The 215,232-nt window shown below is 34.1% G+C and overlaps 41 protein-coding genes, 1 long non-coding RNA gene, 1 other non-coding gene and 1 pseudogene across 65 annotated transcripts; 28 read left to right on the forward strand and 16 right to left on the reverse strand.

Moving 5' to 3' along the window:
- Positions 1-17,504: 17,504 nt before the first annotated feature.
- Positions 17,505-20,007, forward strand: LOC9322183 (protein PIN-LIKES 5). Of its 2 annotated transcripts, none has more exons than XM_021033604.1 (10): positions 17,505-17,651; positions 17,725-17,968; positions 18,044-18,123; positions 18,222-18,346; positions 18,475-18,596; positions 18,686-18,949; positions 19,031-19,131; positions 19,208-19,260; positions 19,348-19,533; positions 19,618-20,007. In XM_021033604.1, the coding sequence occupies exons 2-10, from the start codon at positions 17,834-17,836 to the stop codon at positions 19,740-19,742; spliced, it is 1,191 nt and encodes a 396-aa protein (XP_020889263.1). In that variant the 5' UTR covers positions 17,505-17,651; positions 17,725-17,833; the 3' UTR covers positions 19,743-20,007. The 2 variants fall into 2 exon arrangements, with proteins under 2 accessions (XP_020889263.1, XP_020889264.1); XM_021033605.1 differs by having other exon boundaries at positions 17,744-17,968.
- LOC9320130 (exosome complex exonuclease RRP44 homolog A) lies at positions 20,004-26,797 on the reverse strand. The gene is made up of 24 exons (XM_021033595.1): positions 26,599-26,797; positions 26,381-26,512; positions 26,138-26,295; positions 25,878-25,933; positions 25,608-25,730; positions 25,368-25,498; positions 25,024-25,264; positions 24,783-24,939; positions 24,264-24,504; positions 23,957-24,113; positions 23,770-23,838; positions 23,365-23,490; positions 23,238-23,290; positions 23,043-23,149; positions 22,702-22,756; positions 22,507-22,606; positions 22,224-22,335; positions 21,706-21,826; positions 21,439-21,498; positions 21,242-21,347; positions 21,070-21,165; positions 20,757-20,838; positions 20,601-20,666; positions 20,004-20,367 (listed from the first exon to the last, which is right to left on the reverse strand). Exons 1-24 carry the CDS (start codon positions 26,650-26,652, stop codon positions 20,169-20,171), a joined length of 2,802 nt encoding a protein of 933 aa, XP_020889254.1. The 5' UTR covers positions 26,653-26,797; the 3' UTR covers positions 20,004-20,168.
- Positions 26,798-27,271: 474 nt separating this feature from the next.
- LOC9322184 (serine/threonine-protein kinase/endoribonuclease IRE1a) lies at positions 27,272-31,124 on the forward strand. 2 transcript variants are annotated; one of them, XM_002884017.2, is made up of 8 exons: positions 27,272-27,402; positions 27,487-27,691; positions 27,868-28,105; positions 28,185-29,440; positions 29,638-29,810; positions 30,059-30,305; positions 30,382-30,685; positions 30,767-31,053. In XM_002884017.2, exons 2-8 carry the CDS (start codon positions 27,537-27,539, stop codon positions 30,911-30,913), a joined length of 2,520 nt encoding a protein of 839 aa, XP_002884063.1. In that variant the 5' UTR covers positions 27,272-27,402; positions 27,487-27,536; the 3' UTR covers positions 30,914-31,053. The 2 variants fall into 2 exon arrangements, with proteins under 2 accessions (XP_002884063.1, XP_020889256.1); XM_021033597.1 differs by having other exon boundaries at positions 27,285-27,402; positions 27,514-27,691; positions 30,767-31,124.
- Positions 31,125-40,655: 9,531 nt separating this feature from the next.
- On the forward strand, positions 40,656-42,778 carry LOC110230024 (pentatricopeptide repeat-containing protein At2g17525, mitochondrial). Its single transcript, XM_021031621.1, has one exon. It carries the CDS (start codon positions 40,774-40,776, stop codon positions 42,631-42,633), a length of 1,860 nt encoding a protein of 619 aa, XP_020887280.1. The 5' UTR covers positions 40,656-40,773; the 3' UTR covers positions 42,634-42,778.
- A 133-nt stretch (positions 42,779-42,911) lies between these two features.
- Positions 42,912-45,342, forward strand: LOC9320132 (SRSF protein kinase 2). Its single transcript, XM_021031623.1, has 4 exons — positions 42,912-43,245; positions 43,839-44,630; positions 44,732-44,779; positions 44,853-45,342. The coding sequence occupies exons 1-4, from the start codon at positions 43,063-43,065 to the stop codon at positions 45,150-45,152; spliced, it is 1,323 nt and encodes a 440-aa protein (XP_020887282.1). The 5' UTR covers positions 42,912-43,062; the 3' UTR covers positions 45,153-45,342.
- Positions 45,343-46,927: 1,585 nt separating this feature from the next.
- On the forward strand, positions 46,928-50,062 carry LOC9320133 (auxin response factor 22). Its single transcript, XM_021032165.1, has 12 exons — positions 46,928-46,970; positions 47,047-47,168; positions 47,314-47,409; positions 47,523-47,576; positions 47,681-47,824; positions 47,913-47,997; positions 48,069-48,159; positions 48,235-48,399; positions 48,504-48,617; positions 48,707-48,779; positions 48,873-49,011; positions 49,077-50,062. The coding sequence occupies exons 1-12, from the start codon at positions 46,928-46,930 to the stop codon at positions 49,817-49,819; spliced, it is 1,869 nt and encodes a 622-aa protein (XP_020887824.1). The 3' UTR covers positions 49,820-50,062.
- A 2,961-nt stretch (positions 50,063-53,023) lies between these two features.
- On the reverse strand, positions 53,024-54,880 carry LOC9320134. 2 transcript variants are annotated; one of them, XM_021031624.1, is made up of 2 exons: positions 54,691-54,880; positions 53,024-54,301 (listed from the first exon to the last, which is right to left on the reverse strand). In XM_021031624.1, the coding sequence occupies exon 2, from the start codon at positions 54,274-54,276 to the stop codon at positions 53,305-53,307; it is 972 nt and encodes a 323-aa protein (XP_020887283.1). In that variant the 5' UTR covers positions 54,277-54,301; positions 54,691-54,880; the 3' UTR covers positions 53,024-53,304. The 2 variants fall into 2 exon arrangements, with proteins under 2 accessions (XP_020887283.1, XP_020887284.1); XM_021031625.1 differs by having other exon boundaries at positions 53,024-54,342.
- A 2,595-nt stretch (positions 54,881-57,475) lies between these two features.
- LOC9322186 lies at positions 57,476-60,912 on the reverse strand. Of its 2 annotated transcripts, none has more exons than XM_002886074.2 (5): positions 60,336-60,912; positions 60,156-60,232; positions 58,716-60,068; positions 58,461-58,629; positions 57,476-58,378 (listed from the first exon to the last, which is right to left on the reverse strand). In XM_002886074.2, the coding sequence occupies exons 1-5, from the start codon at positions 60,418-60,420 to the stop codon at positions 57,717-57,719; spliced, it is 2,346 nt and encodes a 781-aa protein (XP_002886120.1). In that variant the 5' UTR covers positions 60,421-60,912; the 3' UTR covers positions 57,476-57,716. The 2 variants fall into 2 exon arrangements, with proteins under 2 accessions (XP_002886120.1, XP_020887279.1); XM_021031620.1 differs by having other exon boundaries at positions 58,716-60,071.
- An 8,484-nt stretch (positions 60,913-69,396) lies between these two features.
- On the reverse strand, positions 69,397-70,859 carry LOC9322187 (high mobility group B protein 4). 2 transcript variants are annotated; one of them, XM_021031628.1, is made up of 8 exons: positions 70,706-70,859; positions 70,558-70,614; positions 70,386-70,475; positions 70,241-70,298; positions 70,117-70,161; positions 69,944-70,024; positions 69,779-69,856; positions 69,397-69,684 (listed from the first exon to the last, which is right to left on the reverse strand). In XM_021031628.1, the coding sequence occupies exons 2-8, from the start codon at positions 70,602-70,604 to the stop codon at positions 69,664-69,666; spliced, it is 420 nt and encodes a 139-aa protein (XP_020887287.1). In that variant the 5' UTR covers positions 70,605-70,614; positions 70,706-70,859; the 3' UTR covers positions 69,397-69,663. The 2 variants fall into 2 exon arrangements, with proteins under 2 accessions (XP_020887287.1, XP_020887286.1); XM_021031627.1 differs by having other exon boundaries at positions 70,558-70,617; positions 70,706-70,781.
- A 5,388-nt stretch (positions 70,860-76,247) lies between these two features.
- LOC9322188 (dehydrodolichyl diphosphate synthase 6) lies at positions 76,248-78,327 on the forward strand. The gene is made up of 2 exons (XM_021031626.1): positions 76,248-76,545; positions 77,222-78,327. The coding sequence occupies exon 2, from the start codon at positions 77,260-77,262 to the stop codon at positions 78,148-78,150; it is 891 nt and encodes a 296-aa protein (XP_020887285.1). The 5' UTR covers positions 76,248-76,545; positions 77,222-77,259; the 3' UTR covers positions 78,151-78,327.
- Positions 78,328-78,541: 214 nt separating this feature from the next.
- LOC9320135 lies at positions 78,542-82,564 on the forward strand. The gene is made up of 14 exons (XM_002884023.2): positions 78,542-78,766; positions 78,866-78,953; positions 79,041-79,145; positions 79,231-79,328; positions 79,415-79,498; positions 79,612-79,808; positions 79,917-79,989; positions 80,072-80,117; positions 80,217-80,326; positions 80,430-80,537; positions 80,623-80,679; positions 80,761-80,822; positions 80,906-81,218; positions 81,411-82,564. Exons 1-14 carry the CDS (start codon positions 78,695-78,697, stop codon positions 82,281-82,283), a joined length of 2,286 nt encoding a protein of 761 aa, XP_002884069.1. The 5' UTR covers positions 78,542-78,694; the 3' UTR covers positions 82,284-82,564.
- On the forward strand, positions 82,285-83,968 carry LOC9320136 (F-box protein ETP2). Its single transcript, XM_002884024.2, has 2 exons — positions 82,285-82,299; positions 82,887-83,968. Exons 1-2 carry the CDS (start codon positions 82,285-82,287, stop codon positions 83,895-83,897), a joined length of 1,026 nt encoding a protein of 341 aa, XP_002884070.2. The 3' UTR covers positions 83,898-83,968.
- A 752-nt stretch (positions 83,969-84,720) lies between these two features.
- LOC9320137 lies at positions 84,721-87,136 on the reverse strand (annotated as a pseudogene).
- Positions 87,137-90,729: 3,593 nt separating this feature from the next.
- Positions 90,730-93,246, forward strand: LOC9322189 (cyclin-B2-1). Its single transcript, XM_002884025.2, has 10 exons — positions 90,730-90,898; positions 91,001-91,139; positions 91,224-91,286; positions 91,364-91,532; positions 91,620-91,748; positions 91,835-91,924; positions 92,013-92,234; positions 92,322-92,420; positions 92,507-92,685; positions 92,886-93,246. Exons 1-10 carry the CDS (start codon positions 90,859-90,861, stop codon positions 93,034-93,036), a joined length of 1,281 nt encoding a protein of 426 aa, XP_002884071.1. The 5' UTR covers positions 90,730-90,858; the 3' UTR covers positions 93,037-93,246.
- An 817-nt stretch (positions 93,247-94,063) lies between these two features.
- LOC110229627 lies at positions 94,064-94,722 on the reverse strand. The gene is made up of 2 exons (XR_002332999.1): positions 94,478-94,722; positions 94,064-94,189 (listed from the first exon to the last, which is right to left on the reverse strand). It is a non-coding gene; the product is annotated as an uncharacterized LOC110229627 (long non-coding RNA).
- Positions 94,723-96,449: 1,727 nt separating this feature from the next.
- On the forward strand, positions 96,450-98,135 carry LOC9320138 (phosphoserine aminotransferase 2, chloroplastic). The gene has a single exon (XM_002884026.2). It carries the CDS (start codon positions 96,724-96,726, stop codon positions 97,984-97,986), a length of 1,263 nt encoding a protein of 420 aa, XP_002884072.1. The 5' UTR covers positions 96,450-96,723; the 3' UTR covers positions 97,987-98,135.
- LOC9320139 (serine acetyltransferase 2) lies at positions 98,108-100,596 on the reverse strand. Its single transcript, XM_021032368.1, has 10 exons — positions 100,210-100,596; positions 99,705-99,902; positions 99,562-99,621; positions 99,369-99,464; positions 99,257-99,281; positions 99,024-99,118; positions 98,761-98,927; positions 98,598-98,671; positions 98,452-98,511; positions 98,108-98,348 (listed from the first exon to the last, which is right to left on the reverse strand). The coding sequence occupies exons 1-10, from the start codon at positions 100,348-100,350 to the stop codon at positions 98,293-98,295; spliced, it is 972 nt and encodes a 323-aa protein (XP_020888027.1). The 5' UTR covers positions 100,351-100,596; the 3' UTR covers positions 98,108-98,292.
- An 827-nt stretch (positions 100,597-101,423) lies between these two features.
- Positions 101,424-104,080, forward strand: LOC110230445 (glutathione S-transferase T3-like). Of its 10 annotated transcripts, none has more exons than XM_021033388.1 (4): positions 101,424-101,676; positions 102,070-102,136; positions 102,720-103,482; positions 103,884-104,080. In XM_021033388.1, exons 2-4 carry the CDS (start codon positions 102,103-102,105, stop codon positions 103,894-103,896), a joined length of 810 nt encoding a protein of 269 aa, XP_020889047.1. In that variant the 5' UTR covers positions 101,424-101,676; positions 102,070-102,102; the 3' UTR covers positions 103,897-104,080. The 10 variants fall into 10 exon arrangements, 5 of the variants coding, with proteins under 5 accessions (XP_020889047.1, XP_020889044.1, XP_020889045.1 ...); XM_021033385.1 differs by having other exon boundaries at positions 102,078-102,136; XM_021033386.1 differs by having other exon boundaries at positions 101,424-101,660.
- A 666-nt stretch (positions 104,081-104,746) lies between these two features.
- On the forward strand, positions 104,747-107,040 carry LOC9322190 (probable acyl-activating enzyme 2). Its single transcript, XM_002884027.2, has 2 exons — positions 104,747-105,289; positions 105,359-107,040. The coding sequence occupies exons 1-2, from the start codon at positions 104,963-104,965 to the stop codon at positions 106,820-106,822; spliced, it is 1,791 nt and encodes a 596-aa protein (XP_002884073.1). The 5' UTR covers positions 104,747-104,962; the 3' UTR covers positions 106,823-107,040.
- Positions 107,026-107,614, forward strand: LOC9320140 (RPM1-interacting protein 4). Its single transcript, XM_002884028.2, has one exon. The coding sequence runs from the start codon at positions 107,264-107,266 to the stop codon at positions 107,471-107,473; it is 210 nt and encodes a 69-aa protein (XP_002884074.1). The 5' UTR covers positions 107,026-107,263; the 3' UTR covers positions 107,474-107,614.
- Positions 107,615-108,078: 464 nt separating this feature from the next.
- On the forward strand, positions 108,079-109,905 carry LOC9320141 (pentatricopeptide repeat-containing protein At2g17670). Its single transcript, XM_021033650.1, has one exon. The coding sequence runs from the start codon at positions 108,160-108,162 to the stop codon at positions 109,546-109,548; it is 1,389 nt and encodes a 462-aa protein (XP_020889309.1). The 5' UTR covers positions 108,079-108,159; the 3' UTR covers positions 109,549-109,905.
- A 1,465-nt stretch (positions 109,906-111,370) lies between these two features.
- LOC9320142 (U-box domain-containing protein 40) lies at positions 111,371-113,313 on the reverse strand. Its single transcript, XM_021032166.1, has 2 exons — positions 113,187-113,313; positions 111,371-112,545 (listed from the first exon to the last, which is right to left on the reverse strand). Exons 1-2 carry the CDS (start codon positions 113,311-113,313, stop codon positions 111,515-111,517), a joined length of 1,158 nt encoding a protein of 385 aa, XP_020887825.1. The 3' UTR covers positions 111,371-111,514.
- Positions 113,314-118,451: 5,138 nt separating this feature from the next.
- LOC9322191 lies at positions 118,452-121,046 on the forward strand. The gene has a single exon (XM_002884030.2). It carries the CDS (start codon positions 118,521-118,523, stop codon positions 119,400-119,402), a length of 882 nt encoding a protein of 293 aa, XP_002884076.1. The 5' UTR covers positions 118,452-118,520; the 3' UTR covers positions 119,403-121,046.
- A 533-nt stretch (positions 121,047-121,579) lies between these two features.
- Positions 121,580-124,059, forward strand: LOC110230033 (F-box protein At2g17690). 4 transcript variants are annotated; one of them, XM_021031682.1, is made up of 4 exons: positions 121,580-122,152; positions 122,308-122,388; positions 122,583-123,541; positions 123,644-124,059. In XM_021031682.1, exons 3-4 carry the CDS (start codon positions 122,641-122,643, stop codon positions 123,970-123,972), a joined length of 1,230 nt encoding a protein of 409 aa, XP_020887341.1. In that variant the 5' UTR covers positions 121,580-122,152; positions 122,308-122,388; positions 122,583-122,640; the 3' UTR covers positions 123,973-124,059. The 4 variants fall into 4 exon arrangements, with proteins under 4 accessions (XP_020887341.1, XP_020887342.1, XP_020887339.1 ...); XM_021031683.1 differs by having other exon boundaries at positions 122,583-123,487; XM_021031680.1 differs by having other exon boundaries at positions 121,582-122,152; positions 122,583-124,059.
- LOC9320143 (UPF0548 protein At2g17695) lies at positions 123,884-125,124 on the reverse strand. The gene is made up of 4 exons (XM_021031684.1): positions 125,023-125,124; positions 124,854-124,940; positions 124,583-124,759; positions 123,884-124,505 (listed from the first exon to the last, which is right to left on the reverse strand). The coding sequence occupies exons 2-4, from the start codon at positions 124,910-124,912 to the stop codon at positions 124,124-124,126; spliced, it is 618 nt and encodes a 205-aa protein (XP_020887343.1). The 5' UTR covers positions 124,913-124,940; positions 125,023-125,124; the 3' UTR covers positions 123,884-124,123.
- A 90-nt stretch (positions 125,125-125,214) lies between these two features.
- Positions 125,215-129,183, reverse strand: LOC9322192 (serine/threonine-protein kinase STY8). Its single transcript, XM_002886080.2, has 16 exons — positions 128,819-129,183; positions 128,417-128,531; positions 128,257-128,336; positions 128,054-128,164; positions 127,887-127,941; positions 127,644-127,754; positions 127,473-127,523; positions 127,172-127,344; positions 126,977-127,084; positions 126,695-126,768; positions 126,438-126,613; positions 126,184-126,279; positions 125,982-126,062; positions 125,837-125,890; positions 125,624-125,758; positions 125,215-125,537 (listed from the first exon to the last, which is right to left on the reverse strand). Exons 1-16 carry the CDS (start codon positions 129,019-129,021, stop codon positions 125,463-125,465), a joined length of 1,698 nt encoding a protein of 565 aa, XP_002886126.2. The 5' UTR covers positions 129,022-129,183; the 3' UTR covers positions 125,215-125,462.
- A 3,775-nt stretch (positions 129,184-132,958) lies between these two features.
- LOC9322193 (peptide methionine sulfoxide reductase MsrB) lies at positions 132,959-133,941 on the forward strand. The gene has a single exon (XM_021032201.1). The coding sequence runs from the start codon at positions 133,096-133,098 to the stop codon at positions 133,477-133,479; it is 384 nt and encodes a 127-aa protein (XP_020887860.1). The 5' UTR covers positions 132,959-133,095; the 3' UTR covers positions 133,480-133,941.
- Positions 133,942-134,258: 317 nt separating this feature from the next.
- LOC9320144 lies at positions 134,259-135,395 on the forward strand. The gene is made up of 3 exons (XM_021032200.1): positions 134,259-134,700; positions 134,826-134,905; positions 135,051-135,395. Exons 1-3 carry the CDS (start codon positions 134,476-134,478, stop codon positions 135,199-135,201), a joined length of 456 nt encoding a protein of 151 aa, XP_020887859.1. The 5' UTR covers positions 134,259-134,475; the 3' UTR covers positions 135,202-135,395.
- Positions 135,396-137,334: 1,939 nt separating this feature from the next.
- On the forward strand, positions 137,335-139,577 carry LOC9320145 (prolyl 4-hydroxylase 5). Its single transcript, XM_021033345.1, has 8 exons — positions 137,335-137,691; positions 137,777-137,870; positions 138,214-138,311; positions 138,403-138,500; positions 138,657-138,786; positions 138,872-139,059; positions 139,172-139,283; positions 139,366-139,577. Exons 1-7 carry the CDS (start codon positions 137,498-137,500, stop codon positions 139,243-139,245), a joined length of 876 nt encoding a protein of 291 aa, XP_020889004.1. The 5' UTR covers positions 137,335-137,497; the 3' UTR covers positions 139,246-139,283; positions 139,366-139,577.
- Positions 139,578-143,167: 3,590 nt separating this feature from the next.
- LOC9320146 (putative defensin-like protein 256) lies at positions 143,168-143,846 on the forward strand. Its single transcript, XM_002884034.2, has 2 exons — positions 143,168-143,304; positions 143,556-143,846. Exons 1-2 carry the CDS (start codon positions 143,247-143,249, stop codon positions 143,738-143,740), a joined length of 243 nt encoding a protein of 80 aa, XP_002884080.1. The 5' UTR covers positions 143,168-143,246; the 3' UTR covers positions 143,741-143,846.
- Positions 143,847-148,395: 4,549 nt separating this feature from the next.
- On the forward strand, positions 148,396-150,268 carry LOC9320147 (NEP1-interacting protein 2). Its single transcript, XM_002884035.2, has 5 exons — positions 148,396-148,886; positions 149,066-149,244; positions 149,359-149,442; positions 149,539-149,706; positions 149,798-150,268. The coding sequence occupies exons 1-5, from the start codon at positions 148,721-148,723 to the stop codon at positions 149,918-149,920; spliced, it is 720 nt and encodes a 239-aa protein (XP_002884081.1). The 5' UTR covers positions 148,396-148,720; the 3' UTR covers positions 149,921-150,268.
- Positions 150,269-153,109: 2,841 nt separating this feature from the next.
- On the reverse strand, positions 153,110-154,183 carry LOC110229745. The gene has a single exon (XM_021030545.1). It carries the CDS (start codon positions 153,992-153,994, stop codon positions 153,242-153,244), a length of 753 nt encoding a protein of 250 aa, XP_020886204.1. The 5' UTR covers positions 153,995-154,183; the 3' UTR covers positions 153,110-153,241.
- A 635-nt stretch (positions 154,184-154,818) lies between these two features.
- LOC9320148 lies at positions 154,819-157,046 on the reverse strand. The gene is made up of 7 exons (XM_002886081.2): positions 156,698-157,046; positions 156,517-156,603; positions 156,026-156,259; positions 155,750-155,908; positions 155,613-155,666; positions 155,364-155,507; positions 154,819-155,268 (listed from the first exon to the last, which is right to left on the reverse strand). The coding sequence occupies exons 1-7, from the start codon at positions 156,833-156,835 to the stop codon at positions 154,891-154,893; spliced, it is 1,194 nt and encodes a 397-aa protein (XP_002886127.1). The 5' UTR covers positions 156,836-157,046; the 3' UTR covers positions 154,819-154,890.
- A 2,983-nt stretch (positions 157,047-160,029) lies between these two features.
- LOC110229744 (aspartyl protease family protein 1-like) lies at positions 160,030-167,019 on the forward strand. 3 transcript variants are annotated; one of them, XM_021030543.1, is made up of 5 exons: positions 160,030-160,576; positions 160,727-160,862; positions 161,236-161,471; positions 161,614-161,829; positions 166,860-167,019. In XM_021030543.1, exons 1-5 carry the CDS (start codon positions 160,272-160,274, stop codon positions 166,939-166,941), a joined length of 975 nt encoding a protein of 324 aa, XP_020886202.1. In that variant the 5' UTR covers positions 160,030-160,271; the 3' UTR covers positions 166,942-167,019. The 3 variants fall into 3 exon arrangements, with proteins under 3 accessions (XP_020886202.1, XP_020886201.1, XP_020886203.1); XM_021030544.1 differs by lacking the exon at positions 166,860-167,019 and adding an exon at positions 162,030-162,507 and having other exon boundaries at positions 160,031-160,576; positions 161,614-161,792; XM_021030542.1 differs by lacking the exon at positions 166,860-167,019 and having other exon boundaries at positions 161,614-161,989.
- Positions 164,617-167,212, reverse strand: LOC110229743 (26S proteasome non-ATPase regulatory subunit 6 homolog). Its single transcript, XM_021030541.1, has 8 exons — positions 167,031-167,212; positions 166,335-166,400; positions 166,145-166,235; positions 165,917-166,062; positions 165,599-165,818; positions 165,335-165,443; positions 165,064-165,232; positions 164,617-164,950 (listed from the first exon to the last, which is right to left on the reverse strand). Exons 1-8 carry the CDS (start codon positions 167,033-167,035, stop codon positions 164,776-164,778), a joined length of 981 nt encoding a protein of 326 aa, XP_020886200.1. The 5' UTR covers positions 167,036-167,212; the 3' UTR covers positions 164,617-164,775.
- Positions 167,213-172,794: 5,582 nt separating this feature from the next.
- LOC9322194 (aspartyl protease family protein 1) lies at positions 172,795-175,946 on the forward strand. The gene is made up of 10 exons (XM_021030546.1): positions 172,795-173,317; positions 173,468-173,603; positions 173,977-174,212; positions 174,355-174,579; positions 174,692-174,827; positions 174,902-174,978; positions 175,058-175,157; positions 175,241-175,298; positions 175,397-175,468; positions 175,571-175,946. The coding sequence occupies exons 1-10, from the start codon at positions 173,013-173,015 to the stop codon at positions 175,765-175,767; spliced, it is 1,542 nt and encodes a 513-aa protein (XP_020886205.1). The 5' UTR covers positions 172,795-173,012; the 3' UTR covers positions 175,768-175,946.
- A 5,594-nt stretch (positions 175,947-181,540) lies between these two features.
- On the forward strand, positions 181,541-184,456 carry LOC9320149 (bZIP transcription factor 27). Of its 3 annotated transcripts, XM_021033887.1 has the most exons (5): positions 181,541-182,693; positions 182,788-182,865; positions 183,036-183,753; positions 184,081-184,124; positions 184,300-184,456. In XM_021033887.1, exons 1-3 carry the CDS (start codon positions 182,139-182,141, stop codon positions 183,105-183,107), a joined length of 705 nt encoding a protein of 234 aa, XP_020889546.1. In that variant the 5' UTR covers positions 181,541-182,138; the 3' UTR covers positions 183,108-183,753; positions 184,081-184,124; positions 184,300-184,456. The 3 variants fall into 3 exon arrangements, with proteins under 3 accessions (XP_020889546.1, XP_020889545.1, XP_020889544.1); XM_021033886.1 differs by having other exon boundaries at positions 181,543-182,865; positions 183,036-183,518; XM_021033885.1 differs by lacking the exon at positions 184,081-184,124 and having other exon boundaries at positions 181,543-182,865.
- A 1,158-nt stretch (positions 184,457-185,614) lies between these two features.
- On the reverse strand, positions 185,615-188,557 carry LOC9320150 (protein MID1-COMPLEMENTING ACTIVITY 2). Of its 2 annotated transcripts, none has more exons than XM_021032691.1 (9): positions 188,075-188,557; positions 187,747-187,832; positions 187,240-187,658; positions 186,769-187,163; positions 186,545-186,654; positions 186,347-186,418; positions 186,155-186,261; positions 185,983-186,079; positions 185,615-185,896 (listed from the first exon to the last, which is right to left on the reverse strand). In XM_021032691.1, exons 3-9 carry the CDS (start codon positions 187,648-187,650, stop codon positions 185,844-185,846), a joined length of 1,245 nt encoding a protein of 414 aa, XP_020888350.1. In that variant the 5' UTR covers positions 187,651-187,658; positions 187,747-187,832; positions 188,075-188,557; the 3' UTR covers positions 185,615-185,843. The 2 variants fall into 2 exon arrangements, with proteins under 2 accessions (XP_020888350.1, XP_020888349.1); XM_021032690.1 differs by having other exon boundaries at positions 185,615-185,902; positions 188,075-188,545.
- A 373-nt stretch (positions 188,558-188,930) lies between these two features.
- On the forward strand, positions 188,931-190,837 carry LOC9322195 (protein FAM133). The gene is made up of 3 exons (XM_021032692.1): positions 188,931-189,282; positions 189,676-189,967; positions 190,055-190,837. The coding sequence occupies exons 1-3, from the start codon at positions 189,214-189,216 to the stop codon at positions 190,672-190,674; spliced, it is 981 nt and encodes a 326-aa protein (XP_020888351.1). The 5' UTR covers positions 188,931-189,213; the 3' UTR covers positions 190,675-190,837.
- A 2,688-nt stretch (positions 190,838-193,525) lies between these two features.
- Positions 193,526-199,377, forward strand: LOC9320151 (vacuolar protein sorting-associated protein 35A). The gene is made up of 21 exons (XM_021030193.1): positions 193,526-193,737; positions 193,902-193,998; positions 194,096-194,219; positions 194,394-194,579; positions 194,767-194,854; positions 195,051-195,107; positions 195,202-195,291; positions 195,382-195,504; positions 195,650-195,784; positions 196,149-196,265; positions 196,689-196,928; positions 197,013-197,078; positions 197,221-197,310; positions 197,561-197,650; positions 197,873-197,962; positions 198,211-198,279; positions 198,354-198,434; positions 198,538-198,645; positions 198,735-198,838; positions 198,911-199,024; positions 199,102-199,377. The coding sequence occupies exons 1-21, from the start codon at positions 193,645-193,647 to the stop codon at positions 199,301-199,303; spliced, it is 2,364 nt and encodes a 787-aa protein (XP_020885852.1). The 5' UTR covers positions 193,526-193,644; the 3' UTR covers positions 199,304-199,377.
- Positions 199,378-199,428: 51 nt separating this feature from the next.
- On the reverse strand, positions 199,429-200,343 carry LOC110229626. Its single transcript, XM_021030195.1, has one exon. The coding sequence runs from the start codon at positions 200,335-200,337 to the stop codon at positions 199,468-199,470; it is 870 nt and encodes a 289-aa protein (XP_020885854.1). The 5' UTR covers positions 200,338-200,343; the 3' UTR covers positions 199,429-199,467.
- A 571-nt stretch (positions 200,344-200,914) lies between these two features.
- On the forward strand, positions 200,915-203,293 carry LOC9320152 (rac-like GTP-binding protein ARAC1). Its single transcript, XM_021030196.1, has 7 exons — positions 200,915-201,451; positions 201,597-201,684; positions 201,762-201,871; positions 201,969-202,032; positions 202,664-202,728; positions 202,820-202,885; positions 202,990-203,293. The coding sequence occupies exons 1-7, from the start codon at positions 201,353-201,355 to the stop codon at positions 203,089-203,091; spliced, it is 594 nt and encodes a 197-aa protein (XP_020885855.1). The 5' UTR covers positions 200,915-201,352; the 3' UTR covers positions 203,092-203,293.
- Positions 203,294-203,690: 397 nt separating this feature from the next.
- Positions 203,691-203,764, forward strand: TRNAI-AAU. The gene has a single exon. It is a non-coding gene; the product is annotated as a tRNA-Ile (tRNA).
- A 118-nt stretch (positions 203,765-203,882) lies between these two features.
- On the reverse strand, positions 203,883-209,472 carry LOC9320153 (histidine kinase 1). The gene is made up of 13 exons (XM_002886083.2): positions 208,715-209,472; positions 208,304-208,546; positions 207,440-208,213; positions 207,106-207,353; positions 206,845-207,004; positions 206,531-206,657; positions 206,347-206,436; positions 206,070-206,264; positions 205,905-205,974; positions 205,764-205,806; positions 205,544-205,681; positions 204,426-205,463; positions 203,883-204,348 (listed from the first exon to the last, which is right to left on the reverse strand). Exons 1-13 carry the CDS (start codon positions 208,955-208,957, stop codon positions 204,112-204,114), a joined length of 3,606 nt encoding a protein of 1,201 aa, XP_002886129.2. The 5' UTR covers positions 208,958-209,472; the 3' UTR covers positions 203,883-204,111.
- Positions 209,473-215,232: the final 5,760 nt, after the last annotated feature.

Consider the following 215,232-nt stretch of genomic DNA (forward strand, 5'->3'; position numbering starts at 1 on the left):
TTCCGGTTTGGACAGTATAGGCGGAGTGGTTAAGTATGCCTTAAGCTGCCCAAAAGCTTCTTCACACTTCTCATTCCAAAGGAATCCTTTGTTCCCTTTTAGAATTTGGTAGAAAGGCAACGACTTATCTGTTGACCTCGAGATAAAACGATTCAAAGCCGCAATCCGCCCAGTCAACCGTTGTACTTCTTTGAAGTTTCTTGGAGATGGCATGTTTAGAAAGGCGTTAATTTGATTTGGATTGGCTTCAATCCCTCTTTCTGTCACGATATAGCCAAGAAATTCTCCGGATGGGACTCCAAATGTGCACTTCGCCGGGTTCAGCTTCATTTGATATTTATTGAAAATATCAAAACATTCCTCCAAATGTTTAACATGATCTTCTTTCTTCAACGATTTAACCAATATATCATCTATGTAGACTTCCATAGTCTTCCCGAGGTGATTGTGAAACATTTTGTTCACCAATCGTTGGTAAGTTGCTCCTGCATTTTTCAAACCAAAAGGCATTACCTTGTAACAGTAGATACCTCTATCTGTGATAAATGACGTCTTTTCTTGATCTTCGGGGTTCATCATTATCTGATTATAACCCGAGAAGGCGTCTATGAACGTTAACAGCTCATTTCCAGCGGTGGACTCCACAAGTCGATCTATATGCGGGAGCGGGAAACTATCTTTGGGACATGCTTTATTCAAGTCTGTAAAATCGATGCAAACCCTATCTTTCCCATTCTTTTTCTTGACAACGACAGTGTTTGCTACCCATTCCGGATATTGCACTTCTCGTATGGACCCTATTTTCAAAAGTTTATCTACTTCATCATTTACTATTTTTGCCCGCTCCACTCCAAGCTTTCTTCTTTTTTGTTTCACCGGTTTGAAGTTTGGATCCACGTTTAGTTCATGACAAATTACACTCGGATTTATGCCAGGCATGTCCGCTGCTGACCATGCAAATGATGCTTTGTTTTTCCTTAAGAGTTCGATCAAAGCTTCTTTTATGTGGCCAGTTAAAGTTGCTCCAATTCGAATTTTCCGATCTGGTTTGTCTTCTTCCAATACCACTTCGACTACCACATCCTCTTTTTCCTGCCCACTGGGAAATCTCTGCCTTAGTCCTTCGGGCTTTGTTAATTGCTATTGGATCTTCAAACGGTGGCTAGCTAAGTAACACGTCCGTGAAGCTTCTTGATCTCCCCGAATTGTTTCCACCCCATTTGATGTTGGAAATTTGATACATTGATGATATGTAGAGGGGACTGCTTTCATTCGATAAATCCAGGGAGTCCCGAGGATAATGTTGTAAGCTGCGGGCTTATCGAAGACAACGAAGTCCACGATCTTTGATACCTTCTTGGCAAAGACCGGTAGCTTGATTGTTCCGAGAGACATGGCTGACTCGCTTGTGAACGCAACTAACGGAGATGGGGGTCCTACTATGTCTCCACGGCTGATTCCCATTTTTTCTAGAGTACTTAAAAAGATCAAGTCGACCGAACTGCCTGTATCTATAAGGATCCTTGATACTTCGAAGTTAGCGACATCAAGAGTAATGACTAGAGCATCATCATGCGGTCTTTCGAGATGTCGCGTTTCTTCTTCGTTAAATGATATTGAGGCACCTTGAAAATCAATTTCTTCGCTCAAGCTTGCTTTGAGTAAGACATTTCGTCTATGCTTTTTGATGGAACTTATTGAATCTCCGCAAAATTTGGAACCTCCTAGAATCACATTGATCTTACCCTTCGATCTTCTTGGTTCTTCCTCGTTGGATAACCTTGGTCTTTTGGAATCTTGATCTTTGGAGTTTTCCTTTGCTTCGTGGTATTCCTTCACAAAATCTTTTATATCGAATTTAGAAAGATCGCCGCTAGCCCAAAGCTCTGCAAGGTGCTTTTTAAGAATGCTGCAATCCTTGGTTAAATGTCCGGTTACTTTATGAATGTCGCAATATAGACTTTCATCACGGACCCAAGTGTTTGATCTTCCTTTCCCTTGGAATTGCTTCCCGACGGTATTGTTGAAGGGTTGCGACCCAAACTTCTTTGGTCCCTTGCTCTCCCTAGGCTCGAACTTCCTGGTAGGGACGGTGATTGCCGACTTTTCTTGTTTATTCCATTTGGAAAAACTTTCTTTTTCGTCCTCTACCTCCATCCAGTTGTTCGCGCGGAAGAGTGCATCCTGAATTGTGTCTGGTTTATGAAGTATTAAGTCTTCTTTAAACCTTGAATCATGTCGCAATCCTTTTCGTAAGGCAGATAAAGCTGATTGCTGTGAGATTCTTGGGAGTTTTGACAACACTCCTTTGAATTTGGTGATGAAAACTCGAAGTGACTCATTAGATCCTTGCGTTAAGTTCCAAAGATCGGCATCCGAAACGCTTTTATCCATAAGGATGGAGTATTGCTTTAAGAATACGGCTGATAGTTCGTCAAAATTGCTGATCGAACCCGGCTCTAATTGGGTGAACCACATTAGAGCTTGGCCACATAGATTCTCCGAAAACAGCTTGCAATAGCCTGCGTCCTCATCAGCTTCATCCAATTCGACTCTTCCTGCAGCGATCAGAAAAGCTGCGAGATAGCTTTTTGGATCCTCCAATCCGCTGTAAGGGTCCAATTTGAGTTTCCGGGAATCTTTGATCCTTAAACTCGCAATTCACGAGATGAAAGGTGTTCGCCTAGCTTCTTCAATGACTCGATTGATATCTGGCTCTGAACTTGTAGCTTGATGAAATTTTGATTTCATTTCTTTTAATTCCTGGCTAACCTTCCTCATGGTCTCGAACTGGTCGAGGTTCTCCTGCTCATACTGAGCTGCAAGTTGTTCTTCATCCCCGAGCTGCGTCTCTTCCTCCAACGTCTGAGCTACATTATTAGTAGCACCGGGGGTTGTTTGTTCGCTGGTTTCATTTCGTGCAGCGGAACTTGGCGAGTTGAATATCCCTCTTCGGATTCCCACCGGGTTTCCTGCACTTAAAGAGCGAACACGAGTTTGTATAATATTGACATTTTGACTAAGAGATACCTGGGATGTTTGCAACGTATCGACGGCCTTTTCCACATCCGAGAACTTTTGTGATATGTCCGACATGGTTTGCTGCATAGCTTTGAGGGTTTCAGCCAATGATGTCTCAGCGGCGTCTCCTCCGGACATTGTTGCTTATCTCGGAAGTGTGATAAAGAAAAAATCTGACCACTCAAGAACCTAATATCCCCACAGGCGGCGCCAAAATGTGGATGTCGGATTCACACACTCAAGTATTTTATTAAGTGGGAAAGATTATTCTTGAGGGACAAAAATGAATGTATAAAAACTTGTGAATTGCTACGAAAATTGCTATAATATTTCTCTCTTGAGAGGAAGATCCCTTTACATGGCCATTGGCCTTTATATTTATACATAGAGAATTGACATTAAAATGAATAATTAAGTACAATTATTCCCTCTTAAATGTGTCCGTTTTGATTCTTTGATTTTAATGCTCAACGTTTGAATTTGAGTTGACTCTGATCTTCGTGGGCCTCACCTTTTCGGCCCAAGTATCCTTGAACCATCTTACCCACGCCTTCTTCATCGAACTCATGTCGCAATGCAATCACTTCGGATTCTCGAAGTGGTGACAACCACTTCGACCGTTCCTTCGGCTGATGGGCTTCATTCTTTACGGGCCACTATCTTGACTACGTGGCAATCTTTGGTTGGTCTCGTACTTCTGGTGCGGGATCCGACACCAACAGGCTTTCAACTGCAATTGTTGGCCCACCACTTCTAGTTCCTGAGCTTCGGCCTTCACCACTTGGCAAACGCAGCCTCTTGCTGGATGGAGACTGTGATGATGCCAGAGCCGGAGCCGAGGGATGGGTGATCGGAGCACCTATACCGTCACGGTTCTCTCCTCGCTGGCTTCCTCCCCGTCACCATATTCTTGCTCTGCTTCCATCAACTCTTCCCCGAGAAGGTTATCAGTCTCAAGCAAACCATCCAAAATCATCTCATTTTCGAGTTCCTTCATCAGTCTAAAGCCCTCCTCCGTGATTTCTTTTTCAATCTCCAGTTTGTCATCCGCTAGATTCTCCCAATCAGAAGTGATAGCTTCATACCCATGAGTTTTGAAATCTATGTGTTCGGCAAAGCCATCCTCGGGATACTCATCTATTGCCCAGTCGGAGAGGCCATTATCTTTGGCGGCTTCCTCAGCGGCTTCCTCGACACCCGCCGCCATCGTATTCTGCATCAAGAGAACAACTTCTTTGACTCCTGTGCTGGCCAGCGCTGATTGAGTTTTAGGAGGTGGTGGGTGGTCTGCAGCTTCCTCCTCTCCACCTGCACCAGACCCTGAACCAAATTCAAAGTTGGCGGGGACTGTGTTGTAGTCAGCTGGGCTATCTTCCTCAACATCCTCAATCTGGTCAGCTACCTCTGTGACTAACTTTCCCTTGCCTTTATCCTTCTCTGATCTAGAGGCAGGATCTGAGGGAAATTGTGTGGAGTGGTGTCGGGGAGGTCTGCGGGAATTTCTTCTGTACTCCAGACTATGTTCCTCACGAGAAGGAGACCGAATTCGAAGAGGGGATTCACAACACGGTTTTCTTTGGAATTCTCTAAAATGACCTTGTAGTGGAGAAGTGAGTATGTTTGTAGATAACTTCTCTTTCATTTAGATTCCAAGAACCTAGCTCTTAAACCCTCAAACTCTTGTTCTTCGCCCATGCATGTAATTAGTCCGGCTTAGACCTTGGCAAAAAATGAATATTTATTACCATGCACATAGGATTGAGAAATTTCCACCCTTGATCATACCTGACATACATACACACATTTAACATATGAGAAGTATCACATAACTACTAGATAAGTTAGAGTTTTTGGTCTCACGCTACATCCATCGAAAGCATTCTATAGTCAGTCGGCAACGCTTCATAAGATTTCTCATTAATACTATAAGATTTCTCATTAATACTTTTTAATCGGGATCGGTACAAAGTTTTTCAAGGAGAGCTTAGCAATCGCATCAGCTTCTCCATTAAAGTCTCTAGAGATGAAAAAAAAAACTAATTTTTTGAAAAGTAGAAGATAAGATCATGATATCATGGAGAATCTCATGAAGTTCTTTATGAGGAATCTCTGAATTGATGGCTTCGAGTAATTGTGTTTCGCACAATCCATGTTAAGTAACTTCGACAAAATCGACATCACATGTTCCTCATGCGGGCATGATTCGCCAGTTGATCTGAATTTTGATTTTCTTTCGATAAGTATGAGCAATGGATACTATGTCGAATTTCTTGAAGAGCATTTCTTATGTGAAGGGCCGGTCCGGTAAAATTTGGGGCCGAATACGTAAAAAAATTTTGGGGCTTTTTTAAAAAGTAGAAACTGCTAAAAAAATTTTTTTTACTAGTTAATTATGGGGCATTTATAATTTTTATTTAACATTTTTTCTTAATTTTTGGAGATTATTTGCTAATTATAGAATTTTTTGTTAATTATGAGGTATTTTTGCTAATTATGGGGCATTTTTGTTAATTTTGAGGCCTACTTTACTAATTTTGAGGTCTATTTTATTATTTATGGGGTCTCACAAAAAAAAAAAATTCTACACAAAATGGATCTCGGAAATTTGAGGTCCAATACAATTGATTCACCAAAATGTGTGAAGGGCCGGACCTACTTATGTGTTAATAATTGATATTAAGAAACCCCATTTAATCTCTCCGTTCATGTCGTAACTAGATCAGCACAAACTAGAAAATAGCAGAATAGATATTTGGCCAAACTGTAAATTCTCGCGACCCAAAATATTACTCTATGACTTTTTTTTTTTTTTTTTTCCTTCAAACTCCATTTTTATTAAGTTGTCGGAAAGAGACTCTCCCCTAGGAAGAGCCAATCAGGAACCGACTTGTTTACATGGGAAAAGAGACAGTCTCGAGCTCTAGCTTTTTTGGCTAAACAGTCGGCTCGAGTATTAAAATATCGAGGAATAAATCTAATGCTAAAAGAAGGCAAAGAGCCTCTAAGAGACCGAAAAGAAGGTAATTCAGCTGTGCAAAGGTTGGCCTCTCGTCTTGGTGGTCGAGAAGAGATAACAAGTCGGAACAATCGGTGGCGAAAGCTCCAGAAGTATCACCCATCGAGATCATGCACTCCATTGCCCACAACAAGGAGTCGATTTCCGCATGAAGCGGTGAAAGACTTCTTCTCGTACTCTTGAGACCTAGAAGAAAACATGTATTTTGGTTGGTTAAAACCCATCCATGCCCACTCAGATTATCATCCAAATGCCAAGAAGCATCAATCTGACACTCAGGGGTTTGAATGGGGGAAGGTAGACAGGAGTCGGTAGAGAGATGGACTCGACGACATCCTCTTCCTTCCGGGTTTCTTGTTTTCATGCACTTGCCTCTTTCACTGCCAAGGCTAAAGTATCCAATGGCGGTTCCTTAAAATTTTCGAACACAAACCGGTTACGACTTTTTCATATATACCAAAGTATCCATTGAAAAATTACAAATATCTCCTCTTCTATTCCGAATTCTCGGCCCCGCCAAAAGAGAAAATCAAAATTATAAAAAAGGGAGCTCTTAGGGATGATGTGGCCTGAAGTGGGAATAGGCGACAGTGCCCAAATCTGTCTCGAGGGTGGGCAGTCAAACATAATGTGATTTATCGTCTCTTCTTCTCCCCCGCAACGAGGGCATCCTTTATCCGTTCCAATGTGTCTGTAGACCAGTCTTTGGCATGTGGCAACACATCCATATAGACATTACCACGCGAAATGCATAAGCTGCCGCGTAGTTTTAAGCTTCCATACTTGTGCCTGAAGTACCGAGACACCCCCTGATAAGGGGGGTCACAAGTAGGACGAGGCAGAGCTCGCGCGGCCCAATAGCCAGACTTAACTATATAAGTACCAGATGTAGTATGGGACCAGCTAAAACCATCACTCAGATAGGTGCGACTTAGTCGAATCCCTAGTATAAGTGGAATATCAGCTGGGTCTATCAAGGCCTGAAGGCGATCCAATTTCCACATTTTTGTGATTGGATCAATTAGGTCGTTAACGTATAGATGTGGGTCTCTACTGTTAAGAATATTCTTGGCTGGCCTTGCAGGAATAGTGGGTATCCACGGATCTTCCCAAACACGGGTAAGCATGCCTGACCTGATGGTCCTACGAAGTCCCGAGACAAGTAAAGGTTTTGCAGCCATAATACTCCTCCACCAAAGGAGGAACGGTTAGAGGCACCTATATGGAAGGGGTCGCTAAAGCGTAATTATCTACCCCTCAAAACTCTACTTAGTAGGGAGTTTGGATATCTGAGGAGGCGCCATAATTGTTTTGCTAATAACGCAAGATTAAATTCTTTAAGCGTCCTAAAACTAAGGCCGCCCTCACTATATGGGGTTCACAGCTTATCCCAAGTTATCCAGTAAATACCCATGTTCTAAAAATTCCCGCCTAGACCCGATTACTCCCCGCTTAATCGCTAGGCCCACCCTATCCGCCTCGATTAATGACTAATCCCTTAAAGAAATCAGTCACCCGATTACTCTCCGCCTAATCCGATTACTTCCCGCCTAATCCGATTACTTTCCGCTTAATCCGATTATTCCCCGCCTAATCTTACATACTCCGATTATTTTTAGATTGCTAGTATAAAAAAACTTTTTATTTTTTGTTATTCAATCATTTGAATTGGGAGTTTGTAATGTTTTACAATAACTTATGTTCAAATTTTAATAAAAATCATAAATTTGAAATAAAAATCATAAAAATTTGTCTCAAAAAATACATTTTTATGTGTTTACTGCAATTTTGAAAATAATATTAGATTAATATGTTTTAAAAATATTAAAATGACCCTAAAACTAATCCCCGATTAATCCCCGATTTTAATCCGATTTTCCGATTAATCGCTAGGCCCATGCCGAACGCCCGACTAGCGCCTAGCGATTTTTAAAACAAGGGTAAATACCATTACTACGTTCATTGGTTTTCCACCCAAAATTTGCAATAGCACTACTTAAAATATTACTCTATGACTACGTGCAGCATAAAGGCAGCAGAGAGTTAGAAACTGAGAAAGACTAGTGGTGTTCTCCTTTAAATCTTTTTTTATTTTTTGCTTTATGCATGCTTTATTAGTTTATTTGAAATCACTTTCTAATTTGATTTCACATTCTGTCTACTGTCTACAACATCAAACTTTAGCATATTTTTTTTGGCTTTCTTTTTCTTATTTATTAAACAAAATCTAAAGCCTCTTTCTGACAAAATGATTGTATTGTTAATATATATTCAAAGCAGTTAAACAGATATAATCATTTTCCAACAAGAAAAATTAATGTATTGATAGTCGTCCACTTTTATTGTCTATTCCTGTGGATTTGTGGATGTCTTATATTGAAAGTTTTAGTAATGAAAAAGGCAATGTTGCTTTTGTCTTTTTTCACCTAACCAAATAAAAGAAAACAAAGCATTGCATGTTGATAATTACGTCAACCTCGTTTAGTAATAGGACATTTCTTATTTCCTATACCTGTCTACTGATATGTATATGAGTATGAGTGTATGACAATTAGAGAAATATATATAATTTTAATAAAGTGGTAAAATCTGATTATTGTTTAGAAAAAAAGAGGGGACATTAATAAAGAATAAAATAAATGACCAAATAGAAACTGGATCTTTTATTTTGTTTACACAAATTTGATGTTTATTCTTTTCGAATTGGATCTCTATTAGAAACCCTTTTTTCTTAAACAATAATTCCTAAACTTATTTTATCATTCGTTATCGATCTTGTTTGAACTTTGAGTACTAAAATGCACTCATATTGTCCCTTTGGAGTCATCCAATAAAGAATAAATCTTATGGAACTCCTTTTAACAAAAAAAAAAATATTAATCTTAGACCAGGATTAAAGGCAGGTTCTTAAAATTTTCTTAAGCTGGATCTTAGTAATAAATAATTAAAATTAAATCCCAACTAAGCCATTATTGCTAAGAAAGTTTCTTATGTAATCAACAAAAAAAAAGTTAAATATTTTACAAAGGTTCTTAGGTAAGAGGGTTTCTTAGTAATCCCAACTAAGAACCATATTTTACAAATATATTACTTAAATATTCCTAAGATTTATTTCTAAAATACTATGGATAATCATGCTCTAATAAACGTGACGCTGACTGATTTGACTATTATGAGTTTTAGATTTTTTGTTATTTACAAAATTTGCTAAATTAGCTGCTGTTGTAGAAACCTATACATATTGCAATCTTGCATTATTGGTCAATTATATACACGCGGACGCGGTGCTACCGATTACCCATGCTACTTTAGGCCCATATGGACAAAGACCAGATAGACTAACAGCAAAGAACAAGGCGTCAATCACATTCAGTTAATAATAACCCATACTGGGCCTCCAATGGGCCTCCAATATAGGTAACACAATTTTTGAAAGAATTTTGCTAACATTTATTGATTTTCGATTTGTTTGTTTTCCTTTTCCAAAGGAAAAGCAACTTCCATTTATGATTAGGAAATTTGGATGTATGCCCTGTTCTAAAAATTTCCGCCTAATCCGATTACTCCCCGCTTAATCGCTAGGCCCACCCTATCCGCCTCGATTAATGACTAATCCCCTAAAGAAATCAGTTACCTGATTACTCTCCGCTTAATCCGATTACTTCCCGCCTAATCCGATTACTCCCCGCCTAATTTTACATATCCCGATTATTTTTAGATTGCAAGTAGAAAAAACTTTTATTTTTGTTATTCAATCATTTAAATTGGGAGTTTGTGATGTTTTACAATATAACTTATGTTCAAAGTTTAATAAAGATCATAAATTTGTAATAAAACTCATAAAAATTTATCTCAAAATATAGTTTTATGTGTTTACTGCGATAAAAATATTAAAATAACCCTAAAACTAATCTCCGATTAATTCCCGATTTTAATCCGATTTTCCGATTAATCGCTAGGCCCATACCGAGTGCCCGACTAGCGCCTACCAATTTTTCAAACAAAAGATGTATGTATGAAACTAACCTAAAATATATATATATATATATATATATATATATATATACAATGATATTGGATGTCTAAAATATAATAAAACAATTATGTCCTCACAGCCATCATCACTACTCGCTATCGCCCAAAACCACCATCATCAGAACATCCACCGCCAAAATCACCACCACCGGAACCAATGCCACCGCTAGAACCTCCACAGTTGGAATCACCGCCGGAACCACCATCGCCTGAACCACCACTTATAATAATAAGCTATATATCCTTAATATTTTAGTAGAAAAATATTACTTTTGCAAAGAACTTCTAATAATTTTAGAATACATTTTTTACGCAGTTTATTTTTTTTGTTTTTTTTTCTTCAACACGGTTTCATTATTTTATTATCTTAAACTAAGAAATTCTTAACCGAATCCCATAAGTTGTCTTGATTCGAAACCAATCTTGATGATAATCAGTTTTGGTTTAACCTCTTAAAAAAATCAAATTAGAAGAAATAAGGTTCAACTTTTTTTTTATTTTTTTTTATTTTTTTATTATTATTATTATTTTTTTTTTTGCGGTTATATAAGGTTCAACTTTTTCTAGAAGAACCGAGTAAACTGCCACAAGAATCAAGACCACCACATATTTTGTTTTCACCTTAAACGATACAATGATAGTTTTTTATTTCACTACTATATAAATTATTGAAGAATTAAAAATATAGCAAAATAAGAATCAAAACAGGAAGAAACGGATTGTCTTACACTAAAAAAAATAGTTTAGAACTATATTAGTTGAGTTTTGAAGGATCCCAATTTGAGGAAGATACTATATTGTGGAGGTGAATTTCATAATATCATGGCACAACCGATATATATGTGTAAAGTATGAAATTTCATAATCTTTTTACAAATACATTATTCTAAATGAGATATGTTGTAGTTCTAATGTTATAAGAAAATCTACTAGTAAAAGCTACTTAAATTTTGTAACTTGTGACACATTGGTAATAAGAATATTAAATTAAATTTGTAAATATGTTTTGAGTAATAAAGATTTGGATTTAGGTGAAAAAAGAGAAAGAAATCGCAAACTGATGAGCTACATTCTAAATAATTTCAAAGATTAGCACCAAAAGAGACTTGTAGATATAAAAGTTGCAATAGTTGGGACCTAAAACTTGAGAAGCCACTAGAGTAACTTATTTATTAACGTTGTTGTGGCCCTTGAAAAACATTGATATTGGGAGGGGAGCCCTAAAGCTCTTGCTTTCCCTGTCTAATGCAAGGAGGGACCATCCACAAGGAGCATAATCAATTTCATTAGATAAAAATATGGGAAAGTTACTAGATTAACCCAAATTATGAGTTTAATTACTAGAATGTCTCAAAAAATTTAGGGGTTAAATGAGTTATTTTCATGACCATAATACCCTTTCTCTCTTTGTTAGGAATTAAAAAAAAGTCAAAAATACCCTTAAATATATTTAAAAAACGTGGTGAAAATTTTTTTGGAAAAAAAAATATTTGAAAAATCTGCTGGGTTAGTTGTGACAGGTTTATTTACCATGACAGACTTATTTTTTTATGACAGATTTTTTGCGACAGATTATTTTCTCCTACAGACTTACTTAAAATAGGTTACGACAAATATTTAATTTGTAGCAGATTTTTTTCTCACGACAGATTTATTTTATGATGACACCACAGACTTTCGTAATTTTGACAGATTTATTAAAATGTGTGGCAGATTTATTGTTTTAGTGGCGTCAGACTTATATTTTTCGAGAAAAATATGTCATAATGTAGAAGATCTGTTATTAAAAATATAATTACTAGTTTGACTTATTAGTGATAACAGATTTATTTTATGTTATGACAATTTGTTTTTTCTTAACAAAAATCTGGAGTGTGATAGCAGATTTGTTATATAAAAATATAAATTGCTAGAATGACATATACTTACAACCGAAATATTTTATGTTATGACAGATTTTTTTTATATTATGACAGATTTCAGATAGACAATAAAAAAATATGTCGTATGATGACAGTTTTATTGATGAAAATAAAATTTTAATCTGCATAATAAGGTAATGACAGATATATTCTTATCGCGACAGACTTATTTATAATAGATGGTTCATGTGTGGCTGTCTCCTTGTTAGTATATGATAAAAATAATTTTTTCTTCGTTTTATATATTTTTTCTTTTAATTTTTTTTGTATTTTTTTGTTTTATTTTTTTTGTTTTTTTTAAATTTTTTTTGTTATGTTATTTTTTTTCATTTTAATTTTTTGTCGTTTTGTAATTTTTTTTTCTAATTTTTTTTATTTAATTTAGTTATTATATGTTAATTATTTTATTTTAATTGAATTGAAAATAAAATGGGTAGTTGTTTTCTTTTTGTTTTTTATTTTTCTTATTTTTTCAATATATATATATATTTATGGGAGACTCACAAAAATGCCCCTTTTTCAATACCCCTTTTCAAAAAGGGAGACTCACAAAAATGCCCCTTTTTCAATACCCCTTTTCAAAAATGCCCTCGTTTGGATGTCTATTTTTAAAAATACCCCTTTTATGTACAAAATGACTAAATTACCCTTCTTTTAATAAAAGATATCATAAATATATAAGAAAATATAACAAAATTAGGTCCACAAAATACAAAATATTTTTTGGCGGGAAAAGTGATCCCCCAATTTTTCCCGCCAAAACACTTGTAAAAATTTGTAAAACCTTTAAAATACCTTGTAAAATTTTCCCGTAAAATTTTTCCCGCCAAAAAATTTTTTTTGCGGGAAAAGTGATTCCGCAATTTTTTTGGCGTTAAATTTTTGGCGGGAAAATTTTTCCCGCCAAAAATTTACAAGGTATTTTAAAGGTTTTTTACAAGGTATTTATAAGGTTTTACAATGTATTTTAAAAGGTTTTACAACGTATTTACAAGGTATTTATAAGATATTATAAGATTTTACAAGCTATTTTATAAGGTTTTTACAAGTGATAAGGTTTTACAAGATTTTTATAATGGTTTTATCACTTGTAAAAGCCGTATAAAAAACCTTATAAAACTTTATAAGTACCTTGTAAAACCTTTTAAAATACATTGTAAAACCTTACAAAACACTTGTAAATACTTCGTAAAACCTTTAAAATACCTTGTAAATTTTTCCCGCCAAAAATTTTCCCGCCAAAAATTTTCCCGCCAAAAAAATTTCGCCAAAAAAATTGCGGAATTACTTTTCCCGCAATAAAAATTTTTTGGCGGGAAAAATTTTTACGGGAAAATTTTACAAGGTATTTTAAAGGTTTTTTACAAGTGTTTTGGCGGGAAAAATTGAAGGATCACTTTTCCCGCCAAAAAATATTTTGTATTTTGTGGACCTAATTTTGTTTCAAATAAGGGTAAAATAGTCATTAAAAATTAAAAGAGGGCAAACTTAAAAATGGACTCTCAAAGGGGGCATTTTTGAAAAAGGGTATTGAAAAAGGGACATTTTTAACAATTTCTCTATATTTTTTCATTTGTATTTTTTTTTTTTCAATTTTCGTTTTTTTAGTTTTATAATTTTTTTGTATTTTTTAATTTTCTATTTAATTTAATTATTTTATTTTAATAGAACTGAAAATAAAATGGGTATTTGGTCTTTTAACATAAAATTTGTGTTATTCTAGTAGACCACAATATTTGAGTGTTAATCTAGTTATTTTTCTCTAAATTTGAGTCAAACTATGTAATTTTCGGTAAAAATATTAAGCAACTTATATCTTTCAAATACACAAAAAACCCCCAATAGTTGGAAGAGACAGTGGGTTCCCCAAGGCCGTATAGTATAACTCGTCCAGAATCGTAACGTTTTTCGAAAAGATAAAAAAACCTGAAAAATCTGTCCCACACTACAAAATATGACGAAGGTCCACATCTTTTGCCTTTGCCTTGGATTCATACACTTGAGTTTTTTCATGTAAATTATTATATAATCATATATGTATTTAACTTCTATATATTGCACCGAAAAAGCAAGAGAGAATGATATATGGTTCACATGAACTATGTAGGACTAGGAGGTGAATAATTTAGACACATGTGTTCTTAATTTCAGGATCACATGAATTGATATTAAATCAAAGTTCGGTGCTCAGGGATATTACAAAAAAAAAAAAAAAAAAAACAATTTCTATCGGATATCATAATCCGCTTTGATATTTTTTTTGGATATATGGAGTTTTCGATAGTCCAAAAAAGTTTCAGGTTTAGGCAGACTTAAACTTAAGCTTTGTGTGTGGACGACATTTTTGTTTTAACTTGACTGTTGATTTTTTTTTTATTTTTTGGGACGGTCTGTTGATTTGGTCATTTAAGCTACCTTTATATTTATCTTATTGTTATTATGGATCTTATAATCATTTGATATTAGCTGATTCCAAACGATATGATCTCAGCACTAATGATTCGTCAATTTAATTAATTTGTTGTGTTGTTCAATTTACGTGACGTAGTCCACTTTTATATATCCTCTAAGACTCCAGCTCTATACAAAGACACACATACGCATATGCATGTGTCATGTGTTTGTGTGTGTATGTTGCGTATCTTAATATATTAGCTAAAATATAACCTTTTTTTAGTTTCATAATATTTTTGGGAAATTTTTTACAAAATTTATAATATAATTTAAAAAAATACGTCGAATGATTGAAGAAAATAACGATGTTTCCGAACGTAACATAATGATCTACTCGTAATCAATTAATAGAAAAACATTTTATCAAAAAAGTAAATAAAAAAAGATAGTAAAAATAAAATAGTAAAACTTGCCAACTATAGAATTGAACAAAAGTAAAACAAATAAAAAAATAAAAAAAAAAGCAACTGTCACCATGTTAGGGTAAAGACAGCTTATATATCTTTCTCCATTGGTCTTTTTTACTTTGTTTGGTGGATATAAAACGCTAAAAACACGGAAAACAGAATTATTGTTTGACCCTTTTTGGATTTTATCTGACTTTACACATCAATTTTTTTTTTTTAATCTCACCTCTATCTCTGCGTAATTTGTCTTTTTTTTTTTTTTTTTTGTCAAAGGTAATTTGTCTTTTCCTAATGCATCGGATAGAGATAGATTCTTCTGAGTTCTTGCCTGGTTCAGGTACTTTCTATTCATTTCTTAAAACGTGTTTTTTTTGGATGAACCATTAACCAAAGTTTGATTATCAAACGATCCATACGTATAAGTTTGATAATTATTGCTTTTGACCAATAAAACGATAAACTGATCATAACATGCTTGATAGAATCGATTTCGAATCATATTATTGCAAAAATCCATATTTTATATTTGCGATGTTTGAATCTACGTGCCTAAGATTCAATACTAATCATTACGTTCAAGCATCTCGATATGGTTTAGATATAAAGATCATGGTGATGATCTTTTATGGCTTCGTAATGAGTTGTAGGCAAATCATCTTACCAAATAATTTAGATCCATTAAATACGCTTCTATGCATACGCATATGTCATGTTTGTAAGTTCAAATTCGGGAATAATCTTACGAATTTTATTAATTTAAAATTTTGTTTGTTTTATGCATGCATGAGTCATGTGTATTATATAATATGGAGAAAATGCAAAGGAGATGTAAAAAATATATAGAGAAAATGCGAAGGAAACTTCCAAATAACAAAACCAAAATAGACTATATATCAACTGTATAAAAGCTTCCGATCTAGTTAAAATTTTCAATATGCATGATCTTTAGTTCTAACCCTCAACGTCGATACCATTTGTTTTTCTCCTTATAGAACATTTTTTTTTTTTATCATTTTGGGGTTGGTTACAATCTATAAATGGTACACAAAGTTAAATATACAATTTTCCGAGAAAAAAATCTATTTTAATTTCTACGATTTATAAAAGAGTTGTTAATTTTGAAGAATTAGAGGTTTTGGAACTAGAGAAGATCAAGATTTGAAGTTTTTGCTTGTATAGTAATTAAGCTTGATTTCTATTAATCTAGAGTTACGCCATGTAGGTTATACGAGTTCGATTTGACTTTGGATTTTTGTTTATTGTTAATGGTGTTTTGAGGTGAGATGTTCGATTTGGTTTTAAATTCTAACAAGGCTTAACCAATAGTAGTATAATCTCAATATTTGAATACTTTTTCGTCTAACTCTATCTAAAACAACATTGTTTTAATTCCCAAAATTAAATGATTGTTATTGTCGAAAATTAAATTAAGGGTTTTTATTCAAACTGAGGAGTTTTTCAGTAACTTTTATATTTCAAAGGTTGATTCTATATTGTTTTGGTTTTTATTAGAGGTTCTTTTTTTTTTTTTTTCCATATTTCCTATGTGTGTATAGGACATTATTTTTTTTTTTATAAATTAATGTCTTTTGGTTTGCTTCTTAAAATTAACTTGATTTATAGTATTAAAACATAGGTGACCAAAATAATTGTGGCATACGTGTTGCATTTGAAGTGGATCTAATCATCTCCATCCCATAACTTGAATCATTGATATTTGGGGTCTACCATTGATATATAATATTCTATCAAATTTTTCTTAAGAACTTGTAAATTACTTTTCAGCCATAATTTGACGTAGTCAACAGGTACAGCATTTTATAACGTATCCAGAATCCCAGATAGTACCTGTCCTGATAAACTTTTTTTTCAGGATCTCATGATATTTTCTTAAAATACAATAGTTTAGTGATTTTAATATCATAAAAATTAGCCAAAAAAACAATATCATAAATATCATAATAATTTTTTCTTCTTATAATAAACTAATAATATCAATATACAACACTTTTTCCAGTAATTATTTTAAATAAAAATTAGAAAGAAAAAAAATCAATATATTTCCTCCATGTTACTCTTCTATATCCCCTTTACAAAATTATATGTATGAACTAGTTTTAGTTTTTTTTTTTCCTTTTTTAAGTAGAGCCCATTAACTAACATTAGGTGTCCGTATATTTGCATTATAATTTATAAACAGTTAAACACGTGTAGAAACCTGGCACTGAAGTCTGATGAATGTATCCATTTATTCACAACCACCACCATACCCTAGCTTATAAACTTCTTTAAGATAATGTCTAAATTAACATTTCTCAAAAGAAATATTCACATCATTTTAAGTCAAATCAGCAATTCCAACAACAAATTAGACTCGTTCTAACGTTTTTCATTTAGCCAAAAAAAAGATATACATCATTTATACATATAATTCGTCCTTATCAAAAATTAATAATAAAAAAAGTACTTATACATCATTACTTACGTAATTGTTTGTATTTGTAGTTTCCGATAAAAATTTTTTTTTTATAGTTTCCGATACTTTCTATGTAACGGGTTTCTAAAATATGAATAAATTAAAATAGATGTAGAATAAAAAGAACTAGTAATAATAGAGGATTGAATTGGTTTCTATAGGGTCAAAACAACATTTACATAAATATGGAAAGAAATGTATTATTTAGTTTCAACGTGAACACGCAGCTTATGCTACTCCTCCAATGATACGGGTCTCGAAATACTCAAAACTGTGGCATGTCTCAATTCCATAAATTATAGTTTAATCATTCTGCTTCTGTAAGTTTATATATAAATATGTATATACTCAACGTAAATCTTTGCTTACCTCGTATATTTTCTCTCTTCTCAGGCTTATTAATTCTCTGCAGATAAACTGCAGAAGAAGAAGCAGCCAAAGCAGAAGAAGATCCGAGCTTGAGCCATAATAATCCCTTACTATATAGAATCACAAAGAAAAAATGGGATTCTGGTCGTTGTTGGAGGTGGCTTCTATGCCGGTTATTCAAGTTCTTGTCATGAGTCTTGTGGGAGCTTTCTTGGCCTCTGATCGTTGCAAGCTCTTCCCTGTTGAAGCCCGTAATTCCATGAACAAGGTAAATCAATTCATCAATCATTCTTGAATCTTTGAACAATCAAGATTTGTTTTAATGAACTCAAATTTTGTTTAGGTGGTGTTTGTACTATTTGCACCGGCTCTCATGTTTGCCAATCTAGCTCAGACGGTGACACTTGAAGACATTATCTCATGGTAAGAATTTTCCTATCATTTTTTTACCCTTGTTTAGATCATGGTAACTTAGTAAAAACGGTGAAAAATATATATTTTTTTTTAATGTGAAATTAAAGGTGGTTTATGCCGGTGAACATGGGACTTACATTTCTAATCGGAGGACTTCTTGGGTGGATGGTTGTTAAGATTTTGAAACCACCTCCTTATCTTGAAGGTCTTATTGTTGCAACTTGTTCTGCAGGTAATGCCACCAATTATTTGGACCCTCCCTGTCCGGCTGTCCCTGTGAACGTCATCATCATAGTACATGTATTATGTTACATATATCTTTGTTTTGTTCTCATGGAGAAACTCAATTTTGCTTAATAGGAAATATGGGGAACCTACCAATCATACTTGTCCCAGCAATCTGCGACGAGGACAAGAGTCCGTTTGGTAACCGAAGTGTATGTAGAACCGTCGGGCTCTCTTACGCGTCTTTCTCCATGGCGGTATGTAATGTTAACGTTATAAAGGTATCTTCGTATGAGATGAGGAAAAAAGAGAAGCAAAATTGAATTTTATACTGGTAATTGTGCAGCTAGGGGGTTTCTACATATGGACATACACATTTCGGTTGATAAAAGGGTCCGCAATGAGAATTCAAGCCATAGAAGAATCTGAGAGAACAGCAATTAAATCATCCAATAGCGACTTAGAGGCTGATCATAAGACCCATCTCCTCGGTGCACCCGAAGATAAGGAAAACAAAGTGGTAAAGGAAGAGACAGGGTTTTGGAGGAAAGTAGTAGACTTCCTCCATGAGATATTGGAGGAACTTCTCGCACCACCTACACTTGGTGCAGTAAGTTCATTTTACCGACTAGCAATGAGGAATATACTAAGAGTGAATGAATAGTTAATGTGACATGATTGATGCTTTCAGATTATCGGTTTCATCTTCGGTGCAGTTAGATGGCTCAGAAATCTTATCATAGGTGATGATGCTCCTTTACGAATAGTACAAAGCACTGCAAAACTTCTTGGGTAGTTACCACAATCTTGTCATGAATTACCTCCTGACCATTTGCATCTTAAGTCACTAACTTAACTGATTATGCAGAGATGGGACCATTCCTTGTATGACTATTATACTAGGGGGCAACCTCATTCAAGGTAAATCCCTCAATACACAACTCAGATTTCACTATCAATCAAAATAATAAAAAAACTTGCCAACTTACTGTGGTTCAAATCGACCAGGATTACGTTCTTCGGCAGTCAAACCAGTGGTTGTACTTGGAATAGTCTGTGTTCGGTACATAATTATGCCAATTATCGGTATAGGCATTGTACTAACAGCTGCAAATCTCGGATTTCTTCCAGCGGATCCTTTGTTTCAGTATGTTTTGATGCTTCAGTTCACCCTCCCACCTGCCATGAATATCGGTTAGTCATAAATCATCAACTGAGTTCATACAAGAAAAATTAAAAGAACAATATTAACGAGGAAAGACAAATTGAAACCTACAGGTACCATGACACAGCTGTACAATGTTGCGCAAGACGAGTGCTCAGTGCTCATGCTTTGGACCTACTTGGTCGCGATACTGGCCCTCACTGTATGGTCCACCATCTTCCTTCACTTGTTAGTTTAAAGAACCTGCAACTCTATGAGAACAAGAAGATTCTTTCTCTCTACTACTACAGAGACCATGAGGAAAACAGATGCCAAATATCTGTGAAGGGATCTTACCATTCTTTTTGTCTATCACATAAAATTTGATTGTAACTTGATAGATTTTTCTGGTTGCATGTGTACCTTTCTGCAAATCTTCATTTTTCTCCATATCCCCATTTGTAAAACGCAAATATTGTATCAAGTATTACATCAAGTTAATGAAAAAGCATATTGGATCAAAAGTGATGCACCTCCCAAAACTCGCATCCATCTATAGATAATGAAATGATGATACAATGTCTTTGACTTCGACAATGAACGCAAAGAGGAAAACAAACATAAAACCACCTGAACTCTTGACATCGGTGCACAAGTGAAAGTGAAACTACAAGGTTGAAGAGTTTTACAAGAGAGAGAGTTGGAGTTTCGGTCGATTAGGCTGAGGCTCTACTACCTCCATGTGAATCTTCACTGTTTGCAAGACGCTGTAAGATAAACTTCCATCCATCTTAACAATCTTCTGCTTCTCCTCATCTACATACCAATCACCAGCTCCTTTCTCTCCCTTTCCAGTTAAGTAAACAGGGCCTTCGATTCCATACCTGCATAACGTTTCCAGTGTAAGAAAAAACAGAAGGTGCTAAAAGAAAAAAAAAAAAAATTAGCCAATCCTTTGGTTGGGTACTCTTTCTACTAAAATTTCTAATTGCAAAACGGTTTTTGTGTCTTGAGTTAAATCTTTATACAATCGGCTAAAAACAATCGGCTACACTTGCTACAAATGCTATGAACTTTATATTATGATAGTGAAATAAGCAAAGAATAGAGAACGTACTTCGGGACAAATACTATAAAACCATTGGATCTTATCTTCACAACTCTCGCCTCTGCATCTGTGGGTCTGCAACATAAAACACAAAGTTTCTCTTAGTCTTTACCAGTCCTTACCTTTAGAATCAAGTAAGATTCTGGAAAAATAGATGATCAATACCGGTTTCTGAAGTAGATGAGAGTGTGAAGCTCTACTGAAGCTCGACTTGCCATCTGGGCATTCCTATGCCGATAGTTCAAATCTGAAACAAGTCAATTAGTTAGAATACTTAAACTCCAGTGCATTAGTAAAAGTATGAACAGTTGAATTCTCCTTATCTCTCAGCTATATATGACAAAACAAGACCTTAAGTTCCAAAACACATCAGGAAGGGACAAAAGACTCGTATGTTTACAAAAAATTTCAGAACACTCAAAATGCTCAAAAATAATAAACCCTTGTTATAAACCACAGGGGGTAAGCGAACTCTTACTATCAGCAACACTAGTAAGTTGAGGTCTATCTTGGAACACTGTTGGAAGCTTGTATATTCCAAGTGAAGCGGCAAGTAACCTGTGCACAAAGACATCTAGAACCAGGGAAAGAAGCAAGGTTATAGCATCTAGCAGGCGAAAAAACGAGAAGACAGAGCAATTAGCAGTTACCGGCATATCTCCGGATAGGGGATGTAAAATGAGTATACAGGGGTGCAGCAAGCCCATAATGATGATATTCTGGAGGAGTGAGATCCCCACTACAGAAGTACACAGCCTGAGTAGTCATACATTTAAAATGTTAAATATGGCGATATCCTGTGAATATCACCAGCAATTTAACTACTCAGTCATCACGGAAGCATTACCTGTGTCATGCACCTAGTTGCCAATATCCTGATCAGCTTGTTGAAATATGGATCCTCACCCTGATGAATTAGCATTTTGTTAAGATTGGGCGAAGAAAACGAAAGCAATTTGAAACAAGGAAGTAAGTTACTTAGATAGTATAGCATTCAACTTCCACTTAAAAGTGCCAATTGCATTTAATTATGAGTAGAATGAAACCAAGGATGTACTCAAAATGGCAAACAGTGGCTGCGATAAAGACAGTGCAGACAAAAAGAAATACTCACCACAGCTCGGTCCAGTGAATCAGCCAAAGCTTTAGATGAAGAGACATCTAAGGTCAATCCAATAGCAGCAGCAGTACGCAGCAGTGGTTCAAGCATTTCTCTTGTTGGAGTAGGATGACGCCTGCATGAAGAACGAAATCAGAGATATGATGAACTACTATTGATAATAAAAGTGAACAGAAAATCAAATAATTGCCTGTAAGAACTAAAACCGTACTCAACAGCTACTTGGATCCCATAATATTCATTCTGCTAAATATGCACAAAATTATCTAATCTAACCACTTATGGCCAAATTTCACGAAGAAGACAATGGTAAACAATTCATGTAACCAGTATAGCAGTATAGGCATCTTTAGCAACAATTGAAAGCTAATTTGTCACATCTCGGAAAAAATTGAAATCAGTTTTACGCAGAGAAACCATTCAACACATACAGAATGATTGCTATCTTTGAGAAACACACCACCAATGTAAGAGAAAGCCATTAAACCTTCAAGAACTATCGCAAACTTTACCTTAATAGTGAACAAGAAGGGAATAGTTTAAGGATTTGTCCAGCCACTGAAACATTTGCAGCAAGCATGAATTCCTCAACCATTTGATTTGCTTCACGAATCTGATACATGCCTGTGCAAAACACAAGAGTCACGGTGATGAATGACAAACAAATGAATAAGTTGAATACATCTTTCAAAGAGATAGAGGCGATTGTACTTCATGAGTGTTTGGGTGACAGAGACTAAAGAATATATCGTTCATGTTCATCAAGAAGAAGCAAATTTTGCTCAGAAAACATACCAATGTCGAGAGGATCATGCGTCTCGGTGTCAATCTGAAATTTGACTTCAGCAGAAGCAAGAGTTAAGGCTCCCCTATCGATACGCCTTTGCCTCATTATCTACAGGTTTCAAGAGCAAAAAACAGGTCAGAATATTGTGTTCTTTCTATGATTCCAGGAACATATGACAACATCTGAGAGGAGGTGTCTTAAACCTTTGCCAAAGTATTCATGTTCCTCAGATCTGTAGTCAGGGAGTCTGTCAATCGGCTGCCAGAAAATAGTTACACTTGTCAATCTTGGGCATAATGTAAAGATGGAATCTGAAACAACTCTAAAATTCAGAATAATATAAAATTAAATTCATGAATACATTAATAGATAGGTTAATTTTGTGAATAAGAAGTGCAATAATTTTCTAACAATTATTGTCACCATTTTTCCCACTGTCAAATGACTAGAGAGCATGAAATGTAAGAATTTTACAGTAGTAGCAAAGGTAAGCTGCTAAACAAACAAGCCACTGACCCTCTAACTCTATGGTAAAAAAATGTACCTGTCATCCATCCGAGCCTGAGCTTCAACATAAGACAATGCTGCAGAAGACTTGATTATACTCTTTGTGAATCTCGTTGAGATAATCTCAGCGTCAGGGCTCATTTCCTAAATATATGAATTAAGCTTAAGCTAACCATTTACCAATTTGCTAAAATATGCCTCGTAGTGACAATTGAAAATGGATAAATCATACCCAAATAACCGAGAATGCAAGCCTTTCCACATCAGCTCTAAGCGAGCAAATATCTGCAAGTAAAACCATGTTTAGTGCATTGGAATTCCAACAGAAAAGGAATGTATTCTGTACGAAGAGATATTACCTTCAGTTAAAGGCTTGGGAAGCATGTCAATACGACGCTCAACAAGGTAGACAGATGTGCCTCTTTTTGATGCCTCATCATCCAAAGGAGTACCAGGGTGAACAAAATTTGTTACATCAGCAATGTCTAAAATCATGGTCAAGGATATGCATCATAAATTCACTCCCTGGATATGAAGAGAGAATACAACGGAACTAGCTAAAATTTCTGAAAGAGACTAAATACTAGAAGACATAACACCGATCACCTAAAATGCACTTTTGGCACAAGATAATTATGATAAAATCATACTATGAAGCAAAACGGTAACACACCACAAAGTGATTTGTAACTCATTGACTCTTGAAATGTCCTAAATTGAAAGCTCAGTCATATTTAAATGAGACTCTGTGGACTCTAGGATACGGACTCCAAGTTCAAAGTTCCCGTTTGGAAGCGATGTACAGTGTAGTGCATCATCAATATCCTTGCAACCTGTTAGCAACACAAACAAGTTAATCTGCTTGTACACAACTATCGGCAGATTCTGGAAGAAATTAAAATTGGCTAAAATCATATACTATCAAATGAGTAGAGAGCTTTAGGTACATACCCGGAGGGTCCACACTAAAGACAAGCAAATGTCGTAAGTCTTGCCTAATAGGATTGGATACGTCTTCAGGAGATACAGACCAGGGTAAGGGTGGCAAGCATGCCAGAACTTGAGAAGAGAATGGCGAGTAGTCAACATCATTCTCTATCAATACAACCTGCAGCATCCACAAATAAGAGTATTGATGTTATTTCCAATTATCTATGTCAGTTACTTCCCTGGAAAAAGAAACCAATATACTTGTCCAACTCTCGCCCTCCCACCTCCTACTAGAACAGAGCCCAGTAATTTAATATAATGCCCTTACCTCTGTTTCAGTTTCCCTGTCACCTATTTTGCCGATTGGTCGTACATAATGACCAGAAGGATATCGAGATTGACGGTCCCAAGAATCAACTGCCACTACTATCCTCATATCCAAAAGGTTCTGCAGCTGTCGAGTATTAATGCGAATCTTGGGAATTCTGCGATCTTTAGAGACAAATAAAGCATGCGCCGTTCCACCACTACCAGCCGGTAGTGACATTGGTTCAAGAGATCCACAATAGCTGCATGATACCAAGCAAATTAGGAACCGTCATCCAGAAACCATGGCTTGAAACAGACTCTCAGAGTAAGAAAAAAGCAAAGCATAATTGCACAGACAAAAGACACTGAAGTCAAGAGAAGTAAAGATAATTGTCAATTCATATATGTAGTCACCAGAGACAGGCATCTCTACGGAGAATATATGAACATGTCTGTTAAAATAATCTCATAGGATGCATCAATGTCTCATTAAGAAAATACCAGCAAGAAGATAGGGTTAATCAAGTAATGAACTCACGAGTGCCAATTTCTACGGATAACACCGACTACACGACCCGATGGACGAGCAGGGGTAGCATTTTTATCCCCAGAAGTTTCCTGGGATAAATTTGAGGTTCTAGGAGCATCATCAGCACTGTTGGGAGCCAAATGAACAGTATCGTCCTCTTCATCATCTGCATTTGAAAGAAAGATAAGTTTAACACAAGTTCATGCAAGCAGATAACTAGTTTGAAATACATGAAGATATTAAAAGAAACCTTCTTCAGCTATAGATAATGCCTTTTCCTCTTGCCATTGATCGCGAGGCAAGAGTTCGACCGCAACAATATCACCATCGAAAGCCCTGTTCATGTTGCTGCGCCCATAGATAATTATTTCTTCGCCAATGCTCTCACTTCCAACATACGCTTCGAAAGGATTGAAACGATTGACACGGAGTTTTCCTTGATGATATATTCCACGGTGTAAGCCAGCAGTAATCTCAGACATGGGCTTATGCTGCAAGCAGGAAAAAGAACAAAATTGGAGATAAGAGTTGTTTGATAGCAGTATCAAGTTACCCAAATCTGAGATTATAAAACAAATATGTTATCTTCATTACCTCTTGGTATATAAGTTTCCTCTTCGAAGGTCTAGAATCATCTGCATCTTCCATAGTTACGTCTTCATTGGTTGGTTGGGCAAGCAGATCCAGCAATTCAGGTTGTCCAATTGATTTAACATAAGCCTCAACTGATAACATTCATTGATAAACTTCAACATCATGTTTGGCAAAACCGAGCTTCAATATCTGGAATGCTGGAAAGTAAGCTTCTGTGAAAACTAAAGATGATTTACATACTTGTCTCTGCAGATATTCCCTCTTCAGTGGCCTTCCTTTTATTTTCCCTGTCATTAGTTACAAGTAACACCTGAGATGTATCCCCTAGATGCTTCTGGTACCATAGCGTAGCGACGCGAATAGCTGAATTCCAAAGAAATAATACATAATGACAATATAAAGAAATTTTATAAACAGGTGCATACCAAGAGAAGTATGTAAATTGATACATCATCAAGGAAGTAACGATATGTTAGCAAAGGAAGAAGGAGATTAAATAGTAAATAAAACCTCTATCGTTGTGGTCATTGGCACTCTCTTTCTCCATGGCCTGCACATAAGTATCCCTGTGGAGAGTTAAGCAAAGACGAGAAAACAACGATAAGAACACGGAGAAAAGCGTTTATATAGCTTATTAAGTTCCAGTAATGAGAGAAATTAATCAATATAACCAAACAGCATTTCCCAAATCATTGAATTCTTTATCTATATCCTTTTGTCCACCTAAAATCTGGTTAATCTAAAAGCTAGAAGTTCCAACAAGGTCTTACTTGTGGACATGATTGGAAAAAACATAGAACTGTCTGGTTGGATTGCTGCAGAGAGCTCTAATTCTGTTGTAAACAGATCTATTCCTGTTCTTAACCTCATCCAGCACCACAGACAGAACAACAACACTGTCTATAGCTTGATTTTCCAACAAATCAATCTACAAAAAACAGAAACAATTACATAAATAATATCCACAAGCTCAAAAATGTTTAGCTTATATAATCAAAACAAAGGAAAATTACTTGGTGAAGAACGACGTTGGTATCAACAACAAGAATCTTAGGGGAAGACAAACGAGCAGCTGAAGAATCACAAGACTTGCAAGAAAAAGCTCCACAGTATATGTCATCTCTTAGATAAACCTCTCTTACTTGCTGTCGCAGACAAAGAGTACAACAAAGTTATAATAACGATCAAAAACTCGAATGGAAAAAGAAGTATAGAGAGATTGAAGAGAGACCTTTTGGATTCTTCCTCCTCTGGTTTTCTTATTGAAAACTTTGCTCTGCAACATCTTCAATTTCTTGCTGGAAAAATTTCGAGTTCGCCGGTGAAGAAGTTTTCAGTCGTCAGAACGGAGACGGGAAGCTTTTTTAAAGTCTTAAAACCTAAGCCAAAGTGACTCCTAAATTTTCAATTTCAAGCTCCTTATTCGTTCCTTGTAAACGAAACGACGACGGTTTAAACCGGTTTGGTTACCTTTTTTCTCTGACCGGCTCAATCTGATCAAACCGAAGTAAACACAGCAACACAGCAAGCAATTTTAAAAGACCTTCTGCGGTTGCGGCAGCGGCGGCGGCAGCGGTAGCGGCGTCTAAACGAACACAAAACCTGCAGCAGAGGCAGCGGTTGCCGCAGCGTCGGCGGCGACAAAACGAACAACAACCTGCGGTAGTGTTTGCCGGCGCCGCTGCCGCTGCCGCCTGCGGCGATGAAACGAACAGACTACTTATTGGCTCGGCTCGGCCGAATTAGTTTAGTTGGGCAGTACGGTGGGGCCCACGAAGATCCTAAAACCGCAGCCTCAGACAAAACAGTGTTTGGTTCGTTCGAGGGTTTCTGTATTTTTTTTTTTTTTTTTAATTTACCTTCTGTAATATTTTTCTTTAAAAAAATAAAAATTGTTAGAAGAAGATTCAAAAGGAAAACGCGTTAGGCACACTAGGGTGGGGGCAAGGGAGGAGAAACTCGCCGGGAGATCCCTAAACCGCAGCCTCAGACAAAACCTTCGCATCTTATCTCCATTGGTTGACTTCACCATCAGGTAAAATTCGAAAACCCCTTCTCTTATCTTTTATCTCCCGATTGTTAAATTCGATGATCCAATCGTCCTCCTCTGTTTTCACAGCTGATCATCATCTCTATCTCTGTTCAGATTCTCCATAATTGATCCGGACCATGCCGCCGAGATGTCCTTTTCTCCGCCATCTATTCTTCTTACTACTGCTACTCTCACCATGGATCATGTCTCCTTGCGGCGGCGCTGCCGACGATGTGACGTATCCGATCGTGCCATCTAGTCCCGGCCGCAGAACGATTTTGCAGATTCGTCAGTGAGTTTCTTCCATCTTCTACATGTAAAAAGACTTAGTATTCAATTTTGGTCACAGTTTTTTAGGGTATCATTAGCATTGAAACGTGATGAACTAGTGATTATGTTTTGGTGGTCATAATTGGTTTGATTTCTCTATGTGGTTATTGGTTGTGATGTTATCTGTCTTGTAATCAGTGAGCCCAATACGAACTTTGATGTTGATCCGTCTGGGAAAGTGTTTTTAAAGCAGCAATCACCAGCGCAAACAATATGGTCCTTTTCAACAGGATCACCTATGCATTCGTTATATCAGGCTCCTCTAAGTGCTAATAACAACACAGAAAATGCTACTGAGATAAGTCGTCCTCACATAATAGTAGAATATCTGAACAACTCAAAGGCGGCTACAACTGTTGATGGCTATCATAATTGGGTATGAAAAACACAAAAGACTTTGTAGTCGTTTAATTATGTTAATACATATGTCACACATTTTCTCGTCGAATTTGCAGACAGTTCAGGACTTTTTTAGGCAGAGGCCACTTGTGACGGATGATGGTGTGACTCTTGGGTCAGAAACAACTACTGCCTATTTGGTTGATGGTAGATCAGGGAGGCTGATTCATGTTTACAAATCAACCGGAGATACTAAAATTACTAATGCTATGGTGAAGCCCGCTAGCACTGAAGATTTTGTGAATGAACCTCTTCTTATCAGGCGAACAGATTCCAAACTAGAGCATTTTAGTAAAACCACTGGAAAGCTTGTGTGGAATTTGACGGTTTCTCACTTCAGAGCTTCTTTACTATGTGATCCAGTTTTCAATTCTGGCTATGAGCTCGGTCCTAAACTTCAAACTGGAATTTATATGCCATTGGTATGTGGGTCACAAATTGACGTTCGTGGCCCAGAAATTGTTATTAGGGTGCTCCATGATCAGCCAATGAAAGTGAAAATGCTACCTTCCCCTTCGCAAAATCACTTAGAGAGCGAAAACAGCATCATGCATTTTGAAAAAGCCAGAGAATCAAGGAAGTTACAAGAGCAACATGGGCACAAATATAGATATGTGTTTGGACAATGGTCACCAGTAAAGTTATTGGTCCCTTTAGTGCTTCTGGGTGTTGTTGTCTCTGTTTTCATTAAAAAGTTTTCGTCGAGTGGCAGTGATGTTAGTTCGAAATCTGGACCTTCCAAAAAGAAGAAGAACCGTAAATCAGGGAAGGATGCAAATAGGCAGTCAGTTCCTCGTGGCCAGGATCAATTCGAGCTCATTGAAGGAGGTCAAATGTTACTAGGCTTCAATAACTTTCCAAGTGGTGCAACTGATGGGCGAAAGATCGGTAAGTTGTTTTTGTCAAGTAAAGAAATTGCAAAGGGAAGTAACGGAACTGTGGTGTTCGAGGGTATTTACGAAGGTCGGCCTGTAGCAGTAAAACGCATTGTTCGATCTCATCATGAGGTTGCTTTCAAGGAGATTCAAAACCTCATTGCATCAGACCAACACCCAAACATCATTCGGTGGTATGGTGTGGAGTATGATCAAGATTTTGTATACCTTTCTCTAGAGCGTTGCACGTGCAGTTTAGATGATCTAATCAAATCCTATTTAGAGTTTTCTATGACAAAAATATTGGGAAACAACGATTCTACTGAAGGAGTGACTGCTTATAAGATCCAACTTGATTCTTTGGAGGGAGTTAACAAAGGAAACAACTTTTGGAAAGTGGGGGGCCACCCATCACCTCTCATGCTTAAACTAATGAGGTTAATTTGGACTTTGTACTTTTTTATATATGTCATAATATTCTTGGATTAAGAGATGTTTCAGTTGAACATCAAAGGTAGCTATGGTTCTGATAAGTCTGGCTATGTGATACAATAAACTGTAGATTAGTTTAAACCTTGTTTACTGATTTACTGTTTAAACTTATATTCTTCATATTGTTTGTCTTCTGATGCAGTGATATAGTTTGTGGGATCGTCCACTTACACGAATTGGGAATAGTTCATCGGGACTTGAAGCCACAAAATGTGTTAATTAGTAAAGATATGACTTTGAGTGCAAAACTTTCCGATATGGGCATTAGCAAGCGTATGTCCAGAGATATGTCATCATTGGGCCACCTTGCCACAGGTACGTTGTTTTATATTAACTTTGTTTGATCCCCAAAATATTGGATTTGTAACACTTTCAGAAATAAGTCTGATTGATCTTGCAAAACAAAATTAACACTAGAGAAAAACTACATAATGGCATAAGTTGGTCAGGAGAGCGCATGTTAGTGGCTGAACGCGGTGTATGACCGTTTGTTGAATATGTGATTATGCTTATGAAAAGAGTTTCAAACCATATTTTTGAAATATCTCCTTTAACATTTATAGGTTCTGGTAGTTCGGGATGGCAAGCACCAGAGCAGCTTCTACATGGTCGTCAAACTCGTGCAGTGGACATGTTTAGTTTAGGTTGTCTCATCTTTTACACGATAACCGGTTGTAAGCATCCATTTGGAGATGATCTTGAACGAGATGTCAATATTGTGAAGAACAAAGTCGACCTATTTCTAGTAGAACACGTTCCAGAAGCTTCAGACCTCATATCCCGTTTGTTGAACCCAAACCCTGATTTACGGTAATGTTACTCTCCTCTCTGATGATTAAAATTCACTCCACAAAGCCTAATCTCTTATACTCTTTGCTATTTGCAGTCCTAGCGCAACCGAAGTGCTACTCCATCCTATGTTTTGGAACTCAGAGATGAGACTATCTTTCCTTCGGGATGCTAGTGACCGAGTTGAGCTTGAAAATAGAGAAGCTGATTCTGAAATCTTGAAAGCAATGGAGAGTACAGCTCCAGTGGCTATAGGAGGGAAATGGGATGAAAAGCTAGAACCTGTTTTCATCACAAACATTGGGCGCTACAGGCGTTACAAATACGATAGCATTCGTGACTTGTTACGAGTCATCAGAAACAAACTGAATCATTATCGAGAACTTCCTCCAGAAATTCAGGTTCATCTTATAATTGAATCCCTCCAACACCGTTACGCACACGAGCTTAAACTGATTATTTTGAAACTTTTGATGTCGTAGGAACTTGTCGGAACAGTTCCAGAAGGATTTGACGAGTACTTTGCTGTACGGTTTCCAAAACTGTTGATTGAAGTCTATAGAGTCATCTCTCTGCACTGCAGGGAAGAAGAAGTATTCAAAAAGTACTTCAAATGCAACATCATCTAAAAGACCGTTTCGCATCCAGCACTTTATATGTTAGTTATTGTATGTTTGTCATTGTTATATTACATAAATTAACTGCTATCTAAATGTTTAACGTATAACTTAAGACTGCAACATATAGTACTTATATAGTTATATATGTATATATCTCTTCATGTAAAAACTATGTTTCAAGTGACGTATTCTGCAACGAAATAAGATATGTATTTAGAAATGTGTATCTTTTTCTTAGAATCTAGTTTGAGAGTATTTTTTTTTTTTTTTTTTCATCTGGATATTTTATTTATTGTAAAAACATACAACATTGGAAATAAACTTCCCAAGAACAAAGCCAACGGAAAACATAATTTCCTTGGAAACAAAGCTTTTAAACGAGTTAAACAAACTCGAGTGAAATAGGGCAACGCAAAAACTAATTGAACGAAGAGATCGAACAGAAATTCAACAGAAAATATAAGTAAGGGTAAAATTAAATCTCTCACTTAATCCCTATCCCAGGAACATTTACACTTAACACGCGACCCGGTAGAGCCATGAGTGCAATCTAATAAACCCTAAACTTCTGAAAGATCTTCACTCAACAAGATCCCAAATCATGAAACCCCTTCTGGAAACCAAAGGCCAATAAATCTCCCAACCAGGAAATTAACACAACGAAGATCTTTGCCTTTTAAACAAACCCAAACCAAGGAACGAAAATTTTAAAGATACACATATCTCTTGAAATTATTACCTTCGATTTAAACCATAAACCAGAAACCAAAGCCGATCGAACTCGCCTGATGAGATGGCGACGAGAACATCGGAGATAAAGCCAGCCAACTTCGCTGAATAAGCCGAACGATGCCGGAGAAACGCCGAACAAGCTCGCTTTAAAAGCCGAGCAGGCCAGAAACTTAGCCGAACAAAACTCACTGTGAAAGCTGGGTTCGCCGGAGACAAAAGCCATCTGATCTCGCTGATGAAGCCAAGATCAACGGAGACAATTAGAAAGATATATCAAAAGCTTCGTCGGAAAAGCAAGCCAAAATTCTTTCTCTGAAAGATTTGTGATGGAGAAGAGAAAGACTTTCTGATTTGCAGGGAAGACAAAAGCAAATGAAAAGAAACTCACATACTAGATCCAATCGGAGACCATCTCTCTGAAAGATATTTGAGAGAGAAGAGAGAGGTTCCCCGAGTTTGAGAGTATTTACAAAATGGTTAAAGATATTAGATATTAAGAACTTGAGTTTGGTAAAAAAAAATTAAAACAATGCATTGAATATTACTAAAGGAAATTATAGTTGGAGTCTTCTTATTACGATTTTAGTTATAGTTGGCCATTATTCTTCCAATCTAAATTACGGTAACGAATCATCTAACGCCATAAGAAAATGTATTGAACAAGAATGATTAAAAACATTTTGTTGTTAAATTGAACGTAAAAAATGTTTGCGGAAAACATCCATATATCGTTTCTGGTGCATGTCAAATTTGTTTGCTCTCTAGAGAGGTTAAATGTCAATTTGGTATCCATTTTGATCCCGTAGACATTGAAAATCGCCATCAAGTCATGTTTGGCGTATAGGTGTATAACATTTCTCCTATATGCTATAGACTCTACATTTTTTGTATAACATGTTAATGCTAGGCTATTTTACCTATCTCATGGCTTAGTTTCTGAGTCAAACGACACGAACCATTCATAGCATTAAGAACCTGAACTGAAACAACCCAAAACATCGAAGGAGGGGCATTCAGATCAATATCAAAACCAGTGGACCAAATTGTAAATATTTTTAATTTCATTCTGTACTTGTTAAATGTAACCTACTCTTTTTGACTCACAGGAAAGGGAACTCTAGCGGCTGCGCTTTAAAAATAAATGAGCTCAAAGAGAATCTGAATTGAAACAATTTTTTATATAGAGGGTTTTCAAGTCATCAATAGAGGGTTATTCAGATCAATTTTGAAAACCAAGGGGACAAATTGAAATTATTTCATGGAATTTTCAAATGGATGAGCTAGGACAAGATCCACAAGCTCCTTGTCGTCTATTTCAAGATGTATTCTTTGAAATTGAGACCCCAACACTATCTGGAATTTTGCATTTTCGCCCCGAAAACTTGAACAAAGTAGTAGAAAAGGAAATGGGAAAATAACCTTTTTTGATCTCTACAATTTTCAAAATGTCTTTTCCGACCTCTATAATTTGTAACTATAAAAATTGTCTAAATTGGATTATTAATCGAGTAATCGACTGACCATTGACCAACGTTAAAAACTTAAAACCAAGTAACTGAGAGGGCATGGTGGATATCGTATTTGACAAAACCATGACGCCTCTATAATAATGACCCCCTTATAGCGGCGTCATTATGGGAACCAAACGATTAACCAAAGTAAACTAACATCGACTAAGTCAAAAATAGAGTGGTGATATCATATGGAATTGTGTTTCATATTTTGTAGAGTTGGTAGATTAACTTATTCAAATAAGATAAAGCCTTTTATTTTTAGCTAAATATGTTTTTGAATTATATTACTTGTTTTTTTATTATAAGTAAGTTGAGTTACGATTTTCTTTAAAAAAACAAAAATTAGTTTTTGATTAGAAAAATGTCTTAACTTTATTTGAATATGAGAGAAAAATTGTTGTTATTAATTTTATTCATAAACATATCATTAAAATTCTATGTTACAAAAATATTTTTGTAACATTAACTATGTTTAAGTTAGTTTTTTAATTTATTATTTAATTTAATAAATATTATTGTTGATATTAACATAATTAGTTTAATTAATATATACTGCAATTTTTTAAGCACAAGAGTTATGATAACTCATATTTCTACAACTAATTTACTACATCAATCTGCAGTTTATACCACATAATTTTTACTAAAAATCACATCAAATTATAACATCGAATGCAATTCAACCTTAATAACATAAAAAAAAATTTGTTGATGTGTTTATTTACACTAATATGATTTATTCAATAGTTGGTACAAGAAAATATAATGTTCGTAAGTGAACAAAAACTGGATATCGAATGGTACCTTAGCTCCAAAAGAATTTTGAGATTCCTAATACATGTAACAGAAGTTGAACACTTGAAGAAGATTAGAAGAAACTCACTTCAAAGCCAATGGATATTAATACACTGCTACAAAGAAAGAAATATAGAATTTTTTTGACCTGATAGATGATTAGCCTTGTGAAATTTATGTACACATAGGCAAACAACATCTCAGCATTTATGTTCCTCAAATTACAACGATGCCAAAGTTGATCGCGGAAATTATGTCTGTATTGAGATTTGTACAATATCGTTTAGTGTTTATTAGGGAGAGTAATAATAGTAAATGTAAGAAGTTTAGAATTTCTTCTAAAGTGAGGATCGAGTGGACATGAACTCGTATTCACGGTATTCTTCCAAAAAATAATCGTTGTTGTAAATATAACTCAATATGCAGTTTATACAACATAATTTTTACTACAAATCATATCAAATTATAACATCACATGCAATTCAACCAAAATAACATTAGAATTTTCCGTTGATGTGATTATTACCGCTAATATGATTTATTCAATAGTTGGTACAAGAACATATAATGTTCGTAAGAGAGAAAAAAATGGACATAGAATGGTACCTTAGCTCCAAAAGAATTTTGAGATTCCTAATACATGTAACAAAAGTTGAACAATGGAAGATTTCAAAGCCAATTGTTAATAATAAACTCCTATAAAGAAAGAGATTAAGAAATTTATTTTACCTGATAGAAGATTAACCTTGTGAAATTTATGTACATATACGCCAACAACATATCAACAATTGTATTCCTCAAATTACAAAGAAGCCAAAGTTGACTACAACAATTATGTCTGCATTGAGATTGCTACAATTATATATGAATCATGGCCTCTTATTTTAGAGGCTTCAAGGGAAAACTCAAAAATAACTTGAGAAACAAAAAGAACTGCGGAAGCAAAAATGGCTGCAGAAGAGAAACGTGCTGAGAAAGAGAAAAGGGTTGCAGAAGAGAAACATGTTGAGGAAGAGGAAAGGGCTGCAGAAGAGAAACATGCTGAGGAAAGCAGAAGAGCAGAGGAACCCATCCTTGTTCTGACAGAACAACAACTCGCATATAACAGGGATTTGATGAAGAATAAGATTGACCGCTGTAAAGCTGCATGGGTGGAAAAGAAGGTCGAAAGAAAAGCAGCGAACGAGGCTAGGGACATTCAGAGAGAAGCTGCTCAATATTGGCAACTTAGAAACACGTTTAAAAATGTTCAGAATTTCGAGGATTTGGACGAGCAGTGTGACAAGCAGTTTCAAGGAAGAGTTTGATTTCTCTTTTACTTTGACGAGGAGGAAGCGTAATTCTCAATTCTATATGATTTCTTTCTATTTAGTACAAGGATGTTGGGATATTAGAGCTACACCCAACTTATGTGACATATACACAAACTATTTATGATAAACACGATTTATTACTGTTTTGTTTCTTAAACTCACAAAGAATAAGATCATCTAAACCAGTGAATTGGGATCGTTAATGCTTGTTAAACTTTGATCGAAATATAAAATTTCGCTTTAGAGATACTGAAAACCAAAAACCGGGATTGACACCTAAACCTTACCTGGAGTGAACTCTGGTCTTTGGACTTGACTTTGCAATTGAATTTGAACCCTAAAAAGTGGCGACTCTGCTCTCTGCAAAGATGGTTCTACTTGTGGATTGATTTCGAGTCTTTGCCATGGCGGGTATCATTAGGCGCAAAGGAAACGCTTTATGCGGCAATTGCTCGAACACTTAATGTGCGGGTTTCTTCGGTAACTGGACGCTTGCAAAGAGAGTCATGGAGAAGTGTTCTAGCATTCGTCAAGTTATTCATGAAGATATAAATTCAGGTACTTTTGTGTTTTCGTGATACTTCTAAGCTGGTTTGGACGTAATTACATGTTCTAATTTAAAGGTTGTTCCTTTTGATTGATTTCAATAGTTGATACATCTAAGTAAGAGAGCTATGAGCAAGTGATGCTGGAATTAGAAATTTCATGATCCATGGATCCTCTACGAATGTGTTGAGACTCCTTAGACGCCAAGGTTCGTGTACGTACCATCGTCCAAATAGAGAGCCATCGTTTCGACAAAAACATGGTGGCCATTGTGTCTTTTGTCGGGACAATAGTCAATATCACTACGAGCAAATCTTCCGGCAACTCACTAATCCTATCTTCACAAACTACTGTCTCTTCAATTTTGGCTTCTGGCATCTTCACGTACGATGCAAAACCCTAAGACTAAGACCATCTCCAATCCCCACATTTATATTTTCTTTTATTTTAGAGGAAATTTTGTCTCAATGTATGCCTCTAAAATAGAGTTATTTCTAAAATAGAGGAAAGAGACATTGGATTACTCTATATAGAGGTGTACATTGTTTCTCTCCTCTATTTTAGAGTAAACTCTATTTTAGAGGCATACATTGAGGCAAAATCTTCTTTAAAATAGAGTAAAAGATAAATATGGGCATTGGAGATGCTCTAAACCAGCAAAATAAAATAAAAGCAAAACATGAATAAATATTTTAACTTTGACCGTCTGAGAGAGGAACTAGAGATTTTTAAGCCAGACAATTTATTCACAACTAATATGGGCTTGAATCTGCTCTTCTAAAAAAACAAAATGTTTTGTGTTTTGGTCTTTTTTGCATCTTTTGGTTTTTGGGATATACTTTGTTATCTATATTGTAGTATTTTTGAAGTACATTTTGTATCGGGTGGGCTAAAAGTTAATCCGAGATTTTGGTACCCGACCCGATACAAAATTTACTTTAAAATCTTACACCAGATATTCTATATTTTTCTTTGGATCGGGTCAAAACATATCTGAAATTATGAACCGGATATTCCATATTTAAAGATATAGATATTTAGAAAATTTGGTTAAGATTTAAAATTACGATTATCCTATCATCGTTGTTTGAACTTCATTTTAACTATTTTGAATCATCATATAATACATAAAGTTAAAAAAAAAATTCTATTATTTTTTCTACATATATTGTGATTCAAAATTTTTTAAACGGATATATATTATGAAAAAGGTGTGTATTCAACGTCCCGTATTGGTTAAAATATTTAGCAATGACTCACAATCTTATTATAAATAAGATCAAAATGAATTCAAAATAACACATGACGGTTATATTGCAAGACCTGCTGCTTCAATACGGGTTGAATCAAAAAATTGAAAACATCATGAACTTGCTGCTTTAATACGGGTTAAATCTATATTTTATTATTTTTTAGTACTACTAATACTAGGTTATGAACCCCCGCGGTGTCGCGGGGGGACTCATTTTCAACAAATATGTTTGATTGTGTTTATGTATTAAATTATTATGATAATATATTCAAATATATGAATTATTATATAAAATTAATTATGTTTTAAAGTTATATCATAAATATTTTCCAAAGATGTTAAAACAATTTATGAATAAAAATATATAAAAAAGAATTATGATTAAAAACACATTTGAAATATTTATATTTTTTATGAATGTAAATTATTTATAAGTGACAAAATACATAACGAAGAGCTATAATATAGAGATGAAAAATTCTAGCATGTCAAAACTCAAAAATTCGGATGGAGTCAGTACTCAGAATGACTTGTAGATGACTAAGAACTTCGCCAGAGAATTGGTGTTTCTTTATTGCCCACTGTTCTTTAAATATAAAGTTAATATTTATTCTATTATATATATTAGAGAAAATATAAAATTTGATGACGTAAATTACATCTATAACAAAAAAATAAATACTTACAAGATCTCATAAATTTGTATTTATATTGATAAATTAACTGACTAAAAAACTTCTTGAATAACATTTGACGAATTGGAAGCATTGTTTTTTTTTCTAATAATGTAAAAGATTTATGGATTACCAAACCATTTGAAACAGTTCATTTGACGCTTACCAAATTTAAAACACCCAATCACAAGCTTCATATGAGCATGCCTTCTCATATTCGGACTTTGTAATAGTGTTAACGCAACATCAATATTTCTTTGTATATAACTCATATATATTGCCTTAAAATAGAAAACATCATTGTTAGAAAAAAATAGAAAAAATAGAAAAAAATTATAACCCATATATATCCTTAAAATAGAAAAAAATTCACTATATAATCCGTCCAATTGTTGGTACTTCATTAGAATGTTATATGTAAAGTTGATTAAAACTTCTCCATTTTTATAATCATTCCGAAAAAACTTAAGTTAGATCAAGAATGTGAAGAATTTCTTTAATATTAAAATGATGTATGTTTAGAAATAGTTTAGAGAATAAAGAATTTGGAGCCATTTTACAGATTATTTTTTTTAGATTCATCATAAAATAAATAATCTATGTTAAAGATAAAAAAATTTGGGAACTACTTAGGAAGAAGGAAAAATATATAGAGTTCAAAAGTAATGAAAATTTAAATAGACAACTATTCATACAAAAAGTTCTGATGAAAAAATACAATGAAATATAGTGAAGAGACGTATTTAAATGAATATATGCAACTATAAAGACACAACCGTAAACTAAAAAAATACGACTATAATTAAACAAATAGAACTATCCCAAAAAATAACTATAAATATTTTAACAGAAATTTGTGATAAAAAAACACAGACGAAAAAATTAACAGTTGCGATAATTGCGATAAAAAGGCACAAAAAAAAATAACCGTCAATAAAAAATATAACCGTCAATATTTTAACAAATAATTGCGATAAAAAGACACAGCCGAGAAAAATAACCGTCAATATTTTAACGGAAAGTTGGGATAAAAAAGATACAACCGAAAAAATAACCGTCAACGAAAAAAGTAACTATCAATATTTTAACGAAAAATTGCGATAAAAGACCAAAACATAAAAGGTAACCATTAATTTTTTAACGGAAAGTTGCGATAAAAAGACATAACCGGAAAAATAACCGTCAACGAAAAAAGTAACCTTCAATATTTTCACGAAGAGTTGCGATATAAAGACACAATCGAGAAAAAATAACCGCCAATATTTTATCGAAAAGTTGCGATAAAAAAAAACACCACCAAAAAATAACCATCAACAAAAAAAAATAACCATCAATATTTTAACGAAGTGTTGCGATAAAAAACACAACCGCAAAAATACGGTCAATATTTTAACGGAAAGTGAAGATAAAAAGACACAACCGAAAGTATTCGTCAACGAAAAAAGTAACCGTCAATATTTTAACAAAGAGTTTCGATAAAAAGATACAACTAAGAAAAAATAATCGTCAATATTTTAACAAAGGGTTGCAATAAAAAGACACAACCGAGAAAAAATAAACGTTAATATTTTAACGAAGAGTTGCGATAAAAGATACAACCGAGAAAAAATAGTTGTCAATATTTTAACAGAATGTTGCGATAAAAAGACATGGCCGAGAAAAAAATAACCGTGGATATTTTTACCGAAAGTTGCGATAAAATACACAAACAAAAAAAGTAACCATCAATATTTTAACGGAAAGTTACGATAAAAAGACACAACCTAAAAAATGTCCGTCAACGAAAAAAACAACCGTCAATATTTTAGCGAAGAGTTGCAATAAAAAAACACAACTGAGAAAAAATAACCGTTAATATTTTAACGGAAAGTTACGATAAAAAGACACAACTGAGAAAAAATAACCATCAATATTTTAACGGAAAATTGCGATAAAAGACAGAAACGAAAAAAGTAACCGCCAATAATTATCGGAAAGTTGCGATAAAAAGGATATAACTGAAAAATAACCGTTAACAAAAAAAGTAACTGTCAATCTTTTTAACGAAGAGTTGCGATAAAAAACACAACCGAAAAAATAACCGCTAATATTTTAAAGAAAAGTTATGATAAAAATACGCAACTGTTGAAATGTGCAAATGACATTTATTGAGATTGCTATTATATTTGGTTTCCAATGATATCACGTAAATGTTAAATGAATGATATAATTAAGGAGGTTATACTACTAAATATATCCATATGTAAACTATGAAATAAAGCCAATTTTATATGTAGTTTATTGGTTTACGTAAGAAGAAATTCAACTAAACAACATGACCGTACAAAAATAACTGTAAAAAAAAAAACCATAAATATTTAAACGAAATGTTGCAATAAAAAGACGCAACCGTTCAGATGTGCAAATGGTATTTATTGGAAACGACATAACCGTAAAAAATAACCGATTAAACCGAAAATTGCGATAAAAAGACGCAACCAAAATAACCGTAAAAAAATAACCGATTTAAATGAAAGGTTGCGATAGAAAGACGCAACCGTTCAGATGTGCAAATGGTATTTATTAGATTGCTATTATATATAGATTAGACATATCGAATGATTCTGGTTAAAATAAAATTGAATAAAACAAAAATTATTCTGTAGTATACCATTACTTAATAACAATTGTAAGTTATAAAATATAAATGTCTTATAAAATGATACAAATTGCAAAATTTAATATATAATATATAACTATTAAATTTAAAAAAATATTAATTTTAAGAACAAATCGTCGAGTCGTATACCGCGGGTTAAAATCTAGTTGAAATGTTAAGTTGTTTTCCTCATGTTATATATGTGTTCTACATTTTCTTTATGTTAATTAAGTCCCAAAGTCCAAGTTTTGTAATCTAATTAGAGAGTTAAGCTCCAATTGTTTGTTTGCGTTTGCATAGAATATTACGATATGGAAACGCAAATGGTTGTTTCAACTTCTTTTTGCTTACTTGTTGTTAGTTGATACTGAATTGTTTCAAGTTGTGACAATTTTTGTGTATCTGATGCTGAAAATCTCCATGCTTTTGGCATCTTCTCGATATGTGCCATTGACAAGAAGATTATGGCTTCCTCAACTACGTTCCTCTTCTTTGCTTTCTGTACCCAGCGATGATCATATCGTCCGTCTCATTCTAGACCAGAAATCAGCTTCTGGAGCTTTGGAAACTTTTCGATGGGCTTCAACTTTTCCTGGGTTTATCCATTCTCGTTCCACTTACCGTGCTCTGTTTTATAAACTTTGTGTTTTCCGTCGTTTTGATACTGTCTACCAACTGCTCGACGAAATGCCTGAGTCAACCGGTTTGCCTCCGGATGATGCTATCTTTGTAACTATCATTAGAGGGTTTGGGCGTGCTCGATTGACCAAACGTGTGATTAGTGTTGTTGATCTGGTTTCGAAATTTGGGATCAAACCATCTTTGAAAGTTTTCAATTCGATCTTGGATGTTTTGGTTAAGGAAGACATTGACATAGCTAGAGAGTTTTTCAGAAGGAAGATGATGGCTAGTGGGATTCAGGGTGATGAGTACACATATGGGATTTTGATGAAAGGGCTTTGTTTAACGAATAGGATTGGTGATGGGTTTAAGCTCCTTCAGATCATGAAGACATGCGGTGTGGCTCCAAACACTGTGGTTTATAACACCTTGCTTCATGCTCTTTGTAAGAATGGGAAAGTTGGGAGAGCTAGGAGTTTAATGAGTGAAATGAAGGAACCAAATGATGTAACTTTCAACATCTTGATATCTGCTTACTGCAACGAGCAGAAGTTGATTCAGTCGATGGTGTTGCTGGAGAAATGTTTTAGTTTGGGTCTTGTTCCGGATGTTGTGACGGTAACTAAGGTGATGGAAGTGCTCTGCAATGAAGGCCGTGTGTCGGAGGCACTCGAGGTTTTAGAGAGAGTGGAAAGCAAAGGAGGTAAAGTCGATGTTGTAGCTTGTAACACCTTGGTTAAAGGGTATTGTGCGGTAGGGAAAATGAGAGTTGCTCAACGGTTCTTCCAAGAGATGGAGAGAAAAGGTTACTTGCCCAATGTGGAAACATATAATTTGTTGATTGCTGGATTTTGCGATGTTGGAATGTTGGATTCAGCTCTGGACACTTTCAATGATATGAAAACAGATGCGATTAGATGGAACTTTGCTACATTTAACACGTTGATCAGAGGGCTTTCAGTAAGAGGGAGGACAGACGATGGTATAAAGATATTAGAACTGATGCAGGACAGCGAAACCGTTCATGGGGCCAGAATCGATCCGTACAACAGTGTTATTTATGGCTTTTATAAGGAAAACCGGTGGGAGGACGCTCTGGAGTTCCTGTTAAAGATGGAGAAACTTTTTCCAAGGGCAGTTGACAGGAGCTTCAAGTTGATTAGTTTATGCGAGAAAGGCGGTATGGATGATGTAAAGACGGCCTATGATCAGATGACTGGAGAAGGAGGAGTTCCTAGTGTTATAGTTTCCCATTGCTTGATTCATAGATACAGCCAAGAAGGATACATGGAAGAAACACTTGAGCTTATTAACGACATGGTCACCAGAGGCTATTTGCCTCGATCATCAACATTCAATGCTGTGATTATCGGGTTCTGTAAGGAAGATAAAGTCATGAATGGTATCAAGTTTGTGGAAGACATGGCTGAGAGAGGTTGCGTTCCTGATAGAGAGAGCTACAATCCGTTGCTCGAAGAGTTGTGCGTGAAGGGTGATATTCAGAAGGCTTGGTTGCTTTTGTCACTAATGGTGGAGAAGAGTATTGTCCCTGATTCTTCTATGTGGAGTTCACTGATGTTTTGTCTCAGCCAGAAAACCGCAATCCACTTGAACACCTCATTGCAGGACATAATCGAAAGTTAAAGCCAGAGGCAGTAACAACTTTTATATGATTGTTGAGCTCGAACTTGAGGCCTTGATAATGCATCTGCAACAAATACAAATATGGCTCCAATTTCAGAGAGATCAAGATGGATCTTTTGAAAGTCTGTTAAAAGCAAGGAGCTTCGGGAGAAAAGGAGGCAGATTTTAAACAAGACCATGAGAGAAGGGGCAAAATGGAGAATTGGACAACGTCAAAATGGGAAAATGTTTGAAGCACCCATCAATAAAAAAAGGACAAGAGGAGCAAAAAGTGGAGAGAGTCTTACGTTTCGTGCTATTCCTCTCTCTTTTCTCTCTCATTGTTCGAGAAAATTAAAGAAAAGGGAGCTCTTTCATTCAAAGATCCAAACTTTGACAATTCAAAATCCACACAGAACACGGATCAAGCTTTGAAATTCAGACAGAGATATGTCGTGTTCATCCTCATCTGGATCAGATGAAGACGATGAGGGTTTCGATGCTTACCGTAAAGGTGGATATCACGCCGTTAGAATCGGAGACCAGTTTGCCGGTGGCCGTTACATTGCTCAGAGAAAGCTTGGTTGGGGCCAATTCTCCACCGTTTGGCTTGCCTATGATACTCGCACCTCTGTACACATCTCTCTCCTTATATCTCGTGTTGCTCTTGCTTTACAAGCTCTTAAATGCAGAATTTAATTTGGTATATTTGTTCAAAGCATGTACCCATTAGTCTCTTTTATTCCGGCTCTGATCTGTTTTGGTACAAGATCTTGGCTTCTTGTGAATTAATCTTTTAGATTGGCAAAGTTCTGAATTTTGTGGTTCTGATTTGGCACTGCACTCTGTAGTTGACCAACCATTGCTGTTTGTTTAAAGAGCTGAGTAAGGGAAATGAATGTCTATTAAATGGTGCTGTTCCTTAAATGCCGTCTGGGTGTCTCATTAACTATAGGCTTAATTTAATGTTTTCTTCTCTTTTGAGCTCTATCTTTGGAGTCCTTTTACCTTGTCTGAAGCAGGGAAACACTTCTACGCTCTTAGATTCTTTCATTGTGAGAAAAGTAATTCTGATGTTTTGCTCTTAGAATGTAAGAAGTCCATGACTTTAGATTTAGGAATTCCTCTGAAGTATTTCGAAGTTTGAATTGAAATTAAATTCACATGTATCCTCCTTTTTGGCTTTATTCCCATTAGTTATGATAAACTATGTGTTTATGTTGTAGAATTATGTTGCTTTGAAGATTCAGAAGAGCGCTTTACAATTTGCTCAAGCTGCACTTCACGAAATCGAACTTCTTCAAGCTGCTGCTGATGGGGATCCTGGAAATACCAAATGTGTTGTTCGTCTTATTGATGACTTCAAGCACGCAGGTCCCAATGGGCAGCATTTATGCATGGTGCTTGAGTTTCTTGGCGATAGCTTGCTGCGTTTGATCAAATACAACCGTTATAAAGGGATGGAGTTGAGTAAAGTGCGGGAGATATGCAAATGTATACTGACTGGTCTAGATTATTTGCACCGTGAACTTGGTATGATTCACTCCGACTTAAAACCCGAAAACATTCTTCTTTGTTCCACCATTGACCCTGCCAAGGATCCCATCAGATCCGGACTAACACCAATACTAGAAAAGCCTGAGGGTAACCAAAACGGTACATCAACAATGAATCTGATTGAGAAGAAGTTGAAGAGGAGAGCGAAAAAGGCGGCTGCTAAAATATCAGGAAGAAGAGTTTCGATAGTAGGTTTAAGTGAAACACCGACAAAGAACAAGAGAAATTTGGATGGGATTGATATGAGATGCAAAGTTGTCGACTTTGGGAACGGGTGTTGGGCTGATAAGAAATTTGCAGAAGAAATACAAACAAGACAGTACAGAGCTCCTGAAGTAATACTTCAGTCAGGTTACTCTTACTCTGTTGATATGTGGTCTTTCGCGTGTACTGCTTTCGAGCTTGCTACAGGTGATATGCTTTTCGCTCCAAAAGAGGGTAATGGTTACGGAGAAGACGAGGTAAAGATGGTTTTTCAGAAATCCCAAATCAATTTTAACGAAAGAGTTCTTTTTTCTTTATTAGCTGTTTGACACATTCTTCTTCTCTGGTTTGGCTTCAGGACCACCTTGCTCTTATGATGGAACTCTTAGGAAAAATGCCTCGAAAGGTACCCAGAAACACTTGGTATATGTCTCTCTATTGCTTGGTTATACTATCTTTGATACTTCTGATTTAATTAGATTGCCATTGGAGGTGCGAGATCAAAGGATTACTTTGACAGACACGGCGACTTGAAGAGGATCCGGAGATTAAAATACTGGCCACTCGACCGTTTACTGATTGATAAATACAAGCTTCCAGAAGCAGAATCACGGGAATTTGCGGAATTTCTCTGCCCGATTATGGATTTTGCACCTGAGAAACGACCAACTGCTCAACAATGTCTGCAACATCCATGGTTGAATCTCAGGACACAGAACAATGAAGATCAAATAGAAGGTCAGATGAGTAACATGCAGATCAAAGGTTCATGTTCTTGATTTTTTTGCTTACAAATGATATAGAACTGCTCTCTCTCTCTTTTTTGGGTTCATTCTTTGGTTCGTTCCAATTTGAATATTTTTTGAAAGAAAATTTGTTTGTTCTTTTTTTTTTTGGTCTTTGGAGATATGATCAATGACTAACAATCATTTTCATATAAACATATAATATAGCACATTGCGAATGTATGATTTGAGTTCAGTGTTCTCTTCTGATTCCGCAATCCGGTTGTCTCTATATATAATGTGCAGTCTAGTGGAAGAGAGTGATATCAAACTAAGTTTTAATTCCGATAATTCTTATTACTTTGTCTTTTTTTTTTTCTTACAATAAATTACAAGAAGTTTCCCCATTTATAGTGTAAGAATACATACATGTAAAATGGAAAAATGACACATCAAAAACATTAAATTTCAGTAGAGATGAATAAGAAGTTGAGGCCAAGGCTTGATTACTCAGTTGTGATCGTTACTCTTCATATGGTTAAGCGAGAGAGATGGAAGTATTACCAAATCAAGAACACAGAATGGGAGTTCATTACCAAATCAAGAACACAGAATGGGAGTTCCTAAATGTGGTCGAAGCCAAATCTGTCTTTCAACAACACCAGCCTCCCTAGGAAAATAATAATATCAAACTCTTGATAATTTGTCTATTCTTAAGAACATAAACCAATACAAATGGTTGTTTTATTTTTCTAATGTTTGCGTAATATTATAATATAAGAAATTATATAAAGCAATTAAAAAAAAAATATGACCCCCTAAAAATAATTTATGGGTCCGCCAACTGAATCTACCAATAAATATTTTTAATAAAATATGTGTTATATGTTCCAAAATTGTCTCTCACCTCAATTGCAGGAGTTCCACACGGAAGATTCATTCTATGTTGTTTTGCCTAACATAGCATACAAAGAGTAAAATCATGAAATGAAGAGCAAGATGAAGGAAATCTGAAGAGTTCTCATCTTTTTATTTAAGGATAAAATAAAAGCCATCAATATAAAACATAGAGCAAAATGTTTTGATGACGTTCGGGTTGAGAGGCAGCGAGAAGCTCTTCTACACTCTTGATGGAACTCATCATACTATACGTCATATTCCCCTTGTAAGGCCAAATAATCCACCCGTGATTTCAAAGATATTTCCATTAGCCATGGGATGTCATGGGATACATGCAAATTCACATCATAGTCAAATGAAAAGGGGAGCATGGTCTTGAAGATTTCTCCAAAGAGCGACAATATATGAGAAAACTTAAAGGAAAGGGAAAAAGAAAAAACTAAAATGAGATGTACCATAGAGCCTATATGAAAGGTCTGATCACGACGCTAGAGAATTCCTATATATGCAATCAGAATCAAGCAAGAACTCATATTTAAAATTTATATGGCTATCTGTAAACAAATTATTAAAAAAATGTTTTGTTTGTAAGTATTAAATTTTTTTCATATTGTTTAACTTATATATAAATAATGCATATGTTGATTTTGGTAACTTAATCAAATGAACATATAAGATATTTAGTTCTTTATATATAGTCAAAATATTAATGACATTTCACTATATTGACTTTATTAAATTTTGGTAACCTTATTAAAATTAGTATTCAAATTATCTAAGGAAATATTTTAATGTATTTTGATATGTTTTGCCTATAAATGTGCTATTCTGCGTTCTCATGGTCGCAAGAGAAGTTGAGGAAAAGGAGAAAGTGGTCTTATAACTGTTGAGATAACATATATGGTATACCAATCTTTGGATAAGAGCTGATGGAAAGTGGTAACGTTGTAAATGCACAACCTGAATTATCAGGTATAAGTAAGAAATTTTGACTTTTTTTATATTTATTGAAACTTTTTTTGCTTATAATGTTTTGGTTTTTTTTCAGCAATTGATGTATCCAAGAGATATATGTACGAGCAGTTATGGAAATTGTGTGCTGGACCTTTGTGTGATATTCCAAAAATTGGAGAAAAAGTTTATTACTTTCCTCAAGGCCACATAGAGCTTGTGAGTTCTCTCTCTCTTCTCTCTCTCTTCTCTCTCTCTCTCTTCTCTCTCTCTCTCTCTCTCTCTCTCTCTCTCTCTCTCTCTCTCTCTCTCCTATGTTTTGTTTTTTTCTTTCATTTATAAAATATTTTGATGGCTTTTTCAGATTGAGGCATATACAAGAGAAGAGTTGAATAAAATACAACCAATTTTTGATCTTCCTTCTAAGCTTCAATGTCGTGTTATTGCTATTCAGCTTAAGGTATATCCCTATGATGTTTTAGGGAATACATATGAAATACATTATCTTATTTTGTATATATGAATCTATTATAAAAAGAACTAATTAGTTAATTGTTTGATGTTTGATTTTAGGTGGAAAAAAATAGTGATGAGACTTATGCTGAAATTACTTTGATGCCAGATACGGTGCGTGGAAAAATTAAGAATTTTTTTTTTTTTTTTTTTCCAATGAATTGTAATTTTTCTTCAATTATATCTCATTGATTTTCTGAAATGTTTTTAATGTTTAGCAAGTTGTAATCCCTACTCAGAATGATAATCATTATAGGCCATTGGTTAATTCCTTTACAAAGGTTTTAACGGCCTCAGATACAAGCGTCCATGGTGGATTCTCTGTTCCCAGAAAACTTGCCATTGAATGTCTCCCTCCGCTGGTATTTATGTTTAGTATTTTTTATTATTATTCAATGAATTCGAATTTTAACCTGTTATTAGACATTTACATATCAAATTTTGCTTTAGGATATGTCTCAGCCTCTACCGGCACAAGAACTTCTTACTATAGATCTCCATGGGAATCAATGGAGATTCAAACACAGCTACAGAGGTAATAAATCCCTTTATTCTTATAAACATATGAATATTATGATAAGTAACTAATATTCTTCTTCCATGCAGGTACACCGCGAAGACATTTGTTAACATCAGGTTGGAATGCATTCACAACATCAAAAAAATTGGTTGCAGGAGATGTTATTGTATTCCTTAGGTATAATATTGTTTATTTTTACATATCTTTTGGTTCTTGTGTTTTGGACTTTAAACTATTTACTTGTGGTTCCAGGGGAGAGACTGGAGAGTTACGAGTTGGTATCAGACGAGCGGGACATCAACAAAAGAACATACATTCATCACTAATATCAATAGATAGTATGAGACATGGAGTAATTGCTTCCGCAGTGCATGCTTTTAATAACCAATGTATGTTCATTGTGGTTTACAAGCCAAGGTAATTCAAAGAACCATGAACTCACATTTATGATGCTATTGAATTATCAAAAGATTAGTTTCATCAACATGTAGGTTTATATTTTGTGTATTGATATGTATCAGGTCAAGTCAATTTATTGTCAGTTACAACAAATTCGTAGACGCTGTGAACAATAAGTTCAATGTCGGTTCAAGATTTACAATGCGGTTTGAGGGTGAAGATTTCTCTGAAAGAAGGTAACATTATATCAACATTTTTTTCTTTTTAAATATATCTCTAATGTCTAATGTTATCTATTATAACACATTTTGTTTTATTAATTAAGATATTCTGGGACAATTATTGGAGTTAATAATTTCTCCTCTCATTGGATGGAATCAGAATGGCGAAGCTTAGAAGTAAAATTTCTCTTCACACTTTATAACATTATTTTAAGGGTACATTTTTAAGTGCAATAAATAACATATCATTAATTAACTCTAATTTTGCAGGTGAAGTGGGATGAATTTGCATCATTTCCAAGACCTGATAAAGTTTCACCATGGGATATCGAACATTTAACGCCTTCGTTAAATGTTCTCCGGCCATCTTTGCTCAAAAACAAGCGTTCCCGAGAAGTTAATGAAATCGGTATAAAAAAGAGACTCTTATAATATTATATTTAAGGAATTAATCTTCAATTAAATGAACTAAAGATTCCTGCGATTACCTCTTCATTATACATATTATAGGTTCAACATCATCACATCTCTTGCATCCTATATTGACACAAGGTCAAGAAATTGGAGAACCAAGCATGACCTCCCCGATGAATGTTTTTCTTAGTTATTGCGATGAAATTGAAGATGATGAGACTCCTTCTAGGATGCTAATGAGCTATCATGTCCCAACAATGCCCAAGCTAAATTACAATAACGATCAAATGGTTACACCAATAGAAGAAAATATAACAACCAATGCAAACGCTAGTTTTAGACTGTTTGGAGTCTCTCTTGCCACTTCTTCAGTGATTAAAGATCCCATTGAACCGATGGAATCATATCCAAAATCTGAGATTTCTAAACTCTGTCAAGAGAAAAAGCTTGGTCTAGGCCAAACTATAACATCTCCAAGAGAGATCCAAAGCAAGCAGTTCAGTTCTACTAGGAGTTGTACCAAAGTAAGTATAAGATCAATATATTCTTACTCTTTAGATATGGATCTTTTTCTCATTGTACCCAACTCACGTAATCTTGATATGAAACAGGTTCAAATGCAAGGTGTACCAGTAGGAAGAGCTCTCGATTTAAATGTTCTTAATGGATATGATCACCTAATAATAGAATTGGAGAAACTCTTTGATCTCAACGGCCAGTTGCAAACCCGCAACCAATGGAAAATAGCTTTCAAAGACAATGAAGGAAATGAGAAGCTTGTTGGAGACAATCCATGGCCGTAAGTTTCCTTTCTCTTTCTATTCATCGAAGATTAGTTAAAATCTTGAGAGATTATATTTCATTTTGGATGTTGTGTGCATGTAGTGAATTTTGCAGCATGGTGAAGAAGATATTCATATATCCAAAATAGAAGGTCAAAAACTTAAAGTCCGGGAATAGTCTCTCAAATTGAATCAATAATCAAAACAAATATAATTAAAAAGGGGTATAAAAAGTAACCGATGTCTTGTTCTCTTTTTTTTTTTCGTTTAGTTGTTGTTGCATGCGTTTGTATTTTGTATTTTTATTTCCATCGTCCATAAAGAAAATAAAATCCCCTTATTTTCGTCACTTATCACTGCTACATTGTAAAGATTTGAGTGTAGTGTTTATTTTACAGAATTTTGAAAAGAAAATTGTGTAACGCAAAGTATATATAGTCATTTGATAAATTAGAGATTTTACTCTACCTATTATAGTATTTGCAAAACCAGGATTTTGGAGACAAACCAAAATACCGTAAAATAGTTCTATAAATTTATCACTAGATTTATTATTATTATTATTATTATTATTATTATTATTATTATTACTAGGACTTAGACCCCCCGCGATATCGCGGGGGAAATGATTTCAAAAATATTTAAATAAAAAAATATTAAACAAAAAATTATAATGTATTTAGATAACTTAAAAAAAAAATCATTTTAATAATAAATCAAGATATATTTTGCGAAAAATTATAATAAAGATTAAAGAGACGTAACCTTCAGAAACTGTTATTAGATTTATATTATTATTAAAAAATATTATGGTGAAAAGATGTGATCATAAACAAATATATTAATCAAAAAGTTTAATTAATCATTATAATGAGTAGACGTACTTTTTCAAGTTTTTAAACACTTCTCAACATAATTATATAAATACATTCAACAAAACATTATGATAAAAATACACAATGCTTTAAATTGTGTTGTAAAAGAGAGATAATCCTCGGAAAAAAATAACTAATAACCAAAATAATAGTTATTTAGGAAAAACTAAATAATAATATAGATAACAAAGTATATATATATATATATATATATATATATATATATGAATGCTAGATAGCGAAAAAATGCCAACAACCGTAAAATGAAAAGGTTTATTTGATTAACCGTTGCAATCTTTGAACATATGCAACTTTCTAAACACAAACCATAAATTATATTATATAGTTAAAAATTGAACAGATGCAACTTAAAAAAAAAAACATAACCATAAATTATATTTTATAGTTATTAAAAATAAACTGTTGTAACTTTAGAACAAATCAAAACGAGAAAAATGTCGTTAAAATCCCCAATTTATTCAAAACGTTTATTTAAATCCTCAATTCATGACGAAACGAAATAAATATCAAACTTATGTTGACTTTCCAAATAAATATCAAATTTATGTTGATTTTCCAAATAAATATCAAACATCCGTTGACTTGGCCATATTAGGTACGCCGTCAAGTGGGTTAATAGATCTCGTTAACGGAGTTAATTTTCTGTTAACATACATGTTAATTGATAACGACATCGTTTCATATAACAACAAAACAAAACAACGTCGTTTTGTCGTAACGATTGAATTAGATCTGTAAAGTCAATCTTAGATCTCTAAATCGAGCAAAATTCCTAACCCTAAATTTTCATATGATTTGAAACTCATGATTTTATTGAGCAGTTACGACAAAACAACGTCGTTTATGTTTATAAGGAATACTGTCATTTTCAATTAGTGGGCCTGTTAACAGATAATTAATTCTGTTAACATGGTCTGTTAACCCACTTAACGTCATGTCTAATATGGCCAAGTCAATGAAAGTTTGGTGTTTATTTGGAAAGTCAACATAAGTTTAATATTTATTTGGAAAGTCAACATAAGTTTGATATTTATTTCGTTTCGTCGTGAGTTGAAGATTTAAATTAACGTTTTGAATAAGTTGGGGATTTTAATGACATTTTTCCCAAATCAAAACTATAAAATTTATAATTTATAGTTAAAAATTGAACAGATGCAACTTTTCACAATTGTAAAATGAAAAAGTTTATTTGACGAACCGTTTCAACCACGGAACAAATGCAACTTTCTAAATAAAAAAACCATAAAATTTATAATTTATAGTTAAAAATTAAATAGATGCAACTTTAAGAAAACACAACCATAAATTATATTTTATAATTATTAAAAAAAACTTAACGAAAAGGTTGCGACGATAAGACACAATAGTTCAAATATTTTATATTTAAAAACTAAACAGATGCAACTTTAAGAAAACACAAGTTCACAACCACAAATTATATTTTATATCTATTTAAAAAAAATAACGAAAGATTGCGACAAAAAGACATATATGTTCAGATTTTTTATAGTTAAAAATTGAACAGATTCAAATTTTTAAAAAAGCAATAATATTTTATAGTTTAAATAAAAAACTTAACGAAAGGTTGCGACGAAAATATACAACCGTTCAAATTTGCAAAAGGTATTTATTGAGATTGCTATTATATATTTAAACGAAAGGTTGCAATAAAAAGACACAACCGTTCAGATGTGCAAATGGTATTTATTGGAAACGACATAACCGTAAAAAAATAACCGATTAAAGCGAAAATTGCGACAAAAAGACGCAACCAAAATAACCGTAAAAAAAATAACCGATTTAAACGAAAGGTTGCGATAAAAAGACACAACCGTTCAGATGTACAAATGGTATTTATTAGATTGCTATTATTATTATTATTATTATTATTATTATTATTATTATTATTATTATTATTATTATTATTATTATTATTATTATTATTATTATTATTATTATTATTATTATTATTATTATTATTATTATTATTATTATTATTATTATTATTATTATTATTATTATTATTATTATTATTATTATTATTATTATTATTATTATTATTATTATTATTATTATTATTATTATTATTATTATTATTATTATTATTATTATTATTATCATAAAAATGTATTATAGAAAAAATTGTAAATTTAAATGTTAATTATTTACTAATGCGACCTTTCTTACAAGAGTTCGATTTCAGTTACTCGAGTTTCCTTACGTTTTATGGTTTAATCGGATACGAGTCAAGAACATAAAAAGACATTTGTATATGAAATAAAATATAATCAAGTAAATTTGGAAAATGAAAAGTATAAAAAGCACTTGATGTCAGTCATCACTTTAACAATTCGATTCTCATCAACAAATCCCAATAACACTAGACCTTGTTCAACAACACTTACAATGATTCAACAACCAACATACATATATATAAAATCTATGTATCTAGATATTATTCCCAAAATATACAAGTAACATAAATTCAAACACATTACCCAAAAAAGCAAAACAAGATAAAAATAAACAACATTAAGATTCTACTGAAAATGGCAATGCTGTTGATTCTGCACCTTCTTACCTCTTTTAGGTAAAGATATAAGAACAACACTATGAACGTACAACTTTGTTCTGCTTCACACATTCCGGTGACTTTAGGTCCTGACACTTCCATGATGGTCCTTCTATGACCTGACCCACACCAACATTAGAACCTTCCGGCTGAACCAGCGGCTTACTTACGCTTACATTGTTTTCCGCTAATGTGATACCGTTTTCTTGATCTTTAGAGGCACACATGCTCAAAGGTAACTTCTTTAACTTCACTCTTCCTCTTCTTTTCCCCAATGAGCTACTTTCTTCCCCTGTTTTCTCCTTCAGTGCGTTATCGCATAAGAGCAGCTTCCCGTTTACTCTGGTTCTGTCTACTTCCTCGTCATTCGAGCTGTCTGAATCTACAACACCAGCAACATCATTCCCATCGTACATAGTACTGGTTACGGTCTTTTGCTTCTTGTTTCTGTGACCAGAACAATCCGTCAAGACTCTAGGAGAATTGTTTATAGCTCGACTCAACCTACGCGCTAAATCCTCATCCGCAACTCCTCCTTTCGAATACAAAAGCTGAACCGGGACATGTTTCTTCTGCTTGTTCTTCCTTAGAGACCTCTCTTTACAAGCAACCGCCTCAACGGGAAAAGAAGCAAACAATTCCAACGCACTTTTCGCTGCCGCCACTGCTTTTGAAGCAATGATGGCCTTCTCATTAGCAGTAGCTCTCGCCGCCTTTGCAACCTTAACCGCTAAAGCAGCGGTTGCCTTTGACGCCTGAGCTAGCTCTTCCGGAGACCGAGTCTGGTCATTAAGTTGAGAAGTCAATAGATGGCCTAGATGAGTCTGCACATCTGTTGAGGCAGAGGAACCATTTGAAGTTGTAATAGAAGAAGAAGAAGCGAAAGGAGGGCTCGGCGATTCATTGCCGATTTTCGAGTTCTGTTTCTTGAATCCGGCGAGTAAACGCTTCCGTGGAGGTAGAAGCGAATCGGATTCAAGCTGATTCACATCGCTCGCATTTGTCGCCATTTGATGCCAAATCTCTTCCGATCAGCTAAAACCCAAAATCGATGAACAATATCTCTAATTAAAATCCTAAATCAAGATCAGAATTCAAAACATTGATGAAACTATCAGCTCGATCAAAATCTTGTAATGATGAATCAATTCGAATTGGTATAATTCACATTATAAAAATCTGTAACAATCAATACTTAAATCAAATCGCAAAAACAATGACCAAATCCTCAAAAAATTAACAGATCAAAATATTTAATCCTTAACCAAATCATCAACACTTGATCAAAACAAATTCTGATAAAAATCCAGAAAAAAAATTCACATCAAAAAGCAGAATTTGTCAATTATAAGGTTCTTGATCAAAGATAATTGCTCAACATTTCAGAGTATAAGAATCAAGCTAGAGAGTTCCAAATGAAGTACCTGAAATTACAAGATGAATTCACGAGGCTGCTTTGAAGTTACCTTATGATCTCTGTTCATGGAACAAACAGAGATGAGAGATACAAACACACACAGAGGTTAAAGAGATGAGAGATGGAGAAATTAGGGTTTTGAGAAATGGGGAAAAGATAGATAGAGAGGAGATTTGTTTTGTTTTGTTGCAATCTCTCTGATCCATTTTTTCGGTTTTATATGTAAACCCTACGAAATCAATTTTAATTATCTCTTAATTTGTTCTTTTGACGTCTACGTTTCTTTTACATTTACCTACCTCTTCCATGAAAAAGTGAACCAGACAATTTTTTTTTTTTTTCCACTTTATTACCATTCCGTCAAACTGTAATAACGGCCGTCACTAACGAGCTACTTAATAGCAGTATTACAGACGTAGACTTTCTATTTGTTGAAATTGTTAAAAAATTAATTCGCCGTTACTTATTTTACTGTTTAATGAAAGTAGATGATAAAAAAAAAAAAAAAAAAAACAAATTTATACATGAAGTGGAGGTCTATTGGTTTAGTGACATTAATAAAAAGAAGCCTAGATTTGTGGCCTACTAGCGACCATGTCCAGTGATCATCGGGTTTCCCTTGTGAGAGCCAAGCTTATTGTCTTTTGTCAGTTGGTGATTCAATTTGAAACCATGCCCCTATATTTACCAAGACCTCTAAGCTCCAGTCATCACTTCCTAAACAACGATGGAACCATGATTCATGGCAACAACGATAAAACCATGATTTGTTTCTCGTTCTATCTCTTCTCTTCTTCTTTTTTTTTTTTATTAATTTTTTTCGTAAGATTAGGTTGTTGTGGAATTTTTCTTTTTTGGAATTTCCTGTTATTGGAAAGTTGCCGAATCGAAAAACTTTTCCTTTCTATTCGAATAATGTAGAAGTACATCCGACCATAAACGTTATGGTTGATGTTTATACATTGTGAATCCTCGTTACGCTATTCATTCCGTGAACTAGACTAACTAAAATTTCTCATGTTGATGTTTAGGATGTGTTCGGTCTTACTTTTGGTCTGTTTAGTAAATGACAAACCAGAATCTTACCAATTGAATATTGGTCCAGAAATTAAGTATTTAGCTTAAAACATGTTAGATTCTTATGGGACATAAAAAAAAAAAGCATAAATCTGGATAACATGTTTAGCACTTTCCTTTTTCTAAGAAACATTATTTGCATGGATTTGCATTATTACCATTTTCAGAATTTATGTATAAAAGTAATGTTAAACTCATTTGCATCAATTATAACTTAAGCAAACATTAAATAAGCGACACAAATGAACTTCGTTTTTTTGTAGAGTTGTGTATTCATACCTCGTTATATTTTGGTGATTCTTGTTGAAAGTGGTTATCACTTAGATGTGTTAGTTATGGACTTAATATTGCTGAATAAAATTAATATGAATAGAGGAATGTAGAAATTGAATGGAATAAGATTAAGAAAAAAGTAAATAAGATAAATAAATAGTGTAAACATCTGTATTTCACTACTTTAATTTTTTTTTTTTTGTCATCTGATATGATTATTAAAAACAAGGAAAAATACATGTTTGGAATACAAGAGCCGGCGGAAAAACTAAACATATCTGGAGTCAAAGCCCAAAAAAGGTGGAATGTTTAAATACTTTAAATAGGTGGAATGTTCAAATTACCAAAAAAAAAAAAAAATAGGTGGAATGTTCATAAAAAAAAATTCTACTAATTTTTTTTATTCCATTCGGAGGATATTGTTTCCTCTCATATTGATGGTAACCAGTCAAAATTAGGTGAGGCCAGTCAAAATTAATCATTCCACGCAATTTTGTTCCTTCGAAGCATTTCCGATTAGACCCTCTATCTCTTATGATTTCTGTTATCTTCAATTCAATCTTGATATACGAATTGACAGGACTGTTCTGAGCCAAGCTAAATGAAACATTCATAATATTGTACCTTAATATTATGAATGAAATGTTGAATTGCCGACAAAAAAAAAATAAATAAATAAATAAATAAATGAAACACTGGACTAGGACCCCAATAATTTTTAGGCCCATCATTTAAAATTTTGATATACAAATAGACTTCGGAGTGTGTTTTTTTTTTTCCTTTCAAACTATAGCCCCCAATTTATGAAAGTTTTAAACTTGCTTTCATTTTACAAATTTGCTTTCATTTTGTATAATTCCCTATAGGTTTGAGATGTCGTTGAGTGACACTTCATGTTCAAACATATTACATAGGGCCAAAACCTTGTTTACCCTTTAAAGTATTGCTTGAGCATCATAACCCATAGGCATATTGAATGTTTGTAAAGAAAAGTATTGTAGTGCTGAAATCTAGACCTTGTTATATTTGTTTAATTTGAGTACCATCGTCTCTTATGGTTTGTAACCGGTTACATTTTATGGACGATGGAAATAAAAATACACAATACAAACACATGCAACAACAAATAAGCGAAAAAAAAAGAGAGCAAGACATCGGTTAAAAGCATATTGATTGTTGGTACAAAATCCACAGAAGACAATTTGAGTACCATCGTCTCTTATGGTTTTATTTATATAGCTAAGTAAAGTCTGCAAACAATCATGTATGCGTACATATATATGTGTTGGAAGAAAAACTATTCTTAAAACATAATGATAATGGCCAAAATAGTTGATGATAAGAAAATAATCACAATGGTGGTCTGTCTGATTCATCAATGCAAAGACAAACAATTCAAACCCACCCCTAAACAGTGACAACTACACAAATGTTTAAATTTGTTATCAGAGTAAAATCTCCATTAAAATTTAGAAACTCTTTTTAGTATTAGTAAAATAGTAATTATGTAGCAATCAGAAGAATCTAGCTTCCTTGTACTGTAAGAAAACATTTACAGTTACCATGAAAACTCCCTTCTTCAAGAAAACAACCCATAAAAAGCCCTATTTACAGAAACACACCAAAAGCCATTCATATTCACCAAACCAAAACCAATCAGATCTGTTTCAACATTTTAAGTTCTTAGCATATTTGTCTTCTTAGATCCTTAACAAGCTCCTCAACAAGATCTGCCATGATCATACCTTCAACTTCTTTCCCCAACACATTAACTTCTTCACTAATCAAACCACTCCATGGAAACCTATCCATGTCCCAACCAATGATCCCATCCAATGAACAGAAAGGTTTCTCTGGCTGAGAATATAAATACTCTGACATGATCCTCCATGTTGATTCCAACAGATATTTACCTCGTATAGTCGTTGATTCAGACACCGATGAACTCAAAAGTTTGTTCTTGAAACCTGACTTTGTCAATGGTCCAAGCACCACTGTAAGTACTTCATTCAGAAGATCAAACAGTATGTTGTGGTTTTCTTCACTTATAGTATTATTCTCTCCGGTATCTTCGTCTTCTTGATTCTGATTGCTTCTTTTCTTGAGATTCTCTTTTGCTTCTTCAAGAACAGACCTTTTTATAGGCTTTGCTAATGGATCCCATCTAGACAATGATATATCTGATGTCCCTTCATACAAACCAGAAACCACAAGAAGATCTCTCACAAATACTTTGTCTGGATTTCCTAAATCAACTATGGTCTCAATCTCTTGAGTTGGTTCTTCTTCCACAGGCGTTCTCACTTGTACATCGGACTCAAGCTCATTTATCTGTCTTCTTAGTTCTGAATCAGCAAAAACAGAGAATGAGAAAAAATTCAAGAATGTGTGAAACATTTCAAGAAAAAATGAGAAATGTTTTCTTACCACTTAGATTAGAACTGATGTCTCTGAAGACTTGAGGCATACCATTCTCATCCGATACAGTCACATCGGGTGTCGAAACCTGGCTGAGATAATCGACATTCCTCCAGAACTCTTCTGGTGTACTGCTGCAGACTGATGCAGGGCTTGGAGGCACTTCTGTTGAATTCTCCTAAGAAAGACAGAATTTTTCTTAACTTAGATTATAAGGATCAAGAAATCGGTCATATATAGAAGAGAGAGTTAAGAAGTTCTTACATTTCGATCGTAAAAGTTGTTAAACTTCGATCCCGTCACGAAATCTTTGATTGATTCATCCTCGAAACTGTTTGACTCGATCATTGAACGTATCTTCTTACCAAAGATTCTTCCTCTAAGAGTTGATCTAAAGCTGGAAACTTTCTTCCTAAGATTGAATCTTTCTTTCCTCCGGATAGGATCCACAACAACTGGTTCTGTTTCTTCTCGCTCTGTTATCGTAGCCTCGTGCTTTCTCATGATCTGCGCGCCAGTCAAAACATGCCGGTCCTCTAACAGAAGCTTACCAAATGATGTTCCTGAGACAGGAGCAGATAATGATCTTTTGAGATTTCTTGGTGATAAAGAATCTTTCTTAGAAACATCTCCATTTATTCTCGAGTCTTCTTGATTAATTTCCTCAGCTTGTTTCGCTGCATCCGACACAGTAGGTCGCAAACGGCTACTACATTTGACCACAGAATCATCTGAAGGAGTCATCTCTTTTCTCAAAACATTCTTCAATCTGTCTGCCAAAAGTTTTCTAGTATCTCTACTTATAAACTCAGTAGGAGAGTCTGGTGCATTGCACTGAACCTCACTCACTGCATATGATCTCATCGATTCAGACCTCGGAGAAGGTCTTTCGCTGAAAGGAGTCTCGATACCGCTTCCTCTCACTGATGAACTTCTCTTGAGAGCTGCTTTTCCTTGAAGCTCACCTTTTAATCTCTCTTTAACTTCCTCAAGAAACTCTTCTATGCTACTTCCTCTGCTTCCTTCCATGGTCGTCCCTGAAGAAGTAGTCAACGAATCTTCGTAATCATACGCTCTCTGAAGACCAGGTCTCAGAACCACAATCCTAGTTGGAGCAGTCCTATCAGATTTCAAGATAAAATCCCTACCAAAGCTCCTAGTTCTCGTGAAAAGCCTCTCTTTCTCATCCCGAGCCACCACGCGGCCCGAATCAACGATTCTTGAACAATCTTGAAACCTTTTATCAGCTTGCCAGGCTTCAAACTCTCTTCTAAATCTTTGTAGCTCCTCTTCTTGAGGATGTTCTCTACGGATTGGTGTCTCCATTACATCCAATGCGGTCACCGATGAAGATAACCTTCCTTTTCTACTTTTTCTTCTTCCTCCTTTCTCATCATCAAATCGATTCACTTTACTCTGACGAGGATAGATCCAAGCCGATGACTTAGCAGACTCCAAAGGAAGTGCATCCATTCCCATCAACTTAGCTACAAGACTCGGAGTGTTCTGTTTATCGTTGGACCGTTTCGAAAGCTCCTCGATGATCTTCTTCTTCATTGACTCCTCAATTGGGTAACAACTTCTCTCGTACCATTCCTCTTCCTCAAATCCATTACTCTGCTTTTGTTAAAAGTCATTTATCAGTTTTTTTTTTTTTTTTTCAGTTTCAGATATAAAAACAAAAGTTTGTTCGTTATTAGTTACCGGTTTATCTTTCTCGTTATGGTATGTATGAAAGTTATCGACTTGAAGCTCGAAACTATTTCTTGGAGCTTCCAGATCTGAAGACAACAAAAATAATTGATTGATTAATGTTCAAAACCCAGAAAAAAGATTTGATTTTTCTTCAGTAAATATATTATTCAATTCAGTGAAATTGTTCACCTTCGTCGCGGCTTTTGTGATGAGAGAAAACTTTCCGGGAGAAACTGTTGTTGTGGAAATCGAAGAGATGCAATAATCCTCCCATTTCTCCGGCGACTGGAGATCTCCGGTGAAGTAAAATTAAAGAGAGAGAGAAAACTGAATACTTCAAACAGAGATCTGATGAATCATCAGAGAATCCGACAAGAGAGAGTGAAGTTCGGAAAGTTTATTAAGACAGACAAAACAGAACAGAACAGAACAGAGTAAGAGAGACAGATTCTGAAACAGAACAAGAACAGGTTTTACGCAAAGAATCGATCGAGATAGGAAATACTATCATAAATGAATTGTCTTCTCGTGAATCAATGAAGCATCGAAAATGGAGATTGAGAAAGGATGAGAGAAGAAGAAGAAGAAGTATTGTGGAGAGAAGAACAGAGGAAAGTCGTTTTCAGACAGAGAGAGAAGACTAATGGTGATTAGTAGTAGGAAACTGACGAAACAGCGAGACGAAACACATCTCATCCAGAGTACGGAACTCCGGTCGCTTTCTCACTTTTGAAGAGAGAGAGAGAGAGAGAGAGAGAGAGAGAGAGAGAGAGAGAGAGAGAGAGTGATAAAACGGAATTTTGGAGAAGAGAGAAGAAACGTGGAGATTCAAAGATAAACAGAGTATTCTTCTCCGGTTACGTACGTGGTTCCTGTGAGCCGCTCCAAATTTTTAGTAATTGTTTTTGATTATTATGTTCCAAAACTAATAATTGTTGTTTTTAATTATTGGTTGAGTTTTTCCTGTTAACCGTTATCATTAATCTCATTATTTTGAAAAAAAGAAACAACTTATCATTATTGTCTTTTTTTTTTTGACAATCTATCATTATTGTCAATAAGTAACAAAGAAAATGATCATCAAGAATTATTGAGATTAATTTTTTGTTTTTTTTTGTTTGTTGTATAAAGAGTATTTGAGTATAAATTAGTTTGGCAGGACCTTTTCTCATGTATATATCATGAATAAAAGTGTACATGGAAGGTTGTTTAAAAAAGTATCTAATTTGAGTAAACTTAGAAAATCGAAAATTCGTCAGAGAGGTTGAAAGATTCCTTTATTTATACCTATTTTTTTGTTGAGGGGAAAAGAACAAAAATTAGTAATAAAGTGAGAAATATGAAATAAACAAATGAGAGAATAATGAATGAGAATTCTCATTCTCTTTTGTAAGTTGGAACGTGAACAGAAGGGTAGTTGGATTGTGAAATCAGTCTCTTCGGTACTAACTTTCAATTAATAATTTAACAAATTTAAGGCAATAAAGATTAAGGAAAAGGTTGACCATACAAAAAAAAGATTATGGAAAATGATACCTATAGGTTATAGATAACTTGAACAACGGGAAACCATGTAAACGAAACAGCTCATGGTTGGAGACATCGGACCGTCATTTTTCTTATGATCATGAAAATAATAGTACTTCTTTTATTTGATTATTATTCATAATAACTCAGTTTTTGCAGAAGAAAAAAAAGCCTTCAATTTAAAATTAAACTGATTTAAATGCGTTAGAAGAAAATGTGGATGTGAAAATTTGTGAAAACGGTCGAGAAAAATGATAAAATTACGGTTGTGAGAGTTATTGAACGATTTACATGATCCGTAATTCCGTATAGCGGTTGAAAACATATGTATTTCATAAAATTTCTAATAATTTGAATGATGGTTAGTTATAAAATTATCGAATTAAATACAATATTTATTTTATAAAATAGAAACCAAAATATATATTATGAAGAGTCAAAATTATATATCTAACTAAATAATAGTATAAATAATTAAAATTTTATTCTAAATAAGCTTGAAACATTTGTTTATGTATGATATAGCTTCTATTATTACATGTATCAAGTATACAAAATTTTGACATCATAATAATTTATAAAAATAAAAAATTTCTGTTTCGGAAAGTATATTTTGATATCTTTTTGTTAATCTTTAAAAAAAATTGTAAACGACATATTTTTGCATTTGTCTACCACGGCTTATTAACACACAAATGCTTGAAAGACTGAGTCTAAAATCAAAAGCCATTTAAAATGTTATCAAACGCTAAAACGGTATGGAGCGGTTTTTATTACTCTCGTGTCACACATGTACAATATAGCGTTTAGAAATGGTTGCGGGTTTGCAAACGGTTGGAAAGAACCAATCATCCCTAGAATATATTCATCAACTTAACTTATTCATTTTAATAACTAACAAAATTGCATCCTCATGGCTGCGAGAGAATTGAACATAGAGAAAAGGACATGTTGTGGTTCTTAGTTACACGTCATACATATGTAACGGTGATTTGTTTTTTCCCAACAAATGGATACACAAAAAAGTTCTAACATGTTTTGTAACACAGGAATCCTAAAACTTTAGGTCCGAAATCTATACACATTAGGGACCATAACATTTAACTTTCTTCTCCAAAATAGTAATTCGAATCCCAAATTATATTTTTGTTAAAAAATTGTTTGATTAGTTGCGAGACCATCCTAAACTTATCCAAGTTTAATTTAATCAATCAAATCATGTTCTTAAAAATGGATAATTTTTTAATTGTTAATGTAGAACTAGCATTTTAACAACACTAAAAATTTATACTAACTTTTATCGCTTAGAATATCATTTAGTAAAGAAATTACCAAATAGTTAATAGGAATTAAAACTAAACACCCTATAATCTATAGACGTTGCTCATACATGCAAAACACTAATCCCCCATTACTACATTTAGTTATGTATATTCCAATTCTATATATGCATGGATCGTTCGGCAAAGCAGTTGCAAAAATTTCTAACTATTAAAAAGTTATTGTAATAATCTAGTGGCTCTTACGATTAATTAATAAACCATCTACGTACCCAGTCAATAACCCTCAAATTAGTGTCTTTATGATACATGTTATAAGATAAAAAGAATGTTAATATCACCCAACTACCTATATTTTTATATTAGTACATAAATTTATATTTATCGTCCCATTATTTTTTTATCTGTTTTTTTTTTTGTCTATAATTTATGCATGTATATTACTCTGCCGATCATTAACATATCAAAAAATTACGCCGATCATTAATAAGAAATTAAAAGACAAATACAATTTGTTTCTTTGTTTTTTAAAAGAAAACATAAAGAGCACCAAGTCAATTTCCACACAAAAAATCTAATTCACAATGTAAACACCTAACACAACATTATTATAGCTAATGAAAGCTAATACTAAATAATTAATTCACATACTACAAAGAAATGAAAAGGTGGGAATCGATAAGAATACAATACAATTATACAACTCATGGTGATGGTGATAGCATTGTGGGGGCTTTTAGTTGTAAAGTTATGACTCAAAACACGCTTTGCGATTTTTATATCTATTTATTTTTATGTATTAATGATGGATCGTCATGTGCTTCGTATCCTCCTTCGACTCTCCTCCATTATTACATCTTTTATTTGATCTCATCTTTTTTCATTTTTTTTTTAAATTTCCCACAACCTTCATTTATCAGTCCTACATCTGTATATAGTTACGAATCCTAACTGTATATTAAGTTTTGAGAAAAAAAAAAATCAACGTAGACATTATGAAACCCTAGAGCCATTAAAACTATGCCACGAGGCACGAGGCCCACGACTCCCATATATTGCATATCTAGAAAACTTCATTTGTTTTTACGTGCCTAACTACTATTGTGAAACTCATACGTTGAATGAATGAATTTATCAGATGTCAGAATTAATATGGTTAGTCCCTATACACCTAGATTTTCGGGATTAATTTTGTCTGCTGTGTTGGCAAAAAAAAAAAAAAAAAATCTCCTGTGCTAGAAAATTTATAGCGCATTGTTTGTTTTCTGATCTTTTGGAACTCATTTCTTGTTAACACAAAAAACAAGGTTGTGTTAAACTCATATTATACCACTAGATTGTTACCCGCGGTGTACCGCGGGTTAATTATTTGATTTTTTTTGTTTTTTTATAAACTGATGAATTTGTTATATATAATATTTTTTTTTGTACATTGCGAGTCACATGCGTTGTAACTAAAAATGAAAATTTTAAGTTATATTTGTTTTGTTTAGTGTTTAAAATTGTATAATTGTATTTTGATTTGTTAATCCCAGGATTTCACCCGTGATATATTATCCCGTATTAATATCAATCCAAATCCGACCCGTCCCACCATATAATCATGTCCCATAAAATTAAACATCATTTTGTTATTTCTTTTAATAACACTTTTATTTAAAAGACATATAATTCAAGTCAATTTAAAAGTTTGCTTTCAAATAGTTTCTATAATATATATATATATATATATATATATATATATATATATATATATTTTTTTTCAAATTAGTGTGTGTTTTTAGACCAACCCGGAAAAATATTTTAAAAATGTATATTAAAATACTAAATAATTGTATTTCGATTTGTTAATTTTAAGATTTCACCGTGGTATATTGTCCCGTTTTAGATAATTGTAGAAATTAAGAAAATATCTGAATGACTCAATTCTGGGTCAGAGTAAAAAAAAATACGACCTGATTAAACGCGCAAATTTGTTTTTCAAAAATGTTAATATAGATTGTACACATACTTTTTTCTTCATCAATTGAGTAATATATGTCCGTTTAAAAAAAATTTGAATCATAGCATATGCAGAAAAAAATCGATTTTTTTTATAAAGTATATATATTTTATAATAGTTCAAAATAATATAAATATAAGATCATATAAAAGTGAAATGAGAATCATATATTTATGTTTTAATTAGGTAGAGAGGTTTTAGGAAATTAGTTCAAATTTGTTATATTAGCATTAAATAATCAAATTTGATTTCTATATCTATAAAAATTGTAGAGAATATGCCATAAATAAAGAGTTTAGGTATAGTAATTAGTTGAGAAAATATATATTTTTTAGATTTTATTGATTAATTTTCGTTTTTTAATTTTGTCAAAAATAAGGAAAGATCCGATTGAAGATTTCCGGGTCAAAATTAAACAAAATTTGACCCGATTAGGAACCCCAAAAAGTGTTGCAAAAATGTATAGTAGATAGTAAGATTAAAATTAGTAAATCAGACAATTTTTTTAACGTCTCGCTAATGACGCATTTTAATGTTATGACTTATGAACATGTTTTCTGAGTTATAGCTAGGTAGCAACTTCGCGAAGAGATTTTAAAACATTCTCATATAATCAGATATTTTTACTTGAATATCCTTATTCTTTTCGAGTTAGTAAGGGGATATCAATAGAAATTTGAATGCACATGTTTGGTCTTGTCATTCTAATGTATCGATTTTTTTTTTGTTTCTTGAACAATTCATGCAGATAATGCAGTTTAATTCGAAAACATGTAGAATCGGGTGGTACGATTAGAAATGCACAAACTCTGTTATATAATACTCCATATTATTTACAACATTAAAAAGGGCACTAAACCCAAACTTGCACATCTAAAATATCATCTATATGGGGCCGACCATAATCATTTTTGTCTTTGATCACATCAGTTTCTAAAAGTCGCATCAGACTCACATGCAATCGAATTCTTCCTCTCCTCAGCGGCTTCTTTAATCATATCACAAAAGATGGAATAGTACTTTACTTTATATCATTTGTTCCTTTATAGGTTGGTCCCAAATAGACTTATCTAATAGGCCTATAGATATGGCAAGTGAGTGGTACCAATATATGAGAAAATCCGATAACCATTATATCGGCCTTTTTAAAATATAGCCCAATATTCATGACAATGATCCAAATTCCAAAACATGTTCAACCACATTCTTGGGCCGAAGTCAACCATGAATCTGGTAACAAGCTGTTAGCTGTTAGCTGGAGCGGTTAGCTGGAGCTGTTAGCTGTTAGGAAATAATGCAAAGCTGTTAGATGTTAGGGAATAGTGCAAAGCTGTACAAAAGAATAAAACACGAAAGCTGTACAAAAAAATAACGCAGAACAAATTTTAAAAATTTACTCTGATTGGAAACATCCTAGCAATACACATAATAAATAATATTAAGAATTTAGAAAGAAAAAAAATTACATAGAAATGTACTTTAGTATATAATTACATATGAAAATTAAGATTATATAGAATGGACAATATTTTATTGTTAGAATAATAATATGAATTTACTAGTCCTATAATAAATAAAATTTTTCTTCATTTTGAGCAATATAACATTCCAAAATAATTGTTCGAGAAAAAAACTATTATTTCTAATGATATTTTTTCATAGGCTGTATTATTTATTTTTTCAGAAATCTTTATCCGAACATTCGAGACTTTTTTTTTTGCATTATACATAGTTACAATTATATTTTATAAAGTTTAATTATGCGGTTAATAATACGGTTAACCGTGCGGCTAATCGTACGGTTAAATAACGGTTTTGATACGTTTCCGGTATATTAACGGTTACGGTCAGTATATTTTTTTAACCGTAACTAATCTAGTTTTACGGTGAATGGTTATGGTTTTTAACCGTTTTATACAGTTACGGTTGAAAAACGGTCCAGTTATGATCCAAAATACGGTTACGGTTAGCTTTTGGTCCAGTTACGATCCAAAATACGATTACGGTTACGGACCGTTTCTCAACCGTAACCGTATAAAACGGTTAAAAACCGTAACCGTTAACCGTAAAAAATAATTAGTTACAGTTAAAAAATATATTAACTGTAACCGTTAATTAACGGTAAACATATAAAAACCGTTATTTAACCATATGGTTAACCGCATAGTTAAAACTTTAAAAATATAATTGTAACTCCATATAATGCAAAAACAATTATCGAATGTTCAGATTAAGATTTTCAAAAAAGTAAATGATACCGCATATGAAAAATCTACGTTATAAAAAATGGTCTTTTTCTTAAACAAATATGTTATACTGTTATTTTGCTCGAAATGAAGAAAATTTGGTTTGTAACATACTTTTTGATTTTATGAAAAGTATTATAATAAGTTAGGTAACTCGTAAGATTTCGCCTCCGATATTAACCGTATTGTAGTCATTAAATAACTATAACCGTAATTATCCTTAACCGTATTTAACCGTAACCGTTATAACTGTATTTAAACGTAACCGTTATAACCGTATTTAATCGTAACCGTATTTAACCATAACCGTATTTAACCGTAACCGTTTTAATTTGTTTTTGTTTTTGTCCAAAAAAAACTGTTTATGTTATAGTGTACCGCTTTTCATAAAGTTTTTTATGATTGTTAACTGTCAAAGCTGTACAGCTTTATTTTTGTTCACCAATCAAAGCCAATATCTTACGGTTTATCCCTTTACCCGAAAGCTAACAACGAGAAACAGAACGACAGTCTTTCATCAAGAATGCTCAAGAGCATTATTAGGTCTAAGGACAAATAACCATAACAAACACATCCAAACGACACCAAAACAAATTTGTTTATGAATCAGATGTAACATACAACCAGATGTAAATATTACATTGAAGTCTACATATTCATTACTAATTTCCTTTTTTCTCAGGTTATCAATGAAATATTGGTCTAGCGTAAAATAAACTGAATCCAAAACAAAAATCAAAACAAACCAAACCGAAATTTTCATCAAACAAAAGAAAACCAAACTGGATACCATAACCAAATCAAGTTACAAAAAGTTTTATTTGGTTTTACTTTGTATAAAAAAAAAAAAAAAAACTAAAAACCAAACCAAATCTTAAACCATTTTGCATCTCTAGTGTTCGTTCAATAAGGAGGCTCCAAAGTCCAAACCATTATATTGGAATTTTCCTAAAAAATTTAAGCACAACAGCAAACAGACAGATAAATGGTATATGACCCAGTCCAGCAAGAAGACTCTATTCTAATTCTGAGTTCAATAGGGGTGGACAAATAACCATAACAAACACATCCAAACGACACCCAAACAAATTTGTTTATGAATCAATGGATTTTACTAGTTTATATATAACATACAACCAGATGTAAATATTACATTGCAGTCTACATATTCATTACTAATTTCCTTTTTTCTCAGGTTATCAATGAAATATTGGTCTAGCGTAAAATAAACTGAATCCAAAACAAAAATCAAAACAAACCAAACCGAAATTTTCATCAAACAAAAGAAAACCAAACTGGATACCATAACCAAATCAAGTTACAAAAAGTTTTATTTGGTTTTACTTTGTATAAAAAAAAAAAAAAAAACTAAAAACCAAACCAAATCTTAAACCATTTTGCATCTCTAGTGTTCGTTCAATAAGGAGGCTCCAAAGTCCAAACCATTATATTGGAATTTTCCTAAAAAATTTAAGCACAACAGCAAACAGACAGATAAATGGTATATGACCCAGTCCAGCAAGAAGACTCTATTCTAATTCTGAGTTCAATAGGGGTGGACAAATAACCATAACAAACACATCCAAACGACACCCAAACAAATTTGTTTATGAATCAATGGATTTTACTAGTTTATATATAACATACAACCAGATGTAAATATTACATTGCAGTCTACATATTCATTACTAATTTCCTTTTTTCTCAGGTTATCAATGAAATATTGGTCTAGCGTAAAATAAACTGAATCCAAAACAAAAATCAAAACAAACCAAACCGAAATTTTCATCAAACAAAAGAAAACCAAACTGCATACCATAACCAAATCAAGTTACAAAAAGTTTTATTTGGTTTTAACTTTTTATAAAAAAAAATACTAAAAAACCAAACCAAACCTTAAACCATTTTGCATCTCTAGTGTTCGTTCAATAAGGAGGCTCCAAAGTCCAAACCATTATATTGGAATTTTCCTAAAATATTTAAGCACAACAGCAAACAGACAGATAAATGGTATATGACCCAGTCCAGCAAGAAGATTCTATTCTAATTCGAAGTTAGAGATCAAATATTCCTTAGAAAACGCCAGACAAGTAGAACTTTTCTCAGTCACAAGAGTCAAATAGCACAAGATGCCAAAATCAGAGACAAGATTAACTCAAAAGTAAAAACAGAAGCCAAACAATTAGCATAGGAGGTAGAAGAAATAAAGCTGATACTAAAACCATACCACTTATCCAAAGTTGAACAACATATAAATTCTAGTGAAAACAATGAAATGGGGAAAATATAGCAGTCAAGTGATATTATCCCTACAAACTGACCTAAAACCACATTGAAGTAGCAAATGAGGTTCAAATATCACAAACACAAAGCATAACCAGTTTAAAAGTTTTTGGTCATCTCTAAGCAAGTTTACATTCTCAAATCTGAGTCAAGTCAATCGCAAGACCTAGTAGAAAGCCTCAATCGTCGTCTTCCTCCTCCTGCAAAGCAAAAATCCAAAAGAAACACAAATGTCAAACATCAAAATACATGTACAACGTTCCAAAAACAATAGAGTTAAGTCTCAGTAAAAACCTCTTCGCTTCCTGCTTCGTCCACTTCAGACTTGGATTTGTCAGAGTCATCCTCTTCACCTCTATTGGTTCCACTAGCCTACACAATATTCACACAATAAGACTATTTAGCAACAGCACAAGAAGACCAAAAGAACAATCTCTCTACAAAGTGAAGAGTTTATACCAGTTTCATGTTGTACTGTTGCATAGTCTTAAGATATTCAGTCTTTCTGCTCTCGGCCTTGGCGACGTAAGGCGCTTTATCCTGTAATTACAGATTCAAACAACCACAAAGTTCTGAATACAGATCCACAAAACCACAAATCAAGCATTTCAATGGCTACTAATACTACTTACTTCCTCAGTCATAGACTTCCATCTAGCTCCAGCAGCCTTACCAACCTAATTACACAAACCAATACTAGGTTTCAGATTATAGATCTGAGAAAAATTTCCAGAAATTTCGGAGAAATATACTCACAGTAGCGACGGATTTGTTATTCGGATTCGCTAGGTTAAACTCTTTTCGGAAATCCTCACTAAGATCAACAGAAACCAATTCAAAATTTATAAAAATCGAAAAGCAATTCGAAATTTCAAAATCGAAGGAAGATTCGTGAAATTACAGGAAGACGAAGAAAGCACTTGGAGGTCTCTTAGGTTGATTTGGATCCTTCTTCGTCTTCTTCCCAGGCTTTCTACCTCTGGTTTTGAGTCTAAATAATCGAAAAACGAAGAAATCAGATTTTGAAGATGCGAAAACAAATCTGGATCTCAGAGTCGGCGAAGAAACAAAACCTCTGATCAGTGCTCGTAGCTTCAGCTTTGGATTCGCCGCCTTTCATGTCGAAGTTTCTGCTGCGATTGAAAAAGAAGGAAGAAGAATCGTTAGAGAATCGTTTTGACTCGGACTGAGTTTGGGAGAAACGGTAGGAGCGAGTTTTACCTTTAGGGTTTTTTTTGTTTGTTTGACGAAGAGCGTATGAGTGAGTAGGGTTTTTTTTTTTTTGGGGAGATTTTGATGCGATATTATAATAATAAAATAATAATTGATTTTTTAAAATTAAAAGGAGATTGAAATTTTGCACTGTTGGCGGGATTTTTTTTGTGAAGGAGCCAAAATAATTTGCCACGTGAGAGAGGAAGAGCAACGGACGGAATATTGGATTGTGCATTTGTGCTCTTCGAATCTTGACCGTTCATATGACACGTGTACATGAGCTTGCAGATCTCGCCCTTCATTACATTCATAAAATTCTCCTCTTTCAGCAATAATCTGATTAAGAACTTTGTGTGCCAAAAAAAAAAAAAAAATCTGATTAAGAACTTTATGAGTGTGAAATATCTTTTTTGGAAAAAAAGAAGAATTATATAATTGCGACTTTTATTTCAAAGAATTGGAGGTATTTTTACATATTCAATCCTTCAAAAAAGATATTTTAATTGACCAAAATTTGACTATAACAGATTTTTTCACATCGGTTGTGAAAAATGATTCTTCTGATGATTTTGAATCGGAATTAAAAAATTATAAATGCCTGAAATTGCAATGGAATGGAGGTGGAGAATCATACGATAAGATTAACGTGAGTAACAAGGATTTAGATGGTTACAACAACAATTAACACATGGGTAATGCTTGAATAAATTTTAACTAACCAATCTTATTAAGATAGTTATACGGATCATCATGACCTAATCATTGAGGTATTGCTTAGGTCTTCTTCAGAAGTGATTCAGAATATGCGTACGACTAGTCCCTAGAGCAGACTATTCTTCTTCATCTTCTCCGCTCTCGAAGATCCTTCGTTCATAAGAAAGTATGAAAGGTTCAGTAGAAATAGTAACAAATCCTTTTTTTCTCTTCTGAGGTCAAGGTGGGTTGGGATTTTACTAGTTCAAGAGTTCTTGACCAAAATTTGGCATATTTCCTCTGCTCCTCCTCTTACCAAAGGCGACAGATGGAGTACGCCGATGGCTTCACATGTTTATGGTTTGGTCAGATCTCTACCGTCATCAACCCTACTACCGGAACGTCTACTGTCTACATCTTTGCCAAAGTTCCCTTTTTATTTTCGGCTTGACTTTTATGAGCAAAGTTTCGCATATCTAAATATGCTTTGATAGGAAAAAACTGAGTTACTTGTATGTTTGCATCGCACAAACGTTCTTTTATCTATGAATATATAAAAACATTGATTGAAAAAAAAAGTTTGATAAAAAAAAAAGTTATGCGAATCATCGTTAAAAAGGATAAAAGTAATTTCCAGTCACACCACTATAAACATCAATAAATTAGAAATTTTTTGCGATTGTTGAAGAAATTTTTTTTAGAATCTAAATCAACAAGTGCAGAAAATCTTGCATGTGGAGTAATTGGGTTGCATATGCGGTGATAATGACATTGTTGGTGATTAAAATCTTGATTCTTTTTGTGGCGCAAATATGATTTATAAGATTTTTTCTTAGATTCTAGTCCACATTTTATAAATCTATTTGAAATTTTTTTTTTGTTTATATATCGAAGATTTCTTCCATTCACCTTATTTTCTTTTAAGTTAGAAATTAACTCTTACATATGGTTTTAGAAGTTTATCCATTTCAAAAATTGCAAAACAACCAAAATTCGTTTTAATTCTTAAAGTCTGACAATTTTTATTGAAGAATATTCGCATAAGCGATGGATATCCATCTCATGGTAAGCCATCCGAACATCATCCTGGGAGGAAGATACTTTTCTCACAGCAGCAAGGCGCATATCGAAAATACCTTCATAGACGTCTTTAGCTAATTCTTTTGGCGAGACACTTAAACAATCAAGAATTGTCCTAGACTGATTCTGAGGTTATTCGTTTCAAGGACTTAATTTTTGGAATCGTGGCGACACTTTTATGTTTGCTTAGATATTGCAAAGCACTATCCTCTGTCACGTGGAGAGTGGAGAGAATCCTCCTCTTTCTTTTTTTTTATTCTTCTTGTTTTTTGTTTTGTTTTCAGCTTGACTTTTATGAACAAAGTTTCCACATCTCTGAATATGCAATATTTAGGGATGAAAAGTTCCACCCATTAGGTTTTGAACACCTTTTTACGTAGACACTATTATAGGAAAAAACTGAGTTGTTTTTATGTTTGCGTCTCACAAAGGTTCTTTTACTTATAAATATATAAAAACATTCATTGAAAAAAACATTTGATAAAAAAGTTGTTATACAAGTCATCGTTAATAAAATATTTTATCTAAAAGTAATTTTGAGTCATACCACTTTAAACATTAATAAATTAAGAACTTTTTGCGATTATTGAAAGAAAAAAATTAGAATCTAAATCAACAAGTGCTGAAAATCTTGTATGTGGAGTAATCTACATATACATTTTTACAGGGTTTTTTTGCATAAATTCTTTTGGATCCGGGTTTTATCCGGGATTAACTATATCCGGATCTTGGATAAGGATTTTAAGGAATGTTGTCTTAATTTCAAACTGAGATATATCCTCTAATTACTTCCAAAACAATTCCATAATTACTCTAACAAATGATCGGCTGCGGATACTTAGTATTAATTACTTTGATTTAAAAATTTAAAGATAATATATTGCGAATATTTAGATTTGAAACTTTGGCAAAAATCTCTCCAAAAAATCTGCACGGTTTATTTCTAAAATATCTACTCCGAGATTTCTTCTATCAACTACTTACTCCCAACATTCCTTTTCTAAGATTTCTTCTCTCCATATCTGTAAAAAATCGATTTTACGAAACAAAGTTATTACTCTTCAAATTGTAAATGCTAGCATATTCCTAAATCATAACGATTCCAAAGATTTTATCCCTAATTAGTTGCAGTATATGCTAGGTATGTGTGACCTAATTAATGAGTCTATAAATACTCTAAACCTTAGACGTCTCATAACATCATCATAAACACAAAATTGACAATTTGAAAATTCCATCTTACACACCTTCATTCTCTTAAAATTCCCGCAACCTTTGCATTTCTCCGAGATGCTCGAGGATCCAGAAGAGTTTTTGTTTTTTTCAATTTACTCAAACTGTGCTACTAACAGTTTTTTTGTTGCAAATTTGAATTATTTGACTATCTATTCCATTACACTTTCATATAACCAGAATATTATGTTCTTTTTTGAAGCAAACATGAGAAGGTATGTTTACTAAATTATTCATATAACAAATACTAAGTTATTTTTAAGCAAACATATTCGCCAAGCAAATGAGACAAAGAAAAACAGAGTAGAGTTTATATCTAACTTACAGTCAATAACCGTTTTTTGTTTTCTACTTTACTCAAACTGTACTATTCTCAGGTTTTTGCAGTTATACTTTTTCAATTTATCTAATAAATTTTACTTTCATTTAAGCATGAATTATTTTATCTACACACCATTAGTATAAACTGATGGAGTAAAAGTTTATTTAGTAACTTACCTGCTGCATGTAATATAATTTGTTGAGACAAAGTTGTAGCTCCATTATGACCTTACTTGACTTTAGTTTTACCTGCAAAACTAATGTTTTAGATTCAAATAAAACAGTAGGTTTAAACATTGATATGTATAAATAACCAGACGTTTACTCTTTACATGCTTTATTTGTTTGATTATGTTAGTTATTTATGGAATTAGCTAGCTGATATAAACTAAACACATAGTGACGATTTTGAGTTATTTGACACTTTGACAAGTATAATTTGATATGAAACCATATTTGTTTCTTTTGTTACTACTAATAATTCATATCAATTTGATGACGTCTTACTGCAACTTCTAGAGTTGTTTCATATAATTTAATCTCACCTGCAAAGGAATACATTCTTCATTTACTCCCACGATGTAACCTAATTGATGCAATACATATCTATTTCCATTTCTCACTGTTTTCACTATCAATTTTCGGACTATAATGTTTTTTATTCGATTATTACAGTAGCAGGAACTATGAAAATCTCTTACCTTTGAATCGAGACAAAAAATTTCAATGGGATCTGATTTGTTGTTCTCGGGTTTCCATGGGTTGATTGGATCTTCGGTTTACCATAGATTTTCTTCGATTGAATATTTGCTTATCATTTTGGCATCGACTCTTCGAATCAAAACCACATCCCGTCGTTGGATTATACATCGGAGCTCTTCGAAGTTAGGTTCCGATCTTGACTTATCGAACATGGTCTTTTTCATTACGGATCCGTAATCGACAAAGAAATTTGAAGATTGTTGATGAGAATCGTAAGAGATCCTTTTTTACATCAATCGTAAGAGAAGAAGAAGATGAAATGGGATTTTTGTTTTGAGAAGGAAAGTTAATTGGTTTCTTTTTCTCAGGTCTTTTTTTTTTTTTACTCACAAGTGTAACATATTATATTGAACATTCCAAAGATGAGGTCCAACTGAGAGCCCACCAAAAAGGATAATACATCCGAAAATAAACATTAATAAAAACATAAACTTTTACGATTTCGACGATTTATTATGTAGAGTAATTTGTGTAAATTTTCTTTTGTCTTTTCCTTTCTTTTTTTTTAGTAATTGACACATATGTAATGAAACAAATTGTAAAAATCTATAAAATAAATCATATAACCAAAACTTCATTACAAAAACTAATATATTTACAATTCTAGATATTTTTGTCCAAATAAAACTAAACATACAGTTTTATATATTGCTTAATTCAATATTCAAATAGTAATGAAATATCTATTTTCAATTACAAAAAATTATAAACTTCAATTTCTGTATTATTATAAATCTATAAATAAAACACAATTCAAATTTACAAACGCCATCAAACGTTAATTATTTCAAATATACTTTTTCATAACTATATATTTAAAAATAAATCTTAGAACATCCTTATCGTAAACGATATAGTATTTACTATAAGTATCCTTAAAAACATACATTATTTTCATATATATATAAATATATTAATTCAATTATTTTACTTTACGATTTTTATAAAATAACTTAACCCGCGGTGTACCGCGGGTCAATTTCTAGTTGGGTTGTATATGCGGTGACAATGACATTGTTGGTGATTAAATCTTGATGTTTTTTGTGGTGCAACAATATGATTTATAAACTCTCTCTTAGATTCTACATGTTTAATAAATTTTTTATTTTTATTTTTTTTGTTTATATATCGGAGATTTCTCCCATTCACTTTATTTTCTTTTGAATTAGGAATTAACTCTTACATATGTTTTTAAAAGTTTATCCATTTCAAAAATTGCAAAGCAATTTTGCTTCTTAAATCTTGGAGTGTACTCATTCATTCATTTTTTTTTTTAATTTCTATTGGCTTATCATATCACCAAAGGTAACACTTTAAAGTATTTTGAAACTAAATATGAATCCGGTTAAAAATTAAAACTAGAAACGTACAAATCAGTTAATATGTAAGTCAGATCCCAAACAAAATCCAAACCAAAGCCCATTGCGAATGCAATGCACCATGCTTTCTAATAAAACCCAAATAGGTAAACCAGAACCGGGTTTTATCGGGTCAATTAGATTTAACCGGTACCGGTTATTTATATTATTCCCCTGTAAAATATTCCCCTCCCCTCTCTTCTCTTCTCTCTGCCTTTCTCTTTCAAAGTCAGAGCTCTTGAACGGATAATCTCGCTCGCGCCGACAACTTTTTGTTGAGAAGATATTTCATCTGTTTCCGATCCAAATAGTGGCGAGCTTTGATTTCGAAATCTCCCTTTTTGCTTCTTCAATTCGATTTCCTTTGCAAGCTAAGAGCTTGATCTCGCTATCTCTCAGGTAAGAGGATCGAGCTATACAAACAGTTAACACCATGTTTTACTAATTTTGTTGGATATACTTGCTTTGGATTTTCAAGTGTTCTCGCGTTTCTGGGTATTGTTAAGATTGGAGTTTTTGTTTCTTATTCTCTGAATCTGTTGATTGATTCGTTTGATCCATTAATCTTTGTTTCGAAATTCAAAAGCATGCGAATTTTCAGATTGTTTTTTTTTTTCTTGTGTGGATTTTGTTTCCGTAATCGGGTTCGAGGCTAAAACCCTGACTTGGTTAGGTTCCAAGTGAGAGTTTTTTAGTTTTCTATTTGAGGGATATTTTAACTAACTCCATGAGTTCATGCCACTGTTTGCAACCAACACTCTGTTTGTTGGTGACATCAGCTTCTTAGTAAATATAGAATTTGTTATAGAACTTTGGACGGATATGTTGAACATTAGTATGAATAAAGGGGAAGCATTTATTATGTCTTGTGAAATGAGTTGTTCAAAGAGCATCTTGGTTTGGCATCATTGTTGCTGATTTGATAGATATGGATCGTAGAAGATGATACATATGTACTTGTGTAGAACGAATTTGTTCATTATGAAATGATGGAATAGGTTGTCGTGTGTGCTGTTGATATTTCTTGTTTTCACCTTATACTGACAAGACCTTTGAATGTTTTGCATTCCCTTAGAGACAGCTGAGAGCTGAGGATACTGGAAGGAATCTCCTATGGCTGAACTTCCAGGTCAAATAAGACGTATGAGCGGTGGAATTAGTCAATTGATAGAGCAGATATATGGGTTTTCGAGAAGATGTTTGTTTCGGGTCATATCTATGGGTCCTATACCTAGTCATCTCGCCTTTATCATGGATGGAAATAGGAGATATGCAAAAAAGCACAGTCTAGAAGATGGGTCTGGTCATCAAGCAGGGTTTTCTGCGCTTATGTCGATGCTGCAGTACTGCTATGAGCTGGGTATCAAGTATGTAACGATATACGCATTTAGCATAGATAATTTTAGAAGAAAACCTGAGGAGGTTCAGTCTCTAATGGATTTAATGCTGGAAAAGATAAAGTCTTTGCTTGAGAAAGAGAGTATTGTGCATCAGTATGGGATTCGGGTCTATTTTATCGGTAATTTGGCGCTGCTAAATGACCAAGTGAGAGCTGCTGCAGAAAAAGTCATGAAGGCCACAGCTAAGAATAGTCGGGTAGTGCTTCTCATCTGCATTGCCTATAACTCGACAGATGAGATCGTACAAGCTGTCAAGAAATCTTGTATTAACACGTCAGACAATATTGAAGCATCTGGTAATTATAAACACGAGGATAGAGATAGTGATATAGAAGGAACAGATATGGAGAACCAGGAGAAGAGGATACAGTTGGTGGATATTGAGGAGAATATGCGGATGAGCGTGGCTCCGGATCCTGATATACTCGTCAGGAGTTCAGGAGAGACAAGGCTGAGCAATTTTCTTTTATGGCAAACAGGTAATACCCAGCTCTTCTCTCCGGCTGCTCTGTGGCCTGAGATTGGTCTGAAGCATCTGCTCTGGGCTGTATTGAACTTCCAAAGAAATCATTCATACTTGGAGAAGAGGAAGAAACAATTGTGATTGTCCTGAAGTGAAGGATATACAAAAGCTCTCTTTTCTTTTTGGCTTTGTAATGTGATGTGATGCTCTTGTGGATACTATCGAAAGTAAACGATTACATAGAACAAGCAATGTATTTTACACACGAACTCATTTGAGTTTTTCTTTATGAACCCTTAACCAAAAGTCCTCCCTAAAGACATCTTACTTCCTGTTCTGTTCTTGTAAGATCCAGACTCTTTAAGATTTGTGTTTCACGAGTGTTTTCTCAAACCAAAATTAGATCTAAACCAATAAATTTAGATCTAAACCAATAAATTTAGATCGTTAATGGTTCAGATTGATTGCATATTGATATACAATGGAATTTCGGTTTAGCAATATTAAAACCCGAAAAACCGGGATTGGTACCTAAACCGTACCGGGCATGAACTCTGGTTCGGTAGGTTAGAGTACACACACTTGTGACTAAACTTGCAATTGAAAACCTAAAAAGTCGCGACTCTGCTCTCTGCAAAAATGGTTCTACTTTTGGCTTAAAGAGCCATGTTTTCGAGTCTTTGCCATGGCGGGTTTCATTAGGCGCAACGGAAACGTATTCTTTCGTTCTCAAACCCTATCCGCTTTCTACTCCAAGGTGGGTTATTTCTTCTCTTCGGATTCTCTCGTTTTGTTTGTTAATCTCTCTGCGGCAATTAGTCGAACCCTTCATCTGCGGGTTTATTCTGGCCTCTAGTTGCAGAGAAGTAACTGCACGCTTGCTGAGGGAGTCATGGAGAAGTGTTCTAGCATTCGTTCAGTTATTGATGAAGATATAAATTCAGGTGCTTTTGTGTTTTTGTGATACTGGTTCAGACTTAATTACATGTTCTAAGTTAAAGGTTGTTCCTTTTTTGTTTCGATTTTAACAGTTGATACATCGAAGTGGAAGAAGGTACGAGCAAGTGATGCTGGAATTAGAAATTCAATGATCCCTGAATCCTCTATGAATGTCTTGAGACTCCTTAGACGTCAAGGTTTGTGTTTTGTATGTTTTAGGTGAACTGTTAGCATTGATGTAGAAGATTAAGAAGACGCTGAACTGTTTGATCATTGTCGTAGGTTTCGATGCATACCTTGTTGGTGGATGTGTAAGGGATTTGATACTGCATAGAGTGCCAAAAGACTATGATGTGATCACTACAGCTAATCTTAAGCAGGTTTAGTGGATTGATTGTCTGATTATGTTACCTTGTTCAAGACCTTATGTTTTGATTATTGCTTCACGCATTTCGTTTGTTTATAGATCCGACGGCTGTTTCATCGTGCTCAGGTTATTGGGAAACGGTTTCCTATTTGTCATGTGTGGATGGGAGGTTCGATAATTGAGGTCAGTTTTTTGGCCTTTACATTGGTTTTTTTTCCGAATTTTAGAGTTGTGTTATTTGTCTTCTGTTTTAGGCTTCTGTATGGTTTGGGTATTTCCTGACACTCCTCTTATAGGTGTCCAGTTTTGATACCGTGGCACACAGTGACAGTGAGCATGAAGATGATTTGGAGAAGTCTAAAGAGAAATCTGGTGTTTCACTGGATACCGAGGCAAACAAAAATAACAGCCTCTTCACAATGTATTCTGGTTGGGATGTAAAAGACTGTAATCGTTGGAGGAATAGCTTGCAGCGGGATTTCACAATTAACAGGTGGAGTTTCTGAAACATTTGCTTGTACCGAAAGGGACTATTTTTTGTTTTGGCTGCATCATACACAATTACACACCCACTTACTTGTGGTATTAAATCTTGGTGCAGTTTGTTCTATAATCCCTTTGAGTTAAAAATTTATGACTATGCCAATGGAATGGAAGACTTGACGGATCTTAAGGTGACTAACTTAGCTTACTTTTTCTGGACATATCTATAGTATCTCTTATGTTATTAACCATTGTTCGCTAATAAAAATGCAGCTTCGTACACTTGTCCCTGCACATTTGTCATTCAAGGAAGATTGTGGTATACCTTATTTATTCTCCTCACGGCCTTGTATCTAGACAAGGTACTTTATGTAGTTTAAAGTCCTAACCATTGTGTCATGGTTTTCTTTAAATACAGCTAGAATTCTTAGGGGGTTAAGAATTGCAGCACGATTGGGTCTATCATTGTCAAAGGATATTGAGACTGCAATACCTGAATTTGTATCTTCCGTTGCAAATTTGGACCAGGTACTTTGACTGCTTGAACATGGATGCTTGAATCACTTCCTTTATGTTAAATAATATTTGTCCATGGTCTCAGCTATTAAAATCATGCTATGTCTTTGCTCAGTTTAGATTAATCATGGAAATGAATTATATGCTTGCGTATGGAGCTGCTGCGCCTTCCATCCTTCTTCTCATGAAGTTCAAACTACTTCACGTGTTACTTCCTTTTCAGGTATACCCATTTGCTTACTCGTCAATCTTCAACTCTCTCTCTCTTTCTTTTTAACACTCTTAACTTGGATGAATTTGAATTTCAGGCAGCTTACCTGGATCAAGCTAGTGAAACATCTCTATCAAGTTCCTTGATGCTAGTGGTACGTGATATCTTCTTGCAAGGACATTTTCTGGTGAACCCATTTTGACATTTCTGAGTTTGGTTTATATGGTTTCTTCAGAGATTATTCTCCAATATGGATAAATTGGTTTCCTGCGATCAACCTGCTGACCCCAAACTATGGTGCGTTATTTTCTTTATATCAATAGGAATATGAATCTTCTCTTCAATAAGCTCTGGTTAATGTCCTGATTTGTTTTACTCAGGATTGCAGTGTTGGCCTTTCACATTGCACTAGTGCGTAACCCCCAGGAGGCTATTGTGGTGCGTGCTTTCGCCGCTTTGCTCTACCATAGAAACTGGAGCAAAGCTGTCAAATTTGCTAGAGAACATGAAACTTCAGTAGTCGGATACGCTCCTGAGGTATCTAAATTTTCGAGAAAGAGATCTGATGAAGATCTTGCAGAAGCAGTTTCAGAATTCACATGTCTTTTAAAAGATACTCAATACGTTCTGACTGATATAGAGGCTCTCCGCGAAGCCCTATACCTATACCCGGATTTCAAATTCTCTGGTCTGGTAAGTACAAACAAAGTGCATTTTACTATTCAGTTTGAGTATAAAGATTTATTGTGTTAAGACATATATTCGCAGTTCAAGTTTCCTATTCTATGTTTGGTCTTGTGCTCAGATTCAAACTAGCCCAGATATTTGCTTAACGTTTTCTTAATCTAGCAGTTAACATTATAATTGATTTATCTGGCTTTTTAGGTGTTTATACCGAAGAGAAAGGGGAGAGATGTAGCAGAAGGGTTGGCGAGATTAAGTGATGTTGAATCATACGAAAGCAAAAAGGAGGGATTCTCTATTGATTATCTCTTACTTGGGAAGGGAAATCCATGCGAAGTAAGATTTGTTCTTGGCAAAATCATTCTGGACACCATCACAGAAGGTATCGTCATTGAACCTCTAAACTCTGTCAAGAAGAAGCAGAGCACCAGTAATCAAATTGTTTCAGCGGCTTGCTTGGAGAAGAAGGATGAGTTGTTCGTTACTAAATCGTCAAAGGAGGAGAACAACAATCACACTCCAGTCTATGACTCAAATGCATCATCTGTTCTGAAGATTTTGAAGAGGACGAGAAAAGAGAGTGAACAGAAGATCGACCAAGAGACCGAGGTATGTCCAAGAACCCTCTCTGGTCCAGCAAAGAATCAAGATCAGTCTGTAGTTCAAAAGCTGAAAAGACGGCGTAGCAAAGAAGCACAAGTCTCAGAGCCGCCTAAGCAAAAGACTTCAAAGAGGTCGAGATCAGATGACCAAGAGGCGGTTGAAAGTATCTCTGTTCCAGCAAAGAATCAGCATCAGAGTAACAAGCATGATACAAATGCACCGATCTGCGAGCTGCCTAAGCAAAAGACTTCAAAGAACCGTTCGAAGGAGACACAAAAAGTGAAACACAACGACTTGCCTATGAAGGAGATTCAAGAAGCAAAACACGGCTTGGTGTCTGATAAATCTATGAGTGATCTTCTAAAAGTTCTTGAGAAATCAAGTCAGCAAGTGTCTAGCAAAGAGAAGAGCGACTCCTTATCATCACAGAAGACGAAGAGACCGAGAAATCTCTCAAGCCTCTTTAGGTGAAATGGTTACCCTACTGGTTGGTGTTTGGGGGCCTAAAGCCAAGATGGAGACCTTCTTAATGAATCAGAAGATCTCCCTTCAGTCACGGTCTCACTTCACAATTTTTAGGTACGACATGTAGTGGTAGTAACTTGAACCAATTTATTTCATTTTGTTTTTTATTTGGTCACTAGTAGAGAGAAATTTTGGCCCTGAGTAAATTATATATTTATTTGTGTCTTTGTTTCATTTAGATTCACATAGTTTTCTTCGTTTCTATAGAGATGACATTAGTTTGTTTCTTTATCGGAAGCCAGAACCATTATTCCAAAAGTCCTTCACATATAACAAATATCGTATGAAATGATTCGTAACACAGTATCCATGTACCCATTCCTGTTGATTTTCTTGCTTATCCCATTATATCTTAAAAACAGCTTTGATCGACATCTTATGATGATATAAATGTAGAGAACGATCGTTATTGAACAAGATTTTATTCTCTAGGAGTAAAAAATAAAAGTAGACACCAAATAAGAAAAAGGAAAAAAGTGAAAGATCGTGACTCGTGGGTGGCTAAGGGAATACAAAAAAAGGAATTTCACCATATTTATTGAAAAGCAGTTTATGCATCTCATGTTGACAAAACACTTCAATATTGCTCCGTTGAGCATCAATCTCAATACAACTATTCCATCTGTAGAGTTAAAAAGTGAGCTTAGCTTACCCGATCCTCGGTCTAAGTATTCAGTTCAATTCGATATAAACGAAGTCATTCACTGTGACGGAGTCTTGTTATGCTACTCCCAGGATGACAAATCTATAACCTGGGTTTGGAACCCATTAACTGGTGAAAAAAGGTGGATCGATACCAGCAATCCTCGCCACGGATGCCGCTTCTTCCATATCGGATACAGCCGCCAAGGAGACAGCAGCAATAATAATAAGAGCTACAAAGTCTTGAGCTGTTATCGTAAAATCAACGTTTTCGAAATGTATGATTTTAACTCTGGTACATGGAGGAGTCTTGGTGATATATCTCCAGGTTGGTGCTTGCTATACTCTGAAGTGTCTGTGTCTTTGAAGGGAAATACTTACATGTTAGCTATAGATAAAACAAAAACGCCCTTAAATGTCGTATCCGTGCTCAAGATTGATTATTCAACAGAGAAATCTGTAGCTGTGCCTCTTCCCTATCAGTGTAGGACATTTGAAACTTCATGTATTTCCGTTGTTAGAGAAGCGAAGCTTTCCGTGTTATTACAGCGAGATAAAAGATCCAAGACTGAGATATGGGTGTCAACTAAGATTGATGAGACCACCGCCAAAGCGGTGGTGGTGTCATGGAGCAAGGTCTTTGCATTGGATTTGAGCCCTGATCTTGAAATTCCTCATGAGGGAAGTTTCTTGCTACATGAGGAGAAGAAAGTCTTGGTGTATTGTGACACATTGATTGATGTTGAAGATGAAGGCGATACCAAAAACATTATATACTTTGTGGGTGAGGATAATATAGTCACAACAGTGGATTTTGGAGTTGATAAAGTGCAAGTATGTTGGCACGCTATTCTTAATTATGTTCCAAGTTTGAACAAAATCAAGCGAGCTCAAGGCAAAAGGAAAAGGGGTGACTAAAAGCTCTACATAATTTATCTAATAATGTTTTAAAGAAGAGCATTGTGTTTCAAAATTTCAAGCTTATTTTAATTCAGTGACAAAAGTGATTCATAAAACATGTACAGAGCTATCTACTTGTCTCTTCTCTGAGTTGTACTACTAGAAATAAATCATCACCCACTCGCCCTCAAAATCTAACACTAAGCCAAGCATGATGTTGCAAATATACTAATTACCGTGCATTTGCAACATCATGTAATCTATATAGCTTAACCTCTGTATGTCTGCTGCCACATTTGCCCCTTATAAACAATATTATCTATTTCCTCTGTTTCTGTTGTGTGGAAAGTGTAAGGCAGTTTAAGTATGTAAAAATTAAGATGCAGATCAAATTACTGTGAAATCAGATAATAAGAAGAGAGTTTGTTAACTGTACCATAAATATATAATTTAAAGCTGAGATAAATTTTATTAAAAAAATAGATATGTAGACAATTTTAGTGAAGTTCATGTAGGTTATTTGAATATTTTGATTGTTCAGGTTGAAATAAGCATTTTAACTTTGTTTGTATATGAAAGGCACGATCGAAAAAGTTCAGGTTGAAATAGGCCATTTTCCCGCTTTACGTGTATTTAACTCTGAACCAGACCAAAATGGCAAAATGTTTCAAAAAGTTTGCATTTATTTGTAAAAACATTTATTTTTCTTTTGAATATAATTTAACATTAAATTCAAAAAAACAAGAGACAAGTCACATTCCTATACTTAGCCAAAAAATCAACTTTATTAATAACTTAGCTTACATTGTTGCCATACATAAACTCAAACACATAGGTAAAATATGTCGAATCTATTATAAAAAGAACTGTCCTTCACGGTCCAAAAAAATTATCTAAAGCTTATTCCTCTCCGGTATTGTCTAAACTTTCGATGTCGGATGTCCAAACACAAAGCCATGAACAAAAATCCTTCTCAAACAACTTGTAGTATATGGAACCCGGGCAACGGTGGTCACACTTAGAGGTGTCCGAGGGGCCGGCCCGCATCCATCTGGGCCGGCCCGCGATGGCCATTTAAGTTTGTGAAACCGCGACGGGCCGGCCCGCTAGGACCGCGGACAAAAATGATATGTCCAGGCCCGCCCCACTAAGCCCAACAGGTTAGCGGGCCGGCCCGCGGGCTTAGTTTTAATATTTTTAAAATAATTAAAAAATAAAATTAATAATTAAAATTTGAAATTAACAATTTTTAAATGAAAAAAAACTTTTAATATTAATTTTTTTGTAAATCTTATAATTCTATACATTAAATTTCGTTATATGTTCATATATTTTACATATATATTTTCAGAATTATGTAAAAGTATTTATTTATTTATATTAATTAATTATTTTTATTAAATATTTGTCGTCCGCGGGCCGGTCCGCAAATCCGCGGACAAAACCCGCAATCCGCCTGAACTTGTCCGCGAGGCCGAGTGTGACTACTGTTGCCAAGAATTTTCATGGATACAGAGTCGAAATAGAACGTGTAACCTGACTTGATATAAATGGAAGATCCGAATATACACTCAAGGTGGATAGTGATACAACATTTGTTGCATGAGTAGAACCATTCTCTTGAATTCAATTCTGTCTCGCATACTTCACACTAATATGCTTTCTCTGCATCTTCTCCATAGCATAGCGAGAGAAGATGTGCATCATATTTGTAATATAACTCATATGGAATTGTAGCATGAGCAAATAGTACCAAGTGTCGTTAGCTCAACTAGTAAAAATCCTAGGCGAAGCTTAGAGGTCGCCGGCTCGAGTGACGGTTGGGACGAAACTAATATTACATGCTGTGGTTTCGGACCTGGGGGGGATTACGGGCTTTGGCTCAGAACCTCCAGGTATATTCAAAAAAAAAAAAAAAAGAAAAAAAAAAGAGCAAATAGTACATTGCATATAATACTCATCCCGAACACTATCTTTGCAACCATCACAAGAAATGTTACCTTTTCTAGAATAGGATGTGGAGATGAATAAAGGATGTTCATGACTTTTGTGGGTGAAACAATCAGGAACTAAAATGCATCGAAAATCTATCTGAATCGTTATCTCATCGTCGCAATCAGTTTTTGAGCATTTGTACCTAAACCAGTGGACTCACGGGCGCAAGTTGAACAACTTGTGGAACTGTAATCGAGTATAGGAGAAGGGTCTAGAGCAAGAGGATGCTTAATTATGCAATGCATGAGCCACTTTTCGAGGAAGACCAGCACATACCTCAGGAAGAGAGAAGTCACATTGCATACAGTTGTAGAAATTATAAGAGTCGATACGAAGGATGCATGTTTGACATTGTTTCTTTACGTCTTGAACACTATCATACTTCTCAAGCTTTAGATGATGTTCATGACAAAAATATTTTATCATATTATCACCCACAATCTTGAATGGCGCAATATCTTCCGTTTCATCGGGTTCTTCTGGTTCCCATTCGAGTTCTCTTCCGTCCCAAACATGCCTATGTGTTGCGCATTTGGAGTGGGCAACATAAGAGCAACCTTCATGATCGCAAGAATATTGGCCATATTTAATGTCGACCGTCTCGTAGCAAACTCGACAAAATAGAGTTGTGGGTGGAAGGAAAGGAGTGTGAGAGAGGCGATGTGGGTGACGCGTGATTTTTATTACACGCGGTAAGTCGATACAACTCTCATGAACCACATAGTTGCATTGGAAACAAGCATAACTTGGTTCCAACAAACTAACCAGCCCACAAGCTTCACATGGAATTAGGAGTGGCCAAGGAAATAAAAAGAGGGAATGATGGTGGCTTTTCGGATTTGTAATAGTAAGAGTTGGAAAATTTTGGGAGCAAGAGAGATCCAAACAAAAGTTACAGATAGAACAACGATAGAATTGTGATCCATCTCTCAAATCATCTCCACACCAGTTACATTTTTGAATATGTAACCATATTCGGTTTGGTTAGATATGATCTCTATTTCAGTGATTTGAGTGGTGAGGGTGAGAGGATGTTGAAGGTGATAAGGGTGTGTGAACTTCCTCGGATACACGTGACAAATATCGTGGAACTCAACATCACAAGTGGTGCAGGAGTAATGGAAAGTAGAACATGGTGAGGGTTCTTCTTTGTCGCACGCGAAGCAACCCAATGGAGGGATTCTTCCGGCTCTACGGGAGAGGGTGTGAGGGCGAGTTGGATGAGACAAACGACATATTGGCTCTTCTTCATTAGCAGCCATTTTTTTACAGTTTTGGTTATGATCCATTATGTTTGTCTAATACATATATCCTCCAACCTCTCCCATCATGTGGAGATGACTTGACTAATGTGAACACAAGTTAAATTATTATGACTAAATAATGTAGATCCAATACACAAATTATACTACTCCCTCCGTTCTTTAATAATTGATGTTTTAAGCTTCTAATTTTGTTTTTAAATAGATGATGTTTTCAGTTTTCAATACAAAATTAATTACATTTTTATTGGTTTTGACGATTTATATTCTGTAGATTTTTTTTTTTATTGGTTGATTAGATAATAAATGATGTTTTAGTTTAGAAATAAACAAAAATTAAATGATTTCTTAATCGATGTGCATTCTCCTAAAACATCACTTATAAAAGAACGGAGGGAATATTAGAAATGACACAAGATTAAATTTATATAAAACGTAATTAAAAAATTGACCCATGATCTGTCTCTCCCGTCCAGACTGTCCATATCTCAAACAATAGTGATAACATATGTGACAACGATTAGCAAGAATTTCTTTTGGCTAACAAATTAAATAATACCAAGTGTTTATTTAATTAAAAGAAGGATACGTAAGAGTTACAGGGTGTTTTGATCTTACTTTCAGACATTAATAGAGAAAGAAAATGAAAAGTCTTTGTTTATTGAAAGCATGGATTTGTGAGCAATTGATAACTTGTCACGGAAACCAAGGCCAGGGTGGTTTGGTCCCTTTCACTTTGCGACCATTGACTTTTAGTAGAGTGGGTTGGGCTAACAAAATTTATGTTTGTTTTGTAATAGTTGATCAGATTTCATAACTTCATTCAACAATGAATTCATATTTGTTTCATCATCGCTGATTTGGTGACAATTCGTTGAACCAACAACAACAAAATAAATATTATTTTTGATCTCGTAGTTAGTAACACTGAAACAAACAATCAAAGGGATTATTACGGATTTTGCCCTTTTTTATAATGGCATTTATGGATTTTGTCATTTTTTGAATAATTTATGGATTTTGTCCTTTTTTAACACTTAAAAATATACGTATTTATGATTTTTTTTTGCAAAAATACGTATATTATACCAAATACTAAACCCTAAGAACAACTGGAACCGACTAAACCCAAACATAACGAATGAAACGCATGTTAAATCATATTTTTGGAGCCTAAAAAAGGGCAAAATCTATAAATTATTCAAAAAAGGGCAAAATCCATAAATGCCATTATAAAAAATGGCAAAATCCGTAATTAATTCAACAATCAAATGTGTTTCCCGTTGTTGTTGCTCACTGTTGTCATCCATCACTAACTTCAGCAACAAGGATACAACCAGTGTTCATCTTTAAACGATAAGGTTTACGATTCTTGTAACTCATTTTTTCAAATTCTTGACTATCATAATTTAGTGTTTGATCATCAGTTTTTATTATTTTCGTTTTGCAGGAAAATTATTGTCAATATATGTAGTATAAAAAATCTAGCTTCTGGATTGACGGTTTGGATCGGTTTATCCACATTATATATCACCACATCCACATTATACAAATCTGAACAATAATATCCAAAAGACACATATCATTGGGAAGAAAAACTTTGTAGACTTAGTAGTCGAACTGAGATTGACCCATATAACCAGCCTAACCGATGAACTAAATTCAAATGACCAATTCAGCTAGGTTAGTCCATTTCTTTTGAACAAAACAAACAATGATATGGTCCCCTCTTACGCGCAGAGCCGGCCCTAGCCACAAGCTAGGGAGGCATGTGCTTGTGGCCCCAGATGTAGTTATTAATATATCGGCCCTCCTTTTTCTAAAATTCTCTTATAGCTCAACTGGTTAAATGCTGGCCAGAAAGAAGTGTAAGGTTGAGGGTTCGATTCTCACATTTGCAGTAATGCTTTAACAATTTTTTTGGGAAGAAATTAGGCCTCTTTTTTTTTCTAAGCTTGTGGCCTTCAAAATGTTAGAGCCGGCTCTGCTTACGCGTTTGGTTTAAGAGAATAATACATTTTTTTTTTACTTTTAACTACTTTATTGAAAATCTAGATAAGGAGGCTCCCCCATGTTCACGGCTTCATTCCTTGGCATTGCCCGTTCTGCCTAGATTTTTGTAAACATTGACTATTCTTTATGCTTATGCTTATGATGGTAGATGACTAACTTTTTTTGGTGCTTAATTTCTTTTATGTTTTTTTCGGTTCGAACAATTTTTAGCACATTGTAATCGGTTGTCTAAGATCTCACGACTAGCGCAATCTGACTCAATTACTCAAAATATGTTCTCCTAACTTGGATCATATATTTTCTCTATAAATATATCATCTTTGTTTCTAGTAAAAGCGAATAGATAGACACACACAAAAAATAAACAAGAACATGACGAACCTCATCACACTTCTTCACACAAAAAGGTATTTCAGCCTTATGTAAGAAGTTCCACCTCTTTTCCGTTCACCCGTTGCCAAAATTGTCGATTAATTAATATCCGGTTTTGTTCATGGTACATGACTCTCAAAAACATTGGATCCCTGCCGGAATGGTTACTTTCCATTCTAAGCTCACACATACGCATATTGAGCAAAAAAAAAAACTTACCATGGCCCAAAACTCAACTTTTTTCTTAGTTCTTTGGCTAGTCACATGACATTATCTTGCCGTGAGCGTCAAAAAGTTGTTTTTATACTTGTGAAAGGAAAAGTTTTGAATTTTTTTTGTAAACCTTCACAAAGTTTCCAAAATTTTAACAAGTCTTCCCATTATAAAAAAAACAAGGAAAATCATTGTTGATATCATACGTTGTTTTCAAAATATATTTTCAAGCATAATCGGAATTGTTAATTTAAATACGATTTCAATAACAGTTTATTTAGCAAGTTTTCAAAAATTTCGTAAGGTTTTAAAAAATTTCACAATCTGTAAATCACACACAAGCTTTCGAAAACTTCCATAACTTTTTTTGGAAACTATGATATGTTTAAACATTATTCATCATTCTTCATTGCCGATAACCTATTTATATATATTTATACTCTAAATCGTGAAATATAAGTTCTAATCCAAAATTCCAAATAACACTCTGACAGGCCAGCAAAATTCCAAATACTTTAGTAAATATTCACCTACAAAACTAATTTCAAATGGAAAACAATAACTCTCACGGGCCAGCATAATTCTCAGTACAGAATCTTGTCTGTCTCCTAACGAATTTTCCTCATAAGAGAGACTGAGAAAGCATGATTAGCTCTGTAAATGTGATAAATTAATAAGCTAAGATTATAAATTACTAATCATACTTAATTTAAAGATTAAAACATAGAGTTTTAATCAAAAAGTTTGTTAGAGGCGCGCCTAATGGAGCGTACAATTTTGTCTTAAAAAAAAGTTTAAACCACCAAAAAAAAAAGAATAATAAAATTTTGAAATAAAAGACGAAGCCACATGCCTTGAACCAAAGTTACCGTTGTCTTAATATAAACCAAACTTAGAAGTAAATCGTTTCTCTCATGATCCAACGGTTATATTCTGATCCTAGCCGTTCTTTTTTTTTTTTTAATTTAATAAAGATTTAACTCTTTTTAAAAAAATTTGTTTGTATCTTCCTCGTTTGCTTATTTCATCTCCTACTTCAGATTCGTCTGTATCAGACTTTCGTTTAATGCTCTTCTTCTACTCTCTTTGTGGGTTTCTCTTGTAATAATCAAAAACGAAGAAAAATGGTTTATTCATGTGAACCCACTACAACGATTCTTCAAGGTAGTCGAATTTTTCAAGAGTAATAAATGAGAATTTGAGGTCTTATATACCAATGGAGAGATTCTGACAATGGTGTTGTGTTCTTTTTTGGTTTTGTTTTAGATGAAACAAGAAGTAGAAAATTCGGACAAGAGATGAAGAAAGAGAAGAGAAGAGTGTTGGGTGTGATTAATCAGAATCTTGTTGGTGCAAAAGTTTATCCTTGTGTTGTCAACAAGAGAGGAAGCTTATTGTTATCTAAGTAATATTCAACAAAATCTCCAAACTTTCAAGCTAGTGTCTTTGAATTTGATTGTGCTTATGGGTTTTGGATGATTTGTATCAGTAAGCAAGAAGAAGAAGGATGTCAAGAGAAGAAGTTTGATTCTTTGCGTCCTTCAATTACAAGGTACATAAAGCTTGAATCTTTTAATTTCGTTTTTGATTTGAAAGAAAGAAAGATTTGAGATTTTTTTGTATATGCAGATCTGGAGTTGAAGAGGAGACTAAGAAGAAGCTGAAGCCATCTGTTCCAAGTAGTGCAAATGATTTCGGTGACTGTATATTTGTTGATGAAGAGGAAGCTACATTGGACCATCCGATGCCAATGTCGCTTGAGAGGCCGTTCACAAGCATCATTGAAGCTGACCCAATGGTAAACAAGAACACTAAGAATGCGTAATTTTTGTTGATGAATTCGATTCATAAATCAATGATTTAAAGGTAAATTTTAATTGGATAGGAGGAAGTTGAGATGGAGGATGTAACAGTGGAAGAACCGATCTTTGATATCGATGTCTCAGATGCGAAGAACTCACTTGCAGCTGTTGAATATGTCCAAGATCTTTACGCATTTTACAGAACAATGGAGGTATATTATGCTTTAGTATTATCTGTTTTTGAAGTAATAAGTGACTTGAGAGCTTCTTTAAAACAGTTCTTGATTTGAATTTGCAGAGCTTTAGTTGTGTTCCAGTAGATTATATGATGCAACAAATAGACTTAAACGAGAAGATGAGAGCAATACTAATTGACTGGTTAATCGAGGTATATTATCCACAACATTCCACGGTCATCACTACATTGTTGTATTGTGTAGTTTGATAGAGGCTAAAGGTGCTTAAGTAAATTTCAGGTGCATGATAAGTTTGATCTGATGAACGAGACACTGTTTCTGACAGTCAATCTGATAGATAGATTCTTGGCCAAGCAATCTGTTATGAGAAAGAAGCTTCAGCTTGTAGGGTTAGTGGCTTTGCTCTTAGCTTGCAAGTACGAAGAGGTTTCGGTTCCTGTTGTCGAAGATTTAGTACTCATTTCAGACAAAGCTTATACGAGGAACGATGTTCTAGAGATGGTAAAGGCTGGCTTTTTTACAAAGAGAAAGAAATCTTGTCTCATTTATGTTAAGACATTCTCTAATTGATTCCTTTTCTCTCTACAGGAGAAAACAATGTTGAGTACTTTGCAATTCAATATCTCGTTGCCGACACAATACCCTTTCTTGAAAAGATTTCTCAAGGCAGCTCAAGCAGACAAGAAGGTATGTCATAACACAATGGTCTCATGAACCTTTTAACTAGAATTTTGAATTTAGAAAGGAACTAACTGTGAACTGAAACAAAACAGTGTGAGGTCTTGGCATCGTTCTTGATCGAGCTTGCGCTTGTGGAGTATGAGATGCTTCGGTTTCCACCATCATTACTAGCTGCCACATCTGTGTACACTGCTCAATGTACACTTCATGGTTTCAGGCAATGGAACAGTACATGTGAATTCTATTGTCATTACTCTGAAGATCAGCTCATGTAAGTCTCTCTCTCTCTCTCAAGTAGACAAATACTGATCCACTTTTAAGTAAATACTGATCCTTATTTATCCATAAACACAAAAGAGTATTGAAAAAACACCATTATTTTAACCAACACTGGTCTCTTTAGTCCATAACAAAAACTTTTACTGAGAAAATACTGATCTTTTCAACGAAATGTCATTGCGGGTTTCGCAGGGAATGTTTGCGGAAACTGGTGAGTCTTCATCAGAGGGCGGCGACAGGGAACTTGACAGGAGTATATAGGAAGTACAACACATCCAAATTTGGGTACATAGCAAAATGTGAAGCTGCACACTTTCTAATGTCTGAGTCTCATCATCCTTAAGCCAAAAGAACAACAAGTAATTTGTACAGCTTCCTGACATAGTTCCTCATTCACTCTGTAGCACAAATTAGAAGAAAAAAAAAGGCCAATTAAATTTGTCTTATGATTAATTCTGATTTGTTGTACCAACTTTTATTGTAACTCTCTGTTCACTTCACTTCTCAGTATTAAACTCTATAATGAATGATAAATGAGTGAATCATTCTTTTACTGCAGACTACACTACAGCTTTTTTTGTTCATTTTAGTTTATTGTACAAACTAAAATTTTGTAAATATTTTTACATGAAATTTTATTCAACTTATGATGTTTTATTGGTTTGTGTATCTCTATATTATTATTTGAACTTTAACCTAAAATGTGTAAGTAATTTTGTCGGTTTGTGCAATTTAAAAATACACATGGATTGATCTGTTTTGATTTTGAAATGTATTTTGTATCCTAATTTGAGCTACCTACAAAAACAGCGTCGTTTTCGTTTTTTTTAATAACTTTGACCTCTTTAAGATCGGGAAAAATGTCGTTTAATAGCCGAACTTTCAAAAAATGGCCGTTTAATATGTGAACTTCTGATATGGCCAATTTAAACATGAACTTAAAGTTGACCGGCCGTTTAAACCAAATGAATTTGTTGACCAGGCCAAAACGCCACACCGTTATCTCTCGTTAACAGATCCGATAACGGCCGTTTACACTCGTTAACCATTCCGTTATTATTCAAAACAATGTCGTTTTAGACATAATCAAAATCCCTAAATCCCCAAAATTGATTTTGAAATCCCTAATGTTGAGAAAGCCCCAAAATAAGAACTCTAATCCCAAAAATCCCAAATCTTCAAATTGTCTTCCCAAATGGTGTTAGTTAGGAAGAATGGCGTCATAGCGATGATTAGATCTCCTATACGAGGCGAAGCAAGACCTGAATAGTGTTTTAGGTCTCAATCCTTCACCTAATTGAAATTTTTGTTCGAATCGAATAAGTTTTGATTTATGTAAAAAAATAAAAATAGTTAAGCCCACTGAACACAGTTGTTAACACCACAGAGTTTATGAGGAGAGAAAGCATCATACATCATCATCAATTCATCATCATCACAAACAAGTTTCTTCATCGCTCATTAGTAGATTAGTACTTAACTTATTCCTTCTTCCTCTTTTATTATAGAGAAATTGCACCCTATAACCTAAAAAAACAACAAAATTAAATATCTAACCTCTAACCCCCATATTCACTCTCTTTCTCTTCCTATCTCTCTCTACCTTCTTTCTAAAAAACTAATTTTTCTTTATGAGAAATTGCACCCTATAACTTAAAAAAACAACAAAATTAAATATCTAACCTCTAACCCCCCCTATTCACTCTCTTTCTCTTCCTATCTCTCTCTACCTTCTTTCTAAAAAACTAATTTTTCTTTTTTTTTGGGTTATTCACCTAAATCACCCTTTATTATAAGAAGAGAAAATAAAAACATCATCTTTTTTTTTTTGAATAACAGAGCGATTGCTCTTATCTGAGTTGATTGGCCATGGCTTCTTCAATCGTCTTCGCTGCAACTCCGGCTACTGGGTTTCTCTCCGTTCCTCCTTTGAAGTCTCGGAGATTTTATGTTAATTCTTCACTCGACTCATTTCTTGAGCTCACTTTCGAGAATTCGATGAAGATTGAGATTGAAAGCTCAAAGAATTGAAATTGGGAACGATGAAGATTGAGATTGAAAGCTAAAAGAATTGAAATTTAGGGATTTGAGGTTTATGATTTGGGGATAAAATCGATTTCGATTTCTGGGTTCGGTTTAAGGATAAAATGACGTCGTTTTCGGTACTAACGGAGACTCGTTAACGAGTGTAAACGGCCGTTATCGGATCTGTTAACGACAGATAACGGTGTGGCGTTTTGGCCTGGTCAACAAATACATTTGGTTTAAACGGCCGGTCAACTTTAAGTTCATGTTTAAATTGACCATATCAGAAATTCACGTATTAAACGACCATTTTTTAAAAGTTCGGCTATTAAACAACATTTTTCCCCTTTAAGATCTCGAGTTTTTGTCACTAATGCCACTTTCTCAAGAATTTTAATCGTTTATGCCACTCCTATTTTTTATTATATTTTTTATTTTTCTTTTAATATAAAATCTGTAGTAAATGTCAAAAAACTCTTACCCTAATTCAGTATTTACGTACTCTGTCATTGCCAACCTAACAACATAATTATTTTCTCTTCTTCTTCTCTTCCACTTTCACGCTTCTCTCCTCCTTCTCCTTCATCTCTTTCTCCTTCATCTCCTTCTTCTTCTTCTTCTTCTTCTTCTAGATTTTTCGAAATCTTTCACTTTTCTCCTCCTTCATCTCTTTCTTCTTCTTCTTCTTCTTCTTCTTCTTCTAGATTTTTCGAAATCTATCTCTTCTTCCTCTTCTAACCATCAACAAAACTCTAAATCTCTTTTTCTCCATGGATCTTTCTTTCCTCTCTTCGATCTTCTCATTCTAGATCCATAGATCTTCGTTTTTCTCACAGATCTGAGATTAACAATAATCCCGATCTAGATTTCTCCAAATCGGCTTAGAATCGGTGGTGGAGGAGAATCGGTGGTGGAAGAGAATCGGCGGCGGTGGACAATGAACAAAGCAAGAAGAGACGATGATGGCGCTAGGGTTTATAATTATGTATCAGTTGTACCAGTTGTCTAGTTGTCCCTATTTATGTATCAGTTGTACCAGTTGTCTAGTTGTCCCTATTCATATGTTAGTTGTACTAGTTGTTTCAATTGTACTATTATATTTCAGTTGTACCATTTGTACCAATTGTTCATATTTATATATAGTTGTACCAGTTGTACAATTATATTTCAGTTGTACCATTTGCACCAGTTATCATACAATCTCTTATTTGTACCAGTTGTATTATTATTTCTTAGTTGTACCAAGTTGTACTATTCCGTACCAATTCGCCCTAATTTCATTAAGGGTAATTTGAGGATATCACATTTATGGTGACACTCAGATTATAAGGTGGCACGCCACATTGATTTTTCCCACATAGTGGCATAGGTGACTCGGACTCTAAGACCATCTGCATTGGGGGATCACCCCCCCTGATCTAAGCATTATTTAAATCCAAAAAAATGGGTCAATGGGCTTAAGATCAGGAACTGGGCTCTTGACCTGGATCTGTTCTTGTGGGTGTTGCGGGGTGACGTGGCATTTGGGCATTGGTTGGAATATTCAACATATTTGGAATAAATTTGGATAATAAACTATGTATTAATTAGATAAAATGTTTTTGTGCTTTTATTAAGTAATATGTTTATTTGTTTATTGTTATTTATATTTTTAATGTTTTTTCATAAATATTTAGTATTGTATTTTCACTTTTATTTTCAGTTTTTCATAAATTTGGCATTTGCAATTTATATGTTATTTTTAAATGTTTTAATAATTGTAAAATCTTAATTTAATTTAGATTATTATATTATTAAGTCTTAAGATCTTACACATGTTCTCCCACTAATCAACTTCTAAACAAAAGATCTAAACACATGATCTTACATTATTTTAACATTATATTCTCTATAAGAACACCCTCACATGATCCCCCATTGATGATGCCCTAAGATCTCTCTCCCACCAACTCTCTTCACACTTCACTATACTTCAGAGTTTTGAGATTCCTCAAGATCAACGATAATGGCGGCATCGACGAACTCATTCCTCATCGGAAACCAAACACAAATCCCTTCCCTGAAACCCAAATCAATTTCCCAATCCTTCATCCACTTCACCAAACCTAACACCATCAACCTCACCACCAGAACCACATCCATTTCAATTCGATGCGCTTCAACCACCGTCGGATCCGAGCAACGAGTCTTCAATTTCGCCGCCGGTCCAGCCGCATTACCGGAAAACGTCCTCCTTAAAGCTCAATCAGATCTCTATAACTGGCGTGGATCTGGTATGAGTGTCATGGAGATGAGTCACCGTGGTAAAGAGTTTCTCTCAATCATTCAAAAAGCTGAATCTGATCTCCGTCAGCTTCTCGAGATTCCATCGGAATATTCCGTTTTGTTCTTACAAGGCGGTGCCACTACTCAATTCGCTGCTTTACCTCTAAATCTCTGCAAATCTGATGATTCCGTTGATTACATTGTTACTGGATCTTGGGGAGATAAAGCTTTTAAGGAAGCGAAGAAATATTGTAACCCTAAAGTTATTTGGTCTGGTAAATCTGAGAAATATACTAAAGTTCCATCTTTTGATGGATTGGAGCAGACTTCGCACGCCAAGTATTTGCATATATGCGCCAATGAGACTATTCATGGAGTTGAATTTAAAGATTATCCTGTTGTTAAAAACCCTGATGGTATTCTTATTGCTGATATGTCTTCCAATTTCTGTTCGAAGCCGGTGGATGTATCGAAATTCGGTGTGATTTACGCGGGTGCGCAGAAGAATGTTGGTCCTTCTGGTGTCACCATTGTGATAATTCGAAAGGATTTGATTGGGAATGCTCGTGATATAACTCCGGTGATGCTTGATTACAAGATTCATGATGAGAACAGCTCGTTGTATAACACGCCACCGTGTTTCGGGATTTACATGTGTGGTCTTGTGTTTGATGATTTGTTGGAGCAAGGTGGGTTGAAGGAAGTGGAGAAGAAGAATCAGAGGAAAGCTATGTTGTTGTACAATGCAATTGATGAGAGTAGAGGTTTTTTCAGGTGTCCTGTTGAGAAATCTGTGAGGTCTTTGATGAATGTTCCTTTTACGTTGGAGAAATCGGAATTGGAAGCTGAGTTTATTAAAGAAGCTGCTAAGGAGAAGATGGTGCAGCTTAAGGGACATAGATCAGTGGGAGGTATGAGAGCTTCTATTTACAATGCAATGCCGTTGGCCGGTGTCGAGAAGCTAGTTGCTTTCATGAAAGATTTTCAGGCAAGGCATGCTTGATTCTTTTTGCTTTCTGGTCATCTTGTTGTGTATTAAGTAAGCTTTGATGCTTATGATTTTGAGTTTTTGTTTCATCTTCTGTACTTGAATTCCGAATGTCTGCGGAATTTTTCGGTAATAATAATTTGAGATGCTAGATTCATTTTCAAGCAAGAATCATTTACACTTTTATGTTTGTCTGAGATTGGAGTTGAGACGGGAGAAGATGAACTGAAAACTTCCAGTGATCAAAATCTTTTGTTGAACAACTTATTGAGGAAATGCTGACATTGGCTTATGATGATAAGCAAATTGCATACAAGGATCTCATGATTTGCAGTTAGTGTGTCCTTTCTCTGTATCTCCTGCTGAAAGTGATGGTCCTGTGTTCAAGACACGTAAAATAGGTAATTCAGGTTCAGATCTCTAAATAAACTGTAGTTCCAAACTCTGCATAGCAGTGTTCATTCTAAGTGTGTAAATTACCGTTAGATTGTGCCCCTCTGTAACCATCAGCTACATGTCGAAAGAACTCTTTAGTAGCATCTGCATATCCGTTGAAGAACAGCCAATACTAAATCCAAGCGAGACAGACAACAGAGCCAGAAGAACACAAGAATCTGAAAACTCACCGTATTTCATTGCTAGAGACGGGTCTTGCTCTTCCATGACCCTGATCAGTTTCGCAGGATTTCCAGCCACCACACTTCAAAAATACAAAGAGGGTGTCCATTGTTACTAAACAAAATAGTGTCAAGTCATGAAGTTTTGTCAGATGCATTTCTCTTTTTATACCTATGCGAAGGAACGTCCTTTAACACAAGTGAACCTGCAGCTACCATTGCCCCAGCACCTACACTTATGTTGCCAAGTATAGTCACACAAGCTCCAAGCAATGCACCTTCACCTATTTTTGGGTGACGATCGCCAGTTTCCTTTCCGGTTCCTCCTAAAGTCACACCCTGTGATAGTGAAAACTCAAGTAGCCTTGAAAAACTGAAAAAATCATGATCTTGGTAATGAATTTTCAGGCAATGATTTGGATAAGAGATGCTTACATGTAAGATCGAGACACCGTTGCCTATCACAGCGGTCTCACCGATGACCACTCCGGTTCCATGATCCAACAATATTCCCTCCCCAATTCTTGCCGCTATGCAGAAAGAGAATTCAAGCAATATGTATAACGAGCAATCAATTTACCGGTAAACCTGATCAACTAATACACCAGAGAAGGGAAATTGAGAATGTTCAAAAAGATGAGAGCAGAGATATGAAGCTCAAACTCTACCTGGATGTATGTCGATTCCAAAAACCTGAGAGAACCACAGCATAGATCAGACATTGAGCTGAAAATGCAACTCTAAATTCAGTAAGCAAAAGACAATGATCTCCAAAACCACCTCGCTTATTCGACTTTGCAATGCAAGAGCTAATAGTTTCCGCCCTTCATTCCACAGTTTATGTGCAACCCTATATGCTTGCAACGCGTGATACCCCTGTAGAACAAAACGTATGCCAGAGGGAAAACCTCTTAAGCTTCACTCATTCTGTGTGAGAGATGTTCTGTCTCCAAAAATTCAACTAAAGATTTACCTTCAGATGTAAAATAGCAGAACTATACGAGAGACAAGCAGGATCCCGGTCTTTAAACGCCTGCAATCATTATGGCACATAAGAAAACAGCCTCAAAACAAACAAGATCATGTCTACCCACAGGTATTAGATGAGTGTTATACCTGAATATCATGGCGAATCGAACTCTGAATACCTTTGTCATGCATCATAACACCATAAAATATGTCCAAAAGTTGAGTTGCCAGCAAGGTTGGGTTTTGGAGACGGTTGGCTAGAACAAACCCTAAAGCTTGCTCTAAACAATCATGTGCCAAGATACCAGCATACAAGAAGCTACTCAAAATAGGCTCTCTCTCTGCCTGTAACCACAACAAGATTCACCATTGTAAGATTCAACAAATTTACAAACTATATAAAGCCTAGAACACTAAACACTGTACTCAATCAAACAACCTTCAAAGTGTATCCATGTGTGATAATGATCAATGGAGCGATTGAACTTTCAACGAGAGATACAAGAATGACTTACTCTTAACCCTAATGGATACATTTACTACTTTATAACAACTGTGGATTAACATGGAGACACAAAACCATAACTTTTTTTATCTGAATAAGAGTGAGAATCGATGAAGCAGATAAAGTGTTAGAATTTGAGGAAGAAACCTCAAGCTTAGCTTCTTCTCTTATAGCATCCCAAATAGGATCAGAACGAGAATCAAGCAAATTCGAGTCAAACTCTGACTTATGCGTTCCCTTAGCGTAAACTTCGAAACCCCTCTCGAAAGGAAGCTCATCGCCGTTCATATCTCCAAGAAGACGATGAAGAAGAATCACAAACTCTTTTGATTGGATAAAAGAGAGACGGAGAAAGCAAAAAGGAGGCTACTTTAATGGATATTATGCAAAACTTTGAAAACCCTTTTTATCTTTTTTTTTTTATTAACTAAGTGGATTCTCTTGATGGTCGTTGTTGATGTTTGGTTTCTCGTTGATCTTGTGTTGTGTTGTGTCCCAGTGTCCACCGCTTTGAATGGTTCTACAAATTCATATCATTTGTATATATTTTTTGTTGGCTTTGGCCTTATCTGGTCGCGACCGTAATTGAGTCCAAGTTCGTTATTGTGATTAGGGTCTCTTAATCAGATAATTGTTTTTTAATCAAGAGGGATCAAATAATATTTTTTAAAACATTATTATAGTTGAATCTTAATCGTATTCCTCGGGGCTCGAGAGGGGGAATATGAATATTGTACAAGGTAGAGAGACCCACCACAAATGATGCCAACTTGTCGTATGTTTTGTTTATAGATTATATAAATGTCCGAATTGTACTGAACCTCCTTTTTTTTTTTTTGGTGAGTGAATTGTACTAAAACTCTATATTCATGTTAACCATTAATAACCAACAAATTTCTTCTATTTACTTTCATTAGTTTTTTTCATTATACAGCCTGAGATTCTGTTTTTGCGTTAATTATCAGAGAAACTATAGACGATTTTTTTTTGGAAGTTCGGAAAACATGCCTCAGAAAATGTTTGCTTGTGGCAATGACGAGGAGAATTCAAATTCTTTAGAGCTGAAGCAATCTCGTAAATGTCCGAGTTTCGCGGTGTTTTCTCTCCAGACTTCGTTGGTTGTTTTGCTTTATTTTCTTAGACCATTTCCAACCATGGTTTTTTAGTAGAATCTTAAGCTTAAGATGACTAAAATTAAGCTTAAGATGACTAAAATTCAATCATTAATCATTTAAAAGATTAAGAAATAACTCTTATTTAAGAGGTTTTTGTTAGTGTAAGAGACGCATATGTGTCGAAATTGTATTTGTAAAATAAAAAGAAGAAAACAAAAATCAATCTCTCTCTCTCTCTCTCTCTCTCTCTCTCTCTCTCTCTCTCTCTCTCTCTCTCTCTCTCTCTCTCTCTCTCTCTCTCCGATTATTGTTATATCCGGTGAATCCATCGGCCGTTATCTCATCATCTCAACTGACACCGGCTCTCCCGGCGCATTTGGATCATTAAATCGGCGATTTAGGATTTAATATCTGATATTTTCACCCAATCTCCGAGTCTTTTCATCAACTCTGACAAAATCCGTCAGCAATCTATTTTTCATGGTAGGAATCTCATTATGTAAGTACTAATTGATGTTATTTGATTTCTCTTTGAGTGTTTTGAAATTAGGGTTCATAGATTTGGGAAATTTCGGGTTTTTCGTAGTTAGTGAAATTAGGGTTATTTGAAGCAATTATTAGTATGTTTCTGTGTTCTTAGGCATGATTGTAATTACGGTAAACGTAATTTGCCAAGAGTACTACCGATTTCAGGCAGAGATAGTTCGTTTCCATCAGTTTTGTAATTGTTTTGATTCATACATGGTGTGAGCTTAAATTTATTCATAAATTTGAATAGTTTTTGTTTTTAAACGCATGATTTTTTGGTTTGTTTGAGAAGTTCGTTTGTAAATGATAAGGTTTTGCTAATTACCACATGAAATTGATCAAAACTTTTGTGTTTTATTATGAGGGTAAAAGGAGGAACTTGGACTGATGAATTGAGATGGAAACTGCAATTCATCAACCACTGAAGAAAGGTAATGCATCATCCTCCCCTGTATTGAGTTTGTAGATATAGATTAGGTTAGATTTGAGTCATGTATTGATTGCTTTGTGTTGGTTTGTGATAAATACTTGTTTAGTGTCTTCTACTGATGGGTAAGTAAACGTCTCTTCTTCTTTTAACTATTTTCCATTTCCATTTACTCATCTGAATATTCATGATATAGATTAGGTAAGACTTGAGTTTTATTGATCGGTAGTGTCTGTTTTGTGATAAATGCATTTTAGTATCTTTAATTGTTTCTTTTGTGTCTGTTTAGATGTTGATTAGGACGGTCTACATCTATTGATTTCTTTGTGTATATGGTCTATGTGTTCACTTCTTGTTTGCTTTTGATTAGGTAAAGTTTTAAAATTTACCATTGAATGCTAACTCTACAAACCACAAATATAACCTAACACAAACCACAACTTTTAGTATCTATACCCGCAGCTTAAGCCACACTAATTCTCTTCATTATTCTCTTTCATTCCCCTTTTAAAACTCCCAGAAACTTTTTCTTCAGGCTAAATGAATCCATATACTAATTATGTTGGCTTCATGGACTTTTTAACCAGTCAACAAGAAACCACATGCCTTCATCCCAATACTTAATGAGTCAGAATCACCAAGTATTGTAGTTGGTGAATCTGAAGTCTCTGTCTTCAGCATCCAGTGGTCTGAAGCTCCAAGTCAAGGTGAAAACAACAATGCTAACCGCATACCAAGAAAGAGAAACAAGTTGTCAAGGAAAAAAGATGTGGTGCTAATCTCTGCGTGGTTAAACACAAGCAAAGATGCCATAGTAGGTAATGAGCAAAGAGGAGACGTTTTCCGGAAGCGCATTGCAGCCTATTTTGCAGGTAGTCCCCAAGTTTCTTGTCTGAAAAAGAGGCTGCCAAGTCACTTTAAACAAAGATGGGGAAAGATTAACGAGAATGTATGCAAGTTTTTGGGATCCCATCAAGCTGCAACAACTCAGATGGCGAGTGGACAAAATGATAATGATCTGATGAAGCTAGTCCACCAAATTTGTGAAAGTGATTACAAGAAGAAGTTCACCATGGATTCTGCTTGGAGAGAGTTAAGACATGATCAGAATTGGTGTGCATCACAGTCTATTAAAGAGACTGTGATGAGTAAAAGAAAAAAGGCCGAGGATGGTGCTGCACATTCTTCAGGCTCTAATCCAATAAGCCATGGAGGGGCTGAAGCTTCCCAAACTCGTCCACCTGGTGTGAAGGCTGCCAAGGGTAAAGGCAAAAGAAATGCCAACAATTCACCAAATGTGGAAGGAGAAAGGAATGCATTGGAAAGGATCCAAAGTTTGTGGGAAATAAAGTAAGAAGATTTTGCTTTGAAAGATTAGTTTACCAACAAGAAATTGCTTGATAGTCTTCTAGCAAAATCTGAGCCTCTTAGTTAATTAGAACTGAAGAACAAGCTAATTAGAGACATGTTGTCAAGCTAATTAGTTTGGAATAAGTAATCTACTTTTGTATCAAGCTAATTTGTTTTTAAGTTTCTGTTACTCCTTGTATTTTCAGTTGCAATATTAGTTGCTTTGTATTTCTGTTTAGGCTATTCTACTTAATCCAAGATGACTTTATGTTTCTAGCAATCTAGTTCATGTTATGTATAAATGAACAATTTGTTTGATGTGTTTAGTGTGTTTGATCAGAATAGTTTAGTTTAAGTCATATTTTTGTGGCATATATTGATGTTTTTGTGTCTTTGTGTAGGTTAATCAAATAGATGAAGGACATGTTCACGTGAAAAGAATCGGACAAAGACAAAGAGTACATGGAGACAGACCACATATTTTTTTTTGTCAATGTTTGTATTTGTGTTTGTGTCTTTGTTTTTTATTTTCTACTTAATCCCAAAATTCATCTTTGCTACTTAATCCAAAAATTCAAATCTTTTCTAATTTTTTTTTTCTTTAAAGAGTTCACCGGTGAATACACACAAAATAGTAAACTATTACGCAACCTCTTAAATAAAAAAAATTCAAAATTAATATTAAAATAAATCATAAGAGCTAATACTAAGAAAAACTAGTTGAGGATGGTTTTATCGTATTTTTTTCTTTTTCAAACTTGAAAAAAATATAAATACTTAACATTAATATATAAAAAAATTAGAAAAATTTCTTAATATACAGTAGTACTACACTTTTTTTTTTTTTGACGTCTAGATTTATTATTTATTGCAAATTATGAGAACTGTTACATAGACGATTCTACAACGGACAATTCCTTCCGACCCTTATTAGATCCACGACAGACGACACTTCCTTCTCCATGCTCTTGACGGACATCTTCAATGATCCACGACCTGACGACACTTCTCTCTGTGTAGAATCCTGGCGAACGGCTATAATTGTACTTTTCGCTGGAGATCTCCTGCACACTTGCCTCTTTTAATCTGCTAATTTTATTAATAAATCGCAATATCAGGGACTCGAACCCCAGATTTCTTGGTGTAGAAGCATTAATTAACCTTTGGTGAACCAATAAGACAAAGGAGCTTCCACTACAGTACTACACTTTTTGTTGTAAAAAATACAGCTATCAGTTTAATATTTCAAAATTACCACCAAATTTTTGAAACAAATGGTAATTGGTAATGTTTTTCTATCAGTTAATTATACACCGATACACGGTTAATAAACGTTAATCACGAGGCACGACTTTCATTAGAATTAGAGCACGTGAGTTCCCCAGAACAGAATCATATCAAACTCGTCTTAATTAGGAGATAAAGTTTCAATTTTTTGAGAAGTCAGAAGTCGAACAATATCCAAATCAAAGTGTTAACCATGAGATTCTTGTTATCCAAAAGAGCATTCAAAATCTTCACTCCACGTTTCCAGAGACTGTGGTTCACTTATTCTCCCTTCTCCTCAACCCCGAATCCCGGCGATTCCGAGCCGGAATCATGGAGAACTATGGAGGGTCTTCTCCGATCCCCTGCAAATTTCTCTCCTTTATCTCCAATCACGTTCTTGGAACGATCCGCAAAAGTTTACAGAGACAGAACCTCTCTTGTGTTTGGTTCCGTTAAACATACTTGGTTCCAAACTTATCAACGTTGTCTCCGTCTTGCTTCTGCTCTTACCCACCTCGGAATTTCTCGTGGCGATGTGGTTAGTCTCTTAAATTGTTCAATTTCTTGATCCGATTTAGGTTTAGTGATAAATGAGGATCCTTTTTAGGTTGCAGCTTTGGCACCTAATGTTCCAGCAATGCATGAGCTTCATTTCGCTGTTCCTATGGCTGGTTTGATTCTTTGTCCGCTTAATACTCGACTTGATCCTTCCACATTGTCGGTTTTGTTAGCACATTCGGAGGCCAAAATCCTCTTTGTTGATCACCAGTTACTTGAGATTGCTCATGGAGCTCTTGATCTTCTTGCCAAATCAGATAGAACAAGAAAAAGTCTGAAGCTTGTGTTGATCTCTCAGTCTAATGATGATGGTTATGATAGCTCATCTAGCTTTGCTTCAAAGTACTCGTTTGATTACGAATATGAAACTCTGCTTAAATCCGGAAATACTGAATTCGAGATAATCAAACCGAGATGCGAATGGGATCCTATTAGTATAAACTACACTTCAGGAACGACTTCAAGACCTAAAGGTGTAGTTTATAGCCATAGAGGAGCTTATCTTAATTCTCTTGCTACAGTTTTTCTTCACCAGATGTCTGTTTATCCAGTTTATTTATGGACTGTGCCGATGTTTCACTGTAACGGATGGTGCCTTATTTGGGGAGTAGCAGCTCAAGGCGGTACTAATATATGTCTCAGGAAAGTCTCTCCTAAGCTGATCTTTAAGAACATTGCTATGCATAAAGTGACTCACATGGGAGGAGCCCCAACCGTGCTGAATATGATTGTGAACTCTCCTGTGACCGAACATAAACCGCTTCCTCACAGGGTTGAGATCATGACAGGTGGGTCACCGCCTCTGCCACAGATTCTGGCTAAGATGGAAGAATTAGGTTTCAATGTATCTCATCTTTACGGTTTAACAGAGACATACGGTCCAGGGACACATTGCGTGTGGAAACCTGAATGGGATTCTCTTTCATTGGAGGAGAGAACTAAATTGAAATCTAGACAAGGAGTGCAGCATTTGGGTCTAGAAGGGCTCGATGTGAAAGATCCGGTGACAATGGAGACTGTCCCTGATGATGGTGTAACCATGGGTGAAGTTATGTTTAGAGGAAACACCGTGATGAGTGGATACTTCAAGGACTTAGAGGCAACACGAAAAGCTTTCGAAGGAGATTGGTTCCATAGTGGTGATCTCGCTGTTAAGCATCCGGACGGGTACATAGAAATAAAAGATCGGTTAAAAGATGTGATAATCTCAGGAGGAGAAAACATAAGCTCGGTGGAGGTCGAAAGAGTTTTGTGTAGCCATCAAGCGGTTCTTGAAGCCGCTGTTGTGGCACGTCCGGATAATCATTGGGGACAGACTCCTTGCGGGTTCGTGAAGCTGAAAGACGGGTTTGATACCATCAAACCCGAGGAGATTATCGGGTTCTGTAGAGATCATTTGCCGCATTACATGGCTCCAAAGACTATTGTTTTCGCGGACATACCTAAAACTTCGACAGGGAAAGTACAAAAGTATCTTCTGAGGAAGAAAGCTGATGAAATGGGTAGCTTGTGATCGCCATGTAAGAAACAAAAAAGCTTGGTCTCTGGTTCATGTGTGTATAAGGAAACAAAGATCAGAGAATCACAAAACCACCGCGTGAAAAAGAAGAAACAGATCAGCCATGGATATGATTTGGCTATAATTAGATTTGTTACGCGGAAAGGCCAACGATTTTGTACCTCAGAAAGATTTTAAGACATTAAAAAAAGAAAGAAGAAGCCAATAGAATATTCCGCCGTGTCTGAAACGAGTCCATTTCGTAGGAAGATTTCAAAACACAATCTTACTTATCTGTTTTTTTTTTCTCTCTCTTCTTGTTCAATCTCTCCATTATAAATAAGTCTGCATCGTGTGATAGAATCTTTAAACAAAACCATCGACTTATCAAGAAGAAGAAGAAGAAGAAGAAGAAAAGTTTTTCTTTTGAGAAGATTGTTACTTTCTTGATCGAAAATGGCATCGAATGAAGCTGGAAGGGCATTGCCGAAATTCGGGGAATGGGATGTGAATGATCCGGCGACAGCGGATGGATTCACGGTGATATTTAGCAAAGCCGGTGAAGATAAAAAGACTGGACGGAGTTCGACGAAGACAAATTCTCAGAGGAAACAAGACGGTGATAAACCAGCGGTCAAGAAATGGCTCTGTTTCACTTTTACTTGATCTTTTTTTATTGTGGGTAAATTTTAATCCTAAGAGAATTTAGCTTTGAGCCTTATGAGCCATTTGATAACTTTTGTGTTAGAACATTTCATTTCGTTTTTAGTCATCTAATAAAACAAATTCTGAGGTTTTGTTTCCTAATGATAAATCTCTGCATTTGGTAATTTTGGAATCAACAAAATTGTAGTTGTTGATTAAAGAATGGCAAAATCTTTGATATTGTGGTGAACACTGAACACAAGCTTTTGAACATCTTATCTTGTTCAAATTCAGACAAAATGTGTACCTTTCTTTAATCTCTCTTGATTTGGTCTGCAAATTACAACTATAAAACAATGTTCTTGTATTGTTTTAATGAGGAAACACAGAAGATCTTAAGAGAACATACATTAGCCACCAAAGATTGTTGTTTTTAGGGCTTTTCCCACAAACTTGTACAGAAAGCAAAGAAAACTGTGTTGAGGCCTTGAGGGAGAGAGGCTATCGCACACACTGAATTTGGGCCGATATTAAAAAGCCCAATAAGCCCAATGTGTTTCTACGATTTCTCTCATTCGCTAACGTAAGCAACAAGACGAGTGTGACTACCATGCGCCGTCCTCTGTCCATTTTCAACACAGAGAAGCAAAAACCTCTGCAAGAACCCTAAAGCTAAAACCTTTTCCAATCAATCAAAAGAGAAAAAAATGGGGAAAGTTCCGTCGTCGTTTCGTGCTATGCCGGCGAACTTATTGGTCAAAAAACCAACACCATCTCCTCCAGCGCCGCCGCGTGATTTTCGCAACAGAGCAGCCGTGAGAGATTCAACTAAACTTCCAGAGAATACTCAAGCCCCTCGCGAGCCCTCCTTGAGGAATCCTTTCAAGTCACCAAATCTCTCAGACGCCAAAAGCCTCTTCAATTCAATCGCCGCCACTTCAAGAATCCCACTCGATCTCAAATTCCACAACTCTGTTCTTCAATCCTACGCTTCAATCGCCGCCGTCGACGATACGGTGAAGTTGTTTCAGCATATTTTGAAATCTCAACCTAATTTCAGGCCGGGACGTTCTACGTTCCTTATCTTGCTTTCACATGCTTGTAGAGCTCCTGATTCATCGATTTCGAATGTTCATAGAGTTCTTAACCTTATGGTGAATAATGGTTTAGAGCCTGATCAAGTAACAACCGATATCGCGGTTCGGTCTCTTTGCGAAACCGGTCGGGTTGATGAAGCTAAGGATTTGATGAAGGAGCTGACGGAGAAACATTCCCCTCCGGATACATATACTTATAACTTTCTACTGAAGCATTTGTGCAAATGCAAAGATCTACATGTTGTTTATGAGTTTGTTGATGAGATGAGGGACGATTTCGATGTGAAGCCGGACCTTGTTAGCTTCACTATCTTGATTGATAATGTGTGTAACTCTAAGAACTTGAGGGAGGCAATGTATCTAGTTAGTAAATTAGGTAATGCTGGGTTCAAGCCGGATTGTTTCCTCTATAACACCATTATGAAAGGTTTTTGCACACTGAGTAAAGGGAGCGAGGCGATTGGTGTTTATAAGAAAATGAAGGAAGAAGGTGTTGAGCCAGATCAGATTACTTACAATACTTTGATATATGGATTGTCGAAATCTGGTAGAGTTGAGGAAGCTAGGATGTACTTGAAAACTATGGTTGATGCGGGGTATGAGCCGGATACTGCCACTTACACGTCGCTGATGAATGGAATGTGTAGAAAAGGCGAGTCTTTAGGTGCGTTGAGTTTGTTAGAAGAAATGGAAGCAAGAGGGTGTGCTCCAAATGATTGCACCTATAATACTTTGCTTCATGGATTGTGCAAGGCAAGGTTGATGGATAAAGGGATGGAGTTATATGAATTGATGAAATCAAGCGGTGTAAAGCTTGAGACCAATGGTTATGCCACTCTTGTGAGGTCTCTGGTTAAAAGTGGCAAGGTCGCAGAGGCTTATGAAGTCTTTGATTATGCAGTTGATAGCAAGAGTTTGACAGATGCTTCTGCGTACTCTACACTTGAAACTACCTTGAAATGGTTGAAAAAAGCTAAAGAACAAGGCTTGGTTGCCTAAGTGGTATCCTCTAACTAAGCTTTTCCAACTTTCTTCTTTGTACGAGTCCATATTTCATTTTTTGAAGTTGTATTTGCTCCAAATGCAACGAATTTGATACGAAATATGCTGTTCAATTCCTAAGGAACCAGCAGTGATTTATAATAATAGGTTGTTTATCGACGTTGGCAATATTCTTGTCAGATGAGATCTCTAAAGGGTTCGTTAAACACTAGAACTATCGATTGAGTGATATTTGTTGCTGTGTTTCTATAAAACAGTTATTTTCGGTTACTCTGTTCGTATCAGCTTCTTGCCTTTAGAGTCATGTACTCTTTTCTTATGAACTACTTTGAATACCATAATTGGTTATTGATCTTGCCTTGGGTTGTTGCTTGAGAGATCATGCAAATAATATTTGCTTTGACATGGCCATGTTCGGAACGTTGTCGCTGCGACTACGTTCGGCGACTGAAAATTAAACGTCAACAACGGCAAAAAGAAACAGAGAAGACATAGTAAAAGTGTCGCCGCGACTACTTTTACAGAGGATGCCGGTGTCGTCGGTGTCGCTAGAAAAAGCGGCGACAGTTATTATAGTCGCTGCGACTATATTCACGAGAATGATGATGTTACTCTCCACAGATTTGACGGGGAAGTAGTTATAATTTTTGGTCGCCGATCGCTGATGCAGCGATTACAAAAAGAACACGGCCATATACACTATCTGTTTGGAGTAAATGAGGCAGAGTATCTGAATAAAGATTGTTTCTCTTGTTTGGCTGCAGGAAGAGAGTGTTATCTTCATTGAACAATCTTTTCTTATATGTTCTGTTTTAACACTAAGCAGCCAAGTGCAGAGTATTTGTGAATTATCAGTAGAATTGCAAACCAAATCATTGAGGGGGGCAAGAAAACAGAGGACAACGTTAATGGAATCATGAAGAAGATTTACAAGTGGTCAACATTCTTGTATTAGTCTATTTCATTGTTTATGACCAAATTACAATCATTTGATGAATAAACTCTTTTATTTATTTAGATTTCTCTTCTGTCATGTTTCATTATCTATTGTATATTGCTGCAACATTTGTTTCTTTGTCTCCCCTCATTAAACAATAGAACGCTACGGAGAAATATACATATTAGGAAGAAATGTACGTACCGCGAGGTCCACGAATGCAAGATTCTCCTACCATTATTGTATAACCTATAGATTCTTCAATCTACCAGAGCCTCCAGCTTTATCTTTGAGTAGTATAAGTTTCTCTGAGCTGTCATGTTCTTGTATATCTCTTACATATCTTTGTATGCCAGAGATGATATGGGAAGCAAGAATAGACAATAATGGAGACACGATAATATGAATAATCTAAGAGCTTGACGTTGCCGTGGCCCGTGTTCGTGAACTAAAAGATTAATGTTAAAACATCTTTGCCACGGATTCAACTTCCTAAATGCTAAAAGACACTTTTTTTTTTTTTTTTTTTTTTTTGACATCTTTGGATCGACAAGGTCCGATCCATAGCCAATTCCTACTACGCGGAGTAACGCGATTTAATGGACTCGAACTCCGGTGGGGAAGGCAGAGTCAAGTGGACTTAACCACTTATCTAAAGGCACATCCCCGCTAAAAGACACTTAATTATGTAATAAAACAAATTATTGTCTAAGAAAAATATTTTGGACCAATAACAAAGAAATTCTGCAGAATGCAAACGGTTATAAGAAATTTAAAAAGATAAATTTTTAGATAATAATGAGAACATCACTTAATTTAAAATAAGGGTTGGCTGATTTTATAGCCATAAATTAGTTGCATTCTCAGCTTTTTCCCCCAACCTTTTTGCCCCTGAAAATTCCACCATAAACTTAGATAATTCTCACAATTGCAACATGTACTTTCGGATTCATCCTTAAAACTACGCCTCCAATTGAACCGGCCAATAAACCGGTACCACATAATCCGGTTTGATTTAATTCAAATTTAACCAAATTTAAACCCGATTTTGACCCGAATCTTCTTCTTCTTCACCCGATTTTGACCCGATTTATTTTTTCTTCTTCCTAACTTCACCATACCCAAAAGCATCTGAACAGCTCCGAGCTTCACAAGCTTCCCTCTATTACTCTGTACAAGAGAAAGGTGATACAAAGCTAAAGCTGAGTCATGCCGAGTCAACTCAGTACCAACTCGGATCAAATGAAGCGACGACTCTAAACCTCCGAGAACACCAATCGCCATCTTGTTCTCATCTTCAAGAGCTAAACTGAAGATAACTCCGGCGGAATGTTCCTGAGCTTCAACAGAACCGCATTTCAAAACGTCGATCAACGGTGGAACGATTCCTGACCGTACGATCTTAACTTTATTAGATTTTTCCAAAGACAAGTTGACAAGAACCACCGTGACATTGACCTGAACCGTCGCGTATCTCGAAACAATCAGTGACTTAAGTGCAGAGATTAGTCTCGTTGTACATAAACTGATTTTTGAACCTTCGTCGATTCTTGTAACGCGTCGAATCGAAATCAAAGCTTCTTCAATCTCTGAGATTCGATTACTCTTAAGCTTTGTTAGTAAAGCTTCTTCTTCTGGAGTTAGGTTTGGTTCTAAAGATTCGATTTCTCCAGATGAAGGTGAAGAGAAGCAACTAGGTTTAGTTGTTAACTGTAGTGTACAGCTTGAAGAAGCTATTGACTCGTCGGAGCTTGAATTGAAGTAGTTAGGTCTCCGGTCAAGCTCCGTCGCAGCGTGGTTAAGTCTCACTGATGGTTTATCTTTGATTGCTTTGATAAGCTCTTTCTCTGAAACAGAGACTCTTCTTTGTGGTGTTTTCTCAATTAATGTGAGTATAAGCTTCTCCTCGGCGGCGGAATCGAGTGGCTTCGGCGGTGGAAAACACCGTCGTTCACACCAACTGAGAATTGCAGATTTCAAGGCGAGATTTGGTATGACGGTGGAGAAATCTGGTGGTGGATTTGGTGTGAAGCCTAGGGTTTTAGAAGCTAAAAATTCTGGTCAAAATTGGGTGGAGAGGAAGAAGATTCGGGTCAAAATCAGGTTTAAATTTGGTTAAATTTGAATTAAATCAAACCGGGTTATGTGGTACCGGTTTATTGGCCGGTTTAATTGGAGGCGTAGTTTTAAGGATGAATCCGAAAATACATTTTGCAATTGTGAGAATTATCAAAGTTTATAGTGGAATTTTCAGAGACAAAAAGGTTGGGGGAAAAGCTGAGAATGCAACTAGTTTATGGCTATAAAATTAGCCAACCCTTAAAATAACAATAAAAGTATTTTCTAAAACATTACTTAAAAAAAGGGATTTTTGCCAAATGTACCACAATTTTCAAATTTCTTAGTAATTCTACCACAATGGAAATCCTTTTAGCACTTGTACCACTTGATTGTGGTATTGGGGTAGACAATAGATAATTTTGCCCTTCTGATGTATCAGGTGTGTGTCAGAAAAAAGAGCTACATTTAAAAGTTGGGGACAATAATTATTTGGAGACTATGATTAGTTTTATTAAAGATAGTTAAATGTTGGGAGACAATCATTATTTAATTAAATGGTGACAATGATTATTAGATATTAAAATATAATGCAAAGTATTAATTAGTAGGTCAAGGCAAGTAATTAATTAATAAAAACGTTTAAGGAGATGATATGGGTTAAACTCGGGAACAACTGGATCGAGAACAACTGGATCTCTTGATTGTCTATCGCCAGATGATATAGTTTTACCAGCCAGAGATCTGGATTTACTCGGGGACAACATCTCTTAATTATCCATCGCTAGATGATGTGGTTTTACCAGCCAGATATCTGGATTAACTCGGGGACAACTTGATCTTTATTTTATTTTGCCAGAGAGCCGAAGACGAAGATCTGGATTTACTCGGGAACAACTTTGTTTTACCAGGCAGAGGGACGAAAACGGTTACCAATGCGCCAGGAGAGAAAAAAAGACAGTAAAAATTTCGGAAAGTCACATCAACCGCAGTTCCCTATCTCACCAGTTGGAAGGTAAAATGGTCATTTTACAAACACAATGTGGTATGAATGATAATTGGAATTCAAATGTGGTAGAAGTGATAACTTTTGGACAAAATGTGGTACTAATGCTAATTTTCTCTTACTTAAATTATAAAACAATTTATAGTCATCATATAAATTATGTAATACCTAAAATAATATTTATAATCGCTTCTTCTTTTTTGGCTCCACCAACAAAACAATAGCAGCTAAACTATCATATGTAAAACCAAATTTGTTCTATTAAAAATCGTTTAGTTTGTTAAAGCCAATTTACTTTTGGAACTACTATATGGAACACACCTGACATGCACCACAGGAAATGATAACCTTAGAAAAGAATGTTTTTGGAGATCAATGCTATATGCAATGTACATAACATGATTGAAAATTCTTTGGAAGCATGCAATAATTGGTGACTGCCAATGAGATCTAGAAATAAAACAAGATGCTTTTGCAAAAATGCTACTTTTTCAATGCCATTTTTTAAAAATACCCTTTTTAAAAAAACCTTATAAAAAATGCTCTTAAAAATATAAGATTTACCCAAATATGTATGTAATATTATTAAAACATACACAAACTACATTTCTATGTATCTAAAATCTTATATATACTTTATAAATACCTTATAAATGCATTTTAAATACCTTTAAAAACCTTTAAAATATCTTGTAAAACCTTAAAAATCCTTTAAAATAACTTATAAAACCTTTAAAAACACCTTATAAAACCTTATAAATACTTGGATTGAGTCTTCAAGTAGTAGTTACAATCCATAAGTACCTTATAAACCTAATAAAACTTTATAAAAACTTCAGATTTAAAAAGAGGCATTTTTGAAAATGGACATCTAAAAGGGGCATTTTTGAAAAGGGTCACACAAAAAAATGTATTTTTAACAATTTCCCATAAAACAAATAATAAAAGTCAAGTTTTACACGTGTACGTAATGCCGGGGACGTGGACAATTGGTGAAGCCCGTTTTTACAAGTCAACGAAAAGGAGACATGCCATAAAAAAGCAGATTTTACAATTGGTTGAGAGAATATTAGTATTGGTTAAGACTTAAGAACGATGACTTTGTGAAAAGTGATAACCATCAGTTTCTCTTCCATTATAGTTATATTTATAAAAAAGGTGTAAAAAGAAATATGCAAAGTAGAACTAGAAATAATAAACTAGATTTTAACTCGCGGTACACCGCGGAATGATTTAATTTTAAAGTTAGTATAAAAATATTTTGTAAATTGTATCTCCTTATAACATATTTATTTATATTATAGTTTACAATTGTTATTAAGTAACGGTATACCACGAGTCTACGAGATAATTATTAATAAACTGAGGATTTAACCTGTATTAAAGCGGTATATAAATATTGATTCAAATTCGTCCGCCATATAAATCATTTCCGAAATATAACCCGTTCCGTAATTTCTTAACCCGTCCTGTGATTTGTATTAAAAAAAATAAGGATTAAATCCGTATTGAAGCGGCGGATTAATGATATTTTAATTTTTTTATTATTGTTGATTCAAAAACCCGTCCCGCCAAACCCATCCCGCCAAAAAACTCATTTATTTTATTAATGTTCTTATTTATGATATGATTCTGAATCATTGTCTAAATATTTTAATCGATGTAGAACGTTGAACACACATTTTCGTCAATTGGATAATATATGTCCGTTTTTAAAATTTCGAATCACAGTATATGCAGAAAAAAAATTGATTTTTTTTTTACTTTATGTATTATATGATAATTCAAAACAGTTAAAAACAAATCAAACAAAGATGATAGGAGAATCATAATTATAAATCTTAATCAAATCTTCTAAAAATCTAAATTATTAATTATGGAATATCCGGTGTATGAGTTGGGTTAAATATAACCCGACCCAACAAATTTTTTATGAAGAAATTTTTAAAATGGGTCGGATATCCGATATACCGAAAGCTTTTTTACCCACCCGTCACAAAAAGTGCTGCGATTATACTAGTATAGATAGTTTTTTTTTTTTTTGTGTACGTAATTTAAACAAAAAAATGAAACTATATAAAATAAATGTCATCGGAAAAATATATGATTGATATTATTTTTGTTAGATTTTTTAATTTTATCAATCTATATTGTTATATAAATTTAAACTTAACTCTTAAGTCAAACATCAAACACACCACCCACCCATCCATCATCAATGTTCGTTCTTAACCCTAATATTTTTAACACTTAGGGCATCAGCAGTGGTGTATTTGTAGTGATAAATGTTAATAAATTTATATTAATATAATAAAAAAGAGAGAGAAGAGAGAGAGATAGAGAGATAGAGAGAGATAGGGAGTGTGAAGAAGAGAGAAGAAGAGCTTACCAACCAAATGCTCCCACGTAGCTCACATTCGGGTGTTATCCCACACTCGAACTGTGTAACTTTTCCAACTTTTGCAATATTTTTTGTTTTAAAATTACTCACACTCGGGTAAAGAGTGTACCACTGCTTGTGGTCTTAGGGATGTTTTGACATCTATAAAGTAAATGCGTATCTGCGTATGTCGACCAAAATCTTGTGACAAGTGACCTTAAATACATTGCAGTAGCACAATGTATCATATTTTCTGATAATTTTTTATGTAGATGTGTATTTCTACTTTATAACATTTTGTGAATTGTGAATCGCTCTATTTATTTTATCTTTTTTCAAGAAGGTTTAACGACTTTATTAAAAGTTAGAGGTACGGGACAAAGCTGAAAAAAAAAATAGTAGATGAATAGATGAGCAACAATATCACTAAGACATATCTTAATTGATGTGTCTTAATTTTTTCACTTAATATGTGTCTTAATTGTACAAACTGCATAATCTATGTGTCTTAATTTTTTCACTTAATTAGTTACAAAGTAACTAAGAAGAAAATTTTGAATATTATTTTGTTTTAAAACCTTTGATTTTCTAATGTCGCTTTAATTAGGATGATTTTGGTTAGATTAGTTAATGTTATTGTAAGAGATACTCAAAGGGGTTGGATATAAAATTTTGGATTTTATTATTCTCTTTACAAAAAGGCTTGGAGACAAAATAATTCTGAGTTTGGTCCACACCAAAATTTTTAACAATGGCACAAAAAACAGACTTGAATATACTAAAATCATTAATAGTACATCATGTGTAGCTTCAAATATATGTACAGGATGTACACACGTAAGATACTCTTATACAAATAAATTTTTATGATAGAAAAACTCCTATTATTCAAATACACATTAATTCTCGAGCCCTCGTTTGAGTCTTGACGAAATTATCAAGTATTTAATCTAATTCTATAACCACAAATAAAATCTTAGCCTCCTTATACTTGGATCTATACAATCTATGAGAGAGGATATCTAATATCATCTCTGGTACTGCCATCTCTGCTCCTGCCGGTAATCTTCCATCTATACAGTTGAGAAATTGAAAAGGAGTAAGGTCGCATGGTCAGCGGAATGGATGCTGAGATTGAAAGGGTGATCAACAAAGTGCATGCGAATACAGATTCAAAGAAACTGTCTCATGCAACTGTCTATCTTATACGAAATGCAAAAAAAAAAAAAAAAAAAAATCAGTCATGACTTATGAAAATATAGGCTATGGAGTCAAAAAAGAGTCGGCAATATAGTGAAAGCTATGGAAAGAGATGCGGCTATTTGATGATATATGAGTTTTTGCTAAGGCCAATGAGAAGACCTTGATACTAGAGAGACTTTGATTTTAAATGTGTTTGATGAGAATATGTTTGTTTCCTTATTATGTTTGCATCGGGAGAATCAAAGCTTAAGAACACTATAAATAATGTTTAGTATGTTGAAAAAATAAAGAATTATCAAAATATTACCGGAGGGGATAACATATTAACATGGATAGAGAATCATATACATTATGAAAATTAAACCTTAAAAAAAAGGTTTAAACGTTCAGCTATGGTCTAGTTCAAATCTTAGAAACTTGCAAAGCATGTCATTAATATCTCCGGAGCATCTCTATTACAAAAGATATCACCTAAAAGCTTTTATGTTGGACTTCGAGATTGCCTCTAAAGATAGAGGATCAAACGATCAGTGCAACGAATATGGAACTTAAAGATATACTTTGGATATATGTGAGGTTGGGTTTTCCCTTTAATTTATTTATTTTTCTTGAAGCACATCCCCTTTGTAGCTACGAAATTATACTATTACAAACTACTACAATTTTAAAGGAAAAAAAATGGTTTTGATTCCATAAACTTTTACATTGAAAATTTTGATTCCGTAACTTTTCTACATTTGACAATCATTCTGCATTAGTATTCATAATGTAAATTTTATTTTACTAATAACAACATTATTTAATGATTTCTAAATTTTCAACTTTCAATTGTTAGTGACTGGAACTTCTGCCAGACCCAATACATAAAAAATCAAATGTCAAATAAACTACACGTTGCAGTAGTAGTAACCAATAAAATGCCGATACACATCAACGAAAGATTCGACTCTTTTCCACGTGTCATAACCCACGATGTTGAGGCTAATCAGACAATAAAGGTATGATAGGTCGGGGCATATTATGGTTGAGAAAGATCTGCATTTCTTTACCTACCCAGACAATTTATAGACCGTTGATATTATTTTTATATTTTATTTGGAGTAATCGACTATGCATTAATTATGTGGCGAAACCGGAAGCATAACAGTCGATGACTCATCAACTATGTGGCCAAACTATTACGCATAATTTGACAATCGAATTTATAAAATATCATGACAACTCATAATCACACATTTTGCCCATAACAATCGGACAAAATTAAAATAATTTATATTTTATTATTGTTGAAGTTTTGTTGGTTGATGTTACAAACTTTTATGATACTATAAATAGAGCTCGTTGAATAATTATCAGTATAGAGAAACAACAAAGCTCAAACCAATATGGCGATGAAGATGATCAAGAACCATGTAAGATCTATTAGCTTACCATCAAGATCTCATCCTAGCACCGCAGCGATTGAGGAGTCGCTGGAAAAATTTATTATCACTATGAACACGTCGACAATGACGTCGTCTAAGTCCGTTTACTCCGGTTTATCGGGGCTGGAGGATCTGTACGACTGTACCGAAGATCTTCTTAAGATGGGTTCGACGCAAAGAGTGTTGTCGTTTAATGATGAGAAGAAGAAGAAGAAGAAGAAGATGATGAAGGGAGAGTTTATGGAGGAAATGCTTGATGGTTCGTTGAGGCTAATGGATATATGCAACGTCTCGAGGGATCTCATGGTTGAGACTCATGAGCATGTTCTTGGTCTTCAGTCTTGTGTTAGGAGAAGGAAAGATTTCGATGTCTCGGGCTATGTCGGATTTAGGAAGAATATGAGGAAAGAAGTGAAGAAGCTTCTTGGATCGTTAAAGAACATTAATGTAGGGTTAGTAATGAAAGATCATGGTTATGATCAAGACGGTGATATTCATTTATTGGCCGTGATTCATGCAATGAGACGTGTCGTTTCAATGACAGTTTCGGTCTTGAAGTCGTTCTTGGAGTTCTTGTCGGGACGACAAAACGGGAATGACATAAGGAGCAAATTGGCTTTGGTCCTCATGAACAAGAAGTTTCATGATCACGATAAGATGGTCAAAAATGAGTTGGAGAATGTAGATTCAGCGATTTGTGGAGATTCTATCTCTTATGATGATCTTCATGTGAAGCTTGAGGAAGTTGAGGTATGGATTCGAAGGTTCGAGAAGAGTCTAGAAGAATTATTTCGAGGGATGATTAGAACACGAGCCTTGCTTCTCAACATAATCTCTCAATAGGTGTATATGTAATATTGTCATCTTCGTGGGCATTCAGTTTTAGAGGATTTGCCGAAGGGTACATTATACAAACATAAGATTTTGTAAACACTAGTTAATTTCATTTTATAAAAATATATATTCATTTATTAAAAAAAACACACACAATTTTGCGTGTACACGTTTTTGTATCACTTGGTAATTGATGTCACATTTGAATCTCTGATTTCATGCTCTACCAATTCTTTCCACAACTCCATAAATAACCCGCTATATTTTCACGAGTATCGACAATAAACTCATTATCTAATCTTTGTCTTTTGTTTGTCCATTTGGAAGCAATGAGAGGTATGTTCATAAAATTACTTGACCCGGGTCTAGTGATTAAGTTTTGTATTAATGGTGGGCTCTGCTTAGCATAGAATTTAGGTTTAAAATCTCGAGTAGTCGTATGAAAAAATCTCTTATATATTATTCTAAGTTTTTTCCATCTTTCCAATGTGAAATAATTTTTATGGACAACCAATTTGACTTAAAAGAAATCTGCTAAGCCCACAAAATTAAAAGGGCCAACCCGTTTAGGCACTTTTTGATTTATAGTGTCAATAAATAGGTTACAACCTAAATTCTTACATTGAACCCGTTGTAACGCCCCCGAACCGCTCTATGGCCGGACAAGCCACGGGCGACCCGAAGACGTCACATAGACAGCTCACACAGACGTTCCAGCAGAGGTTCCAAACGAATTCAGACCCTTAGCCAGACCATCCGCGCGAACCGTCCCTCCCGACTGCGGTTTAGGCTTTTCAACCCTTACCGTGATCGCGAGTTGTGTTAGTCCGGACAAGACTAATATCGGGTGAAACACCCACTTTATAAGAAAATTACTCCTTTTATATCATATAACTTTTGTACAATAAGTATCCAACTTCGATTCTCATCTCCTGATATTAATCCTTACACTTTGGCGCTTCGCCTTTTACCACTTCTTGCTCCTTCACCAACTTTGGTTTATTCCTTTTCCAACACTCTTGATCACCACTCCTTAAAGATTCTTCTTCTCCAACAACTCACTCACTCCTCCACTTGCCCTCACTCGAGTTACAAGCTCACGTTACTGAGCTCGGCCAAAGTCCTTCAACACTTTAAAATCTTGGTTGCGGTCCCCCACGTTTTCGATAATTCCATCTCATAAAACTTTTTACTCCATCCGATACTCAAACTTATCTTCATCCACTTCCTCATCCCTTTAGTACCTCTCCTTCCAAAGGCTTCACCTTAATGTTTCTTAAACTGGTCACACTTTGCAACAACTTTCCCCTCAAGTCCTGGACCTTCATGATTTGATTTCGTGCTCGCCCAACAACATCTCAACGACGAATTTCTCTTAAATCTTGGATTCTCCTTTGAACCGTAACCATTTCCTCAGCTCCCCATTACATCTCGCTCGATTACCCACATTTCCGCTACGATCTACTTTCGTGCCTATTCTTATTTCTTGCAACAAATTATCCTCGTCGTTGCTTCAGCTCATCACACCTTCTTTATCAACTTCTATTCTTCAACTCTTGGATCATTGGAAGAGTAACGAGAAGAAGTTTATAAACGGAGTAAGGTGGAGTTGTGATGGGATTATGGATTTGAGATAGTGAAGTCCGAGAGAAGAGTGAAGAGAATCATACCAAGGCAAGTAAAGGAGATGGACGGATTTGTCGAGAAAAATATGGGACTAAAGGAGGAAGAAGAATCTTAATCGGAGGCAGATTATTCTTAAAGGAAATGGATGAGAGTCGGGAAAGCAAGCTAAGGGTTTAAGAGATGAAAGAAGCTTTCGGGCTCTTAGCCTATTTTAACATCACTCCATCTTTTTACCAAAGTAATGTAGTTAAGACTGGGCAATCAGTTAAATATGTCAAGAATTTTGTTCAGATTGTTCGATTTTTGGGTAAAAGAATTTTGAATTGCAACGAATTATAGTTTAATTGACAATCTGTTTGTTCGGTTTGGGTAAAAAAATTCCGAATTGAAAACCTAAGTTTGTTTTAGACCCCTAAATTGGCTCATTTTATCAATTTTAGTACATTTGCAAAGTTCGGTTTAGTTCAAAAGTTCGGTTTAGACCAAAAGTTAGAAGAATGAAAAACAAAATCTGAAAGTTGTGGATTTTTTTTAAAATATTTTTTTGCTAAACCAAAAGAATTTTTTTAAAAGGCCATCAAAATCATTAGATATCCTTCAAAATCTCCCCAAATACGAGATCTAAAAAGTCTTCCAAATTTGAAATCTCCAATACACCACATTTTTTAAGGATTCAATAAATTTGTTTGCGAAACGACATGAAAATCATCGTACGAAAACATTCAAGATATATGATGAATTATTTGGTTAATGCCACGTCAGTTATAAAGATAAGATTTCATAAAGATAAGATTTCACAATACACGTCAGCCCTAACAAAAACATAGTAAAGTTTGACGTGTACCTATAAATAAGAAGGTTTAAAGCAGAAGGAGCAAACAAAAAAAATCCCTAGAGACTCACGCCGCTTCGAAGAGTTCCAACATTTCAAGAGATCTCTAAGATTCGGCAACCCAAACACCATTAGAACCTAATCAACACAAAATATTTTTTCTTATCAATCTGTAAAACTGTCTCGATCGATCTGAAACAATTAAGATTTACCCAAACACCGTCAAACCCCAATTCTTTTCTTTCAACGTCATAAACTGCGGTGCCGACATATCCTCCGACCAAAATCTACCAATATAAATGTAAATTTAGCATAAAAGAAATTTCTCTTTGTTAGTTAATTAATTTTTAAATCATAATTAACATTTCACCAAAAAAAACTTTTGTTTTCAATTGATATTCAACTAGATCTCACCTTTCAATTTATTAATTTTCATTGTTTTTTTTTTTTGGTCAGCAAATTCATTGAGCTTTTTCTCAACTCTTTAAGGTTTGAAAGGAAGTAAAGTTGAACTCTCGTGCTCAAAGATCTGCACAGGTAATTTTCTTGACTTGAGCTAGTGGATCCGACTTTTTTTTGGACGAAAGGTTCCGACCATTTATTCATTTTCATTTATATTTTTTTTGTCAACAGCTTTTAAATTTTTCATTTTCATTTTTTATAAGGAAATGAGTGAATTTTGTTTCCCTATAGACTAAAAATGCACTATTCATATTTTTATTCTTTAAAAGGCAAAGCACAACTATTTGGAGCGTTAAAACAACCATAGTAGCAAAACAGGGGAGAGAAATGAGTGATTGGTCTAAGTTACCGGAGGAGCTTCTTGGCGTAATCGCTGCTCGATTGTTCTCCATGGTCGAATTCAAACGCTTCCGTAGCATCTGCAAATCGTGGCGCGCCTCTGTTTCCGGCACTAACAAGAACCTTTTCCTGAGCTGCCCTCTCATCAAGTTCAAGCCCCTCCAATGCATGGTCTCTTCAATCCAAGCAAACGAACAAAGTTTGGGCCTCCGCTATGGCCCGTTCCTCTCGCGGGCCGCATTCTTTCGCGTCACTCTCTCCTCCTCTCGGGACCAAGGGTGGTTGATCAAATCAGACAAGGATCTCAACTCCGGGAAATTCCATCTCCTCAACTCTCTCTCGCGCCTCGCACTACGACATTCGTGCAAGCGCATTGATCTTTCGTGCAAGCGCATTGATCTGTCAGAATTCATATTCTCCGAGATTCAAGAAGCTTATGCGGTTCTAGAGGGCAAACTGAGAAAAACAGCTCGCGGATTCCAAAGAGTGTTTCTTGTCAGAGTCCCAGGAGGAGATCATCGTGTTCTAGTGATCGGCATCGACGGGGTGATCAGGTACTGGAAAGACGAAAGTTGGATGAGAGTCGAAGGACAAGTAGATCAATTCTCTGACATTGAACTTGAAAGAGGTCTTACTTACGCCTTGGATACAAAAGGGAGTGTTTGGTGGATTAGTTCCTCTTACGACATCTCCAGGTTCGGACCTTCAATATATAAAAACATCACTAACAGATCTTCCGGGGAAAAAAGGTTTGTAAGATGTCGTGGAGTGCTTTACATTGTAGATCGTCTCATTGACGAGAATCTCCTAAAGAGAAAAGCTGATTCCTTGAATGGTAATGCCATTGTTCATATCTGGAATAATTTTCCCAATCCTCATATCGTGGATGGTAATGCCAATGCTGGTTTCGTGGACGCTAATGCTAATTTATGGGATAATAATGGCAATGCTGGTTTCATGGATGCTGATCCCGTTCGTTACCGTTTCGCAGTGTTACACGACGATGTTGGGAATGTAAGTTGTGAAGTGTTTGAACGTGACCGTCCCAAAACGATAGGTTTCAAGGTTTACAAGATGGATGATGAATTGGTGAAATGGGTAGAAGTTAAGTCCTTGGGAGATAATGCGGTTATGATGGCTACCGATACTTGTTTCTCGGTTTTGGCTCATGAGTTCTATGGATGCCTGCCAAATTCTATTTACTTCACCGACAAGGAAAAAGACGAGATTAAGGTGTTCAAGCTAGATGATGGTAGTATCACAACAATGTCAAAATCTGAGAAGAGTTGTTTCCAAATGTTTGTTCCTAGCTTTCTCTAAATCTTGTTTAGGTCAAAGCTAATTTTTATGTATTAAGAGTACCAACCATCTGAATAAAAACCTTACCTTTCATCTTCATTTTTGGTATAGACAAAGTGTATTGAACAGAAGATGCAACTTGTTTAACGAAATATCTTCATTTTTGATATCATCACGAAGCCTTGAGATGTTTTAGCACTGCTTCAGAAGAATGGCGAGCAAAGTGCTTCTGCCTTAGCTTCACATAAGGATATCCGAGGAACGACAAGAAATGAGCTGGCTTTGAGAAAGATGTTATCTCATACCATACTTCACCATTTCCATCAAGCTCTATCGAAAACCGTTCTTCTCCAGCGAGTAAATGACCCTGAAGAGTACCGCTTCCGTAACCGAAATGCGCAGGGCCTTTTCTTGATTTCCGGCTTTCGTCAACATAAACCACTTGTAGAGGAAGTATCACCCATGGAAGAACTTCTTTCACACAAATGCAAAACTTCTTACCGGTTTCAACAGGAGTTGCAGGATCAACAAATGCCCAATCCATACCAAAATGCCTGCAAATTTTTCAGATAGAAATAAATAAGAACAGAACCGATTGGTGTTCTTGAGATGAATAAAGAGCTACACATACTTCCAATTCTGTAGAGCTTTTTTGCCCTTCTCGAAACTCTCTCTACCTGAACCGACTAAAACCCTAGCATGATTGATCAAGAATCCATCTTTTTCAACTTCTGAATCTTCCTTAAGTTTAGCTATAGACCTAGACGAAACTCCTCTGTACTTGTTGTCATAATTGAAGGCTCCTGTTCTGTGGATTATAAAAAGCATAAACTCAGAGAGAGCTTTCCAGTACTCAAAAGATTTCGTTTTTCTTTCTAAGTAACGATTTTGATTCTTCTTACTTGTTGATTACTTGTTGCTGTTGCTCAGAAGATGGACGACCCCAACTCAAGAACACCATCTCTTCCACAGCAATTGAAGCAGACCCACTAAAATAAAATTAAAAATCGAAACTTTGAGCTATTTCTACATTCGAATTTGGGAGATGATCAGAGGTGTAGAGAGAAAAACCTGCAAAAGCTTCACAAACCAGAGGCGTTTAATCCCAATTCATTCGGTTAGTGGAGCTCCAGAGATTTATTATCCTAATCATCATGTCGTTTCTTTGCATAGCCAACGGCACGGTGTTTGTTACTAAATGTCTAAAACGACACACAGTCCCAAAGTGAAAATGATCCGAAAACAAATGAGAAACACAACACATTAAATAACTATACACAGTGAAAATGATTTAAGCCTAACGAATATGCAACTCTGTTAAACTTCCCTTCTTATGAAAGAAAAAAAGAAGAAGCAAAAAGTATTAGGAGTTACTAATTTCTATTGTGGAAAGGAATCAAAGAGGAGAAAACACTCTCTAAGGTCAAAAAGAAAGAAAAAAAGAGAAACTGTACAAGGCAAGGCAAAAAAATAATGCCTTGAATCGTTAAAAGTGATGATCAGAAGAAGAACTAGTAACGTGGCTTTCTGAAGGGAGCAAATAAAGACATGCACTGCTTGTCCTTGCTAGGGTCCGCATCTCCAACCTGCTTTGTTTTCACCACATCCTGCTCTGAGAATCTCTCCTTGTAAGGTGTTTTTTGTACTCGGGAGATCACACTACGACGTTTACCTCTTTCATTATCTGTTGTAGCATTTCTATGATTTCCTCAAACAGTGGTCTCTGTGCCGGGTCTTGATGCCAGCATCTCTCTAGAAGTCCTTTCACTTTTGGGTGGGTTTTCTTTGGAATTTTCGGTCGAAGCCCCTGAAAACCAAATTCAATTTAGCCTCTGGTTCTCTAGCAAGACAAAAACCTGAATGAGACAGTAAGAAGCAGCATTACCTTTTGGACAACGCCAACAGCTGCTTGTAGTGGAGTCAAGAAAGCATATGGGATCTGTTTCCATTTACAAATGCATGATACATCAGTATCTCTCTAATTAGCATGAAAGATTCAGTCAGAGAATTGTAAGCAGATAGATTCTTACGTCACCAGTCAGAAGTTCCCATAGCACTATCGCATAACTGAACACATCTGCCTTGTGATTGTAAGGTTTGTGCTCAATGACCTGGGTTTTCGCAAGTTTATTGTCAAAGTAAGAGACCCAGATCAAACAGAGGACTCCAAAAGCTTATTATTACACAAAGCCAGATCAATCAATATATTTGAGGTATAAAACTCATACATACCTCTGGAGCCATCCACCGGTAAGTCCCTGTTTCAGCTGTCATGACTCCTGATTCAATCTGCACTCTGGCAACTCCGAAATCAGCAACCTTGACAAGCTGCTCAAAATTATCCCAAGGTTAGAACCCTAGAGTCTGGTGATTCTAGTAGAAATAAAAGAGGTTCATAGAGGTAAAGGATAAAGAAATGTTTGCAGAATTTAATTTCAATGGTTTATTAAGGATTACACTATGCATAGCCAGAGAACAAGTCTTACTCCATGTTCATCCATAAGAAGATTTGCAGTCTTAAGGTCCCTGTGAATAATGTTGTTTTGATGCAAATAGCTCATTCCTTTTGCCACATCAAGTGCAACTTTAAGCAAAGTTTGAAGTTTGAAAGCGCATTTCTGTTTGTGAAGAAAATCATATATGCTCCCTCGAGCCATAAACTCTGACACAAACATAAAACCAGTCAACTCATATTACATGTTTTTGTGATAACAACTCAAATTTACATCTACTAAGAACTTACCAGTCACTATACAGAGGGTTGGAGATCTTGTGCATGCACCCAAAAATTGAACGACATTTTTGTGTCGAACTTTCCTACAGACAGTGAAAGCATCAGTAACAAATGACAATGAAGAATGCATGTTGGTTACTTAATACATCAAAAGAGGTTTAACGTAGGACAAGGACTGAAAAAGTTCAAGCCTGCTCCTGAATATAATTGTCAGTCAGGCATGTTTCTGTATATAAAACTATGAACTACTGTGGGAATATCCACATGACGCTGAGAATTAATTACACCGACCTCATTATAAAAACTTCTTGAGAAAATTCTCTAAGCATCTCATTGTTTACACGCTCAGGCTTGAGAAATTTGATAGCTACTTCCTGACTGCAATAAGTGCCTCTATGCCTGCATAGCCATCAAAAACAAATTACTCTAACTTCTCAATAAGAACTTACAGTTTTCAAAACAAGCTTACATAACAATAATACTCACAGATCCCCATATGAACCAGATGCCACTTTCTTTTCAATTTTGAGCTGTGTCACGTCAATTTCCCACTCATCAGTTCCATCCGTGGGTATTTCAATGCAGGCGGGTATAAGCTCATTGCTTGATTTGTCATGCTCAAAGAAAGAAATAGATTTCTGTTTTGCACCAGGTTGATCCTGTAGAACAGCCAACGGAAAATATAGAGACAGGACAACTGTCAAATTTTTGAAGTAAAAAAAGCAACAAGACCTATATCATTTTCTCGTGAATCATTGCATCCTCCAAATTCATAGTCAGAAAATACCTTAAGCTTCAATATCTCTTTGCTCAATGCATCCTTTAGACCATCTGTTTCCTGTAATTCCAAAGTGCATAAGTTTCTCAGTTAGTGATAGCAGACAGAAAGGTATTCAAGATCTCGTTAAGTCATTCAAAATCTAGTTAAGCCATTCTCGAAAAGCGAAAACCACCATACCTCCTGAGACCAACCATCAACTACAAAGACATCTAGAGAGAAACCATCTACAGTGGAAAAAGCATGAGCCTCTTGTATATTCAGTCCAAGCTCACCAAGCAGGGAAGTTAGCTGAAACAGAAAACAGTTTTCTCACTCAACTAATCACAGATATGGAAGAAATAACCATCCATCCTCTACATGACAGTGTGTAATGACGCAATGTTTATGCAGCAAACAGTGATGTTAGAGTAAGAATCACACCTGGCTAAGGAGTTTCGGTTTATCGATGGTTGAAAATGTGATCTCGTGCATTGGTCTGCAGGAAACAACAAAGCATAACATCAGTGCACATAGAATTATACTTAAGACATGAGAGAAAATATGAATCAATACAAAAACACAATGAACAACAAAACAAGAAGTCTCACCGAGTAGACAATGTTGCATTCACAACACTATCAACATCTTCAACAATTTTACTTCCCTGAGTAATAGCCTCAAAATTTGGAGAAGAACCAAAAGTTGGAGGAGCAAGAACCCTTTTGACAGAAAGAAAGGGCATGATTAAAAAGAAATTACAACAACGCTGAAAAGTGTTCAAGATCGATCTCAATTTAATAAAACTCCATACCCCTGTCCGCTTGGTTGGTGAGAGCTTTGAGCATCTTCCTCCACCGCAGGGTCAGAGTCAGCAGAGCTTCTAGGAGAAACCTGTAAGAAGAAACCAATTAACACAACAAAACAAAAAAGTTTCTTATAAAGCTTTCAATATTGGCTCAAGGTTTGATTACCTGTACACTACGAACTTCAAAGACAGGCCTAGTTGCAGGATCTTCCGCCAATTTTAGTAATCTCTGATGAGTAAGAACATCTTCCGCTCTCTCAACTTTAACATCAAGAGCATATCTGAAACAACATGCAAGAACAATGCCAAATGCAAAACTTAGAAATCAACCAAGAAACTTGATTCAATTTTGGATCAAGACACGTGTTGAGAAACGCAAAAGATTCAGTTTTTTTTTTGTCTCATAGAGAGAAAGAGATCAGTCACTGTCGATGAACATATACACAGAACTGAATAATCTAAAGTAACGAAATTTCAAGATACTACGACGCTCGAAAGCAAAACCCTTATCCTCAAAATCCAATTTGATCAAATCCAAAGATAGTAAGAAAAACCCTAATCAATGTACCGAGCAGGAAGACGATTGAAATGGAGCCAAAGTTGATCCTCGAAATCAGGAAGAGTAGCTTCTTCGTAATTAGATTCTTGAAGTCGTTGTAAAACCTCACTGTAGACATCAAGTTTCATCCGGTAATGTCTAGGGTTTTCTTGAGCCGGCGAAGCAACGACGGCTCTACTACCGCAACTCTCCGACTCGTCTTTGATCGTCATCGGAAAACAAAATCCACGGCGGTGGATCGGAAAAAAAAAGAAGTGAAACCTCTCAAAATCCGGAAAAAAAAAAAGACGAATGATCTCCAAGATTCCAAATTATGAGAGAGAGATCTTGAGGGATTCTTATAGACGCGAGAAAAAAAAAAAAAAGGATTAAAGAGAAGTTTGAGAGAGATTTTTTGGGCTTAGAGTGAGGAGAGGAACGTTACTGTGTGTGGTGTTACACGTAGGGAATAGCCACGTCATCATTTTGTATGTTTTATTTTAGATTACATAACCATAAACAATTGATATTTGTAGATTTATCATTTACTCTAATGATGTGATTTTATGATAATTAAATTCATATATGGAAAGGTTCAATTAAGGGAGAAAGATAGACTAATTAAATTTGTTAGATTTTTATTAAGAAGTGGTTGAGATTAAATTTAATTTATTTTACTATTTAAATTTTACGGTTCAATATGTCAACTACAAATACTTTTTGTCGAATAGTATCAATCATCCCAGCTACTTGGAGCTCAAAAATTTTGATAGTCGTTGTTGAATTAATATTAAAAGAAAAAAAGTTGTGGAATTATCATTCGTTAGGTTAGGTCAAATTAACATATTCTTTTGGAAGCGATGAATATTTTATTGGTGTAACATAATCTTGACTTAAACCAATGGTGTTAATGGGAGTCTAAATTATTAGGGAAATTGCTGTGTCTGTGTGACATTTTCTATTTAAGCAATTAAGAATCAAGCAATAACAATTATTAAAACATAACTAGTGGAAGACAAAGATGAGGAACTTTGAAAAGATAATTCCCATTATACTAGTCGAGGAAATATGGAAGAAAAGAGGTTTTGATTAGTAAGTAGCATCGTATCAATGCAGTATATATAGAGTTTAATGTTTTAATAATCACTAATCATATAAGTAGTATCAAGTTAACAAGGGTGTTTTCAATTATTTTTTGTATCGCTATTTTCTACCACTTTAAAACTATTTTGAGGGTGTATTGCTCGTAGACAATAATGTACTCCATAGGAGGATGGTCGACCAAATGACATTCTTATGGAAGGAAATATCTTCCTTTTCTATTTGGCTCATGCAAACCTGCATGTGAAGAACGAGAGAAGATCCTTGCAAACAAAGAGTTCGAGTTAATTACCACAAAACACTACATTACAATATATATGCGAATTTGAATTTAGATAGTAGTACACAACTACAAAACTAACATAAACACGTTATCTATCCCGGTCAATATTGATATGGTTTTCATCTACAAATAGATATACAATTTTTATATTCGTAGTGGTGTTACTTTAATTAGAAATAAATAAATAAAACATTTGCGTACCAGTTTAGTTAGAAGATTCTATAAATGATAATTTTACTATTTTATGTTAACTATACTCCTTTCATTCTTTTATAAGTGATGTTTTAAGTTTCTATTATTTTTTTTTAAATAGATGATGTTTTCAATTTTCAATGTAAAATTAATTACTTTTTTATTGGTTTTGGCGATATATATTCTGTAGATTGTTTTTTTTATTGGTTGATTAGATAATAAATGATATTTTTGTTTAAAAATAAACAAAAATCAAATGATTTCTTAATCTATGTGCATTTTTCTAAAACATCACTTATAAAAGAACAGACAGAGTACTGTTTTTGAATTCAATACGTCGTTAATTACCCCACTTGTAGAAATTTAGTGGTCCTTGAGCATATTAATATCGACAATGACTGCTTGTTGTAATTTTATAATACTAATAACACAGTTAACGAATTAGATTGTCGATGGTACCCGACATCATTAATGACAAATTCAAAACAGTGACTGGATCACAAATTATTGGATAAGAATTGTTTGCCTTACTACTAATTGTGATTAAATAAGTAATCAAGATAGGAAGAAGAAGAAGAAAAATGAGATTTGAGGACATCCTCAGAAGAATATGCTTACATTGACATACATAAACAAATAATCCACATGTGTGATATATAAATATGTATTATATATGAGCTTACCTTAGATTAACTATAAGTTGAAAGAAACAAACTCAAAAACGTACGTCCATAAGGAGACATAACAAGCAAGACGTCCGAGAGAGAAAGATAGAGCACATTTTTAATTTTATTTTGGCTTAGTTCTTTGGATGCTCAATTACAAAACCCTAACATACTTTTGCCAAGACCAAAAAAATTATATAGCTCACCTTGAATCACGATTGTGTCTCCTCCTGTCTGCACTTCCATAAGGAGAGTTAAGACCGATCTCTCCTTGACCTTTCTCTACGAGGTGGAGGTGAATACTTACAGGTGACCGTCTTGGTGACCTAAGGTGTCCATAATCATCACGCCTATAGTTTCATAATTGTAACCTCAGCTTCAAAAGTTCCGGCTTTTACCATTATCCCAGCGCTTTTCATGTCAACTCAAGATAGTGCCCTGGGGTAGGAGTTCTTGGACGCTTTCTCCGCGACCGTAGAAAACAGAGTATTCAAAGTACATAAACCAACATGCAATGGAGACCATTCAAGTTCACCAAAGAAAATAAAAGGAGTACGATCAAGCAATAAAATTGATACTTGACCAGGTGCACAGTTATCCAAATGAAAAAGGGAAATGAATGAATGCAACTGGTGAGCATACAAAAAAAAAAAAAAAAAGCTAGCAATACCATAAAACCCTTCACTAAAAGTTGTTGGTAATGTCCGCTAACTAGATTTTCACTCTCGGTGTACCGCGGAGCTATAAATTTTTTAAAAAATCAGAACGATTTGGTTTCTAAAATTTGTGCAAATGGTATATATAGATAGTATAATATAAATCATATCGATTTTATATTCTATAAAAGTTTGCAAATGGTATCATTTTAAGACATTTATATTTTATATATAGTTTACAATTATCATTAAGTAACAGTATGCCACATGACAATTTTTGTTTTCTACAATCATAACTACAATCATAATTTTTGAAAATACTGACAATAATTAACAATTCGAGAATCTAAAAAATCTTTCCAAAAAACAATTTCAATGTGATTAAGACAGAATTAATTAATCAATTAATGTATTAACATTTAAAGCAATGACATTCATCCGTAAATACTTCTCAACTTCAGGATTTATTTGCTAAATGTACTCCAAAAATGTATATATAGATTAGTTGAGAGTTGAAGTTGTATAGATGTTGGGGTTGGGCAATATATGATAAGAGTTGTTCATGATCATTTGGAAAAGCTGTTTAAGCTTGGGCCACTGATCAAGCTGTGTTAAGGATGATCATCTTTTGATTGCTGAATGAAGCAATATAATTTCAGACCTATGTTATTAGGTTGCATTTGCATTTACTTTTTCCTCATTGGACTTTCCTTTGATTTTACACTTTTGTTGTTGCTGGAACTATGTGGTATGGTTCTGCAAGATCTAAACATCAGTTATATGTAAAAATCTCTCAAGACCTCCTATTTCAACACATCAAACAAGGCTCATCATTTGTATAAGGTGAATGAACTAGCTAAATATGAGTAGCACTAAATTAGCATTCCATTTCTATAATCCAAAACTAAGGCCTAATCAAATGCAACGTAAATGATTCACAGATCATTTCTATAGAGAGCTATCAGATTCACACACAAACAAAAAACTTTTCTTTATCCAAAAGAACAAAAAAAAAAATTATGTTCTTCTTTGTGTTTATGCATGTTTTGATTAAATGCTTTTTCCAATATTTTTAAAATATTGAAAATAGTTTTTGAAAATTGTAAGGCAACAAATTTTTTTTCCTGTTTACTGTCAACGTAATTCAGAAAATGTTTGATCTATCACCATTACGGTTACAAATTAAAATCTTAGCAACAAAACACATTATTTGTAAATACGCTTATTAAATTACATAAAGCCCACTATCAAATAGGCCCATTAGCCCAATATAACAACGGCAGAGATCAGAGTCAGTTACGACGGCGCTGACCAAAGAAAAAACGCGTCTCTGGAGAAAATTCGTCCCAGAGAAGAAGAAAAAGCCGAGAGAGGAGGTGAGAAGAAATCAGAATTGAGAAGCAACAAACAATGGCTTTAACGATCTACACTTGCAAAGAATGCGGATCAGATCTGAATCTAAACCCTAACGATTTATTTCCTCCCGATTTCTACTTCGAAGCCGGTAACAAAGGAACGCTCTCATTCGCCGCCGTCGACGCCGAGAAATTCCGATTTGAAAAAGAAGACAAGATCATGCCTTTCTTCGAAACCCTAAATTACTGGGGAATCCAACGGAAACGAACCAAGATCAAGTGTAATAGTTGCAACCACCTCATCGGCTACATCTACGACGATGGTCCTCCGCTCACTGGTGGTATTGGTCAATACGGATTCGGTCCGAGTCAAGTCATTCCTCGTGCTCCTCGATATCGATTCAAAACCAAGGCGGTTCAAGTCTCGTCCCAGACTTAGCTGAAGCAAAAGGGTTGTTTAAGGCTTTACATAGATATGTATAAACTTGTCAAAAGGGTTAATAGGATTGTAGATGTTTGTTGCTTAAAAATCAGGTCATAAAGGCAGTTAGACCTTTGTGTTGCCATCGTTCTTGGCGCTCGCTTCACCAAAAGCGCCAAGACCGATGGCAACAAGGAGGTTTAACCGCCTTCTGAGCTGATTTTTGTTACTTGCTTTTGAAGAAACATCTACTATCCTATTCTCTGTTTTATCTCTTGTCTATTGTAGAATCCGGTATAGTGAATCGGATCGAGTAGCTAGTTTAGTTAAGATGTGTGGTTGGCTTGGATTTTGATCATATATGTAATGTTTGTGTTTGTTGTGAATTTGAATCACATGGTTTGGGGATGATTGTTCGTCGTTCGATGATTTGGTGATGCATCTTTTCGTATTTTGTTCAATAAGCATCGGTTTGTTTTATTTGATGATTCGTTTAACTTGTGGGAGTAATTCATTATTCAGTCGTTGAAGTTTTGTACGAGGAACGTTTGTTAAAAACAAGTTCCATAGGCTTAAAGAGAAAGTGAAGAACAGAGCAAAAACCAATAGTGTTAGTTTAATGGAGGACGTCATATGAAAATGACATTTTGGTGATATTGATTGTGACCTCCATTTATGATTCAACGGCTGTGAGTGAATGATGTAATATTAGTTGTTTCAAGACCATATATTTTGTATTATCCACAGACTACCTAATTGCTTAAATTATTGTTGATGTTGATAAAGATTAGAAGTTACATCAACTACTTGTCTTTCCTTGTATAGTTTGTCTTAACGTACAAGATAATTTGAAGGGTAGACGTAGACGTTGGATACTTCTTTGGTAGGCTCTTAAGAATCTTAGGTGTATCTCTTTAGTTTGAAGGTTAGATTCAGAATCTCTGTAGATTCATTTTGGTGTGATCGTTGTGTTGTATATAAAGTTCCAAGTGATTTAGCTGGTGAAGTTGTGGTATGAATATGAAGAAACAGATTATGGATGAGTCTGAGAAGTCATTGATGCCGCCTCCTCCTCCACCGCTTCCTCCATCTCCGGGATATGGATTTAGAAAGATCCATGGAGACAGCATAACCAATAAACAGATCAAGAAGTTCTGGAGACAAAAGCAGATTATTGAAGAGGATCATCTATATTCTGCTATTAAGGCTGCAGCTCGTGTCAGAGCTCGTAATCTCTCTGTATGTCCTTTTGCTTTTAACAATTCCTGTGTGGTTGTTTAGATCGTTGAAGAGGAAAATCGATATTTCTTGATCTCGTGCTTTCAACTCAATCGAGATCAAGATGGTTCTGATGTCTATTGCAGGATGAGGATTACAAACGCTTTGAAGAAAGCTTGGACATGGAGGACCTGAAAACTGAAGATCATCAGGGATTGAAAGACTGGTCTGTTTTTAATTCTCATCAATATAATCTTTCATCTTTACATATATCTTGAACCATTCAATGAGCCTAAAACAAGAACCACCTGGTTTTTGTCTCGGCTGTTTCGCGATTTAACTTTGAATTTCGATGTGTATCTTGGATTCAGGTGGACAAAGAGCAAATACGCATACTTGAACCAGCCCGCTCTTGGATATGCAGATTCACTGAAGAGAAAGAGGTTTTCAACATATACACCAAACTGTTTCTCGTTCAAGCCTTGCAATCCACTCTACGCAACTTCGCTCAATGTCTTTTGAACCATGAGCAGCAAACTCTGCAAGATCAATTGTCTTGCATATATGTATATATACGTTCGTGTGTGTGTCTCTGTACATTCATGTGTTAATGCTTCTATGTTAATGGATCTGGACTTTGGTGTGGTTTTTGATTTGTAACTGTTGAATAAAATGTTTCTATGGGACATTAATTTCTTCTTGTTCCATATTGTGTACTTTGGTGTTTTTTCAATTCTACGCCATAAGAAAGATTTTATACATGCTCTATTTATCTCAATTTGGATAACTGACTTGTTGCTAAATTTAATCACAAACGTAAAACATTTTCCAATCTTTAGATTTGAGTGACTAACAACCAGCGTTTGGTATATACTATCCTTTAAACAAATGTATAGTTAACATGAGTTTCTTTTTTCTTCATTTAAACCTTTGTCAAGTGGTGGTTTTGCATTGAACTTCTTGCTTTAGGTCTGAAGTTTGCTTTAAATCTGCATAATTTGCTACATAGCTATTTCGAATTCAGCTTATGAAAATGTAAATAGAAGTCTTATAATTCAAGATTTTTTTCTACCATTGATTTTTGGGAAATTGTTAAAAATACCCCTTTTGGTGTACCTCTTTTCAAAAATGCCCCTTTTAGATGTCCATTTTCAAAAATGCTCCTTTTTAAATCTGAAATTTTTATAAAGTTTTATTAGGTTTATAAGTCAAGTGATGTCTTTTGATATCAATGTCAAGTGATGTCTTTTGATGTCGTTTTCAAGCTTTCATTGGCAGATCATTTGACATTGAAGACCTTGGCAGTCTCCTGCATAAAATGCTCAAAGTGCCCAAAATGAGTTTGTGAATGAATGTGAGAATGAGTTTAACAAATACATCACTTCATCATTGGATCATATACAAGGTTTATTTCAAAGTTTCACATATGCATGCAGCAATGGTAAGTGTAACCATGAGAAGAATCTACATCTTAGAGCAACCATGAGAATATAAGACTCAATGATGACATTAGATTTGTAAGGACTTATTTGTAAAATTTAATTTGTTTGAAGTTCTATTAATCTATCGAATATGTAACCTATATACGTTGTAACTGTTAAGTTTCTCAAATATTGTAAAACTAAAATATAATAATGGTGTAGTATGTGGAATTTTTAATTCAAAAAAATTGTATAGCTTGAGATATTTATCGAATTTAAGACTGTGTTGTGCAGTATGTGCACAAAATTTGTTGATTTTGGTACTTGTGACATTATAGATCCAACGATAAAATGATTTAAATTTTAGTGAATATATAGTCATTTTTATCGAAATAATTGGTTAAATTATAAAAAAAATTGTATAAAGCGAAAATGAAGTGATTGTAGCAACCACAACCATCATATATATATATATTTTTTTTTTTGCTCCAAGATTGTTAAATTGTTTTATACACGAATTGTAAGCATATGACTTAATATAAAAAAAGATATATTAAGTTAAATTAGTTTTCCAATTTAATTGGTATCAATTGTAAAATAAGTTATGTTATATTCTTATTTATTATGTAATTATTAACTGACCTTTTTTATTTAACAATAATCATTGGTTGACCATCTCAATTTGAATATAAACAAATAAACTTAAAGAAGTGATCAAATCATGTATTGGTTATGTCTAACATGTTCTTACCACGTCTTAATTCATAGATAAACATATACATATACATTGATTTATTTGATTTTTGTTTTGTTTGTGTACGTTAGAAACAACAACTGTGAAAATGGATAACGCGGAATAGATAAACAGTTTGAACCCAAAAAAAAAACCCCAAAATAAGTTAATATGAAACAAATGCACTAGATGAAAAGCTTATTTAAGTCTCAAAATTAACAAATAGTTTTTTTTTATATACCAAAAAGTATATCTTTAAATCTTGAATGACCAAGATTATCTTTTATAAATTAAAACAAATCTAAAAATCATTAGTTGACCGATCCAGTTACAATAATTAGGATAATATTATTAATCGTCAAAACAAACGGGGTGAATCAGAAATATCAAAAAGTATCGGGTACAGAAACAGAAAAAGAAGAATATAAAAGACCGAGTCCAAATTTCCAAAAAGTCAAAGCCACCTTCCTAACTTGTCTGCATAGACGAAGAAGACAAAGAAGAAGAGAATCAATCACACAAGAAAAATTATAATCCTTCTTAATTCTTATTATATATAAATAAACTTCAATCTAAGCTTCGTCGTAATTTCTCTTCCGTTCAATGTTGTTCTTTTAGATCTCGAACAAAACAAAATCTCCAGAAAAAAAAAAAATCAATTTCCATGGCGTCTAAATCGAAGCAACATCTTCGTTATCAGCCACGGAAATCTGTGTCACGATCAACACAAGCTTTCACAGTGCTTATTCTTCTACTTGTAGTGATTCTGATTCTTCTGGGTCTCGGGATTTTGTCGCTACCTAATGCTAATAGAAACTCTTCGAAGACGAATGATTTGACCAACATTGTACGAAAAAGGTTAGGGACAATTTTCGATCTGGGTTTTTGTTTTTGATTTGAAAGTTTTGATTTTTATGATTTGGGTTTTTTGGAAAATGTTTAGTGAGACGAGTTATGGAGATGAAGATGGGAATGGTGAACGTTGGGTTGAAGTGATTTCTTGGGAGCCTCGAGCTGTTGTTTATCACAATTTCTTGGTAAGTTTGTGTTTTTCTCTATGATGATTTTGATTTGAATTAGGACTTAGATTAGTATTTCTTGTTAGACAAGATAAGAGATTTGAGCTTGTTTTTGAAATTGATCGATGAAGTTGACTTTGTTCTTGTGTAGAATTTAGAGTTTTGATCTTATTGAATCTTTCATTGAAGAATGTTTCATTGACTTTGTTCTGCACTAGTGTATAGAAATGTTGAACCCTTGAATGACATGTATCCCTCATTTGCCCATGAGAAGGATTGGAAATGTGATTTTGGAGATTTTGTGTTTGAAATGAGTTTCGAATGTTTGAGATGTGATTTCTTTTCATTTTTGTTTGTTTAGAGCAATGAAGAATGTGAGCACCTGATCAATCTTGCTAAACCGAGCATGGTTAAGTCAACTGTGGTTGATGAGAAAACCGGTGGGAGCAAGGATAGCAGGTTTATAGCGACTCTTTCCTTTTGTCCTTCTAGTTTAATTTGGAAAGGTTTGTTTTTCTTATCTGATAGATGCTGTATCAATCCTGTGTAGAGTAAGAACTAGCTCAGGAACTTTCCTTAGAAGAGGACATGACGAAGTTGTCGAAGTGATTGAGAAAAGGATTTCAGATTTCACCTTCATTCCTGTTGGTAAGTGCGCTTTGCTTTAGTTTATCCAATACTTTGAGGCACAAAAGGAAGTGTTGACACATCTTGAGATCATCAGTTGAAGTTACTCTTGATATCTTTAGTTTTGTTCCTTTGGAAAGCCCTTAGTGAGTTTGTGGTTGACGCTTTTGTTTGTAGAAAATGGAGAAGGTCTTCAAGTTCTTCACTACCAAGTTGGGCAGAAGTACGAGCCTCACTATGACTATTTCTTAGATGAGTTCAACACCAAGAACGGAGGACAACGAATAGCTACTGTGCTTATGTACCTGTAAGTAGCTCACAAAACTCATTATCCTTTTTTCTCAGTGAATTTCTGTGTTTCATCTTGTTTTTTTTTTCATACGATACCTTAGCTCGGATGTCGATGATGGTGGCGAGACTGTGTTCCCTGCAGCAAGAGGAAACATTAGTGCAGTCCCGTGGTGGAACGAGCTCTCAAAATGTGGTAAAGAAGGACTATCTGTTCTACCAAAGAAGCGAGATGCTTTACTTTTCTGGAACATGAGGCCTGATGCCTCTCTAGACCCTTCGAGTTTGCACGGTAATAAAGACTAAAGAGATTCAACACCCAAAACTCTCTTAATGCTTTCCCTTGAAGCTAATAAAAAATATCTGTCTCTCTAAACTTCAATATCCTCTGCTTTGATTTTCAGGTGGATGTCCAGTGGTGAAAGGAAACAAATGGTCATCCACGAAATGGTTCCATGTCCACGAGTTCAAGGTTTAAGAACCAAACACAGAAAAAAAAAACTAAAATTTGAGGAGGTAATCTCTTAAATCTCAAGCTATCCATCAATGACATGTTCAAGATTGCCTCAAGTCTTTAATCTTTATCGTCAACATATAGGTTTTCACGGAAGCTTCAAATTTGTGTGGATACAGATAAACAGATGTACTATGTGTTTCCCTTTTGAAGTGAGAGATCCTTAGGAAATTGGAGGCTGTTTTTCCTTAGGGATATTTGAACTTTTTCCTTTAAACTATTTGTACTTTACGACATGTTCGGATCTGAGTTTTTGTAACTTTAACAACTCAATACAACCATGCATTTTCCGTTTACTTGCAGCCTACTTGGGAACAGATTCAAACGTTGTGGCCTCGTGCGAACGTTTGGTTTAAGTAAGCAATTCCAAAACTTGCATTTCTTGTCTGGCTGCCTCACCATCACCGGTTTCAAAATAATTACTAACTCATTAATTTTTTTTAAGTTATGAAGCAATACAAAATTAATTTTGAAATGACTAGTGTAATGTATTCGTAAGTCACAATTTTAGTTGTTAGTAAAATAAGAACCACTAGAATCTAACCCGCGGTACACCGCGGGGCTATATATTTTTAAAGAAATGTAATTTTTTTTTATAAAGATTAACTAAAGATATATCATATTAATTTATATTTTTTAAATGTAGATATCTATCTGTGTATTATTTAGTGTATGATTATTATTGTTTAGGTTTCAAATTTTAATGTATAGATGCGAAAACATACAGTTTATTAAGTAACGATGTATGGTGGATTTAAAAATTTGAATATTTTACCCCACACTATATTGCTTGTTTTGTTTCATGGTATACCGTGAGACTATATGCTAATTTAAAATTATAATGTTAAAGATTTGATGAGTATATATAGCTGTATATTTTAAAGATTTGATGAGTATATATAGTTAGAAATCCATATCTATATATTATATTGTTTACGATAAACATGTTTTCAGATTTTTCAGATTATATAGATAATAGTTTTAATTGAGTAGTAAGAATTTTGGTTTACTATATCTTGATTAAATTAATAAATATATAGATAATTAAGTCTAAAATTTATAAAATAAAATAAAATTTAGAGAATCAAGTCTAAAATCCACGACTCTTACTGCTACAATTCTGACAAAAATAAGCTACAAATATATGTACAAAAACCCGTAATTGTTACAAAGTTGTTAATGGGAGAAAATCAAAACCATTGAGATTCTCTTGAAACTAATAAGTAATAAAACAAACAAAATTCAATATTATCTCATTTCTCGTAAGAGAAAAGTTCACTCAACGATGTTGGTTACACAACGGATCTTTACCTGAAAATATTCATTGTAAAACAAAATTTTAATTAAAAAAATTTGGAAAATAATGTTAAAAACAAATTGTTGATGTAAAATGGCGCTTTGAATACTATGTTATTGTTGAAGAAGCGTGTCGTCACGTCTTCTTGACTCAGACGGAGTTGTAACAGTTGCCGCAGTAGACGACGGTGTAGTCAACGTTGAAGACGACAATTTGCAGACGACAATTTGCAGAAAGTCATTGTTTTATTTTCCATCTGAAGGATTTGTCCCTTCTACAAAAATGAAAAAAATATTATGAGAAAAGAAAAAACATTGCAGATTATAAGAAAGATTAAGATATACTCACGTTAATGCAGTTATGTGATTACAAAAAAAAACAAAATCTCAAACATAAAAATTAAATTTGAATTAAGAACAAAGATTACCTTATGAATATACCTTGAAGGATGTATGTGCTATTTTTGCTAGATGCGAGTATAGTTTGGAATGAGATTAGAAAAATATTTGCTTGATGAATCTAGTAGTGGAGTAAAGATTGGTATTTATTGAGAAGGTAGAAGTCTAGGTTTATGGTTTAGGTGATATGAGAATATCAAAGATACGAATAAAAAAAATGGTTATCACAATGAATGATTGTAATAATTAAGGGAAGATTAGGAAATTAGGAGATAACAAACTTTATCTCTAAAAGATTGATGATGATTTGGTTTAGGTAACGTTAGTTTATCATTAATTTGGAGAATATGCCATTAATTTGTTTCTCATTTCAGTTAACCGAGAATCGATATATTGACCCGATTCGCTAATGATTGTTTTAATTAGTAGAGAAATTAGTGTTTGCCATTAGTATAAATCGTATATGGAGTTAAGACATTGTTTCTATTACTGAAAATAATTGAATGCTGTTTTATATGTTTGAGATATTTGTCGAGATATTAGAAAATATTTTGGCGAGATTTTTGGTAACAATTTGAGAAACGAAATAAAATTAAAAATCTTTATTCAAATTAAACAAATCTAAACAATTAATGTCAATGGCATTCATCCGTAAATACATTCCAACTCCAGGATTTATTTGCTAAAAGTCATCCAAAAATGTATATATAGACTAGATTTGAACCCGCGATACACCGCGGGGCTATAATTTTTTTTAAAAAATCTAAATATAATTAGTTTTGTTTATTAATAGAGAGTATATAATATAATATCTTATTTTATAAATGTACCATCCATATATCTATATTAATAATTTTGAGTATATTAATTGTGTTTTAGGTTTAAATGGTATATCTATATATACAATTAAACGACATTTGGCTTTCTTCTTCTTCTTGCCTCAGTTTAGGAGAAAGATTTTTCATGCGGTACACCGCAGAACTATTTTTTTAAAAAACAATTCTCCTTAAACTTCTAAATCTAGATTTTACCCCGTGGTACACCGCGGATCAATTTTTTTATAACTAAAAAACTATTTTGCAAAATTTTAAATTGTATTTGTTTTGTTAATATTGTTTATTTTGTTTAGTGTTTCTGATTTTATAATTAAATTTTGATTTTTAATTCTAGGATTTCATCCATAATATATTGTTTAATATTAATATTGATCTAAATCCGTTGCACCATATAACCCCGTCCCGTAAAATTAAACATCATTTGTTATTTTTTTTGAATAATATTTTTATCCACTACGGGTTGCAGGTTCATGCGGATAAGCCCGTAGAGAGTTGCGGGTTTGCGGATCGACCCGCCAAAAGAGAAACTATCTTTTGAAACCCTTTGTTTTGTTTAGAGGTTTTAAGAAAATATCCCTAAAAATAATTTTTATTATATGAAAAAAAAAAAGTAGAAGAAATTGTAGTATCAACATTCCCGATTTTTACATCACTCGTTACAATTAATTTTTTTTTTGCAGATAAAAATCAGAAGTTAACTAAGTCGAGATTTTTAAAAAGATTGTGTAGAAATTTTTGGTAAATTGTTGAGAACATATTTGATTTCAGAATCTTTACTTAAATAGATAAGGAAAGATTTTGTAGAGACTTTTGCTAAATATATGAGAAATGAATTTCAATTAAAAATCTTTACTTAAATAAAATAAATCTAAATAATTAATGCTAGTGGCATGTCAATGTAAATACTTCTCAACTTTATGATTTATTTGCTAATTATGATCCAAAAATGTATATATAGATTGGGGATATCCACTCCGTTTCAAAGATGTGAATTATACATCTACTTATATTTAGATAAATAGATCCATAAACCGTATAATTACTAATAATAACTTTACAAATTTTATTTATCAAACTAAATTACTTACTAACTAAATTTTAAAAGTTATGAACAATACAAATTAATTTTGAAATGCCAAATGTAATGTATTCTTAGTCACCATTTTAAAGTTGTTAATAAAATCTAGTATCAATTAAAATTTCACCACTTTTCCATGTTTTTTGATAGTGACTATTTTTGGTTAGTCAAATCTAGTACTAATAACACCTATACAAACAAATTTTTCAAGATTTTTTGGTCAACTCTCACCTAAATTGGACTATAAAGAACCATATAGAGTACCCTCAATTTCGCCATTGAAAGATTTATCAAAATAACAAAAAAAAAAACTTCACCACCGAAAGCAAAAAAAAAAAAAAAACAATATTTTGAAAATGAAGAGCATATTTTTTAAGCTTTTGTTATTGGTTTCTCTTCTAGTCATTACCTTCCGTAAGTATACCTTATAAAACAAACCAACTGAAATTTACATATCTCTTTACTCTTTACCAATAGTTAAAACTAAACTTTGTTAATAAAAAAATATTTCACAAAATAACCGAGTTTGCAGAAAAGGGAATTAAATTAAAGTGCTTTGTTGGAAATCAATTTAAAGTTCGTCATTTGAACTTTTTTTAAAATATAAATTTTTTTTTGGGTGATTTTATTTTCATTTTGTTATACTTTGTTGGTTGTGTTTAAAGGACAAAACTATGCAGTCGCGGATTATTGTGATAGAGACGATGACTGCAAGCCAGTATGCATGAGACCGTACGCTTGCAACTTGACCCGTCACGTTTGTATGTGTCGTCCAAATGATGTCAGTTCTTCTAAACAACGTTGTATTCCAGAACATAAAGGTTGTGGAAGAGGACCTCCACCGCATTGATTGAAATTATAATTGAAAAACATGCATGTATATGTTCTGATAAATAGTTATTTGAATAAAATGACTAAAAAGTTATTTGAATAAAATATAATTTATTTTTAAGAAATTTGATGATTTAATGTGTGGATGATCATAGCTTAGGTATATGAATCATGTCTTGATTTATTGAATGTATAAATCAATACGAATTAAGATCACTTAAATTGAAACATACAAGAAGAGTAATTTGACAAAATATTTTTTGTTTTCAGCCGAGTCTTAAAAATCATGCATACTTTTGAGAATTGAAATATTTTCAATATAACTCCAATATCGTAATGAACTCTGAAATTGAAAAGAAGACCTTATTGTGCCCGCGCCACAAACAAACATATCCATGTTAAACACAATTAATCATATAAGTTGATAATATTAATTAAGCTAACTATTAAGTCTCAAGTTTGCATTTTCAGATTTTTTTTCATACTCAACACAACTTTGTTTACGAAAATGCATAATATTGTTGTCGATATATAGTTATATTGCGAATTGTTAATTAGATTGAGAGTTTTATTTACGAATTGTCACATAGGGAGATAAATCTTCCAAACAATGTATTTTGTTTGGGAAAAAAATGGTTACGTCGAAAGTTTTTCTTTGTATGTTTGATGTTTCCTAATATAATAAGAGTGTAGGCTAATTTTATACAGAGCTCAAAAAGGGTACAAACACATGTATCTTCTTTCGTCTACACACGTACAACACGACGCCATACACAGAAAAGAAAACCATTCTTATCATAAATACGTTATCCTGAGTTTTTAATAACTTTCCTTCGCTATTACCTATTTATGTAACTCTGATGTGTGTATGGGACTGGCCTAGTGGCATGGACCCAAATGTCTTTAGGATTAATGAAAATATATATCTTCGGGCCGATATTTGTTGAAATGTCGTATACATTTATGTATATACACCAGTGTTAGAGTATTTATTATAAGGAAGCCACTACGTTACATGTATTATTTAAATAATACTTAAGATATTTATTTTTATTTTTCTATTAAGAGAAATAAGTGTTTGAATACTTTATTTTACTTTGGAGATGGACACATCCTCCTTCTTACATCGAATTCATTAGTATTAGATATGTATTAAAAAAATGTCATGTGCATAGAAGATGTGTTACAGAAGGCTCTCAGATTGAGATTTGTAACTAGGCCAAGTTGTTCATGAAGATAGGAAGTGTAATTTTGCGGCAGTCTTGATAGCTAGGAGTTTCACTAGAGAGAAACGGTTCCAATCATATGTAGTAATTGGCTACCTTTTTGGCTTCAGAAGGTGTTCGAAGATGATATATGCATTACTATTGTGTAATGAGTTCTGTAGTTTGATTGTAATTGTTCTCTTTTTGTATGTGACCTTTTGATTAATATATAGAATTATTCAGACGAAAAAAAAAAAAAAAAAAGATGCGTTACAAAAGCTACTCGGTCCATTCATTCAGTTTAGAGATCGTCGTTGTTAAGTTCATTGGCTTTTATCAATTGAAGTGAATTAATACGTATTTTGTATTTTAAAATTATCTCATTCTTTTTATTTTTAATAATCGGATAAATCCCTTACCGAATCGTCTCAAACTAATCCCCAAAATTTATATAAATTCGGATTTTCTTATCATTTAAGACGTTTACGGATAGTCAAACTGTACAAAATGATATATCTCATTATTAACACTACTTATCATTAAAATAGTTTATCTAATCGATTTTGAGCCAAATTTATTCCAAGGACCGTAGGCCGTAGCATATCTTATTGAACCACTCTTTGGATTAATTTAGTTAAACTGTTATAACTTTTTGTTTTGCTTTGAATGTCCACAAATAACATTTAGATCCATGAAATTTAGATATTTATATATTGAAGTTACCAGTAGAAAAACTTTTGTTTTGTTTCCTAATTAGGTTGTCTTACATAATATGTTGGGTTTAAGAGAAACAAACAAGGTAAAATTGTTGTACGCGATTAGTGTATATATATTGATATTCGTAGTTCTTTTGAATACAATCGGAGCCATTATGATTTATCAACAATGAACTATTCCACGAGGAATGAATTGTAGAAAAGCCAACAACCATTTAGACAAAATAATAATTGCTTGGCATAGTGTTCACGTTTTTTTTTGTTAACTGAATCTGGAGACAAAGCTCACAAGTCACAATTCACAACTACTCATTATTATTTTTGTTTAAAGTAAACAAAGTTTGTAGTTCCCGTTATGTGATGAGAAATCATAGTTGCATTAAGTGTAAAAATAAATTGAACGAAATTTAGATCAATTTAAGGATATGCTTGTTAAATCGATATACATATATATATATATATAGTGATTTTTTTTTTGGTGTTGTCAACTTATATTAAAGTAGGGTGAGTTAAATATCTATGCCTAGAGGAATGAAAAATAAAGAATCTAACCATGAAGATTTGTTATTTAGTTCTCTTTCAACTGACTTCCATTAATACCAAAAATACCCTTTGTTACATATGCGCGTTAACAAGAAAACTATCAAAATAAAAATGTTTAGATACAACAGTAGAAAATAAGTTTTAGCGGTAACAAGCTTAGATAGTTAATTATTTGATTAGCACGCTATATAATATTTTATGTCGATATAACTTATAACAAGATGTTTTTTTTAAACATTAGCAAGGTAAACGCACTATTCGTCTTATGTCGAAAACATGTTTCTCGTGTCAAATTATTTATTATATAATTAATATCAACTAACTCATACATTTACATGTTTATTTACTTTGATAATTTAATTATTGCCGTTAACTTATACATTAATAAATTAGTTATCACTCTAACATATCTTTTAAAGTGATAAATTGTATGCTACATCATAGATAACTATATACATAACAAATTATTTATAATTTTATCATGTTAACAACGAATTTTGTTTTAATTTTACTCGGTAACTAATAGATTAGCAATTATTTTTTTCGTAACATGTTAAAATATTTATTTGTTCATTAGTTATCTCGGTAACTAATATATTAACAATTGTTATATATTAGTTAGGATGGCAAGAACAGAGGGATTAGTTCTATTTGTCTTCAAAATCTAAATCACCATTGTTGTAATAACCAGTTTCGTCGGAATTGAATAATCACTTTGTCAAAATTTGGGAACCAACACCCGCCTTGGTCTTCCTTTTTGCTGAATCGAAGACTGACGCTTTGATGATTTGTTTTGCATAGCTATCGACACGTCTGTGTCGGATCTAGAACCATCAAAACCATTGGTATCTTTTAATTTCACACCCAGCAAAAACTATAAGCAAAAGAGAGAGGATGATGATGGAGAAAGTTAAATAATTTGTTTTAGTGAGATGAAGAGAAGTTTCATAACAAGACCAGCAGTTCTGCAAAAGCCAAAGCAAAAAAATGGTGGTGGTGAGAAGTAAAAGAACGGTTGAACGAACTAGGATGGAGCACGACATCACTACGACAATCTTTTCATGAAAGGATGTACCATCTAGATCGTGCGACGGGAGAGCATAGATGATGAGATCATAGTGGATGAGTAGATATCGACGTATCGTCACCACCGCATATCAATTTTTTCGATCTAAGTTTTTCCAATTTCTTCAATTGTTTGATTAATATATTTCAAGGGTATAATCGTCATAAAAACCGAAACAGTAAAATGAAACAGTGTTGAAGTGAGAGAACTAAATTTTGATTCTTCTGAGCATAGATAGTGATAATACCCATTAAAGTATTGTGGTGGTTAAATAGGTATATCTAATAACCATTCTTGAACAAGTGGAATGAGACAAGTGAACTCAACCAAATTTTTACTATTTTTTTAATTGATGTGTACCATCCTAATCTTACAATTATCTAAAAATGTTAGGTGGATTATTTCACATCATATTTATTCACACACGTTTATGAGAAAATCGTTTAAAACATACTGAATTCAAGGTTTTTTTTTAAATATGGCAAACTTTTACTTTGACGTAAAGTGCACTAAATTGATTTTAAAAACCACAAACTTTATAGAAAATACTCTCTTTAATTGATTGAGCTCTGTTAGATTAAATATTTAAAGTATATATTAATTTATAACGATTCAATTTAGTGGTGAAAATGGACCGTCTAAATCTAAGTTGCATGGAAACTTTACCTGAAATCTATTTCCTGTTTAGAAATACAAGGAAACCCGATAGAAAAACTGTGAAAATATTATTTCCGTATTTCGACACATTTGGTTTTCTGTATCCGTTTTTGTTTCTATGCAACATAGGTCTAGACGATTTCATTTGTGACCACTTTATCGTTCAAATAAACTCATTGTAGACATCCACAAAATTAGTGTATGTAAACCAATTTTTTCATTTGTCAACTCAGCAAAAGTTAAATGCGACGGCACCGTCTTGTGATGAAGTTAGAATATTCCAAATCAAAGTTGGTAAATGGTGTTAAACATTAAAACAAATGTACACGAATTAGCTAAATACAAAATCAGGATCTTATTCTTAACCCTTTTTACTTTTCAAAGCAAATGGATTTACCTAAGAAATAACGTCCTAAAATTTGGCTTACCTAAAGAAAAAGTTTACTAAATTAATTTTCGAAAAAGCTTTTACCAAATGAAAATACGAAAGTTCTTTGCTTTGCCCCGTGAGCTCATCTCTCTTCTATCTCTGACTCGTGCTTTTTCTGAAAACGAAAAGTTTGAAACTTTGGTTTCTCTTCGTCACTGATTGAGACACATAAAAGCCCTAAAAGATAATCCTTCTTCACCTACAACAAATTCTAGCCATGAAAGCAAACTCACCCAAAGCTTTAAATGCAAAGTAGCGAAACATCCCATCTCCTCTCTCTTAAGCACTAAGCAAAAACCCCATCTTTCTCTCCTTCTATATAATCCCTCTCTTCAAGAACTCTGCTTTCATCAGAAATCGTTTCTGGGTTCTTAAGAAAAACATGGCCTCATCATCATCTTATAGATTCCAATCTGGGTTTTGTCCTCTTTCGTCAAGTCCTTCTCTTGGGAATTTCGTCGAACGAATTAAAGACGCTTGTCATTTCCTCGTTTCTGCTGTTCTTGGTACCATTATCTCGGCGATCTTGACCTTCTTCTTCGCACTAGGTTCGTTTATTGTAACTGTTCTTGGGATTGTCTGGAGTTTGATACTCGATTTTGGATCTGATTTTGTCTCTGCTGCAAATTCTGAGATTGTTATTTTTGATTAGATTGAATTGATTCATGGTTATTAGAAAATTTGTAGCTTGGAGCTAAGAAAGTTGTTTCCTTTATTCTTTGTTCAGTGGGCACATTGCTTGGGGCACTTACAGGAGCTTTGATAGGTCAAGAAACTGAGAGTGGTTTCATTAGAGGAGCAGCAATTGGAGCCATTTCTGGAGCTGTTTTTTCTATTGAGGTCTTTGAATCATCGCTTGATCTCTGGAAATCCGATGAGTCGGGTTTCGGATGTTTTCTCTACTTGGTGAGCAGCATTACTTGCTCTGTTTTTAAGTAGCTATGAAGTTTGGCATGAAAATTTTGGGATTTGATTGGATTGAACTTCAAAGTGATCTTGCTTGTAACTTTTTTTGTGTAGATTGATGTCATTGTTAGTCTTCTAAGCGGGAGACTTGTACGAGAACGCATTGGTCCTGCAATGCTAAGTGCGGTGCAAAGTCAAGTATGTTTGCTTTCAGAGTTTTTCACCATTTCCTTATTTTTTTTAGGATCTCCATAGTTATTAATCCCTTCTTCTTGTCTTGTTTCTCCTGATCAGATGGGAGCTGTAGATGCAGCCTTTGATGATCACACAAGCCTCTTTGATACAGGAGGCTCAAAAGGATTAACAGGAGAACTTGTTGAGAAAATCCCAAAGATGACAATCACTGGCAACAATAACACCGATGCTTCTGAAAACAGAGACCCCTGTTCTGTTTGTCTTCAGGTTGTTTTAACATCATTTTACTTCGTTTTAGCTCATTATGTAGAATCGCACATCTAATTAGCTCATTACTTCTTGATATGTGATTTTGCAGGATTTCCAGCTTGGTGAAACAGTTCGAAGCTTGCCTCATTGTCATCACATGTTTCACTTACCTTGCATAGACAATTGGCTCCTCAGACACGGTTCTTGCCCGATGTGCAGACGTGACCTTTAATCTCTCTCTCCATTGTCCGTCTCTCATAATGTAGGCAAACGGCGCAGTTCAGATGTTTTGACAGCTCTTACCTCAAGAATCTGATCTACTCTTCTTCCTCCTCGACTTTCATGTAAATTACAGTTCTTTTGGCTGTTTACGATTACTATACCTCTCTTTCTCTTTCAGAGTCTTTGTATGACTCCTAGTTCTCTAATGTTATTATCTTAGTCAGAGCCCATGTACAAAGAAACACAAAAAAAAAATAAAAAAAAATAGAGTTTTTGTTTACTTAATTCTTTATTGTGGCTAATGTTGTGTGACTTGTGTTCCATTGAGCCAGAAACTAGTTGGTCGGCTTTTTCTTAAGCACTTGAAACAAATGACACTACTCACGGGACTAAATCCATTGAACGATAATACTAGATTCTTGTCTGGTGTAACCAAACTAAGTACTTGCGTATTTAAAACACTCTTTGATGTAATTTGCTCTACCTAACAATATTTAACATCAATTGTTTTTTTGTGTGTGTGAAAAGTCGTTGTCTAGCACCAAACTGCAATATTCAATCGTAACTAATATGACTCTAACTAAAAATTTATGACCTTTAATTCTTCCGGTAGTTCTAGTACCCTAAACCCTCTCCTAACTCAGAGCCTTTTAGAACTCCTAGTACTCATAACTTTTATCACATGGTATTGTTTTTTTTGTCGCTATTTACTTTCAGTTGTATTGCTATGAAAACTAATACAAAAGTTGGAAAAATCAGCTCAAAGATGTTCCAAGAAAATAAATTTAGCTTTGCTGCTTTGCTAAGAAATAAACCTAAGTGTTTTGTTCTCTGTTTACATGTTGTGAGTTGTGAAATTGAACCACCTTGCAACATGGTTGTTGCCTGATGTGTAGACGTGACCCTTAATATCTCTCTCCATCGTCCCGTGTCTCATAATGCAGTCAAACCGCGCAGTTCAGATATTTCTAAGCTTATCTCAAGAGTCGGGTCTACTCTTCTTCCTCTTCTTCAAGTCTCATGTAAACTACAGTTCTTTTTAGGACTCCTAGTAATGTTATATTTTTCAGCGTATGTACAAAGAAACACAAAAATACTAGATTTTTGTTTATTTAAATTCTTTTTTTTCTGGCTAATGTTGCGTGACTTGTGTTCCAACTTGCCTTTAAATTGGTCTGAAAACCAAGTACAAAGATGGGAAATTTAGCTCAAAAGTGTTCCAAGAGTGAGTAGTGAACGACCAACAAAGTTGCTTTGCTAAGCATCAACTTGAGTATTTTGTGCTCTGTTTACATGTTTTGTAGCAAGCTAGCTTGATCACATCCAATATGTATATTGTTAAAGCATGGGGTAGATTAAACCGAGTATGACGAAACTAATAAGAACATATATCGATACATTTTAAAAGTTTAGAACTCTATTGATTTGGTGAATAAAATTAATGGATGTGGTAATCTACTTGTACCACGAAAATTACTTGAAAATATATGTCTAAGGATTTAGCAATACAACTAATGCTAATGACTTGTAATTCTGCTTTATTCAACCATAGATCACCGATAAAAAAATTGGATTATGAAATGTAAAAAAAAAACACAAACAGAAAGTGCATATACCAAAAAGCATTATAACAATTTATTTGCCATTATGTATTTTTAAATATATATATATGTTTCATAACATATATTTATTAAAGGGTGATTTTGAAAATACCCTGTTTTTGAGTTATACTTTGAAATATACCCATTTTCTATTTTTTTAAATTAAAACTATAATTATATATAAGATGACAATTTTGTTCAAATTTAAATTTAAAGCTATATTTTTAATAAATAAAAAAATCGAAATTTAGAGAAAAATATATACTAAATTCGAAATAATATTAATCATGGTTATATATATTTTTAACACAAAAATCTCCAACGTACGAAACACATTTTTTAACTAAACATATTACCATAGTTTGTTTCAATTAAACGATTCTCTTTAACATATTTTGCAAAGTAAACTATTTTATGTTTTTTCAATAATAATGAATAATTAAAATCTGCACCATATGACTTAACAAAAAAATCATGACTTAACATTGATAGAATGCTATTATTCATTATTGTTCTTAACAAATATTTAGGATGATGAATCATTGGAACTATTAGTTATATAACATTCAAAGTTACAAAACATCATCCATGGGGAAAGACGAACATGATTTGGTCAATGGACAACTTTTTAAAAATTAGATATTTAATTATTACCAATTAATTGATTTGATATTAAAAATATAGATCCTTTTGCTTAATTATTATTAAGTTTCAATAAGATTTTTTTAGTAATTTATAAATTTTAAAATTGTTTTTAAAAGAAAAAAAAAAAGAGGGTATTTTTCAAAAGTCTAAACAAAAAGAGGGTATTTTTCCACATTTACTCTTTTAGTAAATTATACAAAAATAATGATATTTTGAATATTATTACATTCAAATTTAATTGTTTGGGCCCTATTTTATTTATTTTTCTCGAAAAAGACTTTAGTTTCTACCAAATATTTTCATTTTATGGGCCTTTTTACCAAAAAAAAAAAAAAAACCTTTAAAAAAAAAAAATTGTGGTGCCCCAAGCCACCGCTTAGGTGGCCTGTCCTGCGGGCCGGCCCTGACTCTAAAACTCTTTCACTTTTTGCTTGTTTTTATTTATTGTCTTTTCGTTTATTATTGCTTTTCTTTTGGGAAAATTGTTAAAAATACTCCTTTTGGTGTGCTTCTTTTCAAAAATGCCCTTTTTAGATGTCCATTTTAAAAAATGCCCCTTTTAAATCTGAAATTTTTATAAAGTTTTATTAGGTTTATAAGGTACTTATGGATTGTAACTACTACTTGAAGACTTGATCCAAGTATTTATAAGGTTTTATAAGGTGTTTTTAAAGGTTTTACAAGTTATTTTAAAGGATTTTTAAGGTTTTTCAAAGGTTTTACAAGATATTTTAAAGGTTTTTAAAGGTATTTAAAATGCATTTATAAGGTATTTATAAAGTATTTATAAGATTTTAGATACATAGAAATGTTGTTTGTGTATGTTTTAATAATATTACATATATATTTGGGTAAATCTTATATTTTTAAGAGCATATTTTATAAGATTTTAAAAAAGAGGTATTTTTGAAAAGTGGCATTTTTGCAGAAGCCCCTTACTAACAATAGGTCAAAAAAAAAAATTTTAGCCCTAAAACTTATAAATATATTGGGCCTCATTTTATTTTTCGTGTAGGACCTCACAAATGCTCGGACCGGCACTGTTTAGAGTTTCTTCCGAGAGCAATAGATGAGTTCATAATATCTTAGATCATTTTGAGCATATGCTTTCTTGACTTATTATCAATCTTAGCTCTTTGCATCTCCAAGTGAAGAGCAATCTGCATCTGCTCCATCTCTCTTTGAGCCTTCAACATCGCAGCCAGCTCTGAATTCGCCGAGCTCCTTCCTCTGTTCACTCCATTTCCACTACTTCCTCCTTCTCCTCCTCTTCCTCTTCCTCTTCCTCCTTTCTCTGGCTTTTCCTCTTCTTCAGCAACACATGAATGTAAATGAGCACCGTAGTCACATTTCTGGCAATAGTACAACCACAGATTATGCGGCATAGTTTCATTGCAAACATCGCAGGTAAATATATGATCATTTGGGCAAGGAGCACTGTAGATCAAAGCGAGCGGGTGCGCGTGCTCGTCATGCTTCATGGTCTCAGGCATAGACACACATCCAACATGAACATCGTACTGGCAGATAGAACAGTTGTAAGTGAAGCCCGATCCATACTCACCGCATGCGTCACATGTATACGTGGAATGATTATTCTGAGGGGAATAGAGGAGGATCAAAGGGTGATCAGGGTGAGACTTGTGACGGATCTCACGTGGGAGATCGAAACATGACTTGTGCAAGAAGTAATCACACTCTGACTTTGTGCACTTGAAATAGGCACCGATTAGGTCTAGGTCGCAACCAGAGCAGATGATCTCGTCTTCAACTTGGGCTTTGTGACCGCGTAAAGGATGGTTGTGGCTCGGGTGTCTCACTGAAGGGCGGGTAGCCATTAGAGGTAATATTCTTGATTTGGGTATGAGGTCTAATTCTATGTAAAAGGCTTTCAAACTATTTATAGTGAAAATAAAAGAAGACTTTTAATAAAAATGAGCAATATAAGAGAGTTTACTTTTTGGGTAGAATAGTTTTGTGTTTTGGTTTGACTAACCAAGTTTTTTTTTTTGGTTTTAATATTAAGATTTGACTAACCAAGTAGCTTGTCTTTAACGATATTGGAACAACAATGTCACACTCTATATGAATATTAGAATATATGGACATGGTTCAGATTGGGATTCAAATTAAAGAGGTGGATAATTGCAAAATAACGATTCAAAGTCTCAAATTATCCTTTGACAAAAAAAAGGTCTCAAACTATCATTATCGAGTTGGCTAAAAATTCAATAACGTTGACATAGTGAATGATGTGAAGGTCAAATATCACGCTGGGTCTCTAATGTATATAGTCGAGAGAAATAATTGACAGAAACTCTACGACCAAACTTTGTTTTTAAAAGAGAAGCTAATGCGTGTAATTAATTTCGCGGGAACTTTTCGTGACTATTTTCATCAGTTCATTGATTATCTTTTTTTTTGATAAAGAGTTCATTGGGCTTTACAATGCATGGGATGGGTTATGAGACATTCTCGTTGGAGAGGCGGTATGTTATATATTCAGACTATAAGCTGCATGTATCTTTCAAATAATGTTCATGCTACTACAAAATTCAAGCCCAAGAAGCATCACCAAATCATAATTAATCTTCATCCAATTTGTTCCTCTTGCATTTACCAATTCGAGCACTCCATATGGTCTAAAGACTTAAATTAATTAGCTGAAAATTTATTTCCCATAGCACATATATTTTTATTTTATAGTTTGCTTAGATTTACATTATGTATATAATTATTTACAATTCTGATTTCGACCTGGGCCACCATAATAAAAATAAACTCCCCATATCTTAGCATAGCCAGACCTGATGTTATAACAACTCTCTTGCGTCATATAAGAATAACCTTCTTTAGGTTTATTATGAATATCATGTTCATCAATTATCTCAAGATTCTTGAAATAACTAGCTTTTTGATATCCCTCCTCTGCAAAATGTCCACTCCCCATTCGCGTCGTCGTGTGAAGTGAACCATCTTTAAAGTTTATTATTTCACCTCCCCACTGAATTTCGGTCGCACCATCTTTTAGATGGTTGAACAATATGGAAGGCCAATATCCGACAAATTCATGGTCATTAAATTTTAACCACCAATTCCCTGTATGTGGATCCTATAATAACACAACACATTTAATTATAGTTTAAAATACCATAAGAGTATACTTATCTAAATTATATGGTTAAAAATAGTCTTAATTATACAAACCTTCCATATAGTTGTGGGAATGTGGTATTGTTGACCATTCAAGGTGGAAACATTACTAACGGCTGCACCTAGGGCAAAGTTTTGGCTGACAGGAACAAATCCTGGACAATCAAGATTGTAACAGCCTGAGTGGTACCCATCCGCCTATTTCCATATTATTACCCGACAACACACAAAACAAATGTTTTATAAATACATATTTGGTCAAAATAAAAAGAAATCAAAATAATACTAAGAACATTAACTTACAGTCCAAAAAATAAAGTATCTTGGGTTGTCATCGCCGTAACGATCTTGATACACCTAAAAGAATAGGAGATTGGAGATAATGAAAGACAATTATATAAATATGTATGAAAATGTAGCCGTAAGAAGAAGAAGAAAACCTGCCAACCAGCTTCAACGCTATTAACTTCAGAAAACGGACCAGCCATAACCCACATTTGTGCTAGGCTAAACTCTTTTGGTGTTTGTACATAAGGTTTCCAAACATTTATATCCGCATGGGCTCCATGAAACTTTCCTTTCGCTTGGATTTGGGCGTACTGTATATATACACACACAAACACATATAATATACATATATATACACTTACATCAACAAGTAAATCAATCATGACTTTTCAAATTCTTATTGAATTATACTATATATATGTACGCACCTCATGTATGGAGTTACTAGTTGATGCTTTAGTATGATTTATTATGTTTGGATTCTTTTTGTCGTATCTTTGCATATATTTGGTTCGTAAAATTTCTTTTCTTCTCGTTCTTCTGATCGGAATACTGTTTTCGGGACATTTCCCGTTAACTGTCCATAGTTGAGTCACAACACTTTGTTTCTCTCTCTCTGAAGATTCATTATTTTGACCTTTAGGGTAAGAACTTGGTTTCATCTATGACACACCAATGTTAGAAAAAAATATCAAATTAAACATAAGAAAGGCTAGCCCAAGAGCAGTTAATCCAACCAATTAAAACAATGTTTTAGAGTATTATTGACCTGATTTTGAATATAGTGTTAAGATTATCAACGATTTGTATAATTATTTCTGGTATAATCTAATGAGAGTTTTGGATCTAATAAGATTATAAAGCAAAAGTATAGAACTTTATGTTAAAAATTATAATTATAAGAGAACTAATTAAGAACCTGAATTGTGTAGTTTTTGAATAAAGGATGATCATAAATTGGATGATTATTCATATGAACGCAGTCTATTATATCTCCATCTGGACTCTGTATAAAGATTATCAAATATACACGAATTAAAATTTAATGAGAAAAATTGATAGGTGTAATTATTTTTGTGTGAACCAACAATTTCATTAACCTTGATAGATTTAAGAGCAGGTTTGTTGAGTTTCTTTAAGATTTTTTCTACTTTTGCATCACGAGTATTAGAAAACTCACTACCAGAAACTATGGCCGCTACGATCAGAATGCTGAGCACAAAACGAGCAATCATCATTCGATTGATTATTTAAGACTAAGAGTATCCAATTTTTTTTTTTAAGTTCTTTTTTTTCTTTGGCTAAGCAGATGATTAAGGTGAGTGGCTGAGTGCCTTATATATATATCCACAATGAAGAAAAATTATGCAAAACAAAAGTTAAGAAATAGTAAGAAAGTTATACTTCAAAACTTTTTATTCATTAGAGAAAGACTCTTAATTTAAAGCAAATTAAAGTGTATTTAATTTGTTCCTTGAAATAGCTTAATTCATTTTTGACTAAATAAATTGTATATGGACATGTCAAAAATCAATTAAGCTATTTCAAGGAACAAATTAAATTTTGATGTGAGTTTTATTATTTTCATTAAAAAAAAGACAGTTTTTTATAAAAATGAGAAAAAAATTATATACAGAAAAATACAGTTTTAAATGATTTTATAGAGAAAGGTTGGGTTTTATTTTTGAATTCTTCCATTAAAATAGAAAGTTTAATTATTTTCAGATTTACCCAGATTTGATTTCGTCTTAGTTTATTTTCCTGGTTTTGAATTTGATTTGTTAATTTATTTTTAAAATGTGTTTTTGTTTTAATGAAACGAAAACTGTCAAAATTTAATCAAAACCGGTTTCAGATTAGTTTTTAATCTTGTTGTTGAAATATAATTGTCAAATCTCTCGACGTTTGGAGTTTTGATAGTTATTTCATAGTTTTAGTTTTGATGTCAACTTGATTTTCATTTTACCATTATACATGTACATGAAATCAGATTTTTGTGAACATAGTTCTTTTTTTGCCAAAGATTAGACAATTATATCTTCTTGAATTATGGCAAAATAATGTATAACACAATTAAATTTAGAGAGCGGTATGCTATCTATGTATAACACATTGAAAGCGTCTGCTATCTATTGATATTATGAACTGAGGCGGTATTATGCTATCTATTCAAACTATGAGATGCATATATTTAGCTAACAATGTCCATGCTACTCTAAACTTCAAGTCCAAGAAAGCATCACCAAAACTTCATTCAACTTGTTCATTTTGCATTTACCCATGATTTCAAGGCTCATTGTTTGTAAATTACAAATTATGCATGTGATTGTTTCGTAACTTTCTTCAGATTCACATCTTTAACGGTTTCTATCATTCATGGCTCATGCTAAACAAAAAGAGTAAATTTGGAAAAATACCCTATTTTTGTTTACACTTTTGAAAAATACCTTTTCTTTACTAAAATTTACTTAAACTTAATAACAATTAATCAAAATATCTATATTTTAAATAGAAAATAAATTTTTTGATAAGAATGTTTTTTATATAACTAACAATTCCAAAAATTTACTATCATAAATATTTTTTTAAATAATGCATAACAACATTCTACCATATTAAGTCATGATTTTTGTTAAGTCATGTGTTATTTTTTAAAACAAAAAAAAAAATCAAAGAGAATTATATATTGAATTGAAGCAAAGTTTTGTGAAATGTTGAGTTGAAAAATGTGTTTGGAGTGTTGGAGATTTTTACTTTATATAACATGACAAATATTAAGTGGTAGATTTTATAAATTTTTAGATATTATCTTGTTAAATTTTAATATGTAAAATTGATAAACTATATTAGTGTTAAATATATATATATATATATATATAAATTTAATTAAAATTATTTTGAATTTAGATTTTTTTTCCTTTCCCTAAATTTCAAATTTAGTTATTTATTAAAAATATAGCTTTAAATTTAAATTAATACCAAATTGTCATTTTATATATAAAAGACTGTAGTTTTCATGAAAAATAAAAAGAAAAGGTAATTTTCAAAGTATAACTTAAAAATAGGGTAGTTTTCAAAATAACCCAAACAAAAATCGCTACAATCATATTCCGATAAGGTTGATCAGTCTACCAAATTAACTTTATTGAGTTATTAGAAGTATTGTGAATCTCTTCAGACTCACGTGCAGGCTCTCGAAACAAATAGCTAACCAGACGATCGAAGTACATAAATCCACAAGCATAACTTGGTCATTTTTTATTTTTTGGCCAAAATAACTTGGTCAAACCGTCGCATAATCATAATTTTTGGAGTAATTTTTTTTTGTAACCATCTATCTATTTTCTGAAGACCAATTACGATTCATTATCAAAAAAAAAAAAAAAAAATTGATTTGAGTTTTGTTATCTTCGCTATTAGTTTAAAGAAAATCGGTAACACGATTTAGTTTTCCCTCCAATCCAATTATAGGCAAACCATTAAACTATTTCCCACTTTTAGTTAGATCATCTAACTATACCTATAAACAAAAACAAATTAGGGAACTAATAATCAGCAGAATTGTTTAAAATCTTACCTACGACGGATCATACATATTTATTAATGTATATATAGGCCTTGAATGGTTGATCGGTAAACTTCAGACTAGACTAAAATCGAACCAATTCGTTTTGTTTTACCACTCACATAATTGTCTGATATATTCTGGGCTAACTCTATACCAATAAAATACATGTTAATATACAATGAAACATTAATTACATATGTATCTTATTTCTTTTGGTTTGCAATAAAGGTGAAGCGTATTATAATATAGTGTTTAACGTATTAAAATGTTGATACGCATGGGGATGTGTCTTTAGTCAAGTGGTTAAATCTATTTGACTCCGTCTTTTTTACCGGAGTTCGACTCCAGTAAGTCACGTTACCCCACGTAATATGGATTGGCTATAGATCGGGCTTTGTCGATCCAAAAATGTAAAAAAAAAAAAAAAAAATGTTGATACGCATTGTCCAATATGTAACATACTTACGAACATTCAAAGCCTTAATCACGTTTTAAAAACGAGAATGACGAAAAGTTGGTCCAACACTCCAACTACTTGCATATAACATATAACTAATATCAAGCATTAAATAATGGAATGACGTGTTGACAAACAAATATTTATCAATTCAATTTGCGTAACCATAATATAATTCAATAGGACTCTTAATTGTGGATTACAAATTTTACACAAACGTTGAATATTCTTACATAGATGACTGCGTGTGGTTCTACTTCGATGACTTCTACGTTGACTTTTGCTGTTTTAGGTAGAGAAGGAAAATTACCTGCCACCTTTTTTACTATAATTAAATAAACTAAATAATAATAATCTTTAAAAAAAAACTTTATTTTATTATTTTTTCAGGAAAAATAAATTGACTTCAAAGTTCATCATCATACAAAGGAGAAAACTTTGGAGCTTTCTCACTTTCTTTACTTCACGATCCTTCTTTTGCCTAATTTCTCGGTTTCATTTACAAAATTCTCATTTTGATTCTTTCTTACTCTTTAGCTAGAGAAGATTTATACTGGGTTTTGAGTATTTCTCGGAAAGTTTCGTTTTTTTTTTTTCTGGGAAAGTTTCCGAGATCTCGGCGGAGTACTTTTTTTTACGACGAACCAGTATGGTTTGGTACTCAAGCTGTAGAATTTTGTTTCTGGGTCTGATTATTTTGTTAGCTTCGAGCTGGGTTTTGGAAAGATGCGAAGGATTTGGTGAATTTGGGTTTGAATTTCATCATCGTTTCTCCGATCAGGTTGTTGGGGTTTTACCTGGAGATGGTTTACCTAATCGAGATTCTTCTAAGTATTATAGAGTGATGGCTCATCGTGATCGGTTAATCAGAGGTCGTCGACTTGCAAACGAAGATCAATCACTTGTTACTTTCTCTGACGGCAACGAAACTATTCGTGTTGATGCCCTAGGATTGTAAGGTTTTCTAAATTCGTTGTCAATTACTGATTTTGAGCTTGAAGTTAGTTTCAAGTTTAATTTTTTTATGGAGGCGTGAATTGTTTATGAGAGAGTTAAGGTTTGGAGATGTTTGTGCTGACTTGTTTGGTTGATGTTTTGTAACAGTTTGCATTACGCTAATGTGACGGTTGGGACGCCGTCTGATTGGTTTCTGGTTGCTTTAGATACTGGAAGTGACTTGTTTTGGTTGCCCTGTGACTGCACCAATTGTGTTCGTGAACTGAAAGCGCCTGGTGGCTCGGTAATGTTAATTATTGCTTATAGTATGATGCTTGCTGATGTATCTTTTGTTCTCTTGAGTTTTTGGTCTAGATTGTGAAGAACTTTATGGGTTTGTTTTAAGTCAGGGTTTAGCTGTGGTATAAAGATCAATTATTGCATAGAATCTGACTTTGGGCAACTCTTAAATACAGTGAGATTGACACTAGACTTATCGAGGATGCTTCTATGTTTTCAAAGCTAATAATTTTGTGTAAGAAAATTTTAGTGAACAAGATATTCTTGTGCTTAGATTTTACGTTATTGACATTTTTTTGTGTTGTATCTTAAGAAATTTTTTATATCTGCGAGTTTTTGGGTTCCTTATATAGGTTTTTCCTTTTTTTGTTGACCAGAGTTTGGACCTCAATATTTATAGCCCTAATGCTTCATCGACAAGTACTAAAGTTCCTTGTAATAGCACATTATGTACAAGAGGTGATCGATGCGCTTCCCCTGAAAGTAATTGCCCATACCAGATCCGGTATCTTTCTAATGGTACCTCGTCTACCGGAGTCTTGGTGGAGGATGTACTTCACTTAGTTTCAAATGACAAAAGTTCCAAAGCTATTCCAGCTCGAGTTACTTTGGGGTAAGTAATTTCTTCCTTACAGACTTCCGAGTATGTGATATAATAAAAGTATAAAACTATTTGATGTTTCTTGAACCATCTATTATGTTTCAAGCCTAAACCTTTGGGTTTTCATCTTAAAAATCTTTCTGTGCTAGAGCAGATGTGGTCAAGTTCAGACTGGTGTATTCCATGATGGTGCTGCTCCAAATGGTCTTTTCGGGCTTGGGTTGGAAGACATATCTGTTCCTAGCGTACTAGCAAAGGAAGGAATTGCAGCTAACTCATTCTCAATGTGTTTTGGGAACGATGGAGCTGGTAGGATCAGTTTTGGAGATAAAGGTAGCGTAGACCAACGAGAAACGCCATTGGGAGTAACATTATATAATGTCCACCATGTGTTCGACGAAATGTCTGAACGAGTTCTAATGTTACTCCCAATTGCAGTTAATCTTCAATAAGACACTGTGCTTATGTCAATCTATCAAATTTCGTAACCTACATTCAACGAAAATGAAAAAATCTGACATTTGAATGAAGATCGACTAACCTCATTATCGGATAATTGTTATTCTTCAGGAAAAGCAGTTTATTTCATCATGTAGAAGAAGAAATCCAGACTATGGATCTTCAGAATTCCCCTCAGAATGCCCCTGTAGCTCATGGTGCCTCATCTAGCAGCCTAGCCATACAGCCATCAGAGGTTGTTCCTGTTGCTCATGGTGCTTCAGCTAGCAGCCTTACCATACAGCCATCAGAGGATGTTCCTCTTCGAACTAAGTATGGACGGGTGGTAATTCAGCCATCTAGGCTCGAGCAAAGTGGCAAGAAACCCAAAAAGAAGAAGAACAACAGGAAGAAATAAAGCGTCTGCTTCAGTTTAGCATCTGAATCAGCCATCTAGGTTCCTCAGTTCTTCCGACTGTCAAAATTTATCAAACTCTTTTGTTCCTCTGTTATTTATTTCAGCAACTTATGCTTCTAAATGTTAGACTTCAGATTTGCTTGTATTTTGAATTTTATGATAATATTTTCTTCGGAAAAATTCCCTAAAAAAGCCCCACTTATTTAATATTTGCCAGAAAACTACCTAAACTTTTTTCGTTGCCAGAAAAATACACAAACTAATTTGGGTTGGAAATAAAAAATACGATCTAATTTTTTTTTCCGATTACCTCCCTTCGCCGTAACGGCCGTCAACGACGTTAACGAAATCATCAAACGTTTTTAATTTTATTTACGAAAAATTCTAGAAAAAACCCAACTTATTTAATATTTGCCAAAACAATACCTGAACTTTTTTTCTTTGCCAGAAAAATATACAGATCAATTTAAAGTTGAAATAAAAAGCACGACCTATTTTTTGTTCCAATTTTACCCACTTTATTGTAACAGTTATCAATATGTTAACCAAATAGTAAATACCGTTATTTTCTCATTTTCTTTGCACATGATAAATAAGAATGGCTAAAAAACCGATGTTATCTCCTTATAAAATCAAAATCGATATAATACTTATATTAAATCCTAGTTTTAACATACAACATCTATCTATATCTGATGCGAACAACAATAAATTGAAGAAATTAAGAAGAACCTTCGGCTAACAAAGTGGGTAAAATTTCTTTAATTTACTATTGCTCACATATGATAGATTGTTGAAAAAAGCATTAGCAATTTAGAAAAAGTTACACACTAATAACATGATTTTAGTTGATTTTACTGAAGAACTGAAGGTTTTAGAGGATTTCTTTAATATGTCAAGTTTTTTTAGGAATTTTTCTTAAACAAAATTAAAAGCATTTGACGATTTGGTTGGAGAAATCCTTAAAAAAAAAACAGATAGTGTTTTTTATTTCCAAGTTAAATTAGTCTGGGTATTTTTATGACAACAACAAAGTTCATGTATTTTTTGGCAAATATTAAATAAGTCGGGGATTTTTTTAGGAATTTTTCCGTAAATAAAATTAACAGCGTTTGACGATTTGGATAACGCTGCTAACGGCCGTTACGGCGAAGGGAGGAAATCGGAAAAAAAAATTAGTTAGTGTTTTTTATTTCCAATCCAAATTAGTTTGTGTATTGTTCTGACAACGAAAAAAGTTTAGGTAGTTTTCTGGCAAATATTAAATAAGTGGGGCTTTTTTAGGGAATTTTCCCTATTTTCTTCAGCATCCTAATTCTTTTAAAATAATGTTTTGACCTCATAGGATTTTAGTATTGATTATGTAAGTGTGGATGACGTAATCATCGTAATCCGTAATCTAATAACCAGCGTAATCGTGCGTGATGGCGTAATCATCGTAACCGCGTTCTTCAAAACTGTGTGGAGTGATAGTGGGCATTCGGTTCGGGGTAATATTATTATCTAAGTGGATGGCGTAATTTCTGTAATCCGTAATCTGAATAATCAGCGTGCGTAATCTTCAAAACTGTGTGGAGTGATAGTGGGCATTCGGTTCAGGGTAATATTATTATCTAAGTGGATGGCGTAATTCCCGTAATCCGTAATCTGAATAATCAGCGTGCGTAATGGCGTAATCATCGTAACCGCTCAATCGTAACAACAATTCTACAAAACATTGATCCCACTATTTGTTACTCTCAAGTTGAACGTATATACATAAAACCCAACAAACCAAGAGAAAAATGCATAAAAAAAAATGTCACATTCTATATACACTATAAGAGTTAACAAGATATAGCAACATACTTGAGTGACAAGAACCACTTGAGGAACCAAAAAGACACTGAAGCAGGGTGAAGGCTTGCAAAACAGGTAGGCATAGCTACGAAGAAGCATGATGGCAATAAGAGTCTTGCCAGAACCAGTCTCCAAGAAGAAAATAGTGTTCTGCTTGATAGCTTTCTCAAGTGCCTCTACCTGGTAACGAGTAATAGAGCATCATCATATATACAAGATGTAAGGCTTGAGATAGAGATAAATTATGATAAAGAGCACCATATTACATATGATAACACAGAATATCATAGTTTCTTATATCTCATTAGAGCAGAGTAAAACAGAGCTCCTTTTCTTATCTAGCCGGGTCTCTTAGGTGGCAAATCCTGATTGGGTATAATAAAAGGAGTGAAGGTTCACCTCTAGGGGTTAACCCAAGAATTGTCCATTAATATAATAATTTTTTTTGTTATCTTTAACATACATTAATAATATTATAAAGATTTATAAAAAAACGGTCTATGACGCCAAACCCACACTTTTGTTTGGGAAATGGTTTGTGACTAGAATTAAAGGAAGAATAAGAGATCATGAATTGTCATGAATCTAATAAACAATTTTCTTTTTATTTATAAAATCTGCTCACAGATCGATCACACGAGACAGCTTCTGGATCCGGTTTAGCAAGAAATCCCCTTGCTTGATTGTTGCCTGGTAAAGTGTATTCTTTGCATCAGGACGGTTAGTCTCCACAACACCTGCAACATTGTCTATCTTGCAGTGAAGCTTCCCAGCAGCAATGAAGCGTGACAGCTCCCTGGATAACCATAAACATTGAAGCCGGTTTAAGATATTTTATTTTATACAGAAAGACGGGGTAAACTAAAAGATACTAAAGAATGTAAATTGAGTGTTCGCCAGTGTGCTTACTGATCAATGAAATCCACGGAAACGCCAAAGGCTTTTGCCATCGCTTCAACTGTCACACTCTTGTAAGATTCCAAAAACTGGGAGTACACCACCGTTCTGACTTCCCTCATGTAGAACCGGAAATGCGGGTACAGGTAATGGTCAAGCTTTATCTGCTCCGCCATTCCAGCTGAGAGAACATACCCCCAATAATGGAGTTAGTAAACACGCAAAGAAAAACCAAACAACATGCATGCGGAAATATTACATATGGTCCTTGTAATGAACTCACCAAATGCTGAGAAAAACGCCTTGTACTGGCACTCATACCAGGAGTTCAGAAACTCAGAAAGGAACGGAATCTTTCCAAGCACGGTTAAGATCTCAGGTGCATCAACGACCTGTCAAATTAATAACACTTTATCATTTTCTCAAAAAAATTTACATCCCCGGAAAGGAATTTCAACAAACAACAACGATTTATATCATTTGAATAAGTCTGACATTTACTAAATTTAGAAAGCTCGAAGTAGAGGACTGAGCCATTGACAAATACCTTTTGCTTAAGAGAAACTCTGTCCAAAGTTATGATGCTTGTCAGGACGGTGTAGAATATTAAGGTCTCATATGGAAAAATTTCATATGTTGTGAAGGTTGATATAGAATCTAGAAATAAGCTGGCAGCCTTATTGAAGTTTCTGGTGGCCATGCAGTACAAGCCTTCATAGACCTTTAGTCGATTTTTCCTCTCCCAGTCACCACCCTCTTCAAACAATCTGGCAAGAGAGAACACAATGTGTTAGATCAACGTTTTCAGTTGTGCTATGTATCAAAAGTAGTCGCAATGCAGCCAAAAAGCCAAATTGACACTTACTTTTTTGCTTTGTCAATGTTCTTTGATACCAGATCAAAGTCCATGTAGAAGAAAGCAAGCTGCAATGTATAGAATACTAAATCCATTTTTTGACTAACAGAAATAGTTTTTCCTTCAGTGAGTAATAGCTGCTCCAGGGCTTTCTCCTAGGTTCACAACGCAAGAATTTAATGACCAGGGAAGTTCTCTGAAGTGCACAATTTTATTAACTTTGACATGCTCACATACCTTATCACTAATCCTGATGAAATACAGAGCCTTAGCAAGATGAGCTTCATGGACTTCACTTTCACCCAAATTTTCTTCTGCATATGCAATCCTAAACAAAGGAGAAGAAAAGGAATATGTCAGAGAACAACAACAATACCAATGATAGAGCACAATATTAGTCAGTGGTTATCTTCAACAGAATACTTACTTCTCGTCGAGCTTTTTGAGCTCCTCCTCGTTATCGGCACTAGAGCTGTCAAATAACATGAATTGACTTCATGAACAAAAAACGAGATTAGAACAAAGTGTTAGCAAATTATAGTTTTCAAACAAGTAAACTAAACTGCAGCAAACTTATCACGTAGACAATCAAAACACTTATCAAAACAAGTACTCTTCAGACTCTAGCTTTAGCAATAATTTAAGTAACAAACATTTATAAATGCTTAGTAACTACTTAGTACTGACTAGTCAAATATTATCCAACACATTCATAATTAACAGAAACACAAACAATCACCAACACATTCATAATTAAAAGAAACACAAAGCCATTTATGATACACAAAGCATTCAAACTGCAGATAAATCAGACACAACCTCTTTTTAAGCTTAGAAAATAGCAGCTAAATCAATGACCAACACATTCTCAGATTCTATTACTTGGAACATTAAAGCAATACGTCAGATATTTTAGATTCAAATTCGGATAATTACTGCAATTGGGAGTAACATTATATAATGTCCACCATGTGTTCGACGAAATGTCTGAACGAGTTCTAATGTTACTCCCAATTGCAGTTAATCTTCAATAAGACACTGTGCTTATGTCAATCTATCAAATTTCGTAACCTACATTCAACGAAAATGAAAAAATCTGACATTTGAATGAAGATCGACTAACCTCATTATCGGACCCAAACTTCCCTTTCGACTTAAAATTGTCGATTCGAAGAACACTTATACCGGATCTCCGATCTTCTCCGTCAATCGACTCAGAATTCGTCTCACTCTGTTGCTGGGACCCCCTCTCTGCTCGTCTCAAGTATCTCTCAAACCCTCGATTTTGCCCCGACAAAGAGAAGGAAGAACCCTAAATCGTGACTAAAAACCCCCCAAATTATAAAACGACGTCGTTCTGTCTTGTTGTCAAATGAGAATCCACCTAGACCAAAACGCAGTCGTTTAAAATGATCACGTGTCGTCCTCGTCAGCATCCGTTAACGGAACAGTAACACCGTCACACGATTTGAGGGATCCTACCGGAGTAGAATAATTTGTGATGAAAATTCAAATTAAATTGAAGTTCATGAGGGTTTAAACACAGACAAAAATTCTGTGTATGAAAACGATAAAATAACTTAGTTCAGGGTGGAATAGGCCGTTTTCCCATTTTTGTTTACACTTTTGAAAATTAACTTTTCTTTACTAAAATTTACTTAAACTTAATAACAATTAATCAAAATATCTGTATTTTAAATAGAAAATAAATTTATTGATAAGAATGTTTTTTATATAACTAACAATTCCAAAAATTTACTATCATAAATATTTTTTTTAAATAATGCATAACAACATTCTACCGATATTAAGTCATGATTTTTGTTAAGTCATGTGTTATTTTTTAAAACAAAAAAAAATCAAAGAGAATTATATATTGAATTGAAGCAAAGTTTTGTGAAATGTTGAGTTGAAAAATGTGTTTGGAGTGTTGGAGATTTTTACTTTATATAACATGACAAATATTAAGTGGTAGATTTTATAATTTTTTAGATATTATCTTGTTAAATTTTAATATGTAAAATTGATAAACTATATTAGTGTTAAATATATGGGAAATTGTTAAAAATGCCCCTTTTGGTGTGCCTATTTTCAAAAATGCCCCTTTTAGATGTCCATTTTCAAAAATACCCTTTTTTAAATCTAAAATTTTTATAAAGTTTTATTAGGTTGATAAGGTACTTATGGATTGTAACTACTACTTGAAGACTCGATCCAAGTATTTATAATGTTTTATAAGGTGTTTTTAAAGGTTTTACAAGTTATTTTAAAGGATTTTTAAGGTTTTTCAAAGGTTTTACAAAATATTTTAAAGGTTTTTAAAGGTATTTAAAATGTATTTATAAGATATTTATAAAGTATTTATAAGATTTTAGATACATAGAAATGTAGTTTGTGTATGTTTTAATAATGTTACATACATATTTGGGTAAATCTTATATTTTTAAGAACATTTTTTATAAGGTTTTAAAGAAGGGGCATTTTTGAAAAGTGTCATTGAAAAAGGGGCATTTTTGCAAAAGCCCCTAAATATATATATATATATAAAATTTAATTAAAATTATTTTGAATTTAGTTTTTTTTTTCCTTTCCCTAAATTTCAAATTTAGTTATTTATTAAAAATATAGCTTTAAATTTAAATTAATACCAAATTGTCATTTTATATATAAAAGACTGTAGTTTTCATGAAAAATAAAAAAGAAAAGGTAATTTTCAAAGTATAACTTAAAAATAGGGTAGTTTTCAAAATAACCCAAACATAAATCGCTACAATCATATTCTGATAAGGTTGATCAGTCTACCAAATTAACTTTATTGAGTTATTAGAAGTATTGTGAATCTCTTCAGACTCACGTGCAGGCTCTCGAAACAAATAGCTAACCAGACGATCGAAGTACATAAATCCACAAGCATAACTTGGTCATTTTTTATTTTTTGGCCAAAATAACTTGGTCAAACCGTCGCACAATCATAATTTTTGGAGTAATTTTTTTTTGTAACCATCTATCTATTTTCTGAAAACCAATTACGATTCATTATAAAAAAAAAAAAAAAAAAAATTGATTTGAGTTTTGTTATCTTCGCTATTATTTTAAAGAAAATCGGTAACACGATTTAGTTTTCCCTCCAATCCAATTATAGGCAAACCATTAAACTATTTTCCACTTTTAGTTAGATCATCTAACTATACCTATAAACAAAAACAAATTAGGGAACTAATAATCAGCAGAATTGTTTAAAATCTTACCAACGACGGATCATACATATTTATTAATGTATATATAGGCCTTGAATGGTTGATCGGTAAACTTCAGACTAGACTAAAATCGAACCAATTCGTTTTGTTTTACCACTCACATAATTATCTGATATATTCTGGGCTAACTCTATACCAATAAAATACATGTTAATATACAATGAAACATTAATTACATATGTATCTTATTTCTTTTGGTTTGCAATAAAGGTGAAGCGTATTATAATATAGAATTTAACGTATTAAAATGTTGATACGCATGGGGATGTGTCTTTAGTCAAGTGGTTAAATCTATTTGACTCCGTCTTTTTTACCGGAGTTCGACTCCAGTAAGTCACGTTACCCCACGTAATATGGATTGGCAATAGATCGGGCTTTGTCGATCCAAAAATGTAAAAAAAAAAAAAAAAAATGTTGATACGCATTGTCCAATATGTAACATACTTACGAACATTCAAAGCCTTAATCACGTTTTAAAAACGAGAATGACGAAAAGTTGGTCCAACACTCCAACTACTTGCATATAACATATAACTAATATCAAGCATTAAATAATGGAATGACGTGTTGACAAACAAATATTTATCAATTCAATTTGCGTAACCATAATATAATTCAATAGGACTCTTAATTGTGGATTACAAATTTTACACAAACGTTGAATATTCTTACATAGATGACTGCGTGTGGTTCTACTTCGATGACTTCTACGTTGACTTTTGCTGTTTTAGGTAGAGAAGGAAAATTACCTGCCACCTTTTTTACTATAATTAAATAAACTAAATAATAATAATCTTTAAAAAAAAACTTTATTTTATTATTTTTTCAGGAAAAATAAATTGACTTCAAAGTTCATCATCATACTCAAACAGCTTTTGTATCTGAGCGACTGATTTCTGATAATATCTCAATTGCTCATGAAATGGTTCATGCTCTTAGGACTCACCCGGTTATCTCTTCTGAGTTTATGGCCATTAAGACAGACATGTCCAAAGCCTTTGATAGACTGGAATGGAGTTATCTTCAAGGTTTGCTAACTGCTTTAGGGTTTCACCAAAAATGGATTAATTGGATAATGTTCTGCGTTTCTTCTGTTACTTATTCAACAGTAATCAATGATCAACCGTTTGGTATGGTAGTGCCTCAGCGTGGACTGCGTCAAGGAGACCCCATATCTCCTTTTCTATTTGCTTTGTGCACTGAAGGACTATCTCACCTGTTGAACCGAGCTGAAAGAGAAGGATCTATTCAAGGAATTCAATTTTCTCCAAATGGACCAGCAATTCATCATCTTCTATTTGCGGATGACAGTCTTTTCAGCTGTAAAGCCTCTGTGGAGCAAGCAACTTCACTTCAGCATATTCTGGACTCTTATGGAGCTATGACTGGTCAAAGGATTAATTTGAACAAATCTTCAATTACCTTTGGTTCCAAAATCAACATTCAGGTGCAGCAATCAATCAAATCCCTGACAGGCATTCACAATGAAGGAGGAACAGGTACATATCTTGGACTCCCTGAGTGTTTTAGTGGTTCTAAAGTTCAAATGTTAGACTACATCTTTCAAAGATTGAAGACTAAGCTATCTGGCTGGTTTGAACGCACTTTATCACTCGGAGGAAAAGAAGTTCTCCTTAAAGCAATTGCAATGGCTCTTCCTGTTTATGCCATGTCTTGCTTTAAGCTGCCAAAAACAACATGTGAAAAAATTACTGCAGCAATGTCTAATTTCTGGTGGAATTCATTGGAACATAAAAAAAAAACTCACTGGATAAGTTGGGAAAAACTTTGCTTAAACAAGGAACAAGGTGGCTTGGGGTTTAAAGATCTACAATGCTTTAATCAGGCCCTATTAGCAAAACAAGTCTGGAGAATTTTGAAGCATCCTAATTGCTTATTTGCTAGAGTTATGAAGAGTAGATATTTTGAAGATTCTGATATCCTCTCTGCAAATTTGGGTTCACGGCCTTCATACATTTGGCGAAGTATTATTCATGGCCGTCAACTGCTTCTTCCAGGTCTCAGAAAAATGATTGGAAATGGTAACTCTTCACTTGTATGGATTGATCCCTGGCTGTTTGATGCGAGAATGCGGGTTCCCTTCATGATGAACATCTTTGTAGATCTAAACCTTAAGGTATCAGCCCTAATTGACTTTCAGGAAAGAGCATGGAATTTACAAAGATTGCAGGAATTATTTTATCCCAGAGATGTGAACCTCATACTTCTCAATAAACCTGTGACAACTAAAGATGATTTTTGGTGTTGGATGCATAATAGGAGTGGGGACTACTCAGTTAAATCTGGTTATTGGTTAGCTAACCAATTACACAATTCTGACCTTATTGCAGCTGCTGAGGCAAAACCCTCCTTAAATGATTTAAAGGTCCAGGTTTGGTCATTACACACTTCTCCAAAAATAAAATGCTTTATTTGGAGAGCTTTGAGTGGTGCTATTGCTGTAGCAGATAAGTTAGAAATGAGAGGAATGAGCTACGATTTGAGATGTCAATTTTGTGGCTGGAATAAGGAGTCTACTAACCATGTTCTTTTCCAGTGTTCTATTGCGCGTCAGGTTTGGGCATTATCTGACTTTCCCTGTCCACCTGGTGGTTTTGAATCTCACTCTGAATACACCAACTTTCAGTATCTGCTTACATTGGCTCAGAATCCAGACATACCAGATCACATTCGTCGGAGCTTTCCATGGACACTTTGGTACTTATGGAAGAATAGAAATGGGTTCTGCTTTGAAGGTAAACTTGTTGTACCAATAGAATTGGTTTTGAAAATTAAAGATGAAGCATCACAATGGATTAATGCTCAAATCCTCGGCTCCAAATATACAAGATCAAAAATTTTTGATAGAGGCAAGCATTCAAAGACATGGTCTAAACCCCCAGCTCCATGGGTTAAATGCAACATTGGAATGTCTTGGTCAAAGCGAAATCACATTGGTGGTTTCTCATGGGTTTTAAGAGATGAGAATGGTGTAGTTTTGCTACATAGTAGACGTTGCTTCTCCAACATTGTCTCTCTGACAGAAGCTAAATTTCACAGCATCTTATGGGCTATTGATAGTATGATTAGTCACAAATACAACTTTGTGATCTTTGCATCTGAAGCCACTGACATGGTAAACACTATCAATAAACCTCAAGACTGGCCTTCTCTACAATATTTTGGTGCTGAACTCAACAGGAAGTTAGCTTCAATTCAGAACTGGAGAATCGAAAATGCAGACACTGAATCAAACAAAGGAGCTTCACTTATTGCTCACAGTGTCATTCAAGGCAATCGATATCAGTCTTATGTGGCAACAGGTTTTCCCTTTTGGCTTAAATCTCTCTTTGATTCAGAAGGTCAGGTTGTTTTTTGAGACTTTTGTTATAACCTGCAACTCCTTTGATTCAGCAGGTTATTCTATCCTTATCATCTTCCCTTTTAATGATTATTTTCTTCTTGTAATCGTTGTCAGTTTATGCTTTTGATCAACTGAACCTTTTTAGTCATGTTTTAGTTTGTAATATGTCTGGTTGTAATGGCTCTCATACTGGCTTTGATACTGACTTATGATATAAAACAGACACTCTTGCGACAAAAAAAAAAAGTTCATCATCATACAAAGGAGAAAACTTTGGAGCTTTCTCACTTTCTTTACTTCACGATCCTTCTTTTGCCTAATTTCTCGGTTTCATTTACAAAATTCTCATTTTGATTCTTTCTTACTCTTTAGCTAGAGAAGATTTATACTGGGTTTTGAGTATTTCTCGGAAAGTTTCGTTTTTTTTTTTTCTGGGAAAGTTTCCGAGATCTCGGCGGAGTACTTTTTTTTACGACGAACCAGTATGGTTTGGTACTCAAGCTGTAGAATTTTGTTTCTGGGTCTGATTATTTTGTTAGCTTCGAGCTGGGTTTTGGAAAGATGCGAAGGATTTGGTGAATTTGGGTTTGAATTTCATCATCGTTTCTCCGATCAGGTTGTTGGGGTTTTACCTGGAGATGGTTTACCTAATCGAGATTCTTCTAAGTATTATAGAGTGATGGCTCATCGTGATCGGTTAATCAGAGGTCGTCGACTTGCAAACGAAGATCAATCACTTGTTACTTTCTCTGACGGCAACGAAACTATTCGTGTTGATGCCCTAGGATTGTAAGGTTTTCTAAATTCGTTGTCAATTACTGATTTTGAGCTTGAAGTTAGTTTCAAGTTTAATTTTTTTATGGAGGCGTGAATTGTTTATGAGAGAGTTAAGGTTTGGAGATGTTTGTGCTGACTTGTTTGGTTGATGTTTTGTAACAGTTTGCATTACGCTAATGTGACGGTTGGGACGCCGTCTGATTGGTTTCTGGTTGCTTTAGATACTGGAAGTGACTTGTTTTGGTTGCCCTGTGACTGCACCAATTGTGTTCGTGAACTGAAAGCGCCTGGTGGCTCGGTAATGTTAATTATTGCTTATAGTATGATGCTTGCTGATGTATCTTTTGTTCTCTTGAGTTTTTGGTCTAGATTGTGAAGAACTTTATGGGTTTGTTTTAAGTCAGGGTTTAGCTGTGGTATAAAGATCAATTATTGCATAGAATCTGACTTTGGGCAACTCTTAAATACAGTGAGATTGACACTAGACTTATCGAGGATGCTTCTATGTTTTCAAAGCTAATAATTTTGTGTAAGAAAATTTTAGTGAACAAGATATTCTTGTGCTTAGATTTTACGTTATTGACATTTTTTTGTGTTGTATCTTAAGAAATTTTTTATATCTGCGAGTTTTTGGGTTCCTTATATAGGTTTTTCCTTTTTTTGTTGACCAGAGTTTGGACCTCAATATTTATAGCCCTAATGCTTCATCGACAAGTACTAAAGTTCCTTGTAATAGCACATTATGTACAAGAGGTGATCGATGCGCTTCCCCTGAAAGTAATTGCCCATACCAGATCCGGTATCTTTCTAATGGTACCTCGTCTACCGGAGTCTTGGTGGAGGATGTACTTCACTTAGTTTCAAATGACAAAAGTTCCAAAGCTATTCCAGCTCGAGTTACTTTGGGGTAAGTAATTTCTTCCTTACAGACTTCCGAGTATGTGATATAATAAAAGTATAAAACTATTTGATGTTTCTTGAACCATCTATTATGTTTCAAGCCTAAACCTTTGGGTTTTCATCTTAAAAATCTTTCTGTGCTAGAGCAGATGTGGTCAAGTTCAGACTGGTGTATTCCATGATGGTGCAGCTCCAAATGGTCTTTTCGGGCTTGGGTTGGAAGACATATCGGTTCCTAGCGTACTAGCAAAGGAAGGAATTGCAGCTAACTCATTCTCAATGTGTTTTGGGAACGATGGAGCTGGTAGGATCAGTTTTGGAGATAAAGGTAGCGTAGACCAACGAGAAACGCCATTGAACATAAGACAACCACAGTAAGCAAGCCGTTGAATCATATCTTCTTTCTGTTTAACCGAACTTGTCTATCTCCTTGAATATACTTCCAGTTGTTTCTTCTAACTACTATATTGTTTTCCTGTTAATCAGTCCTACTTACAATATCACCGTTACTAAAATAAGCGTTGAAGGAAATACCGGCGATCTTGAATTTGATGCTGTTTTCGACTCTGGAACCTCGTTCACTTATCTGACTGATGCAGCTTACACCCTTATTTCAGAAAGCGTAAGTCTTCATCTATATTGTAATATGATCTTGGTTTGGTATTACATGGCTTAGTAACCAATATGATTTTGCAGTTTAATTCTCTAGCTCTGGACAAACGTTATCAAACAACTGATTCCGAGTTACCTTTTGAGTACTGTTATGCATTAAGGTTGCCTCTTTACTCTAGTCACCATCACTCTGATTTTCTCTAAAACCTTACTAAATTTTTTGGATCTATCTATGCGCAGTCCAAACAAAGACAGCTTCCAGTATCCAGCTGTGAATCTGACAATGAAAGGTGGGAGCTCATATCCCGTTTATCACCCGTTAGTAGTAATCCCCATGAAGGTTAGTTAGGCCTCTGTTATATTACTGCGCACCTCTGTTCTGTCGCTGCTATTACTTAAGCTCTCTCCTATTGATGATTTCAGGACACCGATGTCTACTGTTTAGCCATCTTGAAGATAGAAGACATTAGCATCATTGGACGTAAGTATCAATTTTGGAAAACTCAACCAAAAAATGTTGTCTCACATAACTTAAAATGCAAGATTTTTATCGGATTTCTTCGTTATTACAATTTGCAGAGAACTTCATGACTGGCTATCGTGTTGTCTTTGATCGTGAGAAACTGATTCTGGGGTGGAAAGAATCTGATTGTGAGTTCCTTATCAACTGTTCTTCTTTGTAGAGCATAGTTTGATCAAGAACACTAAGATTTTATTCTTCTTTCTAATCTGACTTTATATTCATGGCTAAAGGTTACACGGGTGAGACCTCGGCTCGGACGCTTCCATCGAACCGTTCCTCCTCCTCGGCTAGACCGCCAGCTTCTTCGTTTGATCCAGAGGCCACGAACATACCATCTCAAAGACCAAATACGTCGACTTCTTCTGCTGCTTATTCTCTCTCTATCTCACTTTCATTGTTCTTCTTCTCAATTTTGGCCATCCTTTAATTATTACACGTATATATTTAGCCATCTGCTATACACGAATTTGTATTCTTTAGAAGATAATTGGGTTCAATCACCAAAAAATATTGCACACTACAGTTGTATTTTTTTTTTCTATGTTGTATATGATATTTAATTTTTAACAATTATATATTAGTTATTTGGTGAAGTTTTGTTGTAGATTTTGTATGGGTTTATGATGTAAATAACTAAATATACAGATCAATAAAGAAAATAATAATTTATCGTATTCTAGTCTTAATTACTACTAGATACAGGATCCGCGCCTTTCGCGGAAGGAGGTTGATGGTCATAATTTTCTATATAAATAAAGAAATTGTTTAATCTTTTTTGATAACCCAGTGTCCAGACCACACTGTGATCCGACTAGCCCACTGGGCCTAAGCCCGCGTTCCTTGGATTTTTAATCCTCCACTTAAGGGCCCCTCGGATCTGGTGGTCTGGGACGCTGCGCCCCGTAGGTAAATTGCGCAGTGGCCGGGACTCGAAGCCGGGTGGCGGGTGCCTCAGCCGAGGTTCCTATACCACCAGGAGACAAGCACCCGGTTAAAATATGGAAATTGTTCAATCTTTAAAAAATGTTGAATATTTTGTGTCTTTCAATAAAAATTTCTTTATATACGTATAAATCAGTGTTTTTACGTTCGACCCGAACCGTCCGGTATGTTTGGTTAACCTGCGACTCGTACATATCTCCGGTTTAGGTTTAGTGCTAATGTCCGTTGAAAGATAGGATTTTAGATTTTTTTGTGTATTCACTATTTAGTTATTTTTAGAACTTTTTCAGTTTTTCATATTCACTATCCTACTATCTTAGTATATTTTATAGTTTTAGTTGGATTGAAAATATTTAATCATGTTACTATTATTGTTGGACTTCATATTTTGTAAAACATGATATGATTATTTTAATTTTAATTTTTATATTTATAAAACTATATAATCTCTATAAATTGTAAATAAATTAAAATAATAATTAATTGATCCGTGTTTGAACCCGGTTAACCTAGTGACTCAGAAAGAAGTCTGCTTCATTGTTTGGATCGGATTTAAAAACATTGATACAAATGTGTAAAAGAAATTGCATGATTATAGACGATTAATGGAGAAAAATTAAGCAAATAGAGTACGTAGTATAGATTTTACACTACTACATATTATTGAACGTATTATAGATTTTACACTACTACATATTATTAAACGTATTATAGCATGATTGTTAAGTAAAAGAAATAGTAAAACGTTAAATGAATAAAATAAACTAACTTTAGCATCAATCAAGATTAATTTTGGATGCTTTCACCAACATTAGCAAAGTATTGTAGCCTCTACTACATTTTAATGATCTTGCTAATACAGAGATAAAGGTGGTCTCGAAGCCTCTCTTACTAATATTAGTTACATAATCATTTGTTTAAGTTTGTGGTATATTTATTTTGGAAAGATTTGTTGCATAATTATTTGCAATTTTAATTAGAAATTCGTTTTGATTGATGGAATATATGTATGTATAATACTAATGGCAAATTTTGTAAATAGTCTAATAAAATTTGGGCAATTATTTAAATAGGTGACAAATCATTCTGAGAGCGACATGTCATCATGACAATCTTGTTAATAACACGTTAATGTAAGGTTTATTTTTTTAGAGTGTTTCTCTATTAATATATAAGGGATTTGGAAAATTGAAAAATCTAAAATGGAATTATATAAATTTTTAAGTTTTTTTTTGTTATTTTGTTCAAAAAATCTGTTGAATGTTTTGTATTTACATTTTGAAGAAATATACCATATATATACTTTAATTGTATTTATATTTCATTAGTATTTAATATGTATAACATTTATATATATTTATATTTCATATGTATAGGGTTAAAAAAACATTTATATATATTTATATTTCATATACTTAACCTGTTTACCCAGGGGACCAGCGGCCGATTTCTATACGAGAACTTAACTTTCTCAACCGCTCCTACATCAAGCACTTGTTTGGTGATCGCATATAACCAAATACCTTTGGTGATCGCATATAACCAAATACCTAACCGAACATATGTTGCCACCGATATTGGCGGCCTGGTGAAACCGTATGGACCACCCATCTATTTGAGAACCAGTTATCTTGTCGCATGTGGAACAAATGTGTCTTCTCGAATGGTTTGTGGTGGTAATAGAAACCAACACTTTTTTGATACAAGCAACTTATTGGTTGAGTAAAAGATAACTGAGCCCTGATGTGATTGATTTTTCAAAGTTCCCAGAATGGAGACGCTTAATGCCAAAGGACAATTGAAAACTAAATCAATAAACAAAATATGCAAAGAAAACAAATAGTATAGTTACATAATGATTCTTACCAATTGGAGTTGCAAAGTACAGAAGACAACCTTCTTCTCCATCCAACGGTTAGCACTCATTTGGCATTTAAACTCATACTTCTTCGTTTTTTTGTTTTTTTTGCTTGCTAATTTAAATAGTATAACCTATAATTATTACAACTACTCATGTTGCCGTCGAACAAATCTAGAGACAACTTTTTTTTTCGCCTAGAGACAACTTATTATTATAACATGTGCATATCCAAGTGAAAGCATCAGACGGTCAAAGAAACTCATGGGGTATTCTCGTTGTCCATCAGTTCATATTAAGAAGATAAAAAAGCAACAGAAAACTTTAGTCATTTTGTATTTTTACTGATGAGGTTGATATATAGTCAATTTTTATAACAAATATAGGCTTTCTTGTTTTCTTTTTATCTCATTTCTCGTATATATGTTTATGTTTATGGATAAAATAGTACATAAAATTTTAGTATTTTCGAATATATATTCATTTACGACAAAGCCGAATGCATATTTAGTCATTTAGAAGTGTTATGTACGTTTATAAATTTCAACATAAACGTTTTTGCCCCGAAAGAAAACATATATATTTGAAACATCAAATTATTAGTCGTATAGAGAAAGATCCATGCACATCAGAAATATGAAATGAAATTTGACTAGTATATAAAGTATATGAAGCAATCCACTCATTGTCAATTGATTTTGAGTAGGAATTCTACAGAACTTAACATTATATCAGAGTCCGAAAATAGTATGATCACTCCCACTATTTAATGATGACCCAAAAAAACTTAATTTCAACGAAATAATTAGAAAAACATTATTTTAAAGAATCATTATAGATTAATAGGTAGAAACGCTATTATCCCCAAAAATCGTGTGGAAAAAGATCTTTCATCAAAAAAATGAGAAAAGACATGAATACTATATAAGCGACATATTATTATTCATATAGAACTAGAAAATTTTATCTAGAATTACTAAAACTGTTATAGAAATACCACATATCACATCAAATTCAATGTTTTAAACAATTGTAACTAAAACAGTAACAAAACATTATGGGTGTGACTGGTTTAAGAATTATAATAAATGGAAAGAAAAAATAGAAGAAAAAAATAGTCACATCAGAAGGAAAAATGTATTATACTTGATGTGAAGATGGAAGAATTCATCAGATTTAGTTACTTTTTGGGTCTGACTGGTAGAAGGGGAGAAGAAATATTTCTTCTCTAATAATCTCTGTACCCACCACTTTAATTTTTTGTTCTCAAAGAAAGTTTTTTTTTCCAGCAGAAAACTTTCTTCCGCTTAATATTAGAAGTACAAAATTCCTCCAACTTCCTCTAGTTTTATCTTTTTTACTTATACCAGTCAGACCCTTTAATCTTTTCAGAAGAAATATTTTCTTCCACTTTATATTTGACTGGTACACTTTAAAAAAAATTTGATTTCTTCCATTTTCTTTTATTCTATTAAAGTTAACCAATGACAGCCAATAAAGATTATAAGTTTTTTTTCTCAGTAATAAGTGTTTTTAATATCGTGGTTGAGCACAATGAATTAATATCATCACTATAAAAAAAAAAGGAAAAAGAAAATACTAATATCACAATTACAAATGAGAATGTACGAGACAATTGCAATAAAATGTAGCACGGTTATGTATAGATTATTAGGGTTTGTTGGTGCTTGAATTGGCATCCACGACAAATCCGGCCAAAACCAAAAAGAATTCAAATTGATGAACAATTCCACTAAATCGGTAAATCTGATTTGATGGTCCATAGGCAAAAGATCATAGGAGGTCGTCAACCGACTTCCCAAAGCGAAAAAGAAAAGATCGTCTATCTACCTTCTAGAAACAGAAAAGGAAACCTTCATTTTCGAAGATAGGGTCGGAAGCTCTGAGAAAAGAGGGGAATCGGAAGATAAAGGTAAATTAAAAATTCGGGCCCAAAATTTAAGGAAACAAGACATATTCCTGAACCGACCTATCTCCGATATAAATATATATATATAAACCATAATTAAGGCAAAGGATCGCGATTTCATACTAAAACCCAGTTCTTTTTTTTGTTTTTGAGTAAAACTTAACTTATTTTTGAAAAGATTAAAAACTTCTTTGTGATCGAGTCTTTGATCGATATTTCAAGAAAGAGAGTCTTTCGAATTTGTTTTACCGTTTTAAACAAATTTATTCTGTGAATCCAATCCAAATTTAACAAGGTTGCTATCGCATCATGCGGAATGGTCAACATTTGTAGCCTAAGAGTCACGTCTACTGAATCATTTTATAACTATTTTTGGTTTTATTTTTCTCATTGTTGGTCATAAAGTTAGTCTAAACTAAGTCTGATATGTCGTGAAAAGAAAGGTCGATAGGATATAGGACAAAGATTAATACAAAGAGAAGTAAAGTTAATGAAGTTTGGGAAAGAAAGACTAACACAGACTTGACACTTGTTCTATCCATGGGAGCTTGCCACGTCAATCTCATTGTCTTTGGACTGGTAGACAAAAATGACATGGGTGGCCATTCGGTTCTAGTTTCGGTTAAGAGATTTTCATGGTTTAGTATTCGATTTTATTTTTCTTCTACCGAATTAGAACCGGTACTTCTTTTTGGTTTGAGAGAAAGTTCCGGTTTGATTTGGTTGGGGTGTTAATGTGTTATTAGTGGTATCAAAGCGATGTAGAAAATGAGATTTTTTTTTGTATATATATAGATAAGTAGTGATCCAAATTTTTATTATTCCACTAATTCTCCCCGAATGTGTGTAGCCATGCAGTCACCGAATTTTTTAATTTTATTGTATATCAAAAAATTTATTGTGTGTAAACTTTTAATTTTATATGATATTTACAGTTATTGTATATCAAAAAAAAACATCAATGATGAAATGAGGAACATATAACATATCTTTTAGTCACAACTCACAAGTGAATAGATTTCTCAATAATCTAAAACATAAAATAAATTCATCAGAAAAAGAATATGATGATGAAGAAATGTGATTATTTGTGAAATATATAAAAATTCAAGACCCCGTTTTATTTTCTTATTCAATTGTCATTTGGCATTAAGCGTCTCTATTCTGGGAACTTTGAAAAATCAATCACATCAGGGCTCAGTTCAGTTATCTTTTACTCAACCAATAAGTTGCTTGTGTCAAAAAAGTATTGGTTTCTATTACCACTACCAATATTAATGTATAAATAAATATACAGGATTTTATCTTTCATACTTATAATCACATGTTGTGCTCTGTAATGACAAATACATTTTTTTTTTCGTTCAAAACCATATTTATCTTGAAACGAGGTCAAACTCAAATTATGATATTGTGCTCAGTGACGGATCTAGTTTTTTTAATAGACATACGTGTTTTTAAGTGGTTTTAGTGCATTATTCTATTTGATCGGATTTGATGATCGATTAGAGAATTAGAGATGTAGTATTATGTAAGCAAAGCTATTAACAAAGTTGAAATTATATAATTACAAAAAGGTAAAAACAAACAGAAAAGTTGGTAAAAATTAAAGCAAAGGTCATACACTTGAAAGCGATTTAAAGGGTCTATTGAATTGTGACATCAAAGTGAGACCAAAACCATAGCTTATTGGTTACCTTTTCAAAACAAAGAATCTCTTTACCCACCAACTCCAGATTTAAGGATCATGCATTCATGCTAATTGGTAAATAATTCCTTCTGTAACATTAAAATGATTATCTTTAGGAGAAAAAGTTTAACGTCACATAACTATAGATTTATCACTATCAAATTTTGGATTAAGAGACAAAAGGTCATTAGCACATTAACCTATATTTTGCTTTTTTTTTCCTAGAACAATTACATCTCTGTCTCTTCTATTGGACCCAACCATCATGACACTAGAAATGACCATTGAGAGACAAGAAGCTCACAGTCTTTCTCTTTCTCTATCTCTCTCAAATCTATAAGACATTTGACACCCCAAAACCAATAGACAAAGCTTTCTATGCTGTTCTGTTCTGTTCTCCAATGTTGTCATCAGCAAAGCATAATAAGATCAACAACCATAGTGCCTTCATCATCATCATCATCAACATCATCCTCCCTAGGCCATAACAATTCTCAAGTCACTATGGAAGAAGTATGGAAAGAAATCAACAATGGTTCACTTCACTACCATCGCCAACTAAACATTGGTCATGAACCAATGTTAAAGAACCAAAACCCTAATAACTCCACCTTTCAAGATTTCCTCAACATGCCTCTGAATCAACAACCACCTTCTACTTCCTCCATTGTCACTGCTCTCTATGGCTCTCTGCCTCTTCCTCCTCCTGCCACTGTCCTCAGCTTGAACTCCGGCGTTGGATTCGAGTTTCTTGATACCACAGAAACTCTTGCTGCTTCTAACCCTCACTCCTTTGAGGAATCTGCAAGAGTTGGTTGTCTTGGTAAGAAAAGAAGCCAAGATCCTGATGAAAGTAGAGGAGACAGAAGGTATAAGCGAATGATCAAGAACAGAGAATCTGCTGCTCGTTCAAGGGCTAGGAAACAGGAATGTGTCTCTCTTTACTCTTCTAATTTCCAATTCCTGTGAATCAAAAGAAACAGAATCTAGAATTCCTCTGTATTAATATGGTATATGAATCTTTCAGGCATACACAAACGAACTTGAGCTTGAAATTGCTCACTTGCAGACAGAGAATGCAAGACTCAAGATACAACAAGACCAGGTAAAACTAGCACTTTGTTCTTGTTTTAATGCCTTAGTTGAAGTCTTGTTCACTACTTGCAGTGACTTTATCTTACATTCTGATTTTTTTTTCTCTGTCTTAAGGACATTGTGAGTGTAAGATTCTGCTACTTGCCAATTTGTTTATCTTTCTGTTTTTGGAAAATACAGTTGAAAATGGCGGAAGCAACTCAAAACCAAGTAAAGAAAACACTGCAACGGTCTTCGACAGCTCCATTTTGAGAAAAATCTACAAGTCCTTTCTTTTTGGGGGAGTTTTAAGTGTTTCTTATGAAGATGAGAAAAACAGAAAAAGTTTGTACATTTTAGCTAAGAAGTTAGAGCATCTCCAATGGCATATCTTAGAGTATATCTTAACTAAATATCTTAGGATTAAACACAAAAAAATAATTCAAAACAGATTAATAAGCTAAGATATAAATCTTAGCTTAGATTTTTTCTTAAGGTTAAGATGTTGTTACGTGTCAGCATCTGAGTGGAGGAAAGAAAAAACAAAACCAAAAAAAAAATTATTGAGTTGTGTTTTTTTTTTTTTTTGCGTTTTTCATCTCTGTCGAGAGAGAGACTTTTGTCGACAAAAATGAGGGTGTGCGATCTCTTTGATTCCGGTGGTTCCGTCGAACTAGGATTACGGTAATGCAAAATCCGTCTATGATCCGTTGTTATCATCAGGGTTCTTAAAGTTGGGATTACGGTAATGCAAAATTAGGGTTCTTAGAATTGGGATTAGGGTAATGTAAAATTAGAATTCTATGATCCGTTTGATGTGTAGAACAGTAAGAATTGATGTGGTCAGATTGAGAATTGGTAATTGATCTGTTTGAGAAACTGGTAATTGATCTCTCAGACTTCTTCTTCTTCATCTCAAGTAAGCTTCTTTCTTTGATCTTCCTCATTTAGTTTCGTTTCTTATTGTAAGTTTCCTTTGATTTGTATAATATGTTCTCTCTCTGATGTTTGTGAGATCTATAAACCCAATTGTTCCAGTTTTATTGTAGAAAATTCAATTTGATTTGGTGAGAAAATCTAACCTAGTTATGGAACCGTTGGATTGAGTTTCACAATCTACAAACATTGTCATAGATGTTCCAGTCTTGCTTCAATTTCTATCCTTTGATAATTGTATTGCTAAAAGATGTCTTTTTTGTTTTATTAGTGGTTTGATTCGTATAGCTTATTTCTGCTTTGTTTGTAGGAGAAATGACTGAATCCAAGGTAGTGGTTCCAGATGTCTGTGATGTGAGTTTGCTTCTTCTCTGTTCAGAGTTTTGTTTCCATGATTGTTCTTTTGATTACCTAGTTTGTTATCATTGGATCTTGGTCGTAAAATGAGTACTAGTTTTAAAGTAAAGAGTAAATGTCGACTGTAATGGATATTAGAGCTAATTTTAATTGTTTACTTGAACTTTTGCAGGGATACTCAATATCTGCTTCAACACCATCAATGTCCAATGTTGGGCAAGTTTCTTCTTTCAACCAACACCTCTCTGTGTGTGTATAGATTCATGAAACATTGTCATAGATGTTCATGTTTTGCAAGTAATACAAAAATTTGAATTTTTTTTTCTTAAGAACCAATAAAAATTTGAATTTTTTTTTCTTAAGAACCAATAAAAATTTGAATTTTTTTTTCTTAAGAACCAATTGGTTCTTAACCATTAGAAGACTAATTTATTAAGATACTCTCATTTCATTCTTAACTTAGAAATAGCAAAATTTTAATATAAATAATTGTTAAGATCCAAGCTTAAGAACCAATTGGTTCTTAACCATTGGAGATGCTCTTAAATTTGTGGTGGTAAGTAATGTAAGGAGTGTAGAAGAAAAGTGTCTAGAAAAAGAAAGCAACTAACTTTCTTCTTCTTCTGTGGTTTCCTATCAAGTCTTTTGACTTTTGTACTTTTTTTTCTTTCTCTCTACTTAACCTCTATTATTGTAATGCCAAGTCAAGTCCTTGTCTAGTACATGAGTTTCTGTTTTCACTGCACTGTATTGTCAGATGAAGATAAGTCTTGATGATGATGCTAAGATGATTCTTTCTTGGTTGACTTCTTTTTGTGTATGCTTTATTAGCAACGAGAAACAGATACACAAAATAAACACCTTAGAGCAAATTTGGTGGCAACTTGGGCCATGAATTTGCTCACATTCTAATGGCTCTTTTGGTTTGCCAATCCAAGACTTTGAATCCTAGCAGTTTAAGAAAAATAGGGTTTTGTATAGTCCAGTGTTTCAGCTCCTTACAAGTTTGAGTAATTCTACCTGAATTTAACTCCAATATAAAGCTCAACAATGTTCTTTTTGTGGATTAAAGACAACTTTCAAGATTCTACAAGCAGAAAGCAGTATACAAGTCGGAATAATCCATCGGTATATCTGAAAAGTTAAAAACTGTTTTAAGTGTGAAACAGCTTGCTTACTTCATTCTGATCCAATAATATTTGTTCTTCTGATGCATCACCTTCTTCCTCAAGCATTTGGAACCAATCTTAAGGAATAACAAAAATCTAAAGGGATAACAACAATAGTTACAATATGATAGAGCTGAATATCCACATGTTATTCAGAATAAATTCCTTAAACTTTATTTAGCAGGAAGCACATGAAAAATGGAAAAGAATCAGCTATCTTGAATTCTTGATCATCAATTTTAAGAAAATAAAATCATCAAACACCAATAGTTCTGAACAAAACATTAAATTTGCAAAACTTTCCAGTTTCATATTATATAACTTATAAATTCAACCATAAATGATTTTTTCTTCAAAAGGTCTACTGTTTACATTGAGTTGTTACCTACATAATCACATATTGCATGTAGTATAGAGTAAGGAACGTTCTAAAATCTCTATGGAGTATTTTTCCAAAACTAATTTACGTTAAATCGCGATGTCAACAATGAAATTAGAAGATTCATTTCATCATAAAAACTCAATTCTGTTTCGTGTTGGACAAGCATCATTCTTCCATGAACTGAGGTGTTGGTGGACTCATTTCCTTATTACTCATCTCTGTACCTGATTCAAATAATAGATTCAAGAATTCGAAATCGATGTAAAGAAATGTTAATCCATCAGTAAATGTATAAATATTTTACCGTAAGAAACTCCACGAATCTCGACTTCTCTCAGTTCTTGGACAAGGGCACAACAACAACACATTAGATGTGACAAAAAGTCGTCAATGCACCCTCCCTGAAAAATCAAGACATCCATATCACGACCTTAAAAAAGTATCGATGGTGCGAGTCAAAGGTTTAACCGATGTACCGTTATGTTCAGAGTCTTTCGAAGCTTCTTCCTTATGCAGCAAGTATAGCAACAGCATGAGAGTATCAAAGAATACACCATTAGGTTCTTACACGCTTCAGTTGAAGCTGGAAAGCCATAAATCAAAATTTTGTATCAAATTCTTGATATTGAAGATCACAAAATAGTCTTCATTCATAAAATATTTCTTACAGATTTGCCTGTCAGTTGCCATAGTAGAAATCTTTGCCAATGTACCACACGGGAAAAAGAATGTCTTGAAGCCTTATTTTACAAATTCAAACGTAGATAAGTATGAATCTTGAACTGTCACTCGTCTATCTTACGAGAAAAAAAGGCGTGGAACATTGTTTGGTAATCAGATAGAAAAAAACAAAGGAGAGGGCTTACAAAGACAAGGTTCTGAACAACAATCCAGCAAGTCGGCGTGCCAATTTTCATGGTGTTGCGATGATCTTCCCGAAAGTAGTTCATGTCCGGATGAAACATAAGACGTTGATCTACATTCAACCATTAGAGACCAACTAAACATTAGCCTTCAATCATCAAACGTGAACAACACATTAAGTAAATGAATATTTTCTTCGATATCGGAGTGAATGGGGATCATTAACCTTGAAGTTGTTCGAATATCGCTATCCGTGTCATACAAATCATCTTTCTTCTTGCTAGAGGTAAGCTCTTCTTTCTTAGTCAAAACCTTTTCAAGATCAGGTTCAACAGAAGAAGCAGCAGTTTGTGTAACATCAATCAAACGTTGTATAACTTCACATTGATCTGCATCATACCGCGCCCGCGAACGATGTAACTCAAGTTGCAGTTTCTCCTCCTCTGTTTTAAGCGCTTGGCAGAACCCCATGTTCGGGTAGGAACGAGAAAGCGTTTTCTTTAAAACCGATGTAGCTGCTTCTCTAGTGGATTCTTGTTTCAAAATAACATCTTGCACCTTTTTATCCTCTTCATCAAGAGTGTACTCACGCTGATCACGTTCAATAGCTTCTAACCTCTCCTGCATAACAAATGATATTAACAAAGGCAACAACAACAAGGAGTAAGAAACTAGTAAACAATGCAAGCCAAATTACCCGAATGCGAGCATTATCCGCCATATTTATGAGTGGAACGATCTTGAGAAACAGATCAATCTCGGTCTGAGCTTTTTCAAACTGGTTAACAATGTTCCATCCCATAGCCAACAAGTAAAGATAACTCTTTTCTTGACAACTTTTGACTAAAATGTAAGATCTTCTAAGAGCATCATCAAGTCCTTGAAGCGGCTCAAGAATCTCTGAACGTTGATTCATCTCAGAGTTTTTTATCTGCTCTAGCAAATTACGGATGAGCTTAAGATGGTGAGCGAATTGACGACAATTCTTCTTGTGCATTCGAGCTGTATTCGCAGCGTTTACTATCATTCCAATCAGTTTCAGGGCGTCTATGCCTGTAAGCTGAGCTACTGACGCAATTTCTCCTAACTGATCCCATGAATTAGCCATTTCTCTTCCTACTAGGACCAAAACAGCTCAAAAACTTTAACAAAGGTAAATATTGAGACCTAAAAAAGCAGAACTCAAGAAAGTTTGAGACTTTACCTCTCTGTCAGCAGATTCTGATTACAAATCAATATCAGAAAGCAACAAAGTTTGAGACTTTACCAAGTAATCACATTATGGTTCGACTGTGACAACAAAGAAGACAAAGTTTAGGAAATTCTCTACTACGTTAAAGATCTTTAAAACAGAGAACATTTTCAAGAATTAAAAAAAAAAAAAGCCACAAAAATGAAAATTTCTTTGTTTTAAGTATAAACTCATCGGAGAAAAAACGTTTCTTGGCGTGTGAAATCAAAGGGAACAAACACGGAAATCAGAGAAATTTAGAAATTTTTTTAAGAGAGGAAACAGTGTTGAAATGCTTGACCTCATACGTGATACGTCGAAGAAGTCAAGAATTTACAGAGATGGTTCTCTTGTGGAAGTTATTTGTCTTGGGATGAGAGGTCAAAGAGATTATCCAGAAAAAGAAGAAGAAAATAAGAAGATAGTGGACTAATAATGCTCAATGAGAACACGAGTCACGAGTGTTTCGGTGATGGTTTGATCGTATTATCGAATATGGATTGTTCTTTTTTCAGTGCACGAGTTGCAAATTACGAATTAGCCATGTGTCACTCTCCATAATTACAAATCTACCACGTATTACTGTTTATTACACACTGTATAATAATCGTTGGCTTCGATTTTTGGACTCTTGATCAAAGGCTAATAATGAATCATTGAAACCAAAACTTTGTTAGTTTTCCCTTGAACCAAATTTTTTTTGTTAGTTTCCATTTTATTATTAAGCTAAATATCTCGATTTTCATATTTTTGTACAATCATATCGATCGTCGATCTTACTAGATGTCTATTCTCCTCATAGTTTCATCGACCATTTTCTAGATGTTTTTTCAAGAGCACAAAGGTTTTCTCCATCGACCATTTTCTACTTGGTTTGAGGTGTTCCAAGTTTAGAATTGTTTGTTAGATTGGTAAGTAGGTAGTAGGTAAGCTTTGCAATTTCCTTTTGTTGCTGTTTTAGCTGGGTTCAGCTTGTAATCTTTTTTAATTAATGAAAAATTAAAAGTTGAAAAAAAAAAAAAAAAAGTTTATACAAATTGTTCTAATTTCAATTAAAAAATTTATGGGCCTGCTTTTGGGTCTTATTGTCCATGTAAAGCCTGTATCGTCAAGTAGAAGAAAACTACAACATTACGACACCGTTTACTACTATTCTTGTTCGTTATTAAGCCATAACCTTTTTCTATAAATAACGAAGCAACGAGGTAAACGAGAAAAATTCTGGATCAGAGAGAGCTTCGAAGCCTGGGAATTTTCGTTACCCCCTCCCTTCGTTCTTCTCTGATCTTGAATTCCATACCAAATTCTTGCATCTCCCGATTTTGATTTTATCATCACTACTATGTCGGGATAACAAAAGCCCCCAAAGTAAAACCCAATTGCGAAACCAATCTAGGGTTTCGCGAGTTCGTCTCTGAGTTTGTTTGTGATCGTGTGAGTATGTCTCGGTGTTATCCGTTTCCACCACCTGGTTATGTTCGGAAAGAAAGTCTGATCGAATCGATCAAGGTTGGTTTGTTGAGCAATCTAAAAAGTCCATGGCTTTGGTTCTGTTTTTATGTTCTGGGTTCATGTGATTTTTTTTTAATGCTCAGCTTCCTCGTTCTTTGATTGTGAGAATCTTATGTCAAAGTTGAAAACTTGATCACCATGGTACAAAGATTAAGTGTAATTTGCAATGTATATGTGATTTCAAATCTTACTTAAAACAACAACTCAACTAATGTATATGTCAAAAGCATGAAATTAAACATCTATAGCCAATGTCAAAACGGGTACTTTTGGTGTTTTTGTCACCTAAGTCGCTGCTAGTTATGCATTCTTTGCCCCTTGGGAGTTTTACTGGGATAAGCAAATTATGGACATTTAATTGTTGTTCCTTCCATTGGTTTGGAAATCCAGGGGACAAAGGAGGAAGTTAAGAAAGATAGAAAACACAAGAGGAAGGAAAAAGAGAGAAAGGAGAGGGAAAATGAGGCGGGTCGAAGTAGGAAGCATCGGCATAAGAGACGGCGCAAAGATGAAGGCGCCAATGCTAGTGGTAGTGGCAAATTAATAAACAGCGAGGTCGAGTTTTTAGAGAAGAGCTGCCAGACAGTGGAGCTTGAGCTGCAAACATCGTCTCAGACTTCTTGTGATAGCACTCTTCATAGCAATGAGAGACCAAAGCAAATTCAGAGTCAGTCCCTTGATGGTAGGCATAACGACTCTGGTGAGCTTGTTTGTGTTTACTTCTTGTTGGGTCTGTTTGCTTATGGTGTCATTCTTTCTTGGTTTCAAGAAACCGGCATACGGATCCGCTTACCTGACAAAGGGCAGGAAGATCCTGAGGATGAGGTGATGATGACCACCAAGGATCAAAGATCCCGGGAAATGTTGGATGCTTCTCTGGCTGCTGCCCCTAAAGAGTCTGTTGGTCATCTTTATTCGACTCCACGAGATGCTTTTAGGGTCTGTCAAGAGAAAGTAAGAGATCCAGCCAGAGAAAAAATAACAAAACTCGGCAAAGAGAAGAAACCAATTCATCCGAAAGATAACAGAAAAATCAGTAAAGAGAAGAAGATTCCATCATCATCTTCATGTACTCCTCTGGAACAAGAGAAACCATCCTCTAGTCATCAAGAAACCATTGGATCTTCAAAGCTATTATGCAGGAAATGCCCTCCTTCTATGGCCGGGCAACTCTTGAATCTTATCGAGGACTGGGCTCCTGATCGGGCTGAGAGCAAGCTCACAGACTCTGAAGATCAAGAATGGTGGTTGTTCATCAAGTTTGGAGCCAAAAGGCAACAAGTTAGCAATCAGAAAACCAACCAGGGAAGTAGTTTGATGGTGTGGCCAACTGCTAGATTTCTTCCGGAAGCCGAAGTACACGCATTGCCATTCACTGTCCCATTCTGATTTCAACAAAGTTGGTCGAGAGAGAGTGGTTAACATGACCAACATATGGTTTTCCTATGTATTTTAGATAGCCCTTAAAACTTAAAACTCAGAATATAAATGTGTGATTCTTTGTAGATGTACTGGTAATATAGTAAATCATTAATTACACGAGAATGGTAAATATATGTGCTGGTTAGATAGTAAAATTACACGAGAGTTTAGAACAACTCCTTATAATATCAATAGTAAAATCTGGTTTAAGGTCTTTGTCAAACCAAAAAAACATTTGATTTTAGGCGGTGTAGACAACATCTATTTAACTTTATATCAAGCAACTAGATTTTAACTGATTTAATTTTAAAGTTAGTATAAAAATATTTTGTAAATTGTATCTCCTTATAACATATTTATTTATATTATAGTTTATAATTGTTATTAAGTAACGGTATACCACGAGTCCACGAGACAATTATTAATAAACGGAGGATTTAACCTGTATTAAAGCGGTATATAAATATTGATTCAAATTCGTCCGTCATATTATTCTTTTCCGAAATATAACCTCTTCCGTAATTTCTTAACCCGTCCCGTGATTTGTTTTTATTTTAAAATTTAATGATTATTTATTATATATAAAAGTTTACAAATCATATCATCCTCTAAGACCACGGGACATTATACTTCGGGACAATTTTTGGTTTTATACAATTTTTTTCTAAATGAGACTCAATTAATATGTCTAATATTTGTGGTATTAAAAAAAAGGATTTAATCCGTATTGAAGCAGCGGATTAATGATATTTTAATCTTTTTATTATTGTTGATTCAAAAACCCATCCCGCCAAACCCGTCCAGCAAAAAAAAACTCATTTATTTTATTAATGTTCTTATAAAACCCGGAGGATGTAGAACGTTGAACACACATTTTCGTCAATTGAATAATATATGTCCGTTTTTAAAATTTCGAATCACAGTATATGCAGAAAAAAAACAAATTTCGAACACACATTTTTTTACTTTATGTATTATATGATGATTCAAAACAGTTAAAAACAAATCAAACAAAGATGATAGGAGAATCATAATTATGAATCTTAATCAAATCTTCTAAATATCTAAATTATTAAATATGAAATATCCGGTGTATGAGTTGGGTTAAATATAACCCGACCCAACAAATTTTTTGTGAAGGAATTTAAAAAACGGATCGGGTATCCGATATACCCGGAATCATTTTTACCCACCCGTCACCAAAGTGTTGCAAAAATACTAGTATAGATAGATAAACATTTATAATTAGGGGTTATTGCAAAAATGTCACTTTTTCAATGCCACTTTTAAAAACCTTATAAAAAATGCTCTTAAAAATATAAGATTTACCCAAATATGTATGTAATATTATTAAAAGATACACAAACTACATTTCTATGTATCTAAAATCTTATAAATACTTTATAAATACCTTATAAATGCATTTTAAATACCTTTAAAAACCTTTAAAATATCTTGTAAAACCTTTGAAAAACCTTTAAAATCCTTTAAAATAACTTGTAAAACCTTTAAAAACACCTTATAAAACCTTATAAATACTTGGATCGAGTCTTCAAGTAGTAGTTACAATCCATAAGTACCTTATAAACCTAATAAAACTTTATAAAAATTTCAGATTTAAAAAGGGGCATTTTTGAAAATGGACATCTAAAAGGGACATTTTTGAAAAGGGGCACACCAAAAAGGGTATTTTTAACAATTTCCCTTATAATTATGTATATAGAGATAAAACATATTAGAAATTAGAAAATACACTAAAACGAAGTTGGTATGATTTTAGGCGGTCGAGGTGGTTGTATAAGTGTCGCTTAAATGTTTAACGTCTAGTCGGAACTTAAACGACCGCCTATATCACTTTTTAGAACACTAATAAATTGATATCGTCATTTTAAAATACATATATCTAAAAGGGGAAAAACACATTTTTAACCTTCAAAATATCATTGGGTATCACTTTAAACCTTGAATGAATTCCACTAATACTATAAACCACCAAAATAATTTTACTAACACTTTAAACCTCCAAACTAGCTTTCATGTTTGCACCGCCATAAAATATGATGGAACAATTAATTTACGTTGGTTTAATATAAATTTGTTTAATTTAATTTAAGTTTTAATTAATTTTATTCTTTATTATGATTTTACGATTAGTAAGAAAAGTAAAAAAAAAAAAAAAAGTAGATTCCTCCGATACGAAGAATGTTTCTTTTTCTGACTAAATTTTGAAATTCTTTGATTTTTATTATTCTATTTAAGTTTCTTTTGTACCTCATATTCTTCATTATTTGGTTTATATTATTATACTATAAACTTTTCTTGTGCTTAAATCTATAGTTTCAGAAGTTTAGTTTCGAAATTTCATAGTTGAAAGGTGAGTAATGAAGAAGGTGAAGTTTTTTTTTTTTTTTTTTTAGATTTTTATTAATTGTACTTAATAATAAAATTAATTTAAATTTGAATTAAATTAAATAAATGTATACTAAACAAATAGAAATTAAAATTTCCATCATTTTTTATGGTGGGACAAACAGAATAATTAGTTCAGAGGCTTAAACTGTTACTAAAATTATTTTGATAATTTATAGTGTTAGTGAAATTTTTTCGAGGTTTAAAGTGTCATTGGCTTACCTTTTCGGGTAAAAGTATGAAATTGGAATAAATTTAGTTTCTGTGGTTCGGTTTAGTATTACACTAGAATCGATTTCGGTTAAAATTTTGGATTTTATTCGGTTTGGTAAAATAGACTATGGACCGTTAGATCTAAAGTTAAGTAGAAACATCGAACGGTAGATAGCGAGGAAAGCGTACACGTGTGAAGCATGACATAATTTTCCCCTCTAAAGACTTTTTCACAAGGTCGTTTTTTTTGACAAACGAAAGAACCTGAAAAGTGAGAAACCCAGAGATCGAGATTGAGATTTAGAGAAGAAGAAGATGATCGCAGACGGAGCAGAAGATGAAGAGAAATGGCTCGCCGCCGGTGCTGCTGCTTTCAAGCAAAACGCATTCTACATGCAACGCGCTATTGTAAATTCTGCTCTTCCCCTTTACTTCTTCTGTTCCTTTCTCCGTGACTATTTTCATTGAAATTGAGAAATTTCCAAATTTGTTTGGCACTTTTCATAGATGTGTAGAATTGAATGGAAACCCTAATTTTGATCTTGGGAAAAAAACTTGTGGTGGTTAATTAGGACTCGAATAATCTGAAAGATGCTCTCAAGTATTCGGCTCAGATGCTTAGCGAGTTACGGACTTCGAAGCTATCACCTCCCAAGTACTATGATCTCTGTGAGTTGTTTCCGTCTTCTGATCTCCCATGATCATATATGTTTCGCCTAATTTGACTTATAGGTTTTTTTTTGTGATCTGATTTGATGGTTTTTAGATATGCGAGCTTTTGATGAATTGAGGAAACTTGAGATTTTCTTTATGGAAGAAACTCGGCGTGGCTGCTCGGTCATTGAACTCTATGAGCTGGTTCAGCATGCTGGTAACATATTACCACGTTTGTAAGTTACTCATACAATTCCCTCTCTCTTGTCTGTTCCTATGAAATTCATATAATCTTAAAGATGGTTTATTTGATCATTACTTATGTTGCTAGCATTTCTTCAGATATTTTTAGTTTGTTCACTTTTCTAGCTAAAAGTACTATCTGTTCATTTTCTTTTTCCCTTCCCTAGGTATCTCCTATGTACAGCAGGATCCGTTTATATCAAAACCAAGGAAGCTCCTTCCAAGGAAATTCTTAAAGATCTTGTTGAGATGTGTCGTGGGATTCAGCATCCTCTACGTGGTCTCTTCTTGAGAAGTTACCTTGCGCAGATTAGTCGAGATAAATTACCTGACATTGGTTCTGAGTATGAAGGGTAAGCACGTAGACACTATTATTCGGTTTCTTCATAGCAGCTGGGACTTGCATGGGGTTCTTGCTTGTGCTTAAATTATCTTCTTAGACAAAATCCCTAGTTTCTTATGACGTCATTTAGGATGTTGGCTATTAATTAAAATCATTTTGATTCATCTGGTTGGTGACTCGTTTTCGAATCTCTACAGAGATGCTGATACAGTCACAGATGCTGTGGAGTTTGTACTACTGAACTTTACTGAGATGAATAAACTCTGGGTCAGAATGCAACATCAGGTGAGTTATGATTCAAGATTGTTATACACCCTTCTACTCATTTTAGAAACGAGCTTGCCAGAATGTTTGCACTTCATGGAGATATAATTGGACTATGAGAGCATGATTCTGATCATGCAGGTGTTGTATTGCTTGTGAATCATTACCCTTTGATGATCCTGAGCTGAGGCTTGCTATCGGGCTTTCTGGTCTGCAGGGACCTGCTCGAGAAAAGGAGAGACGGGAGAAAGAGAGGGGCGAGCTTCGTGACCTTGTAATATGACTTTCTTACAGCTGGTAACAGTGTACTGAAGTGCCTACCATTTGTTTTGTACTGACGGAAGCGTACGTTTTCCCTCACGTATTAGGTTGGAAAGAACCTTCACGTGCTGAGTCAGTTAGAAGGTGTGGACCTTGATATGTACAGAGATACAGTTCTTCCTAGAGTCTTAGAGCAGGTAAAATATTATATCCTATAAACACACTTACACATGCAAACTTAACTTATTCCCTTACCAAAAACTAATGTTTGTCTTATGATTTCTCAGATAGTGAACTGCAGAGATGAGATTGCCCAATATTACCTAATAGACTGTATCATTCAAGTTTTTCCTGACGAGTATCACTTGCAGACTCTAGATGTACTTCTTGGGGCGTGTCCACAACTTCAGGTAGTCTGAGTAGCTCTCTCATAGTTAGCAGTATGCTCTGCTCCCAATCATTTAATTTTGGCTGCAACTGCACTTTCAGGTTTTTTTATGTCAGTGGTTCACTAACCTCCTGTTTCTCTCACTTTCTCTCTGATTTTCTTCTCAGCCATCAGTTGACATCATGACAGTGCTTTCCCGTTTAATGGAGAGGCTGTCAAATTATGCTGCCTTAAATGCTGAAGTATTACCTTACTTCCTGCAAGTGGAAGCTTTCTCAAAGTTGAATAATGCAATTGGAAAGGTAGCCTTTACGTGTATGTAGGCTGTGAGTCCAGTTGCACTTTTGTTTCTGTAAAAGAGTATGAAAGTAATGACAGCTTAGAAATCCTGTTGACTGGACTTGTTAGCATCACGAAAGACATGGAGAAGGCACAACTGTTTTTTTTTGCTTGACATTTCTTTTTTAAGTGAAACTCTTCACTTTAGACGATTCCATCAACATGTAGAAAGATGCATTGTTCTTTATGTGTTGGATGTATCCGCTGCAAAACGTGACCCTTCTTAACACAGTTTTGCATATTTGTTTACTTCTTAAATTATGTGGTTTTGACGCCTTTTTTCTTCGATGAAAAAAATTTCTTAGTGGAAATACTATGATGTTGCAGGTGATAGAAGCGCAAGAAGACATGCCTATTCTGAGTGCAGTAACCCTATATTCCTCCCTTCTCAAGTTTACTCTTCATGTTCACCCTGATCGGCTTGATTATGCGGACCAAGTGTTGGTCAGTTTTCTTATAGCGACTGTATTTACCTATTGTTCTCTTCTTAAGTCAAGTTTAAATACTTTGTGTTCTGTCAATGTTGCTTAGTGGCTCTATTGATCTCATTATTTAGATTATCTTGTCATTCTATTCACATTGCTGAGACATTGCTAAATTCATGATACCTGTGTCAAAAGATGCCAATCTTTTTATGTATAGAAAAAAAACTGATTTAAGGTTCATCTTTGTTTATTATTCTTGTAGTGGATGTTGGTTCAGCAATTTATGTATTATTCTGTTATATGTATGTGCTTTTTATACAAGTTTATGGTTCGCTACATTTGCAGAAAAGTTCCTACTTTGTATCTTATACGAATGTTTACTGGTATAAGGTACATTGGATGAAAGAGTTTGAATTTAATGTTCTTCACTTTCTCTTCCCAGGGATCATGTGTTAAGCAACTGTCCGGAAAAGGAAAGATTGATGACACTCGTGCAACAAAGGAGCTTGTTTCGCTTTTAAGTGCTCCCTTAGAGAAGTATAATGATGTTGTCACCGCCCTTAAATTAACTAACTATCCCCTTGTAGTGGAGTACCTTGATACCGAAACAAAGAGAATAATGGCTACTGTTATAATTCGAAGCATTATGAAAAACAATACTCTTATTACTACAGCGGAGAAGGTAGGAATTTTTTATGCCCTTACCCTTTGGGTTGAACTATTTGTGTGGTAAAATTGAATTTTCTGTCTTGTTTTACTTTGGTAGGTTGAAGCATTGTTTGAACTGATTAAAGGACTTATCAACGATTTGGATGAGCCGCAAGGTCTTGAGGTTGTTATAAGCATTTTGTTATACTTTCTATCTTGTACTTCGAGACATATCCTCTCAATTACTTGTGAATACAGATATATGAGCCAGAACCCCAAAAGAAAGTTGAATTTTGACTTCTGTACATATCTTTCTACGCTCTTAGGTTGATGAAGATGATTTTGAGGAGGAGCAGAATTCTGTTGCGCGTCTCATTCACATGTTATATAATGATGACCCAGAAGAGATGTTTAAGGTGCATGAAGCTTTTGCACATTCAGATTCATTCATGTGTGTCATATCTTTATGTTGACATTAGGCTTCTAGTTATTGGCTTACATTTAGATTTTAATGTTTTATGGCATTTATTCCCAATTGCCTTTATTCTTTGTTTGTAATTTCCAACTCAGTCATAGATTTTACTTATCACCAGGAGTCATCATTTCTTTCAACATTCTATTAAGGTTTTGGCTTTCAGTGTTTGAAGCTGTTTAATTAAATTTCAGATAGTCAGTATCCTGAAGAAGCATTTCCTGACAGGAGGGCCAAAGCGCTTAAAGTTCACCATTCCTCCCCTTGTTGTTTCTACTCTAAAGGTTTGATTTCTTAAGCGAAGTTATTCAAAGTACATAGAGTTCAGTGTTTTGATGCCATTCTTTAAAGCCCCTCATAATTTATGTTGAGTTTGATTTGCGATGACATGGTTTGGTTGTTTCTATTTATCTGCCATACCGCATAGAAGAGTATCTGTTATAGTTTGTTAAATTTTTCTTATTCAAATTTTGTAATTTTTGTTATCTGTTTTGTTTAAATTGTAGCTAATCAGGCGATTGCCAGTGGAAGGAGACAATCCTTTTGGAAAAGAGGCTTCCGTTACTGCTACTAAAATATTCCAATTTCTAAATCAGGTAAGTTTCATAACTTTTCACTGCCTATAGTGTTCAAATCTGTTTTTCTAGGTAGAACAATGTGTCTCAGAGCTACATTACTCTATTTAAACTTGGCCAAAGTTAGTTCATACTAGCTGATTGACAACATTGAAAATTCGCAATCGACAGTTTGTAGATATTAGCAAAGGAGACTGCTGTTATTGCTCCGTCTCCGCTACAGTTATCATTTCTTGTCTTTATCTGTTGGATTTTTTTGCTTGTTGCAGATTATCGAAGCGCTACCTAATGTTCCATCACCTGACCTGGCATTCCGGTTGTACTTGCAATGTGCTGAGGTAAAACTAATTACCTGTTTATTTAGTATGCACTTACTCGGTAAAATGCTCACAGAATTTTCCTATTTCATCAGGCTGCGAATAAGTGTGATGAAGAACCAATTGCATACGAATTTTTCACCCAGGCATACATCTTATACGAAGAAGAAATTTCGGTTAGTTATGTTTTCGTGGACGTTCATATGTCTCGTGTCTAAACCAAAGTAACTAGGTGAGTTTAACTCTCTCTCATGTGTCAAAAACTTGCCTTTTGAACAGGACTCAAAGGCCCAAGTGACCGCGTTACAACTTATAATTGGAACTCTGCAAAGGATGCACGTATTTGGTGTTGAGAATAGAGATACATTAACGCACAAGGCTACAGGGGTATTTTATCTTGATATGTTAATTAGTCTCTTGCCATATTCAATTGTCTCTGCTTAAAGGCTGATAAGGGAAAACTTATCCCCTTGCAGTATTCAGCGAAACTTCTAAAGAAACCTGATCAATGTCGAGCTGTTTATGCCTGTTCACATTTGTTCTGGCTGGAAGATCGTGAGACCATACAAGATGGAGAAAGGTAATACTTTATTCTGTGCGATAGAACACAGTTCGTTTAAAATAGCTCATCAGGTAAATTACTTGAAATCAGGGTTCTACTTTGTCTGAAACGAGCGCTTAAAATTGCAAATTCGGCTCAACAAATGGCCAACAAAGCACGGGGTAGTACAGGATCTGTTACCCTCTTCATCGAGATACTAAACAAGTAAGCGCTTTACATCTCATTTTCTAAACCCTTGTGAGCAGCAAGCAGCATCACATAATGTGAATTGTCTGTGGCAGGTACCTTTATTTCTATCAGAAAGGGGTTCCACAGATAACAGTTGAATCAGTGGAAAGCCTGATAAAACTAATCAAGAACGAAGAATCGATGGCATCTGATCCATCTGCTGAATCGTTCTTTGCAAGTACGCTTCAGTTCATGGAGTTCGAAAAGCAGAAAGAGGGTGCCATTGGTGAGAGATACCAGGAGATCAAAGTATAGAATCTCATGTTGGTCAAAGAAGTCGCAGTTTGTTATAAAAAAAAAAAAAAGAGCTTTGCTTTGAGTCAGTTTGAGAATCAGGAAGGGACTTGTGTTGATTGCTGCTGGAAATGTAAAAACCCTGATTTTTTTTTTTTTTTGGACAAAGATTTGTTTTCATTCCATTAGAGTAGAAGCCAAATACAGAGATAGAAGGGATCTGAGATCCCAAAGTTTAAAGCACAATAATAAGGGGCATACCCCAAAGTTACCATAAGAAAGATAAAAGGATAGATAAGGTTAATCGACAAAGGATCCTTGAGAGCTTTGAGCCAAAAGCTAAAAAGCTTTTTGGTACATGTGAGGTCAAAGTTTATCGACAATTCTTCCAAGAACAAGTCAATGGATGAACAAATTGCCACTGTCAAGAGACGAGATGGCGTTGGTGAAGGGGCCAAAGACTTGAATCTCGCCGGCACGAGAAGAACTACACAAAGTAGTGCTTTGACAAAGGTTCGAGCATAGGTGATGGTGCTCTGGTGGTTGACGTTGCTTGCTAGAATTGTTGTGGAGTTAGAATTGAGCTTAGACAAAACATAGCAAAACGAGGTGGTATTGAAAACGTATAACTTGAAGACGTCAGAAGAGCTTGATGACGAGTGGTCATTGGAAAAGCTTCCAAAACCACCATCAAAGATCCTGCAGGGAGGGTTTAAGAGCATTAGACCACGGTCCTTCAAGCAAAGAAACTCATACCTCAAGATACCAGAGGAAGCTAAAACCAGGGTTCGCAAAATATGAGTGTAAAGCCGTAACAGAACAGGTGGATCCTCTCTCACATGGGCTATTCCATGGAGATTAAGAATTCCACACAAAGCTTGTAGTCGGCTTAACACATAAAGAAAGTAACCAGACCTGAGCTTCAAAGCATTGAGCGTATGGAAGTAATCCCTAAAGTTGATAATTTGTACATGAATGAGCTCGGTAAACAGGGGATACGGAGATAAAGGGTTGAGAAAGATGCGGTAACCACCGCTTCTTGGAGACAGGATCATAATGCCTGTAAAACCCCTGATTTAGGTCTGGTTTTTATACCTCGGATATTCAAGGCGGTTCATGGTTTGTAACTTGTGGAGTTTGCTATGTTTGTTTATATGAATCTTTATTGGTCACACTAGTACCTGAGTTTAACATTGGATATTAGATGAGGTTTTCATAAAAAGTTTCCGTTTTATGTATTCTGTTGAAATAGATCTTTCAATATATGCAACTTATGCACGAAAACATTTTCAATATCTATCTAATGAAACTTACAACATTGTGTTTGAAGAAAGGCATGATATGTGAATGTTGTTGTGGAGAATGTGACATTCAAAATTAATTTACTGTATATATAGAATACTTAATATATCTTTTTTTTGTCAATAATGCTTAATATTTTTTTTATTAAAAAAATTTCAGTTTACTTTTTTTTTTTTTTTTGCTGAAAAAATAGACAAGTGAAAAAAGAAACTGAAATAATAGAAATAAAGTGATCCAGCTTATATATAAAAAAAATGAATTATAAATTAATTTTAAAAAAAAAAGCAAATTGTACGTTAAAACTTAAAATTTTGAAAGAAAAAAAAAACAGAAAAGAAACGAGAAAAAGAAAAAGAAAAAAAAGGCAAAACAATCGGAGAAAGTTGATGGAGGAGATTGTTCGTATTGTGAACGCTTCAATGGCATAAATTTCCGGCCATCACATTTCTTCTACTTCCTCTCTCATTCTCTTTCTCTCGAATACGACGATTCATCGTTGTTCACCTTCATTCTTCTTCTCCTTCTTCTTTTCATCTCTCACATTTCCGATTCCAATTAGGGTTTCCTCTTTTAACATCTCTAGGGTTTTTCTTCTTTGTTCTGTACCGGAGTTGGTGAATTGAAAGGAGCAAAAACGCTATTGAGAGCTTATTTTTAGGTTGTTTCCTCAGGTTTTTGTAGATCTGAGGTTGCTATTTTTTGTTCAATTTTGTTCTTGTGTGATCGATCGTACGTACGTAGCTCCATTTCTGGTGGAGAAGAAGAGAAATGAGCGCTTCGAGGTTCATAAAGTGTGTCACCGTTGGCGACGGAGCTGTTGGTAAAACCTGTTTGCTGATTTCTTACACCAGCAACACTTTTCCTACGGTATATATAATGTTCCCTTCCTTTGATTGAATCATCATGTATCTGCTTTTTGATTTGTTATTGTTTTGTTATATGCTACATGGATCGATCCATTGTCGAGCTTTGTATATCTGATTGAATCTTGTGAATTTCTTCTTTGGAATAGGATTATGTACCGACTGTTTTCGATAACTTTAGCGCAAATGTGGTTGTTAATGGAGCCACGGTGAATCTAGGATTGTGGGATACCGCAGGTACTGGCAAATATTGAGGATCTTGCTTAGTAGTAGTGGCAGCTATGGCTTTGGGGTCTGAAGCTTTTGTTTTTCAGGGCAGGAGGATTATAACAGATTAAGACCTTTGAGTTACCGCGGTGCTGACGTTTTCATCTTAGCATTCTCTCTTATCAGTAAGGCTAGTTATGAGAATGTCTCCAAGAAGGTGCGTTTTTTGAAATGAAGTTTGCTACATGTTTTGAATTGATAACTGAAGAAAGTCTTTTGGTTGTGATTCTTGCTGCTTTGTTTTCTGTTTGCAGTGGATCCCAGAGCTGAAGCACTATGCCCCTGGTGTCCCAATAGTTCTTGTTGGAACCAAACTAGGTAAGCTCCTTTTTTGGCATATATGTCTGCTAATTTCTTTTGTGTCGTATTCGAGACAAAACGCACTCCTGTTTTTTGGTTTTCCCCATTGCTTCAGGTTCTCTAGAGAGTTGTGAAACTTTTCTACAATACATTTACTGCTTCTGTTTTGATTTGTTCACGTCGACGAGATACAGTATTTAAGCTTTTGCTTCACCAGATTTGTGTTTATAATACATTCGTTGGTTCTGTTTTGATTTGTTCACGTCCAAGATATATACATGTAGTAGCTTTTAGCTCGTTTGATCTAGTGGAAACTAGGCCTGATTTTTGGTATCACAAATCCTGCAATAATCTAGGTTTACAAGCTTGTCTGTGATGTTTCTTCTTTCTGTTCTATTAAATATTGGGATACGTTATGAAACAATTGGTATATCTTATTTCACATTTTCTCTTGATAGTTAAGTTGTAAGAGACAACCACATGCAATTAGGGCTGGTTTTCCCAATAATCTAGGTTTACAAGCTTCTTCTGTCAAAATTGGTGTAGCGGTTTCTGCTTCAATTTCGCCCTGCTGCCTGATCCATCTAGACCTAATATTTTTGTGACTTTTCTGTTGCTTATTTTTTGTGTTCATCATAATAAATGCCAGATCTTCGGGATGACAAACAGTTCTTCATTGACCACCCTGGCGCGGTACCTATTACCACTGCTCAGGTATTCATAATTTCTTTGAAATGGGTCAATTTACTCAGCTTGGTACTTAAAACGAAACCCTCTTAACCATTCCCCACTTTGGGCATCAAAGGGAGAGGAGCTGAAGAAGCTAATTGGAGCTCCTGCATACATCGAGTGCAGTTCAAAAACACAGGAGGCAAGAAACAAAAACTTCCCTTTTGTTTCGAGTATTATTACATGACTTTGCTTCTTTACCTGAGCTTTTCTCACAGCTTGTGTGTTTTTTATATGAAAGTGCAGAACGTGAAAGGTGTATTTGATGCAGCGATCCGAGTGGTTCTTCAACCTCCAAAGCAGAAGAAAAAGAAAAGCAAAGCACAAAAAGCCTGCTCCATTTTGTAATTTCTCTACGTTTTCCTAATCTCTCTCTGTCTCATCCACTCTTCTTCTAGTGAAGGCTTAAGAAGAAAACGATTACTTAAAAATTGTTCCAGAGTTCGTTGTGATAATCTCTCTTAATCCTAAAAAAACGATTACTTCTGTTTTACTGATGAATAGTTTCCAGCTTTAGCTGAGACCTAATATTGCACTTACTACTTCTCTATTCTTCCTTCCAGTTCAATGACTAGTTGATGAAGTAGAGATTATGGATTTTTCACTTCAGCTTTAGCTGAGACCTAATATTGCCCTACTACTTCTCTACTCTTACTCTTTTTCAAACAAACAAACGAAAATATGATGCTTCACATACTCGGCTGCTCTGACTCTGCCATAGATGATCACCATTAACACTGGATGAACCTGCAACACACAAAAAGAGTTAAAATGAAATGAAATCAAATAAAATCCTTATACCTTCAAGAGATTTCAGAGTTAAAATCTTTTAAATTGTGCCAACATATTACTGTATTTCAGATGTATCAAATCAAATTCAGCGTAATAATCCTCTAGTCCTCGTCCATGTTTTACCTATAACAATTCTCTGAGGAGGTAGAACAAATGGCTCATTAGCTCAGTTGGTTAGAGCGTCGTGCTAATAACGCGAAGGTCGCAGGTTCGAAACCTGCATGGGCCATTTTGCTTTTTAACCCTTTTTATTTGGCCGAGATTCGAATGAACAACATGTTTTTCTTTACCCTTAAAACAACATGGCAATGTCTGAACTCTGAACTTTGCTTAAAAACAGCTGCAAAAGCAGTGAAACTTTGTCGTTTAACTTCACATCTTCAAAACAAGTATACAATGTATTCTTATTTTAAGTACAGAACATTCTTGGTATCGCAGTAAACAAAAACTGACCAAAAAACAGGATTTTCTTTACCCCCAAAAACCTCATCGTCAACTACAAATTCAAATATATACAAAATGCAAGATCCCGAACCTACTAAAAGAAGTTCTCTTGTTAGTTTTTAACCCGATGCTTCAAGCAGACAATGAAGTTTGGAATATTGATGGTTTAGTGAGTGACAAAATGGTAGAGACCATAAGCTTTCGATCTATAGGCTTTGTCAGATAAGCATCCATTCCAACCTCCAAGCATTTCGCTTCGTCAGAAGACATTGCATGCGCTGTCAATGCCACGATTGGAATGTGCAGCTCAGTGCCAATCTCTGCTCTCCTTATCGCCTTCGTTGCGTCATATCCATCCATTTTTGGCATCTACGATGAGAAAATGTTGGATAAAATGTCATGTTTTAACATGTCGAATTGAATTCATAAGTGAAAAGTAACTTTACCTGGCAATCCATGAGGATCAAGTCATAAGGTGAGGAATTCCGTAAACTACTCTGCGGATTTATAGAGTTGTTGGCGGTTTCTTCTTCTGACGATGTCGGTTCTCCAGTTGGATCTTGAACATTTATAGACCTGTAGTTGAGGGAATCAACTGCTTGTTGTCCATCCCAGACTGCAGTTACAGTTGCTCCCATTTTCTCAAGCATTATGGTGGCTACTCGTTGAAGAACGGGTGTATCCTCTGCCAGCAAGATCCTAATACCTTCAAGAGATTTCTGATTCTTTCCATCCAATGCAATTCCTGAATACAGCCGATCTTTCCAATCTTCTTCTTCTAGGTTCTTTTGAGTCGTACTTGCAGATGTTGAGTCATCATTGCTGTTATTGGCGTCAATGAGATAGTTCTTAAGAACTGGAGAGTGCAAGGTGCTTGGTTGCACAGATTTATCTATATGTTTCTCGCCAGATGTCTCAGAGGAATCATCGGAACTGCAAGTGTCGAATTGTGTTGGATCGATTTCTAAGAAATCGTGGGATTCATCACTTCCGTTTCCTCTGTTTCTTAAGCCATTACATCTCTTCCGGTTTTTTATTACAGCTTCCAGAATCTGAATCATTTTGGCCTTGTACAACGGTTTGTTAACCATCATGACATGCCCTTTTCGTCTAAGTTCTGTTTTGACTATATTGGAGGTGTCATGCTTCAGCAGCCAAGCAAACTTTGCTTTGTTGGAGAATCTGTCGAGGTAGTTAAGCTGTTCCTTCCATATATCTGTGGTGAGATCAAGTACTCCGATATCCACCACTACGACAAACACAGGGTTCTTGATTTCTTCTATATTTGAAAGCTCTGCTCTCAGTGAATCAGCAATATTGTTCTGTGAATCAAAGCTGTTGTCACGGCTTCCCATCTCCAAAAGGTCTCTAATGATCTGAGTCAGCTCGTTCCAGTCCGATGCTTCAACAGTTGCAATGCCGTGTTTACGCAACCACTTCGATGTGATCATTCTTGCTGTACTTCCATACATGGAAAGCAAAACCTATAGCATTCAAAACCAATAACAATTTCACAAACACATAACCTTTACACCAATAACAATTTCTTTCCCAGATTACGTACCACGAGACCATATTTGGAGAAATCTGGCTGGATATTTTGATCTGCAGTTTCAGGAGTACTCAAAATCAAGTACAGTCTCATTAGAGTCCCTAAGCCATTCTTCTGCACTACTTTAATTTCTCCACCCATTTTGTTAACCTGTAAAATTACAAAGTAGGTTTCAGATAATTTAGTTGCTTCTATGAATCATTAATTCCTTAAGTTCCAAAACTTAACACACCAAGTTTCGCACGATACATAGTCCAAGACCAGTTCCTCCGTGCCTGAAGAAATATAAGACCAGCGAGATATAAGATTCAACTAACTAACAGCACAGTTTTTGCTTAAACATTCACTGCTTGCAGTAATCATGATCTCTTACGTCCGAGTGGTAGAAGGATCAGCTTGCTCAAAGCTCTCAAAAACCGAGTCCCATTTGCTTGATTCTATTCCTGAAGATAATATTTACATAATAAAGAGATTTTCAGAATTTGGGAGATTGATAAAGCGGATAGCAAAAGGAATCTAAGGAACTCAAGTGTCATACCACATCCAGTGTCATCAACCTCAAACCAAAGAACCATTTTGTTCGCGTTCTTACAAGACTTCTGCAAATGATTTCTGTGTTGCACCAGTTTTGTCTTCATTGGAGCCCATGGTTTCTTCCTGTCAACAGTTAATCTCATCTCATCATGTAGAGAATTTATGTTCTCGCACCATCCACGAAGAATTATGTGACCCGCTGCAAAGCAACCATCATTTTATAATTAGCAATGCATCTCTTTCATGAAAACGAAGAGAAGATAGATGGTCACAAAACTTACTTGTTGTAAACTTTATAGAATTGCTTATAAGATTTGCAAATATTTGAACAAGTCTTGCCGAGTCTCCTCTGACTAACGCTGGCATATCATCTGCAAAAAGAGAAAAATATATGAGAGTTCATAACCAAACATTCATTGTAGAAAAATTCATTAGTGGCTGTCTAAATATAATACCGAGTCATACCAGAGAGGTCTAGAACTGTCTCTACATTGTGGTTAATACACTGCACTGAGAACATGTCAACAAGTCCTTCAAGTTCTCGCCCCAAATCGAACTCAGCTTCTTCCAGAACAAGCTTTCCTGACTCAACCTATGAGGTGGAAAAGGAAGAAATTAGCTTGTAGCTACAATTAACATACTAGTTTCGGGAAAATCACAGCTAAAACAACTAAAATGTTACTCACTGCCTAACTTAAGGTAACCAGATGTAATACTAAAACTTGAAGATTTTTTTCATATATCAAAACTAAAATAAGATTTTTCTTATAATTTCTCACCTTGCTCAAGTCCAGTATGTTATTGAGAAGCCGGAGGAGAGCGGTAGAGCACTTTCTGATCTGAGTGACTGTTGCGTATTGCTCATTTGAAAGACAATCATCTGATATAAGAATATCTAGTAATCCAATCACAGCAGCCATAGGTGTCCTCAACTCATGGCTAGAATGCAGAAGATTTCAAAAAGCTCATTTCAGTATTAAGCATTAAGAATGTTAAACAATCGGAAGAACTTGTCTCTTGCATATACAGTGATGACCAACCTCATATTTGCCAAAAACTGGCTTTTGTAGTTGCTTGAAGCTTCAGCTCTTCTTCTTGCATCCAGTTGCCTTATCAGTTCTGCTCTTAGTTTCATCTCCTTTGAAACTCCATTTGTGAGAATCAAAATGCAGACACATCCAATAAAGAAGATGCAGACAGAAGCAGAAATCAGTATAATCAAAGTCTTGAAGGCCCTTTCATCCACTTTTCCCATAATGAACTTCCTGGGAATAATGACAACACCTATCTGCAAAATGCGTAAACAGAGAACTCAACAAGGTGATCCTATTGGGCGTCTAAATCTAGCTTAGACTCTTGATAGGGAAAACTTACAATTGGAAGTCTCTTGAGATTAAGATAGAATGAATCAATGTAATATCGTTGGTTACCAAGCTTTACATTCTCAGCATGAACTTCTTGAGGGCGTTTACTTCCATAAGTTTTCTCTAACCACTGGGCTCCTGCCCTTATAACCCACTCCTCTGAATCAATGGCTTTCATTAGCTTTGGCCCGTTTGTTGTATTTTTTAAAAGAGGACCATTTGTGGAAGTAGCAAGCAAGTATCCTTCCTGAGATGTCAAATAGATATGTCCACCATGGACATCTACAAGATCTCTCATCAACTGCCCTACGCTGTAAAGTGCAGTTGTCACCCCCACAACATCCACGATACTCTTGTTTGATGCATCAAAGACAGGCAAAGCCGCTGAGAGAAGCGGAGAGTCCATGTATTTGCTCACTGTCACATGCCAAGAAGCTTCACCATCTGGCACTTGTAAGATTCCTGCGATGTTGATCAGATCATCGGGTGGAATTTTAAGAGGCTTTCCCAATTTTTCCCCTGTTACTGGATCAAGCTGTTGCTGGTACCAAATGGCAGTCATGTTCCCGTGTATTGACTGGTTGTTCCACCCGCTTACATCTTCAGGCCCTATTCCACTGATGGAATAGTTTTTTAGATCGGAGAAGATGTAGAATGTGCTGCTACTTGCTGGATCTCTGTGAAAAGCTTGGACAAATCCATTTCTGTAGTTTATAGTTATGGCATTTAGAGCTTTGGCACTAGCAAACAGAGCCCATGTCACATCCTTCATTGCTTGATACATCTGATAAATGTTTTTAACTAAAAAGTAAATAAAGGATCTCAAACCAAACATGGGACCACAAAGAATAGACAGGGAAACAGAAAAGGAAACCTCGACGAGCTCTTCTTGAGTTGTTGGCTTGTCATATTTTTTGATGACATATTCAGATAACTTGACTTGAGCTGTTGTTAGCTCGGATGTGGTGTTTAAAACGCTCCACATCCGTAAGACCGGACGCTGAAGAAGCTCGTATCGAAGGCCATATGCTAATGTTTTAAGTGACTGCTTCGTGTAAATCCTTGTGAAATGCCATGTTAGAACGGTTAAAAGCCCTATCAGAATTGCTAACATCACCTGCACACACACACACAACATTTCTCAACTCACAAAGCTTCTACCTTTCTCATCAAATGGTTCGGTTTTCAAGTTTGATCATAAACTAAACATGCCAACATCAGAAACTTTGATCGGAATTCTCAAGCTAGATTAGATGAAATCAAACAAAAGATGATGAAATCTAACCATTATAGCGAGGCGAACAACAAAGACACTGTAGTAAGAAGACAAACAGTGACTACTTGCGTATTGAAACTCATCTTGTTCAACATCTCCACGCAAAATCATCATCTCTCTTGGACTCTCCAAATTACTTCTCCAAGGGGTAACCCATTGAGTCATTTTATCGAACACCTTCCTGATCTTCCTCGAAACCATTGGAGAATCAGGAATATTCTCAATATTCATTGAGAAGCTATCTCCTCTCATCTTGTTTCAGATGATCCCAAATCACAAACAATGACACATATTGGTTCTTTCTTTGTTATTGTTGTTGGTGAACTTTTGGGTGCTTTGCTTAGTGGAAACTAATGACTATACTGCTTCTTGTGTCACTCCCCACTTTTTAATTAATACCCAAATTAAAAAAATCAAAACTTTAGTAGACAAATCAGAAACCCATGAAGGAAAATGTCAAAAGCTTCAAACTTTTTAATTGGGAAAAAAATCTCTTCTTCATCAACAGAGAAGACAAGTTTGGTTAGAGACTGGAGGAGAAGAAGCAAAACGATGTTCTGATTTATAAAGAGAATAATAAATAGAAAGATGAAATCTTTATGCTTTATTAAAGGGAAATCAAATAAGGGAAAAAGCAAGAAGATTTGGGTAAAGTGATTGAGAGAGAATGATCTTCGAATTTGGCCAGTGGGAATGTGTAGAAGCTAAAATGGCCAATGGAGAGAGATATTTGGCTTTCAGAAAATATAGAGGCTGTTTGTTGTACTACGGTTTCGAAGAAGAATTTTCCAAAGTTTTTTAACTTTTAATTAATGGTAATTGATTTTAAAGAAGATGAAATTTAAAGGACCCAAGTTTTGTCTTGTCTCTATCTCAGAAAGTTTCAAATATTTGTGCTTTGTGGATTGGTATTTATTTATGGATTCGTCTTACACTTATACAATAACAAAGAAAACATATATAAATTTTTTGTACGGGTTTATAAATATTAAAGTAACTAAATATGTATATAACAATTGATTGAATTGTTTATTATTAATGGAATTTATAGAGTAATTAATCACACAATATCTCAACGATTTTAAAAGATCCCGATATTCATTGGATTGTAGCAAAACTGTAATATTAAGTGGGTTGAAAATATCCACAAAATGACGAAAATACATTTATCTATGTCTCCCATGACATCTGCTCTCATCTGTGTGTCTTGTGAATTTATATCACTCTCTTTTATTTTCTTCGTTTTCATTGTTAGGCTTTGTTTTGGATTCAGAGTTATTTTGTTTTTCATCGGCCTAGTTTCTCGAGACTTAGTCGGCTTCGTGTATCAAAAACGTATCCCATTTCCACAATCGTGTTTTAATCATATTAACTATTTAAGAAGAAAAAAATGAAGATAGCGATTGCTTTTATTTTTCGTGTCTATTTTCGTTAAATATTCAAAAAAACCAGAAAACAATTTCGAAAACAAAGATTATATCCATTTTTACCACGCATTTATTTTTTACGTTAAATATGAAAAAATAATTACCTTATATATATATATATATATATTCATATGTCACTTTTTATGTATATAAACCAATATTATAATATTAATCAAAATAAAATATTTGGTTAGTATGGAACTCCATTCTGTGCATTAATTGTTTAAACTGTACACCTGACTTTTCGGCTATATTAAAGGTCTCGATGTTTCTCAGCTAAGTCAATTTTCTACCGATATTCCAAAGTCATTTTGGTCAATCATATTTGTTTGTCTTACTTACTTCACAAACAATTTTTGAAGTTTGGTAAATACTTCTCTATTATTTAGTATATAATTAACTCAATTTTAATTACATAATCAAAAATATACATATGAAAATTAGATAACAAAATAATAATTAATTTTTGGTAAAGGTAATTATAAATATTCAAAATTTTAAATTTATAATTGATCAAAAATCTAAAAATATTATTTTTATAGAAAATATATTATGTTTTCAATAAAAATGATAAGTGTGAGATCTAATAAATTATTATCTCCTTATAGTGTAATAATGTTGTGTTGTAAGTGCTAATAATTTTTTTTATAAAATTAACTTTTATCAAATATTATATAGAATTTAATGCACTGTTACTGTTGGATACATGTAGTTTACAATTACAAGTTACAACTCAAATGACCAACACAATTCACACACATTAGTACAATAGCCAACTTTTAATTAGAAGAGCATTAAAAACATATACCGTTTTGATATTACAAACATATGACCATTTCCTTTCCTTGTATATACTACGAACTAAACAAGCTAAACAAATCAGTTTTTGAAATTAAAAAGAGAGAGCAAAAAGAACTTAATCGGCCCTTAAGCAATACTCCCTCTGTTTCAATTTATTTGTATTTTAAGGTTTTTGCACAGATTAAGAAATCACAAAAATCTCATTTAATTTACATTTTTAACATAAAAATATTCTTAACTACAACTAATTCAACCAATAAAAACATGCTGTAAAATATAATTGGTCAAAAACTATTAAATACATTTAATTTTTTGTATAGAAAACTGAAAATAACAATTATTTTGCAAAAAAAAAAAATTGGTTAAACTACAAATAAATTGAAAGAGAAGAGTATTTTTGTTTGCTCAACATCTCAACATGGATTTTGAAAAGCTTAGTATGTCTTTAACTTTTTTCAGTAGTCTATTTAAGGTTATTGGTTAATGAAAAAATTGTCACTGATTAACGGGAAAAAACGGTTGAACTGTCACTGATGGGAAGGAAAAAATTTGCTTTCATCATATCAATGGTGATAATTAATTTTGACCAAACTTTAGTAAGAATCTTTTGGAGCTTCAAGATCAAGTAACAAATCTATAAAGCATAGTCGGTGATATTAACGACCCGTGAATTTGGTAAAATAAAGTTACAAATTTATTCATAGCTCTCTTTAATAAGTCAAATATATTTAAGGTAGATTAAAAAATAAATAGATATTTAAGGTTCTTTTTTGGTTTGAAGGTATCTTCCTTTGAGATATTTGATTTTTCTTTATGTGTTGTATGAATATTATCCGGTTGATCAAAATTGGCTAACTCAACTAAGTCAATTACCATTCCTCTCAATATCTTAAATTCGATTCTGCAAGGTATTGAAAAGGATTGCTCTTCAATCCAGTGGAATACATATATTCGTTAAAAAAAAAAAAAAAGGTTGATAGACAAGATTGTAGTGTGGCTAAATATATGAATATATCTCATCATTTGAAGTAATTAATATATTTCAAATTTTAATTCATAGAGATTCAAACATTCAAGTATAAATCGTAATTAAATACATATACTCAACTCATCTAGATGATAAAACATGTATAGTTTAATTCTTAGATATAATCTGCTAATATAATTTTTCGGTTTGTTTGTGTTTAAAGCAAGATTCAAATCTAGCTTTCGCATCAAATCAATAACAAATGAGATCACAATCCAAAGAAAAAAGATTTGAAAATCTAAACAAAATCTCAAAAGGATCTATTTGGAAGACTTAAGGTGAATGGTAATGATGTGTCTTAAAAAAGAAATGTGCATGCATGGTTACTGGTTAGTGAAACTTGTAAGCCTTTTGAATCTTCAAAGTCTCACAAACATTCCACTTAATTATATGCATATGGATATGCATAGATCATAATCTTATATTATCTTTTTAATTAACATTGTGTGCTCTTTGGTGGTGGCTCATTTTGGTTGTGGAAACAAAAGCCAAGTTGATAATAATAACTAACATGTATGGGATATACAGCTTTCAAATTCTAATACGCATATAAATTTAGGTATTATATTTAATGCATGGTTGAGGTGCTAAACCATCAAATAGGATTAAATTACGAATGATAAAGATCTTTGCCACATAATAAGATTTGTTAGCCATAAACAGTAAATGGAAATACGATTTACTAAAATATACTATGATAATAGCTGATTTATCAGATGAATAGTTTAGTGGAAACACTTGAGCTGAACAACATACATGTTTAATATCACAAGACAAAGAAGAAAATGAAAAGCTAATGTTTTTCTAAAACATAAAAAAATTTATAATTTTTTTTTTTTGTGTGTGGGGAAACATACTGGTTTAATCTAATTTCTGAATTAGTTCTGAATTTGACGATGCTTTAACCAAACCATACATGTTAAATAGAAAAGAAAATTCAACTTCCTTTAAACTAATTAAACCGTTAATCATAAATCACAATAAACAAAAATTATTCTAGTACGTAATTATTCCATTATTATGACATATATTTTTAAAATATCCCCAAAATATTTAAGAAATGTTGATAGATCATTGGTAAAACAAACTTTAAGCTTAAGAATAACTCATGAAAAGTATGATATCTTTGCTAAATAAAGTTTAGACGCTGGGTCAATTTCTTTCTAATTATGTATAGTAAAATAATCTTACACAATCAGTGTGAAGGAGGCAGTTATTGAAAATATAAAATAGCAAAGAAATGATAAACATCCTCGATTAAGACTTGTTTAAAAATTTCCCACGAGAGAATCGGACAAGAAATTTAAAGTGAAGATGCGGTAAGCATATATATATATATTATCTCATATAAATGGATTTTAAGATTTATATTTATAACATATATAAAAAAAAATAAGAAGAGGATAAGATTAAATGGTGCAAAGCACTTAGTAACCATTGGTGGTTTCGACAATTATAGGGCATTTGATTCGATCTCCTATCAGTCTTCCATTACCCTTTTGGTTCTATAGATCTTTTTTGTAATATTTATGTGGACCTATGCGTAAGCTTATATAAATGAGTGATTATTATTTTATAATTTTCTTAAGTTTCTAACAAATTCTAGGAATAATAGACGTTGGTTCTGTTGAATCAGATACCAGATACGAATCAAATGGATTGAAGATTTCTGAATATGTAATGTTTTTGCATTTAAAATAATTTGACGTTTTAGATTTTGTTATTTCCATTTTTTGACAGTTTTATTTTTATATCAAATTATTAATGGTCAAGTTAGGTACTAATCGACTATAACTCATCATTGATAATCTAAAACATCTAATTAACAACATTTTGGTCATTCTCATAAAAAAAAAAAAAAAACGACCTATCATCATCTATGTATAAGACCAATCACTATTTTGTACTCCTTCGGTCCCAAATTATAGGATGTTTTAGCATTTTATCTTTGTTCTATTTTATAAGATTTTTTCCAGATTTTTATGCATAATTTATGTTTATTTAGTATGTTATGACCATTTAAATTCTGCAGTCTTTTTTTCTATTGGCTAAATTTCTATAAAAATAAACATTAATTATTTCTTAATCTTTGTATTTTTACACAAAACATCTTATAAAATGGGATAGAGGGAGTATTTTCTTAGTTTCATAATAGATTCTAGAAACAGACCAGGGTCAACTACTTGGGTTTATTGAATCAGATACGAATGTTTAAAAGATTTTCTGAATATAGAATAGTTTCAATTTTATTTTTAAATATTTGACGCTTTAGAATTATTCCTTATTTCCATTTTTGGACAGTTGTATATCAAAATTTATCAAATTATCAATGTTCAAATAAAATGCTAGGTACTAATCGACCGTACTCCAGCATCTATAGAAACTAAAACCTCTAACTAACAGTAAGCGATTTTATGGACTAGTTAATAAATGGAATCTATAAAAGCAAAAAAAAATTATTATTTATAACCAAAAGAAATCTAAAATTGGTAAAAAATAAAACTCAATAAATTCTTTTTTTTTTGAAGTGTTTCCAAAGAAAACCTCCAAATTCAATTACCGATTTCTTATAGTAGATAACTAGATATATATTTTGGTATATATATCAACACTAGAATTTAACCCGCGGTACACCGAGAGGCTATATTTTTTTAAAAAATATAATGTTAGTTCTATAAAGATTAACTGAAGATATATCATATTAATTTGTATTTTTAAATGTAGATATCTATCTATGTATTATTTAGTGTATGATTACTATTGTTTAGGTTTCAATTTTTGAAGTATAGATACAAAAACATACTTTTTTTTTAAGTAACGATGTATGGTGGATTTTAAAATTTTGAATATTTTACTCCGCAATATACCGTGGGTCGACTTTTTTATAACTAAAAATTTTAAATTTGAAGTTGTATTTGTTTTGTTAATATTGTTTCTTTTGTTTTGTGTTTAAGATTGTATAATTGTATTTTGATTGTTAATTTTATGATTTCATCCATGATATACCGTTATTTATTAATATCGACCCAAACCCGTCATTCCATATAAACCCGTCTACATTATCCCGTTAGCTAAATTATTAGTGTCATAAAATCCAAAAAAAAAAAATTATTATTGTTATAAAATCCAATAAATAGGATCTCACCCGTGGTATACCGTTCTTTGAATGATTTTAAATTTATACTACTAATATATATTTTAAATTTATCATATAAAATATATGATTTCAAGTTTTTGTGTTTTTATTTTATTTAAATAAAGCAACGGCTTAA

Source organism: Arabidopsis lyrata (genome assembly GCF_000004255.2).
Source record: "Arabidopsis lyrata subsp. lyrata unplaced genomic scaffold ARALYscaffold_3, whole genome shotgun sequence".
Lineage (NCBI taxonomy): Eukaryota > Viridiplantae > Streptophyta > Magnoliopsida > Brassicales > Brassicaceae > Arabidopsis > Arabidopsis lyrata.

Excerpts from the sequence above, each read along its gene's own strand:
- LOC9322183 (XM_021033604.1), top strand. The coding sequence starts at position 17,834 with ATGGGATTCTGGTCGTTGTTGGAGGTGGCTTCTATGCCGGTTATTCAA. Across the intron at positions 18,597-18,685 it reads ACGCGTCTTTCTCCATGGCG|CTAGGGGGTTTCTACATATG; the intron begins GTATGTAATGTT and ends GTAATTGTGCAG. Across the intron at positions 19,132-19,207 it reads AGCACTGCAAAACTTCTTGG|AGATGGGACCATTCCTTGTA; the intron begins GTAGTTACCACA and ends CTGATTATGCAG.
- LOC9320130 (XM_021033595.1), bottom strand. The coding sequence starts at position 26,652 with ATGTTGCAGAGCAAAGTTTTCAATAAGAAAACCAGAGGAGGAAGAATC. Across the intron at positions 24,940-25,023 it reads ATTATCTATAGCTGAAGAAG|ATGATGAAGAGGACGATACT; the intron begins GTTTCTTTTAAT and ends TTTCAAATGCAG. Across the intron at positions 20,839-21,069 it reads ACTTACTAGTGTTGCTGATA|ATTTGAACTATCGGCATAGG; the intron begins GTAAGAGTTCGC and ends GACTTGTTTCAG.
- LOC9322184 (XM_002884017.2), top strand. The coding sequence starts at position 27,537 with ATGCCGCCGAGATGTCCTTTTCTCCGCCATCTATTCTTCTTACTACTG. Across the intron at positions 28,106-28,184 it reads TTGATGGCTATCATAATTGG|ACAGTTCAGGACTTTTTTAG; the intron begins GTATGAAAAACA and ends TCGAATTTGCAG. Across the intron at positions 29,811-30,058 it reads ATTGGGCCACCTTGCCACAG|GTTCTGGTAGTTCGGGATGG; the intron begins GTACGTTGTTTT and ends TAACATTTATAG.
- LOC110230024 (XM_021031621.1), top strand. The coding sequence starts at position 40,774 with ATGCTGAAAATCTCCATGCTTTTGGCATCTTCTCGATATGTGCCATTG.
- LOC9320132 (XM_021031623.1), top strand. The coding sequence starts at position 43,063 with ATGTCGTGTTCATCCTCATCTGGATCAGATGAAGACGATGAGGGTTTC. Across the intron at positions 44,631-44,731 it reads ATGGTTACGGAGAAGACGAG|GACCACCTTGCTCTTATGAT; the intron begins GTAAAGATGGTT and ends GTTTGGCTTCAG. Across the intron at positions 44,780-44,852 it reads TAGGAAAAATGCCTCGAAAG|ATTGCCATTGGAGGTGCGAG; the intron begins GTACCCAGAAAC and ends TGATTTAATTAG.
- LOC9320133 (XM_021032165.1), top strand. The coding sequence starts at position 46,928 with ATGGAAAGTGGTAACGTTGTAAATGCACAACCTGAATTATCAG. Across the intron at positions 48,160-48,234 it reads GATGTTATTGTATTCCTTAG|GGGAGAGACTGGAGAGTTAC; the intron begins GTATAATATTGT and ends TTGTGGTTCCAG. Across the intron at positions 48,400-48,503 it reads ATTGTGGTTTACAAGCCAAG|GTCAAGTCAATTTATTGTCA; the intron begins GTAATTCAAAGA and ends GATATGTATCAG.
- LOC9320134 (XM_021031624.1), bottom strand. The coding sequence starts at position 54,276 with ATGGCGACAAATGCGAGCGATGTGAATCAGCTTGAATCCGATTCGCTT.
- LOC9322186 (XM_021031620.1), bottom strand. The coding sequence starts at position 60,420 with ATGGGAGGATTATTGCATCTCTTCGATTTCCACAACAACAGTTTCTCC. Across the intron at positions 60,233-60,335 it reads TCACAAAAGCCGCGACGAAG|ATCTGGAAGCTCCAAGAAAT; the intron begins GTGAACAATTTC and ends TGTTGTCTTCAG. Across the intron at positions 60,072-60,155 it reads ATAACGAGAAAGATAAACCG|CAGAGTAATGGATTTGAGGA; the intron begins GTAACTAATAAC and ends TTTTAACAAAAG.
- LOC9322187 (XM_021031628.1), bottom strand. The coding sequence starts at position 70,604 with ATGAAAGGCGGCGAATCCAAAGCTGAAGCTACGAGCACTGATCAGAG. Across the intron at positions 70,476-70,557 it reads GCTACGAGCACTGATCAGAG|ACTCAAAACCAGAGGTAGAA; the intron begins GTTTTGTTTCTT and ends TCGATTATTTAG. Across the intron at positions 70,162-70,240 it reads ATAACAAATCCGTCGCTACT|GTTGGTAAGGCTGCTGGAGC; the intron begins GTGAGTATATTT and ends TTGTGTAATTAG.
- LOC9322188 (XM_021031626.1), top strand. The coding sequence starts at position 77,260 with ATGGCTGAACTTCCAGGTCAAATAAGACGTATGAGCGGTGGAATTAGT.
- LOC9320135 (XM_002884023.2), top strand. The coding sequence starts at position 78,695 with ATGGCGGGTTTCATTAGGCGCAACGGAAACGTATTCTTTCGTTCTCAA. Across the intron at positions 78,767-78,865 it reads TATCCGCTTTCTACTCCAAG|TTGCAGAGAAGTAACTGCAC; the intron begins GTGGGTTATTTC and ends TCTGGCCTCTAG. Across the intron at positions 79,499-79,611 it reads TGGGAGGTTCGATAATTGAG|GTGTCCAGTTTTGATACCGT; the intron begins GTCAGTTTTTTG and ends CTCCTCTTATAG.
- LOC9322189 (XM_002884025.2), top strand. The coding sequence starts at position 90,859 with ATGGTTTATTCATGTGAACCCACTACAACGATTCTTCAAG. Across the intron at positions 91,533-91,619 it reads TCATTGAAGCTGACCCAATG|GAGGAAGTTGAGATGGAGGA; the intron begins GTAAACAAGAAC and ends TTAATTGGATAG. Across the intron at positions 92,421-92,506 it reads CAGCTCAAGCAGACAAGAAG|TGTGAGGTCTTGGCATCGTT; the intron begins GTATGTCATAAC and ends GAAACAAAACAG.
- LOC9320138 (XM_002884026.2), top strand. The coding sequence starts at position 96,724 with ATGGCGGCATCGACGAACTCATTCCTCATCGGAAACCAAACACAAATC.
- LOC9320139 (XM_021032368.1), bottom strand. The coding sequence starts at position 100,350 with ATGAACGGCGATGAGCTTCCTTTCGAGAGGGGTTTCGAAGTTTACGCT. Across the intron at positions 99,465-99,561 it reads CTGCTATTTTACATCTGAAG|GGGTATCACGCGTTGCAAGC; the intron begins GTAAATCTTTAG and ends TTTGTTCTACAG. Across the intron at positions 98,672-98,760 it reads AAGGACGTTCCTTCGCATAG|TGTGGTGGCTGGAAATCCTG; the intron begins GTATAAAAAGAG and ends GTATTTTTGAAG.
- LOC110230445 (XM_021033388.1), top strand. The coding sequence starts at position 102,103 with ATGGAAACTGCAATTCATCAACCACTGAAGAAAG. Across the intron at positions 102,137-102,719 it reads TCATCAACCACTGAAGAAAG|TCAACAAGAAACCACATGCC; the intron begins GTAATGCATCAT and ends CTTTTTAACCAG.
- LOC9322190 (XM_002884027.2), top strand. The coding sequence starts at position 104,963 with ATGAGATTCTTGTTATCCAAAAGAGCATTCAAAATCTTCACTCCACGT. Across the intron at positions 105,290-105,358 it reads GAATTTCTCGTGGCGATGTG|GTTGCAGCTTTGGCACCTAA; the intron begins GTTAGTCTCTTA and ends GATCCTTTTTAG.
- LOC9320140 (XM_002884028.2), top strand. The coding sequence starts at position 107,264 with ATGGCATCGAATGAAGCTGGAAGGGCATTGCCGAAATTCGGGGAATGG.
- LOC9320141 (XM_021033650.1), top strand. The coding sequence starts at position 108,160 with ATGGGGAAAGTTCCGTCGTCGTTTCGTGCTATGCCGGCGAACTTATTG.
- LOC9320142 (XM_021032166.1), bottom strand. The coding sequence starts at position 113,313 with ATGTTGTCCCCGAGTAAATCCAGATCTCTGGCTGGTAAAACTATATCA. Across the intron at positions 112,546-113,186 it reads CCCATATCATCTCCTTAAAC|AATTTTTAGCTTCTAAAACC; the intron begins GTTTTTATTAAT and ends AATTTTGACCAG.
- LOC9322191 (XM_002884030.2), top strand. The coding sequence starts at position 118,521 with ATGGCGATGAAGATGATCAAGAACCATGTAAGATCTATTAGCTTACCA.
- LOC110230033 (XM_021031680.1), top strand. The coding sequence starts at position 122,641 with ATGAGTGATTGGTCTAAGTTACCGGAGGAGCTTCTTGGCGTAATCGCT.
- LOC9320143 (XM_021031684.1), bottom strand. The coding sequence starts at position 124,912 with ATGGTGTTCTTGAGTTGGGGTCGTCCATCTTCTGAGCAACAGCAACAA. Across the intron at positions 124,760-124,853 it reads CAGCAACAAGTAATCAACAA|AACAGGAGCCTTCAATTATG; the intron begins GTAAGAAGAATC and ends TATAATCCACAG. Across the intron at positions 124,506-124,582 it reads AAAGCTCTACAGAATTGGAA|GCATTTTGGTATGGATTGGG; the intron begins GTATGTGTAGCT and ends AAAAATTTGCAG.
- LOC9322192 (XM_002886080.2), bottom strand. The coding sequence starts at position 129,021 with ATGACGATCAAAGACGAGTCGGAGAGTTGCGGTAGTAGAGCCGTCGTT. Across the intron at positions 128,165-128,256 it reads CACCAACCAAGCGGACAGGG|GGTTCTTGCTCCTCCAACTT; the intron begins GTATGGAGTTTT and ends TTCTGTCAAAAG. Across the intron at positions 126,063-126,183 it reads ACCGGTGGATGGCTCCAGAG|GTCATTGAGCACAAACCTTA; the intron begins GTATGTATGAGT and ends GCGAAAACCCAG.
- LOC9322193 (XM_021032201.1), top strand. The coding sequence starts at position 133,096 with ATGGCTTTAACGATCTACACTTGCAAAGAATGCGGATCAGATCTGAAT.
- LOC9320144 (XM_021032200.1), top strand. The coding sequence starts at position 134,476 with ATGAATATGAAGAAACAGATTATGGATGAGTCTGAGAAGTCATTGATG. Across the intron at positions 134,701-134,825 it reads TCAGAGCTCGTAATCTCTCT|GATGAGGATTACAAACGCTT; the intron begins GTATGTCCTTTT and ends TGTCTATTGCAG. Across the intron at positions 134,906-135,050 it reads CATCAGGGATTGAAAGACTG|GTGGACAAAGAGCAAATACG; the intron begins GTCTGTTTTTAA and ends TCTTGGATTCAG.
- LOC9320145 (XM_021033345.1), top strand. The coding sequence starts at position 137,498 with ATGGCGTCTAAATCGAAGCAACATCTTCGTTATCAGCCACGGAAATCT. Across the intron at positions 138,501-138,656 it reads TTTCACCTTCATTCCTGTTG|AAAATGGAGAAGGTCTTCAA; the intron begins GTAAGTGCGCTT and ends TTTTGTTTGTAG. Across the intron at positions 138,787-138,871 it reads GCTACTGTGCTTATGTACCT|CTCGGATGTCGATGATGGTG; the intron begins GTAAGTAGCTCA and ends ACGATACCTTAG.
- LOC9320146 (XM_002884034.2), top strand. The coding sequence starts at position 143,247 with ATGAAGAGCATATTTTTTAAGCTTTTGTTATTGGTTTCTCTTCTAGTC. Across the intron at positions 143,305-143,555 it reads TCTTCTAGTCATTACCTTCC|GACAAAACTATGCAGTCGCG; the intron begins GTAAGTATACCT and ends TTGTGTTTAAAG.
- LOC9320147 (XM_002884035.2), top strand. The coding sequence starts at position 148,721 with ATGGCCTCATCATCATCTTATAGATTCCAATCTGGGTTTTGTCCTCTT. Across the intron at positions 149,245-149,358 it reads TCGGATGTTTTCTCTACTTG|ATTGATGTCATTGTTAGTCT; the intron begins GTGAGCAGCATT and ends TTTTTTGTGTAG. Across the intron at positions 149,443-149,538 it reads TAAGTGCGGTGCAAAGTCAA|ATGGGAGCTGTAGATGCAGC; the intron begins GTATGTTTGCTT and ends TCTCCTGATCAG.
- LOC110229745 (XM_021030545.1), bottom strand. The coding sequence starts at position 153,994 with ATGGCTACCCGCCCTTCAGTGAGACACCCGAGCCACAACCATCCTTTA.
- LOC9320148 (XM_002886081.2), bottom strand. The coding sequence starts at position 156,835 with ATGATGATTGCTCGTTTTGTGCTCAGCATTCTGATCGTAGCGGCCATA. Across the intron at positions 156,604-156,697 it reads CTGCTCTTAAATCTATCAAG|AGTCCAGATGGAGATATAAT; the intron begins GTTAATGAAATT and ends ATCTTTATACAG. Across the intron at positions 155,667-155,749 it reads GCGTTGAAGCTGGTTGGCAG|GTGTATCAAGATCGTTACGG; the intron begins GTTTTCTTCTTC and ends CTATTCTTTTAG.
- LOC110229744 (XM_021030543.1), top strand. The coding sequence starts at position 160,272 with ATGGTTTGGTACTCAAGCTGTAGAATTTTGTTTCTGGGTCTGATTATT. Across the intron at positions 160,863-161,235 it reads TGAAAGCGCCTGGTGGCTCG|AGTTTGGACCTCAATATTTA; the intron begins GTAATGTTAATT and ends TTTGTTGACCAG. Across the intron at positions 161,472-161,613 it reads CCAGCTCGAGTTACTTTGGG|ATGTGGTCAAGTTCAGACTG; the intron begins GTAAGTAATTTC and ends GTGCTAGAGCAG.
- LOC110229743 (XM_021030541.1), bottom strand. Across the intron at positions 166,063-166,144 it reads TCATCAGGATTAGTGATAAG|GAGAAAGCCCTGGAGCAGCT; the intron begins GTATGTGAGCAT and ends TTGTGAACCTAG. Across the intron at positions 165,444-165,598 it reads GAGTTTCTCTTAAGCAAAAG|GTCGTTGATGCACCTGAGAT; the intron begins GTATTTGTCAAT and ends TTAATTTGACAG.
- LOC9322194 (XM_021030546.1), top strand. The coding sequence starts at position 173,013 with ATGGTTTGGTACTCAAGCTGTAGAATTTTGTTTCTGGGTCTGATTATT. Across the intron at positions 173,604-173,976 it reads TGAAAGCGCCTGGTGGCTCG|AGTTTGGACCTCAATATTTA; the intron begins GTAATGTTAATT and ends TTTGTTGACCAG. Across the intron at positions 174,213-174,354 it reads CCAGCTCGAGTTACTTTGGG|ATGTGGTCAAGTTCAGACTG; the intron begins GTAAGTAATTTC and ends GTGCTAGAGCAG.
- LOC9320149 (XM_021033887.1), top strand. The coding sequence starts at position 182,139 with ATGCTGTTCTGTTCTGTTCTCCAATGTTGTCATCAGCAAAGCATAATA. Across the intron at positions 182,694-182,787 it reads GGGCTAGGAAACAGGAATGT|GCATACACAAACGAACTTGA; the intron begins GTCTCTCTTTAC and ends TGAATCTTTCAG. Across the intron at positions 182,866-183,035 it reads TCAAGATACAACAAGACCAG|TTGAAAATGGCGGAAGCAAC; the intron begins GTAAAACTAGCA and ends TGGAAAATACAG.
- LOC9320150 (XM_021032690.1), bottom strand. The coding sequence starts at position 187,650 with ATGGCTAATTCATGGGATCAGTTAGGAGAAATTGCGTCAGTAGCTCAG. Across the intron at positions 186,419-186,544 it reads TTGTTCAGAACCTTGTCTTT|GCTTCAAGACATTCTTTTTC; the intron begins GTAAGCCCTCTC and ends TTGTAAAATAAG. Across the intron at positions 186,262-186,346 it reads GGCAACTGACAGGCAAATCT|CTTCAACTGAAGCGTGTAAG; the intron begins GTAAGAAATATT and ends ATGGCTTTCCAG.
- LOC9322195 (XM_021032692.1), top strand. The coding sequence starts at position 189,214 with ATGTCTCGGTGTTATCCGTTTCCACCACCTGGTTATGTTCGGAAAGAA. Across the intron at positions 189,283-189,675 it reads GTCTGATCGAATCGATCAAG|GGGACAAAGGAGGAAGTTAA; the intron begins GTTGGTTTGTTG and ends TTGGAAATCCAG. Across the intron at positions 189,968-190,054 it reads TCAGAGTCAGTCCCTTGATG|AAACCGGCATACGGATCCGC; the intron begins GTAGGCATAACG and ends CTTGGTTTCAAG.
- LOC9320151 (XM_021030193.1), top strand. The coding sequence starts at position 193,645 with ATGATCGCAGACGGAGCAGAAGATGAAGAGAAATGGCTCGCCGCCGGT. Across the intron at positions 196,929-197,012 it reads TTATTACTACAGCGGAGAAG|GTTGAAGCATTGTTTGAACT; the intron begins GTAGGAATTTTT and ends TTACTTTGGTAG. Across the intron at positions 197,311-197,560 it reads ACCCAGAAGAGATGTTTAAG|ATAGTCAGTATCCTGAAGAA; the intron begins GTGCATGAAGCT and ends ATTAAATTTCAG.
- LOC110229626 (XM_021030195.1), bottom strand. The coding sequence starts at position 200,337 with ATGATCCTGTCTCCAAGAAGCGGTGGTTACCGCATCTTTCTCAACCCT.
- LOC9320152 (XM_021030196.1), top strand. The coding sequence starts at position 201,353 with ATGAGCGCTTCGAGGTTCATAAAGTGTGTCACCGTTGGCGACGGAGCT. Across the intron at positions 201,872-201,968 it reads ATGAGAATGTCTCCAAGAAG|TGGATCCCAGAGCTGAAGCA; the intron begins GTGCGTTTTTTG and ends TTCTGTTTGCAG. Across the intron at positions 202,886-202,989 it reads GCAGTTCAAAAACACAGGAG|AACGTGAAAGGTGTATTTGA; the intron begins GCAAGAAACAAA and ends ATGAAAGTGCAG.
- LOC9320153 (XM_002886083.2), bottom strand. The coding sequence starts at position 208,957 with ATGAGAGGAGATAGCTTCTCAATGAATATTGAGAATATTCCTGATTCT. Across the intron at positions 207,354-207,439 it reads ATCTCAAGAGACTTCCAATT|ATAGGTGTTGTCATTATTCC; the intron begins GTAAGTTTTCCC and ends CGCATTTTGCAG. Across the intron at positions 206,658-206,844 it reads ACATACTGGACTTGAGCAAG|GTTGAGTCAGGAAAGCTTGT; the intron begins GTGAGAAATTAT and ends TCCACCTCATAG.